This window comes from Sorex fumeus, unplaced genomic scaffold, assembly GCF_029834395.1.
Source record: "Sorex fumeus unplaced genomic scaffold, SorFum_2.1 ptg000142l, whole genome shotgun sequence".
In the NCBI taxonomy this organism is placed as follows: Eukaryota; Metazoa; Chordata; class Mammalia; order Eulipotyphla; family Soricidae; genus Sorex; species Sorex fumeus.
Window position 1 is genome coordinate 281,516 of NW_026606199.1, and position 282,506 is coordinate 564,021.

A 282,506-nucleotide genomic window follows, 5' to 3' on the forward strand; every position below is an offset into this window, starting at 1 on the left:
ACCCCTGGCGGTGCTCGGGGGACCCTATGGGATGCTGGGAATCGAACCCGGGTCGGCCGCATGCAAGGCGAACGCCCTCCCCGCTGTGCTGTCGCTCCAGCCCCACCATGCTCTATCCAGTCCCTCACCCCAGATTATTTTGCAGGGGTGAGTGTGACAGTCCCATACGCAGGCCTCAGGCGCTGCTTCCTGCTCAGTGCTCAGGGGCCCCTCCTGGCAATCTGGGTGACCAGGGATGTTGGGGCTCACCCCAGGGCTCCCGCGTGCAGAGTGGGCTCTCTCGTTGAGCCATTTTCCAGCCCCAACAGTCAAAAAGCAAGTTGGGGGCTCGTAGCCAGTGGTCCCTGGGCTCCCGTCGGCGCTCGGGACTCCTGTACTTGCTCCGGACTTGCTCTTTTTTTTTTTTCCTTTTTGGGTCACACCTGGTGATGCACAGGGGTCACTCCTGGCTCTTCGCGCAGGAATCACTCCTGGTGGTGCTCAGGGGACCCTATGGGATGCTGGGAATTGAACCCGGGTCGGCCGCGTGCAAGGCAAACGCCCTCCCCGCTGTGCTATTGCTCTTCTTTTTCTTTTTTTAATTTATTTTTTCCCACTGGGCACCTCGCCGTGCTGAGATCAAACTGGAGCATGCAACCAGGCCTTGGAACCGCCTCCCCACCAACTCTTCCCTCCAACATTGTCGTCTATTTCCAGGGGGGGCCTTGCTGTCCTCCAGGTGCCCGAGACCCGGAAGTGTCCTTGAAATCTCCGTGGGGGACCGTGGTCCCAGTGGCCTTCCTGCTGGTCAGGCTGACGCATTCCCTTGTCCAGGCACTGTTGGACAGACCCTGCCTTGCTGGCACGGGGCAGGGGGTGGGCTCAGGGTGGCACGGAAGACAGGGCCCCGCTGATGGGTCAGTGCCTCCCTCCCCTGTCCTGTCCACTGCATGATGGGCAACCGGGGCTCCTTGCCAGAGCGGGCAGTGCTGGGCCTTGAGCGTGGGCAGTGGCTCTCTGGCTCTTCCTCAGGGCAGCCTGAGCTGGACGCACTTGGGGTTCCCTCCCAGTGACTGACCTTTCCCCGCTGTGGCCGCTCTTCTGCGTCTTTGTTTGTCTGCTGTTTTTTTTGTTTGTTTGTTTCATGGGTTTGGGGAGGCAGGGAGACACACTGGGCGGTGCTTAGGGCTGACTCTTGGCTCTGTGCTCAGGGACCACTCGTGGTGGGTTTCAGTGGACTAAGCGGGGTGCCAAGAATCTAACCCCGGAGAGAACAAAAGGGAATGCCCTGCCACAGAGGCAGGGTGGGATGGGGGGACGGGGAAGTGGGAGGGATACTGGGATCATTGGGGGTGGAGAATGGGCACTGTGGAGGGGTGGGTATTCAAGCATTGTATAACTGAAACCCAAGCACAAAAATCTGTAAGTCTACCACTGTACCTCGTGGTGTTTCACTAATAAAAATTAAAAAGAGGGGCTGGAGCGATAGCACAGCGGGGAGGGCGTTTGCCTTGCATGTGGCCGACCCGGGTTTGTTTCCCAACATCCCATATGGTCCCCTGAGCACCGCCAGGAGTGATTCCTGAGTGCATGAGCCAGGAGTAACCCCTGTGCACCGTCAGGTGTGACCCAAAAAGCAAAATAAAATAATAAATTAAATTTTAAAAATTTAAAAAAAAAAGAATCCAACCCGGGTGGGCTGTGTGTCAATACCTCCGCCCCCCCCCCGCCTCGCCCCACTGTATTATCACTAGTCCCTGCCCTGTAGCCCTGTCCTCCCATTGTTCATCGATTTGCTCGAGCGGGCACCAGTAACGTCTCACAACAAATTGTGAGACTTGTTGTTTCCTTCAAGAAGGGTTCCGGGTCTGATGCTGGGAAACACGTGGGATTGTCTGAATATGAGGAAATGTGGTCCAAAAGTAATTTTCCTGTCGTTGTTTGATGCGGTCTCTACTCTCTGACTCGTCCCTAATGGAAAAAAACCATTTCCCTTTGAAGACATTCTGAAAAGTCACAGGCTTATGGAGGTGACACGGGGACATTGGTTGATGGGGTGGGGGGAGGCGGTTCTCTTTGGTGGTTGTCAAGAGCAGTGACTGTGCACAGAAGGCCATAAGCACTGGGGTTGGAGACAGTCCAGGGATTGACACTGAGCTTTCCAATTCCCAGCACCCTGAACACCACCAGGTTCAGGATCTTAGAGCACCGAGCTCAGGATTAAACCTGAGTACTATCAGGTGTGACCCCAAAATCTAAAACTTAAAAAAAAAAAGATGGTTTGTTAAAAGATGGGCTGGAGCGATAGCACAGCGGCGGCGCATTGCCTTGCGTGCAGCCGGCCTGGGTGAGCTGGGTTCGATTCCTCCGCCCCTCTCGGAGAGCCCGGCAAGCTACCGAGAGTATCTCGCCCGCACGGCAGAGCCTGGCAAGCTCCCTGTGACGTATTCAATATGCCAAACCCAGTAACAACAAGTCTGAAAATGGAGATGTTACTGGGCCCGCTCGAGCAAATCGATGAACAACGGGGGGACAGTGACAGTGATTTTAATAGGTTAACTAATAAAGCAGATGTATTAAATAAATTAATACATTTGATGGGCTGGAGCGATAGCACAGCAGTAGGGTGTTTGCCTTGCATGCAGCCGGCCTGGGTGAGCTGGGTTCGATTCCTCCGCCCCTCTCGGAGAGCCCGGCAAGCTACCGAGAGTATCTCGCCCGCACGGCAGAGCCTGGCAAGCTCCCCGTGACGTATTCGATATGCCAAACACAGTAACAACAAGTCTCACGATGGAGATGTTACTGGGTCCGCTCGAGCAAATCGATGAACAACGGGAGGACAGTGACAGTGACAGTTGTTACTGTGTTTGGCACATCGAATACATCACGGGTAGCTTGCCAGGCTCTGCTGTGCAGGTGAGATACTCTCGGTAGCTTGCCGGGCTCTCCGAGAGGGGCGGAGGAATCGAACCCCGGGTTGGCCACGTGCAAGGCAAACGCTCTACCCGCTGTGCTATTGCTCCAGCCCATCGCTAGTCCTGAGTTTCAACTTTTCTTAAGGTCTTGGTAGCTAGTATGTGTTTTGGGGGGGGGGGGCACACCCAGTGGTCCTCAGGGTTTACTCCTGGTGAGCCTCGGAAGACCACATGGGGCACTGGGGGTCGAACCTGGATCAGCTGAGTGCAAGGCAAGACCCTGGGTGCTCTACTATTGCTTGGCCCCCAAGATATTTTATTTATTCATTTTTTGTCTTTGGGTCATGCTTGGCAGTGCTTAGGGATCACTCCTGGCGGTGCTCGGTACCCCGTGCCAACCACATACAATGCAAGCGTCCTACCCACTGTGCGGATATTTTAAGAAAAACGATAGAAATGAAGGGGCTTGGGGAAATGTTCAAAGTCTAAAAACAGAACCAAGCCTGTGGGTCCGCCGGGCCAAGACGGCTGTCAGTGTTCCTCGCAGGGATCAGGGCTCACCCTTGGTGGGGCTCGGGGGTCACTCCTGGCTCTGCTTAGGGGTCACTCCTGGGTAGGCTCAGGGCTCACCCCTGGCAGGGCTCGGGGGTTACCCCAGCTCTGCTCAGGGGTTGCTCCTCGCAGGGCTCAGGGCTTAACCCTGGCGGGGCTCAGGGATCACACCCTGGCAGGGCTCGGGGACCCTGTGGGGTGCCCGGATGAACCCGGGTCAGCGCGAGCCAGGCCAGCGCCCCTGGCGGCAGGTGCTGGGGACGTGAACCTCAGGAGAACAACATGCACAGGCTCACGGCTGACCATGACCCCCAGCTGCAGGGACCCCCGGGATCAGGGACTCCCAGGGGCACTGGAAGCCAGGCAGGGGAGGGCGGGCTCTGGGTGCCCACAAGCTCGGACCTTCCTCATCGGGCCCTGCTGCTGGGCCAGCACAGACGTCCCGGGGTCTCTCCCCTGACTGTGTGGGGTGGGGGATTTCCGGGAGTCTTATGGGTCCAACAACTCCTGCCCCTTTCAGCAGCCTTGCGGGCAGTCATGGGGGTGGGGGGAGGGTCCCCAGGAGAGAAGGCCGGGAAGCTGCAGGACTTGTGTCGGGCCCTGGCGAGCAGGGGTGTCGGCCAAGCTCAGATCACAGCCCGGTCCCCCCAGCACCAAGACAGGAGCACCAAGACAGGAGACTCCGCAGTCTCTCACCCCCCACCAAGCTGGTCACGCGGTCACTTAGTCATTCCACAAACATGGGCTCCTTGCCCTGGGCTCAGCCCTGGGGGCTCAGGCCTCATAGTCCTGGTAAATGAATTGCTGTGGTGGCTGGGAACTTGATGATGCCCCTGATAGTGGCCCGGAAGGCCTGTTCTCACATTTCCTTCTTTGAACCGTCCAGGTTCTCAGATGTTTACTTATAGAAACCTCAGATACAGTATGTCTATTTTTTTTTTTTTTTTTTTTGCTTTTTAGGTCAAACCCAGCGATGCTCAGGGGTTACTCCTGGCTCACGCACTCAGGAATTGCTCCTGGCGGTGCTCGGGGGACCATATGGGATGCTGGGAATTGAACCTGTGTCGGCCATGTTGGCTGCGTGCAAGGCAAACGCCCTACCCGCTGTGCTATCGCTTCAGCCCAGTATGTCTATTTTTAAAAAAATCAGTGCATAAAATGATTATGTACAAAATAGCCAATAGCATTCTGAATCAGTGAGAAAGGGGGGGAAATTTAGTAACATGTTGAGAAAATCAAATAGGCATTTTGGGTATTTTTTTTTTTCCTTTTTGGGTCACACCCGGTGATGCACAGGGGCTCCTCTGGCTCTGCGCTCAGGAGTCACTCCTGGCAGTGCTCAGGGGACCATATGGGATGCTGGGAATCGAACCCGGGTCGGCTGCGTGCAAGGCAAACGCCCTACCCACTGTGCTATCTCTCCAGCCCCCAAATAGGCATTTTGGAAAAAAAAATTTTTCAAAATTAATTCTGGAGGGAAAAAACTTTTCAACATTCAAAAATGAGTCCGTAAGGGCCAGAGTGATGGAACAGTGGTCAGGGCACTTGCCTTGCATGTAGTCAGCCAGGTTCTATCTCTGACAACATATCGGGATCACTGAGCACAGAGCCAGGAGTCAGCCCTGAGCACAGAGCCAGGAGTGAGACCTGAGTACCCGCTGGATACAGCCAGACCAAAACAAACAGAATGTCCATGGGAGCACTGAGAGGGCTGGAGCGGCAGCTCGGTGGGCAGGGCTCTGGCCTTGCATGTGGCCATCTCGGCTTTGATCCCTGGCATTCCATATAGCCCCCTGAGTCCACCAGGAGTTTCCTGCACGCAGAGCTGGGGGTAAGCCCTGAGCCTTGCCAGGTGTGACCCCAAAACACAAAAAAGAAGACGAAATAAATACAGTATTAAAAAAAAAATACTCGGGGCTGGAGCGATAGCACAGCGGGTAGGGCATTTGCCTTGCACGCGGCCGACCCAGGTTCGATTCCCAGCATCCCATATGGTCCCCCGAGCACTGCCAGGGGTAATTCCTGAGTGCAGAGCCAGGAGAAACCCCTGAGCATCGCTGGGTGTGACCCAAAAAGCAAAAAAAAAAAAAAAATACTCCAGGGGCTGGAGGGATAGCACAGCGGGTAGGGCGTTTGCCTTGCATGCGGCTGACCCGGGTTCGATTCCCAGCATCCCATAGGGTCCCCCGAGCACCGCCAGGAGTAATTCCTGAGTGCATGAGCCAGGAGTCACCCTTGTGCGTTGCTAGGTGTGACCCCCAAAAAAAAGAAAAGAAAAGAAAAACACTTCAAAGGCCAGAGAGCTAGCTCAGTCTCTGTCTCTGTCTCTCCCTCCCCCATCCTCTCCCTCTCCCGGCTCCCGGGGCCTTCCGAGCAGGTCCCTGGCTGGTGGCGCCGTGGGTGAGCGCTTGTGTTTTGTCTCGAGCTGGTTCGCCGCAGGCCCCCCAGAAGCGGCTGAAAGTCTCTCACTGTTCTGGCCAGGGCACATGTGCCACCCACACGGTTGGCCCGGCTGGGGCGGGGGCGCGGCTCCTGGGTCCCGGCCAGACTGAGGTGGTTTGCAAAGCTAGAATGAGGACGGATCATGCACGGTGCGTATCAGAGATTCCATGACGCTGCCCCAGGCGAGGAGGGCGCCCTGCCAAGCCCACCGCACCAGGCCAGAGAACGAGGGCTGATCCAAAGACCCGTCACGCGGGCGACACAGCCCAGTCCCCGTCTGCTGTGGTGCTCGCAGCCGGCACCCAAAGTCACAGGGGCACACCCACGTCCCGGGAGGGTGTCGGGAGGCCAGGAGGCCAGTGCCCCGAGTCCAGTCCCTTGCCCGGGTGCTGCCTTGGGGCAGGTCCCTCCTGCCGACCTGGGACGCCTTGTCTCTCGCAGTGGCCCAGGAATGACTCTGAACGGAGGAGCAGCCAAGGCCATGGACCTGTGGCCACGTGGCCCGGTGCCACCACTTCAAAGCCCCAGGCCCCAGCTCGGCACTCGAGCCAATAATAGTGACGGTCCCCTCCCTGCTCTGACGGTGGCCTGGGAAGGTGGGGGGGGGCAGCAGGTGGCAGAAGATACGCTGGCCATGTCCACAGAGCAGGCCAGAGGTGCAGAAGGACCACTACCGGGTAGGGGCTTCCCGGGGCTAGGTGGGCCCCAGTACCGCATGTGTTTCTGAGCACCACCAGGGGTCACTCCTGAGCACACAGCAGGGGCTAGCCCCCAGCAGGGACCAGACTGTCCTTTCTTTTTTCCATCCCCGGATGCAACAACAGGACCTGACAGGGACCATAAAGCAGAGCCTCTCTCTGGACTGGCTCCCTCCCTCCCTCCCTCCCCTCCTCCCTTCCTCCCTCTCTCCCTCCCTCCTTCCCTCCCTTCCTCCCTCCCTCCCTCCCTTCCTTCCCTCCTTCCTTCCTTCTTTCCTTCCCTCCTTCCTTCCTTCCTCTCTCTCTCTTTCTTTCCTTCTTCCTTCCTTTCCTCCCTCCCTCCTTCCCTTGTCTCCCTCCATGTCTCTTTCTCTTTCTTTCTTTCTTTCTTTTCTTTTTTCTCTTTCTTTCTCTTTCTTTCTTTCTTCCTTCCTTTTTTCTTTCTTTCTCTCTCTTTCTCTCTTTCTCTCTCTCCCTTTCTTTCTTTCATTCCTCCCTCCCTCCCTCTCTCCCTTCCTCTCTCTTTCTTTCTTTCCTTTTTCCTTCCTTTCCTTCCTCCCTTCTCTTCTCTCCCTCCTTCCCTTCTCTCCCTCTCTCTTTCTTTCTCTTTCCTTCTTCCTTTCTTTCCTCCCTCCCTCCCTCCTTCCCTCATCTCCCTCCCTCTCTTTCTCTTTCGTTCTTTCTTTCTTTCTTTCTCTCTTTCCTTCTTTCTTTCTTTCTTTCTTTCTTTCTTTCTTTCTTTCTTTCCTCCTTCCTTTCCTTCCTCCCTTCCTCCCTCCCTCCTTCCCTTCTCTCCCTTCCTCCCACTCTTTCTCTTTTTTCTTTTTCCTTCCTTCCTTCCTTCCTTCCTTCCTTCCTTCCTTCCCTCCCTCCCTCCCTCCCTCCCTCCTTCCTTCCTTCCCTCCCTTCCTCCCTCCCTTCTTTCTTCTTTCCATCCCCTAGTAACTTCTGGAAGAAGAAAGGTCCCCACCCCCCCTACCCCATCCTGGGCCTTGGGCCTGGAGCAGCGGAGTTTGTCCCTGACACGGGTGGTGCATCTGCATCCCTGAGGAGCCCCTTGTCCTCGTCCCTCGCTTCCGACCACAGGTGGCAGAACAACTTGTCAGGAAACAGAGACTTACTAACCCGGCCACGAGCAGGTTTGTGAAGGGGGGAGCGAGGGCTTTTCCTGGGGTATGTGTGTGACTAGTGTCCTGGGGGGCAGGGACACCCTTGGCGGCTATCACGCTCCCTTCCCTGCCTGGGCTGACACCTTCCCAGGACACTGTGGTACAGTGGACGGGAAAGTCACTCCTGGCTAAGTGGCGTTCCCCCCCATCCGCCCACCCCCATCCTCCTCCTCCTGCTGGATCCAGGCTTGACCCAGTGACCCCAGGGGGTGTGGGGGGCGTCACCTCACTTCGAACATGACAGATGAGGAAACTGCAACTCAGAGAGATGAAGCTGCCAGGTCACCAGAAGTAGGCGTTGGTGCTGCGGAAGCATCTCAGGAATTCCCGGGGCGCATTCCAGAACATTCCGCCCCATCCTGCCATCCTGGGGCCAGAGGCGCGAGCCCGGATGGCAGGTTCGTAAGCACAGGTCAGAGGCCTGGGGAAAGTTCCAGCACGGAGACGGTCACTGACACGGTGTTTAAAATAGTGGGGGGTGGGTGGTTATGTCCTGCAAACCTCTCGGATTAAGTCTGCTTCTTTGGGGGGGTTCACAGAAGTGCTCAGCAGGCAGTGCTCGGTGGCTGCTCATGGCTCCGTGCTCGGTGATCAGGTGGTGCTGGGGGTTGACCCAGCCCCCTGACCAGTCTGCGCAGCCCGCTGAGCTCTCCTGGCCACTGTCCACCTCTCAAACATATTTACCTCAATAACCAGATGTGTGGATTCTTCAAAAGCATCTTCCTCCTTGGGCCAGAACGATCGTCCAGCGGGGGAGGGCATTTGCCTTGTCCGCAGCTAAGCCGGGTTCGATCCCGTGCATCCTATAGGGTCCCCCGAGCACTGCCAGGAGTAATTCCCGAGTGCAGAGTAGGAATAAGCCCTGAGCATCGCCGGGCGTGGCCCCCAACAAAAACAAATGAACAAACAGCGAAAGCTTCTCAAGTGGGAGGCCGGGACCCCGTCCCCAGCACCCCACGGGCCCCTGAACCCCACCAGAAATGTCCCCTGAGCACAGAGCAGGGAGTCAGCCTAAGCACTGCTGGGTGGAGCCAAAACCGATTCCCCTCCCCCCCCAAGCTGGAGCAAGGACACAGGAAGGAAGAGGCCTGTCCTGCATGTGGCTGAGCCTGGGTTCGAGACCCAGCCCCTCATGGACTCTGAGCACTGTGGGGTAGCCCTGAGGTTGGCAGTCCCTTGAGCTCTCCGGTGGGTCACTGCAGAGCCAGGGACAGCTCCTGGGAGAATAATTGACTTGGGACCAGGTTGCGGCTCCCAACACCCCTCCCTGTCCCCACACAGCCCCAGGCTGCCAGGACAACAGCCACTGCCCCCAGGAAGAGCAGGAACGTGGGGGTCCCTGGGCCACCAGCCCCGAAGCCCACCCCAACAGGCACACAGAGAGTGCAGGGAAGTAGGGTGGGTCCTCCTCATGGAGTTGCCAAGGGCCCGACAGACACTCGTGCCGTCTGACTCCCGGCTCAGTGCTCCCCGCCACAGAGCGGCCACTTCCCCAGGCCAGCAGACACAGTCGCCTCTGCTTGGGGCCACAGGACAGGTCTGTACAAGAAACGCCGGTCTGGCCCTGTTAGATCTGGCGGGGGATGCTCAGCTAGGCCTTGGGCGTTGTCGGGTGGAGTGCGGGGCGCCAGGGCCCCACCTTGCTGAGTGCTGGGTGCTGGGTGGTATGGTCACTCTGCAGCCCAAGGAAGGGGTGTCCTGCCTCAGAGGCAGCCTGGGGGTGTGGGTTTGAGCCCAGTGTTTCCTCCTGCCCAGGACCACCTGCAGAGCACCACTGGGTGCAGACTCAGGGCTGGGAGCACCGGCCCTGTTCCCACTCTGGGGCTCATGGAGGAGACTTAGGGATGTGTGGGGTGTGGCCCCTGGCTTTTTTTTTTCTTTTTGGGTCACACCCGGCGATGCACAGGAGTTACTCCTGGCTCTGCACTCAGGAATTACTCCTGGCGGTGCTCAGGGGACCATATGGGATGCTGGGAATCGAACCCGGTCGGCCACGTGCAAGGCAAACGCCCTACCCACTGTGCTATCGCTCCAGCCCCCTTTGTTGTCTTTCATTTAAATATATATGATTTATTTACTTATTACTTTAATTTTTTTTTCTGGCTTTTTTGGTCACACCCAGCGATGCTCAGGGGTTACTCCTGGCTGTGCACTCAGGAATTACTGCTGGTGGTGCTTGGGGGACCATATGGGATGCTGGGAATCGAACCCGGTCGGCTTGTGCAAGGCAAATGCCCTCCCCGCTGTGCAATCACCCCAGCCCCCAGCCCCTGTTTTTTTGCCCAGACCCAGGTCACCACCAGAACAACCTGTGGGGCTTTGATGCGCATAGATTTACACATATTTTTATGGAGTGTCACTTGCATTGGGTAGAAAATCCAGGTAAGTCGTTCAAACCAACGCTTGTCTCTGCTCCTTTAGCTGCCAATCCAGTCCTACCCTTCGCCATCGCTCATGACCCTGTCACCCAGCCTGTCCCTCACCCTTCTCTTCTGATAAACACTAGTATTTTGGGGGGAACACATGCCCCCCCCCAGCAGTACTCAGAAGATCTGGTGAGGTCCAGGATTGAATCAGGGTCAGCAAGTGACTTCCCTCTGTATTGTGTGGCTGGATAAAAATCTTGGGGAGTTTTGGGGGGGCCACACCTGGCTGTGCCCAGGGGTTCCTCCTGGCTCTGCACTCAGGAATTACTCCTGGCGGTGCTCAGGGGACCATATGGGATGCTGGGGATCGAACCCGGGTTGGCCACGTGCAAGGCCAACGCCCTCCCCGCTGTGCTATGGCTCCAGCCCCCTTTACCTACTTTTAACCCTCGGATCTTGCCCTGCGTCATCATTTCCAACTATTATTGTCGTGCTGGTCCCTTCTGTATCTTACCAACCATCCGCCCCACACACACTTGTGGTAGATACCAACCATGCCCTGATGCCCAGGCCGTGGGGGCATTAGGCTTCTACTGTATCTGCTACGCTTGAGATCTGTCAGCGCCGCAGACAGGGGTGGGGGGTCTCTCCTCTGCTTCCCGGGCCGTGTTCCTCTGTGGACACGCAGTCTGTCCTGTTCATCCAATTATCTGTCACGGGAACGTAGCTTGTTTCCGTCTGTCTACCCTAAATAAGGTCGCAATGAAAACAGGGTGACTCGCCCTACCCAAACGAATGTTTCTGGATCTGGGGACAAGTTCCCAGATCGTGTCACTGGCTCCTAGGGAATTTCTACTTGTATTTTAAATTTGGTTTTGTTTGGGGGTACCCAGAACGATTCTCAGTCCATCGGGCAGAGGGCTCACTGTCAGGGCCCAGGGGCGGGCAGCCCCGTGCTGTCGGGATCACCAGGGCCACATCTGGTGGTGCTCAGGGCACCTGCAGGGCTGTCGCCAGTGATGTTTAGAGAACTGTGTGGTGTAGGGGCCTGAGTGGGCTTAGCTGAGTGCCCGGCTTGCTCCTTGGAGAGGGCTGGGTTCGATGAGCCACAGTTGTCAGTGCTCAGGGCTTACTCCCGGTTCTGTGCTCAGAGATCACTCCTAGTGGGGTGGGCAGAACCTTACAGGAAGCCAGGGATCCAACCTGCAAGGCACAGCAAGTGCCCACCCCACTGTACTGTCTTGCCAGCTCCAAGGTAAATAAATACCTTAGCCCTGTACTAGACTTCTGACTCTGAATTTCTGCTATTTTTTTTTTCTGTTTGGGTCACACCTGGCGATGCACAGGGGTTCCTCCTGGCTCTGCTCTCAGGAGTTACTCCTGGCGGTGCTCAGGGGACCATATGGGATGCTGGGAATCGAACCCGGGTCGGCCGCGTGTCAGGCAAACGTCCTACCTGCTGTCCTATTGCTCCGCCCCTCCCCCCCCTGAATTTCTGCTTTTAATTTGGATCTGAGCCAGCCTGGGTTCTGAGGTGAGATCTTATTGAGATTTTTCTTTGTATTTCCCTTACAGTGAAGGACATTAAGCATTGTGTGTGTGTGTGTGTGTGTGTGTGTGTTTGGGCCGCACCCTGTGTGCTCAGGGGTTTCTCCTGGCTCTGCTCTCAGGGATCACTCCTGGTTGTGCAGGGGGGGACCCTAGGGAATGCCGGGGATTGAACCTGGGTCAACCACATGCAAAGTAAGTGCCCTACCGGCTGTACTACCACTCTGGCCCAAATATTTATTTTTAATTAGTTAATTAGGTTTTGGGGACACACCCAGCAATGCTGAGGGCTTACTCCTGGCTCTGGAATGGGTCCTGGCAGAGCTCAGGGGGACCCTATGGGATGTTGGGGATCGAACCTGGTCCAGCCGCTTGCAAGGCAGATTCCCTCCTTTCTGTCCTGTTGCTCCGGCCCCTAAGGGCGCCAAGCACCCCGCCCACGCCCGTGCACCTTGGTCCGTATATCCTCTTTGGAGAAGGCTCTGTCTGCCTCCTCTGCCTAGTTTTCAGCTGGGTTGTTTGTTTTCTCGATGCTGCGGTTTTCTGAGTGCCTCAGAGCGTTGGAGATTAAGCGCCGGCCAGATGTGCAGCGTCCGGCTGTGTTTTCATTTGGAGGCGAGCGTTTCCCTGTGTGTTCGAGCTTTGCAGTGTGAGGCAGGCCCGTTTGTTTATTTTTGCTTTTATTTTCTCTGACGCTAGAGTCAAGTCTCCAGACTCATTTCAAAGGCAGAGACTCAGCACGTACGGCCTCTGTTTTCTCTGGCTTCGGGCCTAACACACAGGTCTTTCTTTCTTTCTTTTTTTTTTTCTCTTTGTCTTTTTCGGTAGTGCCCAGGGTGGTACCAGGTCCTCACCCATATAAGGCACGTGCTCAAAAACTATTTTTTGGTGGTGGTGGGGTTGGGCTATACCCGGCAATGGGGTCACTCCTGGCCCTGTACACAGAAATTACTCCTGGCAATGCTCAAGGGACCAGATGGGATGCCGGGGATCGAACCCCGGACAGCCGCATACAGGGCCAACGCCCTCCCTGCTGTCCTATGGCTCCGGGTCCTCCGTGTTCTAACTCTCAGCCACATCCTGATGCTACCTCAAAGTATTTAATCAAATTAAAAATCACATTCCAGGGGCCGGAGCGATAACACAGCGGGGAGGGTGTTTGCCTTGCACGCGGCCAACCTGGGTTCGATTCCCAGCATCCCATATGGTCCCCTGAGCACTGCCAGGAGTAACTCCTGAGTGCAGAGCCAGGAGTAACCCCTGAGCATTGCCGGGTGTGACCCAAAAAGAAAAAAAAATCACATTCTGCGTGTGGCGTGAGCTCTCGGTCTACTTGCCTTGGTTTCCGGTGCTGTCTAGTCTCCAGGTCCCACTGGATGGGGACTTCCCTCCCTCCCCGTTATGCTCTCGGCGTCATTGCTGGAATCATCTGCATATCTGCGGGTTTGTGCATCTCAGGGCTCTGCTCCTGAGTCGATACCGATCTGGACGCCCAGAGCCACGTCTCTGCCAGCAGCAGGGCCTGTGCTCCGGGGGCAAAGCTCACGGCCACATCTGAAAGTCCACGACTCCACTCCTGCTGCCTCAGGCTCTTTGTCCTCTGCCCAGGGCACCGGGGAGGGATCAGCTCCAGGCTGGCTGGCACAAGGGAACTGGCACGGCTGAGTCTCCGGCATAGCCTTTGCAGACACGTTCAGAAAAGTGGCCGTTGGACTGAAGGAAGCTTCCCAGGGCCAGAGAGTGGCAGGTCGTGCGCTGGCTTGCCTGCGGCTGGCCCAGATGTGCTCCCCCTGTACCGCATATGATTTTGGGAACACTTCCACGAGAGACTCCTGAGCACAGAGCCGGGCAGAAACCCTGAGCGCCTCCAGGCGTGGCCCCTGACTCCCTCCTCCTCAGAGGGACAGAGTCCTGAAGGCAATTAACAACAGGTAATCAGACCAGACCATGAGCTGAACTTTTGAAGCCTCTTTGTGGGGCTGGTGCGATAGGACAGCAGGAAGGGCGCTTGCCTTGCACGCGGCTGACCCGGGTTCGATTCCCGACATCCCATGTGGCCCCCCCAAGCACCGCCAGGAGTGATCCCTGAGTGCCGAGCCAGGAGTCTGAGGGCTTCAGTACAGAGGAGGATACTCCTAGCAATTCTTGGGAACCCACTTTTTAGAGATAATCAGCCCCGCAGTGCCTGGACTTTGCGGTTTGATGCTCTATGTTGTGACAAGCTGCTTAGGAAGCATGCAGAGATGGAGACCAAACTTGGGGCCCCACATGTGTGTTCCAACCCTTTGAGCTGCCTCCCCAGTCCTTGCTTATTTATTTATTTATTTATTGCTTTTTGGGTCACACCCGGCGATGCACAGGGGTTCCTCCTGGCTCTGCACTCAGGAGTTACTCCTGACAGTGCTCAGAGGACCATATGGGATGCTGGGAATTGAACCCCGGTCAGCTGCATGCAAGGCAAATGCCCTATCCGCTGTGCTATTGCTTCAGCACCCCCTTGCTTATTTTTTTAAACAACTCCTTTGATCCAGAGGCTCTCCATTATTCTCTTCTAAGTGTCTCTTTCCTAGCTGCTGCATCTACTAAGTCATCTTACCTACCTTAACCGTTTCATCAGCTTCATTGGGTAGGACCTGTTGACTCAGACTGTATCGGGGATCCACCAGGCTAGGCTCTGCTGACTTTGATACAAGCACCTTTGCACCGATAAGGTGCCCAGACCCGGGATGGACAGACCTGGTCAGTAGAGATTGAGTGGAACCTCTCCACCTGTAGTCTCTCTCTCTCATTTTTTTTTTCAAATGTATTTATTGAATCACCGTGAGAACAGTTACAAAGCTTTCAGGTTTAAGTCTCAGTCATACAATGATCAAACACACATCCCTTCACCAGTGAACATTTTCCACCACCAAGAACCCCAATAGACCCCCATCCCAGCCCTCCCCCTGCTTGTGAGGCAGATGATTTCCACTTAACTCTCTCTCTCTCTCTCTCTCTCTCTACTTGGATTACGTTCATTATTTCGACAAAAGATGCACCATTATTATCTGGAATTTTTCCCCCAACAATCAGACCTGCTGAAGAGGCATCGTGAAATAATTTGTTTTCTATTGCTGGTTATGAAGACCATATGATGTCACATGGCCACAATAACAGTTGCATGATTTTGGATTTCTGATATTTTACTAACTAAGTCTGGAGGGATTTCTGCCAAAACCCACATAGTTCCGAGATTGGTTTGTGTGCCTCTGGCCTTGCTCGTGGGGGGCAACTTGTGGTCTTGGAGGGGCGGGAAGGACATGCTGATTCCGCCCCATCCCATGAGGCCGCAGCTGCCCCATCACCTCCGGCTCATACCTGGCTTTCCAATAAGCTCTGAGGCGGCAGCCACCATGCGTGGGGAGGGGGGGAGGGGAGGCAGAAGAGACAGACACCTTTTCCCTCCGGAGGGGCACAGTGCCATAGCTGAATGCATAGTCCATTCACATTTCTTCCAAAAGCTGCTGGGTTCTGAATTAGGTCCGTGTGCCTCTGGGGCCATGGCTGTGCCGGAGAGCCGCTCATGGGGGGCAAATCATGGTCTCGGCGGGTCGGGAAGCGATTGCCACCAGTTTCTGACAGAGCAGATATCCAGTAAATATTCACCCAATAAATGAGAAGTAAAGAATGAGCAGTTCTAAACCCAGTCCAGAGTCCAACAGATTTTGCGTCTTGTGATTAATCATTTCATCCCAAAGAGACACTGCTAGAGAGATAAACTACCAGTTTTGGGACTCATCCAATTTTTTACTCTGAGAGTTTTTTTTTTTTCTTTTTGGGTCACACCCGGCAGTGCACAGGGGTTATTCCTGGCTCTGCGCTCAGGAATTACCCCTGGCGGTGCTCAGGGGACCATATGGGATGCTGGGAATCGAACCCGGGTTGGCCGCGTGCAAGGCAAACGCCCTCCCCGCTGTGCTATTGCTCCAGCCCTTCTCTGAGAGTTTTAAGAAATTTGATGACAGCCCATGATTTGAGCAAAGGATTCTGTGCCCTTCATCTGTCTTTCCCGAGTTTCCTCGACAGAACGGATTAGTATAATTCTCTCTCTCTTGTTCTCTGCGCGTGTCTGTCTGTCTGTCTCTCTCTCTCTCTCTCTCTGTCCTCTGTCTCTGTCTTCCTATCTCTGTCTCTCCCCCACCCCTACTACAAAACAATGCAGAAAGAAAGAAACCATTCCGATTTCTCAAATATGTGGTCTCCGTGGGGATAGTCTTGCCTAAGACGAAGGGGTTCCAAACGCTACCTGGGACTACAAAGAACGCTCTGGAAATACAGGCTCTGTATACAGGGCGCCACGTCCAACTGAATTTCAGGACTCACCAGGGCCAGGGCCAAGGACATGGGGTCCCGGGAGCAGAGCCAGGCACACACCTGCAAGGCGTCTGTCTACTCTGCCCCTGGTCACACGCCCGGCCTTGGAACTCTTGAGCCTTTTGCATTTGTGCCCGTGGAGAGGTCCCGTTTGTCCCTCCAGACTGTCCCCCAGGCTCTGTGCCTCTGGGACTCGATCCACAGCCTCTGGGGCTTCATGGCAGTCACCAAGTGGGTCTTCCCTGTGGGCGGAGCTGGTGGGTGCGTGGGAGCGGGTGTCAGTCAGCCTCTTGACTCTGGCCTGTTCCCTGCCGGACCCTGGGCTGGCACAGTGGCTGCGTTTCTTGAGAAAAGCCTCAGCTGTGGCCGGGTGACTCTCGGGCCACCACGTTCTCTGCGGGGTTTGGTGGTGCCCGGGGCGTGCCGGCTCGGGCTAGCACCTGTCCATGCCGCTGTCCTTCTGCCCTGCTCATGCCCAGCAGAGACATCCAATGCTCCCACTGGCGGGATTTGCTCCTTCTGCTTGGGACCGAGCCACGTAGGCCTCCCACTAACAACCCTTAAGAACGGATCGAGGAGGCACAGGACTCATCTGAAAGTCAGAGACGTCGGTTTAACGATGTTAGAAGGAACGTTTAGCTCTGACCTGTGTGACTCTCAGAAAGATGCCCGTCCCCATCCTGTCTTTGGCCCAGCGGGAGGGTGGAGAAGCCGCTACTCACAGGGCTGGTGCTTAGGGTCCTAAGGAGAAAGTTCGAGAACATTTCCAGCACTGGCTTTTCCCTTCCATCCTCTGCGGAGATCATTCCCCCAGCGAGAACTGCCGCGGGTTCCAGGAGAGAATGACCAGGAAGGTGGGAACTGAACGGACAGGAAGGACATAGAGGGCTTAAACATGTAAACACCCTAATGATACAAATTCTTTTTTCTTTTGGTTTGTGGGCCACACACCAGGCAGTGCTCAGGGATCACTCCTGACGGCCTTGGGAGACCATATGGGATGCTGGGAATTGAACCCAGGTCAGCTACAGGCAAGGCAAGTGCCCTACCCGTGTCCTGTTGTTCTGGCCCCTAAATATGCAAACACTTGTCTATGACACGCAAAATACAGTCACTAGGCCAGTAAGTCTCAACCGGGTTAGTCAAATGGCCCATGTGGGCCCCTTGGATATTCCGAAGAGGCATGACACGAGACTCAGGGACAACAGGTAGGACAGGGTAAGACAGGAAGGAGACAAGGTCCACAGTTGGAAGGGGTCGGGGTTAGGAAACATTGCGGGCGGCCAATCTGGGTTGATCCCCGCCTCCCATACGATGCCCCGAGCCAAACCAGGAGTGATTCCTGAGTAGAGGCGGGTCAGAGAGAGGAGAGGGCCCTGAGCACTGCTGGGTGTGCCCAAACAAAATAAAACCAAATCAACCAGTTGGGTTTTGTTGTTGCTTTTTGGCCACCCCGGGGTTCTCAGGGATTGTTCCTCTTGGTGTCTGGGGGACCCCGTGCAGTGCTGGGGAGGCTGAACCCGAGCCCCCCCGCATGTGAAGCCTGTGTGCCCAGCCTGCTGGCTCCTGACTCAGCCCATTGTTCTTGTCTTCTTTCTTCCGGTTTTGCAGAAGGAGAAAACTTTCCTACTTGCCAAGACAAATCTCTGTGCTCGGGATTACCTTGAATTATGCCCCTTCTGGATATCAGATCCTCCCCTCCCTCAGCTCCATTTACAAAAGGGTTCAGGTCTGCCCATTCTTTGAAAAACAAGCTCCAGGCCTGAGCAATAGCACAGCGGGTAGAACCTTTGCCTTGCACGCGGCAGACCCGGGTTCGACTCCCAGCATCCTATATGGTCCCCTGAGCACCGCCAGGAGTGATTCCTGAGTGCAAAACCAGGAGGTCGCCCCTGTGCAACACCGGGTGTGACCCAAAAAGAAAATAAAAAAGAAAACCAAACAACGACAAGAAAACAAGCTCCAGGGACTGAAGTGATAGCACAAGCGGGTAGGGCGACCCGGCCGACCCGGGTTCGATTCCCAGCATCCCATAGGGTCCCCCCGAGCACTGCCAGGAGTAATTCCTGAGTGCATGAACCAGGAGTCACCCCTGTGCATCGCTGGGTGTGACCCAAATAGCAAAACAACCACAACAACAAAACAAGCTCCAGTGCCAAGAATGACATACAGCTAGTCCAGGGGGTAGGACGCTTGCTTTGCATGCGGACCGCCAGGTTTGACCCTCGGCTCCCCACCTGAGCCCACCACGGGTGATCCCTGAGCACAAAACCAGGAGTAAGCCCTGAGCACTGCCAGATGTGGCCTCAAAACAAAAACAAACAGGGGCTGGAGCAATAGCACAGCGGGTTAGGGCGTTTGCCTTGCACCCGGCAGACCCGGGTTCGATTCCCAGCATCCCATATGGTCCCCCGAGCACCGCCAGGAGTAATTCCTGAGTGCAGAGCCAGGGGTAACTCCTGAGCATTGCCAGGTGAGACCCAAACAAACAAACAAACAAACAAAAAAAAAACAACAACAAAAAAACTCTCCATACAGCACTTTATTTCGATCACAAACTTGGGGGCCTTCAATGCTACGGACTGTCCTGGCTCTGTGCCGGGGCTCCCTCCTGGTGGACTGGACCTGCCTCTCCCAGCGCAAAGCTTGCACTCAGCCTCTGAAAGTCTCCTCCTGGCCCCGTGACAAAGAAGAAAACAAGTCCTTCCCTCCCCGTTCCTCCACGGTCCTCGCGCGGGGTCCGCCTCCTGCCTTCCTTTCGGGCCATCTACAATCACGGCTTTGAGGACCCGCATGCTTTGGGCTTTGGAAATCTGGCATCTCTCCCCATCCTCCCACTGCGGATTGTTCTCCAGAAGGTCATTAAGCCTCTTGTTTGCCCAGGCAGTGACCTTTTCCTCTCTGCTCTAATTCCGCAGTCTCCGGCGTCTGACTTCGTTTATTATCGGGATCTCCAGACCCCCAGTCCTGCCGCGGGCTTCCGGGCACCTGTTCGCCTCTCTCAACTTTCCGTGCCATCTGTTCCCGCTGGCAATTTTTCATTTTCTTGCCCACTCGTGTGTCTTCAGTGATGACATCTAGGAGGAACCCTCCAAGTTTCTCTCCAGTCTCCCCACCCCCCACCCCCCATCCCTTTCCTTTTTTTTGCTTCATCAAGTGGTTCTTGGGCGACTTCTGGCTTGGTGATTAGGGCATCATACAGGCCCGGGTTTGTTTTTTTTTTGTTTTGTTTTGTTTTGCTTTTTTGGGTCACACTCGGCGATGCACAGGGGTTACTCCTGTCTCTGCACTCAGGAATTACTCCTGCCGGTGCTCAGGGGACCATATGGGATGCTGGGAATTGAACCCGGGTCGGCTGCGTGCAAGGCAAACGCCCTCCCCGCTGTGCTATTGCTCCAGCCCCCGCCCCCCTTCTTTATTTTATTTTTTTCAGGCCCAGATTTGAACTGTTTCTTTTCTCTCCCCACCTTCCCGTTTCACGGCTTCTTTGGTTTTCGGTCCTTGTCTTTCTCCTTCTCCTTCTTGGAGGTGGGAGTTTGGGTCACATCCAGAGGTGTTCTGGGGGCCACGTGGTGGCTGACATTGATGGCAGACCCTCTGCAAGCCTACAGCGCTTTCAGCCCTTGCGATTCTTTCTCTGGTCCTCATGCTGGCATCTTTCTTATTCTGGAAGGGCCTTGGGAGCCACACCCGACGGTGCTCAGGGCTTACTCCTGGGTCTGTGCTCAGAGGTCACTCCTGGTGGAGTTTGGGGGATCACGCGTGGTGCTAGGGATCGACCTGGGGTCGGCCACATGGAAGGCAAAGCCTTGGCCTCTCTACTCTCTCTCTTCTGCCCGAGTCTTGGTCCTTCAACTGGTTTTTCTGTTCCCATTTCCACCTAGTTTGTTCCAGCATCTGTCCCAGCTCCACGAAGGCACCTTCCTGCTTAACACATTCCACGGCTTTTCTATTTGTAGTGGGATTAAACACAAACCCACATCGTGGCACCCAAAACCTTCACAAACAGGCAGGACGTCAGGCCAGAGCCTACGCTTTTTTTTTTTCTTTTTGGGTCACACCTGGCAATGCACAGGGGTTCCTCCTGGCTCTGCACTCAGGAGTTACTCCTGGCGGTGCTCAGGGAACCATAGGGGATGCTGGGAATCGAACCCGGGTCGGCCGCGTGCAAGGCAAACGCCCTCCCCGCTGAGCTATCGCTCCAGCCTCGAGCCTACGCTTTGCATGCAGGATGCCTGAGTTTCATCCCTAACACTGTGTGGTCCCTCAGTGACTTTACAACAATACTGAGCACAGAGGCAGGAGTAGCTCCTGAGTGCCACTGGGTGTGTCCCTCCACCTCCTCAACAAAAGGCTGGGAAAGTTCTAGTGTTTACATGTGGTTGGAGAAACCAACTGGGAAAAAAAAAAGCCAAAAACAAATTGTTAATAAAACTGTCCTTCCCCTGGGCTGGAAGGTGGCCCCAAGGACTGGGGACCATGTGCACCCGCTCCAGGGCCCATTCCCAGCCCTGGGTGGTCTCTAAGCGTCAGTAGCCGGAGAATCCCAACATAACCCAGTGGCACAGCTGGGCTGGGATCAAGTATGTCAGAGTGGCCCCGGGGCTCCTGAGCACTGGAGGGCCCCCCCAGGTAAGAAACACTGGACTGAGGCTGGAGTGATAGCACAGTGGGTAGGGCATTTACCTTGCAAGCAGCAGACCCGGGTTCAAGTCCCAGCATCCCATATGGACCCCTGAACACCGCCAGGAGTAATTCCTGAGTGCATGAGCCAGGAGTAACCCCTGTGCATCAACATCAACGGGTGTGACCCAAAAAGCAGAAAAAAAAAAAAAAAAGAAGCACACTTAGTCCAAGAAAAAAAATTTTGGGGGGTGGGGCCACACCCAGAGAAACTCAGGGGTTATTCCTGCTCTGCATTCAGGAATTACTCCTGGCAGTGCTCTGGGGGCCCTACGGAATGCTGGGGTTCGAACCTGGGTCAGCCATGTGCAAGGCATTCTACTCACTGTTCTCTTGCTCCAGCCCTGAGAAAAATGATTCTTGAAAAAACAGTGGAAGCGTTTTTCCCACATGAAGTGTTTCTCAGACATAGGCGTAAGGTGAATGATGACTCAGCCGACGCCAGTTCCCCTGTCAGGGTGCAAGGAAGACTCAGACAGGGAAGCAAGAATGGTCCAGATTCCAGCTCGAGGGCCTTGCTTTCGGGGAGTCACTCAAAGACCTTAGTTACCTCTCCAGGAAACGTTGGCAGGGGCCCTGCCGAGAACTAAGCACTTGGGGAGTGCTTAGAACTCTTTGAGAGTTCTGCTCTCGCAACTGCAACTGTTTTTGAAGATGAGGCAAAGTAATAAAGTTCGTTGTTCTCTAAAACTGAACTTGATAATTACCAGCAGGGATTGACTATCACTGCTGCTGCATTGGAGTGCGACTGAGGAACTTGTCAGGGTCAATGGCCAAGCCGAACCGTTCAGATAACTGGCGTTGATACTGTTAAGAATGCCCAGCCCATCTCATTTTCCAGGGCAATTTTTTTTTATTAAAAAAATTTTTAATAGTGAGACATCATAAGGTACAGTTGCAGACTTACACATTTTTGTGCTTGGGTTTCAATTATACAATGATCGAGTACCCATCCCTCCACGAGTGTCCGTGGCAATTTTCATCCTGAAGGAACTACTCAGAAATAAAGGTATCGCCAGTATATGTTGGTCCTTACTTTTGAATAACGTTTCTGCTACAAAAGGCTCAGAAATAAGCCAAGTGCTCCCTGTTAAATGTTAGTGCCATGCAATAAATCCTTTTGAATACAAATGGGATTTTTCTCCTGATTTTCTGCAGTGAGGTATGTACAATGACGGCTTCTTATGGGAGTAAGTTTCCACCTACCGGGCTGGAGTGACCCTTCCTGGGTGCCCTGTCCAGATCCTTGGGCTGAAGCAGCTCTGGGATGGGGGCCAGGATGCGGTGTGAGCAGCTCCACTGGACGTTGGATCCTGCGGTCGGGGCTGAGTGGGGCTGGTGGCTAGCAAGAGTCTTTTTAGTTTTAATTATTTTTTTCCTCTGTGATTCATCCTCCCTCCCTCCCCCCTCCCTCCCTCCTCTTTCTTTCTTTCTTCCTTCCTTTCTTTCTTTCTTTCTTTCTTTCTTTCTTTCTTTCTTTCTTTCTTCTTTCTTTATTTTTCTTTATTTCATTTCTTTCTTTTTCTTTCTTTCTCTCTCCTTTCTCCTTTCTTCCTTCTTTCCTTTTTCCTTCCTTTTTCTTTCTTTCTCTCCTTCCTCTCTCCCTTCCTCCCTCCCTCCTTTCTTTCTTTCTTTCTTTCTTTCTTTCTTTTTCTCCCTCTCCCCTTTCCTTCTTTCCTTCTTTCCTTCCTCCCTCCCTCCTTCCTCCCTCCTCTTTCTTTCTTCTTTCTTTCTTTCTTTCTTTCTTTCTTTCTTTCTTTCTTTTCTTTCCTTTCTTTTTCTTTCTCTCTCTCCTTCTTTCTCCTTCCTTCCTTCCTTCTTTCCTTCTTCCTTCCTTCCTTCCTTCCTTCCTTCCTTCCTCCTTCCTTCCTTCCTTCCTTCTTTCTTTCTTTCCTTCCTCCCTCCCTCCCTCCCTCCCTCCTCTTTCTTCCTTCTTTCTTTCTTTCTTTCTTTTTCTTTCCTTTCTTTCTTTTTCTTTCTCTTTCTCTCCTTCTTTCTCCTTCCTTCCTTCCTTCCCTTTTCTTTCTCTCCTTCCTCCCTCCCTCCCTCCTTTCTTTCTTTCTTCTTTCTTTTTCTCCCTCTCCCCTTTCCTTCTTTCCTTCCTCCCTCCCTCCTTCCCTCCCTCCCTCCCTCCTTCCCTTCCTTCCTTCCCTCCCTCCCTCCCTCCCTCCCCCTTTCTTTCTTTCTTTCTTCTTTCTTTTTCTCCCTCTCCCCTTTCCTTCTTTCCTCCCTCCCTCCCTCCCTCCCTCCCTCCCTCCCTCCCGCCCGCCCTCCCTCCTTCCTTCCTTCTTCCTTTCTTTCTTTCTTTCTTTCTTTCTTTCTTTCTTTCTTTCTTTCCTTCTTTCCTTCTTTCCTCCCTCCCTCCCTCCCTCCCTCCCTCCCTCCCTTCTTTCTCGCTTTCTCACTGTGAGAGCATCACAAAGCTGTTCTGATTGGGTTCCAGTCTACACTGTTCCAAGGCGCATCCCTCCACCAGTGTAATCTCCCAGCACCAACGTTCCCAGTTTTCCTTCCACCCACTCCCGTCCCCCAAGTCTCCCCATCCCCCGCCTGCCTCTAGACAAGGAGCATCTTCTAGATTTTCAGACGAAACTCTCCAGGCCCAAGACAGCGCTGGGCTCTAGAGAAAAAACTCAGTGACAGGAGCGCCTCGCCAAGAGTCCTCTCATTCGGACTCGAAGAAACCAGACTCAGCTTCATGGGTCAACAATAGCTCAGGAACCTCATAGACTCAAAACCAACTGAACAGCGGGACCGAAGGGTCTTGTTAGACAAGTCTTTTTAGTTTTTACCCGTCTTGAGCTCGGCTCTTCCTGTTCATAAGCTAATTTCCATTCCTCCTCACATTCCTCCTCCTATTGTAATTATGGTGTTTGTCCCGCCCTACTGTTGCCCCAAACACAATGGATCTTACTCATCTCTGTGTGCATTCAGTTCCTTGGCACATGAATAAAAAAGACCCGTGCAGCTTACCCAAGACAACCTCTTCCCCTCTGCTTCTTGCTGACTTGCAGGTGACGGGGTGTGGTCCTTTCAGCTGAGGAGGGGGGTGGGCGTGGGGGGCTGGGGGTGTGGAAGGGTTGGAGGTGCTCAGAAGCTCACTAGATCTTTCAAAGCAAGATGTTGGCCGAACCATTGTTCTGATGTAATCTAGCGGGGGTGGGGGGGTGGGGTTCATTTGCTCTAGCCGTGGCGCTAATTATATGTCTGAGAATGTGTCTGAAGTTTTGTAGGCAAATGACTGTTGCAGTTTAAACTCAATTTATTGATAAGTCCTTGAGCTATAATGTTGGTCTGGGAAGAAGAGGACATATATATAATTTTTTGCTTTTTGGGTCACACCTGGCGATGCACAGGGGTTCCTCCTGGCTCTGCACTCAGGAATTACCCTGGCGGTGCTCAGGGGACCCTACGGGATGCTGGGAATTGAACCCGGGTCAGTCGTGTGCAAGGCAAACGCCCTACCCGCTGTGCTATCGCTTCAGCCCCAAGAAGAGGATGATTTTGAGGATAATATATCGGCATGAATGGGGCTAGAGTGATAATACAGTAGGGTACTTGCCATGTATGCAGCCGACCAGGGTTTGATCCCCCGGTTCCCAAATGGGTCTCTGACCTGAGCCCCACCAGGAGTGATCCCTGAGCACAGAGCCAAAAGTAAGCCCCGAGCACAGCCGGGTTTGTCTTCATTTGGTATGAAATCGGCCAGAGAGCTGTTCAGCTGATTGGGTTTCCGGAGCACCACCAGGAGCGACTCCTTGAGCACCAAGCTGGAAGTGGCCCTGAGCACAGCTGGGTGTGGATGGAAAAGGACAAACCAAAAACGGTAATGAAACAGGTCAGCGAGGGCAGCTGTGTAAGTTTTCTCTTCACTGGCCACGACGCTTGCAAACGCACACTCTGCCTTTTTTTGGGAAGCAAGATTGCTTTTTTTAATTGAAACTTACTTGGAAAGCTCCCGGTGACGTATTCGATATGCCAGACACAGTAACAACAAAGTCTCCAATGGAGACGTTACTGGGCCCGCTCGAGCAAATCGATGATCAACATGATTAACGGGAGGGCCTTTACCTTTTACTTGGAAAATGTGACAGAGAGAGAGAGAGAGAGGAGACTGTGTTGGAGAGGGAACACAGGCTTCTCTCCAGTGCAAGCAGGTAAGAAGAAACATCAAGAGATGCATATGCAATGGACCGACAGGGCTTGAAGAGCAAGCTTACTTGGTCGTTTCCTCGCAGAGACTCAGAAGCCCGTAATTATTTCACGAAAGGAAGTTTCCACCCAAGTTACTAAGCCCGGTGAAACTCTGAATATACAGCAGCCCAAGGCCTTCGCTGCAGCTGATGCGGCTACAAGGTTTCCAACCTTCAGACGTTTTGAGGTCCTGCAAATTCTTGGGTGGGGGGCGGAAAAAGGGGGAGCATGAAGAAGGCCAGGCAAAGTCCCCCTGGGAAAATCGAAGCTCTTTAGTTGCACAGACCTGACTCTTGGATGGAGTTTAAGCGAATGGTGAGAAAAAAACATGCTCCTTGGCGATACTCACCGTTGTTTTCTTTTGCTTTTAAAGGCGCGCGGGGACGCGAGCGTGTGTGTGTGTGTGTGTGTGTGTGGACGCGGATGTGAGTGTGACGACACAAGCCACATCAGCCTGCTGACAGCTCTTTGGAACTGGGCTCTGGGGCTGCCCAAGGCTGATTTTTTTTTTCCCCCCTGTTTGTGCATTTTGCCCGGAGCCTCAAAGGTACAATCTAGAGAACAGGCAAAGCGGAGAAAATGAGGCGGGTGGAGGTGGGGGGTGGCTCCAAACGGAGCCGAGCGGCTGCAGGGGGGCGAAGGCAGCCGCAGGGACCCACCGACCACCCCGCCCCGCCCCGCGGCCAGGGTCCGAGCCGGGGCAGGATGAAGCGACCGCGGGGCTCCCTGCTCGGTGCAGACGGCTCGAAAGGACCAAAGACCAAATGCACGAGCCACGGTCCCCCGCCGGGACGCACGGGCGCGGGGGGCAGAGCCGGGTGGGTGGGGGGGAGGGTGGGAAAAACACCGCGCCCCGCCCCGCCTCCCTCCTCACAATCCCGGCCGGGAGCGGCTTGACGTCACCGCGGCCCGCGCTTCGCCCCGCCCGCCTCCCGCCTCCCGCCTCCCTTCACCCAATCGCGGCCCGGCGCCGGCGTGACGTCCCCGCGGCTTGCCCCGCCCCGCCCCTCGCCCCGCCTCCCACTCCCAGCCCGGCGCCGGCGCGACGCCGCCCCTTGGCCTGCCCGGCCCCGCCCCTCGCCCCGCCTCCCACTCCCAGCCCGGCGCCCGGCGCGACGCCGCCCCTTGGCCTGCCCGGCCCCGCCCCTCGCCCCGCCTCCCACTCCCAGCCCGGCGCCGGCGCGACGTCCCCGCGGCTCGCCCCGCCTCCCTCCGCCCCGCCTCCAGCCTCACAATCAGGGCCCGGCGCCGGGGGCGTGACGTCCCCGCGCCCCGCCCCCTCGCCTCGCCCCGCCCCCGCCCCCCCTCCCGCGCCCGGAAAGAGGCGGCCGCCCATTGGCTGCGCGGCGGGCGGCCTCGCGGCCAATGAGGCGGCGGCGGGCGGCGGGGTCGGGCCGTGACGTCGGGCCGCCGGCCGCGGGCTGGATTCGGCTCCGGGGCCCTTCGCCGCCGCCGCCGCCGCCGCCGCCGCCGCCATTAGGAGCCCGCAGCGCCCGAGGCCGCCCCCCGGCACGCTCCCGCCGCGCCCGCCTGGCGCCCCGCAGCCCCCGCGCGCGCCGGCCCGCGGGGACCGCCATGTCCTGAGCCCGGGGCCCGGGCGGCGGCGCGCAGGGCGGCGGCGCGGGGCCGGGCCGCGCGCGCGGCCGGCGCGGGAGCCGGACGAGGAGCCGCCGCCTCCGCCAGGTAACCGGGCCCGGGCCGCGCGTCCGTCTCGGGGGGCCCCGGCGACCCCCGCCGCCCCCGACCCCCGACCCCCGGCCGCCGCCGCCCCCGGCCGCCGAGCCCCGGGCCCGGGCGGGGGCGCGCGCGCGCGCGGCCCGCGGCGGACGCGGCCGGTCCCCGGGGGGCTCCGGGGCGGGGGGGCGGCGGGTCGCGCAGGGTCGGGGCTGGGGGCCCGTCGGCGCGCGCGCGCCCCGAGACCACCCCCCGCCCCTGCCCGGCCGTGTCCACGGGGCGGCCGCCCCCCGCGCGCCCCTGTCCCCCCGCCGGGCCCGAGACCCGCCCCCGCGCGGCCCGTGCGTCGCCGGGGGTCGGGGGCTGGACGCGCCGCGCCCCCCCACCCCCCCGGGCCGCTGTCCACCCGGCCGCGCGCGAGCCGCCTGGGCTTCGTGGCTCTCCGGGGTCCCGGGAGGCGGGTGTGCGCCCGCGGTTCTGTCTCCATGGAGACGAGGGTCCGGCCGGCCGGGCAGTCGGCGGTGGGGTGGGGGCGTCCTCCTCCCACCCCACCCCACCCCCAGGGCGGTCCCCGGGACAGCCTGCCGGACGCTCCCCCCGGGACCTGGCCAGCGCCCGCCTCGCGGGATGCCCCGCTCAGCGCCGGCCCCGACGCGCCCGGCCCGCGCCCGGCCCCTCCCCTCCGCCGCGAGACCCGCGACCCCGGCCCCCCGGGGTCTCCGGACCCAGATCAGCGCCCGTGGCCGGTCCCTGCGCGCGGGGGACGGTGCCCGGCGGCCCCCGTGTGCGGCCCGAGGAGAAGGGGTGCGTGGTGCGCGGGCTCCCGGCTCCCCGGCGCGGCGGGAGGAAGGCTCGGGACGGGCTGGGTGAGGCCTGGCATTGGGTGGGCGGCACCCAGGTGGACGCTGAGGTAGCCGGGGTCCAGGGGTGTGTGTCTGTGTGTGTGTGTGTCTGTCTGTCTGTGTGTGTCTGTGCGCGCGCGCTCACTGCTGCGGTGAGGACCACTGGTGGGCACTTGATGGGCACGGCTCCTGACCAGTAAAAGCATCCCGGTCGGTCCCCAGCATCTCTGTGGGGCCACTTGTCCTGTCTCTCTAAGGCCTTCTTTGCGCCACACCTGGCGGTGCGGGGTGGAAGGGGACCCTGCTGCGGGGTGGGGCTGAGTGAGGGGGCCCCCACTGCCAGCTCCTCTTCCTCGGTACCCCGGGAGACCTCTGCTGGGGTCAGAACTGAGCAGGCCCAGGCCAGGTGTCCCACCCCTGTGTTCTCCCCCTGTCGGAAAACTAGTTTTATTTTTTTTTTCCAGTTTTAAAGTTTTGAGAACTTTTTTTTTTTTTTTAAGGATAGCTAAAGCTGAGATTGGTCTGTTGGTGAACTTTCTAGAAATACTAGGTGATTTTTTTTTTTTTTTTTTTTTACTTAAGCTACTTGCATTTTGTAAAAGACTTTTTGGGGTATTTTAGCAGTGATTTTTCACTACTTGAAATCTGGACCCTTAAGCATGCTTTGCTTTCTGGGAGTATTTGGGTTAAGATCACGTTTTCTTTTGGGGTCACCCCTTGGCAGTGCTCAGTGACCATTCCTGGCTTTGTGCTCAGGGGATCTTACATGGTGCAGGGTCCATATATATGTATATATATTATACAGAGCCTGAGTCCATGCAGGATATGCGCCACAACCCTTCTGTTCTGTCTCTCCAGTCAGGATAAATACTGGTTGAGAGCCGTCAGTTTGAATCGTAAAATAATGGGAGTTTGGTCTGTAAAACTGATTATAGAGTTAGTGATTTTTTTTCAGTTGCTTAGTGAATCAAACTTTTTTGGTATGTTTTTGGGCCACACCTGGTATTGCCTTTACTCCTGGTCCTGTGCTCAGGGCTTACCCCAGTGGTGCTCAGGGAACCTTAAGGGGTGCCAGAAATTGAGCCCAGGTCAGTTGTGTGCAAGACAAGGGCCCTACCTGCTGTACCCTCTCTCCGGCCCCTAAAAATTTGCCTGCTTGCCTGTCTGTCTCCTCCCTGGACTGTGTTCAGGTTCTTCCTCTTGCCTCAGTGCTCAGGGATCACGCCGGGCAGGGCTCAGGAGAAGACGAGGCGGGGTGCCAGAGTTAGAGCCCAGGATGCCCGGGTGCAGGGCAAGCCCCTTACCTGCTGTACTGTCTGTCTGGCTCCAGACTTTTGCTTTGCCTCCCCTGCCCCTCCCCTTTAACTTTTTTAGTGAAAAGAAACTGATTTATTTTACTTTTGCAGTTAATATATTGAGGGCTTATAAATCACCAACCTGCAGACCACCACCTTCGCGCCCATCTTTTGGCAGAATGAAAAGACCCGGGTGGTACTCCCTATCCGCGTTTCTGTTCTGCACATGCGTGTGAGTGGAACCCACGGTGCACGGCTCTCTGTCCGTGGCTTCTTCGACTTACGCGTTCAGGAGCCAGAGAGACGGTCCGAGGGTGAGGCGTTGGCGGCCTGTGCGGGCCGACCTGTGTGCTGTCCAGCAAGCGCTCTTTCCCAGGTTGCTCTGGAAGGGCCCTCAGGGCAGAGCCGGGGTGAGCCCCGCCGGCTCCGGGTGTGGCCCCCAACAAAAGTGTCCTCATGTCGTACCGTGCCTGCATTCAGGCTTCGTTGCTTTTATGGCAGTGCCCTCTTTCTGTGAACTCATTTATTGGTGGACATGTAGGCTTTTACAGTTCGGAGGCCAGTAGGAAACCGGCCTTTGGCACGTTTGCCGGGAGCGTTTGTCAGAACACCTTTGTTTTTCTCGGGCGGACCCGCGGAGCGGAATTGCTGGGCCCTGTGATGATCCGTCCGATGGCTCTTTTCCTGGAGGCGCTTGAGCACTTTTTCCAGAGTGTTGGCTTCTACCAGCCCCGGATGAGCATTCCTTCTCTCTTCCGTGGTGGGGAAAGTTGGGTCCATGGGCCACACCCCCCAAGCCATGGAGTCCCGTGGTCTGGGCCCGGTCAGGCTGGGTCAGACCAGGTGCTTCTCCCTGCTGCCTGCCTTCCTGCGGGGCAGAGGCCAGGGTCCCCGATCCTGTTTGGGGCTGTCCGCCGTCCAGGGACCGAGCCGTCCTGACCCACGGGGCTGTCCCTCCGGCCGTACCAGCACAGAGTTTGCTTTTTTTTCCCTTAAGAGCCATCCTCGTGACGGGGTTCTTTCCTCCTTGTGGTTTGATACCCCCAGTAGCGAATGCTGGTGACTGTCTCTCGTGAACTTATCGGCAGTTTGTGCAGCATCTTCAGAGACTTGGATTTGTCTTCTTTTTTTTTAAGTTTTTTCTTTTTTTAGTTGTTAAGATTCTTTTAAGAGTTTCTGGATATAAGCCAGATAAGGGATTTGCAGAAATTTTCATTTATCTAAGTTGTCTTTTCTTAAAAGGTGTTCTTTGAAGAACAGAAGGTTTTTAAGCTTCGTTTGCGGTATGTCTGTTTTGTCAGTTGCGCATTGGGTGTCATCTCGGAGACGCTGTGACCCAACCCAGGGTTTAGGCAATTTTCTATGTGTTCTTCTACATTTTATAGTTTGAGTTTGTGGGTTTTCTCCTCCACACCTGGTGGTACTCAGGGATTACTCCCGGCTCTGTGCTCAGCTATCACTCCTGGAGGACTTGGCGGGACACACACACACACACACACACACACACACACGACACCTTAATGGGTGCTGGGGATTGAACTCTCTTCGGCTGCCTGCAGGCAAGTGCCCTACGCTGTGTTTTCTCACTCTGGCCCCTACCCGCTTCCCTCCCCCCTTCCCTCTCCCCCTTTCTTTCCTCTCCCTCCCTCCCAATGGTCACGTCTAGCCACCTTTAGAAAAACTGGGGAGTCCACTCGGGGCATTGCACACGCTGGGCCTGTGCTCTGCATCAGGCCTCCTCACCAACCCCTGTGGTCTTTGGGTGGGTGGTTGTTTGGGGGCCACACCCTGTGAGGCTCAGGGGCGACTCTCGGCTCTGTGCTCAGGAATGGCTTCTTGTGCTGCTGGGAGGGGGGTGTTTCGGGGGCGCGTGGGATGCCAGGGGTCCAGCCCAGGTCGACTCTGTGCTGTCACTCCAGCGCTTTCAGCTGTTAACGTTCAGGTCTCCGCCGACTTCGAGTTCCCTTTTGTGTCTGGTACGAGGCAGGGGTCCAACTTCATCGTTTGCAGTTGGTTATTTCAGCTCCTTGCTGACATGTCCCTCGCCTTCCTGTCAGTCAGAAGTTGTCCCTCTGTTCCCTGAACAGCGGAGGGAATCGTCCTTTCTCTGCGAACGGAGAAAAGGGCCTTCGTTGAGTGTGGCATGTTCAGTTGTAGCAATACACTTGTGGCTAAAATTCTTCAGCCAGGACAGCACTTGTGTGCTTTTGTTCTGTTTTGGGGCCACACCCTGGGGGGCTCAGGCGACCCTATGGGTGCTGGGTAAGAACCCAGGCCCGCTACGTGCAAGGCAAACGCCTTAACTGCCATGCAGTCACTTTGGGTTGGTGTCTGAGGTAGACTCTTGGGGGTAGATTTTTAATTTCACTTTTTGGAAGCGAAAATGAAGCTTCAGTTTGTCCCCCTCCCCTCTTTTTCCCTGTGTGTTGGGCCACACCTCAAAAACAGTTGTGGGGAGTTACGAGTTCTGTGCCCGGGGGGTCCTCGACGGTGCACTGAGGAACACACAGTGCCCAGACGGAACCAGCCCTTCTGTCTCGCTTTGCGTGTGCTCAGCCTTGTGCTTCCTCTCCAGCCCGAACGGCTGTTTCTTGGGGGGCCATGCCGAGCGGTGCTCGGGGGACCATCCTGGTCTGATTCCCGGAGATGCTTGGGAGCATAGGTAGGTCCGGGGTGCATCGAGACAGCCCTGCGCAGGGCAGGCGTGTGACTCTTGCACTCTCGACAGCTGTCAGGTCGTTTTAATTTTTCAGTTTTTCATTTTTAAAAATCTAGTCATCGTGAAATTACCAACTTCTTCATGATTTGGCTTCAGGCGTCGCGTGCCAGCCTCGCCGGAGTCCCCGGCCCTTGTCGTCCACCTGCCAGTCCGCTTCTGCGAAAAGCTTTTTAAGTGAGTTTCATTTTCAGAGAGTTGCTCACTGGAGTGATAGATGACGTTCAATGTCTCAACTCCAATCCCACCACCATTCCACCGTCCCACCACCATGATTTCAAATTTTCCCACCACCACCCGACCCTGTCCCAAAGGCAGATGCGAAATCATTTATTTTGTATTGCTTGCTGTGACTAACTGACTGAAAATGATCCAGAAAGTTTTCCTTAGAGGAAAGTGTGTAAAAATTGGGTCTCCTTTCGGAGCCATGCAACTCTGTTGGAGATCATTAACATGAAAAAGTTCCCTTTTTTGGGCTTTGTTTTCGTTTTGGGTCACACCTGGCAGTGCTCAGGACTTATTCCTGGCTCTGTACTCAGGAATCACTCCTGGAGGTGCTCAGGGAACCACACGGGGTGCCAGGGATCGAACCCGGGCTGGGTGCCTGCGGGGCAAGTGCCCTGCCCGTTGTACCATCCCTTCCGCCCTCTTATTTATTTATTGCCCGGTCAGGCTCTGCGCTGTGCTTTCCGGCCCCGTTGCTGACAGGCAGGTCTTCCTAGGCAGCAGCTCCCCTCCAGCCCCCCCCCTTCCTCCCAGGTGAATGCTTCTCTCCACCGCAGGCGCCGCCCCCTCCCTGCCCTGTCCCCCCCGGCCCCCTCCAGAGGCACGTCTCCTGCTGAAGACCAGTTCTCATGTTCTGTGTTTCCTTTGTTGTCTTGGGGTCTGCGCTATTCCCCGTCCTGTTTCTGTCGGTGCCGTAGGTGCTGCATCAGAGGGACCGTTCTGTGTCCGTCTCCTCCTCCTACCAGCTTCGGTCAACGTGATACTCTCCGGTCCCTCCATGCAGCAGCAGATTTCATGACTTGATCTTTTCTTATGGCCGAATAATATTCCATTGTGTATAGGTACCGCATTTTCTTTTACCACCAGTCAACTTTTGGACGCTTGAGTTGTTTCTAGATTCTGGCTGTTGTGGATAGGGCCACGAGGAACATAGGGGTGCGAATAACTTTTCTCTGTTGTGTTTTAGGGCCCTTGGGGTGTATTTCTAGGAAGTGCAGTTGCTGGGTCAAATGGAGGCTCAATCCCTAGATTTTTTAGTGAGTATCCCTATTACTTTCCGGAAAGGCTGGACCAGTTGCCATTCCACCCGCAGTGAATGAGCGGACCTTTTCCCCCATGCCAGCCCTGGTTGGTCTTGTTCTTTTTGGTGTGTGCCAGTCTCTGGTATGAGATGATATCTCGTTGTTTTGATTTGCATCTCCTGATGATTCGTGATGTATTTTTTGCATGTGCCTTTTGGCCATTTCTATTTCTTCTTTGAGAAGTTTCTTTTCTTTTCTTTTATTTATTTATTTTTTGCTTTTTTGGGTCCCACCGGGCAATGCACAGGTGTGACTCCTGGCTTTGCGCTCAGGAATTACCCCTGGCCGTGCTCAGGGGACCATATGGGATGCTGGGAATCGAACCCGGGTCGGCCGCGTGCAAGTCAGACGCCCTACCCACTGTGCTATTGCTCCAGCCCCGAGAAGTTTCTTTTCATCTCGTCTCCCCATTGTTTTGATGGGGGTTGGATTTTTTTTTTTCTTGTAAAGTTCTACCAGCACCTTATATACTTGGATATTAACGGCTTCTCAGGTGAGTGTTGTGTAAATAATTTCTACCATTCCCTGGGCTGTCTTTGTATCTTTGTCAACATTTCTTGTGAGGCGCAGAAGCTTCTTAATTTAACGTAGTCCCATTTGTTTATCGTGGCTTCCAGTTGCTAGGCCAGTGTTTCATCCTTCCTGCGGGGGTCTTTAGCTTCAGCGTCATAGGGTTCTCCTTACGTTCTCCCCGACGTGCCTTTTGGATTCAGGTCTTCTGTCAAAGGCTCTAATTCATTTCGATTGGACTCTTGCAGGGCGTCAGAGCATGGTCTGAGTTCATTTTTTGGCACGGAGCAGATGAGTTCCCCACCACCACTTGTTGTAGAGACTTTCCTTGCTCCACTTCCTGTTTTTTGCTCCTTTATTGAAGATTAAGTACTCATATACCTGGTGACCAGATGTACAGCTCTACTCCGTTGGTCTGCGGGTCTGTCTTTACTCCAGTGCCGTTCTAATTACTGTGGCTTTGTCGCTGGGGAACTGATGCCTCTGATCTTCTTTTACCCGGGTTTGCTTTAGTTGTTGTGAGGAGGGGCTTATTATCCCATACGAACTTCAGGAGTGTTTGATCTATTTCTTTGGAAAATGTCAGAGTATTCGGAACCCAGCATTGTGAATGGACGATGCATTAAGCTGCGGTGCTGCCCCCCCCCCCCCCCCCCCCCCCCCCGCATGGTGGCCGCCACCTCGAAGACTATTGGACAGCCAGGTATGAGCCAGCAGTGACGGGGCAACTGCAGGCACGTAGGATGGGGGTGGGGCGTGGAACTGGCACGTCCTTCCCGCCCCTCTGAGACCATGACTCCCCCCCACCCCCCACCATGAGTGGCTCTCCAGCACGGCCATGGCCCCCACAGGCACACAAACCAATCTCAGAACTATGCAGCTTTTGGCAGGAAGCCCTCCAGATTTAATTAGGAAAATATCAGAAATCCAAAATCACGCAACTGTTACTGCGGCCGCGTGACATCATATGCTCTTCCTGACCAGCAGTAGAAAACAAATTATTTCACGACGCCTCTTCAGCAGGTCTGATTGTTGGGGGAAAAATTCCAGATAATAGTGGTGCATCTTTTGTTGAGTGAAGTGGAGGTCATCTGCCTCACAGGCAGGGGGAGGGGTGGGATGGGACGGGGGTATCCTGGGGTTCTTGGTGGTGGAAAATATGTACTGGTGAAGGGATGGGTGTTTGATCATTGTACGACTGAGACTTTAACCTGAAAGCTTTGTAACTGTTCTCACGGTGATTCAATAAATAAATTAAAAAAAATAAATTCTACATGAAGGTATAAGTGCTCAATATTAGGCCATTCCTGAGAACATACTGTGAATGAGGCAGAATATGTTTGTGTATTTTGCGGTATGTGTCGATATTTGAGAAGTTTAGCTGTCCCCAAAATTGTTATCCTCTTCTAGGGAGCAGTAGTCCTTCAAAATACCCAGTTTTCAGCTTCTCTTAAAGCTTGATATGGCCATATGTCTAGAATTTGCCAGTAGAATATGAACAGTTGATGTATATCATCTCTGGCCAGGGGAAGAAAATAGATGATAAAAAGGTTCTTTGGACCACAGTATAAAGGTTTTGTCCCTAACCCAATGTCTAGAGGATGGTCATTTAATAAAAAGAAATGAAAATCCTGTTCTTACATTACTGTGAATGTTATTTGTGAAGATATTTGGAAAAGAATAAAAACTACCGTTTATGATCATCAAAAAAAAAGAAGAAAAACGTCAGCGTATCCTTAGAGGGATTCATTGAATCTGTACAATGCTTTCTTTGGGAATATTGCCACCTTAATGATCATCAATCCTGGCCAGAGAGGTCATACAGCGGTAGGGCACTTGCCCTGCACATGGCCACCCGGGTTCAGTCGCTGGCATCCCAGGTGGTCCCCTCAGCATCGCCAGCAGTGATTCCTGAGCACAGAACCAGGAATAACTGAGCCCTGGGATGTGGCCCAAAGCAAAAGGGAAGAAAAGAAGATATGAATCTTCCCAGTCCATTAACGGGGGATGTTTCCATTTCCCCGTGCCCTCTTCTTTCTTGACGAAGTATTTTGTACGTTTCTTTGCCTAGGTCTCACATCTTTAGTTCTAAAGTTCGGTTTTAAATTGGGCAACTGGAGGAATTTTCAGAACTTAATCCTAACAGTTGTTTGGGATAGTATTCCTTGATGCCTTCAGGGTATCGGATTCCCTTTTCTGGGGGCAGGGGGCTCTCCCAGTCAGTGTTCAGGAGGCTCGGGGTGCCGGCCAGTTGGGCGCAGCAGGTCAGTGCCAGAATACCCGGCTGGCAGTCCTGGTGGTGTGGGGCCTCAGGGTCCCAGCCAGTGATGGCTTGTGGGGTCAGGGGTTAGCTGCATGCAGGGCAAAGGGCATGCCCCTCGACTCCCCCGCGCTGTCTCTCTGGTCCCTGAATTGCTCTTTCTCTGTTAAACGATCAGTGAGCAGCTGATGCAGAGAGATGCTTTTCACATAAAAATGGAACTTTCACGGTTGTTAGAAAAAAAACAAGCCTACTCAACTACATCCTATGAAGCGGTTCTAAGTGACTAATTTAGCACAAGATTAGATTGGATGAGGAAAGGCTTGATAGAGGTGGGAACATTTGAGCTGCTTCTTGAAGGAATAACAGGTGAGATGTGGGGGGTGCGTGGGCGGGGGGAGCGTTCTGTGCAGAGTGGTTCTGTGAGTAAAGCTCTGGGGACCTGGCACACTCGGGACCAGCAGAGGGTTCTCCGCCGAGCCCCGTGCAGAGCAAGTGCCCTCCCCGGTGTGCTGTGGCGTTTGCCGGGGACGGGAGCTGCCTGGGAGGGAGGGGGCGCCCCGACAGGTGGCGGGCGGGACGTTTCTCTCTGCCCCTCCCCGTTCTGTCTCGGGAAGTATTTGGGGTGTGTCTGGGATCTTTGTTGAATTACTACCTTCGAAGTCAGAGGCATGGTTTTTATTTGGTGTTTGGGGGGACTGTATTTGGGGTGCCGTGCTTGCCCCCGGCTTTCTGCTGAGGGGATCCTGTGGTGCCAGGGACGGAGCCAAACCGAGGGCGACTGCGTGCGGGGCACCTTCGGCCGGTGCTGTGTCCCTAGTGCCCGACGGCGTTATTGTAGAGAAATTCGCTCATAAATTATCGGGCCCCTGGTAGATGATCTGAGGTCTTCAAGCCTTTCACAGAGTAGACGGCATAGTAGAACAGGAATCAAGAGGCCTCCCAGTGGTAAACCGTTGGGCGGTGACCGTCCAGCGTGACCGTGTCAGGAAGCTCTCCAGGCCGCTTCTTACCGTTCTGCGCTCCTGCGTGCTCTAGTAACGGAGGAAACCAGACCGCGGGCAGAGGCTGAGTGGGGATGGAGAGGGGCTCCTCCGAGGTGGGGTTTGGCTCTCCGGCAACTGCCCTCGAGGCTAAGGCAGAGGAGACATCTATTCTTCCAGACCTTTCTCCTCTCTGACATCTTATCTCTCTCTCTTTTTTTTTTTTTGCTTTTTGGGTCACACCCACGACGCTCAGGGGTTCCTCCTGGCTCTGCACTCAGGAATGACTCCTGGCTCCTGGTGGTGCTCGGGGGACCGTATGGGATGCTGGGGATCGAACCCAGGTTGGCTGCATGCAAGGCAGACGTCCTCCCCGCCATACCATCGCTCCGGCCCCTGACATCTTCTGTCTTGGGGGAAATCCCAGCAAAGCGGCGTAGCTTTTAGAACAGACCCGCAGCTCCTCAGGTGAGCCTGAGCTTACAAAAGTAACACGGTGAAGTCTGCTCGTCTGCTCATATGCAGATTTGCATGGAAGCCTGGGAAACCGCCTTGGGCCGGGCATTTAGGCCCCGCCTGGCAGAGGTCCACTTGGGAGTGACCCCTGGAAGTGTTCAGGTGACCGATGTGGCGCCAGGGTTTGAACCGGGATGTGGTGCAGGGTGCAAGGCAGGTCCCTTTGCCCCTGGATGGTGTCTTCGGCCCCAAGACTGGGACGTTTGAATTTTAGCCCCGGGAAGACATCAGGGTTTTCTTTTGTGCCCTGGCTTTCCTCCTTTTCTTCTTTCTTCGCTTCCTTCCTTCCTCCCTTCCTCTCACCCAAGCCTGGCTCTGCGCTCAGGAATCACGCCGGGTGGTGCTTGGGGCACTGCACGGGATGCTGGGGATCGAACCCGGGCCAGCCGCCTGCAAGGCCCCCTCACTCCCGCCGCCTTGGCTCCAGCCCCATCTGGTTTCTTTTCCAAGAATCCTTTTGATGGTGCTTCAGGGGACTGTACGGGGAGGAGGGACTAAGGGCAGTGCCCCGTGGGGTGGGAGGGTGGAGGCCCCGTCAGGGGGAGTGGGGGGGCCAGGTCGTGTGCCGAGGGAGAGGGTGAGGCCTTGGCCCCGTACGGAACTCTGGAGAGGGCAACTGCTCCGTTCACCCCCATCTTGTAACCTGCCGCTTTGTCCTGCGGGCGTGGTGAGCTGGCGGGAGGCGTAAGCCGGAGTCTGAGTCTGGGTTCTTGCCTCCCTCTGTTTTTTTGGCTTGTTTTGTTGTGCTTGAGTCGCACTTGGCAGTGCTCAGCGCCTACTCCTTACTCCTGTACTCAGGCATTGCTCCTGGAGGGGCTGGGGGGACTTAGGCAGGGCCAGGGATTGAACCTGGGTTGGCCGCATGCAGGGCAGACTCTTGAACCGCTGTCCTGTCCCTTCAGCCCACGCCTTCTGTTCTTTTTTAGAGGAATCTTTTTGAGACCTGGAGGAAGAGAATCGGAGCTGGGAGTGTGTCTGCACTGCAGGCTCACCCTCGTGAACTCCAGTTCCTGGTGTTCGTATGTGCCAAGGGGGTTCGATTTTCTGCCGCTCTGTAGGTCGATCTCTGGGCACCACGGAGAGTGTGAGCCAATCCTGAAAGGGAGGTGACGTTCACGGGCCACTGCCCCGTGTGTCACTCGCACCAGAGGAAGCCCTGGATGACGACCCCTGCAGTTCCGCAGCCGGCCCTGTGCAGCGGTGGAGGGACGAAGGAGCGGGGAGAGGGGATGGGAGCGAAAGGCAGTTGAGGAAAGGGAGGGAAGGTTGGGGATGGATGAGGAGCCGGAATGAAAAATCAACATTTGAAAAGGAATGTTGGGGCCAGAGGGTATAGGCATTAAAGAACTAGCCTCCTTGTGGCCGGCCTGGGTTTGACCCTCGGCACCTGTGGGGTCCTTCAAGCACCAGCAGGACTGAGCCCCAAGCACAGAGCCGGGGGTGAGCTGCGGACACAGCCAGTGGCCACACCCCACCCCGCCATCAGTAAAGGGAACGTCTTCTGTTACGTTAGTAAAAGTTGTTGCTAGCAGATTTTCAAGAATGCTTTTTCGCTTTGAAATACTTTGATGACAAAAGCAATATGTGCTTATTGTAGTGGAAAATTAAGAAGCAGACAAAGTGAATGGTGCAAGCGCCCACTTCTCGGTTCTCCCGGGGTCTCATCGTCTGCACACGGTCGTCCTCACCGGAGGCCCAGCTCTCTGTTCATTTCGTCCGTTCATCTGAGAAAAGATGGTTTTTTTTTTGAGTAGTTGAAGTTCACAGCAAAATCGAGCGGTCGAGTTCTCATACTACTCGCCTCAGGTCTGTCGCGAGTGGCCGTTGTCCCCCCTTTCGGGTGCTCCGTCTCACACCGGAGAGCGGCCTTTCTGGGTCTTCTGGCTAACTCAGCTCTGCGTGCTCGATACCTTTAACTCTCCAAGCAGATGCAGTTGCTGCGATTTTTGTAGCCGACTCGATTGGACTGGAGCAATAGCTCGACGGGTAGGGCGTTTGCCTTGCACGCAGCCGACATGGCCGGCCCGGGTTCGATTCCTCCGCCCCTCTTGGAGAGCCCGGCAAGCTACCGAGAGTATTCCACCTGCACGACAAAGCCTGGCAAGCTCCCCGCGACGTATTCAATATGCCAAACGCAGTGACAACAAGTCTCACGATGGAGACGTTACTGGGCCCGCTCGAGCAAATCGATGAACAGCGGGAGGACAGTGACAGTGACAGTCAGCTGACTCACCTACATTGTGCTCTTAGACACTTTGGGTGTTCCCAGCCTTTGGCTTTGGTGACCGTTGCTGCCATGAACCCAGGAGCGTGTGCGTGCGTGTCTCTGGGCAGTGTGCTTGGACCGGGTGCCTCGGTGCCCTGAGGGGGAAGTGCTGCCCAAATGGGACCTCAGTTCCTTTGTTTTTGGAGGTTGATGTGTGTGGGCCACCCCCACCGGTGCTGGGGACTTACTCCTGGGAGGCCTTGGGCCAGGCCGACTTCCTATCTGCGGTGGTCGCTCTCTTGCCCATCAGTTTGTCCTGAACGGTTTTCCAGAGAGGTCGAGCCAGGGACGTCCCCACCGGCCGAGGTAGGGGGCCCTTCGGCCCCACAACCCCACCAAGACTGGTTGTTTTCGTTCTGGCGGCGTGTGCCAGTCTCGCTGGGAGGAGGCAAGATCGCTTTGTGTTTTCTGACTCGTTCTTCTGTCGTCAGTATTGCTCGTGGTTGAAGGTTCGTTTTCACACCCCCAGCTTCTCATTGCCTGCATGGGATTGTGTCTCAGAATAGCCTGAAAGTCCCTGCTTCAGCCACCGTCATCTCGGTCTTTTGCCTTTCTGCGGATTTTACGGTGTTGCCGTCGACCTTTCGGTCTGTGATCCGTTCTGAGCGTGTGTTTTTGTTGCAGTGCCTCGCCGGTGACGGAACCTCGGCGGTCTCACGCAGGCAGGCCACACACTGAGCTGTATCCCCAGCCCCATTCTGAGGGGGATTTCATTTCATCTTCCTGTTTTTTGCATAGGAATACTGAGTAGTTCAGTACCATTTGTTGATAAAACTTTTTATCGACCTCCACTGTATTGCCTCACTTCCTGTGTCAAAGATTAATGGCTTTGTGGGTCTGTTTCTGGGCTCTCTTTTCTACTGATTTATATGTTCTGGTACCAGTAATATGCTAACTTGATTACTGAAGGTTTGTGGTAGGTCTTGAAGCTAGGTAGTGCAATCTGAGTTTTCCTTTTCTTTCTTTTTCTCTTTCTTTCTTTCTTTCTTTTTTTTTTTTAAAGAATGGAGCCATTTGGATCATACCTGGGGGTCGCATCTGGGTCTGGGTGTCAGGGACCCAGTGGGATGGGCCACATATGAGGCAAGTGCCCAAGTTCCTGTGCTCTCTCTCCTGCCTTGAGCTTTTCTTCCTCAGTCCTTTGCTGACTGGTCTTTTGCCTTTCCGCACGTGCTGTAGAAATCAGTCTGTCAACGCCCACACGAATGGTTTGCCAGGATCTTGAGTGGAGTCGCATTGTGACTCTCGCTAGGTTGGGAAGAGCCGACTCGATCCTTTCAGCAGAGTTTGTGGCTTTCTCATGTGTATCCTGTACATGTTTCATCGGATGTTTAGCTGAGCATTTTAATTTGGGCTTGCTAACGTAGATGGTGATGTACTTTTGTTTGAGGGCCGTTACTCCTGGCTCAGTGCTCAGGGATCGCTCCTGGCGCTGGGGATCAGCCTCTGGCAAGGCAAGTGCCCACTCCGCTGTCCTGTTGCTCCGGCCCCAAAGTGTTGTTTCTATTTTCAAACTTGTTTGTTGCTGGTCCGTAGAGAACCCGTTGACTTTTGCATGTAAGCTGTGTATTCTGCAGTCTTGGTTATGAAACCTTTTTTGTTTTTTAAGTTATATTAGTGAGACACCATGAGGTACAGTTGTAGACTTACAACTTTTGTGCTTGGGTTTCAATTACACAATGATCAAATACCCATCCCTCCACCAGTGCCCATTTCCCACCACCACGGATACGAAACTTTTTTTAGCTTCAATTTTAGTTCATCCTTTCAGGTTTTCTGCAGCTCTCATGTCATCTGTGAATAAAGACAGTTGTATCTTCCCCTTTCCTTGTATCTGCCTTTTCTTTCTTTTCCTTTCTTTTCTTTATTGCATCAGCTCGGTTTCCGGTTGTGGAAGAGGAGCGGTGAGATCCGGGAGCCTTCCGTCCCTACCTTGTTTCTGAGCTGAGCAGGAAGGGGCGAGTGTCTCACCGTTAGGGTTGGGCGTTTGGTAGGCGATTGTCCTGGGCCGGGTGTGGCCTCCCCATGTGCGTGGGCTCCACTGAGGGGGGATGGTGCCCACAGTGCTGGGCCCCGGGGCGCAGTCACGGAGGCGCCGCCAGCTCCCTGGCCTCTGCTTGCTTTCCGTCAGGTAGAAGTTCCGTCTCATTTCTAGGTTTCTAAGATTTCTTTTTCATTATGTGCATTGGATTTTGTCATGCCTTTTTATATTCTCACGTGATCTGTGATTTTTCCTTTAGCGTGGTGTGAAGAAGGGTAACGTTACTTGAGATTTGAACGTTGAACTGTCACTTGCAGATCTGGGAGAGGAACCGTTTGGCTATCGAAGATCCAGATTTTGGATTTGATTTCTTGTTCTGTTGAGGATTTGTGCATGCGTGCTCATGGGCGTTCTTTGGAAGACAGATTTCTGTCACCTTGTTTTTTGAGATCTTAGCACAAGTCAACCTATTTCTTGCTCAATACCTGCCCGTTGTGGGATGAAGCCATATTTGTAAGTTTTTCAGATGTTTCAGGTTTCTCAAAAGCAAGTTAAAATACCTGTAGATGAAATGATTATAAAATTCCAGAGATGTTTTAAAATTGCAAAAGTTCGTAAGTGCCTGTTCTGTTTCCCTGCAGATCGTGGTTTGTAGACGTCTAGGCCCAGGACCAAATTTTGTGTGGCTGTCTTTGGAAATACACAGTATACTGCTTCCTACTCTTGTTCTGGCTTTAGCAGTAAGTCTTCATTCTAAATCTGGAGCAGCATTTGTTACCTTAGTGATAAGTCTTAAAAACTTGTAATTATGAAAAATTTTGAACACTGCATAGATTAGAAACTCGGAAAATGAACCCTCATCTCTCTCACCCAGTTGCCAACTCAAGCCTAATCTTGTTTTTTTGGGGGGGGGACCACACCTGGTGATGCTCAGGGGATCCTCCTGGCTCCGTGCTCAGGAATTACTCCTGGGGGGGTTGGGGCATATGGGGTGCTGGGATCGAACCCTGGTCAGCCTTGTGCACACACCCTACCTGTTGTCCTCTCGCTCCGTCCTCCACACGCCTGACTTACTCCAGTTTTGTTTCTCCTGATTTTTCACAGTGGACTGTTGTAAAACAAGTGTCCTGTCTGCCAGCACAATGACGGTTTCAGTATGTGCCCGCTTTCCCCCCACTTTTTTGGGCCATACCCAGCGGTGAGCCGTATTTGATGACAGGGATCAGGTTGGGGCCAGCTGCAGACAGGGCAAGGGCCGTCACCTCTTTATTTCTCTGGCCCAAAAGTGTCTCCTAAGAGAAAAGGACTTTTACAGGCGGGTGTCATATTATTAATGAAACCAAAAGGCTTTACTGCTTTTTTTTTTTTTTGGCTTTATTTTTGGGGCAGACGGCCATATCCAGTAGATATCCAGGAGTTCTGAGGGATTGTTTTACTCCTGGTTCTGGGCTTAGGGGTCGCTCCTGATGGAGCTTGGGGGCCCCAAAGAGGCTCAGAGGACCAAACTGGGGTCTGCTACAGGCAAAGCATGTGCCCTGCCCATTGTACTGTCTGGCCAGTACCTGAAATTTTTTCTCTTTTTCTGTTTTGGGCCTATGCTCGGTTATGCTGAGGGCTTACTCCTAGCTTGGTGCTGAGGAATTGCTTCTGGTTGGCTTTGGGGACAGTATGGGGTGCTCGGGATCAAACTCAGGACAGCTAAGGGGAGTGCCCTCCCCTCTTTCGTTGTCTTTTTAAAAAATTAAAAAAAAATTTTTTTTTTGCCACGTTTGACTGTGGTCAGCTGTGTGCTCAGCGATCAATCCTGGCAGGCTTGGGGGATCCTTTGGAGTGCCGGGGATCGAACCTGGGCCAGCCTAACCAAGGCAGGCGCCTTGCCCACTGCACTGTCGTGCCAGCCTTATCTTGCTTTCTCATACTTAACACACACAGACCTTGGCAGATTCATTTCGTGCCTCCGCCCCTATAAACAAAAACCGCAAGTTAGGTCTAGAGGTTGATCGTCATTGGGTTTGGCAAATACTGTTTGCCACACATGTTCTGTGGTCCGTGTTCAGTCTATTTAAAAACTAAAATTTTGGCGTCCTGGTTGATTAGACAGTGGGGAGGGCATTGGCCTTGCACTCAGACGCTCAGGCTCCACCCCCAGCATCCCATGTGGCCCCCCGAGCACTGCCAGGAGTCATTCCTGAGCGCAGAGCCAGGACTGACCCCTGAGCGTGGCCGGGTGTGACCCAAAAAAGAAAAAAAAAATTTTTTTTTTTAATGCTTTCTTGAGTTTATTGTGTGGTCCTCAACATTAGTGTATATTTAAAAATTGGACCTGACTATTAAATGCGAAAAATATAGCAGGGAAAGTTTCAAAAATGGTTTCATTATTTTTGGAAATGGAGTGGTTGCAAAATAAAGTCAGCAGACAAATTTGCTTCAAAATTTGTACAGCGGGCAAGGCATTTACCCCGTATGCTGCAGACCCCGGGCCGGAGTGATAGCACAGCAGTAGGGCGTTTTGCCTTGTGCGTGCAGCCAGCTGGGCCGGGTTTGATTCCTCCACCCCTCTCGGAGAGCCCGGCAACCTACCGAGAGTATCTCGCCCGCACGGCAGAGCCTGGCAAGCTCCCCGTGACGTATTCGATATGCCAGACACAGGAACAACAAGTCTGAAAATGGAGACGTTACTGGGCCCGCTTGAGCATACTCGATGAACAGTGGGAGGACAGTGCTCCAGTGCTCCGCATCCCGTTTTAAACCCTGGCATCCTCTGTGGTTCCCCACGCACCACCAGGAGTGATTCCTGAGTGCGGAGTCAGGAGTTAGCTGTGAGCACCACCAGTGTGGCCCAAATAATGACGACAAAACAACCCCAAAGCCCACCCAAACCATATGAAACCGTGTGGAAGTCTAGTTGACGCACTCTGACGTCTGGGAAGGCTCTGCGCTTTCCCGTTGCTTGGAAGAAAACGAAAGCCTTTTCTGTTGTAAGTTTGATTGACACTCTGGGTCTTGAGTAGCTCGGATGCTTATTAGTTTAAGGGATGTCAAGCCTTTTTATTTTTGTTTTCTTTTGAAGTAAAAAAAAAAACATTTTATTTTGGAGAGTTGTTGCTGCTGCTGCTGCTGCTGTTTGTTTTTGGGCCTGGTGATGTTGATGTTCATAGTTTACTCCTGGCGCTTTCAGGGGACCGCATGGGATGCTGGAGATTGAACCTGGGTGGGCCCTGTGCAAAGCAGGCGCCCTCCTCGCTGTATTCTCCTTCCAGCCCCTCTTTTGGAGGTTTTGAGGAAGGGGAGGGGGAGAGAGAGAGAGAGAGACGCACTTTTGGCCTTCTCCAAATGCTGAAATGCGGACAGCGCCCCGGGACACATCCCAGGACACATCCCAGTGTCACTCGGGGCAGTCTGCGTCTCACCAGGGGAGATGCGGGGACCGCGTGCTTGGGCCGCACACACCACACGCGCTTGACAGCATCACCCGGGCACAGGCCGCACGTGGGCTCGGCACCTACGCATCGGGACGCCCAGCTCTCGTCCAGGTAGTCACTCCTTCGTGTGGGTCTCCAATGCAGAATACCTGATAGAGCCTGCAGCCGTGTCGCGCAGAGATCTTTTCTGCTCTCAGTGAAAAAGTTTGGCGGGGTCTGGATCATGCAGTGGGCGGGGCACTTGTTCTGCATGTGGTCACCTGGGTTTGCTTCCTGACGCCACAGATGGTGCCGCGAATGCCATCGGGGTGTAAGCCCTGGACGTTGCTGGGTGTGGCCCCAAAGCCAAAAAAAAAAATACACATTGTCCTTGTTCTGTACGGGTGTGTGTGTGTGTGTGTGTGTGTGTGTGTGTGTGTGTGTGTTCCCAGGGGAGTGCCGTGGGCCCCGCCGGGAGTGCCACTGCCTTGGCCGCACTGGACAGCGCTCTCTGACCTCTGCCCCTGTTTGGGCGCTATATTTAGACTCGCTTGTTTTAGAAAGAGCGTTTCCAGGCCTGCTTGCTTGCTCAACTTTTCAGAAAATTCGCAGTTGCTCTTTGTCAGTTTTCGAAAGCTGGAATTTGAGCAGAACATGTCAGCTGACTGCTTAGAGAGAAATCCAGAGTTTATTAATAGTCCGAATCATGTAGAATAGAAATAAACTCTGGCTTTCGGTACAAACGTATTTATGACACAGTTTGTGTAGCGTCTAGACTTGGGATTCAGACCTGAGCTCTGTCGCTGGGTGACTTGGTGACTTGTTTGTGGGCTTCTTCAGTCTCGAGGTTCTTGTTTCTGTTCCCGTCTATGTATTCTTCAGAATTGGGCATGCTCCAGCAGGCGTTTCAAGTTCTCGCTGTTTTCCTTCTCGCCTCCTCTTTCCTTCCTCCCTTCCCCCCTTTTAGTCATTAAAGCCAGGGCCTCACACTGCAAGACCGTTTTCTTGGTAGGTCAGGGCTAACCCTGCCATACTTGTGAAAGAGATAAAGCCGGCCTATCCCCTCGTTGATTTTTTAAAAAGATCAAGTTTATTTTTGGCGATGCCTGGCAGTGCTTAGGGTTTTCTCCAGGCTCTCTGCTGTGGCCGGGGGACCCTGTGGGATGCCCAGGATCGAACCTGGGTGGGTGGACTGCATGCAGGACAGATCACTCCGGCCTCCCTAGCTTCTTAAGCGGGGCTCTCTCTCTGTGTGTGTGTGTGTGTGTGTGTGTGTGTGTGTGTGTGGCAGCCCCATATGGTTTTGATTTGTGACCAGCAAGTGTTTGCGTCGTCCTGCCCGTTTTGTGTCCTCTGCGCACAGAGCCGTGTGGAAGCTTCTCGGGAAAGAAGGGCTGCGAGTGGAGGTGGCTCAGGAGCCCTGGCCTGGAGGAGCGCTGTTTTCCGGACTGCGTCCCATTGTCCCGGGGGGCTGCAGGTTCAGCGAGGTGGTGGGCTCGGGTGCTGCCGGGACACTCTGTCAGCCTCTCGAGGCAGATGCTTTGACCCCCGCCCGTCGCTGGCCCCAGCACCCAAGGGTTCCATTTTTGAAGAGGGGCTGGGGTGCCTCTGCCGTCGTTCGCCCTGGAAAAGCTGGTGCCGGCTGAAGAAGCCGGAGGCCTCTGGCCCAGACACCCCCGTCCCTGGGGACTGGCTGGCAGTGCCCGCGCCTGCCGCCCCACCCCCAGGTGCTTGTTGCTCAAGTCTTGCGGGTTTGCTCCCCCAGTCACAGTCACATCCCGCACCTCTCACCCACCACACTGGGAGTCCTGAGAAGAGCGCTTGGGGTGGGCGGCTGGGGGTTCAGGGGATTAAACTCAGAGTGGTCTGCCACGGAGTGTGTGCTCAGCCCTTGGTGTGCGCTCTCTCTCTCTCTCTCTCTCTCTCTCTCTCTCGTCCCCGATATAGTCTTTTTTGTTTGTTTGTTTGTTTTGTTTTTTGGGTCACGCCTGGCAATGCACAGGGGTGACTCCTGGCTCTGCGCTCGGTGCTCAGGGGACCATATGGGATGCTGGGATTCGAACCCGGGTCCGCCACATGCAAGGCAAACGCCCTCCCCGCTGTGCTATTGCTCCAGCCCCAACCCAACATAGTCTTTTAACTCACATCATTTGAGTGCCTGGAGGGCATAATGAAGACGTTGGAACAAAGTTGAGACACTGGGAAAAAACGTCTCCTTGGACAGGATGGTAGCTCGGAGTCGGTTTTGTAAGTGTCTTTCCTTCCTTCCTCTGTTGATACACCGATGCATCATCCTGTTGGAGGAAATAGTCGCCTTCAGTTGAGCTAGGTCTAGTCGTGATTCTGTGGCTCTGGATAATTGAGTTGTAGCTCCTTATTATGAACAGACTGAGCAGAATGATGAAAGAAATCAAGTTCTAAAACTTAAGGAGGCAGGTTTCTATTTTTGCAACAGTTAGAGGTCGTCGTGTCTCTCCCATACGTGTTTGAGAAAACCAGTCTTCTGACCTGGTCTTCTGATCTTCAGGGGCTGGGTAGGGGTCTCTAGAAGCGGGCTTGGCTTGTGTTTCTGGGTGGTGCCGTCTGTGCACACCATTGGGGGCTGGTGGTACATGTGTGAGTCTGGGTTGTGTGTGTGTGTGTGTGTGTGTGTGTGTGTGTGGGCGGGGGGTCGGGATGGAAGTCAGAGGCCAGACGCTGCAGGGGTGCCTCAGACAGCGGTCTTACTAGGGCTGGAAAGAGGACAGTGGGTAGGGCGCTTAGCAGCGTACCGCACGCCCACCAGGAGTGATCCCTGAGTGCAGGGCCGGGAGTCAGCCCTGAGAACGACTGGGTAAGGCATCGAGAAAAGAAGAGAAAAAAAGAAAAAAAGGAAAAGTGGGTGTTCTTATGTGGAGGATTATGCCAGTAATGGTGAGCTGGGCGGGTTTGTTTGTTTATTTATTTATTTATTTATTTGCTTTTTGGGTCACACCCAGCGATGCCCAGGGGTTACTTCCTGGCTTTGCACTCAGGAATCACTCCTGGCGGTGCTTGGGGGACCCTATGGGATGCTGGGGATCGAACCCAGGTCGGCCGCGTGCAAGGCAAACGTCCTACCCGCTGTGCTATTGCTCCAGCCCCCTACTTTTTTTTGGGGGGGGTGGGTTTAGAGAAGGAATTTGTGTAGAAGCTTCTGGGGGTTACAGCATTTGAAGGCTATAGTGGTAGTTGGAATGGAAAGAAATATGTACTGGGTAGAAGCCACTAGAGGAGAGCTCTGGGGAGAACTGACAGAATTCCAAGTGGCGTCGGGTGTGTGCTGAGCGGAGGGCCAGGGAGGGGCCCTTGGTGGAGCAGACGGATCAGGGTAGGTCGTAGGTCCGAGGAAGGTGATGGGGCTACGCATGGTGCGTGTGACCAATCGTTGGGACCGTGATTCGATGAGAGGCTTCCCCGCATCAGATAGTCAGGATTTCACTCGAGAGCAATTTCTGTGATACAGAAAGATGCTGAGGAGAAAAGGAGAAACGACAACGTACAGTTTTGGGTTTAAAAATTAGATAGTCCTTCCTGTTTTCATAAGCAGTGTAACTCAAAATTACCTGTACAGTCTTAACAGAACCTCAAAATGCAGCAAGTTTGGAATATCCTCGTAGGTTTCTTCAGTGTTCCCTTTAGATACTTTATAAGCTTTTTTTTAATTTAGATTTTTATTAGTGAAACACCATGAGGTACAGTTGTAGATTTACAAATTTTCGTGCTTGGGTTTCAGTTTTTTTTTTTTGCTTTTTGGGTCACACCCGGCGATGCTCAGGGGTTCCTCCTGGCTCATGCACCCAGGAATTGCTCCTGGCGGTGCTCGCGGGACCATATGGGATGCTGGGAACCGAACCCGGGTCGGCCATGTTGGCTGTGTGCAAGACTAACGCCCTACTCGCTGTGCTATCGCTCCAGCCCCTTGGGTTTCAGTTATACAAGGGTCGAGTACCCATCCCTCCACCAGTGCCCATTCTCTACTTCCAGTGCTCCCAGTGTCCCTCCCCCCGCTCCCGTCCCCCCATCCCATCCCACCCCTGTGGCAGGGCATTCCCCCTTGTTCTCTCTCTCCTTTTGGGTCCTTGTGAGCATTTTAAAATGTCCATGGATTTATGTCAATGCTTATAGCACCAATTATATTCATCCTACTTAGCTAATACATTAAGAAATTCAGGCTTGCACTAGTAAAGCTAGTTAAAAACTGGTGTCATGGGCTGGAGCAGTAGTACAGTGGAAGGGGTTTGATTCGGGCTTCCCGTATTGTCCCGAACCCCACCAGGAGTGATCCCTGAGCACTGCCCCCAAGCAACCCCCACCAAATAAATAAAAAATTTAAAAATAAGAAAATACCCTTCCGCTACGGGGCCGGAGAAGTAGTCCTGCGGGCAGGCACCCGCCGTGCACGCATCTGCCTTGACTGGGGCTCGATTCCCGACCCCCACGTGGTCCTCAAGACCCCCTAGGACTGAGCCCCGACCATGGGGCCAGGAGTCAGCCCTGAGCACCAAACAAACAAAAAGCTGCTGTTACTTCCCCTTTGGAATAAGTTCTCATCATTCGAAAGTCGCTGGCCGGTGAATTTCTTTGATTTTTAATTTTTCTAAAGGAGTTTAGAGTGGGTAAAGGAGTATTTCACCTCTCAGTTCTCTCGTTGGGTTTTTAGAAGGTGTTGGGGAAATGTGACCGCTTTTGTGGAGATGACTTCATTATAGATCTTCTAGTTTGAACTGGAAAATAATGTAATTGGAGGCAGTTGGGAATTCAGTGCTGGACGGTGGTTGATGCCCTTCGCCCCGTTGGCTTGACACGCCGGTGGCATCCTGGGCCACCGGTCGCCAGGCGGAACCTTGGCACTGCTCTGAGAACCACGTGTCTTTGTTCTGGGAGCTCAGAGCTCTGTCTGCTTCCCCCTAAAGAAGGTCCAGGTTATGCAGGTTATTGTTCCAGTGAGTTGAAGTATGATGTCTTGGATAGAATTCAGAAGACTTATATGCAAAATTAGAAGAATTAGGTTTACAAATTAAGCTTCCTATTTGGTATATGAATATATATGTTAGCTTCAGCTATTTGGTACCCTGCAGTATGTAGTCTTAGAGCTAGCTGGTCGCTATTGAAATATTTTTAAGTCCTTTTTCGGGAGGTTTGACATCTGAAAAAGTGTATTTCGCATTGATTTCATTTTATTCGTCCAAAATCACATAGTTCAGCTGTTACGTGTATTCTTCCATTCAATTTGCTGATGTAAATGAAGTACAAATGGCTTTCTCAAATAATCCTTGCAGTGAATTTTAGCTTTCAGTTACTCAAAAACCAATATTTTGCAGTCTCAATTCCCCATAGGATAAAGAATGTTACCAGTTCATAATTAATAACTCTTAAATTGTCAAAACCTGGTTTTAGTATTCCTTAAGTTAACTGCAGTTTTGAAGGGGAAGGCTGTGTAGTTGGGCAGTTACTGTCCATTTCACCAGGCACATAGGATACTGGTTATTTTTTAATGGCGATTTTTTTTTTTTTTTGGTTTTAGACTTGGACCTTTAAACATGTTACGCTGCTACATTAATTCAGTGAAGATCAATTTATTTAATTCCAGTGGCATGAGCAGAGCAAGTAGTTCGTTGTTGCGTAAAGAAGACTGCCCACGGGATGTGAAAATTTCTGTTAGATCCCGGTTGTCCATTTTACTGGTGCTTGTCATGGTTACGGTTCCCTGCCCTTATGTCCAGCTCTCGCCCGGGCCAGGGATTGAACCCAGGTCACATGCACTTTATTGCTGAGGCGCATCCCGCCCCTTAGACACACTTTGAGCTTCTCGGACGTGTACACGGTGTATCACGAGAGTCTGCTGACTACATTCGTAAGTGCGAACAAGCGCTGAGCGGAGATGTGGCTTGGCAGCAGAACACTTACTTGCCTTGCACGTGTGAGACCCTGGGTTCGACCCCTGGCACAGGGAGCAAGATTAATTAACTACCTGGGTTAAGAGAAGGCTGGGGCTGGAGCAGTAGCACAGCGGGCAGGGCGTTTGCCTTGCACGCGGCCGACCCGGGTTCGATTCCCAGCATCCCATAGGGCCCCCTGAGCACCGCCAGGGGTCGTTCCTGAGTGCAGAGCCAGGAGGGACCCCTGTGCATCGCCGGGTGTGACCCAAAAAAGCAAAAAAAGAAAAGAAAAGGTATAGTTGCTGAAGGAGAAAAAAGATTCCGAAGCTAAGTGTAAGCAGTATTGTGTTGTTCTTTTTACTTATTGCAGCCTCGTCTCTCTCCCTTCGGTAGTAACAGGTAATCCGGGGAGGGCTTTCTCAGCACTGCCCACGGCAAGCACTCTCCCGCGGGTCGTTGACACTGTCGCGCGCACACACCCACACAGACACACACTCATTTACACGCACACACCTACGCACTCACACTCACAGTGAAGGGTTTCAGATGAGCCTTTCCCTCCATTCTCATCAGTAAGTGGGTTTTGTTACGGTGTTAAAATTACAAATATAGTAGTTTACTATTAAGTGTGTAGGACTAAAATGTAGAATTGGTTAACGTTAAGAAGCAATGCCTTTTGGATAAAGTGACAGGCCTCAAGTGAAACTCAGTTCTGGTCTCCTTTGCAGGCGTAGCTATTCCCAGTCAGACAGAAGTGCTTTTCACCTTGAGCAGTGTCGCCCGAGGAAGTCAGACTCAGCCAGCATGAAGACTGAATCTTGTCTGGTCTGATTTGTAAACCATGATTTTCTAACTATGTGCAAGGTGGAGGTTAGAGCGTGGAAACTAAAACCTTAGTAAGTGATTTTTATTTTAGCTCTAAAGCAGTAGCCTTTCTTACAGTGGGTTTGTCTTGTCAAGTGTTCACGTTGTAAATGTGAGGACTTGGCACGCAGGGACACATCACAGTTAGAAAGTGGAAGATTTAGCTTTTCTAGGTCCTGGAAAAGCCCCTGAGAAACGGGGAAAAGCTTCTGTTACTCTTTCTAGGATTTCCCCCCTCCCCCTGACCTTTTTTTTTTTAAAGTTTGCTCTCCACCCATTCTGGTCCCTGGCGGTGCCAGTGGGTGCCCAGCTGCCCAGCGTGGCCAGGAGCCATCCCCTCCCCCACTGGTGTATGCCCGCAGAACGTAAAATGTGGCAAGAGATGCTTGAGAAGTGATTGAAGACAATGGAAAGGTTGCCTTGACTGGCCACAGCCGTCTTCATTTAAGACGTCAAGAAAAGAATCATTAAATTTGCAGTATAAGTTGCTTTGTTTGTAAATATTATCAGGTATAAGAAGTTACCTTTCAGAAGGTAAGTTACCTCTCCGGGCCAGGGAGATAACTTAAGGGCTGGGCGCATGTTTTGCATGTAAGAGCCCCAGCTTTGATCCCTGGCACACGGTTTCGTCAGCATCCATGGGTGTAGTCGTAAGTAAAATAGTGTTAATTCTGTTGTAGTGTAAATCTGGACTAGAGCCTGGGCTTAAACAGTGACTACTTTTTGCTTCATTCTTGGGCTACACCCAGTGATGCTCCGGGGTTGCTCCCGGCCCTGTCCTCAGGAATTCCTCCCATATGGGATGCTGGGGATCGAACCCGGGCCAGCCGTGTCCAAGGCAAGCGCCCTACTTATTCCATTGTCTCTCCAGCCCAGTGACTCTTTTTAATATGAATTGAGTTTCGAATGTTTAAAAAGTATTAAACATCTTGAATTTTGATATTCAAAGTTCTGTTGGAGTGGTTATGTGTTATTTGGGGTCATTGCGTCGATCTGACTGTCCCGTGCTTAGGTCATGTGCAGTTTTGATTGTGTGTTTCACACAGAACGAGATTTTGGGGTGTTGGTCAGGCTCTCCCTCTCCTGCGCGCTCCGCGCTCCTCCCGGCTGCTGCCAGACAGGAGAGACGGCGCCTCAGATCCTGCACGTAGAGGCTGTAAGAATCTGTGCTCATGACCTGAACTTGTGAGCATAGATTCTTACGTCTTATGTATTTAAGATCCTTCATTGGCATCCCTGCCCTTCCCTTGGAGGGCTTTTTTTGGGCGGGGGTGGGGGCGTCACAGCCTGTTATTCTCAGGGCTTCTGGCTCTGCACTCAGACTTCACTCCTGGCGGTGCTGGGGGACCGTATGGGATGCCGGGGATCGAACCCGGGTCGCTCACTTGTGAGGCAAGTACCCTACCCCACTGGGCTCTCTCTCTGGCCCATCATTTTGAGTTTTTAAACTATCGTTTTCCTAAGTTGATGGAAATAGCCTGGCCAAAATTAAAGTTTACCAATAGTATTTTCCCTTAACTTCCTCCTCCCACCACAAACCCCTGTATTTTCTGCGTGTATTTTTTTTAACATGACAAAGTACAGCTTGATTGTCTTAAGAGGTCTGAGATTTTTCTTTGGGAATTGGTTTCCGGGCATCTCCCTAGAAATCAGAAAGGGGAAGGAGAGATAGTTCGGTATGAATTCCTAGGTGCCTATTTTGGGAGGTTTATTTTGCAGTCGAAGGGTCCTTTGATGGGGGGGGGGGGACAGCAGGTTTTCAGAGGTGAACTTGCACTTCCTGTGTTAATAACCCTATCCTGATTGTTTATAGCTTCCTGCCTGACATAACTCACTTCAAGAAGTACACAATGTCAGAACGTGGAATTAAGTGGGCTTGTGAATACTGCACGTACGAAAACTGGCCGTCTGCAATCAAGTGCACCATGTGTCGAGCGCAGAGACCGAGCGGGACAATCATCACCGAAGATCCGTTTAAGAGCGGCTCGAGCGACGTCGGCCGAGACTGGGATCCTTCGAGCACCGAAGGAGGGAGTAGCCCGCTGATCTGCCCGGACTCGAGTGCCAGACCCAGGGTGAAGTCTTCCTACAGCGTGGAAAACGCGAACAAGTGGTCCTGCCACATGTGTACGTACTTGAACTGGCCACGCGCGATCCGCTGTACCCAGTGTCTGTCCCAGCGTAGGACCCGGAGTCCTACCGAGTCTCCCCAGTCCTCAGGGTCTGGCCCGAGACCGGTCGCTTTCTCTGTCGACCCTTGCGAGGAATACAACGACAGGAACAAGCTCAACACAAGGACCCAGCATTGGGCCTGCTCCGTGTGCACTTACGAAAACTGGGCCAAAGCGCCACAGTGTGTTGTCTGCGACCACCCCCGGCCCAACAGCATCGAAGCGATAGAACTGGCGGAGACCGACGAGGCCTCTTCGATCATCAACGAGCAGGACCGCGCTCGGTGGAGGGGGGGCTGCAGCGGCGGGAACAGCCAGAGGAGATCCCCGCCTGCTCCGAAGCGGGACTCCGAAATGAAGATGGACTTCCAGCGGATCGAGCTGGCTGGGGCGGTTGGCAGCCAGGAGGAGCTCGAAGTGGATTTCAAAAAGCTAAAGCAAATAAAAAACAGAATGAAAAAGACTGACTGGCTCTTCCTCAATGCTTGTGTGGGTAAGTCTCTGCATTTTTTGGAATGGGGCGGGGAGTGCTACTGGAAGTAACTTGAGCAGGGCATCATTCACGATTCAGTTTTAGTCCTTTCGCCGTGGATCTTGTACAGGAATCTCCGAATTTGTGATCTTGTCATACCTTTGTCTTCAGTTGCCTCTAATGTCACGGCATTTATGTCCCTTTATCGTCAGGGGAAAAAAAAACTTTTTTTTTTTTTTTTTTGGGCGACAGTAATGCTCAGGGGCTCTTCCTGGCTCTGTGCTCGGGAGTCCTCCCTGCCGTTGCTTGGGCCAGCTTTGGTGGTACCAGGGATGCAAACGGGGGTTCGCTGCATGCCACGCAAGTGCCTTGTCTTCTTCGCGATCTCTGGGTGGGGCAGGGGTGGGCTCTCCTCGCTTTTAAGTGAAATGAAAGCCATTCAGTCAGCAGCAGTTAAAATGTATGCCTGGAGATTAAAACTTGCTACTCTCTGCATTGTGTAACCAGATGTGTTCCCCGCTCCGTGTTTGTAGACAGTGGCAGCACCTGGTGATGATGGGAGCCTTAGTCAGACGTTAAAAATACCACGCGAAGGTGTGACTCCAAGAACTTGAGCAAACATCATATTGACCTTGAAAATGCTGCCGTGAACGTCACATGAGTGTCACGTAGTAAATATTTGCAAGCTTTGTGAAACTGATTCCGCCTAGCAGTTGTGTCTGTGGTTCAAGTCAGGATCCGCGCTTTGTGGTTTTCAGGCTTTCCTAAGGAGATTCTGGATATTGGCCCCGGTGAACGAGTCAGAGCTGTTAAGAGGACGGCGGCATATTGGGGGAGCAAAGTTTTCTCCAGTTACTGACCCTGCGAGTTAATAATTAGTGAGCTAATTCACAGACGAGCTATTTGACTACTCAGTCTTTTTCTCTTGAAAATAAGGAGGTTGGATAATGAAACTTTATGGTTTAAGTCGATTGCGTGGGTTGCTTACTTTGTCATTGTTTTGGTCAGGAATTTTCTTTGTTTTTTTTTTTTTGTGTTTTGGGCCACACCCGTGGTGCTCAGGGCACCGTGCGGGGTGATGGGATTGAACTTGGGTTAGCTGCCTACAGGACAGAGGCCTTCCCCTGCTGTGGTGTCGCTCTGGCCCTGCAGGAAATTCTGAGTCCTGAATTTTATTTTTTTTTTTGCTTTTTGGGTCACACCCGGCGATGCTCAGGGGTTACTCCTGGCTCTGCTCTCAGGAATTACCCCTGGCGGTGCTCGGGGGACCCTATGGGATGCTGGGAATCGAACCCGGGTCGGCCACATGCAAGGCGAACGCCCTACCCGCTGTGCTGTCGCTCCAGCCCCACCATGCTCTATCCAGTCCCTCACCCCGGATTATTTTGCAGGGGTGAGTGTGACAATCCCATCGCAGGCCTCAGGCGCTGCTTCCTGCTCAGTGCTCAGGGGCCCCTCCTGGCAATCTGGGTGACCAGGGATGTTGGGGCTCACCCCAGGGCTCCCACGTGCAGAGTGGGCTCTCTCGTTGAGCCATTTTCCAGCCCCACCAGTCAAAAAGCAAGTTGGGGGCTCGTAGCCAGTGGTCCCTGGGCTCCCGTCGGTGCTCGGAACTCCAGTACTTGCTCCGGACTTGCTCTTTTTTTTTTTCCTTTTTGGGTCACACCCAGCGATCCTCAGGGGTCACTCCTGGCTCTTCACGCAGGAATCACTCCTGGCAGTGCTCAGGGGACCCTATGGGATGCTGGGAATTGAACCCGGCTCGGCCGCGTGCAAGGCAAACGCCCTACCCGCTGTGCTATCCCTCCAGCCCCTGAGTCCTGAATTTTAGTGTTTTGTGAACATGTAAGTCTTATGGCTTTGCTGTGTGTGTGTGTGTGTGTGTGTGTGTGTGATTTATATGTGTCTCTCCTTTTTGGGGCCACTCTCGAACCCAGGCTGCTCCTGCAGAGCACATTAAGCGGTGACTCTGGCCCTTGCCTCCTCTGTGGTTGTGGTGCTTTTCGGTTTTGGTGCTCTGGGGTGTTGTGTTGGGTCTCACAGAGCTCAGTGGGGGTTACACACCTTGTGGTGGTGCTTGTGTATGGTCTTTGGAGATGGAGCACTTTGTGTGGAGTCCAGGGACCGCCAGCAGCATTACTTGAACACTTCCGGCCACTTGGCCCTGAGCGATTCCTAGGCTCCCCTGGGACCCATTTTTGTTTCTCTCTCTGATGATACAGAAAATTCATTGTTTATGGAGGGTGTAACTATGGAATTTGCTAAGACTAAATTGGAAGGGATTTTAGTTTAGGTTTTGGGTGTTTTTTGGGGCAGGGAGGTGGGGCTTGGCCAGCACCTGGCAGTGCTCAGGGGTCATTCCTGGTGGTGCTTGGGGTCATCTGCGGTTCTGAGGATGGAACCGGGGTGAACTGGGGTCACCTGTTTGCAATCCGAGCTTCCTCAGACTGGAGCATTGCTACAGATAGGGACAGTGTTTGCCTCGCATGCAACTGACCCGGGTTTCAGTTTTAATCAGTTTTATTTCAATTTATTTTTTGCTTTTTGGGTCACACCCAGCGATGCACAGGGGTTACTCCTGGTTCATGCACCCAGGAATTTACTCCTGGTCGTGCTCGGGGGGACCAAATGGGATGCCGGGAATCGAACGTGGGTCGGGCCGCGTGCAAGGCAAACGCCCTCCCTGCTGTGCTATCGCTCCGACCCCATCAGTTTTAATTAGTTTTCGATGACACCTTATAGCTCGTTTTTATGGCAGGCGTTAAAAAAAATCTCTAGTGCTCAGTTCAGCAACACACATGCTAAACTAGTAATTTCTTGGGATTGGGGAGATAGTACAGGGTGAGGCTCTCGCCTTGCCTGTGGCTGACCCTGGTTCAATCCTTGGCACCACATGCGGTGCCAGCACCCCGCTGTCCCCGGGAATGATCCTTGAGCAGTACCCAGAATAAGTCCTGAACACAGCCAGCTGGAGCCGACAACCCCCACCCCGCAGAATCAAAAGAGAATCTCTCAGGTGTGTTTCTTAAATATCAGTATGTAACTGAGGGTACTGTTAGTACTCGGCATAAAATGTGAGACTTAACTTGAAATTGGAGGAAAAAAATACCACCCTCAGGCCAGCTTGGTCGGTGATGGGGTAGGAATGAGGATGTTGTTGAGGGCGGCATTGACTCAAGCAAGTGCCTTGGCCAGCTCCCTTTGCAGGACCGCGCGGAAGTCTCGCCCGCCCTCATGGGACGGCAGGCAGCGTTGGAAGTCGACAGCAGCAGCTGTGGAATCTGGGGGTGGCGATCTCAGGTGTGTCCTGGTGCCTGCGGCTTGGTGCCAGGTTTCTGTTTCCTGGGACGTCTCGGTGCCGATCTAAGACCTGCCCTGACCACGAATCCCGAGCCCCCTGGGGAGCAGGGCAGTTCTGCCGCCTACCCGTTTCTGTTCGCTCTTGCGTGGACTTAGCTGCCCCGGGCAGGGTCCTGCATTACGTACGTGACTCCTCCTAGTTCTTAGAGGGTAGACTGGGAGTCGCACCCCTGCTGCGTTCCGGTGCTTCAGCCTGTACTCGAGCTCGGCAGGGCTCCCACGCCTGGTCCCCGTGCTCCACCGTGTGCCAGGGCCGCACTTGGTTGTGCTCCCACGTTCCCGCTCGGCCCCCGTGTTCACACGTGCGCGCTCCGGTGCTTGCATTCGCTTTTTGCTTTTGGGTGAGGGGTCAGGGCGCGTCCAGCGATGCTCAGAGGTTACTCCTGACTCTGTGCTTAGGAATCACTCCCTGCAGTGCTCAGGGGACCGGCTGGGCGCCCTCATGGCTAACGGCCTCCCCTGGCACTTGCTCAGTTTTAATGAGCCTGCCCAGTGGTCCTGTGGTCGGTCGGCTGGTGGTGCTCTGGGACCACGTGATGCCAGGGATGGAACCCGGTGCCTGTCCTTTCCTGGGAGCCGCACCTTGCGCTGTGGCGCTCGCCCCTCCGGCGGTGTGGCTGGGCGTCAGAGAGCAGAGGGAACTGGGCTCCCGCTCGCTCCCAGGTCAGCCGGTTGCCACTGAGCGTCTCCTGGCCCCTGCGAGAACACTGTTCGCCTGGTGGCCCCGCCTGGTCCTTTGAGAAGAAAAATACAAGGTGGACGAGGACCCCGACTTAAGATTGGCCTGATCAGGGGCTGTGTTCCCCAGTGCCGTGCCGAGAGTAGGGGGTCCAGACTCGGAACAGGAGTCGTCTCTTCACCGGCTCCATTCACTGTGTTCAAAACACAGGTTCGTGATTCCTTTTTCCGTCTTGACCCCGTTCCTCCTTGTGAGAAGAGCTTCCACCTTCAGACTAGACCCACGGTCTGCACTGTCCTGCCCCGTGGTCCCCGCTAGGTTCCCTGCCCGGCATCGCCCGCAGCGGTCACTAGCTCAGCCTCCCAGCCCTGGGCTGCCCTGCGCCCCGCACCCTGCCCGCAGACCCTGACTGTGTCCCACCCGCAGGCCCCTTTCTTTCCTGGGGGCGGGGTGGGGGGCGGCTGCTCTTTCGCGTCCTTCCTTGGTGCTCCCCGATGGCTTCTGAGCGAGACCTTTCGGCCTGGCCCGCAGCCTGTGCCCCAGTTTGGATCTCCTCCCGAGCACCTGTCGCCTGATGCCTGCATGCCGCTGCTACATTTGCTTCCCTCTTCCCTGAGGTTTCTGGGCTTCGTCTTTTGTTCCCAGCGATCTCCGTCCTGCGCTGCTTGGCTCACAGCAGACCGCTGTCGAATGTGGATGTCTGTGTTTGGGCTGTGTTCGGACTGCGGGGTCACTCCTGGCTGTGCCCGGGGGGCCGTACGGGGTGCCAGGAATTAAACCCCGGAGGGCCGCCTGTACAGCGATGCGTTCCCTGCCCTGCTGTCTCTCTAGCGCCCTGCCTTAGGCTGTGGGGGGGGGGGCTGCAGCCCGAGGAGGCCGGCCCGGGTGTGATCCCTGGCACCCCATGTGGTCCACCAGGAGTGGTCCCTGAGCACAGAGCCAGGAGTCATTACCCCTGAGCACTACTGGGTGTGGTCCAACTCCTCCCCCTTCCCCACTCAGAAAAAAAAAAGCCATGGAATGAACTTGTGAAAACTGGGGATCTGGACTCTCCGACCTCTCCTAGTCTCCGAAGGGTCTTCGACTCTGCTTTCTGCTGCATCTCCCCTTCCAGACTGGCCTGGCTTCAGCCCAGCGTGCGGCAACCCACCGCCCCCGTCAGAAGAAGACAGAGTCGGTGCTGGTCCGGCCTCACTGCCGTCAGGCAGGTGGTTGGACCTCTGGGGGTGCTTCGTGGGTCCCTCCTGATGAGTGAGCAGGACCCCCATGAGCACTGTGGGGACCCCCCCCTTGGTGGGAAGAATGCAGCTTCTGTTGGCACCCCTGCGAGTCGTGGTCACACGGGGAGGCCACCCCCCGTGGGGAAGGGAAGCCAAGGGGAAAATACTTTCTTGGGGTTTGTTTTGGGGCCACGCCCAGAGGTATTTGGGGCGTACTCTTGGCTCAGGGTTAACTCCTTGGGGGTCTTTAAACGCCCTGTCCACTGTGCTATCACCCCAGTCCCGGGGGGAGGGGGGGTTGGGAATCTACTTTAGAAGAGAGAGAGATGCAGGAGCCTTGAGAAGCAGGAACGTGTGTCCTGGAAGTTTCCGGGGCCGCGCCTTGATTCAGGCCCGGAGACGCGTTCTGAACTTCTGATCTCTGCGGAATGTTCAAATCGCGCTTGCGTAGACTTTATGACTCTTTAATTTTCCTCTTCGTGCTGGGGCTCAGGCCCACGGACTCACACATCCGAGGTCCGTGAGTCATCGCCCGTACTCCAAAGGCAGCCGGGCGTTACGTTGGGGTTGTTTTCGGTAGTACTGCTCCAAGTTTGCGGAGGGACGAGGGCAGCAGAAGCGCACGTGCCCGCACGGACGTTTCCCCGTGGTTGGTGTGCTGACGGGTGACCGCACGAGTGCTCAGCCCTGTGCTTGCCGGAGGGCGTTTTGGGGGGGTTTCCACTCCCATCATCATCTGTGGGACTGCTGCGTGTTCTGGTGATCGTGCTGCTCCGGATCAGGGCGGGGCTCCCTGTGGTGCTCCCGGGGGTGGGTGGTGGTGAGCACGCACGTGGTTTGTGGTGCTCTGCAGGCTGCCGGGGCCTGGACGAGACCAGACTGGGTGCCGCTGGGCTGGCGGCGGGCAGCGGTGGGCGGCGGGCAGGCAGGCTGCCTCGGAACCCGGGACCGGCAAGGCAGGTGCTTTCTGCACCGTCACCCCCAGGCCCCAAATAGCATCTTTGATGATTCAGAAGCGGCGCTTGGCGGTGTCAGTCCCTTGCCGGAGACCGGAGACCGGCTGGCTGGCAGCGGGAGAGGAGCTGCGGCAGAGCGGCCGGCAGGGGCCGCGGGGTTCCGATCTGGTCTGACGGTTCTCCAGCAGAGCTGTCTGTCGGTCAGTTTGTGTCTCCAGCCTCGCACCGTACGCCACGCTCTGCGTGCCAGCTGTATGGGTCGGGGGGGGGGGGGGCGGTAAGTTCCCCAGACCATGTGTTTTAGCTCTCCAGGCTCCAGGCACCAGCTTTGGAGTCCTACGATGTGACGCATTTGGGACCCTACACACTCGAAGAAGATGGCATCGGATCCCCCAGGGCCCACCCCACAAGGGCTTGCTCTCTGCCCTTCTGTTGCCAAAGAGATTTTGCCCAGAGGTTTCCAACGCCCCCTCCCGCCCTCCCTCCCTCCCTCCATCTCCCTGCCCATGGCCTCCACGACGCAGTAGGACTCTTGGAGGGTCAGCCACAGTCCCCAGCTCTCTGTGCAGACCATTCCCGGGTGTTGTGTTTGTGGACTGCTCCTGCTGTTCATCTCTGCTTATTAACTGGGTCGTCGGTAGGGGTGTACGGCGGTGAGTATCTCGTGGTGGCAGGTACCCACTGGGGTTCTGGACCACATCCCGCACGGCTCAGAAGGGCTCAGTTCACGAACAGCCACGGGGGGCACAGTGCAAGCGAGGGACTCGCAACTTCTCGTGCCCCTGTGGGGAATCCAGCTCCCCCGAACCTTCGTCTGTTGATCAGACGGGGTCCTGGACCTCCTAACGCAGGACTTCTTACGGGGCTTTAGGACGTAGGTGGGTTGATTCGTCTGTTGGCCCTTGGCAGTTGCTCCAACCTGCAGCCCTTCGCCGCGTGTGGCGGTCGGGTGGGCAGCGCTGATCGTTTGGACCTGGTCATGAGTTTGCTCTCTTGGAACCCAGACCTCATCCCGGGGTCTTTCCAAAAGTCACCTCATCAGTACACACTCAGGTGTGGTTCAAAGTGGTTTGCTGCACGAAACACAGAGCACCCGTTTCATGCTGCTTTTTCCCGCTCTGGGTTCGGGGGACGGTCATCCCCGGCAGTACTCAGGGTTACCCCGGCTCGGCACTCAGGAGTGACGTCAGGCAGTGCCGTGGGACCGTGTGGGGTGCCGGGGAGTGACCCGTGTGCCTGGCCGCCGGCCCCCTGCTGTGTCTTAGCTCTTGCTCGTCAGATCTGTGTTTCTTAGAAATCGTGGCACCGTCACATTTCTTTTCTTTGGTAGGGTCGAAAGGCTGTTTCCTGGACCTCTGACTCTTTGCTGGCCTGGGAATAGTTTTGTTTTCAGTGCTTTTTTCTGAAGTTGGCTAAATAGGTCCTTTATGAAATTGATGACCATGTCCTGAGGTGGGCTGGGGCGATAGCACAGCGGTAGGGCGTTTGCCTTGCACGCAGCCAGCCGGGCCGAGCCGCGTTCGATTCCTCCACCCCTCTCGGAGAGCCCGGCAAGCTACCGAGAGTATCTCGCCTGCATGGCAGAGCCTGGCAAGCTACCCATGAGGTATTCGATATGCCAAACACAGTAACAACAAAGTCTCACGATGGAGATGTTACTGGGCCCGCTTGAGCCAAATCGATGAACAACGGGAGGACAGTGACAGTGACAGTTTGATAGTTTGAGGTAACCTGTCCATTGAGACTATTTTGCGCGCTCTGATGAAGCCCTGTCGCTTGAACTTGGTCTCTCTCAGGACGGCATTTTGATGGTATTCGTGTTCGCCTGTGTTTTGGCTGTGCCACATACATTTGGATGGGTTGTTTCATGTCTGAAATTTTTTTTGTTTTTGTTTCTGTTTCTGGGTCTCATGCAGAGGTGCTCAGGGCTTACTCCCGCAGGGGTCCAGGTGCCGGGGATCGAACCTGAGTGGGCGGCTACGTGCTGGTGCTGTTGCTCCAGCCCCCGTGTCCTTAGAATGTTTGTGAGCCATGGAATTCTGTCCTGGTTAACATCACTCACTTCCGAGTCGGTGACTCTCAGAGAAGCAGAGCTGTGCTCTAATATTTCAGTTTGAGATGTCAAACTCCTGGCACTTGGGGGATAGCTGATGGACTTGGTCACTGTTCTGATGGATTTAAGGTATTTTTCTAGGTTTTGGATTTATTCCAGAATGTTGATAGACCATTTTGTTTAAGTAGAAACGATTTTATATTGATAACAGCTAGGGTATTCTACTGAAAGATGCCCTTCTGATTTATTGATTTATTGTCCTTTTGCCCTTAGTGATATACTTTACATATGAACAGAGGCAGACTGGGAAGTGGGGAGGCCCGGGTCTGACTGACTTTTGACATCGAAAACAGTCGAGTCCCCCCCACCCCCTTGTAAAGTGGTTTCAGTCGGAATATTGCATTGAAGGCTTTTAATAGCTCCAGCGTCCCTGTGGCTCTCGCCAGGCCTCTCTGCCAGCCATAAAAGGAGAGGAAGTCGCCCGCGTGCGGCAGCGCCTTGTATGGCCTTGGCTGGGTGCACGCGCCCGGCGGGGTGCGCGTCTGCTGCACAGACGGGTGTCTTTCCATTCGGAGTGTTTCCGGGTTGTTTGCTTTGGTTCTGTGCCGGGGTGGGTGGTGCTCGCCGTACTTTTGGAGGGCACTCTCCTGGCTCTGTGCCCAGGGGCGACAACTGGTCGGGATCAGGGAGTGGGAGGGACCGTGTGTGGTGCCCGGGGCTGAACCCGGGTCCAGGCTCGCTCCTCCCTGCTCGCCCCCAGCCCCCGCACACACGCTCGCAGTGCAGGGCCTTCGTCTCCAACACAGTTGGGGAAAAGTCCCAGATGTTTATGAGCACAAGAAATAGTGCTGCTTCATCGAATTCGTTTATCCTGGAATGTGTTTGAGGATTATGATTTTATAACACCGGATATAAAATATTTTCTGTCCTCGTTTTTAGTGACTAGTGAGTTCTCAGGAAAGCAGGTTATACTTTATTATTACTGATTTTTAGCAGTGATTTGAAGTTTATTCCAGCTGCCAGGCAGGTTATTCTGACTTTGTGGTGGCATCACACGGCATGCTTCTGAGCCCATTCCCGAGATACTCTGTTGTACTTATCTCCGTTTTATAGACCCGTGCCGTCTCTGGCTCTAGGGGGTCATCTGGCTTTGGGTCCCATGGCAGTGAACAAATGGATAAAAGAACTTTCGAAACACTTAAAGCAGGAGACCACTGTGATCTTAGAATATCGAGGCAAATGCTGCCATTACTGTTAATATTTGGATGATAAATTCTTGTCGCAAGTGCAGCCTTAGGTGGTGAGAAGGGGGAGTCTGTAGGAAAAGGAGCCGTCAAAAAGAATCCACCGCCTTGATACGGGCTGTCATTAGGTCCCATAATGGTGGCTTGCCAGTGTGTGGCATAGCACCCCCAACTGGGCCTGCGGAACGTGGTGTTGGAGGGTCACGGGCCGAATCACTAAGTTCCTTATGGGTCCGCTTCGCGCCCCGGCGGCGGGGGAGACGGGAGGCGGCAGGCTCGGCCCCCCACAGCCCGGCCACGGAGCAGCCGCAAGCAGGTTCTGCTTCAGAGGGGAGGCTCTTCTCTCCCTCGGGCCCCTCTCCTCTCCTTTCCTTTTCCGTCTGCCCCAGGGCAGAGCTGGAGTCCAGCCGGGGCTGCCTGTGGTTGCCTTCAGTGTCTAAGGTGTGATTCCTGTTGCTCCAGGCGTGGCTCAGAGGCATGGAGCTGATGATGGTGTATGTATGACACATCTCGCGGAGAGACAAGGAGCTCGGTGATTCCTGATGGTGTCGCTTCGGACCTGGAACATGCGTCACTGAGTTCAGTCGTGGCTCTGATTGTTTAAAAGCCACATATGCCATCTGAGGAGACAGCTACAAGGGCTCAGTGCACGTTCAGGGCTCAGGTTCCATCCCTGGTCCACCCAGTACCCGGAGCACTGCCGGGGTGAACTCTGGAGCAGCCCTGGGTTGGGTGTGGGGGTTCCCCCCTGCAAAGCCACAGCAGCAACAAACCTTCAGGAAAGCGAAGGATTGAATGACGTGAACACAGCTCTGAAATCCAAAATATCTTTTGTTTTGTTTTTGGGCCACACTTGGCAGTGCTCAGGGTTACTCCTGGCTAACTCAGGAGTCACTCCTGGCACTGCTTGGGGACCACGAGGGATGCTGGCAGCCGCATGCGAGGCAAATGCCCCACCTTTTTGCTCTCTCTTCAGCACTCCCATTCCTCCCTCCCCCCCTTTTCCATTTTGGGTCATACCTGGCGATGCTCAGAATTGACTCCTGGCGATGCTTGGGGGACCATATGGGATGCCGGGGATCGAACCCGGGTCAGCTGCATGTAAGGCAAATGCCCTACTCGCTGTACTATCACTCTGATCCCTAAAATGTGTTTTTTAAATATAAAATTTAAAAGGATATGTTTAGGCTAGCAAAATCCATGGCTTTCTATAAAATATCTTTAATTTTAGCATCTTATGAAGGTAATTCTTCATGTAGATTAAAAATGAAGTATACTTGTAAAGAAAAACGATAGTTTTTTTTTTTTTTCTTCTTTTTGGGTCACAGCCGGTGAAGCACAGGGTTCCTCCTGGCTCTGCACTCAGGATCAGGAGTTACTCCTGTTGGTGCTCAGGGGACCATATGGGACGCTGGGAATCGAACCCGGGTCGGCCACATGCAAGGCAAACGCCCTACCCGCTGTGCTATCTCTAGCCCCGATAGTTCTTTTTTTTTTTTTTGTCTGCACCTCTGATTTCATTTTCAAAGACGACCACCTCTTTCTTCACTAAACTTGTGTTTTGAGAAATTCCAAAATCTGTGGAGAAGTTAGGTACAGGGCCGGCGAGATAGCACAGAGGTACCTGCCTGGGCTGGGTTGTCTCAGCGTTGGGCCCCCTTGACCCCCAGACACCCCTGGGTGTGGCCCAGATCCACCCCGCCCCCAGGCGCAGAAGGTCAAGTTGCTCTGTTGAGCACACAGGCCTTTCTTGGACCAGGTTCCCCTTGCCCTTGCCTCTCGGGCTCTCCTGTCCGTCGCTTCTCCTTTCCCGTGCGTTTTCCCAAGCCGCCTGGGAGCCGTTGATGTCCTGGCCTCTCCTGTGTGTCCGTGATCGCCGAAGTGTATTGAAGCCCCACTTCAAGCCCGTCTTCAGTTTTGGCAACGTCACAGGTTACTCCAGGGCCCTTCAGTCAGGGCTTTGCATTTTATTCATCGCTTTTAAAACCTCTCACGTCAAGCGTGTCTCGGGGTCTTGACCGACCTCGGTGCCAGGATCCAGCCCCGTGCCCGGTAGGTGTGAGGGTCGCCGCATCCCTGCCCTCTGGGTTCTGCTCTTTACCTGTTTGTGCGTGTGGTGCTCCGGGACCACTCCTGGTGCTGGGATGGACTCACGTTGGCCAGGTGCAGTGCAGAAGCCCGTGAACGCTGTATGTCCAGCTCTATAGAATGTTTTTATTCTGTTCTGTTTCTGGGACCCCCAGCTGGGGCTTACTCCTGGCTCTGTGCTCAGGGATCGTGCCCGACAGGCTCTGGGGACCCTGCGTATGGGGCACTAGGGATCTGATCGGGTCATCTGTACGCAAGGCAAGTGCCCTCCCTGCTGTAGTATTGAATGATTCATAACTTGGATGAATGTAGCTTAAATGCAAAATTTATGTTTCTAAGCAGAAAGACATACTATGTAGGTGATAAAATTTGAATTACATGTTGGCCTCTAATATATTTGAGTAAGTCAAGTCCACACATTATTTTAAGGCTATCGCGTATCGTAGTTTTTTATTTCAAACTTTTTTGGTGGGGGGGTCACGCTAGGCATCAAAGCCAGGCCCAGCTCTCCAAGTATGTGCTCCCCCCGCCCTTCTCTGGGGGCATGGCCGCACGCCGCTCGGGCCTCACTCCCGGCAGGGTTAGTGCTGGGGATGGAACCCGGCTCGGTGGTGTCCGAGCACGTGCCCCAGCCGCTGTACGCGCTGACCCCCGCCTGCCTTTGTCGCTCTGCAGTGTCCTCTCCAGATACCTCCCGTAAGTGGGGTCAGACTTGGGCATGGGCGACTGTGTAGTTCGTGTCTCCACGGAGGGAGCCGGGGACTTGTCCCGCAGACAGGCTTGGGGGGACGGAGTGCAGAGTGGGCGGGGCGAGAAGTCCCCGAGCCTGTCACTCTTCCCCAGGCCGGAGGCGCTGCTCGGAGCTGTGGTTTAGGGACTTCACTCTGGTCAGAGTCTGGGCCCTAGACCCCGTCAGGGAAGTCGCAGTGCCCGAGAGGCATCACAGTAGCCCAGGTGAGAAGGCGGGGTCTGGGCTGGATATGGGGGAGAGCCCAGACGGGGGTGGGGGGCACTGGGGGGTGCTCAGACGGGCGCGGGAAGATGGGGAGAGGGGGCTGAGGGCCACCTGGGGGCTGTGGTGCCCTTTCCCCTAACAGAGGTGAGGCTCGCTCTCAGACCTGTCGTGGGAATGCCCGGGGGACTGGAGCGTGAGGAAGCCCGTCCGGGTTCTGGCGGTGGTTCGTGAGCTGAAGTGAGGTTCCGGGAGCCCCTCCTGCCGGGGCAGCTGACGGCAGAGTCTGCAGAGAGACCCCGTCTCCCGGCAGCCCTCTCGAGACAGACTGTTTGATACCTGTTCAGTTTGATCATTCTGGGTTAATTCTTTTGTTGCTTTTGGCTAGAAAGTCGTGGTAAGGTAGGAACCTTCTAGAGAGAGAGTATGGGGAATATTGTCTGCCATAGAGGCAGGGGGAGGGTGGGGAAGGGGACGATACCAGGGAGATGGGTGGTGGGGAATGAGCACTGGTGGAGGGATGGGTGGTTTGGTCATTGTGTAATTGTAGCCCAAACATGAAAGCTTGTAACTGTATCTCACGGTGATTCAGAAAAACAAAAACAAAAAAAAACCCTCACTTTTTAGCAAAGTAAAAAAGAAAAAGAACCTTTTTGAGAGTCTTTTCATTGTTTTCTCCCCTCTCATCGTCTTAGTTTTCTTAGTTGTTGAAAGAATGGGCCAGACAGTACTTCCTCGTTAGGCCTAGCTTAGAACCGCGGAATTCTACAGATGTAAAATTGGGTTTCCGGGCTGGAGAGGTAGTCCAGTGGGCAGGGCGCTTGGCTTGCAGGTTCCATCCCTGGCACCCCACCCTGTGTGGTCCTCCGAGCCCTGCCAGGAGTGATCCCCGAGTGCAGAGCCAGGGGCAAACCCTGAGCACTGCCAGGTGTGGCCCCGAACCAAGGCCAGAAACCAACATGAGTTGGTTTCACATCCGGCGAGGACAGTTTAACAGTGTAATATTAAAAACGTGTATTTTGAAGTTGGAAAGACTTTTTGCACTTGATCGGGTGGTGAAGGACATGAGTACCGTGTGACTTTTTGAATTCCGAATTTTTGAAGCCTTAGATTTTTCAAAAGCCACGCTGCATCCAGAGCACCGCCAGTGTTTTCCGTGTCCTTTGTGATTTGGCTCATTCATTCCCCGAGCCCTTACGCAGGGGTCCTCGTCCTCGACCGTGTTCTCCTGAGGACACCCGGGCGCACTTCTCTTTGCATCTGTGAGTCCTTCCTCTGCAAGGCATCGCCCCGCAGCCAGCAGCCCGGCCTTGGACGTAGATTCCAGCGCAGGCGGGCCGAGAGCGGTCTGACCTCAGAGGCAAGAGGAAGAGCTCTCCAGTAGGAGCTCCGTTTTGCATGGTTTGCCACCGCAGTCTGTCATTGAAAGTTCTTTTGACTTCTATTGTTTTTTTGACCTTGGGGCCCTGCCGTGGTGCTCAGGGGACCGTGAGTGGCGCCGGGGTTGAGCCCAGGTCTCTGGCGTGCAAGGCAAGTGCCCTAGCCACTTACTGTCGCTCTGGCCCTGAAAGTCCTTTGGACTTTAAACTCTCAGAGAGAAAGAAGAAAAGTACCCGTTATAGAGGCAGACGGGGTGCGGGGGAAACTGGGGACATCGGTGATGGAAAATGTGCACTAGTGAAGGTGTTGGAACATCGGATGACCGAAACTCGAATCATGAACAACTTTGTAACTGTGCATCTCACTGTGATTCAATAAAAAAAAAAAAAATAAATCTCTTTGAGTTCAGTGATTCTCGTTGAATGTTTTTCAAAGGATTATTAGTATTGCAGATTATTGAACGACTTGAATAGACACTTACTTTAGGACAGGTAGGTAAAATAAGGTTTTCTTCTAGTACTTTTATATGTCTTTTGGTGTTTTTGAAAAGTATGCCGTTGGATAGTGCTATTCTGGGAATAGAAGTGATTGATTTGGTTGCCATAGTTTACTGCGTAGGGGAAAAGCACTTAAGAGATTTGTTGGTTTTCTCAAACTTCTTGGGTCAGCCACACTACCTGAAATACAAATATTGAGATCATATTACGTTGTTTAAAACAGGTGTTGGCCAGAGCGATAGTACAGCGGTTAGGGTGTTCGCCTTGCGCGTGGCTGACCCGGGATTGATCGTGGTACCCTGTATGGTTCCCTGAGCCCCACCAAGAGTGATCCCTGAGTGCAGAGCCAGGAGTAGGCCCTGGGCACTGCTTGGTCATGGCCCAAAAAGCAGCTCATGTTTGGTCTTGGGCCCCACTGGCGGTGCTCCGGGGCTGCCCTTCCAGCATTCTGCTCTGGGTTGCTCTTGGCATGCCCAGGATGCTGTGTGGTACCAGGGGTCAGACCCAGGACTTGAGCGTGCGGCGGGCCCGGTCAGCCCCTTGAGCTCTCTGAGCACTGGAGGAGATTGCTGTGAATATGCCGCCCAGCTTCATGATCCAGCCACAGCCCCGATGGCGGGCAGGTGGGCTTCGGGTGGGCTCGGCCTGCTGCCCCTCTTACGAGGGAAAAGACTCAGCACCCCCTGGAAACCTCTCTCCAAGTCCACCTCAGTTCCACCCAAGGCTGCCACCGCCCCGAGCGTCTCTGCGCCCAGGGACAGGCCATCTGCTCCGGGAAATGCCGGCTAGGCGCTTCCCTGGGTCAGTTTCCTTTAGAACATGTCAGACCGGCGGAGGGAACGAAACTCCAGGCTGAGAACGGCCACACGCACCTTCTGCTGACCACGGCCAGGGACATTCGGGACGTTTTCAGTTAAAACGAACTTTTCTCTTCAAGGGCTCCTGAAAGTGCGCGGCTGACTCCAAGTCCACCTTGACCCCACAGCATAAAACGTGCTGTGATGTCACAGCTGCCTTAGAACTCCAGGGTAGTGTGGAGCTGGCCCACGGGGGCTTCGGTAAGTAAGTTCTGGCTTTTTTTTTTTTTAACCACTTGGCATTCTTTTCAAAGTTGGTTGCGATCATTATTTTATGTCAGAAAAAGAAAATGAGCAGAACTTTGAAAACTCTGCCATAGATGGGGGGGAAAAACGTCTGTTCTCTGAGCAGCTCTGAGCCAGCTCCACGTTCTCCCCAGAGGAGTCCCGTCACTCTGAGAGCCCCGTGAGTTGTGACTGGGCCCGGCCCACACGACACCCGGAGTTTGGAACGGACGTCGCCCGGCACTGCCCTGGGGTCTTCCTGCTTCCAGAAGCACGTTCATACTCGGAGCTGCCGCGCACCTGGCTAGTTGTGCATTTCGGCCCACTTGGGTGTCTCGTAATACTGGCAGGTGCCGGGGAATTTGAAGCTGAGAAGAGCAGAGCGGAACCTCTACCCTGTGCACCCTAATTCCTCCTCCTGCATGCGGGGGGCAGAGCTGTGGCGGGCGCGATGCAGTCCCCCCGGCTAGGTGGGTTTGGGATTAGGTGAGATATAAATCCCGTTCGCATTTTGAGCGCTGGCTTCGTTGAGATACAGTCACTCGGTTCACCATTTGAGGCTCTCTGTGTGTTTCCAGCGGCTCTTCCTGGGAAGCAGGCTGGGTGACGTCTTCAGTCGTTACTCCCCAGTCGTTGACTGGCTGCTGTGCCCTTTGGTTGGTGCCCTCTCCCTCTCTCTCCCTCTCTCTCCCCTGGTTAGACGAGTTAGTTTCTGACGGCACAGCCTCCTCGGGAACATTCGAGAGGAAATAAGCCCTTTTGTTGCTGGCTTTCGAATTAAATTCTTTACAGGGTTTCTGAAAGGAGCTTCCAGACATTAGCTGTACCACGAGTTAGCCAAAAGTGGTGAAAACGTTGGTTCAGAAAATCTCCCTCCCAGCCAAAAGAACAAAGTTAGTTGTTAGTTGGTGTTCAGCTGTATTACTATTTTTATAAGAATTTTTTTTTTTTGGCCACACCGACAATGCTCAGGGCTTACTTCTGGTGCTTGACTCAGGGCTTGGGAGACCACATGGGATTCCAGGGGGTTGAAGCTGGGTTGCCACGTGTGGTTCTCTCTCTGGCTCACTGTGTAGCTTTAGACGGACTCATTGTTGTCGCCGGAAATAGAAACTCCTTGCCAGTGGCTATATTCGAATATGCACACATACACACATGCGCACGCACGCACACGTACACACACGTCAGACTGCGTCCTCGGTTGTTTGGTTTTTGTTTTCTGCTGTGTTTCGGGTATTGAGTTGGGCTGTGTGGGGGCCGTTCCTGACAGGGTTTGACTTGTGCAACTGGTGGTCAGACCAGGGGAGCTCGGGGGTCAGCGGGGTGCACCCTGCGTGGCTGGGGTGCTTTGGGACCAAGGGGCACATGGGATTGAATTCAGGGTCACTTGAGCTGTCTCTGGGGCCCGAGCCTTTGGGCGCTTTTGAATGTACTTAACACTGTTTCTTGGGTCATACATAGAAGTTGTGTGTGTGTGTGTGTGTGTGTGTGTGTGTGTGTGTGTTTTCTAAATTTCATCCCCGCCCCCCCCAGGTTTTGGGTCACACCTGGCGATGCTCAGGGATTACTCCTGGCTTTCCACTCAGGAATCACTCCTGACTTGGGGGACCGTATGGGGTGCTGAAGATTGGACCAGGGTTGGCTGCGTGTAAGACAAGAGCCTTAACCCACTATACTATCTTTCTGGCCCCTGTATCTTTTATTTAAATTCATTTTTTAAAGGTTAAGGCCCAAACTGAAAATTGCAGGATATAGCATGTACCTGGAAATAGCTTTGATAGGGTTGAAGCCAAAAAAAAAAAAGGTGCTCTTTAAGGAAACTCCGCTGACACAAAAGGAAATGCAGGAAGGCCTGGTAGGTTCTGAAACATAAACCACACGCACCCCTCAGAAAGCAAGTCTCCAGGCTGGTCCTGCCCATGGACTGACACGAGTCGTTAAGTGCCCGGGTCTGTGGGGCTGCGCCTTTAGCCATCGTCTGTTTCTTTGTCTGTTCTTACGGCCTGCCCTGCCCTTTGGGAAGGTGCCCAGTGCCCAGTGCCAGCTGGGTGACTCTTCCAGGGCACTCTGCCCCTTACTGTGGATTTCAAAGTGCGAGAGACGGGCGCTTTTGAAGTATTAAGTATTGGGGTATAGCGTCCAGCTGTGACAATACAAGTTCCGTAAGAAGTAGTCGCTTGATGGAGCAGAATTTTTTTTTGGGGGGGTGCTTTTGGGGTCACACCCGGCGATGCACAGGGGTTACTCCTGGCTTTGCACTCAGGAATGACTCCTGGCAGTGCTCGGGGGACCCTATGGGATGCTGGGAATCGAACCCGGGTTGGCCGCGTGCAAGGCAAACGCCCTGCCCACTGTGCTATCGCTCCAGCCCCAATGGAGCAGAATTTTAGTCTCGTCCGGGTATTTGTTAGGGTAGAGGTCTTCAGCGAGAGGGTGGGAGTTGCAGGAAGGGTCTAGAACTTCCTAATTTGAAGATTGCTTTGAATGGGTCGGAATTTTGATGAAAGTGGGTTGTTTTGCGCACAGGAATCATTGTTTTGTTTTGTTTGTTTCACGCTGTGTTGGTGGTCTGTGTGCTAAGGGCAGTCAGTGAATGCGGGAATTCAATAGCCTGTGGGGGGTGGTTTCTAAGGGGAGTGGATAGAGATCGCAAAGAGAGAGATTCTGGGGGTGGCGGGAGGGAAACCGGGTGCATTGGTACACTGGTGAGAGATTTTAAAGGAAAATGAGAACGGTGCTACAAATATTACCATTTTATCCCCAGATTTTTGCTTGCTGTAACTTAGGGCACGACGTGATTTGATCCTACAGTCTTGGTTTGTCTTTCTGTTTATTTTTGTTTTGGGCCACACCTGGCAGTGCTCAGGGCTTCCTCCTGGATCTGTGCTCAGGAATCCTCCTGGTGGGACTCGGAGGACCATAGGGGTTGCTGTGGACTGAACCCTGGGTTGGCCGCTTTAACGGCAAGTGCCCCACCTACTGTGCTATCTCTGCAGCCCCTAGTCTTAGGTCATTGTTTGGGGCAAGAGAGACAGTTCGGTGGGCGAGGCCTTGGCCCCTGAGCACTGCTGGTAGTCATCCAAAGTTCTGAGCACCGTTAGGTGTGGCCCCAAAGCCTGGATATCAGAACAGAACCTGTTTGTGGTAATTTTTTTTTCTTTTTCTTTTGGGGTCACGCCCGGCGATGCACAGGGGTTCCTCCTGGCTCTGCACTCAGGAATCACCCCTGGCGGTGCTCAGGGGACCCTATGGGATGCTGGGAATCGAACCTGGGTCGGCCGCGTGCAAGGCAAACGCCCTCCCCGCTGTGCTATCGCTCCAGCCCGTTTGTGGTAACTCTGAGGCTGACCTGCCACCTCCACTTTTCGCCAAGGTGTGTTGTTGTAGACGTGGAGTCCTGCTCAGGGACGGGGCTGCTGGCTGGCTGACACCAGTCGGAAAAACTCTCGATGGACTTGGCAAAATCTCCCTACTTCCAGCCGACTTGTAACGTTCTGGCATATTTCAGTTCAAAATCATCTGATTTAGTCTGACTATGTTACTACTTAATGGATGTGGGAAACGCTTGGCTTTGGAGAGGTCCTGAAATCAAGATACTGCGAACGTTAGCTCACGTCGAAGTCAGTTTGTAATGGGTAGAGGTGGTTTCAAAGTTAGCAACTGGGAAGGTGCTGTTTGCTTTAATTTAGCTTTACCGGTTCACTGTCAAGGGCAGAAACGTAGCCCAGCACCAGCTGGAAGCACCCCCTTCTCACAGTTTTTGCAGCCAGGACCCGAATAGGGGAACATCATTATCTCTTGCTAGTTAGGTTTTGGGGTTTTTTTGGCCACACTTGGTGGTGCCAGGGATCGAACCCGGGTTGGGTGTGTGCGAGACCGTACCTCTCCAGCCCAGCAGTGTCTTCTGTTGCCGTCTGGCTTTCCTGCTGGGGAGCGGGTCTTCGCTCTCTCTCATTAGTATATTCTCGCAATTCCTGCCCTTCCTCGCCAGAGCGCGGAGCCCGCCCGATCCGAAGGTGAGTGTCTGTCCGGTTGCTGCTGTGCAGAGAAGTCCGAGGTGGGGGCGCGGGGAGCATGACACTAACTTTCCTCCTCCAGGAAGCGTGAGCGACGCCCAGGACCACGGCGGCCCGGAGCAAATGCTCAGAGCCCGAGGTGCTCTGGAGACGCCCAGTGAACGCCCTGTCTCTTGGTTCTCGTTGTAGGGGTCGTGGAAGGCGACCTGGCCGCCATAGAAGCGTACAAGTCATCGGGCGGGGACATTGCCCGGCAGCTGACCGCAGACGAAGTGCGCTTGCTGAACCGGCCTTCCGCTTTTGATGTCGGCTACACTCTGGTGCACCTGGCCATCCGCTTCCAGAGGCAGGACATGCTGGCCATTCTGCTCACCGAGGTCAGCCGCCGGCTCGCTCGCTCGAGGGACTCGGCCCCGGGGTCTCGTTCCTGACGTCCGGGGTGTCGATGGGCCCTTCCGAAGCGTCAGGTTCTTACCACCCGGGACTTGGAAAGATTTTCGTGGTCTGTGTGACTCCCTGGGGGCGATGGAAAAGCCTGCTTTCTGGAAAAAATTCAGAACAGTGGACTTGGGCGAAAGTTCAGACAGAACAAAAGCAGAAAGGTGTCATCTTTCTCATTTGTAGTTCTGTAGTTCGGAGAGAACCAGGGTGAACGTTTCGATGATCTTTTTTTCTCCTTTGAGTCGTGGTGGGGTGACATGATGGCCAGAGTGTGAGCGTTTGCGGCGTCTGTAAAGTCACTGCACCCGCCTTCTTTCTGCACCCCCCACCCCCCAGCCCTTCGGAAGGGTTTGCCTTGTTCAGCGCTGTGCGCTGCCTTCGCGCTTCGACCGCAGAGAGCGAGCTCTCCTGATCCTCCCCAGCGAACTCGACGCACACGCCAGCTGCAGCATACCCCCCTCGAGCTGAGCAGTATTTCATGTGTGCCACACTGCGTTGCCTGCCTGCCTGTCAGCGGTGCCTGGGTGGCTGCTGCGTGCAGTGTTGCAGTGAACACCGGCTTGTGCATCTACTTTTTCCAGATCGGTGTTTCTGCAGTTTGGGGGTCGATGCCAAGAAGCGGAACCACTAGGTCTTATGGGAACTCTTTTTTTTTTTTTTAAAAAAAAAAAAGACTTCCCCGTGCGGCTTTCCCTGGAGGCTGCCGTTCCTGCTCTCAGGACCGAGGGTCCTTTTCCCGCCCGCCCGTCTCTAGTCTTTGGTGCGCGAGGAGGCCTCAGCCTTCCGACTTGCGTTTCCCTGAGAAGCGACAGTGAGTGCCCACTGCCGGCTGGCACTCAGAACTGTCTTCCCCGGGGGGAGGATCATTTCATCTCTCTCCCCAGTTTTTGACGGGGTCGTTGTGTGTTTTGTGTCGCTTTGTTTCTTGTAAGGGAAGGTGGTTGTGGCGTTCTCTGAGTGATCTGTATGCATTCACCTGTCCGTGTCTGTCTGCGATTCCAGCCCGGCATCTCAAGTGTGACGTGCTGGTGTTTCCTCCTGTTTAGTTAGTGTCTTTTTTAGTTCAGCCTGACTATCTCGCCGTGCAGAGACTCCCTAGTTTCTTGTGGACTCGTTTATTTTTTGCTTGTGCTGTCTTTGCCGCTGGGGCCGGACCCTCGGAGGCACCTGCAGTCCGTGACCTGGAGAGTTTACCTGTTTTCCTCAGTTGTGTTTTATGGATTCTGGTCGAACTTCAAGGGCTTTAGTCCACTTTGATTGGATTTTTGTGATGATGATTTGCGAGAGGTTGTAGTTTGTTTCTTTCGATTTCTTGGGGTTTTTCTTTTTTTTTTTTTCCCTCTGTTTTTTGCTTGTGGCTGTCTTGTTTTCCCAGCACCATTCATTGAAGCTGCTTTCTTTGTGCCATTTCATGCGCCCAGCTCCCTTTTTCATAGGTTGCCTTCATAAATTTGAGGGCTTATCTCTCAACAGTCTTTTGTATGTTTTGTTTTTTTGGGTTACACCGTTGGTTCTTAGAGGTTACTCCTGATTCAGTGCTCAGAAATCACTCCTGGTGGGCCTGTGGGACCTTCTAGGGGGTAGGGGGTGGACCCAGGTCGACTCTGTGCCTTGTCCGCGAGACTGTCTCCAGCCTTGTGTCACTTTTAAGGGAATATACTTTTTTTGGGGGGGCGGTGAATCAAGGTAGGTTTTATTGAAACTTATTTAGAAAGATGTGAGGGGCGAGAGCAAACACAGGCATCTCTGGAGTGAAAGTAGGTCAGCAGAGAAACACTAGGAGACCAGCAGGCGAGATCCACGTTCAGGGAGAAAGGGCCCGTGCGGTAGACCCAGGGTGGACTTCTAAAGCAGGGTGGAGTCTATTGGCCACAGGATGTTCGAAGGAGCAAGCTTCATTTTTGAAGAAATAATGGGCTGGATCTGTAATTCGACTAATAAATGTTTATGTGTACTTTCTTTGTTTTTTGTGCCATACTTAGCAGTGCTCGGGCTGAGTCCACGAGGTGCCTGCGGATATTTCTCTCTGGCCCCGTGCGCACTTTCATAGGCATCACTGTTTATTTTTCTGATTAATTCCTAACCAAGAAAAAGAATCAATGATAGGGAAGGCGAATCATTTTTATGGCCGTTTGTCTGGAGTGTTGTATGAGTAGACATATGAATATTGGTTATATTATAAAACCTCGAGTAACTGGGAAGTTTTTGTGATGTTTTAAAAAATACGTTCGTTAGGGGCTGGAGCGATAGCACAGCGGGTAGGGCGTCTGCCTCGCATGCGGCCGACCCAGGTTCGATTCCTCCACCCCTCTCGGCGAGCTCGGCACGCTACCCGTGACGTATTCAATCTGCCAAAAACAGAAACAGCAAGTCTCACAATTTGTTGTGAGACGTTATTGGTGCTCATTTGAGCAAATCGATGAACACCTGGAAGACAGGGACAGTGACTTTTTTTGGGGGGGGGCACACCTGGCAGTGCCTGGGTGGTGGGTGTTGTTCTGGGTCTGTGCTTGGAGCTCAGGGAGCTCAGGGTGCTCAGTGTCCTCTGCCGGGGACTGAACCCCAGTCTCCGGCGTGCGTGCAGAGCTCGGGCTGTTGCGCTCTGTCCAGCCCTCTCTTGAGATGCTGTTCTTTTCCGCTCTGTCGACGGTAAACGTGATGCAGAGTACGGTGTTTATTGTTGTTGGTATTTTTTCCTCCCCCTTCGGTTTGGGGCCTTACCCAGTCGTGCTCCGAGGCTGTTCCTGGCTCTGTTTAGAGTGACTCCCTATCATTGCTCTGGGGATTGTGGTCGCCGGGGATTGAATTGGCTGCATGCACGGCCAGCGCCTTAACCTCCTGTCCTGTTCTCTCTGGCCCCTGGTTCTTGTCTTGAAGGTGTCTCAGCAAGCAGCGAAGTGTATTCCAGCAATGGTGTGTCCTGAGCTGACAGAGCAGATCCGGCGCGAGATCGCGGCTTCTCTGCATCAAAGAAAGGGGGACTTTGCTTGCTATTTCCTGACTGACCTTGTCACATTTACGTTGCCAGCAGGTAACTCCAAATTTTGAAGTGGAAAGAGTGCCATCCCTCTTTTTTTTTTTTTTTCCTAAATATCCTGAGTGAAAATACTTTTGCTAGAAAGCAGATACGTTGGCTACTGCGCGAGCCTCTGTCGATTCAGGCTGCTTCTCTTAGTCCAAGGGTCCCTCGGAAGCGAGTGCCCAAGTCGTCTGGAGGGAGGGAGCAACTGACACAGTAACTGGCTTCCAGTATGGAAGACGTTCCGCCCTGCCCCTTTTTTTCCCCTCTTTGGTTTCATTGTAAAATTTAGTGATATTTCCGCTCCCTCCACCCCATCAGACCCTGTTGTCTCACCTGACACTTCCTCGGGCAGTTCCCGGCCTTGCGAGAGCAGAGCCGGGTCCGTGCTCCGGGTGGGCAGAGTGGAGCTGTGACCTCCTCGGCCGAGTCGGTTCAGGGAACGCGGGACTCGCACCCGCAGCTGAGCACTCGCTGCCCAGCCCCTGCTGTCTCCCCGGGCCGGTCCACAGCCCTGCCAGCTGGGTTCACTCTTCTCCTTGACAGCTGCATGGAGTCACTGGGTTCAGGTGTCACTGTTCTTAGATCAACCGCTCTGGGGTGGTGAAGCGTGGAACTGAAATATTTTCACTTCTGCCGCGTACTCTGCATGCGCAGTTTTTCTCTAAAGCTACTTGATAAACTTCCGTGGGCGGATACTCTTTTAGGAGAGGTTGCTGTTGGATGTTGGTAGCAGATTTATTGAGTTATGAGGCAGAAGATCTTTTAAGTCATTTTTTTCCTTTGTAGATATTGAAGATTTACCTCCAACAGTCCAAGAAAAATTATTTGATGAGGTGCTTGACAGAGATGTGCAAAAAGGTAAGCCAGGGATTAATAATCGTACTTTCTCTTTCACTCATTTTTTTTATAAAGCTCGCGCTTTATTTCACAAGGTCTGGGGGGCAGCAGCTTTATTTAAACTTGGGTGGGGAGCGAGTGTGCCAGGACTGTTCACGCAGGGAGGTATGGGGGGGGTCTCTTGGGGGGGACCTGGGGGCCACCTTGAACCCAGGCCTCTAGCGGGAGAAACCCCACTCCAGCCCTTTGAGCTGTCAGAAGGTCAGAGCTTCATCGTGATGTGGAAATGCTCGCCCGGGGGCCAGCGACGGCTCAGCGGCAGAGTGCCCGCCCGTGCGCGTGTCCACCTCTGGCATGTCCACCCGGAGCCCAGGACTGCAGCTGCCCGTGTCCACACAGAGCCAAGGGCTGTAGCTGCCCGCGCGAGGCTGTGTCCACCCGGAGCCCCACAGTACTGTCACAGCAGAAGCGGCAGCAGAGGAAAGCGGGGAACAAGAAATCGTACCGGAAGGGATTCAGAGGCCGGGAGGGATTCCGAGGCAGACAGGCGGCTTTCTCTGGCTCTCAGCTGTGACACAGGGGACAGGGCCACGCTCACGGATGGTCCTCGGGGGGGCCTGCTTCGCTTCTGAAAGGAGAACATTTCTCCGTTGAATTTTGCTTATTCATTCTTTGGGTCACAGCCAGCAGTGCTCAGGACTTACTCCTGGCTCTGTGCTCAGGGATCGCTCCTGGCAGAATGTGGGGGCAACCATACGGGGTGCTGGTGATCAGGTCAACCGCGTGTCAGGCTAGCACCCTGCCTGTGGTGTTACTGCTCTGGCCCTGCATCCATCACTTTAGGAAAATAAATCGTAAAGAATTTTAAAGTTGAATAAATTCTATGGCCAATAAGGGTTTGTATTTCAGTCGATCAAATTTGTTCAGGCATTAAAAAGAAAAAATCATCCCTAAGCTTGCTAGCCCCTAGAGAATGGGTTTCTTCCTCCACTTCTCGTCCTGACTTTCCTGGGTGTGACAATAACCGTGTTCTCTCCGTTGGTCATGCAGAGTTAGAGGAAGAATCTCCCATCATAAACTGGTCCCTGGAGCTGGCCACCCGGCTGGACAGTCGTCTGTATGCACTTTGGAACCGCACTGCCGGGGACTGCTTACTTGACTCGGTCCTGCAGGCCACCTGGGGCATTTATGACAAGGACTCGGTGCTTCGCAAAGCCCTGCACGACAGCCTGCACGACTGTTCACACTGGTGAGCTGCCGCCTTCCTGGCCGGGCGCTTGCCCCGGGGGCCGCGTGTTTCCTGGGGCAGGGGGCTCGGATCCTGGACCCTGCCGTTCCGCTCTTGTCCCCGAGGGCCCCAGGACAGTGCCAGGGGCCTGGGGCGGGGGAGGGGGGCACTCCGGAGGTAGTTGGCCAGCTGGGCCAGAGGGCTTCAAGCATGCTGTGCCAAGGGCCGCCAGGGTGGCCCCCCGCGGGAGATGGAGCCAGAGTCTGTGCATGGCGTGTGCGTGCCCCTGACCTGGGGGCTGTTACGCTTGAAACGGAAGCCTTTGTGGTTCGTAGCAGCTGACAGGTGTGTGGCGATAGGTGTCTCTATGGCAAATGGACATATCAAATATGTTCTCCACATAGAAGACAAACGTGTAAAAGCACATGTTTGCGTGTAATTATTTTACATTGAGAGTTCCTGACACTGTATTTTCCCGAGGCAGGTAGTGTTAGGGTATTTTTATTTAAAGTGTATGTGTGTGCGCGCGCGCATCCAGTTCCTCTCATTTGACTGACTGCTCACCGTCTCTCCGTGTGTGTGTGTGTGTGTGTTCCACCTCCGTGAACACCCCCTTTGCCAGCGAGTGTCAGGCACCGTGTGCCGTACGCGTGCATTCCTGTGTGGATCCAGGAGATGGAGTTCTCCTGCCCCGCCCCATCCTGAGGGGTTCCGCTGAGAATCCCACTGGCACTCACCTCCGTCGGAGCCGCACTCACATTCGCAGCCGCCCCAGAAGGCTTCACACGTGCATCTCGCCAAGGTTAAAGGTGGCTGTGAACTTGAAACAATGGCTGGAGGCTTAGTACTTTGGCCACTTTGTTTTGGTTTTGGACCACACCTGGCAGTGCTCAGGGGTTACTCCTGGCTCTGGGCTCAGGAATCACTCCTGGCGGGCCTTGGGGGGACCATATGGGTGTCGGGGATCGAACCTGGGTCAGCTGTGTGCAGGACAAGAGCCCTGTATAGGGCTGGAGCGATAGCACAGCAGGTAGGGCGTTTGCCTTGTACGCGGCCAACCCAGGTTCGATTCCCAGCATCCCATAGGGTCCCCTGACCACCGCCAGGAGTAATTTCTGAGTGCAGAGCCAGAAGTGACCTCTGTACATCGATGGGTGTGACCCAAAAAGCAAAAAAAAAAAAAGAGCCCTGTATAAGTGAAGCCACTGTGCTATTGCTACGGCCTCTGATCTTTTGATTTTCTTGACTTGAGTATTTGCTTGTTTTTTGTGCTAACATGTCTTCTAATTTTCATATTTTAAATGAGAAATTTGAAGCCGAAAGAGGCTTTTAAATTGCCCGCTGTTAAAGTTAGTAGGTAAAAGAGAATTGAAATGTCAGATGTTCTATTCAGGATCAAATGTCAAATGTTCTATTCAGGATCAAAGGGTACTCTCAGCCCCCACCCCAAACACATATGCTACTTGAATGCTTTTGCAGTTACGATGACCCTACTCCAGATAAGTGTCTGATAGCTTCACAGGACTTGTGAACACATTCTGGTTGTGGATTTTGTTGTCGTGTTTGGGGGTCACATTCTAATATTACCTGTGAACTCCGGAGAACAGAGATGTTGCATTTCCTTGTGAAAGATACTCACGAGGATTTGAAAATGAGGGCACTCGGATTCCCTCGACGAAGCCTAAATTGTAGAATCAAGTATACTGAGAGAGTAAAAATGTATGTTCACTAGCATTGGTCTGTCTGAAGTTGCCTCCTGCCCCTGATGGCCGCGTCCGGTATCGGGAGTAGCTCAAGGATGAACGGCTCAGCCCCGCGGCCTTGTCTTGGTGAGGGGCTTTGTGGCAGCCTGGTGGTGGTCGCTTTGTCTTGTTGGCCGTGTGGGTGTCCAGGCGCCCTCCGGCTTGGCTTGTGCTCTGCGGCCGCCCTGCCCGCCTGGGTGTGACCCACAAGACGGAGACGGCCGCACAAGTGACCGCCTCTAGGGCTGGGCGAGTGGGTGGGACGGTCCCCGACCCCTGAGTGCAGCCACACAGAGCTGCTCCTGCACAGGGCCCGGGCGCCTTTCCCGCTGGTGCCCCCTGCAGGGGGCCGCTTCTTCCTCACCTGGCGGTGGGTGATGGGGGCGGAGGCCCTGGGCCCTGGTGGGGAGGCGGAGAGGGCCACCGCGCGGGATTTACGAGGACAGCTCAGGTCTGCGTGGACTGGGATTGCTGGGATTGTCACTCCAGGTGAGGGGAGCGGGTCCCGCCCGGGCCCTTTTGGCCAGCTCTGGGCATGGAATCGGAGCCCGCTGGCATGATGCTTGCTAACGTCCTGTAGAAACGTGTGCCTGACAACCAGACTCTGGGTCATTTCCTTTCACTGACCCCCTCCTGATGCCCAGCGCGGGCTGTTTTCGTTCGGTGGTGGCTGTGTCACTCCTTGGCATGCCGGTGCAAAGCGGCCGCGAGCCCCGGCAGTGCGAGTGGTTGTTGTGACGGACCTGTGGGTCAGCCTTTCCCGTGACGGCCAGCGGCGAGGAACTGTGCCCTGTGAGCTGGCTGTGCCGCGTCTCCTTAGACGTTTTTATTTTTTGGCTTGTGAGTGACACGGGCTGGAGCGATAGAACAGTGGTAGGGCGTTTGCCTTGCGCGAGGCTGGCCCGGCCAAGCCGGGTTCGATTCCTCCGCCCCTCTCGGAGAGCCCGGCAAGCTACCCAGAGCATCCCGCCCACACGGCAGAGCCTGGCAGGCTCCCCGTGACATACTCGATACGCCAAACGCAGTAACAACAAGTCTCATGATGGGAACGTTACTGGGCCCGCTTGAGCAAATGGATGAACAGCGGGAGGACCGTGACCGTGAGTGTCACCTGACCGTGTTCAGGGGTTCCTCGTGGCTCTGCAGTGAGGAGTCACTCCTGGTGGTGCCGGGGATTGAGTCGGGTTCACGTGCACAGTGAGTGCCTGGCTCGCTGTGCGCCCTCTCACCCTGGTGGTACTCGGGGTCTCTTCCTGACCATTTAGGAGAGCGGCCTCTGGCGGTGCTTAGGGGACCCCAGGTGGTGCTGGGGGTTCGAACAGACCGCTCCACGCAGGGCCTTACCTCGTGGACTCTTAATTCTGGTCCAGATGCCGTTAAAAAAACAAGAAGCAAAATAAAAGTGGCATTTTTAATTTAGAAGAAACTCTGAAGAAACGGTTTGCCCTGTCTGTGCCCTCTGACCAGCCCCCAGCCCCCAGCCCCCAGCCCCCGTGTGATTCCCCCATAGGAACATCCAGGATCAGAGCGCGCGTTCGTTTCATTTGGCGGTCTGCATAGGCGCGCCGCCCAGACTCTGTACTCCGTTGCAGTGATGCGGGGGCTCTGCGTGGCTGACCCTCGGGTGTCCCGGGCTGGCCTCTCACCTGTTGCTTACTCTTGGCTGTCGTTGGACGGCGGTACCTACAGGAATGGTGGCGGTGGCCAACATTTCATGCTCCAGTTTGGGTGCTGTTGGACCAAGTGGAGCCACAGATGGTGAGACCCGTGAATGACAGCGTGTGAAGCTCCTTCCAGGGGCTTTCAGTGGCTGTGGACAATGGCGCCATGTGACTGTCCTTTGCTCCGCCACTTGGTCTTTTCCTCCCTTTTCTCTCCCTCTCTGGGGGGAGAGAGGCAGGAGTGGAGGGAGGGGGAGAGGAAGGGGGCCAGGGGGCCAGGTGCCAGGTGCCAGGTGCCAGGTGCCAGGGCCTCAACTCGTGCAACCCAAGGGCTCTGCCACCGAGACCCACCGTTGTCGTTTTAGTCCGTAAATAGTTTTGCTTTGAACTGCTTGTCGTACGGTTGGGGTCAGTGTACCCCGTCTCGACTTCAGATCGGCCTCTTCCACCTGTTAACTGCTTCTCAGCTTCCTCCCCGTTTCCCTCGTGACCTTATCAGTCATTTCCTTTTGAGAATATTTCATTGGATGAACCAGCCGATTTATCCGTTCGTTTCTCTCGAAGGGCATCTTGGTTCTTGCAGCTTTTGACAGCCATGAATAAAGCAGCTATAAAATCTATTCGGGTTTTGATAACGTGCATTTCTAGCTCACGGGGGTCAATTTTCGGGTGCACGATTGCAGGATCACACGTCTCACGAAACCGACAAGTTCTTCTCGAAGTGGCTGTGCTCTGCACCTGCTGGATACTGTCGGGACGGGGTGAGCGTTGGTAGCCGGAGCGAGACCCACCAGGTGTGGGGTTGGGGGGCTCCTGCCTTCCCTGCGGCTCTCTGGAGCCGGCCCCCAAGCGCCACATGCCGTCCGTCCCCAGAGCATCTCCGGGTGCCCCGACACCCAGCACCCCAGGCTGTTGTTGGTGCCTGTTTCCTGCCTGTTTTTGTCTTCACTCTGCCGTTCGTGTTTCTGATCCAGCCTGTTTCGCATCGGTGATCCTTGGTCAGTTTTCATAGGTTGGTTGCACTAGGGCTTGCGGTATGTCTCCGCATTCAGCGATCCAGGCTTCCTTCCTAACTTGTCGTGAGTTTCGCCGTTGCCTTGTGGTAACAAAGCGGCCCGAGCCAAGGGGCAGCGCGGCGGGTTTGTGTGCAGGGCGGCCCAGGGCCTGGACTCCCGTGCCCAGCTCAGGCCTGGAGTGACCACTGGTCGCAGCGTGTGGCTGAAGGCACCCCCAGAGCAGGCCCGGGTCCTCTGCAGGGTCTTGCAGCCGTCTTGGCCGGCACCCGTTTTGGTTCCACGGAGCACTGGGTGTAGCTGTGTCTGGGAGCGCGTGTGTCTAGATGCCGCAGACAGGGAACACGATCACATGTGCTGTTGTTGCTCTTCGAGTAAACTGTGTTAGATCAAGAAAGAGTTAGAAAAATGGTTATTTGTAGTTTGCCTTTATTTCCCTTCGATGTTCCTAGATTCCCAATTTCTGGCCTGTAGTAAATTCTTCCCCCGCTCAAATAAACTTTTAACGTTTCTGAATGGGTAACAGATTTCATCAATTTTTGTTTATTTGAATAGTCTGTTCCGCCCCTCTCGGAGAGCCCGGCAAGCTACCGAGAGTATCCCGCCCGCACGGCAGAGCCTGGCAAGCTCCCCGTGGCATATTTGATATGTCAAACACAGTAACTACAGGTCTCGCAATGGAGACGTTACTGGTGCCCACTGGAGCAAATCAGTGAGCAACGGGAGGACAGTGCTACAGTGCAGAGTAGTCTATATGAAGAGTAACTTCTGAGGGCAAAGAACTCTAGGTTGGTAGAGTTTTCTCTCAGCGGTTCTCTCGACATTTCACTTGTCTTCTCTGGATGGTTGGAGAGGCCGTCACTCAGATGGAATTCTTTTTATCTCTGTAGTTTTACTTTGACTCATTTCAGATTTTTTTTTCTTATCTGTACTTTTCTGTGATTTGAAAATCAGGTCTTCATTCTTCTTTTTCTGGTGATTTTTCTCTTTTTGATTTTTTTTTCTTCCTGTTTTGGGTCACACCCGGCGATGCTCAGAGGTTACTTCTGGGTCCCTGGCTCTGTACTCAGGAGTTACTCCTGGCAGTGCTTGGGGGACTGTATGGGGCGCTGGGAATCGAACCCAGGTCGGCCGCGTGCAAGGCAAACGCCCTGCCCGCTGTGTTGTCACTCCAGCCTCTGGTGTGTTTTTCTTCTTGGTGCTCTTCGAGCTCCCCAAAACTGCTGTAGTGTCCGATGTTTTGTGAAGTTCTGGGTCACTGTTGTTTCAAATTTATTCTTTTTTTCCCCAAATTATTTAGTTCCTTTTTTTGTGACTTCCATTATTATTTTATTTATTTATTTATTTTTGCTCTTAGGGTCACACCTGGCGATGCTCAGAGGTTCCTCCTGGCTCATGCACTCAGGAATTGCTCCTGGCGGTGCTCGGGGGACCATGTGGGATGCTGGGAATCGAACCTGTGTCGGCCATGTTGGCTGCGTGCAAGGCAGACGCCCTCCCCGCTGTGCTATCGCTCCAGCCCCAGCCCATTATTATTTTAAAAGTTATTTGTAGTTGTCTCTTAGTTATTGGACTTTGTTTTCTGTTTTTTTTCCCCCCATCTCTGTTCCCTTTTTTTTTTTTAATTTGGAAGTTCCTGTTACTGTTCCTTCGTGCCTCGGGTTTTACCCTAGGCCGTGTCCAGCCCAGTAACTTGCCAGGGGCCTTCTTTGCACTCTGACCTGTGCGTTTCATCGTGGTGCTTAGGGCGTCCTGCCTCAACTTGCATTCCCATCTGCTCTTGCTTGCCGGCTCCTTCATTTCCGTCTTTTGCTACTTAACATTTGCCCGTTTTGAAGTTTTACTTCATATTTTCCTTTGGAATTTTTTAGCTTTCAAGTTCACATTTCAGGTAGTCGGACTCATTTTAAACTAAGTTTTATTTAGCTGTGGGATAAAGATCTAAAATCACGGTCCGGAGAGCGTCCAGGGCTTTTAAGGTACCTGCATGCCAGGGGCTGGCCCTGGTTTCTCCCAGTCACTGCATACCGTCTCCGGAGCACAGAGCAAGGCGTGAGCCCTGAGCACAGAACTTGGAGTCGTTCCTAAGCACCTCCAGGTTGGTCTTAAAAATGAAACAAGTGGCCCGGAGCAATGGTGCGGAGCAGGGAGGGCGTTTGCCTTACAACGGCTGAGCCGGGTTTGATCACGGCCTCCCACCCGGTCCTCGTACCACCAGGCGTGATTCCTGAGTCCAGAGCCAGGAGTGAGCCCTGAGCATTAACTGGGCGTGGTCCCAGAGGCCATGGCAAAAACAACAAACAGACATATTCTGCATGTCGGCATGTGATTGAGTCGTCCACATGCCGTGTGTTGAAAAGACTTGTTTCCATTGTGTTGGGACGTGCAGAAATTCTTGGACAGCAAAAGTCCTGTTTTGTTTTTCTCCAGGTTGCCGTTTCCCCTTGACTGTCTTGAGTGTCTCTTACAGTGTCAGGCTTTGAAATCAGGAGTGTGTGTCTCCTTGCATGGTGTTTATGTTTTCTAGATGATTCCTCCCCACCCCCCGCCCGCTCTCGGGCTGTGCTCCGTGATCACTCCGTATCTGACACCGGGGTTGGAACTTAGGTTGGCCGTGTGGAAGGCAAACACTGTCCGAACTCTACTGTATCTCCACTCCCTGCACCGTACTTACTCGTCAAGCTAAAAACACCCAGTCTCTGTTCCTGAACTTACTTATCCCCAAGGAGTTCTCAGTGCATTCACCGTTTCATTTTTGACAGACTCGTTCATTTCAGGCACCAAGAAGTTTTAAATTGAGGCTGGAGTGATGGTACAGGGGGTGGGGCGTTTGCCTTGCAGGTGACCAACCCCGGTTTGGTCATTGGGACCCCGTATGTCCCCTGGGCACCATGAGGAGGGATTCCTGAGTGCAGAGCCAGGAGGAACCCCTGAGCACCGCTGGGCAAGGCTCCTAATTAACGTTTTCTGTTTATCAGCTTCTCCCTCCCCCCAACACCCACACCCATACCCCCCCCACACACACATACCACCCCCAACTCAGAGACACACACACACACACATCACATCCTTCCTTGGGAGTGCAGAGGACCTGGGACTATTCCCAGTCTGCTTGGGGGTTGCCTGGAAACTGGGGGTGAGGACTCTGCCATGTGTGAGACCCCTAGAAGTGTTGCATATTAAGAATGGTTTTTGTTGCAGTGATGCTTTATATTTGATGATCAGATAATGTATATAATGAAAGTAACCTGAAGGAAGTGATTTGGATATTGTGATGAACACATGGGTCGCGTCCAGTCTGTTGATAGTTGGTGGCTCATTAGTGAGTTTGATTCTAGGGCCATAGCCGAAGGTGTTCAGGGCTGACTCCTGGCTCTGTGCTCGGGGATCACTGCTGGAGGGGCTCCGGGGGCCAGACGGAGTGCTGGGGATCGAACCCAGGTCGGCCACATTTGAGGCAAACACCCTCCCTGTCATACTATCGCTGTGGCCCAGCGCGGAGACCTTTTTTGTCCGAAAAGACTAATCTGCCCACGAACTCCTTCAGACTTCACTGAGTACAGGATCAAGTTGCCGTTCACTGTTCCCTGAGGTCTGTTTTCCTTTTCTCAGGTTTTACACGCGTTGGAAAGATTGGGAATCGTGGTATTCTCAGAGCTTCGGTTTACATTTCTCTCTCCGAGAGGAGCAGTGGCAGGAAGACTGGGCGTTCATCCTCTCCCTCGCCAGTCAGGTGAGCGCCGTCGTCTGCTGGTGACCCCGGGGGACTCCTGGGGCCAGAAAGGGGCAGAGACAGGCTGTGTTCCGTGATGAGTCCGCGGTGGACAGTTTTGTCTCCCAGACGCGCCTTCCGAGAGAAGCTGGCTCCGGCCTCTCGCGCCCCCTCCAGAGTGACCCCGGTCCCTTCCTTTGTCGTGGAGTCCTGCAGGGCCCCCCGGGGACGACCAGCCTTGGCTTTCTCCCACGGGTTTGTTGTCACGTGACACAAATCAGGAGCAGAGCCGTGGGTCGGAGGGTTCCTGGCGGTCTTGGGAGTGAGCCTTTCGAGGAAGGAGCCCTGTGGCTGCCCCCTCGAAGCTCTCGGTGTCAGCACATCAGACGTGGGGCTCCTTAGCAAACACACGTCATTCCCACAGAGGGGGGCCGGTCGTAGGGAGGCCAGCGCGTCCCATCTGCGGTGGTGCACATGGAGGGACAGCGCTCTCACAGAAAGGACACACCTTGGGAGCATCTTTTTTTTTTGGTTTTTGGGTCACACCCAGCGATGCACAGGAGTTACTCCTGGCTTTGTACTCAGGAATCACTCCTGGCGGTGCTCGGGGGACCCTATGGGATGCTGGGGATCGAACCTGGGTCGGCCGCGTGCAAGGCAAACGCCCTCCCCGCTGTGCTATTGCTCCAGCCCCGGGAGCATCTTTTTACGAGTAACTCAGCCGGAAGGCGAGTCTGGAAGGCCGACGCCCTCTGCTGTCTCGTTCTCCTGCTCAGAAGTCATTCCCGTCTCTTCAGTTCTCGAGTTGGGACGGTGGTATCTGTGTGCCTGCTGAGCCCATCCCTGACAGGGACCCCGCGTCTCGGGAGGCAGTTGTTGCTTTAGCCTGGCGCTGGTTAGTGCGGAAGGGGAGCGCACGAAGAGCGAGCTGCTCTTTCCACCAGGGCCTCAGACACGAGAAAATGGTTGTTTTTTGTTTTTTTTTCCGTTTGGCTTTTTGGGTCACACCCGGCGATGCACAGGGATTCCTCCTGGCTCACGCACTCAGGAATTCCGCCTGGCTGTTCTCGGGGGACCATGTGGGATGCTGGGAATCGGACCCGGGTCAGCCGCGTGCAAGGCAAACCCCCACCCACTGCGCTGTCACTCCGGCCCCGAGAAAGCGTTTTAAAGAGCGAAATCGCTTTTTTGTCTTCTACAGCCTGGAGCGAGCTTGGAGCAGACGCACATTTTTGTCCTCGCGCATATTCTTAGGCGACCAATCATAGTTTATGGGGTCAAATACTACAAGAGTTTCCGGGGAGAAACTTTAGGATACACTCGGTTTCAAGGTAAGCTGTGGATCCGGAGTGCGCTGGAAGTCCTGCGCGCTCGTGCCGAGGCGGTGGGCGTCGCTGGAGATCTCAGTTGTGGTTCTCTGCCCTTCTCCCAGGTGTTTATCTGCCTTTGTTGTGGGAACAGAGTTTCTGTTGGAAAAGTCCGATTGCTCTGGGCTATACGAGGGGCCACTTCTCCGCCCTGGTCGCCATGGAAAATGACGGCTACGGCGGCCGGGGCGCTGGTGCTAACCTGGACACGGACGACGACGTCACCATCACGTTCCTGCCTCTGGTGGACAGCGAGAGGAAGCTGCTCCACGTGCACTTCCTTTCTGCGCAGGAGGTGAGGGCCCCGTGCCACGTCCGCTCAGTCCTGGTCAGAGCAAGTTAGGAGCCACTTTTTCCTTCTTCTTTTTATTTATTTAGTTTTCTTGGCTTTTGGGGTCACACCCGGCGATGCACAGCCCACGGCTTCCTCCTGGCTCTGCACTCGGGAATTACCCCTGGCGGTGCTCGGGGGACCGTAAGGGATGCGGTGGGTTGAACCGGGGTCCGCTGCTCGCAAGGCCAGTGCCCTCACCGGCTGTGCCGTCGCTCCAGCCCCCAGGAGCCACCTTTCCTACACCGCACTTGGGATGTTGGTGTGAGGTCACGGCAGAGGAGAGCAAGCCGCCCTCGGGTGCTGGGTAGTGCGCGGGCACGGGGCTTGTGCTCCGAGAAGGGCCGCAGCGTTTGACCTTCTGGGGGGGGGGGGGCGGGCGTGGCTTCCCTCGTGTTCGGGAGCCGCGACTGTCCTTCTCTGGCCTTTGCTCGGCGCAGGTCACCGGCCAGGTGCTTAGTTTCGTCCTTCCCTCCTCCTGGGCGGGGGTCTGGCGTCGCAGGCCGGGGCAGCTTCGGCCCTCTCGGGGCCCCTCCGGCCTCGGGCGGCTTCTTCCCTCCACTGACCCGCGCGTCTCCCCTCCCCCCGCCCGGCCCCCGCAGCTCGGCAACGAGGAGCAGCAGGAGAAGCTCCTCCGGGAGTGGCTGGACTGCTGCGTGACCGAGGGCGGCGTGCTGGTGGCCATGCAGAAGAGCTCGCGGCGGCGCAACCACCCGCTGGTCACGCAGATGGTGGAGAAGTGGCTCGACCGCTACCGGCAGATCCGGCCCTGCACGTCCCTGTCCGACGGGGAGGAGGACGAAGACGACGAGGACGAGTGAGAGCCGGGGCCGAAGACCGAGGGACGGGCGCTCCGGAGCCGGGTGTGCGGGCTCCCGGGCAGAGCGCCTGGCCGGCCGCAAGGAGCAGACCGGCCGGGGCGGGGCGGGGCGGGGCGGCCCGGGGGCCTCCCCGGGGCCTCCCCACCCGCGGCCGGCCGGACGCCAGACGGCCGGCTCGGACTCGTTTGTGAAACACGAAGACAGAACTTCCCCTTTCACATTGTAAATCTGTCTATAAAGTAACGCATGTGGTTGTGTAGGAAGTTGTGTGATAGGAGACGTTGTACCAGCATCTTCATATTCCTGAGAAGTTTCCCAGCATGGCACCTACCAGAGCACATGGCAGGTGGCTCGTGGCTCCTGGCTCCTCCGAGACCTTTCAAGCAGAACCTGGCTCTCTGCTCCCACCACAAAGACCCATTTCCCGTGCAGTCTCACTAGAGCTCGTTAGAGACTAAATTATTCACAGCAAACCGTAAATGAACGACAAGCTTTTTATTTTATTAATGATTTCGTTCCTGTTGTGCCCAATAAAATCCAATCTTGAAGGAACAAATTGCAAGGCAAGATTTTTTTTTTTCCTTTTTTTTTGAGTGAGCTTCATAGATGTTGTTTCCCTTATTTGTAAAGGGTTTTGGTTTCTACTACTACTTTTTTCGAGTTTTCTGACAACGCCCCCCTTTCAGTATTTAGATATTCGTTTGTTGGGAAGAGAGCCCTTGCAGAGGACTCTGCCCGACGGGGCGGCGGTCAGTCTGACTCTTCCCTCCCGGGATGCCAGCCGGGGTTGCGCCCGTGAGGTGAATCGTGGGAACTTTCTCTCTGGCTCGAGCGACGGTGGCATATTCCCAACTGGGCAGGCAGAGGGCCTCTCTGGGTTCCTGCTGGATTTCACCGCCTCTGCTTGAAGGTAGAAAGGCATGCCTTTGCTTGCGCTAATTGGGAATATCCGTTCCGCAACGAATAAGGATTCTAAAATCGCAGCGGGGTGGTGATTGCGTCGTGTGAGTTCCTCAGCGAGCAACTGAGAATTTCTGCATGTCGGCTGCCTGTGGCCATCTTATTTCAAGTTGGGTAGAAAGGAAGTCTTGCTATCAAGAAGTATTATTTGACCACTTCAGGTTTAAATTGAATACTGGGTAAAAATTTCCGACCTCTCTCAGGAACACAGAGACTCCGTGTCCTGATAAGCACTTTGTAGACCATTAACCGCGTGGCGAGGAATCTGGGGACCGCCCCGGTGTGTGTACATGGTGGGTCCGTCCACACACGCGCTTCTCCTTCCCTTGGGTGAAAAGGCTGTGAAACCTTTTAAAATATTTGCTTCTTGTTTTCTCCTGAGTTCTGTTTAGATGGTATTGAACTGTGCACAACCTCAGTTTTAATGCTGGAATACTAAAAATAGAAAAATACCCACCAGGTGTCACGTCTTTTCTTTCTTTCTCCCTCCGAACACTCGTCAAAGGCATTCCCGGGACGGAGCCTCGGTTGCGCCGAGTCGATCCCACACAAGCGCATTTTCCGTGGCCGGGGCCGGACTGCCGAGAGCCGTCTCTCTCTGACGGCCCCGGCCCGCTGTGGTCTCAGTCAGGTCGCCGAGGCCAGAGCAGTGGGGGGGTCTGAGGAGGTCTCGGTCTGGTCTCCCACTGGAGAGGCGGCCGGAGAAGCAGAGATCCTGCCCCTCGGCAGTACGCACAAACCACCCTCTTTGAGAGCACTGTGTGGGGAGGGGTGCAGGCATGGAGTCGCTCGCTGCACTGCGGTCAGTCAGCGCTGCTCGAAGGCCAGGCTGCATGCACTCTGGTCTCCTGGGTGACCGTCTCCTCCCGTGTCCTGGCCTCAGCCGAAGGCCAAACCTCCAGTGAGTTCATGCCGGTTAGTGACGCTGAGGCCTACACAGCCACGACTCTGGCCCAAGGAGAACGCGGCACTTTTAGTAGCAGAGTCCTTGTGTCCAGGGACAGACCCGAATGTCTTTGGGTCGACCCTGGGCCATGTGGGCAGACGGCGCGCTTTTCTAGGGAGCCGAGTGTGGTGCTTTGGTTCTAATTAAAATCCCAGGCTTCTGCTCCCCACGCAGTAGGGCCTGCTGTTCCCTCTGGCATGGGGGGGGGGGGGGGGGGGCGGGGCAGGCCCAGAGCCGGGTGATGGACACAGCACATAGTGGGTCCTTGACGCTGTCGGAGAAGCCTCATGGGCTGCTGGGGTCAAATCAGAATCAATTTTTTTTTTCCTTTTTTGGGCCACCCAGGGCTCACTCCTGTGATGCATGGGGACCATATGGGGTGTCGGGGATTGAACCCAGGTCAGCTGTGCCCAAGACATGCACCTCACCTGCTCCAGTCCCTAGAGTCCGTGATTCTACCATTGCAACCCACTGTTGTTATCTTGAGGAGAATGATGGCTTTCATTGACCCGGGAAAGAGGCACTGTGAGGACTCGGGGAATAGAGCCCTGTCCGACGGGCTTGTCCACGGTACCGGGTCTGCTTGCAGAAAAGCTGTGAGTTCAGCCCTGGAAACGAGGCCAGTCTCCAGCTGTCTCGGGACTTACCTGGCCTGCCGCGTGCCCAGCAAGCCCTCCCCCCACCCCCACCCCCGACTCTCCAGCCCTTAAGGAGAGTCCTTTCACACTGGTGACACGTACTAAAATTTCGGAACTTAACGAATTTTATCATTACTTTTTATTGAAAACTGCACTGAACGCTAAATGTCCACCTTTACAATAAACAAATACAGTAACGGTAACTCACACTAAAACAAAACAGTTCTGATAGCCATTATATTTCTGTTTGGGACAGTTTGAAAGGGTTTTTTTTTTTGTCACAAAAACAGGAATGTACCTATACAAAGGCTCAAAATAGGCCATCTTTTAAACAAAAAGGCGATGATTCACAAAAGACTATGAATATAACATGTAACTAGTTGATACAAATCTAATAGGATTTGTTAAAATCAGTCACATCTACACACCTGAAGTGTTCTTGTATAAAATAGCACGTGAAGAAAAGAAGACTTTATCAATGTCTAAAAAAGTGGGTTTGTTCATAGACAATCTGACAAGTTACCATAAAAAGTGTTTCCTGAGACATAAGGAAATGCAACATTATTCTTGAACTATTTCAGCTCAAGACTTTCCACTCAATAAAATAGCTGAGGATCTGAAACTGAGAAAATATATTTGAGTACAAACAGCTTGTGAAACTTAATACTTTTTTTTTCTTTTTGCTTTTTTCTTTTTTTTTCTTTTTTTTTTTGCATCATCAGAGGGTGTAACTGCGCTCGCGACCAACTCGCCCGCCCCGCCCGCAGTTCCCGGGAGATGCGCGGGAGACCGTCTGCTCCCCGTTTTGTAGTGATTTCACCTTCCCTTTCACAGGAAGGGCGGACCAGGCCCCGTGGACCCAGGGACTAGAGTCTCGGTGGCGGGGGGGGGGGTGTCCACTCCGGAGCAGGTTTCCTTCCTCCATCGGGGACGCCTGATGCGACACGCGCTCGGACGCAGATGCGGCAGCCCTGCGGTGGGTGCTCACCCGGGGCGGCTGGGGAAGGGGAGGGAGGGTGGATCGATTCACTCTCGGCGACGTGATGCACAGATGAGAAACTTAACACACAACAACAGAAGGGGGCGCTCCCGGCCACGCCCGAGGCTCGGCTCGGCCCACGCTGCAGGCGCGGGCCGAAGCCCGACGACACGTTCCATCTCAGTTCACCTCCGGCGCCTCTTGGTCCCAGGCTCGCGAGTGGTTCCCGCGCGTCACTCTGCTATTGCTCGTTGGGGTGCTCTCGACTGTCCCCGTGTTTCGTGGGCTGATTGGGAGAGGGCGCTTGGGACGGGTGTGCCACGGTGGGCAGGCTGTGGGTCACCGGGATGCCGCCGGGGATGATGGCTTCCATGGCGGCGGGGAGTCCCCCCGGGGCCACGCCCACGATACCCGGGGGGTATCTGCGGAGAACACGGAAGGGCGGGTGAGTCCCCCCCGAGAAAACGCCTGCGAGAGGCCCCAACACGAACAGGCGCTTCCTGCAAAAGGAGCTACCCGGCTCAGCCACGCCGGCAGGAGGAACCCGGACACGGGCACATCCCAACCCTGGCCCCTCGGCAAGGACACGCGAGACCTTCGCGGGTGATGGGGGCGGTGCCCCGTTGCTTTGCCAAGGGCCTGAGGAGAACAGGCCTGTGGTGCTCGGAATGTGGGAGCCTGGGGGTCGTGAGGGCCACAGGGCCCCTCTGAAGGCTGGGAGTGGCAAGAGCTGTTGGCACCCGGGGCCCAGAGCGGGCCTGTCGTGGACCGACCCTGCTCTGTGGGAGGCCGACCTCCCTGCAAGGCGGGAAGGAAGGCCGCTGAAGGGGTCCTCACTCGTGCCACATCACTGCCCGGGGCCCTTGACGGCCGTAGGGACACAATGGTTGAGTCCTTGACCAGTGCTCAGACCCGTGTCCCCAGAAAGGCAGGCACGCGCTCACCTGTAAGTGGCACCATTGAGCTCGGGGTGGATGGCCTGCTGGTCTAGGACCGACCAGGGCGCTGTCGTGACGAAGAATTCCTTGTTCACACAGTTCCTTAAGCTTTCCGGGATGCGGCCTGGAGCGAGAGGAAACGGGGGGGTCACTTGCACACAGTGGCCACAGCAGGTGATCGGGGTGGGGGCATCTCCCCTCACCGAGCGCAGCTACCCGGGGCCCCACCCTGCACTCCAGCAACGCTTGGCCATGGTGGGGGAGGGGGAGAGGGAGGCTCACCGGTGATGGCCCGGCGGATCTCGGTGGCGGCCGCCTCCCGCATCTCCAGGGACGCCTGCTCGCTGTACCAGGCCGTGTGGGGCGTGCAGATGAGATTGGGGGCATCTTTCAGGGGACCCTGAGCAAAGCTGGGGAGGGAAGAAGCCACGGAAGTGAGTGGACGCCAGGCAGCGCCGCTCAGGGCGGGCCCGCCGACCACAGCCTCCAGCACCTGACCGCTCTGACAGCCTCTGGGGACTTGCCCCCGTGGCCCGGTCTCCGCGCCGACCCACCTGAAAGGCTCCGACTCGTGCACGTCGAGGGCAGCCCCTCGTATCCTGCCCTCCTTGAGGGCTTGGGCTAAGGCTTTCTCGTCCACCAGGCCGCCGCGGGCCGCGTTCACCAGGAACGCCCCTTGTCTCATCTGCGGGGACAGAGAGAGGCCGGTCAGGTGCCTGCGGGGTCTCTTCCTCTGCCCAGTGTGGGCCGCTCCCCTGCCCCCCGCCCCCGGCCGTTACCTGCTTGATGGTAAAGTCGTTGATGAGGTGGTGGTTATGCTCGTTGAGGTTACAGTGCAGGGACACGCAGTCGCTCTGATACAGCAAGTCCTGCAGGGTGTAGACGCGCTGCACGCCCAGGGACCGCTCAATCCCGTCCTGCAAGTAGGGGTCATAAAACACGACGCTGAATCCAAAGGCCTTGGCTCGAACAGCGACCGCCTGCCCCGTGCGACCTGTGCGGAGAGAGAGCGTCCGGTGAGCGTGGCCACGGCCCGAGGCTGCCGGGGTGGGTGGCCCTTCCGGGCTGCCCCACGGTGTTTCTCCACAGTCCTTCCCCCAGGGGGCCGCCCCGGGTGCCCACTGGCCAGTCCTGAGAGCGGGCGGCCAACGGTCCCGGGGTGGCATCATGCCTCCTCCTGGGTCCCGAGGCCAGAGCTGCTGGAAGCCCACAAGGGGTGGGTGGGACCAGGTGGGGTCTGGGGACTGTCCCCTCCAGAAGGGCCAGCCCACAACTCCTTCCCCATACATACACCCCCGACCGGGGGGCCCCCCAGGGCCTGGATTCTCTCACTGGGACACTTCCTGGATAGTCCCAGGGGACCCCAGGCCCAGTTCTTGGGCCCGAAACACGGCGGTGGGGGGCAGCAGGAGAACCCATCTGGGCCATTTCTAAGTGTTAAATTCTATTCCTGTCGGCTGACTTCCCTGCAGAAATCTCCGTCCCCTGACCACCGACTGCACCCCCAAACCCAGGGTGGGGGACGGTGAGGGCTGCATTCGAGGCCTGAGAACAACTGCCCTGGCCCGACCACCCTCAGAGGCCCCAGGAAAGCCCAGAAGGGCCCGTCCCCGGCGCCAGAAGCTGCAGGCACCAGCAGGGGGCGCTGCAGCCACACCCATCGACACGGGTGGCCCATGGGCAGTGTGGAAGGAAGGGGCCAAGGGGCAGCGGCACCGTGCGTGGCCTCCTGCCCTGTTTCTCCTGCACCCGACGGACGGGGAAACTGAGGCGCTCTGCTGGCTTCCAGGCCGGCACCCGCACAAGCCCTCTCTGGAAGCGGCCTGGGCCACCCACCATCCCCCCGGGGGCCACCTACCGAAGCCGATGAGGCCCAGCGTCTCCCCGCGGATGCGCGCCGCGCCCGAGGCCACGTCCCGGATCTGCTCCACGCTCTGGACACGTGTGCCCTCCCGCAGCGCCTGGTACAGCCACGTGTTGCGCCGGTAAAGGTTGAGGACGTGGCAGATGGTGGAGTCGGCCGTCTCCTCCACGGCCGCCGACGGGATGTTGCACACGGCGATGCCTGTGGGCGGTTGGCGGGGGAGCCCCGGGATGAGCCTGGCACCCCCGTCACGGCCCCCCGGGGGGATCGGGAGGGGGGCATGAGCTCAGGACGCCCCGGGAGGACGTTACTGACCCCGGGACACCGTCTGGGGGTTCCTGCACGGCGGCAGTGGCTCTTCTGGGGGCCCCCACGTGGGAAGAAGAAGCCGGCAGGTCCCCGCCCTCCCCCCGCGGTGCCCATCCCCCCTGCGCTGCTCACCCAGCTCGCCTGCCGCCTTGATGTCCACGTTGTCGTAACCACTGCCGATACGCACGATGACACGTAGGGCCTTGAACTTCTCCAGGTCCTCCCTGGTCAGCGCAATCGTGTGGTACATCATGGCGCCCACCGCCTCGTTGAGCACCTGGGAGCGAGCAGAGCAGTGCGTGGGGCCCAGCCCACCCGGCCCCTGGTGGGGGTGGGCGCGTGGGACGCCGCTGAGGGGCACACACGCACCTTCTCGTGGATCTCCTGCGTGGACTGCGCGTCGCAGAAGGCCACGGTGGCCAGGTCCTTGAGGATGGGCATCTCCACCGTGCAGTCCCGGCCGTCCAGCAGGGCCACCAGGGGCCGCGGGTGCAGGGGCCCGTTCATGATCTGGGGGCGGATACCTGCAGGGCGGCAGAGCGGTGAGGACCCTGCTGGCGGACTTGGGGGGCGGGGGATAGGAGGCCTGCGGTGTCCAGGGTACCTGGGTGGGACACCCCCTGCCTTGGGGACACAGACACGCGCGCAGACTCCGCTGCCCGGCAGAAACCGGCCCCCAGCAGCTCTGTCCACACGCTCCTGCGCCCCGTCCCGCAGACCTGAACCCTAGGGAACTGGCGTTTCCCGGTCCATCAGCTCCAGGTTGCCTAGCAATGGCCCGGGCCCCGCTTGGGTGGTCCTGCTCTGGGCTGGCCGGCAGATGGCGGCCCGGGTCCCTGTGGGCCCCCAGCACCAGATGAGAAAGTGACCAAGTGGCAGAGCCCGGAAAAGGCCCCCCACCCCACCCCACCCCACCCCAGAGACTCCGGCGTAGAGACGAGTCAGGGCAGAACCACCACGTGGCTTTCTGCTGTGCCTGGTGGTCTGGCAGCCAGTGTGGGGGCAGAGATCCCGGCCTCGGGGAATCCTATTAAGACCGTGCCCTGGGGGGCTGGGGACCAGCAAGAAGGCATCGGCCTTGCTCAAAGCCCAGCACCCTGTATGGGCCAGACCCACCAGGAACAAGTCCTGGGAACCGTGTGTGGCTCCCTAAATTCAACAACCCCCCAGAACCCGTGCCACAGCGTTCTCCCCTCCTCCTCAGGGGTGCAGGCCCAGGGAGGAGGGGACCCCACTTCCCACACGGGAGTCGGGCCATCTTTCCTTCTCCCTGTGCTGGCTTCTAGCCGCATCTGGTGGTGCTCGAGCCCATGCCAGGTGCTGGGGGATCCAATGATCCCTGCCCCCTCTTTGGGCCCACAGATGCCGTGTCAGCGATGGGTCTTTATCGGTCACATTTAGACCATCCTGGTTGGGACAGCACATGCCTGGCAGGCTGGGAGGTCCTTGGCCCAGCACCAGCCCAGACCCATGGCTGATGGTCACAACCCCTGGCACCACTGAGACCCTACACCCACACCCACACGCAAAGCCTGAGGGCCAAACCCCACAGAGCCCGCGAGAGCTCGGGCCACACGGAAAGTCGGGTGGGGGTGATCAGTCCTCAGCCTGTGGCCCGGGTCCAAGTGCCCGTCTGTTCTCCAGGCCAGCCTTGCTGGCTCTTCCCAGAGTCCTGACAGCTGGCCCGGCCGTCCCCACATGCCAGGAGGGAGGGACGCCCGAGGCTGCCCAGGGCTGCGGTGCGTGAGGGCCTGGTCAGGAGAAAAGTGTGGCTGGCCTCGGGCATGGACACAGCTGCCCAGTTTCCCAAGGGGGATGGGGTGCGGGCAGTGACCAGACCATGCGAGACGAGCTGCCCTATGGGCTCGAGTCCCAGTCTCTTGCCTCCTGGGTGCGGGTGCCACTGCCTGGACAGGGTCCCACAGACACGGATGGCCACCCCCACCGCTGTCCTGCTGGCCGATGGGCCCGGGCCACCAAGGAGGCGGGGACAGCTGGCCAAGCCGCTGGCAGGCACGGCGGAAGCCCAGAGGCCACCCAGGACAGAACCGAGCTGCTGCCAGCGGCCAGGACAGTGGCCACCAGGACAAACCCCTGCCACCAGGGAAGGACAGTGAGGTGGGGACAGTCCAAAGGCACCGGCCACAGGCACCGAAGCCTTCCCGTCACACCCCACCGTGGCTGGCTCAGCCAACCTGCTCTCTAGAAGCTGGACACAAACTCAGACCCGGGGGGCTGGGGGTGGGGGGTATAGCGTGGAACCTGGGGGAGGCACAGCCGCCGGCGGACCCCAACTCCCTTCTCTGTGTGTGGGACCCAACCGCGGCCTCACATGTTGGGGGCGCTGCCCCCGCCAGCCGGGTGACTTCATGCCAGGTCTCGGTCATCTGTACTAAGGCTACCACCTTGTGGGGACGTGGCCGGGCCCCCAAAAGGCCCCGCTGTGGCCAGGGCAGTCCTGCACCCAGCAAGTCCCAGGACATAGCACACAGGGCAAGTCGGCTGCCCCCGGTGGTCCCGGGTTCGACCCCGACCCAGGCGGGTCCTTCTGGCCACCCCGCCCGGACACACGCTCCAACCCAGCACACAACCCCCCCCTTCCTGCCCACGATTTGTGTACTGATATAAATTTTGATGGGTCAGTGGCGGTCACCTGATATGAACTTTGAAGGGTCAGTGGCGGTCACCTCCCCCGCCCTAGGCAGTGTGGAGGGGCCTCACGCACCCCCAGCAAGGCTGCCGACTCTGCGTCCCCTCCCGTGGCTTGGTCACCCCCTATGTGCTCGGGGACTGGAGAGACCTTTCAGCTGGGGTCACGTGCCCCGAGTTCGTCGTCCACCGTTGGGCATGGCTGTCCCTGTGGGCTTGGCCACTAAGCCTGGCCAGCTGCCGCACTGTGGGACGTGGGGAGGGCAGGGTCACCCTGTCACGGTGCATGCACCCCGGGACCCAGCAGGAGTCCTTGTACCCACCCCCTCCCCCCCGACAGGAGTGTCCAGTGTCCACCCCCAGCGCCTGCGCGGAGAGGCGGAGGGACAAACCGCCAATGCAGGAGACGAGCAACACGGTGGCCTCCACGTACACACGCAGGCGTGGCTCTCTCCCACTGCCGGGAGGAACTCGGGGGGCCAGGGAGGGGACAGCCCACGCGGTGACGCCCACAGGGCCCAGGCAATCGGAATGGTCACTTGAAGGACACCGACTAGAAGACCCCCCGGGCCTGGGACTCTGGGTCTCAGTCCACACACCAAAGGCCTGCCAACACGGACGGGGCGCTCCAGGGGCCCGGGCTGGCCCGGTGCCACCCACCACTCAGGGGAGGGTGTTCTCGTGGCAGCCAGAAGGTACCAGAAGGGCAGGAAGGCGGCCTCCATGCCGGCCACGCAGAAACCGGGATCCCTCAAGGCTGCCGAGCGGTGGGTCGACCTTCGCTCCACACAGCCCCCACGGAGCTCCGTCCCCCCCTGCCCGGATCGCAGCGGCTGTTTGGGGTACGAGGCGGCAAAACAAACAGAGGGCGAAGAGAGACCGGGCGCTTCTGCCGCCTCCCTCCGAGGCGGCTCTGCAGGGCTAATCTTTCCGTGATTATGACCAAACCCTCCCGTCGCCTAGCAACGCATAATTAAGGAATATGTTTTCGGATCCGCTTTGCAAGCCTGGCCATTATCAGATGAAATTACTTGAGCAACGAATGTCACCGCCATGCAAATTAGTTGGTTGCAGAGAAAGAATGTTGGGGGGGGGGGGCAGAGCGCGGCCCTCGGAAAAATGATCTGACGTCGTCGCACGCTGATTAGGAGGGGGATAAGGTGAAGAGAGAGAGAGGAAAAAAAAAATCGAACAAAGAGAACCCTGACCCACCCGCGGTAGAACCAAACCAAACCGAAGGCCAGGCAGGAAACGGAACCGCGGGCCTGGCTGTTCCCACAATAGACTCCTCGGCCTGGAGGAGCCCAGTGACCAGGCCCGGGAACTTGCCAAATGCACGGGTGTGAAGGGGACCCTTGGCGCGAAGGGGACCCTTCCCGCAAGGCCGGGGACCCTCTCTGTCACCCCCAGCGCGGCTCCTTATCCCGGGGAAACGGGCCTGAAGTTTGGGCAGCGGGAGGAGAAAACACAGGTCAGCCAAGCACTTGACAGCCTCCCACGGCTCTTCCGGGGGTCCCGACCTCCACAGGGGCTGGAGCCGGGGGCCCAGCAGTTGACCCTGGCCTGGCCTTTCCCATCCACACCACGGCCTGCGCAGCGCCTGGCCGCGTGGAGGCCCCGGGGAATAGAGGCCACCCCACGCCACCCCCGGCTGAGGCCTGCCTGGAGGAGGCGGTGTGGGTGGGGCAGAGTGATTACTTGGTTCCGGAACCAGCGTGGTGGACACGATGATGGGCGCGCCGGTGCGCCGGACCACCTTCTGGTAGGGCCAGTGCGGCGAGTGCAGGCCCGGGCCGGCCGGCGGCGCCTGGGGCAGCTCCAGGGGGCCCCCGTGGGCGCTGGCCAGGGGCGAGGCGGCCGCACTGCGTTCTCGCTTGAGCAGCTCCATGGGCACCGTGTACGCGGTGGAGTAGGCGGTCCGGGGTCCGGGGATCCGGGGTCCGGGGGGCCCCGCCGTCGTCAAGGCCACCCCAGCCTGCGGCGGGCAGGGGGGGCCCGGCCGGGCTGTGAGAGCGCAGGGGGCTGGAGAGCCGTACCCGGAGCCGGAGGGGAAGTGGGGGCCGGGGGTAGGGGCCCGCCGTGTCCAGGGCGTTCTGGGACGGGGCGCTGGCGGGGCGCCGAGCGGGGCCCGCGGGCCGGGGGGACCCGGGCTGGGGTGGCGGCCCCGAGGCGCCCAGGCTGGCCGAGTGGGCCCGGGGTGGGGGCCCCGCCCGGCCCTGCCGAAAGCTACTGGCCAGGCGGCCCAGGATACGCGCCTGGCCCAGGTTGGGGGCCACACACTTGATGTCCGCGTCCTCCAGGGCGGCCAGGGCAGCCGGGCAGTCGAACCCCTGTTGCAGGAGGGCGCCCAGGGTGGGCTCGGCCAGCCCCTCGCTCCGCAGCAGGGTCAGGAAGGCGGGCAGCGTGGCCGGCGGGCTGGGCTCGCCGTTCCCGGAGATCAGACAGGTCGGGGCCGCGGGCCTGCTGGGGTCCGCGTCACCGTAGAAGGGCGGCTCCCCCGGGTAGCGCGGGGCCACGGGGGTCCGGCTCGGTGTCCGTGGGCCCGGGGGGAAGCCGTCCGCCCCAGGGCCCGGGTGCAGGTGTCCCGTGTCCCGCGGGCCATCGCCCCACGCCAGGCCGCTACTAAGCAACCCGTACCCCGCGGGGGGCCGGGTTCTGCCAAGGTCCCGAGGATGGGGGGGCTCGCCGGGTCCCCGGCCGGCTGCGGGTGGGCGCGGGGGGCTGTACGTGGACATCACCGCGTGGCGGCTGCCGTATAGGGCGAAGTCGGGCGCCGAGCGCTTCCTCCCGGCCTCCGGGTACCAGGCCTCCGGCGGGAAGGGCGGCGCCGGGTCCTGCAGCTCCTCCCAGACGTCGCCATCGGTCAGCGAGCTCCTCCTGCCCGCAGGCCCGGGCTCCGGGACTGCCCAGGGGCCCTCGAGCCAGCCGGCCGCGTCCCAGCTCTGAGAGCGCCCGAGCGGCCCGTACCTGCTGGGCACCGGCATCGGGACGCGGCTCCGGTCTGGGTGACGTCTCCCGGACGGCAGGGGACCCGGCCGGCGCTTCTGTTTCAGAGTCCGGCTGAATTATTCATCCCCGAAACCCTAGCAGGCTCGGCCCACAGCAGCAGCCCCGGGAAGGAAGCGGCTGGCGCGCGAGCGGATTAAGAGCTAAGTCGGTGCCCGTGGCTTTGTGCCACGTGACATGGGGGGGGGGAGGCCCCGTGGTGGGGCACCCAGGCCCCCGCCGCAGCCCCCCCAGGAGGGGGGGTCTCCGTCAAGAGTAACGGGAGGAGGGGAGGGAGGGAAAGGGCTTTTAGGTCAATTCCATCCTAATCCGCCCTGATGAGCGTTAATCCAGCGACAGGCTCGGAGCGAGCTAAGAGGCGGGACGGAGCCAAGTGTTCCCCCCCCCCCCGCCCCCATGCACAGTTCTGGGCCAGAGAATGGGTCGGGTCTGTGTGTGGACACTGCCAGGCCAAGGCTCAGGCCTGGCTCCAGCCTGGCTCCGGGAGTCTCCCTGCTCGAACCCAAGCGGATCCCTGACTTCCAGCTGGGGACGTGTGAGGCCGGACTGGTTCCAGCCTCTCAGGGACCCCCCCCCCCCCCCCCCCGGACTGGGGACAACACCTGAAAGGGACGCCTTGCTGCGGGCACCAGATGCTGACACTCAGAACAGCAGGTGGCGATGGTTGCAGGTTCCGCAGGGGTGTGTGTGTGTGTGTATGTGACCAGGTGCTGCCACTCAGGACAGCAGGTGGCTGCAGGCTCCTCAGGGTGTGTGTGTGTGTGTGTGTGTGTGTGTGTGTGTGTGTGTGTCCATCCAAGGGGTGGAGTGCTCTAACCCCGATGTCAGGGGTGTGTGTGTGTGTGTGTGTCCATCCAAGGGGTGGAGTGCTCTAACCCTGATGTCAGGGGTGTGTGTGTGTGTGTGTGTGTGTGTCTGAGTCCATCCAAGGGGTGGAGTGCTCTAACCCCGATGTCAGGGGTCAGGACACAATTCCTCACACAGAGGGTCTAGCCTTGAGCCTCTGCACGACTGGGCCCTGCCAGGTGGAGCCCCCAGCACTGAGTTGGTCGTGACCCCAAAGGACAAGGGGCAGCCCTGGCCGCACAGCCCCCACCTGTCTCTGAGGTCACCTTAAATTCCACCTAACAGAAACACCGGAACTTCCACAGAGAGGCTGAAGGTGGGACAGACGGTGGGCTCGTGCCTGGGGACCTGGTCCACTCCCGGCCACTGGAGACGAGGGCCTGGGAGTCAGGGGAGCCGCCGGGCGCACCTGGAACCTCTTTCTCCCCCCTCCGAGGGGGCTCGGGCTCCTGTCCCTTACTGCCCCGTGCTTGGTCCCAGAGGCACCCATACCAGGCGACTCCGCACACTATGTGCGACCCCCAGAGACAGCTCCGAGGGCCATGTGCGGGTCTGGCCCCCAGCCCCAAGCTGTGGCCACAGGGCGGCCAATGCCGGCCCAGCAGGAGCCCAGAGCTGGCGGTCGTGCAGGCCAGCGCCGGCGTCCAGGGCCCAGCTGGGACCCCGTCAGGCCTCCTCAGTGGGTGCCACGGCCAAGGGACATATGGCAGTGAGGACCGCTGAGAACCGCAGCGTGGGGCCGAGTCTGGGGGCAGCCGGGACGCCCCAGGTCGCACCCCCTGGGTCACGGCACGTCCTACGAGCGCTCGAACAGGTTCCCAGCTCCTTCCCGTGGACACATGGTGACCCTACGCACCCCTCCCCACCACAGACTCTCTCCCTCCCACCCCGCAGGGTCCAGCTGAAACCCCCGTCCCGGGCGCTTCCCCGCCGTCCCCTGCCCCCTGCAGGGTGACAGGGGCCCTGTCCGCCCCGTCCAGGGATGTCTGCAGCCCTGGCCATGCGTGGGGGCATGTGGGGGGGACACAGGAAGGACACGGTGACCCGGCAGCGCTACCGGACGGAACGACCTTGGCCCCGAGAGGAGACCCGACGTGCCCTCGGCAGACCCCCCCCACCCCACCCCTGCACCCGGACCCTAGCCCGCCGCTTCCGGCTCGGCCCCCCTGCGGGCAGTGTAGGGTGGGCTCGCGGCCCCCGTTTACGTGATGGAGACGCAGCCCCGTCGGCTGACTATTGTATATTTACATAGCTAATGTAATTATTGCTAATCACATAATTACTGAAATGTGCATAATTGCCGAATCCCAACATGTAATTATAATGTATAGCAACATTATAATCCCATTTTAAAAATCCGCATTTTGGGGCTAAAGAGATTTCCCAGAAGGGCTTGCAGACCACCGAGACGCAGCCCCAACGCTCCCGTGCTCCATCGGGGGCTCCATCAGGGACGCCGATGGAGCCGTGGCCTGGGCCCCTCCAGGGGGCGCCCTGGGAGAGGAGGAGCGAAGGTGCCCGGGCCTCACCCCTCTGCCAGGAGCTAAGCCCCCCACCCCCACTCCCTGTCCTCCAAGAGACCCTCCCCGAGGTATGGCAGGGGCACGGGGGCCCAACGCCCCCCCACCCCCAGTTTCCGGCAGCGAGTGAAGAGCGTCTCAGGGTGGGGGTCTGATACCACAGGGCCCGTGCCCCCGGAGAAGACAACGCAAGTGAAAACGGCCCCACCGGGAGCCACCGCTCAGACCCAGACGGGCACCGCATGGGGGGCACATGCGACCATGATGCTCTGACCCACACGCTGGGCTCGGAGGAAACGCTCGGCATGGGCACGTCCACCCCCTTCACTGGGCTGACGCCGCCACGGGCGGAGACCTCGGAACCCGCAGGGGGTGACTCGTGGCCACCCACCCTGCGGTCTCCTGAGGCAGGAGTGACCTTCCCCGCAGAGACCCTCCGGGCTGTTCATCCCACATTCCTTACGCCAAAGCCAGGTCAAACCAGGGCACAAGCCTGTGGGCAGCGCATCGGTGATGCCAGGTTTAGGGGTCCCCGGGGGCAGGCAGGAGCTGAGAGCTGGGGGTCAGGAGAAGGGGGCCTGCGGGGTCCACTCTGCCCACAGGCCAGGGACAAAGGGGGAGGCGGACAGGCTAGCTTGGGGCTGGGCAGCCAGTCCCAGGGACGACGCCCTGATGCCCATCTGGGAAAGTCTGGAGAACGTTTTGGAACAGGGCTCTTGGGACCCAGATGAGGACAACTGCCACCAGTGCAGAAACAACTAAGGATGTGGCTTGCGGTGGCCCCAAGATGAGCCGGACTCTGCAACAAGGGACAGTCCGGGGCCTGACCTCCTGTTCTCCGTCACAGACTCCACGTCCCGGGTGGCGGGGACATGGGCCTGGTCAGATGGGGACTCCTACAGGGACACACCCGGGGCAGGACCACTAACCACTGGGCAGCACTGCCCCTCCAGAAGGGCCTGGAAACTCCCTTGCCCTGAAGCCAAGCAGTCCCAGAGGGTCACGTCTGAGGGTCTGACCCCGCCTCTGCTGGGGAGACCCAGGCCTGCCCCTTCACCTGCCGGAGACCCCAGGAGGGGCCCAAAGCCGGGGGAAGATCCCGGATTCAACATGCAGGACCGCCCAGGCAGGGACCAACGGCGCCCTGATGCTAGTCATGGTCATGATTTCTGCGGAAGCACACACTATATATATATTTTCTTTTTGGGTCACACCCGGCGATGCACAGGGGTCACTCCTGGCTCATGCACTCAGGAATTACTCCTGATGGTGCTTCGAAGACCAAATGCGATGCTGGGAATCGAACCCAGGTCGGCTGCCTGCAAGGCAAATGCCCCCCCTGCTGTGCTATTGCTCCAGCATTTAATGTTTCTTAAGGGGAAAAAAAAAATCCCTAACAGGGCCTGAGTGATAGCGCAGCGGGTAGGGCGTTTGCCTTACACGCGGCCGACCCAAGTTCAATCCCCAGCACTCCATATGGTCCCCCGCGCACCGCCAGGCGGGGTCCCCCAGTGCAGAGCCAGGAGCACCTCTGGGTGTGCCACGTGGGAGGCGGCTGGCCCCACTGAGCCCCCACACCCCGCCGAGGCTCCGAGTCTGGCAGAGGATGGACAGAGCAGGGACCCCCGTCCTGCCCTGGGCGCACCATCCCTCGCAAGGCCACCCGGACGTCGGCAAAGATCCTGGGACGTTCCTCGGGTCCTCCAAGAGGCTGCCAGGGGACTCAGCCCCCCACAAACATTTTAACTCGAAACAGTTTGGAACCCGGGAAGTCACACAACACCGAGATGCCCTGAACCCCGTGTCCCGGGGGGAAAGGGGCCGGGCGCTCACCTTCGCAGATCCTGTCCAGCCGCTGCCGCTTGACCTTGTGCTTGTCCACCAGGGCCATCCTCGCCCGCGCTCGGCGACTCCCGGACTCACGGGCAAGGGCGTCGTCCGCGGGCTCAGGGGGACTGGCGGGCGGCCGCGCGCATTCCGCCACTGTGAAGCCTGGAACGAGAGAGAGAAGCAGCCTGAGTCTCGGACCCGGGACCCCAGGCCCGAAACGCCCATCAGCCCCGTCTCCCGCGCCTGGCCAGAGCCAGCCAGAGCCCGCCCTGAGCCCGGGACCCATCCGGGGACCAAGGGGGACATGAGCCCCGTCAGACACGAGCCCCCACGGGCACCGCGGGAAGGGTCGCCGACCCGAGGCAGAGGGACCTGGAGGCAGCCCCAGCCCGGGGGTTGTAACTGGGGTCGGCCACGTTCCCGCCACCCTCAGCGCATCCGAGCTGCTGGCTCATCCTAGGGGACAGTGGCTCCCGGCTGGGTCCCTAACAGGTGCACCCCGAGACCCCTCGCCAGCAGATGCAGAGCAGGGGACGAGGGCAGCCTTTGGCAGAGCCTCAGGGCTGGTGGGTCCCATCTCTTAGGCAAAACACCCCCAGAAACCTGCTGGAGGGTCAAGGTGGCCACTTCCTGGCCGGCTTGACGCCCAGCCGCGAGGGTGAGAAGCACCCAAAGGAGACGGATGGCCATGATGGACACTTCAGAGCTGGAGGACTGGGGAGGGGGGACACGGAGACCCAGGACTGGTCAGAGCCCGGATGGACCCCCAGAGAGGCCCCGCAGAGGAGAGCAGACCACTAGGCCACACCACCCTTTGGGAACGCTTCAGCGATGGGCATGGGGCCCCTGGCTGTGTCAGCTGAGCCCGTGCCCTCACCTAAGCCCCCCAGATGCACTGTGCTTCCGGGGGTCCCGGCTCCCTCTAGCAGCACCGGGAAGACCCTGAACCTGCAGCGGGGGAGGAAGGACCCCCAAAAGGCCGTGCAGACCCCGGCAGGTGGACAGAGGCCAACGTCATTGGGTCTGGGGTTAAACTCCCACATGGGGAGGGCGTTGCCCACCCAATCAGACCAAGGCTGGGACTTGGGGTGCCATGCCCCGGGGCAGGTCAGGGAGGGTTTCCCCAACTCTGAACACCCAAATCCAGGGTGTTGGGGGCAGCCGGGTTCACGCAGAATTTCTCTGCAGGGTGAAACCCTGCAAATGTCTGTGAGGCGTCCTGAGATGAGAAACGGGGTGGCCCGACCTCACATCCAGTCAGCCTTCCCCGTTATAATCAGACTTCCCGGAGGACCCCCCAGGACCCCCGCCTCCTGAGCTGCCGTGGGGCGAGGCCTCACCCACTCAGGTGCTGCTCACGCGGCTCCCTGACATTTGCCGGCGGCTGGCCCGGGGTGCGGGCCTTCGCGGGCTTAATTAACGTGACCTCTTCCTCCTGGCAGGGGCCCCGCCACCCACCCCGCCCGGCAGCCTGCCTCCAGCGCACCAGCCCTGCAAACACGCTCGCCCGACAATAAAAGCCACAGCCGGACCCGGGTCCAATTCCCAGCATCCTGTATGGTCTCTTGAGCACAGCCAGGAGTAATTCCTGAGTGCAGAGCCAGGAGGAACCCCAAGTGTCACCAGGTGTTGCCCCCAAAGGAAACAAAACAAACCAAAATGAATAAAATTCAGCCAACTCAAAAAAAAAAAGAAAAAGAGCCACAGCCGCTCGAGCGGAGGCAGCTGTGGGGGTCTGCAGCTGAGCTCTGGGTTCCCCATCTGCGGGGACGCATGTGTCCCTGTGTCCCCGGTGGTCAGAGGCTCCGTGGGGCCCCTGGTGAGAGCCCCAAGGCTTCCAGAAGCTCTGTGCGCGCTCCCTCCACCGAGACACTCTGGGCAAACAGCTTTCTTACACGTTTCTTTTTTAGAGCAATTAACTTACAAATATGCTTTAAACGTACATTTAAAAAATGTTACAACTGTTCCGATGAATAAAAAGGAAAGGATGAAAACCACTGAACTTCCACTAAAACCAAGAGCTGGTGCCGTCCTGGCAGTCCCTGGAGGCTCAGCAGTGAAAGGGAGACCCCCCAACCCCCGGTCAAGAGGCCAAAAGAAACCCCCACCTCCCGGGTGGGAGATAAATTTGCCTTCTTGGCTCCCTTTTCTGGAAGGTTCTGCTCAGTCACCACTCAGACCTGTGGGCGAGACCGGGTGGACAGGAGCACAGAGAGACCCCTGACCTGACATCACGGGCTTCTCCAGGGGCTGGGGGACCCCGCTCTGCCTCTGGGGGGCTGACGGCCACTGACCCCGAGCACAGTGAAGCCCACCCGGGCAGAGCTGCCACCACGCTGGCCCAAGGGGTTTCAGCTCAGCGCAGACCATCTTTGGCTTTAAAACAGCGACAGGATGGGGGGGGCAGTGGCAGCTGGCAGACCACCATGATGGACACTGCAGGGGGCCACGGTGAGGGCCAGCCTGGGAGCCACCAGCTCAGTCTCCGGACCCTGCTCACAGGTCAGGCCATGGACGCCTGCAGGGGCCCAGCCGGAGTGGCCCAGCAGCCTGCAATAGGGCACACTGGCCAGCAGAGGGCAGCGGGCTCCCGGCAAAGCCAGCCCAAGGGGCCGCTCTGGGTCTCCCCAGACTTGGGGCCACAGCCAGGCCCGAGGGGCTGGGAGGGGGGGGACAGCTGTCCTGCTGCGGGAGGGAGGGAGGGAGAGGGCGGGGGAAGCGCCTGGGTGTGGCTGGGCCGGCCTGGCCAGGCCATTCTCCCTCTCCCCATCTCTGCCCCCCCCCCCCCCGCCCCGTTCTCTGGGGTGGCCTGAAGGTGTTGGGGATTGAACCTGGGCCCCACACTGGCCCTGCCAGCTTCAGAACCACCCGTCTTCTCTACCACCACCGTTCTAGAAGCATCTCCAAGCACAGCCCATCAGCCCTGTGTTCCAGGCCCTTGAGGCAGGAGGGTCTGGTCTGTGGATGCCACTCCCCCCCTCTGACCAGCAGAGGCGACCTCTGAAAGGCGCCCCCCCACCCCCACCCCAGGTCCTTGTGTCTGCTAGTCTCCTCCAGGCAGCCTCCCGGGACAGTTTTCTCCTCTTCCCCATGGAACAAGCCCCGCCCCCTCACCCAAACCACAGGAAGTGGGATGTGCTTGGGCCTGGGGCAGCAGAGGGGCAGGCCCTGGGCTGGGTGGGTGTGGGCGGTGGTGGGCAGTGGTGAAGCTGAGTGTGCGCTGGCCTGCTGGGTTCTTTGTCCCTTCTGAGAGGGCTGGAGGGATGATCTCAGACCCCCGGGTGCCGCTAAAGCCCCCCAGCCCCAGGAGCCAGCGGAAGCCCCCGGCGGAGGCCCCAGGAGGAGGCCGGGCTGGCCCGCCCTGAGGTTCTCCCCGAGGGACAGCAGGAAGCGGGTGTGTGTGTATTCCTCCTGTGTGTGTGTGTGTGTGTGTGTGTGTGTGTGTGTGTGTGTGTTCTTCCTGCAGAGCCCCCACCAATGTGTGAAGGCATGTTGTGTCACCCCATGACACCTGCCCGATTCCAGGCTGACCCAAACCGGCACACACGTGCCATCAGCACGTGTGAGCCACATGCATGCATGCGTGGCAACACATGTGCGCACACACACAGCCACGAAGCCCCCACGGCTCCCCAAACCCAAACGGGGCCAGTCTCCAGGGCCTCCAGGCCCGGCCCCGCCTGCTTCCGGGACAGACCCTCCAGTCCCAGGCCCAGAGGTGACCCCAGGGAGACGAGAGGGTTCACTGAGCCCCTAGAAGCAGCCCCTGCCGAGTCAGGAGGGTGGCCGGTGGGCCGCGGCACTTCTAAGGAAAACCATCTGCTGGTGTCGAAAGGTCGGCAGGAAGCGGGGAGCACCGCCCCGCGTTCCCAGGGAGGAGTGCATGGCTCCACTTAGCCCAGGGGACGCCGAGCCCCCCCACCAGCCGTGCTCGGGCCAGCCCCAGCCGCTCCCGCCCGGAACCCCACGTTAATAACAGCGTCGCCGTCAGCTCTTCGTTCCCACGGATGGTCCGCGGGCTGCCCTGGGCCCGGACGCCCACCGCGGCCTTGTCGGCGGGAATTCGAGGCGCCCGTCGCCCGGACCCATCGTCTGAATAAATCCGTCAGCAGCGAGGCCCGATCGAGAGGGTTCTTGGGGGAAAACAGGAAGCGTGCTCCGTGACTCGGCTCAGACAGGGTCAGGGGCTGCACGCCGGCCCCGCTCACCAACTCACTGCCAGCCCAGGAAACCGTGTTGGGCAGCCTGCCCACTCCCTCCCATATCGGAGCCCCCCATCCCCCTGCCGCCCGGGAGGGACGGTCCAGGGCTTAGACGGGCCTGGCGGAGCCCGAGGTGGCATCGCCCCAGCTGGGAGCACGGGCGGTGTCCTCAGTCAGGCTGCACAGGGAGGAAGCCACCGAACAGTGCCCATTCTTCCCAGGTGCCCACGGCAGTGCCACAGGCCATGAAGGGTGTGGCCACGGCCAAGCGGGGCAGCCCGGGGGCACGACCAGACTGGCAGGTGAGGGAACGGGCACCGGGCGGGGCGTGGCACAGGAGAGCGGAGGGCCCAGAGGGAACGGGGTCTTGACCCGCCCCGGCTCCGGGCCAGGTGCCCACTGAGCCCACAGGACCTCCTACTTCCCGCCTGCCCTGGTGGCAGTGGGTGGGGGGAGGGGGGCACATTTCAGCCGCCCTCGCCTGTGCAGGGGTCGGGGGTCCATGCCAGGACACGTGGGGGGCCGGTGTGAGGAGCGGGCGCTGGCCACACCCACCCTCCCCCAGCTGCACGCCTGGCCACAGGCAAAGGTCAGGTCACTCGGGCCCTTGAGATGAGCAGAGCACAGGAACCTGACCGGGCCCCCATCCAGTCCCTTCTTGTGTGTGTGTGTGTGTGTGTGTGTGAGAGAGAGAGAGAAAGAGAGAGACAGACACACCGTGGGCGTGTCTGTGTCTATATGCACGTGCATGTCTGTTGTATGTTTATGTGTGTGATCTGTGTGTCTGTGTGTGTGAGAGAGTCTGGATGTGTCTGTGTCTATATGTATGTGTGTCTTTGTGTGTGGGGGGGTGCAGGGTGTGTGTGTGTATGAGTATGGGTGTATTGGTGTGTCTGGGCATTGTGTGTGTGTGTGCGTCTGTATGCGCGTTTGTGTCTCTGTGTGTGTGCATCCGTGTGTGGTCAGCACTGCAGGCTGAGAACTGACCGTCCTGAGTGGTGGCCTTCATACAGGGCAGCTGAGTGTCCTGTGGGTGACCAGGGCAGGGAGGCTGACCTGCAGCCCGACACGAGCAGTTTCTCCTGGTTCCAGAACCTTCTCCAGGGAGTGGGGGGTGCCTGCTCTCCTGATCCCTGGAGGCCACAGCCAGGCGTACACCGGCCGCCCAGGCCCTCGGGAACAGGCGGGGACAGGCCCTGGCAGGGGTGGACGGGCGGGTCCTTCCGGCCGCAGACAGGAATCTGGGGGAACTGCGCCCCCTGGTGGCACTGCCCGAGAAAGCTTGCAGGTGGGCCTGCGTGGGCAGGGGCACCTCGTCCCCCAGGAAAGCAGCCGCCACCCTCCAGCTCTGCAGACACTTGGGGGTCTGAGGGGCTGCCAACACCACTGTGCCCCACCCTCCCCCAGCTGTGGGAACCCGTGTCCTGGGCGTGGCCCCTCCCGGGACCTGCTGCCCACAAGGGAACGGGCACAGCCAGGTTATGGATGCTGGCACTAAACGGGCGTGGCTGTGTGCCAGGCCCTCGCTGACCCCCATCCCCAGGAAGCCTGTGCACCCACATCTCCATGGGCCCCGGGGGTGGGGGCTGGACCCCCGCCAAGAGGCGGAGCTTAGGAGAAAGCGAGCACGGCTGGCCGGCTGGCCTGTCCAGGGTCTGGGGGACGGTCCCCCAGAAGCCACTAGCGTGGCTGACCTGCCTGCAGGCCCGGGCCGGGGCCAAACAGCCACGCTCCATCCCGCGAGGAAGAGAGGCGTCAGCAGGCGAGCTGCTGACTAAACCCGCTGGGAAGGCCGCCCGGCCACCAGCTGCGGGCAGCGCCCAGGGGAGCAGAGTCCCAGCGCTGCGCCCGACCCAGACGCGGGCGGGTCTCGGCCACCACGAACTCTCCCTCGGGACCTCTAGAGGCGGCTGCGAATGGGTCTCGCGCCTTCGCCTTCCTGCAGAAACCTGGGGAGGGCCCCTGCCTTGCACGCGGCCGGCCCGGGTTCGATCCCCAGCATCCCCTATGGCCCCCTGAGCACCCCTGGGTGTGGCCCCCACCCCCAACCACCAACACCCAGCTGTTCAAAACGTGCAAAAAATAAAGCACTGCCTTTGTACTTCCAGCACAGGCACAGGTGAACCTGGAAACAGCTGCTGGGGTTTGCAGACAACCACACGGGAGTCGGGCTTGGGGCGCTAGGCCGTGCCCGCCCCCCGCAGACCTGCAGGGACTCCTCTAATCAGAACCCACAGAAGCCCCTTGGGAGCCCCTGGGGGGGCTGTGCGAGGGGAGGGGTTGCCCGCCAAAGGCCGCCAGAACGCCACCCCCCCCAGAAACCAGTGACAGGCGGGGCGGGCTCCCCTCCAGCCAAGGTCGAGGCTGGGGCAGGAATGCCACCTTTCTGGTTTGCCGACTTCCCTCAAAGCTGGTTTTGTTCTGGGCTTCTTCCTGGCCCCTGCTTCCCCCCTCACCGGACTAAGAATATTCTAGATGATTATCTCTGGGAGGGCAGCTGAGCCCAAACCCTCTTCCGAAACCAGACCCTCACCAGGACACCCCCCACCCCATCCTCAGCAGCCCCCCCCCCCCCCCAGTCCCACGCCCGAGGGCAGAGACACCTTTCCAAAAGCTAAATGCTGTGCCAGCCCCAGCGAGACACGGAGACTGAAAGTGACCCCCACTGCCATGTTCACTGCAGCACGAGAGCTGAGACACGGACGGACAAACGGACGCGGCTGAAGGATGCATTCTGGACAGAGAGCTGACCGGGGGCAGGTGTACAAGGGGACACTGGGTCAGCTTCCAACACCGGAGCCCTCACGGCCAAGAGATGGTGGAATGGGCCTGCGCCTGACCCCAACCCCCTCCGGGAGACACCACAGCTCGTCCTCACGTCTGTCTCCCACTCACTTCAGCAACCCCGGGGACAGGGTGGTGATCTGGGGAGGAGGACCAGGCCCACGCCCCGCCCAGGGCCACTGGGCATGGTGGAATCAGGTTCCTGGCCAACTGCCAGGGGACGCTCACCTGGACTCAGGCTGGCCTGGGTGGACCCGAAAGGAAGGAGGGGCCGTGGGCCGGCCAGGGACACCAGGGCCACACACCGGACCGGTCCACAAGGCCTCTGGCACCCTGTGTGTTGGGGTGCAGGGCAAACGTGCCCCACCCAGCCCGAGGCCAGCTGCTGTCCCTGTCCCCCACTGCAGGAAGGCCAGCACGGGGTGCATCACCGGCATGAGAAAGGGGCGGGGCCTACTGGCCACCCTGGAGTGGCCAGGGGTCCCCGGGCAGCAGGACCTCTGCTCCGGGCCTCTCAGCATCACCCAGAACAGCACTGACTAGCACTGACCAGCTCCCACAGAGCCTGGGCCCGGCCCCGCCCGACCATGCCTCAGAAACGCTCAGACGTGTCCTGTGCCCAGATTCCCGAGGGGCCCCCCCGGACTGAGCTGACGGGGTCCGCTGGCCGCAATGATGCCCCTCTGACCTCCGGGGTGAGAAACTTCCCCGGGAGGGTCTTGCCCCAGCGAGGGGCTGTTGGGGGTCAGCAGGACAGCGGGCCCCTCTCCCTCTGCAGCTGGACACACGGGGCCATGCCTGGCCACGGCCAGCTGGGCAGGAGCCGGTTCCCGCCAGCACGAGCCCGGCCCCTCCTCTCCTCCCGCCTGCTGAGCCGGAAAGTCCACGGTCAGGGGCCGGGGCAGCTGACCAGCGCCACACGGAGGCGGCCACTTCCGCCAGCCCGCCCCGGCTCTGTTCCGGGCCGGCGATTTCTCTTTCCAGCACGAATTCCTGAGCGAGGACACGGCCGCTGGGGTTTGTTTTGCCACCAGGTCAGGAAGCTGCCTGGGACGGGGAAGAGAAGTCTCCAAGCCGGCCCTGGACGGCCGACCTCTGACCTTCCTCGGCGTGGCCACGGACCGTTCTCGAAACCCAGGACTTCGGTCAGTGGCAGGCGCGCAGGCACACGCTTGGCACGTGGGACCCGGTTCAATCCTCAGTACCATGGGGTCCCCCTGGGGTGTGTCCCCCCCCTACTACTGATAATAGACGGGTTCAGGGACCGAGACTTCAGTGGGCTGGGCTGAACACAGGCTCTGCGTGTGGGGGGCCTGGGCGATCCCCAGTAACTGGTGGGAGTGACCCCTGTCCGGGGCCGTCAGGTGTGGCCCTAGCACCCCCACCCCTCTGGTGCACCCACAGTGTCCTGTGTGGGGGACGAACGTGAGGGCCGGGGGGGGCGTGTCTCTGCTCACCCCGCTCCATCCTCTCTGCTCTGTCAAGCTGTCGGGATCCGGGCTAGAAGGGCCGGAGCGACAGGCTGGCAGGTCACGACCGGGTATGAGCCCCAGCACCACCGAGAACCATTCCTGGGTATAGAGCATCGCCGGGGGTGCCCCCGAAAACTGACCCAAGGAAACCTCCCCCAAAGGAAAGGCTTTCTGCACCCAGGGGCCCAGGCAGGGGAGCCGCCCCGTGGAACAGGAAATGAATCCAGCCTGGGCCTGGTCGAATCCCAAGTCCCTGAACAGGGCAGGGGACAGCCCCAGAGCCTAGAGGAGCAGAGTCATGGCAAAGACCCCGTGGGACACCTGAACTCTCAGCCAGGCCACCAGCCACGGGAACCAGACCACAGAGCAGAGCGCAGAGCCCGCTGAGTCCCAGTGACGAATTCCAGGAGCCAAACCGGCCACAAACCCGCCCTCCGGGTCCTCAAAGTGCAAGTGGGCGCCCAGGCCTCGGGAAGGTGCTGTGGGTGGGTCACAGGGGGTCGGGCCCCCAGGGCCAGGGCCCAGGAACCGACAGGAAGTGTTGCCGGCCCAGGGTGCGACCCCGACACACGGGTCCCCTGGTCCTCCAGCTCACGCGGGGGGCCTGTCCCTGGCGGCAGGGTCAGTGCCTGAGGGTGCCAAGGTGGGGGAGGGGGGCAGGTGTGTTGTTCCCCCCCCCTCACCCCACAACGTCCCAGAGCTCAAGTGAAGGATGATGGGACGCGTGTCAGCAAGACGGTAAACGGGGTCTGCTCGCACAGTGGGGCAGCAAGGAGGACCCTCGGCCAGCACGGGGCCCTGCAGAGCCCTCTGGAAGATGGACCCCTCCCCTTCCCACCAGCCCATCAGCAAGAGGGTCCCAGACACCCCCCTCCCCCCCCCCCCGCGCAGGGACCTGGCAGTGCTGGGGAGGCCCCGGGGATGACCCTGCCCACTCCGGAGTGGCCAGCGCAGCCATCCCTCACCAAGGATGATTCTTCAGCGCCTCCCAGTTCTAGAAAGCTCCATGGGGGGCTCAAGCCCCATCGTTACCCTGAGACCCCTCCCCCAGCTCTCTGCTCTGCAACAACATCAAATTCAGAGGGTGCAAATGTCCCCCTCATCCCCCCAGCCAGGGCGAAGGTGGGGTCCCCGTGGCCTTCCCTCTGGGCCCGGGGTGGCCACGCTCCTCCTTCCCGAGCCTCCCAGCGTCCCTCCCGCACACCGTCCCCTGCCAACAACCATCCGTCTCGCTCTTCCTGCTGCTCCATTAGTTACAATAACAAGAAATAACCCCGCAGTGATGTCACCCAAACTCTTACTTCCGGCGGGGGCCAGCAGGTCAGCTCCGGCGGCGGAAGGGGCGAGGCCGTGGGGGCCCACAGTCCCAGGGGGCTCCAACGCAGAGTGGGCTGGACCTGGCATCAGGCACCGACCGACTGTCCAAGGACCGAGGCCTGGCTCACCCGACGCCAGGCACGGGGGCAGGTTCACGGGCGCCAGCGGAGAACGGCCACAGGCGAGGACGCGCGTGCTGTGACCGTCGGGAGCCGAATGCGGGGCCGTGTTCCGGCGTGTGAGTGGGACGCCGAGGCCCAGGGAAGGAGGGCCCCACCCAGGCAAGGAACAAACTCTCCCTTTCAGCACCCACGCCTGCGGGGGGCTCGCTGGGGAGCACGGGGCCCCGGGCGGCTCCCTGGAAGGGCCTGGTGGGTCGCAGGCCTGACACCAGTTGCATGTCACATGTCTTCCCAGGCCACGACCACTGTCCTCCTCTCGGGGACCGAAAGTACCGGCCAAAAACCCGAAGCACCAACGAATGCTGCAGCCCTGGCGACACCAGACCCCATGTGGGTGTTCACAGGCCGTGACGCTCCTCCACGGGGAGGGAGGGGCACACCTGGTCCCCCAGGTCCACAGCAGTCAAAGCCTGCGGTCAGGGTCATCCCTGGGAGCACGAGACCGGGAGCACTGCAGAACACCCACCGAGCCCCCTTGTTCTCTGGGTGCCCCCTCTGGTCCCAGCACTCACGGGCCAACAGGGGCCGGTCAGCTATGGGCCAGCAGCGACATGCAGCGAGAAGGTCTCAGAGCCGCAGCGCTCAGTGTGAGGGTGGCATGTTGCAGGCCCCCGACGGTCATCATTCTCCCCGATGTCCCAACTAAACGCAGAACTAAATGCCCGTTTCCAGAGGAGTGGCCTGACAGGCACAACCGAGCATGACAGGCAGATGGGGTCCACTCAGGACTCGAAGGCAGCCTCGAGGGCGGGTCCCGGCCACGGCCATCCCAGTCCCCCCTGCTGCCGCGGGTCTGACCGGTTCCGGCAGCCTCCGCGAGGTGCTTCCCACACCGTCCACCTGAGCGTTTGACGGATCTCGTCAGAGAAAACGTTCCTCCAAGTTAACTCCGTTGTGTATTTATGCATTTAATATCACAGCTTACTCGAGTGCACAAGTCACGGGAACGGAGTGTAAATTTAACTACCACGAAGGCGTTTTATATTCTGCTTAACTTCTCCAAGGGCCGTGATTTTTTCGGCGCGGATAAATCACACTTGAACGTCGCTCCCAGGAACGACAGCCAAGCCCTCGGCAGAGACGCTCGGGGCCCTGCTGGTATTCCCGGCAGCTCCGCGGGGACGGGGTGGTCTCACCACGGGCCACGCTCTGCGCCCAGGACCCGGCCCCCTTGGCGCGGCCCCCCGAGACGGACCCGGGAGAGGTCCTGGTGTCGCCGGCAGACGCGTGGGCTCCCGTGGGACCTTCTCTGAAAGGACCCTGGGCGCCCGGGACCCCGGCAGAACGTGTGTTCAACGGGACAGAGACAACGGCCCGCGGCAGCTGAGACCGTGAATTATTTATCAGCCAAGGAACCTTAGCTGCGGCCCATCTGGAAGGGCCGGGCCCGGGCGCTCACAGCCCCCAAAGGTCGAGTCCGGGGGCACCGCTGGCCTGAGAAGTGTGGGAGGGGGGTGGGCTCCTCCCTCCGGGCCACGGAGACTAATTGATCGCTCTAGAGACACTCGGCACCGCCTCCCAAGCTCCCAGCCCGGTGGCACCCAGATAGGCGCTTGGAGAGAAAGAACCACAAACCCTGACGCGGGCAGAGGGCGCAGGAAACGCTCAGCCATGCCACAGGCTGGAAAGCGCCGTCACGGGGACTCTGCACCGTCCCGGAGCTCGTCTCAACAGGCAGACGGCAGCGGAGCAGAATGGCGGGCTCTGAAAGGGCCCCGTGGCCACTGCGTGGGGCTGGCGGGGCAGGAGTGGGCACTTTGGTCGTCAGGAACTTCTGCGTTGGGGCCACACTCGGCGGTGCTCGGGGCTGGCACCTGGCTCTGTGCTCAGGGATCAGTCCTGGCAGGGCTCCAGGGACCCCACGGGGTGATGAGGTTCGAACGTGGTGGTGGGGAGGAAGGCCAGCAGCTGCCCAGCCTGGGCCCTGGACACCACCAGGCTCTCGGTCTCCAGGGCCTCTAGTGGACTCAATCACCCCCACGCTCGGCCAGAGCGTCCTGCCCCGGAGAGTGAGTGGCTGGAAGGCACCCCACCCCCACCCGACTAAGGCATCGGGACGCTCTGCCCGGCCCTAGGGCTTGGGGAAGCCACACCTCAGGGCTGGGGTGTCTGAGCAAGGGTGTCCCTGGGTGCCCGGCTCTCAGGGCCAGTGGCCAGCTCCTTCCTACATTCCCACAGCGGCCCCACCCCTGCCGACCTCCAGGGCTCCCAACACCTGCCCCCAGTCCCCCGTCTGCCTCATGACCGAAGGCCTGGCCCACCTGCCAGGCTGGTCAGCCTGGGGGGGGGGGGGGCTCATCTGAGTCAGTATCAAGCCACAGGACCCCCGGTCCATATGGAGAGGCACCGAGACCTCGTCTCAGTGCAGAACTTGAATCCCTGGGCAGGCTCAGCTCGGGGACAGTAACCCGCCCAGAGGCCGGACCCCCAAGGACCCTGTCTCCACAGCGACCCCTCTTTATAAGGAGGAAACTGAGGCTCAGAGCACGTGGCTGTTCTGCCAACACAGAGACCAGGAGAGGGAAGGACTGGCGGGTCCCTGGGCCAAGAGCTGGGTGGACATGGCACGGTGTGGGGGGTCACCCAGGGCAGGCACCCCCACAAGGACCCCCGAGAGCGAGGAGAACTTTCTAGAAGGCCAGAGAGGGCCAGGGAGAGCTCAGGGGCACCCCCCGCCCTAGCCCTGTGAGAAACACGAGAGCTGAGCCTTGGCCTTCCTACCGAGCACCGGGGGAGGAGCCGGGGGGCCAGGCACACCCCACATGGTTCCCTCACATACAGGCAGGTGGAAAGAACCGGCTGGACTGGTACCCAAGACCGGAGCCCCCACCCGTGACCAATGGACACTCTGTGCTCTGGGCCTGGCTGGGATGACAAGGCAAAGGGCACACAGACGCTCTCGAAGGCCAACGTTTCCACCCAAGGGACGAGACCGGGTGGGGCTGCGGAATGGGGCTGGGGGTGCGTCTGTCTGCTGTAGAGACGGGGGCTCCCGGGATGCCAAGGCATTGCTTTGTAACTGAAAGCGGGCGCAGGCCGAAGAAATATGGGGGAATCTGATCTAAACAGGCTGCAGACAGGGTTTCTAACTAAGCCCCCTGCAAGAGACAGAGGTGCGCGCACACACACCGACACGCACACACAACACGGACACAGTTACCCATGCAGAAAAACGCACACACAACACATATACAGTCACTCATGCAGAGACATGCAGACTTACATGACCACGGACGGACGGACACACACACACACACACACACACACACACACACACACACGCACTTGTGTCCGTACAGGGTGGGTTTCTGCAGCCCCCAGCTGGGCCCCTGGATAAGCTGCAGATGGCCTGAGCACAGGACTGGGCGTTGGGGCCACTCGGCCCCAGGTCGCAGGCCACACAAAGCAGCTGTACCCGCGCCCAGGCTCCTCCTGCCTGTCCCCTGGACACTCACCCAGGCCAGGAGACTCCCCGGCCCAGCCTGGAAGCAGTGAGTCCTCGGCGTCCTGGGTCCATGGGAGGGACAGGGCCCAGAGACAAACGGCACAGAGATGGGGGTCCGGGGGCCACTGCGTGCTCCTGACCCCAGGGGTCACCCCACCCCAGGGGATGGATGGACGGTCGGGCAGCACTGTCACCCTGGGGTGCAGGCAACCTCAGCATCCCCCTGGGTGTGGATGGCCTCAGAGTCCCCGGATGTGGACAAGCTCCGCGGGCCTCCAGCCCGACAGATGCACGTTAGAAGCGCGTTGCTTAAGGTGACGTCCTGGGGCCTCCGTCTCCTGACCCTGCTTAGTCCCCGCCCCCGCCCACCCAGGCCTCCGGCTGGCACAGCTGGGCAGCCCCGCTGACCTAATCGCTCTGGACAGGAAATTCCTGGCCCCGGACAGGACTGGCAGAACCCCTGGCATTTGCCGTTCCCAATCCATGTCCTGAAACGGTCAACAGGGCCCGGAGCCAGGCAGACGGGCGGGAAGTGGCGGCCAGGATACACCCGGACTCCGAGGGGGGACAAACGCCCTGCACGGCCGCGGGAGTCACCCCACACCCCACGGCACGGGAACCCTGGCATCTGGCACCCGACATCACGGCCGCCAGCACTGCAGAAAATAACTGAACTCGGGAACTGCCATCTCTCAGTGCAGGGAGGGGACGGCGGCCACACCTGCCTTGGTGGCGCTTGGATGGACTGGACGGGACGTTCCGTTGTCCCCAGACTCGAGCAGCTGGGTGAGGAGACACGAGGGCGCGATGGTGCGGCGACAGGAAGCCGTGCTGGCTCTGACGACGCTGTCCCCCGCCCTGCCTGGCGTGTCACGTTGAGAAGATGATGGGTGACGAGTCCGTCCGGCGAGGGGCAGCGGGCACCGGGGCCTGGAGCCAGCCCAGCGGGCCGGGTGGACAGGACCAACCAGAGGGCAGAGGCAGCCCATGAGGCCACTCCGGGGTCCACCGGGCTCAACACACACGGGGACAGTGGGGACAAGCAGAAGGGAAGGACGGGTCCAGGGCCACCCGGATGCAGGTGTGGGAGGGGCACTGCCCGCGCGGAGGGCCAGAGACGGCCTAGGAAGGAGGCTCACGCCCCGTCGGGTGTCCCAAAGGACCCACAGGCCCACCTGTGACCAGGCCTTCCCGCTTCGGGCCTCAGCAGTTTTTTCTAGAAAGTCCTGGAAGTGCGCCCAGAGGCGGACCCCGGGTGTGTGTGTATGTGTGTGTGTGTGTGTGTGGGGGGGGGCTGTGCTCCCCCCCCCCCTTTAATCTTCTGTTCTTTGCTTTGACCCTTACCCTGGTCGGAGGAGCCCCAGCTGCCCCTCGGTGAACGCACGCCAGGCTGGCCTTTCCTGTTCAGAACACAACGAAAGTGCCCGCCAGTTCAGCAGTGGAAACTGGGAATAAAATTCGGAGTAGGGGCAGAGTGATAGCCCAGCGGGGAGGGCGTTTGCCTGGCACGCAGCAGACCCAGGTTCGAGCCCTGGCATCCCAAAGGAAAAACAAAACAAAACAGAGTATTCCTTAAATACAAACACCATGATTAAAGAAATTCTTTTTTTTTTTTTTTGGCTTTTTGGGTCACACCTGGCAATGCACAGGGGTTACTCCTGGCTCGTGCACTCAGGAACTACTCCTGGCAGTGCTCGGGGGACCATACGGGATGCTGGGAATCGAACCCGGGTTGGCTACATGCAAGGCAAAGGCCCTACCCGTTGTGCTATCCCTCCAGCCCCTCAATTCTTAAAGAAGTTTATTTTTCCTGCTCACCTTTTTATTTTTGGGTGGGTGGTGGGGGAAGTGGTTTGGGCCACACCCAGATCGCTACTGGCAGGCAGGCTCGGGGGGACCATGTGTGATGTGGGGAATCGAACCCGGGTCGGCCACTCGCAAGCCAAGCACCCTACCTGCTGGACAACTGCTCCAGCCCTACTTTTTCTTTTTTTTTGAGCAAAGAATCTGCCCTGCTTTAAAAAAAGAGCCAGACCCCGAATCTCAGGAAGTTGGAAAGTACATAAAACACACAAAATAAAATAAGGAGAAATCCCTGCATCACCGAAGACTGAAACTTCAGAAAGACCAAGTCACCCACGACTTCAGCTGAAAAACGAGGTGGACAAACCCGAAATCAATGTAGCCGGGTCCAGAATGGGGGGTGAGGGCAGACCCCCTGGCCTGCCAGACCCCATCACCTCCCTTCAGGGGACGTACGGGGGGCACATTCGGCGAGAGACAGCAAGGAAGGGAGCGGTCACTAGTCTAGTGGAATTAACTAGTGGCTCAACGGGGGTGGGTGGGTGCTGATATACTCGAGTGCCCCAATTCCTTCAGAGAAATTAACATTTCAATCCTGTTTTTATCTAGAAGTCATTAAAGTGTGCGCGATGAGTTATTGGAACGGTAGCAGCGAATTAACTCTATTCATCAAGTAAGTCCAAACACTTGAGCGTAGATCTGTAATGAAAAAATAGCTCCACGTTTCTATCTCTTCTCATTAAAGTAAACCAGTTTTCGCTCCCTCAGTATATAAAACTGTCTTCTCTTCCTGTAATTTATATTACCATAAGCCGGCTCACATTCTAAACTATTACATGCCTCCAATTAATTTTTGCAGCTTTTGCCTGAAAATTTAATGAGATAGTAGTGCGGGCGCCTGCTGACTCGGGGCTTCTCGCGCAGACTCACCTGCTCGGGCGTGCGCAGGGAACGGGACGGGGACACCAAAACCCACTCGCTCTCCTCGTACCTGACTCCAGGTTTCTTTTCTTTTTTTTTTTGGCGGGGGGAGGTCACACCCGGCGACATGCAGGGGTTCCTCCTGGCTCTGCATCAGGAATTACTCCTGGCGGTGTTTGAGGGACCAAACGGGATGCTGGGAGTTGAACCCAGGTCGGCCGCGTGCCCTCCCCGCTGTGCTATCGCTCCAGCCCCTGGACTCCAGTTTTCTAAACAGGATTCACGGCAAAGAGCTGACCCAAGGGAGACCCCAACAATTCCTCCCCCAAGCCCCCGCCACAGGTGGGGGTTGGGCTGAGCACCATGCCATCAAGCCCATGCGTGTCTGTGTGCGCTCATGTGTGAGGGTCAACCGTTGTCCAAAGTCCGCTGCTGGGGCAGGCAGGGCCAAAGCGGTTGCCCAGCGGGGAGGGCATCTGCCCTGCATGCAGACAAGCAGGTTCAACCCATGGCGTCCCACATGGCCCATGAGCACTGCCAAGAGTGATTCCTGAGCACAGATCCAGAAGGAAGCCCTGAGCACCGCTGGGTGGGGTCCCCAAACAAAAGTGGACACCAGGAGAACACGCAGCAGCCCAGGACCCTGACAGGACCCACAGGTCCTACCTATGGCCCTACGCCCTCAGACCCTGGCAGGAATGGGCCCCGAGCCTCCTGGACACGGCTTGGTTTCTCGGGAGATCAAAAAATTGCTGAGAGCTGGGCGGGTATAGTCAGTGCCGGCAAAGCATCGAGTCGCTCGGGGAGATGGGATGAGGGGGAGGCGGGTGGCTCAGGCCTAGCAGCAGTTCAAATCCCACCTCTGCCAGGTGCCAAGAAAACTCACTCACCTCCGTTCCCCCAGGAAAATGTATCCCAGCCTGGGACGTGCACCTGAGACCCCCATACTGGAGAATCCTAACGCTACCTTCCACTGCCCAGAAGGCCTGCACCCTGGCCCCCCACCCTGACCCCCGAAACCTCGCCCAAGGCCCTGGAGCCCCGCTCACAGCTCTGCCCCTGTCCTGGAGCCCCGCCCACACCCCATTGCCCCGCCTCCTGAGGCCAAGCCCTGCCAAGCTGGGGACCCTCCTGTTCAGGAAGAGAATCATCCCTCCTGCATCCCACCACCAGCCACCATCCGTAAGGAAGATGAAGCGGTCAGCTGCCAAAGCCCCCGCCAAGGACAAGGGACAGGCAGAGGACAGGCAGAGGACGGGCAACGCTGGCCATGGGGCTGCTCCCAGAACCAGCCCGGCCCACACACTGACCGCCTGGTGCTCCTCTCAAACGGCTCCCAGCCGGGTCCCAGCAACGGGACCGCCAGGGCCCCGCACACCGCCGGGCCTGTGGGGGTCACGCAGGGCCCCCACAGATGTGCCCTCAGCGGAGAGCGAGAGCCCCTCAGTGCGCTATGGCAGGCGCAGATGTGGTCTCGATCTAAAGATTCCCAAACAGGTCAATTAGCGTATTACAAAGAACTTCCTTCCATTTTCTCCTGGCGGATCAGAAAAGCCCAGACACAGTGCTCAGTTTGAAACTGACAAGCGCCGGGTGCAGGCGGCCCCATTAAACGGAGACAACAGCCAAAGAAAATGGTATTTATAATGATTAGCCACCTAATTAATTCTAAGAGGAGAATGTCAAAAGCTATAAATCCATTTCTTCGGTAACCGAAGCGCCACATCAAGTCAGACGCCGGCGCGCAGCAAGGGAGCCCCAGGGTGCCCCGTGGTATGACCGGGACGCCGGGAAGACCCGGTCGCAGGCAGACCCGGTGCTGCAGCCTCCAGAACCGGAACCACAGGTCCCCCAAAATACCCTTTAAACACCGCACCTGTGTGTGAACGAAATACCCTTTAAACACCGCACCTGTATGTAAATGGTGTGTGTGTGTGTTTTGTGTGTATGTGTGTTCAGGCCACAATGGCCAGTGTTCAGGGCTGATTCCTGGTGTGCGCGCACGTGCGTGTATCTGTGAACCAAAGGGTCCCAAGAATACCCTTTAAACACTGCACCTGTGTGTAAACAGTGTGTGTGTGTGTGTGTGTGTGTGTGTGTGTATATGTGTTCAGGTCACATGGCCAGTGCTCAGGGCTGATTCCTGGCACGCGCGCATGTGTGTGTGTGTGTGTGTGTGTGTGTGTATCTGTAAACCAAAGGGCCCCCAAAATACCCTTTAAACACCACACCTGTGTGTAAACGGTGTGTGTGTGTACCAAAGGCCCCAACAAATACCCTTTAAACACCGCACCTGTGTGTAAACAGGGTGTGTGTGTGTGTGTGTGTGTGTGTGTGTGTGTGTGTCTGTCTGTCCCTGTGCGTGTGTGTGCATGGGAGGAGAATGCCAAGACATTACGTCCTGGGGTGACTTTAAACACGCTCTTTACCTGTGTGCTTACAAATGACCCTTCGGGGAGCAAGACAGTATGAAGGACACACACTTGCCATGCATGCATACAGCCCACTCTGCTGTGATTCCCGGCACCTACGGTCCCCCGATAGATGGGCAAAGAAAGGTCGCAGGCACCAGGCCAGCAGCAGACACTGACCTCTGCCAAGTGCTCCTTAACCTCCCCCACGCAAAAAAGAAAGCATCCTTCTTTCAGGAAGAGGGTGAGGGGGAACGAACGAAGGTCCAAGGAAGTAAACCATGAAACCCAAACTGGCTTAATTGACGCAGCCTCCCTTCTTCCCAAACTCTCCTTAGACGGCAAATCAAAATCTGCATTTAAATAGAATATTTTTAACGTAGATCAGAGGACGGGCCGGCAAGAAGGTCTGGGGTGCAGCAGTGCATTTTAAATAAGACGCAGCATTCGAAATTTACGGCGCGTACGACAGATTCCAAATTGTCAGCTATTAGGACTATTTTGTTTTTTTTTTACTAAATTCTGGTGTTTCTTTTATGGCCCGGACCGTGAATTAAAGCAACGTGCTATTCCATCACGCTAGCAACTGAATCTCGAGAAAGATTAGAGCCAGCCCCAGCCATCCCAGCCGTTACTCGGTGTGAAACGCAAACGGTATGAATTCATTAACGGTGCTGGTTACAAATCTGCATTTTCAGGCTTTGCCATAAAATGCAGGAGTCCAAACCCGCTGACCTGGATCTAACGGCCTTTCATGTAAAGTGGCCGTGCCAGCCGGGAGGCCACCGCTCGGGGATAAAGCCCGTGTGCACCCAGAGCCACTGGCGAGAGCAGGGCCCGTCCCCAGCTGGGGGCTCACGGGAAAACAGGGTTCAGGCAGCTGGCAGGCCTCAGCTCACCCACAGCCCAGGGGCCAGCTCTGACCCGGACAGCCCGAGGCTGCAACATCCCTCTTCTTCCTCTTCCTCCGTCAGTGGACAAACCCCACTTAGGGGCTGGGGAGGGGCTACGGCCCAGCTCTGCAAGGGCGGCAGGACAGTGAGCAGAACTGCCCAGGGTGCCCGTGAGGATTCCTGTCCACCACCCAGAGGCCTGCAGCATCCAACCCACACCCGCTGCTGACCATGAGTGACCACACTGGTCACTCTCGGGCCTCCGGGGACGGTCACTGGGGGACCCTCCTCCCAAGGGAAAGAGGGACAGTGTGACATGCTTGATCAAACCCGGTTCCTCCAAGGGTCACCTCGAACCCCGCGCCCCACCCAGAGGTTGGGCAGTGCCCTCCTCGCCGCCCCACGGGGCGCGCCCAGGAACCCGGTTCGAACTGCAGGCACTTCCGGGCCCACCCGACCCACCGTGGCCTCGACGGCCACAACTCCACTTCCCTCCCATACCAGGCAAGGGGACAGGCCGCGGCCAGGGGCGGCAGGGAGGCCGTGCCCGATGCAGCCCCCACAAGGTCACGTCCCCACACCCCCACCCACCACGGCGCGGCCTCAGGCCCCGCGGAGAATCCTGCACACACAGATCGATCTGCGACGAGAGGAAGTGGCCTCTGCTGTAATCAGGAAGCAGCAGTGCGCCCCAATTGAATTAGGGAAAGCAGGAGCCCCAGGACCAGCGGGTCTAACCGCCGGGTCTGGGACCGGCAGGGACGCGGGCAGGAAATAGCTTCCCGGTCTCCCAAGGCAGGTGGGGCAGTGCGGGCAGGGGCTGATCTGTGGGCCATCTGTCCTCGGTCCCCGGGGACGGGGGCTCTGGAAGCTGGTTTACCTCCCTGCTGTCCTCACTCATGATCCCCTCTCGCCTGGGGCGGAACCCGGGACCCCCGCCCACGTGGAATGCCCCCCGCCACCCCCCCCACCCCGCCCGTCCCCGTGGAGGGGTTGGCAGGAGCCCCTGCCTCCAGAGCGCTGCTGTCCTCACATTCTTCCAGACCCTCCAAACGGGGAGCGACGCCCGCTGGGCCGCCTTCTGTCGGCTTGGGCGGCCCCAGCCCCGCATCCACTCCAGTGCCCGCAGCACCTCGGATGCGAAGGGCGGGCACCGGAGACTGTGGCTCGAAGGAGGTCGACCAAAATGTGCGCGGGGGCCCCCTGGGTCCCACACGGAGGGTCCCCCAGGGCAGTGTCACCTGTGAGCTGAAAAGCCTGAGCTCCGTCGTCGGGGCTGGGCACAGGCAAGAGGCCCAGTTCCTCCTTCTGCACCAGGGAGGCCCGAGCACAGCGTCAGGAGTTGCCCCCGGGCACCACCAGGCAGGGCCCCAAGCACAGCCAGGGCGGCAAGGCAACGGAGTAAGGACCCCGGGCCAATAACGGCTCCTCTACCCCGAGAAACAGCATAAAGCTTCCAACGCTTCAGAGTGGGGCACCGGCAACGCCCACCCGGGCATCCGGATTGAGGGAGGCTGGGGGGCCAGCAGCCCCCGGACACAGGGCCCCCGGCCTGACCGCGCCCCGAGTCTGCAGAGGTGCGGGGCTGGGCAGAGGCAGGTTCCACCCAAGAAAAGGGGCGAGGCCTCCCCGAGGGCACCGGGCAGCTGCCCGCCCCAGGAAACCCGGCAGCCCAGATGCCCGCGGCGGCGCACTCGGGCAGGTTCCACCCTGCCCTGGCCAACAAAGGCCTCCTTTGAGCTGACAAAGTCGCTGGCCGGAAGAGGGGCGCGGCCGCGGGGAGGTGTTGAGTTACAGGGAACAGAGACCTTCCCGTGGACGTGGGCCTGGAGGGGGAGGGTGGCGGTCCAGGCCTGGGTGTGGGGGCGCTGCCCGCCAGTCCCTGGAAGGGGGCTCTGCTCAGGCCACGACGGGGCCCCCAGCGCGCCGGCCCTTCCCCGTGTATAATTAATCTCCGCAGCTTCTGCCTCGCACCGCAGGCTGCCCAGGTTGCTTTTAAATAGCAGACCGCTGAGAAATTGATTTGTTCGCTCCCGGGGCCTAAAGAAACGGCGTGATGAAATATGTATAAATGTCATCGCACGGCCGCGGCTCGGGATAAGCACAGAGACGCTGCCACGGGGGCCCCCGCCGGTCCCCGCCGGTCCCCGCCGCACGCACGTGTCGGCCCGCACGAGCCCCCGCGAATTACGCAGCGTTTTCCTTTGAAAACCTCCCATTTGTCCTTAACTGGTACAAGTCGAGGGGAATTATCTTAATTGCTACGTGGAAAGAGCGAATTGCTAATGGCTTCGGTTAACCAGGAAGACTTTATTTTTAACAGCATGGGGCCAGGTGGGAGTTGCCAAGTTTGCCAAAAATAAACGAATCCGTCACACAAACAAAGCTACTGTGTTCAGCTGCGGAGCTGGGCCCCCCCCCCCCCCGGAGATGCGGGGGGCCCCCCCGGGAGGAGGCCCGGGACCAGGCGACAGGAGCGAGAGCGTGGGAAACCTCACTCCAGAAACGCGTGGAACCAGGACCCGGGCCACGAGCGAGAGAGAGAGCCTGGCAGGGGTGGGACCAGGTGGCCTATTCGGTTTGTTTTGTTTCGTGTGTGTTTGGGGGCCACGCCCAGCGGTGCTCAGGGATCCCCGGCCGTTTGGGAACAGGACTTCCCAGAGCAGCGAGGGGCCTCTCGCGTGTCCAGGGGAGTCGTGGCCCAGGTCAGAGAGATGCCGGCCACGGCTGAGCCCACAGCGGTGCCCTGCCACCGAGGCCCAGAGCGCCACGACCAAAGCAGGTCTTTCAAGGCAACGCCGCTGGCCTCTGGGGCAGCACGCGGCAGAGACGCTTAAAGACGGCCCGTTTATTCCCTGGGCTGCGAGACCGGGAGCCATGGCACAGCACGGAGGGAGGCCCTGCCCCGAAGCAGCCGACCCGGGTTCAATCCCCGAACCCCGTATGGTCCCTCGAGCACCGACAAGAGTGACTCCTGAGTGCAGAGCCAGGAGAAACCCCAGAGCATCACTAAATGTGGCCCAAAAACTTGGGGTGGGGGGGAGAGGGAGAGAGGGAGGAAGGAAGAGTGGGATGGAGGGAGGGAGGGAGGGAGGGAGGGACAGAGAGCTCTACAGGCAAACACCCACCACCCACCGGAAGACTCACAGACCCACCTCCCCACAGACCCACCTCCCCGACCTGGAGGGGAGACAATTCCATTCATCCCCCTCCCAGCCACGGCCTCCCACCAGGCTCCCTGTGCAGGTGTGAGGTGGCCGGCCTGGCCTCCTGTTCCCCTGCTGGTCCGGAGGGAAGTGACACATGGGGCTGGGCAGCCCACGGGAGGCCACCCCCGGACACGCAGGGCAGGGCCAGTCTCTCCGCCATCTTCCCCGTCTGTCCAAAACCAGGCACGACCCTCCCGCCACGAGACAGAACAAGAAGGAAGGACAGAGCCCTGCTTGACCTGGGGACAGTCCATCCCCGGGGAGTGAACCCCAAGCAGTGACACTTTCCCACTTCGGCCACTGCCCTGAGGCCCGGCAGCTGCACAGGGCCGGGTTCTGGGACAGCCCAGGACCCCGGGGGCCCGGCATGAGTGGCCGCCCAGGGCCTGGGGCTGTGTTGGAGGGGGCACACGGAGAGGACAGGCCCGGGACAGCCCGGCTGGCATCCGGGGAGGGAAGAGCAGAGACGCCCAGGGTCCAGGGTCCAGGGGTCGGGAGAGAAACCCCAAGCCCAGCAGAGGAGCCGAGTGACCACGACGCTGGGGGGGGCTCAGGCCGGCTCCTCCAGGCTGCTGCCCCCGCCAATGGTGTGACCTTCACCTGTGAGACACCCCCGGGCCAACCCCCAGGGCCCCTCGGAGGGTTCCCGGTGCCAGGGGTCGGGAACAGCAGACTCGCTCCCGGGGGGCCACACGACCCCTCCACAGCGCTGCTGACAGCTGCGTCCCTACAAACCCCCGCGACCAGGGCCTGAAGGAGCCCAGACAGACGCCCCCCTGTGCAGGGCCCAAGCAGCACGGGAAGCGACCCCCAGCATAGCACTGGCTGGGACCACCCATGAGCGAAGCCCGGAACACACGCACGCATGCCAGAGCACACGATGGGGGGGATTGTCAGAGCCTCAGACCAGGGGCACAAGAAATGAACTGTCACCAGAAAACACGCGCGATGCCACCAACACCAGCACTGGATGCTGATCTCAGATGCTTGGGCCTGAAGGGAGGGAGGGAGGGAGGAGAGAGAGAGAGAGAGAGAGAGAGAGAGAGAGAGAGAGAGAGAGAGAGAGGAGAAGAGGAGAGAGACAGAGAGAGAGAGAGAGGAGGGAGAGAGGCAGAGAGGGAGGAGGGAGAAGAGGGAGGAGGGAAAGGAGGACGAGAAGACGGGAGAGGAGAGACAGAGAGGGAGAGAGACGCAGGGTGTAGGCTGGCCGGAGGTCGCCCTCGCAGCGTGTTCCGAGTGGACCATGCAGGGCTGGCCCTGGCCCCTGCTCTCGGCACCCCCCGCCCCTGCTCAGTTGGCCCCAGACTAGGAGACACGCCACGTTCTTGGCCCCAGAGCAGCTCTGGAGGCTGCGCTCAGGCTTCCGCTCCCTGCTGGGCACCGCCCACGCCAGGTGGACTTCCTCCACAGCTGGACTCAGGCCTGGGCGCCAGAACCCGCCCTCTCTCTCCCTCCCTTCCCCCCTCCCCCACCACCGACAGCTCCCACAGCCGCAGCCAACAGCTCCCCGCCCCACCCTTGGCCCACCAGCCCACACGGATGGCAGACACGGGGACGCCACGCAATGGGCGGGAGGCCACGGCAGCGTGTGACAAGCAGCCAACGAGCCCGCCTATCTGCAGGACACAGAAGCAACACGAGGACTAAGGGGTGACTAAGCCGCCCGGGTCCTGGTGAGAGAGTGATGGGACAGGGACCAGGGGACGGGCGGACGCGACGAGCATGTGGCTGAGGACTCCTGAGCACCGCAGACCCAACAGCAGTATGACCATGTCACCTGCACCTGGACTGAACAGTCAAAGTGTCCTGCCAAGGCTCCAAGCAACGTGGGTCCCTGAGGCCCTGGACCCGGATTCTCTCAGCAGGACAGGCTGAACGAGGGCCCCACACCGCGCAGGCTGTGGGGACAGATAGAGCCGCCCGTGTCCCCGGCCAAGGTGGCCTCATCCTCCCTGAGGACGCTCCAAGATGCCACATGGGTGTCCCGGACCCTCCCGGGCAGCAGGCCAGACCAGGACGACACGGCCCGACCGTCCTAGGTGCCAGTCGGGGTGCAGAGCGGGGGGAAACGGGCCGAGACAGCGAAACCTCCCCCGGGCCAGTGCTCACAAAGGAGTGTTTCACCCTACTTTATTATTATTATTTTTTTGGTGGTCACACCCAGTGATGCTCAGGGGTTACTCCTGGCTCTGCACTCAGGAATTACTCCTGGCGGTGCTCGGGGGACTCTATGGGATGCCAGGAATCGAACCCAGGTTGGCCACGTGCAAGGCAAACGTCCAACCTATCACTCCAGCCCCAGACCCTACATTTCTAGTGACCCTGACTGCACACTGCCTGGCCCAGCCCAGCCCACATTCTGGAGGTCAGTCAGCGGCCAACAGAGACGGCAGCCCAGAGGCAGGCTCGCAGGGGCTCAGAATAGCCGCGATGACGGACCGAGGAAACGGGGTCAGAGTGTGCCCGGGGGGCCCAGGCCCGTGTCCGGCAGGCACACTGGACAGCAAACCCTAAGCACGAAGCCAGGAGTACGTAGGTCCGAGCACAGCCAATAGGGCCCCCACATCAAAATAAGCAAATATGACACTGTTAATTTCAATAAAACCTTAAAAAAAAGGAGGGGCTGGAGCAGATAATACATTTGCCTTGCAAGCAGCTGACCCGGGTTCGATCTCCAACATCCCATAGGGTGCCCCCAAGCACTGCCAGGAATAATTCCCGAGTGCAGTCCAGGAGTAACCTGTGAGCATGGCTGGGTATGACCCAAAAATTTTAAAAAAATCAAAAAAACAAAAGCATCAAGAAAAACATAAAAAAAAAAGATTAAAAAAAATCATTTCTGACCAGCTGCCACTGTCCATCATTGGGGAAGGTCCAGGTTCTACAAAAATGGCCCGGGACAGGCCAGAGTTGGCACAGGAGCCCTGACCCCGGGGGGAGGGGGGCGGGCAGAGGACACCACCCCGGGCGCACGCCTGTACCCCTGCCCCCACGGCTCCCCGCCCGGAGCCGCCCAGCCCCCGCGCTGACACGAGCCTTGCAGCCATCTGTCATCGTGCTCACGCCGCAGGGGGAGGGGGGGAGGCAGGAGGCGGCCGCCCGCCCCGATTCATTTTTATTCCTCGTAATTAATACGGCGAGAAACCCTGACATCACTTCCATCCTGCCCGAGTTTCCTAGGAGTCGGATTCCGCTGACTTATCTCCACGCCCAACGCGGCACAGCCCTCCGTCCCCCGGAACGGGATGGCCCTGGAGTTAATCACACGTATTTTTTGCTCTTGATAAATGGAAATACCAGATGCAATTAATTGGAAGACAATCAATAGGCCCCGGCGACGAGACGGGCCCAGGGATCACCCAGAGCCCTCGTCCCCCTGAGAGCGCGTGTTCAGACTCACCGAGAGGACGCGCCGCGAGCCTTCAGTTCCCACGCTGGGCCGGCCGTGTCCTCTTTGAGGGGCTCCAACTTCATTGGCTCAAGGCCTCTGACGCGCCCAAGACCTGGAGGAGGCAGAGAGGGTCCGTGAGGTGGCCGTCGGCACCCGGCCCTCCCTCCGCAAACTGCCCTCCTCCCGCGCTGCCTTCGACGCTGGGCTCCCGGCTTATTAAACGGTTTCGTTAAACACACACACCGGATCCAATTAAACCGCAGAGCGCCGGAACAAACGGACCCTTCCCCCGACCAGCACCCGGAGCCAAGTGGCCAGACCCTGCAGGGGTGGGGGTGGGGGTGAGGGCGGGGGTGGGCGCGTGGCCACCGTGGAGACGCCACGGACTTTCCTTCCAGCGCCAGGTTCCAGCAGAGGGACAAACGATCGATACACCCGGGGACAGCGAGGACGGACGGACGGAGGGGGCTACGGGATCGTGAAGGGCCGCGCACAGGGGCTTCCGAGTGCCATTAACATAACTGCTGACCCCGGCCACCGGCTCCCGGCGACAGCTGCCCATTCACGGGAAGCGTCTGCCCTGGCCAATGAAATTGATTCCTCCGTTAAGAACGCAATCCCGATGCTCGAGAAAACCGCACTTCCTCGGTGCGCCACGGAGGAGGAGGTGGCCACGCACTTAAGGGCACTGGCGACCGCCTCACTCTCGGGGGGCCAGCGGGGAGGACACCCACGGTGACCTCCATGCCGGCGGAACCACTTCTGGCACCGGAAGTCGGTCCTGCCACCCCCAGGGGGCTCCCCGGAGCAGGCGAGGCCCCGCGGCCAGCCAAGGCCAGCAAGGCTCCCGGCTGTGGCTTTCCCACGGAGGGCAGGTGGTGACGCAGCTCTGGGCCGGGACGAGCCGACCTCCAGTGTGTGTGTGTGTTGGGGGGAGGGACGGACGGACGGACGGACGGACGGGGGCGGGCCTCCTGCAGAGGCCTTTCCGCTTCAGCGAGCCCTGCTCCTGGGATGACGGTCACTAAAGCAGCATGAAATGACCGTCACCGCGTCTCAGCTGCCCTCGCCTCGCCTCGCCAGCCTTCAGGCCCGGGATGGGCAGGGCGGTCACGCAATTTTTCTCCTCTGAAAGCAACAGCATGGGACGCCCCCCACCCCTCTCCTGGGGGTCCCGGGGAGGGGAAGTCAGAGAGTGGGACAAGCGGCCGCCCGGATGGTCCAGCCCGAATGTCATCTGCAAGGAGGTGACGCCCAGTTGAAGACTGGCACAGATCAGCCACGGCCAGGGAACCAGGCACTTGGGCCTCCGAGAGGCCACCGAGACCAAGCACCCCTGGGCAGAAATGAATCCACAGGGCGGGAGCCTGAGAGACAGCTCAGCCGGGAGGGCGCTGGCCCAGGTTCAAGACCCAGCACTCACTATGTGCCCGCTATGGCCCCGCAAGCCCAGCCAGGAGTGACCCAAGCGCAGAGCCAGAAGCCAGCCCTGAGCACTGCTAGGTACGGCCCTCCGCTCACAGGGCCAGCCGCGAGCTAAGCACTGCTGGGTGGGCCCCTCCACCCCCAGATAACCCCAACCCTCTGTACCCGACTTTCCAGCGCCAGCAAGGTGGGGGGAAGAAGAGACCCAGGCCCCCAGGACCCCCAGGCCTGCAATCCCGTAACCCGCCCAGCTGGGCACGTCACAGCCAAGATGCGATCTGAGATGGGAAATTCGCCGCTCGAACTTTTACACACCCTTCGAAACCTGTCCCCTCCAGCACCTCCTCAGACGGCTGGACGTGCCATCTGCACCTCCTGGCCTCAAAACTGGGAGGGTCAGACACCTGGAGGGCGAATGCCTCAATCTTACCGACCACAGTCCAGACTGTGCCCGCTGCCAAAAGCAGGAGAGAATTAGGTCTGCAGGGGACCCAGTGCAGTGGCACTTGCCTTGCATGCAATGACCCCGGTTCAATCCCCGGCACCACCTACAGTTCCCCAAGCACTGCCAGGAGTGATCTTCAAGGGCCATCAGGTGCGGCCCAAAACCTTAACATAACTCAGTAGCTGCACAACAGAATTGAGATCCCATGTCTCGAACGGCTGGGTCTGGGCAATCTTCTTGTTTTCATGACTCTGCAGGCAGGTAAATGCTTGTGGGAATTAGACATATATGCACATGCATGCATGCATGCACACAGACACATGCACACAAACAGGCAGACACATGCACGCACATGTGTACACACACGCACTCATGTAAGCTCCCCCCAAAAGAAAACTGCACTCGCATTTTCATTTGCATAGTATTTCTTTTAGAAAGGAACAGGGAGGGGAAAACTGTTTGCTAAGTAAAACTTTATGATCCCAAAAAGGATTTCGCTTTTTATTTATTTGGCAGGGGGTGGGGGAAGAGCGTCCAGCGGTGCCCATGCAGGACGGGGCCCTTCCCCCAACACTCTCCGGACCCCACGTCTGTTCTGAGGGAGGGTCTGACCACAGAGAAATGCCCCCCCGCCGCCTGGCCTCAGGCAGGATGTGGGGCTTGTCTGACCCGAACTCTGGCCTCAAGGAAGCCGAGTGGCCGCCCTGGCCCGGCCAGCTTCCCGGTCAGATCGCACAAGGACCGAACAACGAAAGTCAAGAGCAAGGCTGTGGGCAGGGGGTGTACCGGGCACCAGCAGTGACCACAGGGGGCAACGTAGGCACCGAGTCGAAGCCCAGTGGGCCCAAGGCTGCTCTGTAGGATGCCGGACCCTCGGGCCGCGCCAGCCGGCACCTCCCAGACCAAACTGAGTCAGCATCACCGGTGCTTGGCCCACAGGTGCTGGTCCGGAGGGCGTCTACACACAGGCATCCACACACGCGCACACATGTACGCGTACACAACCATGTGAGCACACCCATACGTAACCACATGCACACACCAAAACAAGCCCACACACAAACACACGCACCCCCCCCACGTGCACGTGTGCTCACACCATGTGTACACACCCACAGGGATGCAGAGGCCTACACACGTGCAAGACAGAAACAGCAGCCCCCAGACTCTGCAGGGGTCTGCCCAAGGCCCGCAGAACTGGCTCTAGAACTTTCTCCACACCATCTGGCTTCGGCGCGCAGACCCTACCAGGGTCCCTCTACTGAGCGTTCAGGCTCTGTGAGCACTGAGCAGAGATCCCAAAAGCCACATTCTGGATTCGTGGGAGTCTGTCCACTCCGCAGAGCGGGGGAGCTGAGCTTCCGCTTCCAGAAGCATCCAGCAGCCACCATAGACAGATAGACGGCATTGGGTGGAAGGAAGCCTTCAAGCCACCCCAATCCTTCGGGGAACCATGACTCTCACCGCCCGGGGCAGACGGGGCAGCGGGGGCCAGCACCGCCTCCTGGTATCCTGGTCACCGCACACGCTGACCTGCACTGACCGGCATGAATTATTTCTCCGGTGTCCAGGGCCCGTGTGTGCCGGCTCCTGTTACCGTGCAGAGCCCGCCTGAGCCCGGCCCGTCTCCACCCCTCCCTCCTGCCCCAACGCACCCAACAGTGGCTCAGGCCGGCCGTGGAGTGGCCGTGGCACAGCCTGGGCACGTGGCCAGAGAGGAAGAGCCTTGAGTGGCAAACGTGGCCAAGGGGGGAGGCTCCAGGGCAGGGAGGGCCCAGCCTCACACCTGGAACCTTCTGGAACCTGTCCAGTGCTCACAGTTCTTTGCCCCTCTTCGAGTAAGGGCTGGGGAGGTGGGGGGGGGGGGGTCAACAGCCTTTACTACTTAGACAGCAAAGGAGCCTCCACAAGCGACCCCCCCCCCCCCACCCTGGCACTCATGCTCTTATCACAAGGGAGAAAGGCAGGACCTGGGAACTCCAGGTCACAGCCGGGACCCTGCACCAGTCCTGCTGCCTAAGAGGTGGCACCACTTGCGGTGACAGGTGCCCTTTCAGAGATGACCCCTGAGGAGTGCGCAGGCCTGGTTCCAACTTGGAGCTTGGGGGTTTCTCTTTTGGGGTGGGGGGGAAAGGCACCCCCGGCAGTGCTCAGGGCTGACTCCTGGCTCTGTGCTCAGGGTTGCCAGGGCTCGAACCTGGGTCAGCAAAGTAAGCACCCTCCCTGCTGTGCCGGCTCTGCAGCCGGGACTCGGGCGGGCAGGCTTGACAGATTCTTGTCCCAGAATCTGAACAGCGGACAGAGGTGTCCAGCAGGGTCCCGGGAAATGCCCTCTGCTCGGTTGCCTGCCCCAGGGGCATTCACGGCCATGCGGGACCCTGGCCAGTCTCCCACACACGTGGGCGTCCGCTGTGGGGAATCCCATGGTGGGGATTCCCTGGCCGGGGCAGAGGACCAGTGGCCACCTCCTCCAAAGGCCCTGCCCAAGCTGCAAGAGAGGAACAAACGCCTCTGGCCGGAGGGACGAGAATGGGGCCAGGCACAGAGAGCCAGCCTGGAGCCAATGGGCCGGGCACCCCAGCACCCGGGAACAACTCCAGGAACATGAGACAAGGTGCCCGGGCCTGTCCCGCCCAGGGCATGAGCGCTTTCGGTCCGTCCGCATCACCCTGCCTCCGACTCTCTGCCATAATGGAGACCCCCACCCCGCCCCGCCTCTCCAAGTGACCCCCAAGCAGGGTGCAGAGTCACACACCACCCGGTGAGGGGGTCCTGCCTGGGTCCCCCTGCCCCTGTGAGGAGCAGCACACACACCATCTCAGCTCGGAAGTGGGTCACTAGGGGGCAGGCAGAAAGGGGACCCCAAGATTAACAGTTCCCATGTCCCTGGGCAGTGGCCACTTAAGGCCAACACAAGCCTTACGAAGGCTCGTACAGCCTCCGGGCAGTGGCCAACAGCCCCGTCTGGAATGCTGACTCGGGCCTGCAGCTTTCAAGGCTTGGGCCAGGGACGGTCCAACAGCAAGACACTTCCCGTGAGGACAAGAGGGGCCCGTGGCCACCAGGACCGCATCCACCTGCCGCCCCTAAGGGGAAACGGACCAAGCCCCAGCCTCAGGCGCAGTCCATCAATCTGGCCGCCCCCATTTTACACCCTACTGAGGCCAGGCCGGCCTGGCTAGACATCCGCGTCCAGGGCTCCCACCTCGCAGAAACAAGAAGTTTAGGGTGCAGGGGTGGAGCACCAGCGCAGAACACAGAAGTGTGACCACCCAGGGCCATGGAGCCGGGAGCAGCTGGCCCAGGGGCCACGGCCGTGGCCACATCGCCAGCTGCTAAGGGCTGTCTGGCCCTCCCGGAGGAAGCCTGCTTACCAGTGAGAAGCCCGGAGTGGCGGGGGGTGTGGGGGGGCCTCAACCCCACACCGAGTCACCAAGTCACACAGGCCACTGGGACCAAAGCAGGCAAACCAGCCCCAGAAACGGGCCCGAACCCCACCAATCACGCCTGCGTCGTGCTTTCAAACAGTTAACAGCAAAGCTGCTGGCGGGCACGGAGGCCGAGAACACAGCCCACGATGGCCCTGCCTCAGTTTCTCCCTGGAAGGACACCTCCCACGCCAGCACCCAGCAATGCCCTGTGCCCTGGCCGGCTAGAACAGAAGGTCTGCAGACGCAGTAAACTGCCAAGTGACCATCTTTGGAAGGGGAAGGCGGGTGCAGACCCTCACGTGGCAGTGCTCCAGGGCTACCCCTGGCTCTGTGCTCAGGGGAGACTTATGCAGTGCGAGGGATCAAACCAGGGTCGGTCTCAGGCAAGGCAAGCGACTTAACCTCCCCGTGCAACCATCTCTCTGGCCCTCAGGTGATTTTTTCAAGAAAATCCAAAATTATTTAACATCCGGACTGGAGGAATAGCACAGCGGTAGGTAGGGCATTTGCCTTGCGCGCAGCCAGCCCGGCCGAGCCAGGTTCGATTCCTCCGCCCCTCTCGGAGAGCCCGGCAAGCTACCGAGAGGATCTCGCTCGCACGGCAGAGCCTGGCAAGCTCCCCGTGACGTATTCGATATGCCAAACACAGTAACAAGTCTCACAATGTTACTGGGCCCGCTCAAGCAAATCGATCAACGGGAGGACAGTGTTTTTATTTAACATCCAATAGTCCTTAGGGGTTGGTTAGATGGTAAAAAAAAAAAATGTAGGAAGATTCTGACCTCACAGTTCGACACTCTGCAAACCGTGACCCTGACACTCGGCCTGCAAATACACAGGCTGAGGTGACGCCAACGGCCAGAGCATCAGGAAGCGGCTTTGGGGGCGGGGGCTACGCTCAGGAGTGTTGCTATGGCTATAGTGCCCAGCTGCCCCGTGTGAGGCCTGGGTCCCATCCCCGGCACTGTGTAACCCACCCGCACTCGAGCACTGGACTGCAGAGGATGAGCGAGGAGGCGCCGAGAGCCCCCACAAAGCCCGTGCCCAGCCCCCCAGGCCCGGAAACCCCTTAAGGGGCAATGAGCCACTTTTGACACCTTGGCTGGGCAGGCTCTGCCCCATGGGCAGGAGCTGGTGTGAGGCACAGGCGGAGACGCTCCAGCCCCTGCGTGCTCGGCAAGTGGCCTGAGAGGAGCCCCGAGGGGCAGGGCAGGACTCCCATGGCCACTGCTGACATGCTGGCCAGCTCCTCTCTGGACGGCAGGGAAGCCGGGAACCAGGCCCATGGGGACACATGGGTGTGCCCAGGGAGGAACTGAGGCTCCAAAGAAGAATTCCTCCAGGGCAACGAATCTCACTCCCAAGAATGAAGTCAGAAGGCCGGGCCGGGTCTCCGCACGAGGCTGGACGCTGACCCGAAATCTGGCCTCTGGGGTCCCCGGGGCCAGGCGCGTGCAGCAGAGGTGGGGGCGGGGTGGGGGGAGAACAGGCCTTGGCCAGGTGGGAAGAGGGTGAGAGACGGCACACGGGGTCCCAGCATCACCCCAACGCCCCGGTACGGCTGGGAGGGACCCAATTACACCGCCAGGGGTGGTCTCCAAAGCCAAAGCCGAATCAGAAGCGCGTGAAGACCACCTCACCAGGAACGGAGACCCCGCGACAAAGGGGAAAACCCAGCTGGACTCGGGCCCCCACGGCACACTCCGTGCCCCACCTCAGGGGGCTGCCTCCCAGCCGAGGGGCACCCGTGCACAGCCCACCTCTGCCCAGGAGGCGTTCCCAGCCCCCCACCAACAGGAAGGCCACTCTACAGTCCCAGGCTAGAAGAGCCTGTCCCCTCATCACTGACCGCTGGGGGGTTGGCGGGAGGTGATGGGGTAACCCAGGAAGGAGACTAGGCCAAGGGCCGGAAAGATGAGGGAGGAGGGAGGCACCAGGGATGGCCCAGGTTTGACCCCCAGCAGGAGTGAGCTGGGAGCACTGTGTCAGGAGTGAGCCCCGAGCACAGAGCTGGGAGTCAGCCCCGAGCACAGAGCCGGGAGTCAGCCCCGAGCACAGAGTCGGGAGTCAGCCCCGAGCACAGAGCCGGGAGTGATCCTGAGCATGGAGCCAGGTGTGAGCCCTGAGCACCACCTCCCCAAACAAAATGGTCATCTGTTCCATTCCACTTGCTCCAACTGTCACTGCAACCAAGTTAAGGCTGCAGACCGTCCTGCTAGGCCAAGCTCGGCTTCCGCCAGCCCAGTTTCAGTTTCCCGGACCCCCAGAGCGACTGACCCCTACCCTCCTCGCTACAGAGTCTCCAGTGCTCGCCACACTCTTCCCCCGGGGTGCCAGCAACTGCTTTCTCTCTCCCAGTGGCTGCCACCAGCCCCGTCACCTGGTTACCTGGGTCAGCGGGCACCACCCCCAGCAGAGCCACCCAAGGAGAAAACAGCCCCGGGCGTCCCACCCACGGGCAGGTGCAGGGGAAAATGGGCGGGCAGCAGGGCGGGCCTGGTGGGCTGGACACGCCCTGGCTCCCTGGAATAAGGGCCAGAGCCAGAGCCTGGGGGCCCAGCCACGTCCTGCTGGCTCAGAGGCGCCCAGGGAGGCCAGAGCTGGGCCGGCTCTGGGGTGGCCGTCTAAGGGCTCCCAGCTCTCCCTGTGCAACCCCAGGGGACTTCTCCTTCATGTTCGTCAGGGCAAAAACGCAAGCCCCTCCCTCTTGCCCGAATCTGCCAGGAGGTCCCAGCGCCAAGGCAAGGAATTCCAGGAGTACCGAGTTCCTCTTGCTCAGGTTCTGCGAACTCGTCCCTAGCCAGAGTCCAGAAAGCTCCGGCACCCTCGGTCCACCAACGCCGGCTCTGACGCTGCTGGAGAAACATCCAGCGGACTCGGCCGCGAGAATAAAAACGACGCTTGACGTAAATTAAATATATAATTTGATTAAACGTGTTTATGTCTCTGTGATGACATTTAAAATAGAAGTAATCATTTTCTTTCTTCGAAGAAAAAGTCTTTCAAATCTAATTCGAAGCTGTCAAACCTATCTCCTGCTACAGATCTTTTAAATGTCACCCACCTTCCAAGGGGGTGGCAGCTCCCTTTAAATATGCAATTCCAAACAGCGCGTTCCGATCGTCGTCGGCGCGCGTGTGAAAATACAACCGCTGGCATTTATCCCGGTGAAGCGGAGGGCGCCCTGACCCTTCCTCCCCACGGCGGCTCGGCCTGGCACTGGCCGTCCTCTGACTCAAGTCCGGCCCGGGGTGCAAAGGGAACACGGCCACACACGCCTCGCGCCCGGGGAAGGTCCGTGCTCCCCGCTTCTCCTCTATCTGCTGAACCCTGGGTGACCGCGTTCAGGCCGAGGACCAAGGGTCCAATTGTAAGCCTTGTTAATCAGATGCAAAACACCTCCGAAGTCGTTCTCCTCGATCAATGACCTACATATCCGGCGGCTTATCCACCGACGAAGTAACAGAGTGGTGTGTTCAAACACGCAAGGACAGTGGCTATCTGGCCCCAAACGCCCAGAGGCCCAGATAAGCCTCCCAGGCCAGCCCTCCCCAACCGAACACAGTGTCACGGCTAGGATAGAGAGGGTCCGTCCAGCATCCCCGCCGGAACGAGAGACAAGGGTCCCCAGGCCCCCCATGCCTGGCTGAGGATAAGTGCTCAGAGCAATAGGCCAAGCTGACTCCACAAGGGAGTCCGGCCGGTCACCTAAGCAGCGTCCACACCCAGCTCGCAGGGGCTGCAACGCACACTTGCGTGGACGAGTCCCCATGCCCCACTGTCCCCGGGGGCAGGCTGGGATGCGTCTCCCCAGCACCACCCCAAAACCAAGGCAGAAGGTGTCACGACGCACAACGGCATGCCAGCATGCAAAGCTCCCCCGAGAGCCCCCAGCACGGCCAGGCGTGTCCTCTGCCCCGACGCCAGCACCACCGGGGAGTGGGGTGGGGGGGCCGGGTGTGAGCAGATGCGAACACCCCAGCAGCAAAGCGGAGGCCGGCCCGGACGGGGTCGGAGGCGGTCTGCTCTCAGAGGGGCTGGGGGGCTGGAATAGCCCAAATCATAGAACGTGTGGGTAGGCTGGACCCGGGCGTGGGCGAGGTGGGTGTGAATCACAGTGAGCATGTGTGCGCGTGTGAAATCAGTGAGCATGGGTCTGCGTGTGTGTAAATCACACCGAGAGTGTGTGCGTGTGCGCACACCAATCACGCCGGCCCACACATGCCTAGAGGTGCTTTTGCCAAGGTGCTGCACGGGGCCGAGTGTCTGACAGCCCGACCTCAGGCGGGTCCGAGTTCCTCCGGCAGGGAGGGGGGCACCACCCACAGACCCTGACCCAGGTCCTACGGCCCCTTTGTAGGCATGAAGCAGAGAACGGGCCGGAAGCACCTGCCTTCATGTGGCCCCCAGGTGAGGGCAATATCGCCTCCTCCGCCCTCACCAAAGCCAGATGACTGAGAACCACCAGGACGGACCCCCGGGCACCTGAGATCCCCCCCCCCAAAACACACACACACAAACAGGGGTCCGGGAAGAGGAAGTCGGGACGGCTCCAGGGCAGAAGCCACAGCCCGGATCCTGGGTCCCAACACCACCACGGGCCGAGGCTGTGGGACACTACAGAGAGGGCTGGAAGGAGAGTGACCGGGAGGGGACACCTGTCCTCATGCTCAGGCAGTCCTGGCCACGGCCCGAAGGGACAGCGTCCACCTCCCCCCCGAGGACAGGCCCCACGGCCCGCCCGGCCTCACTCCGCCGGGGGCTTCCCTCGGATCCCACGGGAGACACCCACCAGGTCACAGGCGCCCCCCAGCTCCCCACAGGCTCTTGTGCGGTCACGTTCCTCGCCTTCCTTCCCTGCTGCCCTCGCAGTGTGTACCCCAAACTCAGCTCACTGAATGCATATGCACACCCGCGCGTGCGCACACACACACACACACACAGCCAGGAAAAACCCGCTAGTTCAACATCCAGGAGGCCAAGAGATGGATGAGTGACCTATGGTTCTGCTTTAGCCCCTGGGAGGGTGCCCGCCTCAGGCAGAGCCCAGTACTGGGTGAGGGTGAGGGTGAGGGTGAGCGCCACCGCCCCCTGACTGGCGGCAGGGATTTCCCCTGCCCTGCAAAAGGCACTGTCCGGGCAGACTCCACTCCCCGCGCTGACCCCAGGGACCAGAGACACGGGGACAAGTGTCCAGAGACACCAAGCGGCCCGAGAGTGAGGGCTGGCGACGTGCGGGACCCCTGCACCGCCAGGCACGCCCACCCTAACTAAGCCACTGCTGGATATGGCGAGTCCCCTTCACAGGCGGGGAGATGCTCCCCCACAGGAAGTGATGTCACAGGGCAGCAGGAAAACGGTCGTGGGGAAATGCACCAACAAGACACACCACACACGTGCACAGCGTGCTACACTCAGGCCCACGCACGCAGGTGAGCGAGTATCTGTCTGCCCCCAGAGCTGGAGGCCAGAGGGGGCGGTTATAGTTAGCGCCCAGAGCACCCCCAGGTGTGGCCCAATGACCTTCCTCAGTGCAAGGAACGCAAGTCACTCTCCGAACGCCAAGAACCTCGTGACGGGGCTCGGAGTCCGGCCACTCCCCCGCGCACACCTCAGCACAATGGCAAACGCAAAGTGGGCGCCCAGGGCAGGGACACGCCTTGCACCCTGGAGCCCAGCCTGGCGACCGGCCCAGAAGGGCTCCCGGAGCTCCTGGGCACTGCCCGCGAGGCCCAAAATTCAAGCGCAAAACAGAAAGTCCTAGAACGCGCAGAACCACCTCTGTGCCGTGTCCACTGGCCGAGAACCTTCCGGGCCTCCTGCAGGTACCGCCCGTCCCCTCGGAAGAGCTGCTCTGACCGCTCACTTTCTCCCCGCCCCCTCTGCAAGCAGCCGGGCAGTCTCTGGTCACCCTGGGTGACTCTAACCCAGACCCACGTCTGACAAAGGAATCCACCGACCTTCTGTTGCCAATTTGAAAGTCGGTGGCATTAAAGGCGGGGCTGGGGGCCTGGCGGGACAGCACAGGGGTTAAGGCGGCCCAGCTGGGTTCTGGCATCTCCAGGCAGAGCCGGGTGTGGCCCCCAATCCCCAAAGCCATGGAGCCAAGGAGACGAGCAGAGCCCAGAGGAAGCAGACGGAGCCCTTGTTCCATGCGGGGGCTCAGCTTGGGGGAGCCCCGAGTTTAGCAGCTGGGGCCCCTCTGAGGAACGTGTGACACGCCCCTCCATGTGACACCCCAAAACACCCGAAGTCTGCTTACAGCTAGACTTTCAAAGGTCACTAGGAGCAGAATGGCAGTCCCTTGGGTGGAAACACACACCTCAGAGTCTGAAGCGCGCACGCCTCCACGGCCCTCCAGCCTCGGACCCGGGAGATCGGGGTTTCCGCACAGACCACCAAGAAGAGCAGAAGCCTGCAGGTAGCCTGGCACGCCCCAGGAAGAGGCAGCAGAAACGCTTCGCTGACAACCAACGCCATCGGGCGCTCATTCGAGGGAATGATCGGGAAGCGCCTTCCACAGAGAGGAGCTGGGATGCCCAGGGGCAGAGTTGGGGCACCCGGCGGCCGGACGGCACCTGGACACCTCTGAGCTGGGACCCCCACCTCCCCGCACCAAGCGGCATTCCCACCTTCCTCCCCAAACACCGCTTGCTTCCCACGACAAACGCCTGGACTCTAATACCCTCAGAAACGCATTTGAATCAAGGAAGAAGAAAAAAAAAATCCTCCTCTCAAATACGGGTTTTCATCTGCATAACACTTTCCCCACAAATTCCGCGACATTCAAGTGAGAACAGACGATGCACTGAAACCTCCAAACCAAGCGCTCGCTGTGGTAAACAGTTGGGCGCTATTTTCACATCATCCTAATGAATTTCGTTTCAATAAACACAAATCAGCAAACACGCTGAAAATCTTAATGGTATGGGGCGAGCGGACGCTCAGCAACGCCGGCCCCTGGGAGGAGCCGTGGACACTGGGTACCACCCGGGTGCAGAACTGGGCCCCCCTCCCCTGAAGCCTGGCTGCATGCGTGGCAGTGCAGAGGGTGGGGGGGGGACCCCCAGACCCTCAAACTACCAGCCTCCACCTGACGAGGGGCATCTGGGCTGCAGGAAGACGTGTAGAATGGGAGGGGAGGGTCAGTGCCTGCAAAGGTGGACACGCCAGGGAACTACATGCACACACGTGCAAACACACACACACACACACACACACACACACACACACCCCAAGCATCACAGCTGTGGCCGAGAGGCTCCGAGCCCCCGAGTGGGTACAGACATGGAGTATAGCCCAGGCCACCCCTGGGGGCCGGGACATTCCCAGCAAACGTCCACCCGGCCAGCCAGCTGCTCAGGGTCCCAGGGCTCTCCGGGCACCACCTGGGAGAGCCCCCCGACCCCCCGCCAGCCCCCACCCACAGCGCTGAGCTCAGCCCTCCTCTTGCACAGGGCCAGACGCCATCGTCTCTACCTGGCCTGAGAGCAAACGTCCACCCGGCCAGCCAGCTGCTCAGGGTCCCAGGGCTCTCCGGGCACCACCTGGGAGAGCCCCCCGAACCCCCGCCAGCCCCCACCCACAGCGCTGAGCTCAGCCCTCCTCTTGCACAGGGCCAGGCGCCATCGTCTCTACCTGGCCTGAGAGCTGGCAGGGCAGGGCAGGGCAGGGCAGGGCTGCCCTGGGAAGGGTCTGGGGGCAGAGGACACACCCAGGGCCCGCTCGCCCACCCACAGGCCTGAGGCCGGTCTCAGGTGGTCTACACCAGCCATGTCCCAGCTAGCACTGAGGGGCCCCGCCTGCCCCACTCCCTTGGCCCCTCGCCCGATGGCCATCCGAACAGGGTGCGAGCCCTCGGTTCCCACCCAAGGCAGGGCTGAGGCCTCACTGGGAAAGGCCCTGTCGCCAGGGAAACAGCCAAGGGAAACAAACACCTTCAGGAGGTGGCTGGGGAAGGAGTCGGAGTGCCCGGCCACACCCCAACACCCCGCAGTAAGTGCTGCCCAGGAGGGTGGGAATCACTCAGGCAAGGGGCCCCAGGGTCCCCCAGCAGGCGGGACTCCGAGAACAGAAAACCAAAACAGACTCGACTCGGTGGGGAGACAGAGAAATAGCACAGCGGGCAGGGCGCTTGCCACGCACGTGGCAGACCCGAGCTCAATCTCCGGCCCTGAACGCCAGGAGTGATCCCTGAGCACCGTCGGGTGAGCACGCCTCCATCCCACACACACACGGACACCCCTCGGCCAGGATCAAGCTGAGGAGGAGCAAGGCCCAGAGCCAGGATTCCCTAGCCCTGGGCAGGACGAGCAGAACTGGGCGCACCTGGCAGGGAGCTGCCCTGCCCAGCCCGGGCCCAAGGACCCTCCCCGTGTCCCTGCCACAGGCCGGCCTGCCGCGCTCCAGGGGAGGCTGGGGGCGGGCCAGGAAAGGTGAGAGAGGCTGCCAAGGACCCCCGGACAGGCCCGTTTGTGCTTCACAGAACCTGAAGATCCCACGGCAGCTCGAGGGAGCCGGGAGCACCCTCCCTCCCACGACGGACAGGCTTCGCAGTTACTGGCTGCCCCCTCCCGGGGATGGGTCCCCATGACCTCGCTTGGCCCACGAACTGGAAGGCAGAGGCTGCACAGAGAGGCAGTGTCACGCCTGTGAGGCCCCCACCCCATCATGGGGGGGGCCAAGAGCCTCCCCCCGCCCCCGCAGTGAGCAGGGCCCGGCTGGGGGACCCCAGACACCAGCTCCGTCCCACCTTCCCTCTGGCCAGGCAGGAGCAGATCAAGCGCTGGGGGATGGTGTCCAGGAAGCTTCTCGGGCCAGCAGCGGGGTGCAGAGGCTCCACTGGCCCTGGGAGGGCGAGGTGGACAGGCCGGGCTGCTGCTGCGGCCGCACATTTGAACCATCTGACATTTAAACCCACCAGGGCAGGTGCCGTCCACAACCACCGACGGGGAACCCGGAGGTGCAGGCCCTTCGGCAAAGCTGCCCAGGTGAGCCCAGGTGAGGCAGGGAGAGGTGAGCTGAGGGCAGCCACCAAGGGGGCGGGGCCGGGGCCATAGGACGGTGGGGTGGGCGCTGGCCTGGCACGCCGGGTTCGACCCCCGGCATCGCATACTGTCCCCTGAACCCCACCATGAGTGAACCTGAACCCAGAGCCGGGGTCCAGCCAACCCCACGGCTGCAGTGGAAAGACGAAGACCGGAGCTCTGGGGTCAGAGGCCCCGCGCCCATCCCCCACCCCTCCGCCCACCCAGTGGGTCGGCTGTTTTGAGGGGCAGCTGAAGGCTGTTCTCCAACGCCCAGGGCTTAAGCGGAGAGCAGGACTGCCCATGCCTTCCAGAACCTTCCCCACCCCCCATGGAGCAGTGAGCAAAGACGACGAGCCTTGACTTCGGGGGAGGGGGGGGTCCTGCCCTCAGAATCTCCCAAAACTTAGTGGGCATAAGGCCCCAGGAAATCCCAGGTCAAGTCCCTGGGGCCTGAGATGCAGAGGAGGGTAGGTGGGGGCTGCAGGAGCCACCCTCCACCCCCACTCCTACCCAGGCACCGCACTGGCAGGTTTGGGGCCTTCGGAATGCCCCCCCCCCCAAATAACAGGGAGCGAGGAGAAAGCCAAGAGGACCACCGTGAGTCGATCAGAGGCATCATCCCGCTCGGGGGGGCAGGCAGCCTCTCCCGGGCCCCAGGCCGGGCACCCAACGCCCTCTTGCCCACGCCCACCCCCGCGCTAGCCCGTTCTGCGCAGGGACGGCGGGCAGCGCCCACACTAACAGGGGTCAGACTTTATCTCTGACACGCACGATGTGTCTGAGCCAAAAATAAAACAGAAAAAAAAAAAAAACACGCCTTCCAGAGATGCCTTCGGGATTCCAGAACCACACCGGGCTGGGCGTGAGCGGGCCGGCTCCCTCCGTCCTCACCCTTACATGGGCCGGGCTCAGAACCGCGGACCGGAGCAGGCGCTTCTCGGCTGGCCTTACTTGGAAAGGCCTCCCCCTGGGAAGCCTCCTAAAGGCCGCAGGGAATTCCGCCCTGGGAGGGAGGCCGGCCGGCAGCAGAAGCCGCGCCCAACCCTGCCAGGCCCTGGCACTCACCCTGCCGGCCACAGTCTTTTTCCTTCCTGCGTTTGTACAGATCTCCAAGCAAACAAACCCCATCAAGCACCAAAAAACGTTGTTATTCTTATCGGGGTGTGTGTGTGGGGGGAGGGGAAGGGCTCAGACAACATCCGGGAGTCCAGCCAGGCCCAGCAGACAAGACTCAGATGCAGACGAAACCCCCAAGGAGCGGACGAGGGCTCGTCCCAGGCAGCCCCCTCCGCTCCCCCAAACAGCTGTGGTTCTTCCCGGGTCACAGAGCTCACTCAGGTCAAGGACGGGGTTCCCGGGCAGGGACGTGCAGGGACGTGGCCGTCACACCTCCTGGGGGCACCAGCAAAGTGCCTTTCAGAACCAGGTCCAGCTCCCCCCCAGGCCAGGAAGTGGGTTCAGGGGCGGGCCACTGGGCCCCAGTGGGGCGGGTGGTCCTGGCCAGGTCCCTGCGTGGAAGGGACGCTCACGGCCGCCACGCCACTGGATGGGATTGATTAGCGACGACCTTCGGCGGCTCAGAAGCAGAAGATGGACGGTCTCACACTGAGGCTTCAAGGACTGAGCTAAAAATAAGTTCCAATAAGAGGCAGAAGGAGCCTGGTGGATAATCAAATGTGCTAGACTTGAAAGAGCTGCTGTAATCAATTTACATATCAGGGAAGGATAATTACCATAACCAGAGGGAACAGGTCCCCAAGCCAAAAGGTTAAAGAGAAACCAGCCGGGCGAGCCACTGTCCCCGTGCAAAGGAAACGCAGCTTCCACAGAGGCTCAGCCTCCGGCCACGGCCGGCCGTGGGCTCCCGAGCCAGGACTCCCGGGCGGGGGTACCCACAGGGCCTGCTGAGGGCCCGAGCTGCGATGCCCTGTCCACACCAGACATGGGTCCTGGAAGCGTCCAGCAGACGCCAGCAGGCGCCCCTGGGTCAGAGGCTTTGGTTTCGGTTTTGCCTGTAACGGGCCCGTGGCACCTCCTGGGCCCCACATACCCATCACGACCGCAGGCACATCTGGGAGTCAAGGTCAAACCCAGGGCCTCCCTCACGGAGAGACAAGGCCATCCCACTGGGCCCTCCCTGGCCCACTCAACACAGGATATGGAGATCCACTTGCCTCCTGGCACATTCTGGGGCCTTCTTGCCCCACCACCAGAACAGAAGCTCTCGGAACATTCCTGCACGAAGGCTCAGGTGGCTGGACGGGTCTCTGAAAGGGCCATTTGCCAATCTACCCTCCCTTCCCCTGCAGGGCTGACCACCGAGGGACAAGGCATCTGTGCTGTGCTCTAGAGTGCAGAACCCCCCCCCCCCATGGGGTCCCCAGGGGAACCTGTATTGGACACGAACACCAACACTCACCCCACTGGCTCCTGGAGCCTCAGGGGCACGTGGTCCCATCCTTGGGCTCAGCCCCTCCTCCTGGAAGCCCCCCCAGAGGCTGCAAGCCTCTATCCCTGCAGGGCAGGTCACAGATGACCACTGACCACTGCAAAGGGCAGAGGATGCTCGGAAGGGAACCTCAGGGACCACGGGCAGGTGGCACCTACGGGCACAGGTACCAGGTTTTGAAAACACATGTAAACATGGATGCACACACACACAAGCACACTCCTCATGAGACACTCGGCGTCATGGATTCTCACCCCCTCAGTGAGGGAGGAGTGTTTGGAGTGACTTGAGGCTGGTGAGGGGGGGACCACCAACTTGAAAGGCTTTTCTAACAACAATCGGAAAAACTGAAAACAGAGATTTCACTGCGATGATTAAAATAGTTCCAGGCCTGGGGCCAGGGACAGAGAGTCCAGCACACCAGACCTGAGGAGAGCCAGGTGGGCCTCGGAGGCCCCAGCACATCCCTGGGTGCCCCCGCCAGAGCCCCAGCAGGCCGGACAGGCTCTGCCAGCAGCTCCCCCGGGCCCCCGAGTGTACAGAACCCCACTGCTCCCCCCGCCCCCCTCTACACGGCTGGTACCTTAAAAGGCCCAGACTGAGTCACTGAGAATTTTACAGAGGAGGCCAGAGTGACAGCATAGTGGGAAGGCACTGGCCTTGCATCCCAGAGGGTCCCTGAGCCCACCAGGAGTGTCCCTGAGCCTGGCAGAGCCAAGAGTGATCCCGGAGCACCGCCCAGCGTGGCCCCGAAATCCTAAAAACAAACTACAAAGGGTCCTGGCCATGCAGGTTTGGACTTGGTTCAACTTCCAACACCACCGGGTCCCCAGAGCACTCCCTAGATTGTGACCCCAGCAGCCCATCCCAGCGTGGCCTTAAGGACTCCAGCACTGACCCCTGAACCACCCACCACCCAGCCCAGTAGGCTGAGAAAACATCAGAACAGTCCCGAGCGTCCCGGGAACAGCTAGGGAGGCCCCGAGTCACGGCGGTGTCGAAAGTGGACAGCGCCCAACGCCCCAGCACATGAGCAGGGGTCCGGCCTGGCCTCCGCGGCTGCTCTCCCAGGGGTGTCTCTGGGGTGCCTCTGACAGTAGCAGGCAGGCCTGTGTGGGTCCCACCTGCCGCCCTGACCCTCAGGCTTCCCACAAACCAGCCTCCCTGGCCACAGGCAGAGGCCAAACTGGCTGGCCTCAAACTTCAGGAAGACTGGCGGGAGGTGCCCGAGTGAGGGACCCCAAAGCCCCAGCAGCACTTAGAAAAGCCACCCCCCGCCGCAGAGGAGGGGGCGGGAGTCCCCGAAAGACCTGTCCCAAGGCCCCCTCCAAGATGTTGGCGGGACCCAAGAGTGGGGGGCGGGGGCAGGAGACAGCTGATGGTGTCCCGGGGGGGGGGGGCCCAGGGGGAGTGACCCGAGATGCTCCAGCCCACAGAACGGCCACCAAGCCACTGAAGGCAGGGGGGGCGCTCCAAGGTGGGCAAGACCGCAGCCCCTTCGACAGTCCCCGCAAGAAGGCAGGTGGACAGGACAGGGGTCAAGGTGCCGGCCCCATACCCCACCCACCCAGGCACAACCTGAGCTCAGCACCTCCAGAAGTGACCCCTCAGCACAGAGCAGAGACAGCCCAAACTGCTGTGACCACACAGAGGTGTTTGGGAAGGGCCGTGCTTCCAGGAGGAGAGCCCCTCTGCCCAGCACGGCCCCCCACCTGGGTCTCAGGGAGCCCTCTGTCTATCTCCGGCTGCTCAACTGAGCTCAGGGGCGCCTCCCCCCACCAAGCAGCAGTCGGGGCTCACCCAGAGGATACCACCCCCCCTGCCTGCCTCTCCACAGCACCGTCACGCCGTGGAGCGTCCTGAACCCCGCACGTCCAACATTCCCCAGCTGTTCTCACCGGGTCTCCCCAATTACAGCTTTCCTAAGTAGCTCGGGGGAAACACTCCGCCAGTAACCCCAAACTGTGTCCACGGGTGTGCCGTGTGCCCAAAACAGGTCCCCTCGTCCTGCATGACACTCTCCCAGACAGACGCATCTCCACCCCGCACCCGTTGTGTTTCGTACTTAATCCCCACGAAACCGGCTGTGTGGAAAGAAACACGCCCTCACCAACACCAGAGTCAGAGTCCCCCCTTGACTCTGCCCGAAAGCAGCCCCTCGCCCACCCCCTCAATGTCCTTCCCCTGCCCCGAAACCTCTAGGGCGCCAGAGACGCCCACTTCGAGGCCCTGTGCCACGCAGCCAGGTAAGGGTTAAGGTGGTGGCCGCAACGCTCTGACAGCTGCCAGGAAGGGTCAGTCCTGTGAGGACAGCACGCAGGGCCATCCAAGTTCACCAGCAACCCGCCGGGCTGCCACGCGCCGGGCACGGCTGGGTCTCTCCTCTCCCCTCCCCGCTGCGAGCCGCACCCTGGCGTGGGGGAAGAACCGGGCAGAGTCCCCCTCTCACCCAGCAGAAGCCCCTCCCGGGGTCCCAGTCTGGTCCCCGACAGGGCTGTCCCTAGACACCCAGGGGCATGCGCAGGAGTGAAGGTCAAGCCGGCCTGCGTGAGGAGGGGACCGCTGGGCTGTGCAGTCCCTCTGCCTGCCCATCCTGCTGGCCCCGTGATGGATCAGAGGCACCCGGCGGCCACTGGCAGGGGGTGGACTCACAGGCGGGCAGCAGGTCTCGGACGCGTCAACAGATACGCAGGGTCCCGTGGCATGGCCTAAAGCATCCCTTGGCAAAACAATTCCTCCCTGGCCACACGGCCCAGCCTCCCCTCAAGGATCAGTGACCAGGGATCACGCGAGGGTCAGTCTGAACGCAGGGGACAGCAGGCACCCTGGACATACCCCTCCTGTCCCCAGGAACACCCGGGCATCCAAGGAGTCTGGGGTGGCCCCGTGAACCCACAAAACTTCCAAAGCAACAAGCTGTCCAGGACCTTCTAACAGTTATTTGTGTCAAGACGTTTACTAATAAATAATGCCACGGGTATGGGTGTGAGGACTGGGGAATGGCCGGATTTTAAACCACCAATCTGGTGCTGGTGGTCGGGGCTGGGCGGGCCGGCTGCTGGAAGAACCACAGGAGGAAATTTCTAGAACAACAGATGGGGGCTAGTGAGAGCACAGAGGAATCTCCTGCCTCGTAAGCCACCAAACCCAGGACTCCACCCCCAGCCTCGGCATGTGGCCTGAAGAAACAAGATGATCTAGAAAAACACCGGTGTCGCCGGGGGACCAGAGCACAGCGGGGAGGATGTTGGCCTTGCATGCAGTCGACCCGGGTTCGATCCCCGGCTTCCCACATGGCCCCCCCCCCCGAGCACTGACAGGAGTAATTCCTGAGTGCAGAGCCAGGAGGTACCCCCATGCATCGCCGGGTGTGACCCCAAAACAAACAAACAAAAAAACAAGTGTTCCAGCGCCTCTGGAAACTGCTCCAACAGGACAGTGCTCCCTCCCCGGACTGACGCCCGCACAGGGGGCACCGGGGAAGCCCCTGCTCCCTCTCAAACCACAGAGGCTCCGGGCCCTCCCCGGGGACCACAGAGGGCAGTCGTGTGGAAACCACCAGGCCCACAACCACCCTCCCCGGCAAAGCTCTCTCCAGGGTGGCGTTAGGGCTGCGTGGGGCTGGCTCAGGCCCCTCCGGGCAGGACAGCTGCAAAGGGCCTGTGTCCACCCTTCCCTGTGCCCAAAGCAGCAGTGAGGCGGGCATCCTCTCTCCACGGCACTGAGCCCCGGCGGCAGTGACGGCAGCACAGGAGCTGGACCACGGCGACCCCAGCCCATGGACCTGCCCAGTCCACGACGGTGGGAAGCGGGTAAGAGCGCCCCCGTCCCTCCGAGGCCATTTCCAAGGGTCATCTCACTTCTCGAAGCGTTTATTTAGCACAGCGGTAGGGCGTTTGCCTTGCACGCTGCCGGCCTGGCCGAGCCAGGTTCAATTCCTCCACCCCTCTCGGAGAGCCCGGCAAGCTCCCGAGAGTATCTCGCCCGCACGGCAGAGCCTGGCAAGCTCCCCGTGACGTACTCGATATGCCAAACACAGTAACAACAAAGTCTCACAATGGAGGCGTTAACTGGGTCCGCTGGAGCAAATCAATGAACAACGGGAGGACGGTGCTATCTCACTTCTGGAGGGTTTTCCATGGCGTGTCCTGAGCCCAAGGAAACTCCTGGACCATGACACAGCCAGCCCGTTCTGCTCGCCAGGCCACAGGCAATGGTCTGTCCCCTGGAGGGACCGGTTCCAAATAGCCTGCTCCCAGTCCAGCCCTGCTCAGGCCAGAGCAGGAACAACAGGGCCCACATCAACACCCACCCAGGTGCCACTTCCAGAGCCCCTGGACCAGGCCCCCTCATCCAAGGCCCAAGCATCCCCCACTGGCCAGGAGGACCAACACTACAAAGCACCGTGTCCACAAAGCCGGCGTGGGTATGGGCAGCCCTGGCACCTCCTTCCCAACGCCATCCTCAGACTCCCCCTGCCTATGCCTCTGTAAACGGGGTGCTGAGCCGGGGATGGAACTCTGTGTCACCCCCCCGCGCCCCCAGCAAAGGCTGCCGGGCGCAGAGGGTCCCCCTCAGTCTCCAGGGACCCCTCCCCACCCACTCTCCTCTGTGAAGGCCTGTTTTCTGCCTAAAAGTGAAAAAGTAAACATCTCGGGGCCCAGGATTCGAACCTACCATTCCCCAGCCTCTGTGCAAGGGACAGTGTTCCTCGCTTGGGTCACTGTCCCTTCCAGAACCCTTACCCCGACACCCCCGGGACAGCGCTGTCGGCTGTCCACGCCAGGCCCCTCTGTCCCACGTGGGCAAGCCCAGCTCCCGTTCTCTCTCCCGCTGCAGGGAACAGACTCCCGGCGTCGGCCTCTCTGCCCGCGGGCCTGCTCTCCACTCCCAAGTGGGACCCCCCAGGAAGGTGCTCACTCGAGCCGTTCTGTTCCCTCCCTCGCTACGCTCTGCCAACAGCCTGCCCCATCCGCCTAGTGCTGCCCAGCTGGGCTCCAGGAGGGCACGGCCCTCTCCTCCGGCCTGGGTGCGTCTCCAGCTCGTTGCCAAGGGAACCCGCCCACGGCATCAGCCCGCAGGAGGGATGCCACCACAGCCAGAGGGAAGCGTTTGCATCGGAGCCTGGTGCCAAGTCATGCCAGGTTAGAAAAACGCCCAGCTACGGCCCCCGCCATGGGGGAATGGGGCGGGGAGGGGGGTGGGGGGGTGACCACGGCCAACAGCTCTAGGGGCTGGGCACACGCTCTGTAGGAGGCTGGCCCCGGAGCCTGCTAAGACACTCCACACCATCCCACCTAACCCTTCCAAGGCCGGGGAAGGGTCCTCGCCCTCTCCTGCTCCAGGAGATGAAAGGAACTAGAATAAGGCCCTTAGAGAAACATTCTAGAAACTGTTTCTACTGTACTTGCAACAAGCTTTTCAAGTGGCTTCGCTGAACTCAGAGTGCTTCTGACTTCCAGGCCTGGCAGTAAGAACCTAACTCCCCTGCCTGCCGAGACTCAAAGACCGCCAGCTCGCAAAGAGACCACAGACACACTGGGTTTCAATAATCGTGCACATGTGCACACACAACACAGTTCCAATAATAACACACGTCCACACACTCAGTTTCAATAACCATATACGTACGGACACTTGCAATACTCACATATGCACACGCGGGCCCGTGCTCACACACCTGCAATCACACGGGCACACACACAGACTCAGTTCCAGTAATCACACAGGTGCACATACACACTTGCAACGATCACACAGTTCTAATACTCACACGTGTGCACACTTGCAAAAATAATCACACACACACACACACACACACACACACACACACACACAACCCCCACCCCACCCCCCACTCCAATAATTTCGAGCTCCACTTCCTTTGCCCACTGAGGGGGGCACACCTGGCCGTTTTCGAAGGAAGAAATGAGGATCGTGCCAAGTCCTCCTTAAACACTCAGGAAGACAGCATCCAGACAGAATTCCAGCTTTAATTCTGCAGTCTCCTGGCTCCTGACAGGTGAAGCCACATCCTTAATCCTAGGCTTAGCGGAGAAATGGGGAGAGAGGATGCGTGTGTGAGAACAACCCACGGGCCGGAGTGGAAGCCCACGGCCCCTGGGAGAGAGTGGGAGCATAAACACAGGCCGGCGCCAGGCCCGCACAGACACACGGACACACACACGGACACACACACACACACACACACACACGCGGCTTTGGAGAACCTGAGCGGGTCCCAAGGCCTCGAGGTGGCACCTGGGCAGCCCCAGTCTTCGAGCGAGGGCCTCCTGCCAAGCTCTGGGGGTGCCTTGCGGCCCTGCCTGGGCGGGGCACACACCTCCTCCACCGTCCACCCAGCGGCGGAGACCACCCACACGTCCTGATTCTCAGGAAATGGCTCTCCATCAAAAACCTGCATGTTGCGGCCAGCCGGCCAAGGCTGACAAAACAAGAGCGCCAGAACATTCCTGGGCTCTGATGGATGCCACGTCCCCCGCTCGGGGCAGAAGCGCCCCCTCCCCGCCCCCGCAGACCGTGTGAGGGGTGGATGTGGCCCCTGCAGCTGCCCTCTCCTGGCCGTCGGCTGGGCCGCTGAGTCACGCGCAGCGGTGCCTGAAAGCCGCAGGGCTGGAGCACACTCCAGCTGCCCGGTTCCCAGCGGTTCCCAAGGGTGCCCCCCGCCCTGGAGCACAGCAACGCCCCCCCCCAGCCCCACCGGGACTCAGGGAGTCCCCGAGCCCACGTGTTTGCAAGGACAAGAGTGTTCCTGAGGAGGGTGGCAGGAAGGGGATCCTATAATTACAGGAAAGCCTGTCTTTCAGGAAAAGCGCCACCGGGAGGGCTTTGTGCCCTCCACAGGAAGCCAAGGTCGGGAGCAGCTTCACCTGGGCAGCCTCTCAGGTGAGTTCCTCACCCGGCAGGGCTGCTCGGGGCGGGCAGGACACACCCCATGCCCCTGGCGGTACCGCTGCCAACTCAAACCCGGCAGCCCGTGGAGGCTTCTGGGGGTGGGGCAGGGCATCGGGCCGCTCCCATGGGGCGCCAAGTGCTCCCCCCACATCCCGGGGCTCCTGGGCTGGACACAGGAACCCTCCCCACTGTCCACGGGGCACAGGAGGCCAGATGGAGAGAAGCCTCCAGGCGATAAAGGGACACTTCTGGGCCCTCGACGGTGCTGGGGACAGGAACCCGGAAGGGGCTGGTATGGAGCGAGTCAAACCCCCATTTGCGGACCTGAGCTCTTAAAAGAAGCACCCCCAGGCCCCAGGTGTGGGGGTGGGCACATGCCTCATGGGACCCAGAGGAGAGGGCAGGGAGCAAAGGCGGGGGTACACACCGTCGCTGGGGTGGGATCCATCCCTGATGTGCCTGAGTCCCAGCCAACAGCTGGAAGCAGCTGAGTGACCCCCAGTCGCTTGATTGCCCCCCAGGACTGCCAAGCAGCACTGCAGAGCCCAGGCAGGACTCCTCATGATCCCAGGGGCCACCCACAGCCCGGGCCACTAAACCCCAAAGGGCAGTGGGTCGGAAGGACAACTGCTCTCTGGAGAGTCGCCACTGGGCACTAGCGGGAGGAGGAGACACCCCCAGAAAGGGCGGGAGGGAATCCGTACAACTGGCCACAGTACCCCACCACGTGGTGGGCTCCAGGGGGGAGACTGCGTCAGGACTGGGTGGGCAGGCCCCTCTGAGTGCTGGGCCCCTGCCCTGAGCTCACTCCCTGCCGCCTGGTTCGAATCCCGGGGAGGGGGGGCCGGGTCAAGGGGCCAGCCACACCCCCTTCCTCCAGGCCATCAATCACCTCTCGGAGCTGTCAAGATCAAACGCAGAACACCCAGCACACTGGGCCTCGCCCAGGGCACGGAGCACAGCTCACCGAGGGCGTCTGGGCGCTCCAACACCTTCCAGCACCTTCCCTGGGGCGGGGAGCACCAGCTGGGAGGCGCTGGGTGGGTGGTGTCCCCGCCTCCGGCGCTTCTGGGGACGACCCCCACCCCCTCCTCGCAAGCCTGGCAGGTTCCGGGAGCAACTAGGACCGGGCAATAGAGGCCCCTGAACCCCGCTAGAGACCACACCCCACGGGGTTGGGGGGTGGGGGAGGTCTCAGGCCCCGGCCCGGCCTGGCACTGGGCCCGAGGGGGGCGGGGGGCGGCCCGGTGCCCCCCGGAGACTTCTTCCTGGCCCCAGATTTACAAGTCAAAGGGCCGGGCCAGGCGGAGGGGGGTGGGGAGGGGCCGGGCGGGCAGCGGGCAGCGCCCCGCCCAGGGAGAGCGCGCTGGCCCCGCGCTGCCAGCCCTGCCCGCCCCGCGCAGACCGGAAGTCGCCTGCGGGGCCAGCCGGGCCACCTGGGGTCCCCGCCCCGGGTGATGGGGGAGGGGTCCCACCCTGCGCCCCCGGGAAGGACCCCGCGGCCAGGGGCTGTGCAGCCTCGGTGTGGGGGCGACCCCCCGGCCCCGTGCTCGGGGGTCCGGGGTGGGGGCCGCCTACGTGCGCGTGCGAGCGGGTGCCCAGCCCTGGGGCCAGACCCCCCGGGCACCCCTGCGGGGCCAGGGCCGGGAGCCACCCGGGGGAGAGGGCCACAGGCCGCCCCGGCCGGGCGACACCCCTGCCCCAACCCACCTGGGCCAGAGGCTCCTCCGGGGCTCTTCCCGTCCACCTGCGCCCGAGACGTCACTCCGGAAGGTGCCTGGGGACCCGCGGGACACCGGGCGCGCCCCCCCCCCCCCCCAGGAATCTCACCTGCCGCCCCGCCCCGCCCCGCCCCGCCCACACACCTGGGCCCGGACAATGGTCCCACTTCCAGGGCCCACCCGGGCCATTGACACCCAATCAAGGGTTTCTCCCGAGTCCGGCCGCCGCAGGCCTTTCAAGTGGCCGGCCTGGGAAAGAAGCCCGGGCAGGCCAGAAAACTTGACCTCTGAGCTCCGGGGCTGCGATTCCTTCCCGGGACGCTTCCTGCAAGTCCAGCACCGCACAAAGAAGGTTTTGTTTGTCCGCAGCCGGACAGATTGCCGGCGGCCAGACTGCAGGCCGGCCCCGGGCTCGGTAGGGAGTTTACAAGCCCTAGGCTAGGCCTGACAGGGCTGAAATAAACCCAAGCTGCGGCTGGAACCAGAAATTCTGCCACTACTTCCAAAGAGCCAACCGGTTAACTCTTGCAAGTCAAATAACTTCTCCAATGCAGCAGACCCCGGAGTGCTTTGGAAGGGAGGAAAGGCGAGGAGAGGAGAGAGAAGAGTCCAGCCGGGTCGGGCTCTTGCCTTGCTGGTGGCTGACCCGGGTTCGGCTAGGGTGCCCCAGGAGTGATCGCTGAGCACAGAGCCAGGAGTAAGCACGGAGCTCTGCCGGTGTGACCCCCAAAAAAACAGGAAGGATGGAAGGAAGGAAGGAAGGAAGGAAGGGAGGGAGGGAGGGAGGAAGAAGGAAGAGAGGGAGGTCAGTTTTGGGGCTTTTCAATATCTTATGAGTGGGAAGGATTTTAAGAACTGCCTAGAGGCTGGATTCTGATTCTGGACCCTGCAAATAGCATCATTACATCTTGGGAAAAACGGAAAGCTCAATTATGCCTCAGAACGGAAGTGACGTCTCCATAAAAACCAAAAGCATCTCTTAGCCCAGAGTAAGAAGCCAACCCCATCTACTCCAACTGTGGCCTGGAAGCCCCATCCTGGAAAGAGTTAAAGCGTGTCATTTCTCAAGTACTTCCTTAGAGAGCATCTAGGAGATAGCTAGCTGGCAAAAGCCCCGGGTGCCCCAAGTTCTCGGCCAGCTAAAATCAAACGGGAACCAGCCCCCGCCTCCCCTCCTGGGGCCCACGTGGGCATAGGTCCCACACTGGCTGGGGTGGACGGGGTCCAGTGGGCAGAGGAGGGCCTACACTGGAGCTGAGCTGGTGCCAACTTAGAATCTGGGTCCCCAGGCGGTGCAGCGGAGTTTCTCCTGGGGGGGAGACAAGAGGCTGGCGGAGCGTTCCAGAATGACGAGGACCATCAGGACGAGCCAGGGCCAAGGTTAACTGCACTTTGGGTACCAGCAGCCCACGTGGACGAGGAGACGCCGAGGCAGGAGCCAGGGCTGGCGTCCGCTTCCTGCACACACCCTCTTTCCGGGACACTCAGGGGCCTGACTTTCTGAGACCGGGGACCTGTCAGATCTTGAAAGCATAGTTGGAGAGTGAAAACAGTTCCAGGGGCCGGAGACCCAGTACAGTGGGTGGGGCGCTTGCTCTGCACGCGGCCGGCTGGGGTTCAGCCCCCAGCACCCCATATGATCCGCCAAGCCCTGAGCATGGCACCAGGAGTCAGCCCTGAGCACCACCGGAGGGTGATCCCCCTACCAAACCCAACAAGAACAGCTCAAGCTTCCCTGCGTCCAGCACAGAACCCTCATACCGGCCCCAGAGTCCTTCCACGCAAGGGCAGGTGACCAACACAAAGCCCACGCGTGGCCTCCGGGAAGCCCACCTGCAAGGATGAGCTCTGGGAAGGGGCGGGCAGGGCCACGCTCAGTTCCCGGCCAGGCAGACTGATGAATGTGACTCTGGGTCCCAGCCTGTCTGCAGCTCCTGAAATTTCTAGAAGAATGAATGCAAAAACTGCCCCTCGGCGGGCATTGTCAACATTCCACCCGAACAATGGCCTCGCTCTCTCTCCCCATTGTACATTCTCTATTCATTTGTGAATCCCCCCCCTCCCCTCTTTTGCCCAATGTGCAAAGCCTTTCTTTCCCCTGGCGAAGTCCTGAATGCCCAGTGCACCCATAAGTGAGGCTTTAGACATTCATAATGAGAACTAAAAGCAAACTTCAGTTTATGCCCAAACATTAATTTGTGAATATCATTAGTCACATTGAGGATTTCTGGAGACTAGCCATTAAATCATGATCAAAAGAAGCACTGAATACCTCAAAAAAAAAAAAGGATCCTGAAGTTTTCAGCAATTATTAAATATAATTTCCCTAACCCAGAGATAGGATTTAAAAAAAAAAACTTTCCAAAAAAAAAGCCTATCAAAAGTCTTTGATACATATTCCATCAAACACAGACTTGAATAAAAATTAACTTCAAAAGACTGGGCGAGGGGAGAAGCCTCAGCAAACTTTAAGGGGGGTGGGGGGGGACAAGGGGTGTCTGTAATGAGGGCGCCAGGCGGGAGGAGGGAGAGTGCCCGGCTGGGCTGGGCTGGGCTGGGCGGTCAGCCTGGGAACAGACCCGCGCTCCCAGGCCTGCCCAGAGTATCAGCAGGGCGAGATGGACAAGCATTTCTTAGCTACTGACCTGCAGAAATCTGCGGGGAGAGAGGCACCCCAAGACCGCCTCTGTTATGTTCACGTGGTAAGCCGACCCCTGTTCGTAGCCAAACACCCTGCACCTCTCTTAAGGGACCCAGAGGATAGCCTGGGAAAATATTTCCGAGCTGTCCCCAACAAACGCCAAGAAACGTCCTTCCCAATGCAGACACACACATACACACACACACACACACACACACACACACTCACACACGTGGCCAGATCAGATCAGGGCTCCCTCCCTTCCCAATTCCCACGGGGAGTTTTGTGAGTGGGTCCCAGGTCCCACAACACACCCGGGGAAGACAGCCCCTCTAGGGAAGTGACAATGAATTCAAGAAGACACTCTCCCACGGTCCACTCTCAATTTCCCCCACTCAGCCATTACAGGGGCTGACTTTGGGGGTGGGGGGTGGGGTGACTTGGCCTTCAAAAATGACTCAGGACAGTGGGGGCACTGTTGGCCAATGTCCCGCCGGTGCTGGGCCGTGTCTGCCCTTCGCGCAAGTGAGGTCCTCCTGGGCTTCCAAATCTTGCCCAGCTCCCGTAGTAATATCCCTTTCGAATCCACAGAGATGCCGGCTCAGCACTTATTCTCTTTATTCAGCATTTATTCACCTGGTGGGGAAGAGGCTCAGAGCACTAAGGTGTGGGCTGAGTTCGGGGGGTTTTGTCTGCTTGCTGGGGCGGTACCTGTTTGTTTCGCTTCTATTTCTCCGTGCAATGATTTCCAGACTTCTGAATAGGGATTTCTGTTTGGCGTTTTTTTTTTTTTAAGTGAAGAGTAAAGTTATTGATTATTCCCTGAAAGGGTAACTGGTGGGCACGTTAATAATTACACAGGTAGCAACTTTTTCTGTTTCAGCTTTGTGTACACGGCCGGATTAACAACGCTGGAGAAAGCAATCTCGTCCGGAGCGACAGGAACAGGTGTGCCCGGAGTCTTAAAAGGCCAAAATTATCTCACAAAGTATGTCACTGGTGTATTTTTACAATGCTGGCGGTGGTTGCTTCGGCAGCCAAACTTTTTCGACTCTCCTAACTTCAAAGAAACCCACACTTTGCAAATATTTCTTTCAGAGGCCAGGGCTGAAGTCAGAGATAAATTTGCCAGTTGGGCAGCCCCTGGTGCCTAGCACGGACGGGGACACACACACACACACACACACACACACACACACACACACACTTCAGGAACAAAGAGTTGGGGTGGTTGTGCAGCTTCTGAATCACAGTCAAGGAAAGGTAATTGAGCCTCCCCTCACCCCAGGAGAACACCCAGCCCCCACTGAAGGGCCGGTTTCAAAGATCCCAAATGAAGTCATAAATAACTCAGCTCGCTCTGAGGCTCAGCCATCCCACACCCCTCCCCCTCATCTTATTAAGGTACAATTAGAAGCGGGGAGGAAAACCCAACCCCCTCCCTCACCCCGAGAGCAGAAAGGATTAAACTAAAGCACCTCGGGTTCAGAATAAGCTCCAAAACCCAAGATTAAAAAAAAATTTTTTTTTCCTCTAATAAATGCGATCCGCGGGGCCAGACCGGGGTGGCCCTACCCCACTGGCACAGAAAAACCAATCAGTGCCATAAATCCCCTTTCGCCCTCAACCCTCTAGACCCTGGTTCTGGGGGAGGGGACACCCGGAGTGGACACTGAACCAACGCTGAAGCCCGCCCTGCAACAGAAATATGTCTCTGCCCTTTGTCTCGTCCTGTTATACCTGATCAAGTGTGAACGATTAAACTGGTTTCATTAGAAGCCGGCACGGCCACCACGAACACCCAAGCTCAATGGCATCTCTAAGCAGATTTTGCAAGGAGGAGAGTATGCCGATTTCTTTTTTTTTTTTCCTTGAAACCTCACATCGCATTACCTTTTCTTTCGGGGGCAATAAAAAGGGCGTGAGGGATTTTATAGGGGAGTGTCAGAACAGTTCAGAGATCTGAGGCCAGACAAAAGGATAGTTAGCGTTTCCACCCTAACACACAGTCCCTGTTACTTTTTTTTTTTTAAAAAAAAAAAGAGAAACCTTGCTTCAATCTTTGCTTTCAAAGTGTTTGCTTCGCACTTGGAATCGCATTTTGTAACTGCTCCAAGAGGTACTGTTACATCAAATAGGAAGAAAGCATTATCCTGCAAAGTCCCAAGTCTTCAAGATATAAAAGACTGATTTTTTTTTTTTAAATCCCAACTCCAAAGTACACGGAAACTAACGAGTTCTACTACGACTCGGCAGTCAGGCAGATCTGCAGTTACAGGTTCTGAACACGAGGAAACCCGAAACACTCTCTGAACCCCCAGCACCCAACGGAAGCCGCTGGAGAGAGGGCGCCGAGTTTGACACATTTCGCCCAAGTCGGGCGGCGGAATCACTCTTCCGAACTCACCAAAACACACGGCCCCTCCGAATTATCCGTGTCAGATAAAAATATACCAGTCTCTAGAATATCCAACGGAATTGCAAATCAGGCACTTAGCATTTTAAATTCCCGATGCATATTTATAGCACCCAATTCTCGTCTCCCCTCGCCGCCGCCGCCGCTCACATCTGACTCTCGAAGAACTTAACCCGATCGCCCGGCGGTACAATGGAAACGCACCCGTCGCGCGCCGGGGGGTCGCGACGCGGGCAGGGGCGCCCCCCGATCGCGGGAGGGGAGCCCGGGCGCCGGCGCGTAGGCCGCTGCCGGCGCGGCCGCCCGGGAGCCCGCGGAGCCCGGGGGGCAATCGGGGCGAGCTCCCTCCCTCCCTCCGTCCGTCCCTCCTTCCCGCCCCGCGGGGCGCCGCGACGCGGGGACCCCCCGGCGCCAACCACTGCGGCGCGGCGGGCTCGGGGGCGCGCGAGGGGGCGGGTGGGGGGGCGAGGAGGGGACCCCCCTGCGCCCTGGCGCGCGCGCGCGCACCCCGCGGTCCGCGCCCGGCGGGGCGGGAGCGTGTCGCGGCGGCCGCGGCCACCGTCCGCGCCGAGCTCCGGGGACCCCCGCGCGGGGGGTGATCGGGGGGCTACGCGGGGGGGGGCGGGGAAGCCCCCCGCGCCGCCGCCCGGCCCCGGCGCGCCCCGGGCCCCCGGCGCGCCGCGGCCGCCCAACTTGCCCCGGGCCGCGGGGCCTGGCGGGGCTGGAGGAAGAAAAGGCGCTGCCCCCGCGGCCGCCCGGCCCCCGCCGCCGCCCCGGGGGGCGCCCCCGCCCGCCCCTCGGGCCAAACTTTTCTCCGACGGGCTCGCCCCGCCCGAAAAGTGCGGCGCGGGCGGGGACGGGGCCGGCGACGCGCGGGCGGGCGGGCGGGCGAGGAGGAAGCGGTGCCCGCGGGAGCGCGGCCGGGCAGAGGAAATGCCCGCCCGGTCCGGCCCCGGCCCCGGCCCCGGCCCCGGCCCCGGCCCGCCCGCCCGGCCGCCGCCCGCCGCTCCCCGCCCCGCGGCCACTTTGGCGGGCCCGGCCCGGCGCGGCGCGGGCGGCGGCCGGGCTGCCCGGCCGAGCCAACAATGCGCGGCCGCACAACAAAAGGGCCCGCTCGCTCCTCGCCCGGCTCGGCTGGCAGCGGCGCTCCCGGGGCGCCGCGCGGGGTCCCCGGCGGGAGGGGGCCGCGCCCCGGGGGGCTCCCCACCCCCGCCCCGCCCCGCGGCCCCCGCCCCGCGCGCTCGGACGCGGGTCCCCGGGGGGATCGGGCCGTATTGTCCCCGCGGCGCGCCGCGCGCTCGGCCGGGGTCGCGGGCTGCCACCGCGCGCGCACCCACCGGCCTCGGGGCGCAGGGGCCGGGGCGCTCGGGAACCGTCGCCGCGACGCCGCCGCTGCCCTCCGGACGCCGCCGCCGCCGCCAAGCTCGGGGCTGCTTTTTTTTTCCCCTTCTTTTTTTTTGCCAATCCCGATGGGAAGGAAGGTGACCGCCTACTTCGCATTCATCAACTCTCATCACAACAACACAAACGCCAGCGCCGAGCGAGGCCGGCGGGCGCGATCGGCGCCCGGGGGGCGGCTCGCGGGGGACCCCCCACCCCGGCCCGCCCCTCCCCCACCCGCACCCGCACCGGGCGGCCACCGGGGCCGGGGGCGCAGACCCAAGATGTCCTCGGATGCGGCTCCGCGTCCTTCGCCCTCCGCGTCCTCCTCCTCCTCCTCCTCCTCCTCCCGGAGTGGCGCAGTGAGGCGCGGGCGCCGGGCCCCCCGGGCCCCCCGAGCCCCGCGGCCGCCCCAGCCCGCCTCCCCCGGGGGCCCCCTTACCTCGGCCCGGGCCGCCGGCGTCCACGGCGCGGGGCGCCCACCCGGGAGGCGGCGGCGGCGGCGGCTCCCGCCCCTCCCACCCCACCCGGCGGCGGCGGCGGCGGCGGCGGCGTTGGTGCGGGGGGCGCCCCCGTCAGCGCGGCATGGCTCGGGCTGGGTCCCCCGCGCGTCGGGCCGCTCCCGGGCCCCCTGGAAATGACACGCGCACCCGGGGACACACGCACAAAAACTTAATCTCTCCAGCTCCCCGCCCCTCCCCCCCCGCGCCTCCCCTCCCCTCCCCTCCCCTTCCTCCTCCTCCTCCTCCTCCTCCCCGCGCCGCCGAGCCGCTTCCTACTTCCCCACCCACCCCACCCCCTTCCCCCGCCCACCCGGCTCCCGAGCCTCCCGCCCGGGCCGGCCCCGCGCCCGCACGCACGCCGGGGAGGGGGTCGCCCGCGCGGGGGTCCCCGGCCCGCGCCCGCCGCCGCCGCGCTCACCCCCCGGAGCCGCCGCCTGCAACTTGGACCCGGGGCGGGAGCGCGTCCCGGGGGCCGCGCGCACCCGCCGGCGATTCGCTTCTTCTTTATTTGTTTTCTCCTCCGGGAAGGAGGCGCCGGGCGCGGGGGAAAGGCCGGGCCGGCCGCGGCGGTGGCGGTGGCGGTGGCGGTGGCGGCGCGGGCCCGGGCGCGGTGGCCGCCGGCTGCGCGGGAGCGAGGTGAGGGTCGCCGCTCGCGCACTCCTCGCTCTCTTTTTTTTTTCTTTTTCCTTTTTTTTTTGGCAAAGGCGGGGTCTCTCCTTGCAAACCAATGACACAACCCCACATGGGCCGGCCTCGCCCCCTCCAGATACTCCGCGCTACAAATCGGCTCTCTCGGGGGATTAGGGGCTCCGCGAAAGTGCACGCGGGCGCGCCGGGTGGGCGCGGGGCCCCGGGCGCGCCGGGCACCTCCGGATCCCACGCGCTGGGGGGGTGGGGGTCGCGGGGTGGCCGCTGCCCGGACCTTCCCCCTACTGGGGGGGTCCGGCGCGCCTTCCTCCTCCTCCGCCCCTTCCACGTGGGGCCCCGGGCGGCCGGCCACGTGGGGGGACGCGAGACCCGGCGGGCCCTGGCGCGGCACCCCGGGGTGGCCCCGGCCCGGCTCGCGCGGCGCCGACCGGCCCCGCTTCGCCCCAACTTCCTCCCGGGCTCCCCACCCCGATCCCTCCCGCGGGGGGCCTCGGCGGGGTCAGGCGCGGGGCGGCCGCCGGGGGCACCTGCGCACCCCGGATCCCCGCAGGGGTGCGCGCGCCTGCGGGAGAGGCGGCGGGGACGGGGTGCGTGGGGAGGGGGGCCCCGATGTGTTGGGACTTGTCGCGGTTGTGTTCCTTACAAGAAGGAAAACATTTTTTACGCGTTAGAAAAAAAAAAAATTCGTTCCTTCCTGCTGCCTGGATCTCGCCGGGGCTATTTTTAACGCCGCGCCCGGGGTGGGAAGCTGGGGCCTCGCGGGATGGGGGCGCGCGGCGGCTCGCGGGAGCGCCGGCTCGGAGTCCAGGCCCGGCTCGCGGGGTGTCGAGGCCGCGGGTTCGAGTCCGGAACCCCGCCGAGCAGGCCGCGCGCGCGCGCGCGCGCGTGCGCGTCGTTCCTCTATATCGGGTCCGCGCCGCGCCGGCCTGGGGGGACCCCCGAACTCTGGCCTCGGGTCCTCGCCGGCCGCGCGTACCCCCAGAAGCCCCCGTATGGGCTGCACTGAGCCTTTAGTCTCGCTCCGCTTAGGAGCCGGATCAGAGGTGGAGCGGTGAAGGCGCGGGGACCGCCCTTCCGGACACCCGGTGTCCGGCTTGTCCCCCGCGGGCCCGGGAAACGGGAAGGCGCCTCCTCTCCCCCCAGATGCCCACCGGCCTTGAATATTTGGTTTTCCGCGGCCACTAGGCCTCGTGTTTCAACATTTGAAATAATCCCGGGCCAAAGGGGACTCGGGGAGAGCCCTCTGCCGCCCGAGATGCCCTCGGGTGGGTGGGACAGGCACTGTGGTCCCGACCCCCTGAGGTTGCTTCATCATTAAATAATGTTTTCAGACTCAGCTGGAGACCCGCTAAAGGCAGGACAACCTCCCTCCCCCCTCCCCTGGAACCGGTTGCTTGAACCCTAACAGGCTACAACCCCGGTTGAAGCCCTGGGTTCTTGGGTATGGTTGACCCCGGCCACCCCCAGGCTACTGGGCTAAAAGCCCTTCTGAGTATCTCTGGTGTAACTTTAATAACCGTAAGCACATGTTCTCCGCTTCCTTTTTCCGCAGATGATCCCGGTTCCGAGTGCCCTCCAGTCTCACCCAGAAACCGCAGAAAGTCAGCTGGTTTCCATATCACTGTTCAACTTTCATGTCTATTCCGATCTGCCCTTGTTTTGACTCACTTCAACCTGCATTTCAAAAAAAAAAGATGTATTTATTTATCGGTTTTGGAGCCTTGCCCTGCTGGGGGGCAGCTCCTGACGCAGTGCTCAGAGCCATGCTCCTCAGTGTGTAGGGGCTGAGACCAGGTGTCCATATGCAGAGCCCGTACCCCAACTCTTTCCGCACCTTCCTGGACACAGAATTTTCAAATGCTTCTCCCCAGAGACTTGAGAGGTAGCGGGCAGGGTGTTTGCCTTGCACGTGGCTGACGCAGGGTTGATTCCAGGCACCCATAGGGTCCTCTGAGCCCCACCAGGAGTGATCCCTGAGCAACGCCAGGTGTGGCCCCAAAACAAAAAAATAAAACGCTTGTCCCCAGGTGAATGTCAAATTCCAGCTCTGTGTGTGTGTGTGTGGAGAGTTCCAAGCTAGACAACAAAACAGCTTAATTCAAAAACGGGCCAAGGCTAAGAGATATTTCTCGAAGGAAGATAAATGACCGAGGGACACAGGGAAACGTGTTTCTGATTAGAATCTGTGAGGGAAAAGCCTCGCAAAAACTCAGGGATACCTCCCTTCATGCTCACAGGGGTGAGCGAATAAAACATCCAAGAGAAAACGACACAGGGCGCTCGGAGGGTCTGTTCCCTGGCAGCGGGAGGCCCAGGTGCAGAGGCTGGGTGCGAGCTGGAAATATTACAGCAGGCAAGGGGCATGCCTTGTGCACGCCCAAGGCTGGTTCAATCATCTACAGATGGTCCCTCGACCCAAACCCCACCAGAAGTGACCCTTGAGCACAGACCCAGGAGTAAGCCCCAAACATGCGGGCGCAGGCACGCACTCACGCACACCCAAAATATAAAGCATTGAGCAGCTTCTCCCAAAATAGCGATTACTAGCTGACCTGCAATCCCAACTCTAGGAAGTAACACAAAAGAATGCAAGCAGATCTCAGATTTTTGTACACCCGGATTATTCCTCAGTCTTGCTCGTGGCAGCCAACAGTGAGAACAGCTCCAGGTCCAAGTAGCTGGATAATCAAAGCATGGCCTCTGCCTCTGCGTCTAGACCCTGCAGTGACCATCAGCATTAAACCGGAAGGACAGGGCCCACGGAGGTGCTTTACTGGTGAAACCCAGATTTTTTTTTTTTCATGGAAGGCTTGGGGTCCCCCCAAACCCCAAGACTGCATTTACCCCTACTCCCCCTGGGCCCTGCAAGAACCACCCAAGTACAGGGTTGGGAGTTACCTTCCCGTGAGACCCCCAAAACAATTTATAAAGAAAAGGCTATTTTGACACAGGTCAGGGTACACATCTTGAAAGCATGTTGGGAAGTGAAATGAAAGAATCAAAGTGTGATGAGCCACAATTCTCCGAGGTTTCCAGACAAGACATTCACCGGGGCAGAGTGGGATGGACGGAGGTTACCAAGAGCAATAGTGTCAGTGACCAGGGGTATGGAACTTCTGTTTGGGACCCAGAGACAGTTCTAGAAGTGGATGATGGTGGTGGAGTTCCACAATATCGTGGGTGCTCCCAGATCTATACACTTAAGAGGGATGACTAGAGGGGCCTGGGCCCAGATATTGCACATGACTTGAGGGGCCTACCCGGGGGTCTGCCTGGGTCCATCTCTGGCACCACGTACCCTGAGCACCACCAGGTATGACCCCGGAAACCTGGATCCAGTCTGGTTGACCAAGAGTTGCTGCAAGAGGTCTGCAAACTCCCTGAGTACCACTTGGGACTCCCCCCCCCCCCCCACCATTTGAATAAAATAGTGCGGTTTTTTTTAATTTTTAAAATTTATTTATTTTTGCTTTTTGGGTCACACCCGGCAATGCACAGGGGTTACTCCTGGCTCTGTACTCAGGACTTACTCCTGGTGGTGCTCAGGGGACCATATGGGATGCTGGGAATCGAACCCGGGTCGGCCGCGTGCAAGTCAAACGCCCTACCCGCTGTGCTATTGCTCCAGCCCCAATAGTGCGGTATTTTATGTTGAGTTTATTATTGCGTCAGACCTGGCAGTCCTACTGCTGTAGGGACTAGCCCAGCCTGAATTCCATCCCATCTCTCTGGGTCCTGCATTAAAGTGTGTTTGTACAACACAGAAAGGTTGCACATTAGTTCTTGTCTTCCAGACCTCTTCGTAATTTATATGTGTGACTGTAATGCCAGTGCTGGGGGGACATACGTGTGTGGTGCTGGGGATCAAACCCGGGTCTGCCACCTGCAAGGCAAACACCCTCCCCGCTGTACCATCGCTCCCACCCCGAAGGTATTGTTCCAATAAGAACAAAAGACAATGACAAAAAGAAAATATTTTGTTTTCAAATGGATTTCAATTAACTTACAGAATAAATGCCCTTTTTGTCTGCATATTACTGTTGTATAACAGTTATATATATATATATATATAGATATTCTACATATTGTATGGGGATATTAATCTTTCAGTCATCTTGATCTTCCCATCAAAACCGGTTGGGCCAGTCAAGTCATCTTCAATTTCTGAAGCCTCAACATGGATTGTACACACACACACACACACACACACACACACACACACACACACACTCTCATCTTCACTGTGAGGTGGTTCAGGAAAAGCAAGGTTAGTTATTCTGAAACATTTTTAGCAGAGTCTTATTATTTTTGTTTGTTTCATCAAAACTTGGCTCTAATTTGGGGGTCTGAGGAGCACACCTGACAGTATTTAGGGGTTACTCCTGGGTCTGTGCTCAGGCATCACTCCTGGCTGAGCTTGGCAGACCATATAAGGTGCCAAAGGATCGGACCTGGGCTGGCTGGGTGCAGGGCAGGTGTCATACCCACTGTACTATCTCTCTGGACACCAATCTGATTTTTAGTTTTAGTTTTTTTTCTTTTCTTTTTGAGTCACATCCGGCGATGCACAGGAGTTACTCCTGGTTGATGCACTCAGAAATCACTCCTGGCGGTGCTCAGGGGACCATATGGGATGCTGGGAATCGAACCTGGGTCGGCTCTGTGCAAGGCAAACGCCCTACCCACTGTGCTATTGCTCCAGCCCCACCAATCTGATTTTTAAAGGGGAAAAAGTGTGTGTGTGTGGGGGGGGGAATTCAAGAATTAAGTGATTTGTTCAAAGACTTAATAAAGACTGTTTCCAGGACCTGCCTTTGAACAAGATGATCATGACTTAGTAGAAAATGCACGTTTTGGAGGATTGCGAGTGAGGGTCCCGTGTGGCCTTATTGAGGAAGAAAAAAAATCTCCAATTTAGGAAATTTGTATTCAGGACTTTATTTTCTGCTGAAAGACCCATAATCCCTTTTCCCACAACTGCCTGAAATTCTGCGTTTATTCAGGGGATCTCCTCAAACTTCCAAAGTTCTGGAGCTACAAGCGCACACGCTGGCAGTCCGGGAGAGAATTTTCCTTTCTCCTGGGGTGCTGCTTTGCCAAGAACCTCCATCTTGACACCCTTCCACCCCAGCCACCAGTGAGAGGGAACTGCGTCTTCTGACCTGAACGTTTCTTCTGGGTTACCTTCTCTCTCTCTCTCTGGGTGGATTCAAGCTCCGCACCAGAGCAATTTCTCCCCTTCCTGGAGGGGTCTCCGTCCTCCATCTGCACTAGATCTGGGGTCCTGATGGAGGGCATCTCTCAGCCCCAGAGCTGGGGGTCTGCAGTGCACTGTAGGGGCGTCTGGGGCAGGGGAACCCTGTTACTATCCACTGAAGGTGGCTTGCAGAGGTCACTGCATTCTCCTTGATGCCGACCTTCCTGCTGACCAAGCTACACCGCTGCACCTCTGCACTCAGCCCCCAGCCTCTCCCACGGGGCCACCCTGGACGCACAGGAGCTCTCAACGGTCTCTGTCCCCGGGGTTCGTGGGCTCCATCCCAGCACAAGGAGGTGGAGCCAATTTCCACCCAACCCGGAGCCGAGTGGGCAGGACCAAAGGCTGGATGAGTGTCCTGAGGCCCCAGGACCTCTGCTCTCCGCTCTGCACAGACGCCTAAAGGAAACACAGCTCAGTGCTCCGGAGAACGAGGCCTGGCTGCTCTGTGCGCGGCTTGAAGCTCAAAGGGGCTGGAGGAGACACCCGCTCAGCCCGCGCTGTCTGCAGGAGGTTGGGGTTTGAGCCCCACCCCCACCCCCATGGGCTTCGCTCCAGGCCACCAAGCAGCTTGTCCTGTCTTCCTGAGAAAAGTGATTCTGGACTTCTGGACTCACATGGGGACTAGACGGGCTGGTACTCAAAGAGAAACGTTGAATATTTTCATACGATTTTATCTTCGGAAAAGTGCCAGTTGTGCTGGCATCCCAGATGAGAGAAAACCAGACACAAGAGTCTGGCGGGAGGGCCAGAGTGATAGCACAGCGGGGAGGGCGTTTTCCTTGCACGCGATCGACCTGGGTTCGATCCCCGGCATCCCATATGGTCCCCCGAGCACTGCCAGGAGGAATTCCTGAGTGCAGAGACCCCTGAGCATCGCCAGGTGTGACCCAAAAAGAAAAAAAATTCTGGTGGGTCCTCTGGGTCACTCGGAAGCACTCAGGGCAGCCCCTTGCTGGACACAGGACCAGGTGCCCCACCTTCAAAGCCTGCCTTGAGCCCCTGGGTCCTCTCTCCAGTCCAGCCATTTGGACTTTTGGATTACCTGTGAGGTTGCACATAGACATGTAACATATCTGATGTACAGCACGGATATCTACACACACACACTCACTGTAACCACCGAAACTAATTTTTATTTATTTTTATTTATTTATTTATTTATTTATTTATTTTTGCTTTTTGGGTCACACCTGGCGATGCACAGGGGTTACTCCTGGCTCTGCACTCAGGAGTTACTCCAGGCGGTGCTCAGGGGACCATATGGGATGCTGGGAATCGAACCCGGGTTGGCCGCGTGCATGCTATCACTCCAGCCCCCATCCAAAACTAATTTTTAAATATTTATTTCTGCTTTTTGGGTCACAGCCAGTGACTCCCAGGGGTTACTCCCAGCTCTGCAATCAGAAATTACTCCTGGTGGTGCTGGGGAATCCTATGGGATGCCGGGGATCGAACCCAGATCAGCCGTGGGCAAGGCAACACCCTGTCCGCCGTACTATCGCTCTGGCCCAACTGATTTTATTTTAATTTTTTTTTATGTGGAAATAAATAGCACACAGAAACCTAACTGTAAGGATCTCCCTTACGGCAAGGGCCTCAGACAAGGGAGAACTTTTCTTTCTGCTTTTGGTTTTTGAGCTACACCCAGCAGTGCTCAGGGCTTACTCCTGGCTCTGCACTCAGTGATCACCCTGAACAGCTTTCGAGGGACCATATGGGGTGCCGGGAATTGATCCCTGGGCAGTCAAGTAAGGAAATGTCATATCCACTCTAACATCTCTCTGGCCCGGGGTCTTTCTGTCACAGCGGAAACAAGAATTGCCTGGAGGCTGCCGTGACCGCATTTCAAAAACATGAAACTACATGATTCCATGAGAAGACCTGAACTCCAGGCCTGCTTTGGTTTGTATTTCCTGGATGGATGCATATGGGTGTGGAAAGAAGGGTCACTCAGATACTGTGCTCAAGAAAACGAAGTCCTGACGTGCTGGGGGAAAAGGCAGCTGGGATCGAGAAGGGACCACTAAGTGAATGAGGCGTGGAGGGCCCGTCGGGATGGGAGATGCGTGCTGAAGGTAGACTATGGACCAAACCCGTTGGCCGCTTACTACCTGCATTGCAAACCGTAAAGGTAAAGGTAAAGGCCCTCCCGTTGATCGTCGATGTGCTCGAGCGGGCCCAGTAACGTCTCCATTGGAGACTTTGTTGTTACTGTGTCTGGCATATCGAATACTCTCGGTAGCTTGCCGGGCTCTCCGAGAGGGGCAGTAGATTTCTTTTTTAATGGGCACTCCCATGTTTGCTAGAAGTTAAAAATTACATTCTCTGGAACACAGGTAAAGGTACAGGTAAAGGCCCTCCCGTTGATCGTGATTTGCTCGAGCGGGCCCAGTAACGTCTCCATTGGAGACTTTGTTGTTACTGTGTCTGGCATATCGAATACTCTCGGTAGCTTGCCGGGCTCTCCGAGAGGGGCGGAGGAATCGAACTCGGGTCGGCCATGTTGGCCGCTTGTAAGGCGAACGCCCTACCGCTGTGCTATCGCTCCAGCCCCAACTATACTCAAAAGGAGAGAGAGTAAAAGGGGATGTGCCCGTCACAGAGGCAGGTAGAAGGGATTTGGTGGGCGTAGCCTACGGGAGGAAACCGGGAACTTTGGTGGTGGAAAATGTGCACTGGTGGAGGGATGGGTACTCGATCATTTTATGACAGAAACGTAATTACGTCTGTAACTGCACATCAAGGTGATTCATTAAAAATTTTTTTAAAAAAATTAAAAAAAAAAAAGAAAACAAAGCTGTATAAAAATCATGTGCAAAATGACCAGAAAGAAAAATCATCTTTTAATTGGACGTGTCACATCGTGGGAAGTAGGATTTGGGTGATCTTTATTTATGTTTCTGGTTTGGGGGCCACATCTGGTGATGCTCAGGGCCTCTCCTGGCTCTGCATTCAGGAGTCCCTCCCCGAGGGCTCGGGGGACTATCTGGGGTGACGGGGATCGAACCAGGTCGGTGGCGGCTACGTGAGGTAAGCGCCCTCCCTGCTGTACTATCTATCACTCACTCCACCCCCACCACGGTCACCTTCAAGGACTTTTCAGCTTCTTTGTCTTTGTTGGTGGGGTTGGTTTGGGGGCCAGACCCTGTCCAATTTGTTATTAGTTTTATAATTTGAGAACAGATGGTCCCCAGGTGATTCAGGAGGCTGACGGACATGCTCGCAGGAGCTCCAGGCTCAAAGACCAGCACCCCATAGTCCCCCAGGAGCTGGCCAGGACTAGTCCCTGCACTCTGAACATATAAAAAAGTACAGAATAGCAAAGGCGGGTGATGTATGTAACCAACCCTTAAATAGTGCAGGAAAAAAAGAATCCGGCAGTACAATGTTAAAAACTAGCAAATTGAGGTGCCGGCTGTAGGGATGTTCTTTTGTAACCACTTTTGTGTGAATTGAAAAAGTGTTTTGAAGACGGGGAGCTAGCGCGGCAGGTAGGGCATCTGCCTTGCTCTGGCCCCCTGGGGTTTGGTCCCCAGCACCCCATAAGTCTCCGGAGCCACCTGGGGCGATTCCTGAGTGCAGGAATCCTGAGCGCAGAGCTAGGAATCAGCCCTGAGCACCACCAGGTGTGGTCACCCCCACCCCCCCCAACAAAGCAAAATCAACTGTGCTGTGAGGGTTTGCTCTTCAAGCTGTTTCTTCCTGCGTCTCCTTCTTGCTGGCTCTTCCAAGCTTCTATTCCTTCTTGAACACACGTTCCTACACATTCCTTTCCTTCCCCCCATTCACATCTTTCTTTTTCTTTTATTTATTTTTGGGGGGGTCACACCCAGCGATGCACAGGGGTTCCTCCTGGCTCTGCACTCAGGAGTTACTCCTGGTGGTGCTCAGGGGACCTTATGGGATGCTGGGATTCGAACCCGGGTCAGCCGCGTGCAAGGGAAACGCCCTACCCGCTGTGCTATCCCTCTGGCTCCCACTCACTTCTTTCTAAGTAAGTTTTGTTCAGTAAAAACTACCTGGCTTCTGGGGCTGGAGCAATAGCACAGCAGGTAGGGCGTTTGCCTTGCACGCGGCCGACCCGGGTTCGATCCCCAGCATCCCATAAGGTCCCTTGAGCACCGCCAGGAGTAATTACTGAGTGCAGAGCCAGGAGGAACCCCTGTGCATTGCTGGGTGTGACCCCCCTCCAAAAAAAAACAACCCAACTAACTGGCTTTACTAAAAGGAAAAAAAAAATAAATCAAAATCAAAAGTGCTTTGAAAAGAACAGGTTGTAAAAAGCAGCAAAAAAGAAGATGCAGGCGGGATCGAGGCGTGTCATCCCAGCGAGCCGCCTCCAGCAGGAAGGCCTCCTGGCTCCTTCCTCTGCCTCCACCTCCCGAGGAACGGCCTGTCAGAAGCCTCGGCTGCGTCCCCACGCTGTCATCACTGTCATCGTATTTCCCCGTGCCTCGCCCTTGTCTCTCCATGTTTCCTTTCCAGGAACGTTGCAGGAGGCAGACGGCAGCCCGAGAGCAGGGAGGGGTCTGCTCTGAGCCGTGAAAGGGCCGTGCCCCATCCCTGGGGTCTGAGCACGGAGTTGAGAGCCTCTGACTGCTCGGCCCCGTCCCTCCCTGTCTGCTTTGTCCTCCCCTGCTGCCCTCCCTGCTGTGCCGTCCCCTTCCACGTGCCGGCCCCGCAGGCCGTGGCCCTGCCACAATCCCCACGTCGTTCCTAAGGTCCCCATCCCTTGGCATAGGCTGCGGATGCGCCTGCCACGTGCCCAGGGCCGCGGACCGAGGCCTGGAGACTGAGTTCTAAGAGTTCCTTCGGTTTCAAACACATCCCTTCCGTTTATTTTCTCATTTGTGTTTTATTTGTTTCTGGCCGTCCCCGGCAGTAGTTGGGGCTAATCTTGGCACATCCTCAGGCAGGGGCCACGCTTGGGGGTACTTGAGGGGACCAAGGGGTATTGGGGACCAAGCCTGGGGTTCCTGTTATAAATCTCCACACTGAGTTATTTCCCAGCTGACTGTTTTTTTTTTTTTTTTTTTGCTTTTTGGGTCACACCTGGCAATGCACAGGGGTTCCTCCTGGCTCTGCACTCAGGAGTTACTCCTGGCGGTGCTCAGGGGACCATATGGGATGCTGGGGATCGAACCCGGGTCGGCCGCGTGCAAGGCAAACGCCCTACCTGCTGTGCTATTGCTCCAGCCCCTGACTGCTTTATAAGCACTGGTTTCTCGCCTCTCTCTCTCTCTCTCTCTCTCTCTCTCTCTCCCTCTCCCTCATTCTCTCTTTCCCTCTCTCTTTCTCTCTCTCCCCTTCCTCCTCTCACCTTTGAAAACCAGACTCCATCCCCAGGAACCAGAAGCGACCCTCCCGAGTGGCCTGTTTGGAGTGTCCGGCACGTGTGAGTCTGTCCCGTGGGGAGGAGAAACCATCTCCCCAACCCTCCGCCCGTGAAGGAGGATCTGTCTGCTCAGACCCAACCCACCCGTCACCCTGGAGGTGGTGGTCAGACGCGGCTGAGCTGACCCCCACCTCCGCCACTGCAGCAATGCCAAGTGGGTGGTGGACCCAGGGTGACTGTGAGATGCCAGGGCGCGGCACAGAGAGTCCCCACCTGACTGCGTGCCCTGCCGCTTGGCCCCTTAACTCCTGCACCCTTGCGAACCATGGTCAGCACCTTCAATTAGCACCAGGCATCGAAGCGGCATATCTGGGTGACAGTCCTGGGACCACCAGGGTAGACCCAGGCTGCGGGGTGGGGCTTGGACCCCACGATCCCTGTCTTCACCCACGGTGGAAACAGGCCCCAGGCAGGGCGCAGAGTGGACACCCAGAGTTCTCCGCCTGTGCTTCCCAGGTCCCTTGGAAGTCGCCAGGGTCTAAGCGTCCCCAGCCTCTTGGGGGGCCCCTCTGCAGGGTCCTGCTTCAACCCCACCCTTGCCGTGTGAATATCCTGGCAGGCCCATGACATGCAGTCAGCTGTCATGACTCAGGTCCCATGTGACCCAGTTCCCATGGGGACCGGGGACACCTGGGGAAAGAAGACACGGAGAGATGGAGACGGACGTGCGGGGAGTAGACTGTAAAGTGCTCACCCTGGAGGAAACGCTTCCGCTTCCGTGAGCACTGGCGGCAGGTCTGAGTCAGCTTCCCGATGCTGTCTCAGGGAACTGCCTTCTTGAGGGTCCCCGGGGGTCTCTGTGCTAGCAACTCAGTCTTTCTTACGTGGCTGACCCGGGTTCAATCCCTGGCACTGCCAGGCGTGATCCCTGAGCACAGAACCAGGAGTAAACCCTGAGCAGCGCTGGGTGTGTGCCCCCCCCCCCCCACCTGCAAAAAAAAAAAATCTGTACTTGAATTTGTTTTTCAAGAAATTCCCTTTTATGGGGCTAGAGCGATAGCACAGCGGGGAGGGCGTTTGCCTTGCACACAGCCAACATGGCCGACCAAGGTTCGATTCCCAGCATCCCATATGGTCCCCCGAGCACCGCCAGGAATGATTCCTGAGTGCATGAGCCAGGAGTAACCCCTGTGCATCGCCGGGTGTGACCCAAAAAGAAAAAAAAATCCCTTTTATTCTATTTTGCAGAAGAACACCCCCAAGCAGCGCCTCCCCCCATCCCCACCCCACGCTCAGGCCCCGGGAGTCACCGACGCCTTCGAGGTTGTTCCGTTGGTTTCTGCAGAGTGGGGTGCAGTGCGGAGCTCATGTGAGCCCATGGCCTTTCTCAGTGGGCCTGGGGCCCTGGGGCCTCTCTGACTTCTCTCTGGAGCTTGTGGCTGGGCCCAGTGGGGGTCCTGGAACTTCAGCATTGGGGGTCTTTCTCTGGGAAGGTGAGCGGCTCCCTGGGGGCCCCTGGAAAGGAGAAGGGAGAACGTCCCGCGTCGTTCTTGGTCTCACCTGCCCCTGGAAGGCTCCAGGCGTGGCTGGGGGCAGGTGGGAGCCCAGAGCGATCGCGGGCGGACGTGGCCGGTGATGTCCCAGTGAGCAGGACAACTGTCCAGGCGTATGTGACTCTCCATATGTGGGTTCCAAGTTACTGGGTTTGGACTTGGGCCTTTGGCAACCAGCAAGGGAGGGACCCATTTCCCACCAAGTGGAAGGTTAAGGCCTCCAGCTGGGAAGCAAAGCATTTGTTGCAACTTGTTCCGCTGGAGAGAAATGGTTAATGGGATCCTTTCAAGCTGTGGAGTAAACAGCCGCCCTGAGGTGCAGTGTTCAGGGCCTGGACCTGGGGAGGCCTCGGGCACTGCTGAGGGCTCTGTGGGGGGGACTCTGGGCTTTGTTCTTGGGGTCCCCTTTCCTCCCCTTCCCTCCACTCTCCTCCACTTCCCTCCTTTTTTTTTTTGTTTTGTTTTGTTTTATAGTCTCTGGCTCCTGCACTCAGTAGTTGCTCCTGGCGGTGCTCGGGGGACCATATGGGATGCTGGGAATCGAACCCAGGTCAGCTGCGTGCAAGGCAAACGCCCTACCTGCTGTGCTATGGCTCCCGCACAGCTGTAGGGCGTTTGCCTTGCACGCAGCCAACATGACAGACTCGAGTTCGATTCCTCCGCCCCTCTCGGAGAGCCCGGCAAGCTACCGAGAGTACCTCGCCCACATGGCAGAGCCTGGCAAGCTACCCGCGACGTACTCGATATGCCAAACACAGTAACAAGTCTCATGATGGAGACGTTACTGGGCCCGCTCGAGCAAATCGATGAAAAACGGGAGGACCGTGACCGTGACGGTTGCTTTGTTTTGTTTTTTTGGCCATACCTGCAGGCTCAGGTATTACCCCTGGCTCTGCACTGAGGAATTTACTCCTGGCAGGGTTCCGGGGATGCAGGGATCGAACCTGGGCCGGCCACATGCAAGGCAAGTGCCTCTGTAGCTCTTTGGTGCCTGCTTGAAATCCTTGCTTGTTTTCATTATGAGCATTTACAGTTTTGAGCCCACGTCCAGAATTACTACGGGGCTTCTTCCGGCTCGGTGCTCAGGGGTCCCTCCCAGCAGCGCTTGGGGACTGTGTGACGCTGTGGATGGAACGAGGACCCCCCTGCTCGTAAAGCGCACGCCATGGGGCTCGAGGCACTCGCCTTGTGTGCGGTGGCCCCTGGTTGGCTCCCTGGCACGGCGTGCCCCTGCGGCATGGTACCAGTAGGGGGCGCTGCTTCTCCCAACCCAAGAAGCACGTCTGTCTGGCCGAGAGTCATGCTCACCTTCATGCTTGCTGGTGTCCAGGAAATGTCACTTGTGCTCCAGGCCAGAATCCCTGTGCTCCAGGCCAGAATCCCAGCTGGGCTTCCCCACCTCGCCGCTTAGACGTGACCTCAGACGTGAATAATTCAATCACGTGAAATATTTAGTAAGTGCTTCATGTACACCTGACACTGGCGAGATGAAGAACGAGGCAAATCCTTGCCCCCCAACAGTTTCTGGGGATCCCCTCCATGGGAGCAACCCCATGGAGGCCCCTGCAGGCCCCCAGCAGGTTCTTGGGTTGTGCTTGTGGGGCGTGGCCCATGGGTGCCCGTGCCCTGGGGTACACATGAGCAGAGCATGGTGGGGGTCAGTGCATGTGGGGGGCACAGGGCATTGGGCTGGGTTTGGCTTCTCTTCTCACTGTGTTTTTTTTCTTTATATATATATATATATTTTTTTTTTTTTTTTACTTTCATAAGGTAAAGGTAAAGGTCCTCCCGTTGATCGTCGATTTGCTCGAGCGGGCCCAGTAACGTCTCCATTGGAGACCTTGTTGTTACTGTGTCTGGCATATCGAATACTCTCGGTAGCTTGCCGGGCTCTCCGAGAGGGGCGGAGGAATCGAACTCGGGTCGGCCATGTTGGCCGCGTGTAAGGCGAACGCCCTACCGCTGTGCTATCGCTCCAGCCCTGTGATAGCACAGCGGTAGGGCGTTTGCCTTGCATGCAGCCAGCCCGGCCGAGCTGGGTTCGATTCCTCCGCCCCTCTCGGAGAGCCCGGCAAGCTACCGAGAGTATTCGATATGCCAGACACAGTAACAAGAAGTCTCACAATGGAGACGTTACTGGGCCCGCTCGAGCAAATCGATGAACAACGGGAGGACAGTGTTTGTTTGTTTGTTTTCATAAAGTAGTTCACAATAGTTCATTACGGATAATATTCAAGCACCAATCCTCCACCGAGCCAACTGCCAAGCTACTGGAAAACTGGGGAGCTGGGGGAGGAGGCCCAGACCCCATCTGAGCGCGCTTGGAGGACTCAGTCACGGGTTCCTACGTACCTGGGTTTTCCTGCTGGTCTGCTTTGGAGTGAGGTTCATCCCGTCTTGGGTGAGGCTCGTTCCCTCTTGGGTGAGGTTGTCCGAGTGTGTGGAGAGTGGCCTTGAGGTTGGCGGCAGTTGGGTTCTGGAGGATTCCGGCTGCCGGGGTTCTGCTTGGGGCGGGGAGGGAAACTCAACCCGCCCCGCTCCAAGGTGTCCCGGTGAAGCTCACGATGGTTTTGGATGGTCATGTCCTCCCTGGGTCCCCTGCCCGGTGGAGAGGAGCCAGTGAAACAAGTTGCACTGGACCCCGGACCCTGGCCAGGCACCTCCCTGTCCCTGTTAGAGTCACCCAGACCCAGGTTGAGCCTTGCCCTGTAGGGCGCACTGAGGTCCTTTGTGCTGGTGTCCTGGGCTTGAGTGCGTGGCCACCCACGGTTCTAGCCGGGGGTCCCAGGGTGCTGAGGGGTCACACTCGGTGACTGGAGCAGGGTCAGGGGTCAAGGGCTCACAGGGGCCGGGCAGGCACCTTCCACGAGCCACACCCCAGGCCTGAGAGGGCTTCTGTTTTGGTTGTTATTGGAAAAACATTTATTATTGTTGTTATTTTGGCTTTCCTGTGTGTGTGTGTGTGTGTGTGTGTGTGTGTGTGTGTGTGTGTGTGTGTGTGTGCTATGTCTGGCCGGGCTTTGGGGTCTCTCCGTGTGGTGTCCAGGAGTCTCGGCAGAGCTAGGGATCGAACCCGGGCCTCCTGACTGCACGAGCTCCAGTCCACTGGGCCCTCTCTCCAGGCCTGGACTTTTAATTAAATTAATCAAACATTGTTAAGTGTTTGGGGCCACACCCACAGTTGCTGGGGAGGTACTCTGGCTTTGTGCTCAGGGATCACTCCTTCCAGTAACGGAAGCTGGCCAGGCCACGTGAGGGCAAGAACCTGAACCCCTCGAATGTTTTCAGTCCCCATGGGAGACCCTACCTAATGGTGCTCGGGGAGCACTCCTGGCTCTGTGCTCAAGAGTGACCCCTGGCGGTGCTCAGGAGACCCTGCATGGTGCCAGGGACTCAAACCAGGGTCAGCAGGAGGAGGCAAGGGCCTTAGCCACTGACTCTCTCTCCAGTCCCAGGACATGTATTTTTATTTCATTTTATTGGTGCTGCTCAGGGCCTTCGCCAGCTCGGGGCCCAGGGCGTCCCCCGACTGTTGCAGGGGGCAGATCCAAGTCTCTGCAGGCAGGAGACACAGTTGGCCCTGTGGGGCTTAGAGGGTGCAGCCGCCCCCTACTGAGGGTGGTCCTGGTGTCCTTTGCCTTTTGGAGTCTTTTTGGGTGTACATTTGGGCCACACCCCACGGTGCTCAGGGGCTACTCCTTGCTCTGCGTTCAGGACTCACTCCTGGGGGTGCTCTCAGGGAATCCTATGTGGTGCCGGAGATGGGACCCAAGGTCAGCACCTGACCTGCTGTACTGTGCCTCTGAAAACTGTATTTTTATTTTTAATTTTATTTATTATTATTATTATTATTTGGGTCACACTCGGTGATGCACAGGTGAGAATAACACTACCACAGGGAGCTCAGGTTTATCGGGTTACACCCATCACAGTGCTCCCGAGTCACGCCCATTCCTCTGCTTATCTGTAAACTTTTCTCTGTGCTCTCCTCCCCAGCCAGTTAATCACCTTTTCTCCCTAATCAGATTCTGTTAGCTTGTAAGGTCAGATTCTTCTAAGGACACTGAACTTGTGTTGTAAGTTATGTCCTTTGCATAGTTTACCTTAAAGCAATGTCCTTTCTGTATGGACACAGGAAGACAGTTGATATTATGCTTTGTAACTTGGGAGTTGATTGACTCGGAATACTGTTTACTCCTGGGCATCTGCTTTCTTGACTCAGTTGCCCTTAGTTCCTAGCACCCCAAAAGCAGAGTCACGACGAGGGACTGAATGGACCCAGGGCAAGCTGTGAGCTACCCTGGCATCGAAATGGGCCAGGCCAAAGCGCCATGATACTCAACTATAAGTTGAGGGCATGATCATGGACAAAAGCTGTCAAGATCCAAAAGTAAGTAACGACGAGACTAGGACCCTGCTGGGCTAGGAAGACTAACCTGGCCTGAGGACTGTAACACACACACACACACACACACACACACACACACAAACACACACACGGGTTACTCCTGGCTCTGCACTCAGGAATTACTCCTGGTGGTGCTCGGGACCATATGGGATGCTGAGGATCGAACCCGGGTCGGCCAGATGCAAGCAACCCTCCCTGCTGTGCTATTGCTCCAGCCCCGACCACTGTAGTTTTAAATCTTAGCTGGCTGAAAATTGCTGTAGCTCTTAAAAAAATTTTTTTTTTCTTTCTTCTTTTTGGTTTTGTTTTGGGGCCAAACCTGGTGGAGCTCAGGGCTTACTCCTGGCTTTGCATTCAGGGATCATTCCTGATGGGCTCAGGGGGCCAGCTGGGGACCCGGAGATCAAGCCGAGGTGGGCTGTGTGCGAGGCCAGCACCCTACCCACTGCACCATCTCCCTGGCCCCTAGACTCACGGCAGTTTTGGCCCAGTTCCCATTTGCCTCTTTCTCTCCTGGGGACTGGACAGCCTTGCTCAGCCTGTCACTGTCCCAGTGGCTCCGTGCGGGGACCCGTCCTTCTCTCTAGCCTTTGTCTCCTGGACCTCACAGTCCCTGGCCAGGGGCTTTCCCGTTCTGGGCTAGTTGCTAGGAGACTCCGGCCAAACCCGATGCCAACAGCAACCTCAGAGCCCTTCAGAGTGGGTGTCGACCCTCACCAGCTGCTGTGCCCTTGGCATCTCCTTAGCTGCCTTTGTTCAGTGTGGGAGATGCCCTCCGTGTCCCCCACCCCCAACTACTACACGCCCCACCCACCTGCTTGCTGCCTCAGGAGGCTGAGCTGGGTGCACCACCCCAGTGTTCACTGCCCCAACCCTGGCTTCCCCTGGGGTCCGGCTGGTGGGGCCGTGTGGTTATCTCCTGCCTCCTTCCTCTTTTTTTGCCTTTTTTTTGGGGGGAGGTCACTCCCAGCGATGCTCAGGGGTTACTCCTGGCTCTGCACTCAGGAGTTACTCCTGGCGGTGCTCAGGGGACCATATGGGATGCTGGGAATCGAACCCGGTTCGGCCGGGTGCAAGGCAAACGCCCTACCTGCTGTGCTATTGCTCCAGCCCCTATTATTATTATTATTATTATTATTAATTTATTTTTTTTGGCCTCCTTCCTCTTGCCACCTTATCGGGAAGCCGTGGCTGCCTCTTCACCAACATCACACGCACGCTACCCTTTTTGTGTCTTTATTGCTTTTTAATTTGGGGACTCCTCCTGACAATGCTGGGGTTTGTGGCAAGCGGAGAGACCGAACTCCACGCACGCTCCTGCTTGCAAAGCAGGTATTTCAGCCTCCCCCCGCCCAGCCCTCCCCCCCAAGTCCTCTGCCCAGCCCCCTTTCCTATGTATGAAGGGGTGAACCGCATACCAGATTCTCCCTGCTCCAAGGCACACACTGCCCGAGGTCTCCTGTATACCACCAAGTTCAGAAAATGCCGAGGGGCTGGAGAGATAGGACAGTGGGGAAGGCACTCGCCTGACATGCCGCCGACCCCGGTTCGATTCCCAGTATCCCATAGGATCCCCGGAGCTCTGAGCACAGGGGCAGGAGTCAGCCCCGAGCACTGCCAAGTATGGCATCCCCGAAAAAAAAAGAAAAAAAAGAACGTCGAGCAAGTGCCCGCCCCTCCCGGCTTTGCTCTCGGCCCTGGTGGAACCGCGGCGGAAGGTCTGTCCACGCCGTAGCTGCTGCCACGCGTGCCCCTGTCCAGCTTCCCCTGGGCACTCTGCACCTCTCTCCGACTTCCGGCACCTTCTCCTTGCCTGTCCCAGGACCGGGGTGAGAGCTCCGTGGTGCTGACATCACTCTGTGGGCCTCCTTCCTCCTCTTGCTCCCAGCTATGCCCGTGTCCTGGGAGGGCACCCACCTCGGCCTCACACCCCCCTCCCCCGCACCTTGGTGGCTTTCGTTGCTTTATGGGGACCACGTGGAATGGGGAGTCCAACGTGGTGCTCTTGCTTGCAGAGCCTGTGCTGAGCCTTCGTTTCCCTAAGTAAGCCCACTCAGCTCTGCAGGTCCGGCCTGCCGGTGTCTTCTGTCCTGACGCATCTGATAAGCACGTCTCTTGTGCTTGTGTCTTTCCCGAATGTGGCTCACTTCATTTTTCTCTTCTTTTCTTTTTTCTTTTCTTTTCTCCTTCCTTCCTTCCTTCCTTCCTTCCTTCCTTCCTTCCTTCCTTTTTTTCTTTCTTGGTCACACCCAGCGATGCTCGGGGTTACTCCTGGCTCTACACTCAGGAATCACTCTTGGAGGTGCTCGGGGAACACTATGGAATGCCGGGGATTGAACCGGGGTCGGCTGTGTAAGGCAAATGCCCTATCTGCTGTGCTATCGCTCCAGCCCCTCACTTCAATTTTTAAAAAATTTTTTTTTCTTTTTTTTGGGTCACACCCGGCGATGCTCAGGGGTTTCTCCTGGCTCTGCACTCAGGAGTTACTCCTGGCCGCGCTCAGGGGACCATATGGGATGCTGGGAATCGAACCCGGGTTGGCTGCGTGCAAGGCAAACGCCCTATCTCTCCAGCCCCTTTTTTAAAAATTTTTTTATTAGTGAAACACCATGAGGTACAGTTGTAGACTTACACATTTTTGTGCTTGGGTTTCAGTTATACAATGATCGCGTACCCATCCCTCCATCAGTGCCCATTTCCCACCACCACGGATCCCAGTATCCCTCCCATCCCCCATCGCCCCCATCCCACCCTGCCTTTGTGGCAGGGCAGTCCCTTTTGTTCTCTCTCTCCTTTTGGGTGCTGGGTTTGCAAAAGAGGCATTGAGTGGCCATCATGTTCGGTCTAGAGTCTACTTTCTGCATACATCTCCCATCCTGGGCAGATCTTCCCAACATCACTTCATTTCTTCATGACTGACAGGGACAGGGTGAGTGGCTCTTCCCTACAATCCTGACCGGTCACCGAGCCACGGGGTGACTTTTCAGACTTTGGGGGCCCAGGCACCCTCACATCTGCACTCCGCTCCCTGCGAAGTCCCCGCAGCGAAGTGGCCCGCGGGGGTCGGAGCCAAGCCCTCAAGGCCTGGCTGCGACACAGCGGGGCTTTGAACTCTGCACGCAGGCGCTGTGCGGTGCGGCCGGACCCCGGTCCACAAAGGGGCTCCTCGGGGGCGCGCGCGGCCGACAGAGCCTGTTCTTGTTTCATCTGGGCCCCACTGGTGGCTGGGAACAGACCGCCCGGCGTCGGCCTACTCAGAGGCCTCTCAAAAGAGTTCTCAATAAATTTCAGTTATTAACAAGGAACCACTCTATTAAAAAAGAGGGGAAAAAAGAATGCCATTCGCAAATAACCTCCTATTACTTAAGGCTTTGATTTTTTACTGTATTAGGGAGGAGTTGGCAGCGGAGCCCCGGGAGACAATGGGCCCCACAGTGGAGGACAGAAAATAACAAGGCGAGGTTTTCTTCAGCTGCCACTCAAACCCGAGGGCTCCTTTCTGGAGGGATCTTTGATGTGAAGGCACAGAATGCCCCCATCGAAGGGCTGTTTCAGTCTCTGTGATAAAACTCTGTGCGGGGCCGCTGCTGCGAGCAGGGCCGGCCGCCCGCGCCTGGCCAGGACACCCTGAGGGAGTGGCAGTTTCGGGGACAGGACGCCACCAAGGTCGCCTGCCCGGACGGACGTTTATCTCCGAAGATAGCGACGCTCGGACGCGGTGCTCGCACGCCTGGGAACAGCTCAGGGCTTGGCTGGCATCATCTGGGGCAGTTCAGGATTGGGGTGGGGGGCATCACTGGAGAGTCGGAGGAAGGAGCGTGGACCCCATGTTTCCCGCAAGGCTCAGCTGGCCCGGCATTTCGGAGGGGGCTTTGGCCACCTGTATTTAAAGGCTCAATAAAAAACAAACAAACAACCCCCCAAATAGCCCTGGAAAGAAGGAGGGAGAAAGGAGAACTGTAAGCGACCCAGGGGCTGAGGCGCGGGCCTTACAGTGCCCGTCCCATCCCTGGCACCACACAAGGTTCCCCGAACACTGCCAGGGGGCACTCCTGAGCCAGAACCAGGCTCTGAGCACCTGGGGGGCACGGTCCAGACCCCACCTCTCCTGCCAAAGGAACTGCCACAGAGCGCTCCCCCTCCTTTCCATCCATTCTCTCTTTCCCTCCCTCTCTCTTTCTCGCTCTCTCCTCTCTCTCTCTCATCCTCTCTCCCTCTTCTCTCTCCTCCCCCCTCTCCTAGCGCCCCCCCCTCCCCCATCCCTCCCTCCTCTCTCTCTCTCTCCTTTTGGGTATATGGTTTGCAGTACTGAAAGGGTCTCATGTGTATCCCTTTACCTACTTCCAGCGCTCAGTTCTTGTCCAGAGCGATCATTTCGGACCATCAGTGTCACACTAACTCCAGTGCTCACCGATGAGTCAGAGCACACACAGCCGTCATCTCAATTTGGCTGGAATATTGAATGCCGGTAACAAATGCATCACGAACACCTTTGTACACCCCCGTGCTTAAAGAAAGTGGGGTCGGGGAGGGGGGAGCCAGCTGTGGTTCAGACTGGAGGTTCTCAGCAGGGGAACATGGGTGAAAACTGTGTCCGTGGGAGACCCCTGGCAAGAAACTAAGGGGACAAGCAGGCGGACCAAGGAGACCGCAGGATGAAACAGGTGGGCAGCGGCCGTGGTTGGGAAAGGCCGAGAAACGCTAGTCTAGATGCACAGAGACGGTTCTTCTGCTAGGAACGGAGGCCGCAGTGGGCACCGGGGAGCTGACCCTGGTCAGGACTGGACTCGGGGACCGGCTCTCCTGTCAGTCACGATCTTTAGGGTGTGGGTCCGACTCACGTGGGAGCAACATGGCTGAGTGTGTGAGTCTCAGTGCTGGCGACCTTCACCACACACACGCGCACACGCACACACATGTAAACACACAGAACACACACATGCACGCACAAACACACACACACGTACACACATGTGCACACACGCACCCACACATGCACACACGTACACACTCGCACACATGTGCACACACGTGTGCACACATGCACACAGAGCACACACACATGCACACATGCACGCACACACATGCATACACATGCACTCAGAGCACACACACGCACGCACACACATGCACACACGTGCACACACGTACACACATGTACACACATGCACACACACACGCACACATGCACGCAAACATGCACACACATGCACACAGAGCACACACATGCACTCACAAACACACACAGGCACACACATGCACACGTGCACACACGCGTGTGTGCGGGAAGGAAGGGGCTGGGAGACTGCGGGGGAGGGGCGCAGCCTTGAGCTGGAAGAAGCTGGGCCTGACCCCTGCCCCTCACAGCCCCCCTCCCTGCCCGTTCTTTCCCGGTGCTGCAAGGCCCAAGCAGAGCCACGTTACGGGGCCACCTCCGGGGCCACGCGCTGTCCCGTCCTGCAGTCGGCCCAGTCTGGCCAGGAGGGCCTGGCCCCAGCGCTGCGGAGCGAGGCCACCTACACGAAACAGAGGGGGGACGTGAGAGCATCGCCACTGTCACCGTTTTCCAGTTCAGACTTTCGGAAGTGGCCTTTGAAGGAGGGTTAACATAAAGGGCAGCTGCCCACAAACCGTTCCAGAACGTTCCGCCCAGGAACACGGTGCTGAGGACAGAGCTGGAGCCGGCAGGCGAGGGCGGCGGACAGTCACGAGAGCCTGTCCCGGGGCAGTGTCTGACGCCACTCCCACATTGAACTCACCCACCTACAGCGCCTGTCTGAGTGCAGATCTGGAAGTTTCTGTCCTCATCAAGATGGTGTTTGGGATGTGCGGTGCTTCCCAAGTGCCTCAAAGATGCATTTTCTATGATTCACTGATAACGTTGGCAGCAGAACTTAAGGGAAACCTGTTCCTACCCCCAACATGGGCCCCCCGCCTACACTTTACCTGGAGAGGAACGAACAGCATAGCCGGGGGCTCATTGAGGACACGTGGAACATTCCAGGCCCTGCACCCACGCCCGGGCGGAGGGAACTCTGAGCTGGGGGGGCTGTTTCCCAACGTCGAGAATCTAATCGACTCCATCAAGTTGATTTTGCATTTTTCTCAATAGTTCTCCATTCTTTGGGCAAATTTGGCTATTTTTATCCTGTGTTTCATTTCTTATTATGACATAAGCATATTTTTCACGTTAACACAAATTCTTCAAAACTCTCTAACATGGGATATGATATCCCATCAAGAGATAAATTATTCCTTTGGTTACTGTAGAGGTTTCTGGCAATTTCATTGATATTAATCCTGCTGCAATGAACATTTTTATGCCATTAAGGATTTATTATTATTATTAGGGCTGGAGCGATAGCACAGCGGGTAGGGCGTCTGCCTTGCACGCAGCCAACACGGCCGACCCGAGTTCGATTCCTCCGCCCCTCTCGGAGAGCCCGGCAAGCTACCGAGAGTATTCGATATGCCAGACACAGTAACAACAAAGTCTCCAATGGAGACGTTACTGGGCCCGCTCGAGCAAATCGATGATCAACGGGAGGGCCTTTACTTTACTTTACTTTACTATTATTATTATTATTTGGGGGGGGGGCACACCTGGCAGTGTTCAGGGCTGACTCCTGGTTCTGCACTCAGTGATCTCTCCTGGAGGGGCTTGGGAGACCAAATGAGGTTCCTGGCATCAAGTCCAGGTCAGTGAATGCAAGGCTAGCACCCTACCCGCTATACTATCGCTCAGGCCACCTTCTGTTTTTTTTCTAGTTTTTGGGCCACACCCGATGGTGCTGGGGGTCAAACCTGCGTCTCTGGCTGGCTTTGCAGCAGCTCTCGCCCACAGAGCTGGTCTCCCCAGTGCGTTTCAGATTATTTCTTAGGTCTGATTCCATCAGTGGAACACTGGCCCAAAGGCAGACTTATTTTTCAGCTTTTTGAGCCTATTTTGTTTTTGTTTTGGGACCACACCTGGCTGTCCTCAGAGCTACCTCCTGGTTCTGTGCTCAGGCATCACTGCTGGTGATATTCTGGGGGGACCAGCTGGGGTTCTGGGGACCAGATCCAGGTCGGGCACATGCAAGGCCAACACCCTCCCCACTGTGCTATCGCTCCACTACCCTTGAGCCTATTTATTTTAATTTTTAAAATGATTTTATTTATTTATTTATTTAGGCTTTTTGGGTCACACCCGGCGGCGCACAGGGCTTACTCCTGGCTCTTCACTCAGGAATTACTCTTGGCGGTGCTCGGGGGACCCTATGGGATGCTGAGAATCGAACCAGCCGCGTGCAAGGCAAAAGTCCTACCCGCTGTGCTATCGCTCCAGTCCCCAAATTATTTTGTTATTTTTAAAAACTTTATTGATTCACCGTGAGATAGAAGTCTCACAATGGAGACGTTACTGGGCCCGCTCGATGAACGACGGGAGAATAGTGCTACAGTGCTAGGTGCTACCGTGAGATATAGTTACAAGCTTTCACGTTTGAGTTACAATCGCACAGTGATCAAACACCCACCCCTCCACCAGTGCTCATTCCCCACCACCCATCTCCCCAGTATCGCCCCCTTTCCCACCCTCCCCTTGCCTCGATGGCAGACAAAATTCCCCATACTCCCTCTCTACTTTTGGGCATGATGGTTTGTAATGCAGACCCTAAGAGGTTATCATGTTTGGTCCTTTATCCACTTTCTGCACACGTCTCCCATCCCGACCGGTTCCTCCAGCCATCATTTTCTTAGTGATCCCTTCTCTATTCCAGCTGCCTTCTCCCCTCTGCTCTTGAGGCAGGCTTCCAGCTATGGAGCAAGCTATCTGTCCCGTGTATCTACTGTCCTTGGGTGTCAGTCTCATGTGATGTTATTTTACACATAGCGTGGTACTCTCCATGTCTATCTACTTATAAGCAAATTTCATGACTTCATTCCTTGAGCCTATTTTTTTAGGGTTGCATTGTGTGTCTTGTGGCTTATATCTTTTTCTTTTTTTCTTTTTCAAGTTAAAGTGGCTATTTTCCCCTTTTGTAAGATGAATACCTGTTCAATGTAAATATTTCAGATGGGAAAAAAAAAAGAAATGGAAATAAACTCGGCAAATCCATCACGACGGCTAACCTTATTCCTCCCACATCTTCTTCCTTCCCTGGTGTGTCTAGAAACATTGACGTTCAGATACTGACATAGTTGTGTCGCTTATTTCTATTCTTGGGCTGGAGCGATAGCACAGCGGTAGGGCGTTTGCCTTGCACGCAGCCAACATAGCCGACCCGAGTTCGATTCCTCCGCCCCTCTCAGAGAGCCCGGCAAGCTACCGAGAGTATCTCGCCCGCACGGCAGAGCCTGGCAAACCACCCGTGACGCATTCGATATGCCAAACACAGTAACAACAAAGTCTCCAATGGAGATGTTACTGGGCCCGCTCGAGCAAATCGATGAACAACGGGAGGACAGTGACAGTGAATAGGTATACATGTGTATACGTGTACATGCACTTGTATTCACATTTACACACATGTATACCCACATATGTGGGCGCACATCTGTATTTCTATACATATATATGCAGACACTATATGTGCACACACCTTGTGCTTATATGAACACATGCGTATATGTGCACCCACATATGTATACATGGACCTTTATTTATAAGCATACATATACACGTGTGTATGTGCGTATGCATCTATTTTGGTGTGTACATCTGTGTGTATGTGTGTTTGTGCATGCTCACACCTGTCTTTCTAGGCAGACACGTGTGTTCGTGTGTATGTACCCATGTTTATGTGTATGTGTGTGACCATACACCTATCTTTATAGGTGTTTTATATTATATTATACATATACTATTTATATTATACATACATATTTATATTATATTATACACATATATGTATGTTGTAAAGGCTCGAGCGGGCCCAGTAACGTCTCCATTGGAGACTTTGTTGTTACTGTGTTTGGCATATCGAATACGTCACGGGGAGCTTGCCAGGCTCTGCCGTGCGGGCGAGATACTCTCGGGAGCTTGCCGGGCTCTCCGAGAGGGGCGGAGGAATCGAACTCGGGTCGGCCATGTCGGCCACGTGCAAGGCAAATGCCCCACCACTGAGCTATCGCTCCAACCCTGTATTCATCTTTATTTGTTTGATGGATTCAGGAGCTGCCTCCAGCTTTGTATCGGATCCAGCGTGCTCAGAGGTGGAAGCAGGCCTCCCGTCTATGCACGAGCTCTCAGTTCACGGAGCCCTGCCTCTGTCCCGCATGTATGTCTGTGTGTGCACATGCATGTCTGGATACTTGTGCATCTGGATGCCGCATGTTTCTTTCTTTCCCGGGCTTTGGGCCACAGACAGCAGCGCTAGGGGCTGTTCCGGCTCTGGAGACCATGTGTGACGGGCTCGGACCTTGGCCGCCTCCGCGCAGCGCGTGTGCTCCCGCCTGCTGGGCCGCTCTGCCCACGGTGCAGCTCCCACGTGTCCGCCGCCACGTGACTCACACGCGGACACAGCAGCTGTCCACGTGAGCAAGTGCCTGTCTTTACGGGTGTAGGTGAGCGTGCGTATGGGCTGTGTGAGAACATACCTTGTCTGCACTCGTGTATGTGTGCATGTACTGTGTTAGAACATGCACCTGTGTACCTGTGTGCGTAGTTTATTGTGCAAGTATGCACCTGTCTTCATATGTATACGCATGTATGTACTGTCTCTGCGTGAGAGCATGCACCCGTCTGCATGTGTCTACATGTGTGTTCACTGTCTACATATGTGAGCATGTACTTGTATACATACATGTAAGGGCATGCATTGTATGTGTGGGCCTGTTTCTGTCTTTTTTTATTTATTAAACCACAGTGAGATACAGTTACAAAGTTGTTCGTGGTTGGGTTTCGATCACACAGTGTTCCAACACCCGTCCTTTCACCAGTGTACATTTCCCACCACCAATGTCCCCAAATTTCTTCCTGCCACCCCCACCCTCCACCCCCAGTATGCCTTTATGGCAGGAACTCTCTCTCTCTCTCTCTCTCTCTCTCCTTCCCTCCCTCTTCTTTTCTCTCCCCCCTTTCCTTCTGGGCATTACGGTTTGCAGTACAAGTACCGAGAGCTTATCATGTACTACCTCCTTCCAGCATGCAGTTCTTGTCCAGAGTGATCATTTCCAACTATCATTGTCATAGTGGTCCCTTCTCTGCCCTAACTCTCCCCGGCCCCAGCCCAACTCGTGGCCAGCTTCCAACCATGAACCAGTCCTCCTGGCCCTCATCTGTCTTCACAGATAGACACGTGCGAGTGTAGAGATGTGGGTGGGCCCTGAAGCAGATGTCTGGTTGATATCTGCACCTGTATGTATTTCTCTGTGCACCTGCGAGATATTTATGTACATCCAGACCTTCCTTGAAGGGGAAGTGGGGTTGTGCCCTGAGATACTCACCTTAGATGCCGTGGACATACCAAACCCACCTCAGGGGAAACCATCCTCCAAATAAAAATCCCAGGACCTGGGCAGTCCCCTGGGTGAGGCTGGCTGAGCTTTCTGTAGACCGCGAGGGCCCTTGAGTCGAGCTCGCCACACGAGAGACCACAGCTTCTGTCTCATTCTTAGAGGAGGACCCTGCTGGAGAGAGGTCACAGGTGGGCCTGATGGACTTTATTGTGGTATGTCGCCGAACAATCAAACTCGATAGCTCAACCTGACCTTCCTTCAACGTGCCCCAACACATCGGCCGCAAGGTGGGCCGCCTCCTACAACCTAGGATCGATTTAACTTCTTTCCTTTGATCTTTTTCGCAGATGCTGCACCCAGAGGTGCTGAGGTGGAGGGCAGAGCTCCAAGGCTCACAGTGGGCGGCACTTTCTCTGCAATTTGAACCACTTCCTGCTTCCAATGTCTGTTTTTTTTTTTTTTTCCTTTTTGGGTCAAACTGGCCATGCACAGGGGTTCCTCCTGGCTCTGCACTCAGGAGTCACCCCTGGCAGTGCTCGGGGGACCATATGGGATGCTGGGAACCGAACCCGGGTCAGCCGTGTGCAAGGCAAACGCCCTACCCGCTGTGCGATTGCTCCAGCCCCCCTGTTCATTTCGTTTTATTTTTTATTTTTGGGCCACACTGAGCAGTGCTCAGGGCTACTCTGGCTTGTGCCTGGGGGGTGGTGCTGGGGATTGGACTTGGGTCAACCACGTGTGGTGCTGGGGATTGGACTTGGGTCAACCACAGGCAAGGCAAGCGCCTCACCCCGGTGCCTTCTCCGGCCCCTCCCAGGCCAGTTTTGCAACCAAGTATTGACTAACTCATGCAGTTTATTAAAAAGACACCGGAGTTTTGCTGTCTGCCCTCACATGAGGGACTGGGGAAACTCTGTCTCCTGGGCGCACCAGACCCCATGCCACAAGGTTGGATAAAGACCAAAATTCAAAGCCCACCTTCTCCTGAGTGTGCCCGCTTTTGCCCCCTGGAAAGTCGACATGTTAGCAGACTGGTGGGTGGAGAACTCGTCTGGCCCGTGTGATCATTTGTATGGCTCTGTGGGACACACACGTGTATCCAGCGCGTGGCTCTACAAGCACCTGTGTGTAAGCGTGTGCCTGTCAGGCGTGCCCGAGCACGTGTGCGGGAGTCTGCGGGAGCGCGTGTCTGGGTCTGGAAATGCGCGCACGGCACGGAGGACACACTCGGCAGGGAACCCTGAGGACAGGAAAGAGGCGAGTAGCGGGTTGAGGTGGGCGTGGGGCAGTGTGAGGCTTGGGAGGGGGCGGAGGGGACGGGGGTCTCCGAGCTCGTTTGCGGCATGGAGAACAGAGGACCCAGCATTGGCCCTGTGGGCCCCGGCTGCCCCTGGACACTGAATTAGGGAGGACCATAGTCAGAGCGGATGCAGCGCCCCTTCTCCCCCACCCTCAGTGCTCCGTGCAGGCTCACCCAGAGTGCACGGGGGCAGGAGCACTTCTCCTCCTCTTCCTCCTCCTCCTCCTCCTCCTCCTCCTCTTCCTCCTCCTCCTCTTCCTCCTCCTCCTCTTCCTCCTCCTCCTCTTCCTCCTCTTCCTCTTCTTCCTCCTCTTCCTCTTCTTCCTCCTCTTCCTCCACCTCCTCTTCCTCCTCCTCCTCCTCCTCTTCCTCCTCCCCCTCCTCTTCCTCCTTGTCTTCCCCCTCTTAGTCCTCCTCCTCTTCCTCCTCCCCCTCCTCTTCCTCCTTGTCTTCTCCCTCTTCCTCTTCCTCCTCCTCCTCTTCCTCCTCCTCTTCTTCCTCCTCTTCCTCCTCTTCTTCCTCTTCCTCCGTCTCCTCTTTCTTCTCCTCCTCTTCCCCCTTCTTCTCCTCCTCCTCCTCTTCCTCCTTGTCTTCCCCCTCTTCCTCCTCCTCCTCTTCTTCCTCTTCCTCCTTCTCTTTCTTCTCCTCCTCTTCCTCCTCCTTCTCCTCTTCCTCCTCCCCCTCTTCCTCCTCCTCTTCTTCTTCCTCCTCTTCCCCCTCCTCCTCCCCCTCCTCCTTCTCCTCTTCTTCCTCCCCCTCTTCCCCTCCTCCTCGTCCTCCTCATCCCCCTCCTCTTCCTCTTCCTCCTCCTCCTCTTCCTCCTCCTCCTCTTCCTCTTCTTCCTCTTCTTCCTCCTCCTCCTCTCCCTCCTTCTCCTCTTCCTCCCCCTCTTCCTCCTCTTCCTCCTCTTCCTCCTCCTCTTCCCCCTCCTCCCCCCTCCCCCTCCTCCTTCTCCTCTTCTTCCTCCCCCTTCCCCCTCCTCCTCCTCCTCCTCATCCCCCTCCTCCTCCTCTTCCTCCTCTTCCCTCTCCTCCTCCTCCTCCCCTTCCTTCTCCTCTTCTTCCCCCCCCCTCCTCTTTCTTTATGTTCTTGGGTCACATCTGGCGATGCACAGGGGTCACTCCTGGCTCATGCACTCAGGAGTCACTCCTGGCAGTGCTCTGGGGACCATATGGGACGCTGGGGATCGAAACTGGGTCGACCCCGTGCAAGGCAAACCCACTGTTCTATCACTCTGGCTCTGGCAGATGCACCCCTGAAGGCGAAGGCCAGAACCCCGACAAGACGCCTGAGGGGCCTCGGCTCCAGAACGTGGCCTTGACTGGGACGTCGGACAGAGAGAGGGAGGGTGGGCTGCGGCGAGCTCGGGGTTCTCTGTTCCCAGGGTCTGGAATGCAGTTGCCAGGCTGGAGTCCTCGGCTGTCCCCGGCCCGCTGGGGCCTTCTGCCACGGCCGAGCTCGGGTCAGCCTCGTGGGGGGCCCTGAATCCACATCAGAGATTCAGCGGGGAGCCGCCCCGGGGCTCCTTGCAGAGAGCGAGGGCCTGATTTTGAGGCCGCTCTTTTTGTGGGCGCAGCTCTGCGTTCCCGGCATTTGTGGGTTCGATGCTGAACACAATTAATTGTGCTTACAGAGGCCTCCTTGAGGGCACAATTAGTCACTGGCAACTCATTCGAAAGGTGCCGGAGGCTAATTGTACCCCCGAGTGAGGAGTTTCAGGTGTAATTAATTATTCTTTCTTTATTAAATTTATTCTTCCCTGCTTGATGCATGGCTTGGGCTCGGATGAACTCGCTGGCACAAGGAGGGCTGGACCGAAGGGCTGTGCCCGGCTCGAGACAGATCCTGCCAAGGGGACGTGGAAGGAAGAACGGGCTCCTGGCTCCTGAAACAGCCCAGAAGATTCCCCCACTCCAGGAAGGCGCCTGCAGGCCAAGGGGTGTGGGAAGCCTGGGCCTTTGGGTCCCCTTGGTCCAGTAGAGGCACGGGGGTTCTCTGCCCTTCAGCTGTGTGACGGACAGACGCCCTGTGGAGGACTGGCCATGCCCACCACCTTCCCAGTGAGGCAGGAAGGGCAGCAAGGCGACCCCCAGGGTCCCCAGCTTCTCTGCCTCCTTGAGAGGCAGCCTTGTGGGGGCAGATCCTGGACAACCTCTAGAACTAGACTTACAGGTGCTCCTCACTTTGGGGGCACTCCCAGTAGTGTGTGTGTGTGTGTGAGTGTGTGTGAATGTGTGTGTGAGTGTGTGTGAATGTGTGTGTGTGTGTGAATGTGTGAGTGTGTATGTAAGTGTGGATGTGTGAGTTTCTGTGTGACTATGTATGTGTGAGTGTGTGTGAGTGTGTATGAATGTGTGTAACTGTGTGAGTGTGTGTGAGTGTGTGAGTGTGTGTGTGAGTATGCATGTGTGTGAGTGTGTGAGTGTATGAATGTATATGTGTGTAAGTGTTTGTACATATGTGTGTGAGTGAGTATGTGTGTAAGTGTGAGAGTGTGTGAGTGTGTGTATGTGTGAGTGTGTGTAAGTGTGTATGTGTGTGTGAATGTGTGTATGAGTGTGAGTGTGTGAGTATGTATGTGTGTGAGTGTGTATGAATGTGTGTAACTGTGAGTGTGTGTGAGTGTGTGAGTGTGTGTATGTGTGAATGTGTGTGTGAGTGTGTGAGTGTGTGTGTGAGTATGTATGTGTGTGAATATGTGAGTGTATGTGTGTATGTGTGTAAGTGTTTGTATGTATGTGTGTGAGTGTGTGAGTGTGAGAGTGTGAGAGTGTGTGAGTATGTGTGAGTGTGTGTGAATGTGTGTGAATGTATGTGTGCATGTATGTGTGAGTGTGTGAGTGTGTGTGAGTGTGTGTGGGGGGGAGTCACATGATGCTGGGGATGCAACCCGGGGCTCCCCCACGCAAAGCCTGTGTTCCAGCCCACTGCCGTGGCCTCTGACTTACCAGATTTGAAAAATGGGTCTAAACCCCATGGATATACAATCCTGGAGGGTCCACTTCATTTCCCTGGGCCTCAGTGTCCTTATCTGCAAAACGGGCATTCAGCCGGGCAGCAGCCCTCCTCCTAGGCTGGCACAGACTGAACGAAGAGCCGGGCACCTCTGAAGCGATGCCGCCCCATCTGTCCCAGGCAAATGTCACTGCAGGTTTACTCAGACGCCTTCCAAACGGCCACAGGCCACGTTCCCCGGGAAAGCTCGGCAGCGAGGGCACTGCCCGCCTGGCTGAGAAGGCCGGTGCTAGTTCTGGAAGATCATCCTTTGTAGCCAAGACAGGAGCTGCCTTCTGGTCTACGTGTCTCTCGCTCTCTGAGTGGTGTGTGTGTGTGTGTGTGTGTGTGTGTGTGTGTGTATGTGGGGGGGGGGCACGCGTTTGCCATCTCTGTCTTTCTCAGGCCTCTGTGTTCTCTGCGGGTTGGGCTCCATCTGGAGGGTGTGCAGTGTTGGAACAGGAACACCAGGGTCCACTCCTACGGATGGACAGCCGTGGACTGGCTCCTGCAAAGCGATTGCGTGTGCTGACCCTCAGTGTCCTTCAGACGCCGCCTCCCAGCCTGGGTGCCTGGTCCCAACCCTCCTTGTGTGCCCACCCCGAGCTCCCCACCCTCCTACTCCTCGATGCCCTCGAGGACACACATAGGTTCGTCTCCTGCTTGGTCTTCTCGTTCCTGAGCTGCCGGAAGAAGATTGGGGTCCCTCCTGCCCCTGCAGGGCCCAGCCGGGCTCTCGGCTAAACTCTCCTGCCCCTCAGACCCGGGCGGTTGCTGTGTGATTTTATTCAAACAGGCTCCTGAGAGCCTCCTCTGCGCTATTCTGTCCTGGGATTTCGAGTTCCAGAGTTGTCCAGCCCTTGTTCACTTGTAAACCTCACTGAGTGTTCGGTGTGTCTGAGACGCACCCACAAGGGCTGGGAGGTGACACTGGGAGATGCCATGCAGGCTTTGCAGGGTGGGGGGAGCCCCTGGGTGCTGCTCCGGGCCCTACTTGCTCCTGTGAGCACAGGAATGGGAGTAGTGCCATACCACTCCATGTCACACGATTCTCTGACTCACACAACAGCCATCTCTCTGAGCTCCGCCTCTAGTGCTCACACAGTCCCGGGCGGCAGAGGGGCCAGGTAAGAAGTCCGGGAGTCCCTGTTGCCTACAAGCGTGACAACATTGCCTAGAGCCCAGACCGATCACATCCACCACCTCCTCCACCAGGCTTCCCTCTAGGCTTGCCGTTGAAGCCACTGCCCGCCTGTTTTCGGTGAATGACGAATTTATTGGCTATCAGGTAGCACCGATTATTGGGGGGAAGTCAGAGAACCTTAACAGCAGACACAAAAGGAGAGCCACAGGCCAGCTGGGGAGCCCAGGGGCAGGAGTTTATCTGGTCTCATCAGGAAGCCACCGGAATAAATATGCCTCCCGGGAACCGTTTTTGGGTCCGTTGACCCCATTTGGATGGCTTGACAGGGTGCGGGCCTCCTCTTGGTCTGGTCGCTGCATTTTTATTATTATTATATATATATTTAAAAACTTTTGGTCATACCCAGCGGTGCACAGTGGTTACTCCTGGCTCTGCACTCAGGAACCACTCCTGGCGGTGCTGGGGGACCCTATGGGGTGCTGGGAATCGAACTCGGGTCGGCCGCGTGCGAGGCAAACGCCCTCCCCGCTGTGCTATCGCTCCAGCCCCGGTCACTGTGTTTTGCCAGGTGCCTCCAACACTGCGGCGGCTCCAGCATCCCCAACCGGCTCTGTCCCCACCTTCCCGGGAAACCCACTGCAGGCATTGGCCAGCGAGAGGGCGGGTGTCCGTCTCCGAACCAATCAGAGTCGGGCAGCCTTCTCATTGGCTGACGCCTGGGCACAAGCTCTCCAGGTGGGTACCAGGGCTCAGGACATCCCTTCCCGCTCCCTGCCTTTGCGTTGCTGTCTGCTCATGGATTTCACCCACCATCGACGTTTCCTGGGACCAGCCCGGCCAGGGGGCCCCAGGAACAGCACAGTTTCCATAGTTTTCCCTGGAAACTTGGTGCCAAGTGCGGGCAGTGGTGGGACCCACGCGCGCGAGAGACACAGGACCCTGGGACACAACCTTGCTCCCAGCCTGGGGGGGGGGGTCCCACCCTGCGGCCACCAGGCCTCGCCTTTCAGATGGCTCCTGGGACTGTCCCTGAGTGTTCACGGGAGGAAGGTGATAGAGAAATCGTTCACAACCCCAATCCGGCCGCTCTGAGGGGCGCAGGCACCGTGCGTGTGTACAGAATGGTTTACCTTAAATTAAAAACTGCAACTTAGCTGTCAGACACTCTATTTAGCACATCGGAGGTTAAACGTGGTTCAGAGCAGCTCTCTCAATTAAATTGTTCTTCTTTCTGCTCTGGCAACGTGTATTAAACATAATCTCCTGAAAAGTAACGGAGATCATTATTCTGTTTGCAAATCGGTGCCGTGTTATTAAAAAATGGGGCATATTTGCAAGGCCACTTTGGATCCCTGTGTTCTGACTGAGGGGCCCTGTGCTTCTGGCCAGGAAGGGGGTGGGCGTTGTTGGGGGTGTGTTGGGGGGGGGGACATGCTTTGGAAGCATCAGAACAAATGGCCAGGTGTGAGGGAGAGACAGTTGGGGGTTTAAGCACTTACCTTGCATGTGGCCGACCTCAGTTTGAGCCCCGACACTGCATGGTTCCCTAGCACAGCTTTGAGTGACTCTCGCCCCCAACACAAAGCCAGGAGTAGCTTCTGAGTCCCATGGGGTGTGGTCGATTCCCACTCTCCTCCTCCCATCTAAAAAAAAAATAGGTGGCTAGTTGCTGGTGGGAATCAGGAAGGAAGTTTCTGGAACTCTGAGGCTCCCCCTTTTGCATCCAGGCCCCGTAGGGCTGGAGGGCTGGATGCTGTGACCATCCAGCGGCCTCCCCAGATGTTTGTTTCTGTTTGACCTTCAGCCTCGTCTTGGTCTCAGTCCCCCGCGGCTGGGCCTGAGCTGGTCTTTCTCTCTCGTCCTGCTGGCGAGATCTGTCGCCAGGACGCGGAGCAAGGCTACTACAGCCACGTGTCCCAGTGACCGCCACAACCCCCGGGGCCCTCTGTGCTTGTCCGGGGTTTGGTGTGACTCAGGGGGTCCCTGTGGCTCTGGGTGCCCTCCCCTGAGCTGGCAAGGGGAGCAGCCAGGAAAGGATTAGGTGTACTAACACCTGCAGGGTGGGGGGTGGAGTACTGGGGAGCAGGGTGTGTGTGTGTGTGTGTGTGTGTGTGTGTGTGTGATGTCCCGAGTCATCCGTCCAAGGTGGCAGAGCGTGATGTCCCAGGGACATTTTGTTTTCTTTTTGGGTCACACCCAGCGATGCTCAGGGGTTCCTCCTGGCTCTGCACTCAGGAAATACTCCTGGTGGTGCTCAGGGGACCATATGGGATGCTGGGATTTGAACCCGAGTCGGCCGCGTGCAAGGCAAACGCCCTACCCACTGTGCTATTGCTCCAGCCCCACCCCAGGGAAATTTTAAACTGGGGTGCTGGAGGGAGGCAGTGCTCGGGGTCCAACCCGAGTCGCCGGGATGCCAGTGCCTTCCGGGTGTCCTATTTCTCCGGCACTGGCTTGTTTGTCATTTTATTATGATTGAAGCGTATACTTTTTTCTTTTTTTTGGGTCACACCCGGCAATGCTCAGGGGGTCCTCCTGGCTTTGTATGCAGGAATTACTCCTGGCGGTGCTCAGGGGACCATATGGGATGCCGGGGATTGAACCCGGGTCAGATGCGTGCAAGGCAACTATCGCTCTAACCCAAAGCGTATTTTCTCAGGGACTCTGATTATTAGTACTTTGTCATATGTGTCACGGCTATTTTATCTCCTTCGGCTTCCTCTTTCACTCAGTGCATGATTTTTGCCTTCTAGAAAGACTTAAATTATCTCCAGAGAGCTATTTATTTGCAGTGTTGTTATTCTTAGGAGACTTTGGGAAAACCCCATGTTCATCCGAGCTAAATCCCACAGCACTCGGGGCTGGAGAGGTGCTCCCGCAGAGAGGGGACTTGCCTTGCATGCCATGAACCTGGATATGATCCTTTAGGGCCACACGTGGTCCCCTGAGCTGTGCCGGGAGTGATACCTGAGCACTGAGCTAGGAGTAATCCCTGAGCCCGACTGGGTGTGAACCCCAAACAAACAAAAGCCAACCAACAAGCAACCCCAGAGCACAACCGCTTCCTACGCTCTGGATAAGGACGCCTCGTCGAAAAGGGGAAGCAAACCTGAACAGTCTGTGGCTGTTTGGCTCTTTGACGCCAAGTGCAGAAGAAGTTGTGTGGTTTAGCACTCTAAGGGGTACAATGCTGGCCGACAAAACCCATGGACACAGACTTCTTCCGGAGAAATCTGCATCCGGTCGATTCCTGGAAGCATAGAAAGGTTCTGGAAGCATCCACACCACATGGATGCCAGTTGGAGCTTTGGGAAGGGTCAGAGCCGAGTCCGCTGAGGACTTGTGTTCCTAAGAGTTTCGTAGTGAGACACTGTGAATAACGTTGTCCCCGCAGCTCCCGGGCGGGACCCCCTGGGGGAAGGTGCAGGGAGGTGGGTCTCCAGGTGAGATCTAGAGTGGAATTAGCTTCCTTGGAAGAGGATTCTTGTTTGGTTGCATTCCTGGCAGTGCTCAAGGCCCAGGGGTGCTGGTGAGCAAACACAGGCCTCCCTCATGCAGAGGTGCTCAGCCCTCAGGCCTCTCCCCTGCCCCGAGCTCATGATCTTTGATCACTTGATCACTTGACTTCCTGCTAATCGGCGATTTGCTCGAGCGGGCGCCAGTAACGTCTCCATTTGTCCCTGTCACGTGCTAGTGTAGCCCAGTGGCGTCTGTTCATTCTAGGAACACGAAGAGCCTCAAACCGATCGTTCATGACCTTGACAAAGAAGTCTGACCATCTGGTAGGTGGCCACGTGGTCTCTCGACATCCCGTGGAATCCAATCAGTAACAGCTCTAGTCCAACGGTCGTCTTTAAATCTCATTACGTGACCAGCCCATCTGATTTTTGACGCCTTGCAAACGAGACAGCGTCCCTGATCCTTGATCGTCGACGGATGTCAGAACTCCGGATTCTTTCTCTCATTTGAGTGAAACGTGATATTCCAAGCATAGCTCTTTCGATTCCTCTTTGGGAGACCCGAATAGCATTCTCATCCTGTTTGCGTAGGGCCCAGGTCTCTGAGGCGTATGTTAATGCAGGAAGAACACGATCTTTACTTTTTTTTATTTCATTCAAAGAAAGTTTTCTTGTTTCGTTTTGTTCTCTTGGGCCACACCCAACGGTGCTCAAGGATCACTCCTGGCTCTGCACCCAGGGGTCACTCTTGGTGGTGCTCGGGGCTCCTACAGGATGCCGGGGATGGAACCCAGGTTGGCTGTGTGCGAGGCAAACATCCCTCAAAGAAAAGTCTTGAATATTGTCTCTTCTTAGAAGACCCAGAGCTTATTTTTGATGCTTTTTCTTTTCTTTTTCTTTTTTTTTCTTTTTGGGTTACACCCGGTGGTGCACAGGGGTTACTCCTGGCTCATGCACTCCCTGGCGGTGCTTAAGGGACCCTATGGGACGCTGGGAATCGAACCCAGGTTGGTTGCATGCAAGGCAAACACCCTACCTACTGTGCTATCGCTCCAGTCTCTGATGCTTTTTCTAACGGATAGCATATTAGGACCTTTTTGTAGATGCTCTAGGCTGATATCTGTCCCCAACATTTGTATCCCGAGGGTGCTGGCCCTGGTACTTTAACCTGTGGCTGGATTTGGGAAGCAGGGGTGGGGGAGGAGAGCTCAGTGAGGGGCCCGTGTGTTCACGACTCTGCTTTCTAACCCTCGTGACACTCCCAGCGGTGCTGGGCTTGGCTGCTGACATACTCAATGCTGGGGTGGCCCTGGGGGCCCCCAGCACCTTGGGCCTAGAGCAGCGCCCGACCCTCAGGTCCCTGCATTGCACTGTCTGGCCGATGGGCTGAATAACACAGGATTGACCCCCCCCCCCCATGCCTTAAGGGTCCCCAAAACAACAATAACAGAGCAAACAAGAAAATGTGATATATTTGGAGAGAAAGTCCTTAAAGAAGCAATTAATTAAGATAAATGAATGATGACAACAGACCCTCACCCATATGACTGAGATTCTAGAAGAGTTGGGGGAGTTACTGCACCCACCGGAGTGTCAGGGCCTTGTACCACTATTCTTCTCTCTCCATCCATGGGTGAGGTCACCCAGTGTTTGTCTTTTTTCTCTCACCTCACTTAACATTTCCATCCATGTTGCAGCTATTCCTGACACTGTGTAAAGACACACCACAGTATCTTTGTACGCTCACCTACGATTGGGCACTTGGGTTGTTGCCATATTCTGCTGTTGTGGACCGGGCTCCACTGAACATCAGTGCACGAATCCTTCCAAACGAATGTTTTTGTGTCTTGGGGTAGATGTCCAGAGTGGAACGCTGGGTCACATGGAAGTTCCATTTTTAATTTTTTTTTTTTTTGCTTTTTGGGTCACACCCGGCGATGCTCAGAGGTTACTCCTGGCTCATGCACTCAGGAATCACTCCTGGCGGTGCTCGGGGGACCATAGGGGATGCTGGGAATCGAACCTGTATCGGCCATGTTGGCTGCGTGCAAGGCAAACACCCTACCCGTTGTGCTATCGCTCCAGCCCCCCATTTTTAATTTTTTGAGATTAAAAAAATTAATCTCCAGGAGAAGTCCTACGCATTACCGGATGGGGCCCCAAACAAAAATAAAATAAAAATACTCTGTGTGGAGCAGAGGCAAAATTCTCCAGGATACTGTCTTCAGTGGTGTCCGTGATATGGCCCCACTGGCAAAAATAAATAAATAAATAAATAAATAAAGAACAGAAGCAGAAATAAACAAACGGGACATCAAACTAAAAAGCTTCTGCACTCTGAAAGAAATGAGACCAAAATATAAAGAGACCCCACAGAGCAGGAGGAAACACTGGCGCATCACGCATTGGACAAAGGACTAATATCCAAGATCTCTGAAGCTCTCGCAGAGCTCAGCAAGGAGGCAGAGAGCGACACCAACAAAGGAGAGGGGGGCTGGACAGAGGTCCCTGAAGAGGACGTCCAGAGCTCACCGATGCGTGGAAACTGCTCCCGTGACTGATCATCGGAAAACGTGGGTCAGAGTGACGACGAGCTCTCACTCACAGGCACTCACCAAGAGGAGCAGAAATGACCCGGGCGGGCAGGGCTGGGTCACAGGGCACCCTGGCTCACTGTGAATGCAATTATCCTCTGTGGAAAACTCACTCCTGGCAGGGCCTGGGTGACAGTGATCAGAACCCGGTTGGCAGGATGCAAAGCAAACACCTTAACCCCTGGCTCTCTCTTTCTCTCTCTGGCTTCTTCTTATTTGCAAAATAGAAGTTTTGTTTTATTGTTATTTGTCATTTAAATGGGCTGGAGCGATAGCACAGCAGGTAGGGCGTTTGCCTTGCACGCAACCTACAGGGCTGACCCGAGTTCGATTCCTCCGCCCCTCTCGGAGAGCCCAGCAAGCTACCGAGAGAATTTCGCCCGCATGGCAAAGCCTGGCAAGCTCCCCATGACGTATTCGATATGCCAGACACAGTAACAACAAAGTCTCACGATGGAGACGTTACTGGGCCCACTCGAGCAAATGGATGAATAACGGGAGACTGTTTTTGTTTTTTGTTTGTCATTTAAACATTTATCCATGGTGGTTTGCGTGTCATTTACAATGGGGTTCCAGGCTTATGACGTTCCCATCTCCAGCCCCACCCCCCAACGGCCCCCATCCTGCCTCCTTCACAGACACGTTTCAAAGAACCACTGTAGTGCGGGCGCCATGTTTATGATCATTCTGGATCTAGTGGTTTAGATCTATTCAGGTTCTTTCCTCTACACCATAGAGGGCCCCAGGGCCCCTGACCCTTGCCTCCCACCCCCGTTACTTCCACCCTCCTCTTCTTCCCCCCCCCCCTTCCTTACTATTTTTGCTTCTGTAATCTAGAGCCAGGGCTTTGCTCACCTTTGCTACCCCCGCTCCCTGGACACACGACTCTGTGTACCACAGATTAGTGAGAACATCCAGTGTTTGGCCTTGTCCTGATTGACTTCACTGAACGCAAGATCCTCCAGTTCCATCAAAGTCGTAGTGAGTTGCCTGGGTTTGTCATTCTTTGTGGCTGCATAGTATTCCACTGCCACATGTTTTAAAATTCTATTTTTTTCAGGCCACACCTAGCTGTGATCAGGACTTACCCCTGGCCCTGTGCTCAGGAATCAGTCCTGGTGGTGTTCAGGGGACCATATGGTATGCCAGGGATTGAACCCAGGTCAGCCGCGTGCAAGGCAAGAGCCCTGATTGCTGTCCTAGTTTTCTCCCCACACATTATTATTATTATTATTTTATTTTTTCCCACACATTACTTTTAAAGGTGTGGTTCATGCTCATGCTCATAGTTCTGGTATTCATGCACATTCTGGTTTTAGTGCTCATGGGGTACGTCCCAGTGCTCACGCTCTGTTTGCTGGGGCTCGAGCTTTTGGGGGTGCTCGTATACCTTTCAGTTGTGTGGTGATCTCCGAGGATCACAGTCCTCTGTTGTGGGCTTACCTATTTATGGTTTGGCCTCAAATTGCTCATGGTGCCAGGGTGGCCAGTGCTGCCAAGACTGAGCTGGGCACACGTGGCGGCACCGGGGATTGGACTCGAGACCACACTGTCACAAGGCCCCTAAGCTGCTGAGCAACCCCGTAGGCCCTCTGCTCGGGCTTCTAAGGACATCGGCCACCACCAGTTCAGCAGAGGGCTCTCTCCAGAACATCCCCAGCCAGCACCGGGACAGACGTGTGCCCTGGGCCCTGTGCCTGTGGGTGCCTGAACTAGAAATCTGGTCTGTTCGGGAGGCCGGCCATCTGGGGCGAGGGGCAGGTGCAGGCCCTGGTGGGCATGCCTGGTCTCTGCTGGACCCAGCCGGGATGGCACCTGGGGGAACGGGAGTGGGCGGGCGGGAAGGCAGAGCAGCCCTGGGGCTTGTGTTCCTGGGACCCAGAGCAGGACCCGCAGGGCTGAGCCCACGTGCTGATGGTCCCTGCCCGTGGCTGGCTGTGGAGACAGGAACCGCTGGGGTGTGGGACTCTAGATGTCAGAGGGGAGGGCAGGCGCAGGGGCCCTGGGGAGGTGTCAGGGCCACGCCCTCTGGGGCCTGGGCACGCGTCTGTGTGCGCATGTGTGCAAGAGGGTCTGTCTGTCCGCGTGTGCATCTGAGTCAGTCCGTGTGTGCATGTGAGTCTGTCCGTCTGTGTGTATATGTGAGTCTGTCCGTCTGTGTGTGCATGTGAGTCTGTCCGTCTGTGTGTGCATGTGAGTCTGTCTGTGTGCATGTGAGTCTGTCCATCTGTGTGTGCATGTGACTCCGTCTGTGCATGCATGTGAGTCTGTCCATCGGTGTGTGCATGTGAGTCTGTCCGTCTGTGTGTATATGTGAGTCTGTCCATCTGTGTGTGCATGTGACTCTGTCCGTCTGTGTGTATATGTGAGTCTGTCCATCTGTGTGTGCATGTGACTCTGTCCGTCTGTGCATGCACGTGAGTCTGTCCGTCTGTGCATGCATGTGAGTCTGTCCGTCTGTGTGTATATGTGAGTCTGTCCATCTGTGTGTGCAAGTGACTCTGTCTGTCTGTGCATGCATGTGAGTCTGTCCGTCTGTGTGTATATGTGAGTCTGTCCGTCTGTGTGTGCACGTGAGTCTGTCCGTCTGTGTGTGCATGTGAGTTTGTCCATCTGTGTGTGCACATGAGTCTGTCCGTCTGTGCGTGCATGTGAGTCTGTCCGTCTGTGCGTGCATGTGACTCTGCCTGTGTGTATTGTGTGCATGTGCATGTGTCTGTATGCACACGTCTGTGTCTGTGGGTGCATGGGTGCATGTATACATGTGTGCGTGCAGGTGTGTCTGTATGCCTACGTGCATCTGTGCGCATATGTGTGTCTATGAGTACATGCGTACATGTGTGTGTGGGAGAGGACATCATGCCCTGACCTGGAGGCTTCCAGGACGTACTTTCCATCCCATTAGTGCTCTGGCTGGTCTCCAGGGATGCCTGAGCCTTTGCAAAGACCCAGATTCTTCCCAAAGCTTCCCCACAATAACTTGGTGGGTTTGGGGTCGACCCACAGGTGCTCAGGGATTGCTCCTGGCTCTGTGCTCAGGGGTCACTCCTGGCAGTGCTCCGGGGGGACGTGCTGGGGATGGAACCCAGGTTGGCTGTACGCAAGGCAAGAACCCTTCGTGCTGTGCTACCCCTCCGTCAAACAGCTTTGAACGCTGGACAGGGAAGCCAAGAAGGCGCTGTCGGGCGCGGCACTCGCAGAGTTAAACCCACAGGGAAGACCCAGATGGAGGGACCCACCCCCTCCGGGAGGAAACTGAGATGGGAAGAGCCATCCATTAGGGGCCGTGTGTGCCCGGTCCAGGGCCATCTTGGAGACCATTGGTCACTGTCAGGGCCCGCGAGAAAGATCTGCGGGGATCGATTCCACTGCAGGAGATAAATCGCTTAAAATAATTGTATATATGTAAGGGGTTTGCCGTCCGTAATTGAAGGGAACAGGGATCCGGGTATCTGAGGGAGGCTGTCTGCGTCTGCCCTGCCCTTCTCCACAGCATCCCACAGACGGGCGCGGGGCTGGCGAGGAGCCAAAGCGCTTAATCCATCTCCGAGGTTTATTATGAACAACCCCCAGAGCTAATGGATCACTCTCAGCAAGAGCAGCTCCTGGTTATTTCCTCATTTTTATAAATTGCTCTGTAGCTTCGGACCCAGGTCCTTGAGAGAGCTCGAGGACAGCGGAAATCATCACATCCGGCGCAATTCTTTTGTTCCCACCCAAATCTAACGGGGATGCTCCAGGGGCAAGATCCCACCTGCAGTGACCCCACAGTGACCTCACGGTGGGGCTTGGTGAATAAAGGATCGAGACGTCACCAACGCCCCCAATTTCTCAGACGAGGAAACTGAGGTCCAAAGTGTCTTCGGGGCTTTGACTTGACCAAGCGTGGCCCGACACCATCCGTCTCAGCTGACAAGGACGGGCTGGCGGATAGCCACGTTTTTCGTAATCGCCACCAACTCCTGTATTTCCTGTTTGAAGAGTCTGTCCGACCTGGTCAGGGGCAGAGAATGCAAGACAAGCAGGTGAGGGGTGGGACAAGCAGCCTACAAGGGCTCCTTCCCCCCCGGCACCACACGAAGATCTCCAGGCGCGATCCCCGAGCACAGAGCCAGGAGTAAGATCTGAGCACTGCTGGATGTGAGCAAAGAAATAACAACAGCAAGAGTAACACCCTCCCTCCCAGACAGATGACTTACTTTCCCAACCTCTCTTCCAACTCGGGGATGAACATTTCCCAACTCCGGGAAAGGTTTACCTGTCTGGAAAAAAAAATGGCAGCAAGAAGAAATTGTCTCTCTTCTGAGTTGGATGTAGGGGTGAGGGTGTGATCACTGGAGCAGCATCAGCTCTCTTGCCACCAAGAGGACAAATCTTGAGGATGACTGTTTTATTAGCCCGGGACCAGCCAGGAAATAGGAATCACTGTGACGTGCTTAAGTCAGAGGAAACGAGTGCAGGCCTTGCTTACCTAGATGAAGGGAGAGCCAAGCCAGTGGGAGATGGGCAACCCAGAGACTGTCGAGGATGGAGGGTCGGGGGAGGAGGGAACATCTAAGATCTCAGAAACTGAATGTTGGCTACAGAGAGTGGAAAGATCTGGGACCACAGCGGGAGGGCAATGGGTGAGTGGGGAGGAGAAGAAGGGAAAAGGTTTTGGGAGTGTCCATGGAGGTCAGTTGTTTCCAGGAACACCCTGTTGAGCAGGGCAGGGGGAGAAATGCCCCAATCTTGCCCCTCTGTCTACCCTCCAGTTCCTGGCCAGTGCCTCCTGGGGACCAAACTGCCCTGAATCTTGGGCTCTGTGTTCCCCAAAGATGAGCGCAGATCGGGCACTGGACACAGGACACCGGGCACAGGAGATGGTCCTGTTGACTCCTGGGAGAGGCAAATCAGAGCCCAGCAAGGACCCCAGGGAGGCAGGACTGTCTGCTCCTCTTCCACTGGACCTCTCTCCCGGCGATCGGAGGGGCATGGTGGGAAGGGACAGGAGGCCTGGCTCATCTCATTGGTCATTTTTTTTTTATTTTTTGGGTCACACCCTGCAATGCTCAAGGGTTACTCCTGGCTTTACACTCAGGAGTTACTCCTGGCAGTGCTCGGGGGACCATATGGGATGCTGGGAATTGAACCCGGGTTGGCCACATGTAAGGCAAACACCCTCCCCACTGTGCTATTGTTCCAGTCCCTCATTGGTTATTTGATAACTTGCCTGCCAAAAAGGTGTCTGGTCCGATCGGAGTGTCTGGACAGGAGCTGGCACAGGTGAAAGGAAGCCCTCCGCAGGGCGACGTACCCTCTGCTCCCACAGATGGCGGGACAGGAGAGAGCTCCCGTCCCCCACATGCATAGTCTCGGCCAGAGACTCAGGAAGGCTGAGGCCACAGTGACCCTCAGGGGGCCAGTCCTAGAGAGGCCCACAGACAGGTCACAGAGCAGCAAACCCCAGCAGCAAGGGACGTTGGTGACAGGGTTCTGGCAGCAGATTCAGGTCAGAGACACGTACACTAGACAGAGCCAAGTTGGGGACAGAACTAGGCCGTCGTACACTGGGGATGAAGAGATGGCTCAGGGACAGCCAGGAGGCCACTCACTGGACTGGGCACCAAGGGTCAGGGTGAGTGATGTCAGACACGGGGAGTGGGGGGGGGGAGAAAACTGGACACTGGGGATGGGGCTGGTCCATCTACTCGCACAAGGCAATAGACTAACTTCTTTGTTGTTTTTGGGCTGGAGGCATACATGGCACAGCGGGAAGGGCGTTTGCCTTACACGCGGCCAACCCGGGTTCGATTCCTTCACCCCTCCCGGAGAGCCCGGCAATCTACTGAGAGTATCCTGCCCGCACGGCAAGCTCTTCGTGGCGCATCCGATATGCCAAAAACAGTAACAACAAGTCGCACCATGGAGACGTTACTGGTGCCACTCAAGCAAACTGACGAACAACGGGAGGACAGTGCTACAGTGTTACAGTTATTAAGCCACATCCGGTGATGCTCAGGACTTACTCCTGGCTCTGATCACTCCTGGCTGTACCCGGGGGACCGTGTGTGGTTCTGGGGATCAAACTCGAGTTGGTCACATGCAAGGCAAACATCCTACCTGCCGTACTATCTCTCCAGCCCCAAATTCTAATTTCTTTTTTATTTTAAAAAAATGAAACACACTTTACTTTTATTATTATTTTTTTTGTTCTTCGTGCCACACCCGGCCATGCTCAGGGCTTACTTCTGGCTTTGCGCTCTGGAATCACTTCTGGTGAGCTCAGGGGGACCATATGGGATGCTGGGGACTGAACCTGGATCAGTCGTGTGCAAGGTAAGTGAGTTGCCCCCTGAGCTATCTCTCTGGCTCCCCCCAAATTCTAAGTTCTTGACTGCCTGAGTTTTGTATGCAAATCTGTCATACATTTCTCAGAACTCAGGAGCTCAGGAATAAAACCACTTTCAGGCTAACACAAAGAAGACAAAGGAAGGGCTGGAGCGATAGCACAGCGGGTAGGGCGTTTTCCTTGCACGCAGCCAACATGGCCGACACAGGTTCGATTCCCAGCACCCCATATGGTCCCCTGAGCACCGCCAGGAGCAATTCCTGAGTGCTTGAGCCAGGAGTAACCCCTGAGCATCGCTGGGTGTGACCCAAAAAGCAATAAAAATAAAAATAAAAAAAGACAAAGGAAGAGAAAGTGTTCCACTGCCCAGTGCCCTAGGGTTATGGGGAGCCGATGACTCCTCCCCCCTATCCCAGCTGGGCAGCCCAAACTCGCTCTGGTCCTTGGGGTCTGAGCTCTGAAACAGGGACCCCGCCCAGCGCTAGTTCCTGGGAATTGGGGTCCCCCAGCACCCGTTTGGGGGAGATGCGCAGGAGACCGTGCAGGACTCCAGGTACCTACAGAGGCGTGTGATGGCCCTTGGCCATGGGAGGGGGACCAGGATCTCCCCCAGCCGAGAGCTGGTGCACCCCACCGCTCCTGCTATAGGCAGGCAGAGCTCCCCAACTTCATTACTCATGAGCGCCGCATCAAGCAATAAGTTAATTTCTAACTGTGGCACTTGATAAATTTTCCATTTACCTCATTAGTTTTTACAGCCTGCAATATTGGTGAGAACACTTCCAATTAACCATATGGGAAGCTTCAGTATGGAATCACAACACTTTTAAAAAATGTGTTATTTAACCAAATAAGAATCGCAGCCCTCGGGAATAAAGATGCTGAGGACCAGCTCTGGGCCGGGAGAGGTGCTCAGGGCTGGGAGCCGAGGCCGGAGTAGCAGGGGTTGCTCGACCCCCGCTGGGAAAACGCCCCAAGGGATCCCAGGGCCTGGCCACCAGGCATGGGGGCGGGACCGCCATTAGGAAACTAACCAATCACTGCAGCCGCACCTCTTGGGGAGTCACTAAGCCTCGCCCCACTTTTTCTTCCTTTTAGCCTTTTGGACCACACCTGGCGGTGCTCAGGGATCACTCCTGGCTGGACTTGGGGGGACTAGATATGATGCTGTGCTGAGGATCAAACCGGGGTTGGCTGCGTGCAGGGCAAGTGCCCTACCCACTGCACCATCTCTCTGGCCCCTGGCGGCTCTGCCTTGTATCTCAGTGATCACAGCAAGTCTGAGAGAGGAGCAGAACCAGTGCTCAGGCGCTCGCCTGAGCTCCCCGGGGAAGGAGTCTTGCAGGGGGGCAGGATTCTGCTTCCCTGGCAAAGTGGGGACATCTCTGACCAGATCAGCTCAGATGCTTGTGAAATGGGTCAAGGCCTGGCCTTGAGGGGGCTTCCTGGAGGGAAGGAGTCAGGGGGCGTTCGTCTGGGGGAGGGTGTCTTTGAGGTGCTGCTGCCGTCCTGAAACCGGAGGGCCGGGTGTCCAATCAGAAAGGCCAGTAGGGTGGCTGTTTCACTCAGGGTGCCCCAGGTGGGGTGAGTGAAAGCCCTCCCCGCCCCAAGGGACCCAGCCCTGGCAGCCGAAAACCTCCAGAACCCAACCGCCGCCAGGCTCCGGGCTGCTCTCCGCATGCTTGGGCCAAGCCTCACGCGTGAGTGAAGTCCCACAAAACCCAGATGATGTGGAACATCTTAAGACACTTCCTACCCATTCTCAATAAATACCACACCGCATTTGATGGGGTTCAGACAGTAGGCAACAAATCATAGAGGGAAATATATGCATATATGTAATATGCATATATACATATTTTCAGATATATATATATATACCAAAGCTCACATCACCCAAGCTTTAACAACCTGTTAGTGATATCCAGTAGAATGTCTTAACGGGTCCTGCCAAAATAGAACGATCTTCACACTGTTTCCTATAAGAAAAGTTTTCTTGTCCAGCAGTTCTTCATAACAGACAGTAGAAAATATTTTATTTCGGTTGTGTTTTGGAACAGGGATTGGGGCTTGGGAACATCCCGAATTTGGTGGTGGGAAGGGGTAATGATGGTGGGATTGGGGCTTGAACATTAAAAGCAATCAAATATCGTGAACTGTAGCTCTGTGGCACTGCCCTCCCGTTGTTCATCAATTTGCTCGAGCGGGCACCAGTCACGTCTCCACTGTGAGACTTGCTGTTACTGTGTTTGGCATATTGAATACGTCACGGGTAGCTTTCCAGGCTTTGGCGTGCAGGTGAGATACTCTCAGTAGCTTGCTGGGCTCTCTGAGAGGGGCAGAGGAATTGAACCTGGGTCGGCCGCATGCAAGGCAAACACCTACCTGCTGTGCTATCGCTCCAGCCCATTGTGAACTAACAAAATAAAAAAATTAAAAAAAAAAAGAAAGGTCTGTGGGATCAGAAAGCTGGAGTGACCAGAACTCAGGGGTCCTGAAGTGATGGGACGGGGCTCTGGCTGGTTTGGTGCTGTCGCTGAGACCCCAGGCTCTGGATAACCAACGGGGCCAGTGACTGTGACATGGTGGCTCAGCCGCCAGCAGGGGATCCAGGTTCCACCTACACCGGCATTTGAGGCTTTTCTCTTTGTTTGCACGCTTCTTTGGGGTGTTGGGCTCGGGCACCACACCCAGAGTGCTCAGGGCTCACTCCAGGCTCTGCACTCCGGAATCCCTCCTGGGGTGCTGGGGATTGAACCTGGGTCGGGTGATGCAGCACAAGACCCTTGCCCGCTGTGCCATGGCTGCAGCCCTTCCCATTGTCCTCTCAGGGGGTCTCGCCACCCTCCCCACACGGCCAGACAGTCACCTGCAGCCATCCCCACCCTGACCCTTGGCTCTGGAACTCCTTCCTCCCGGGGCTCTCTCTCCCCCCCACAATCCTCCACACTCTCACCCCTGTCCCCTCGGGCCTGTTGCACTGCACTTCCTCCTGATTTCACAGACTGGGAAAGACCCGTCTTCCTAAAACGCGACACACCCGGGGATTCTGAGAAACGCTCTTCACCCAGCGGGCCGGCCGGCAGCAAGCCTCCTCTCTCGCCCGGGGCCTGGAGCGCCTCCATCCAATTTGGCTTCTGTACCTGAGGGTTTGCGATTTCCTCCTTTAACCCAGTAAGTCCACGTACCGCAATGTAAATTATGGAAGAAAATCAGAAAGGTTGTCAGAGATTCTTGCAGGAGAAGGTGTGCGGTGAGACGCCCTCTCTGCTCCCGATGGCCCGAGTGTCCCCTGGTCCTTGGCGTCGGGCCGAGAGCTGTGTTTGCGCGTCCAAGGGTGGGGCCCGGCGAGGGGCCCTGTGACCACTAACGGCCGAGGTCTGCTTTTGCCACCAGCACGGGCCCTGCTTGGGGTAGAACATAATCAACCACGCGGGTGGTCTGAATGCATATTGTCAGCTACAGGGGCACCTGCAGTGTTTGGGAGATACTCCTGGCTTTGTGCTCAGAGTCTGTCCTCAGGGGTTGCTCAGGGATCATGTGGTTCTGGGGATCGTACCTCAGCTGCTGTGTGCAAAGCATGTGCCCAGCCTGCTGGGCCCTGTAACACACACATACAAACATATTGTTTTAGGCCCCACCCAACAGTGCTCAGGGGTCACTCCTGGTGGACTTGGGGGACCATTAGCGATGCTGGAGACTGAATTTGGGTTGGCCACGTGCAACCCTACGTGATATGTGTTATAGTATTTCTCCAACCCATAGCACTTTTTTTTTTTTTTTTTTTGCTTTTTGGGTCACACCCAGCGATGCACAGGGTTTATTCCCGACTCATGTACTCAGGAATTACTCCTGGCGGTGCTCGGGGGACCATATGGGATGCTGGGGATCGAACCCGGGTCGGCTGCGTGCAAGGCAAACACCCTACCCGTTGTGCTATCACTCCAGCCCCCCCCTTTTTTTTTTGCTTTAAGGTCCCTGAGCGTATTTGGGTTCACAGATCCATTATTTATTTATTTATTTTTTGCTTTTTGAGTCACACCCAGCGATGCTCAGGGGTTCCTCCTGGCTCTGCACTCAGGAGTTACTCCTGGCGGTGCTCAGGGGACCATGTGGGATGCTGGGAATCGAACTCGGGTTGGCCGCGTGCAAGGCAAACGCCCTCCCCGCTGTGCTATTGCTCCAGCCCCCATCATTTATTTAGCTCAATATTACTCCCCCACCCCACTGGGCTCCCGACTGGTGAGCCAGTGTTGACAGAGACCTGAGGGACAGTTAGTGAGCACGTCAACATTCCAATAGGCAAAGGAATATCAGAGGCTGGAGCGCTTGACACAGCTAGCAGAAGGCGACTGAAAATACAGAGTGAAGTCCTGGCAGTTCTCTAGTTCTGCCTGTGCTGCCCCAGCTCTAAAAGACCCCAGACCATCTTATTCTAAGCTTGTTCGGGTGCATGTTTGCAGCCAGCAGTTATCTGCTATCAATTCCCTTCTTTCCTGGTACACATCTGCAAACCCTTCACATTCAGATGCCTAATTTATTTTACCTAGGGGGCACATCTCATCCCTAGGGTTTTTTTTTTTTTAGTTGTTTTTGCCCTTAACATGTTTTTAAAAATAGTGGTTGAATGACACAGAACATTACTAATTTCAGGAATAGTCTGAGTAATTTGAGCTCTGCATTCTGGGGCGGAATCGGCCCGAGAACTCTGGTTACCCTTCAACCCTATACACCAATTTTTTTTCCTTCTGGTGCTGAGAGTATTTATTGTTATGGTTTCAAGTGAGCCCTGAGCGCTGTCGGGTGTGGTCTAACCACAGCCAGCAGTGCTCAGGGGGTGATTCCTGACTCTGTGGCCAGAAGTGACCCCTTGTGTGCTCAGGACACTGTGATGGTGAGGATTCGGTCCAAGACTGGCCACATGTACAGCAAGTGTCTCAACACCGTCTCTCTGGCCCAGCTAATTGTTTTAAATATTTAGGTTTTGGGGGTCACACCTGGGGTAGTTTTCAGCTGTGCTGCCTTGGGGTAACAGGTTATGCTGGAGGTCAAACCAGGTTCCTGCATGGGGAGCACTACTGGGGCTTCTCCCTTCCCAGGGACAGAACTTTCACGCAGGCTCTTGGCCTGTTCAGACCTGGCTGGAGCCTTCGCATGCTCAGGGCCGGGCTGTGTGTCATGCAACAGAAGCTTGTTTCACGCCTGGAAGTTTGTCGGCCTCACTGACCCTCCCGGTCTCTGTTCCCCAGAGCTCGTCTCCGTGTCTGCCTGTTTCCTTCTGTCGGCTTGTTCTGGGCTTCTGGCTCCAGATACAAAGAAGACCACAAGATACTGTCTTCCCAGTAGATACAAGGGCCAGGAAGATTGCTCCGTAGTTGAAGCCTGCCTCATGAGGGGGTGGGAGGCGGAGGAGGCAGCTGGGATAGAGAAGGGATCACCACGAAGATGATGGTTGGAGGGATGGGAGATGGGTGCTGAAGGGAGATAAAGGACCAGACGTGATAACCTCTCGGTATCTGTATTGCAAACCGTAATGCCCAAAGTAGAGAGAGAGTCGGAGGGAATTTGTCTGCCATGGAGGCAGGGGGAGGGTAGGAAGTGGGGGGTATACTGGGGAGATTGATGGAGGGGAATGTGCATGGTGGAGGGATGGGGGTTTGATCACTGTGTGATTGAAAGACAAACATGAAAGCTTGTCACTGTATCTCACGGTGATTCAGTTAAAGAAAAAAAGGTACTGTCTTCCTCTGACTTACTTCTCTAACTCAGTGCCCACCAGCTGCAGATTTTTAGTACACCAAGGGGGCAGGGCACAAGTCAAAAGGTAGATGGTGTGTGTGTGTGTGTGTGTGTGTGTGTGTGTGTGTGTGTGTGTGTGTTGCTTTTCTGATGGGAAAGAATCTCTTATTTAACAGAAAGCACTTAACTTCATTTTTTTTTAATGTACCCATTTTTCTGGCATGATTTACAACGCAGGTTGATGGGGGGTGGAGAGGGATTTGTTTTCATCTTCTTTTATAATAAACTTCCTAAAGGATGTGAACTGGCTTTTGGGGGGACTCCACTGGCAGTGCTCGGGGGTCACTCCTGGGGGTCTTAGAGGACCATATGCACAGCAGGGATCACACCAGGGTCAGTGGGTACGAAGCAAGTGGCTTAACCCTTCTGCCTCTCCAGCCTCCTGAGTTTTTTAAAGCTCACTTTTGGGGCCCCTAAATCCCTCTCTTTGCACATAGTCAGAACTTACTCACGCCTCGAGAGCAATTGGAGATCAGCTCTTGGCTTCAGGTTCTCGGGGGTCCCCAGGACTCAGGAGGGTGCGGGGGGAGGCCCTGACTCTGGGGGTGTAACCCACAGGCCATGAGCAGACAGGAGTGTGGTGAGCCGCCCCCAGCAAGAACTCAGCTCTGGTCTTTCTCCCTCCTGCTTTGGAATCAGTGTCCTGGACAGAGTCAGTACCCGCTGTACAAATGCTCCTATTCTCGAGAACGTGGCCTGGCTTTTCCTTACCCGTCCGCTTGCGTTTCTTGCTGACTGGGGGGAGGCCTATGTGTAGAAGTGGCTCTAGAGAGGAAACTCCCACCTGCAACAGCCACAGCGAATCCCCCTCGTCTGCACTGGCTGTCCCTCTCGCATGTGTGTGTTTGTGTTAACCTGGTGGGGAACGGCTTTAGCGCCTCCGGGTCTGATGGAGGTTGAAATTGCACACGTGACCCTCACTTTATGATGAAGCATTTCAAACAAATTTCTATTAAGAAAATCAAAGTCCCGGGGCTGGCGTGATAGCACAGCGGGTAGGGTGTTTGCCTTGCACCTAGCCGACCCGGGTTCGATTCCCAGCATCCCGTATGGTCCCCTGAGCACCGCCAGGAGTAGTTCCTGAGTGCAGAGCCAGGAGTAACCCCTGAGCATCGCCGGGTGTGACCCAAAAAGAAAAACAATGGGGGGATGGGGGGTGGGAGGGACCCGTGGTGGTGGAAAATGGGCACTGGTGGAGGGACGGGTGTTTGATCATTGTACAATTGAAACCCAAGCACAAAAAATTGTAAGTCTACAGCTGTATCTCATTTGTTAGTGTTTCACTAACAAAAATTTTTAAAAAATGTAAATGATGGAGAATGGGCACTGGTGGAGGGATGGGTACTTGATCATTGTATAAGTGAAACCCAAGCACCAAAATTTGTAAGTCTACAACTGTACCTCATGGTGTTTTACTAATAAAATTTTTTTAAAAGCAAAACAAAACAAAACAAAAAGAAAGAAAATCAAAATCCCTCTGGACCCCAGCGGTCCTAGCTGGCGTCTTCATTCTCCTTCTGTCCCAGTTGCCAGGCACGTAGAGGGTCTTGCGCCTTTTGCTCTACCTTCTATACGCGGAAGAAAGCGGGTCTGCCCCACCTCGCTGCCGCCTCCCACCTCCCAGGCTGGAGGCCAAGTTTGGGAAACCACGCCAGCTTCTTAGCTCCTGGATTCTCCCCCCAAGTCTTCCCTTGCCTTGGACAGAAACACAAACCCTAGTGTTTGGGGTGTGGGCGTGGATTCTGCCTATCCTATCTCTGAAATCAAAGGTGATTCTCTGGGCTGGAGAGCCACAGCAGGTGGGGGTGTGTGCCTGGCACACGGTTGGCCCAGGCTTGGTCCCTGGCACAGCTCAGAGTTCCCCAAGTCCCACCAGGAGTGATTCTTTTGTTTTGTTTTGTTTTATTTTCTTTTCTGGGTCACACCCGGCGATGCTCAGGGGTTACTCCTGGCTCTGCACTCAGGAATTACTCCTGGCGGTGCTTGGGGGACCATATGGGATGCTGGGAATCGAACCTGGGTCGGCTGCGTGCAAGGCAAACGCCCTCCCTGCTTGCTATCGCTCCAGCTCCCCCACCGGGAGTGATCCTTGAGAACAGAGTTAGGAGTCAAGGCCCGAGCACTGCCGTGTGTGACCCCCAAACCAACAAAACCCAAACTAAACAAAAAAAAGATTCTCTGATTTTAGCTATTACCACATCAGTTGGTGGCTGCCTAACTGGATGTTTCATTCATTCATTCATTCATTCATTCAACCAACACGCAGGGCCCTTTCTAGGGACCAAGGCTCTGGGAAAAAGTGACAAGCAAGGCTTCTGGCCAAAATGTCTGGGCTGATGGGGACATTCATCCAGAAGCGCGCGCGCGCGCACACACACACACACACACACACACACACACACACACAGACCATAGTTGGAAGGGCAGTAACCCACAGGACTGGGGACCCAGGGGCGAGGACCCGGGGCCGGTTCCAGCATTGGGAGCCACCTGCAAATCACTCCCAGGGCCCCTCAGCCTGGCCTCTGCCCCACTTCCTGCTCCTCACAGGGCTCGTGGGGGACAGGGGAGAGCCTTTATACCATTGTGGACTTTGCACTTCCTGCGGGCCCCACCTGTGCAGGCGGGGCAGGTGGGGGTGCACCTGGAACCCTGACTCTGCAGGACGGTGCCCAGGCCGGTCCTGCTCAGCTGCCCCAGCACGAGGGCACAGACTCCGCACTCAGAAGTGGTAGCCAGAGAAAGCGGGCTGCGAGGGCTGCTTCTCTGCCCTGGCCCTCTGCCTGAGGTTTCCCCCTGTTTGGGTGGGGGCAGGGAGGAGGCCCAGGGGTGCCAGAGAAGGAGGGCACGGCCTCCCCCACCGGTGCCAGAGCCAAGATCCGAAAGGGCGGGTGTCTGGTTCCCAGCCACACAGCCCGCCCACCCCGAGGCCTGGCAAGGCCCTTCCCACATTCCTCTGACTCCCCGTGCCCCCTCGTCTGTCTCAGAGGTATTGTAGCTGTCATAATCGTTGTTCTCATAAAATACTCATCCGACGACCTACGAGTGAGGCCTATTGTTGACAGGAAATGTGCACTTGCCGTATTTCCCATCGTATTGTCTATTTCCGGCCTCATTTTTCTTGGGAGGGCAGGAGTCAGGGGAGATAATCGCGTATTGACAGAAAGAGAAAGCCAGGGAGAGATCTCCGGAGTGGAGTGAGCGGGATGGAGCTCTCAGGCCTGCAAACGCTTCCAACAGGAAATCCACACTCATTTCCTGTCGGCTGCTCGCAACGGCCTCGGCTCTCTGCTTCCTCCTGCCAACCAGGAATGTGTCTCACGGCCCCAACGCCTCCCTCCCTGGTTCTCGGATGGATGGAGACGGCTTGGCCCTGGGCCCTGGGGGCTGTGGCTGGGAGATTCTTTTGGAATCCGGAAGAGAGCGTGATACCAACTTTGTCCCACAAGCAGCCAGGTTTAGTAAGGGCTGGCGGCACTTGAAGCCCCAGAGAACTGTCTAGAAAACCAACCCGGATGCTTCTTGTTTACAGTCCTTTCTTCTTTTCTTTTCCATTATTATTATTATTATTATTATTATTATTTATTAGTGAAACACCGTGAGGTACAGTTAGAGACTTACAAATTTTTGTGCTTGGGTTTCAGTTATACAAAGATCCAGTACCATCCCTCCACCGGTGCCCATTCTCCATCATTTACATTTTTAAAAAATTTTTGTTAGTGAAACACCATGAGGTACAGTTATAGACTTACAATTTTTTGTGCTTGGGTTTCAATTGTACAATGATCAAATGCCCATTTCCCACCACCATGGATCCCAGTATCCCTCCCACCCCTCATCCCCCCATCCCACCCTGCCTCTGGCAGGGCATTCCCTTTTGTTCTCTCTCTCCTTTTGGGTGTTGTGGTTTGCAAAAGAGGCAATGGGTGACAATCATGTTCGGTTCATAGTCTACATTCAGCATGCTTCTCCCATCCTGGGAGGATCCTCCCAACACCCTTTATTTGGTGCTCCCTTCTCTATCTGAGCTGCCTTTTCCCCTAGCCCTTTCTTCTTTTATCAAATCGCAAACAGGACATTATCAGGAACAAGACTGATGCTGGCTGGGCAACTGTGGATGATGTGACGTCCCCCGGCCCCCAGATTGTGGAAAGTGGCTGTTTGGGGTGCCCACCGCCCTGGCTGAAAATGCCTCCTGCCTGGTGTCCTTTGGGGTGATGCTGCCATCCGGCCCCCTCCCCTTCAAACTTGCGATGCTCCATTTTCATTTGTTTTGGTTTTTGTTTTGGACATCCAGTAGAGCTCAGGACTTACTCCTGATTCTGTGCTCAGGATCACTCCTGGCAGTGCTTGGAGGACCACATGGGATGCCGAGGATCGAACCTGGGTTGGTGGGATGCAAGGCAAACACCCTACCGGCTGTACTATCACTCTGGCCTGAAATTTTTTTTTTAAAAAATGTAAGTAATTAATTTTTTTGGTTTGGGGTCATAGCTGGCAGTGCTCAGAGATCGCTCCTGGCGGTGCTCGGGGACCATATGGGATCAGACTTGGGTTGGCTGCGTGCAAGGCAAGTGCCTGTCCACTGCACTATCCAGCCTCTAAGTTGCTCTATTTTTTGCAAAACCCTAAAATCTTGCCATTGGTGGGGTGCAGGGAGGGAGGGTCTCCCCTGGGTGACACACAGGAGGAGTCACTTCCTCCTTGGAGCTTGGTCCTCTGCTTCCTTTTGCTTTTTTTTTTAAATAAAGCTTGTTTATTTAATTAATTAATTAATTTATTGAAAGCTAAGACTTCAAGGTAGGTGGCTGATGTGACAGAAATCAAGAATACATTTCTTTTTTTCTTTTCTTTTTTTTTTCTTTTTTTGCTTTTTGGGTCACACCCGGCGATGCTCAGGGGTTCCTCTTGGTTCTGCACTCAGGAATCACTCCTGGTGGTGCTCAGAGGACCATATGGGATGTTGGGGATCGAACCCAGGTCGGCCATGTGCGAGGCAAGCGCCCTCCCCGCTGTGCTATCACTCCAGCCCCTTCCTTTTGCTTTTGACCTGGAAGTTCAGGAGTAGCCACAGCTGGGAAGTGGGGGACATGGAAGGGGTTGGACAGGAACCCCCTCAATCCTGGTGGCCCAGGACAGCTGCTCAGCCCAGAGTGAGGGGTCAGTTTCCAATCATGTCTGGCTCATGTCCCTGAGGGGTGTCGGGCACACAGGGTGGGCCGCAGAAGATGTGGATTGGATGTCGGTTCTGCAGTGACCACGTGGCACCCTACTGCCTCAGGCATGCTTGAGGGGGCTAGGGCTCAGGGTGTCCGTGTTCCTGGGTGGGCACTGTCCCCTTGGAGGAGACCCTTAGTTCCCCAATATATTGGAAGCATCTGGAATCTGTTCCTCACCATCCAGCCTTTCTCCCACCCTCTCCTTCATCTGGGGGGACCCAGCTCCATGTGGTGGAGGGTGGACCCAGGAGTGTGTGTATTTATTTATTCATTAGTTTTGTTGTTGAAGTCACACCAGTGGTGCTCAGGGCTTACCCCTGCCTCTGAGCTCAGGGATCCCTCCTGGCGGTGCTCAGGGGACCAGATGGGGTGCTGGGGATCAAACCCGGGTCGGTTGCGTGCAATACCTGTGCCCTGGCCACTGTACTGCAGTTCTGACCCCAGGGGCTGGTCTATTAAGATGGTTTTTTATTTTTATTTTTTATTTGGCCCTCCTGTTGATCATCAATTTGCTCGAGCGGGCCCAGTAACGTCTCCATTGGAGACTTTGTTGTTACTGTGTCTGGCATATCGAATACGTCACGGGGAGCTTGCCAGGCTCTGCCGTGCGGGCGAGATACTCTCGGTAGCTTGCCGGGCTCTCCGAGAGGGGCGGAGGAATCGAACTCGGGTCGGCCATGTTGGCCGCTTGTAAGGCAAACGCCCTACCGCTGTGCTATCGCTAAGGAGAGTCATCTCACCTGCATGGCAAAGCCTGGCCAGCTCCCCGTGACGTATTCGATATGCCAAACTCAGCCACAAGAAGTCTCACAATGGAGACGTTACTGGGCCCGCTCGAGCAAATCGATGAACAACAGGACAGTGACAGTGACAGTGACAGTGACAGTGACCCCTTCCCTTTGCTGTTGGGGTCAGGGGTTGCTGACGTGGTGGTGGTCCTGTGGGGGTTGCACGCTGACTGGTGCAGGGGTCCCACCCGTGAGGGGTCATTTGGGGTGTGAGTGGTGCCAGGCACCCAATTCCAGGCCTCCTGCTTGCACGGCAGCACCCCTGAGCCACGTCCTGAGACGATTGAACCTTCCTTTAGCTGACCCATCGGGAAGACTTGGGGAAACCACTCTGGGGGCACCTAATAGATCGGGGAGGAGAAGGGGGGGCCTGATTTAGCAACAAGTTCTGTCTCCCCCATCACGCACTGCTCCCCCCAATTCTCATCAATTGCAAATGCGATCCGGGTCTGCCCTGCAAGGGTAAATCAAATTGATCCTTTCCATATAGACCTGGAGATGATAAATGTGCTCACAAAAGGGTCTTCGAAGCTGAGGAGAAAAGGCAAAAAGTGGGCAGAGGACAGCTCGTGGGCGGGCAGTGGGGACCGGCTGGGTCTGACCTGAGCTCAGTGGGTGCCTGGTGCCTGGCGTTGCGGTGGGCCAGGGGCGTCGTGGGGTTCCCTCGGGCCCTCCTGCCCCAACAGGCTGGATTTTGCTCTGCTCACAGCTGTGGAGGAAACCCGCTTTTCTTTTTTTCTTTCTCTTGGTTTTTGGGCCACGCTTGACGGTACTCAGGACTTGCTCCTGGCTCTGGGCTCAGGGATCACTCACTCCTGGCAGGCTCCGGGGACCAGATGTGGTACTGGGGAGGCCCAATGCGATTGCTTTTGGTCTTCCATGGGACCTTGTGTTGGGCTGAACCTAGGTTCCCGGAGACGGATCCCCCAGAGATGACAAGGAGGGACCCAGTGAAGTTTCGGGAGTCAGGAGTTATATTCACAGACATGGAACGCTTTTAACAGGGGCCACATCAGCGGGTGTCAGTGGTCTGACACTTGGGGGCTCGGTCCTGGTAATGCTGGGGGTCACCAGGGGTACCCAGACACTCGGTGGGGGGATGAAGTCAAACCTCACCCACACAGACCCACACGCTGTCCCTGAGACGCTCGGGTCCCCGGATGCGGGCTTCTGGCTGTGTCAGGCCTCAGCCCACCTCTGCTCCCTGCACAGTTCAAGAAACAACTTCTACTTGCTATTTTAGCAACCGAGAAAAGCAAACATTTGGCATCTCGTAGTTTCTGTGACCCAGGAGCCCGGGTGCCCACACCCCGAAGTCTCCGACAGCCTCGTCAGCCAAGCCCAGGGCTGCAGGTTCATCAAAGGACCCTGGTGAGGGGCTGGACCCCACCCAGTCCCATGGGCATCTCTCTGGAGGGGACCCCTGCACCCCCCACGCACACTCCAGGGGAGTCAGCAGAGTTTGCTCTTTTTTTTTCTTTTCTGGTCACACCCGCGATGCTCAGGGGTTACTCCTGGCTCTGCACTCAGGAATCCCTCCTGGCGGTGCTTGGGGGGGGACCCTCTGGGATGCCGGGGATCAACTCCAGGTCAGCCGCGTGCAAGGCAAACACTCTACCTGCTGTACTACCGCTCCAGTCCCAGGGTTTGCTCTTGACAAGTGGTCAGGGTCAGACGTGGCCGAGTCCTCCCGTCCCTCTGTGCTGCCTGCGGCCTGCTCTGCCCCAGCACCCGCTGAGCACCTAGGGGTGACTGTAAGGGTGCGTAAGCCTGAGCATTGGGGGACCTTTGAGGCTGCGGCAAAAGCCTGAGACGTGAGGCTCACAGAGCACCGACAAGGAGGCCCGGTGCCTTTGCAGACGCATCTGGACTTAGGGGACAAAAATGGGAGCCAGGTCGCCTGACTTTGGAAGGGGGACAGCGGGTCTGGCTCTGGGGCTGCCCTCCCCGAGTAGGAGGGGCAGGGAGAGTCTCCTTCTGAAGACTTGGCACCAAGGTTTCAGTTTTGGGGCTGCCCCACTGGGGCTCAAACAGTCACCTCTGGCCATACTGGGGGTCCACAGTGCTGAGGGGTGGACCCAGCCCTTGAGTGGGCTCCCCAGCCTGCGTGGCCTTTCTGAGAACACCTGCGGTGCCCTTGGCTGGGCTCACAGCAGGAGGAGCTGGTGGGCGGAGCCTCGGCTGGCATGTCTCAGCCATGCGCCCGTGACACCGAGTCCTCAGTGCAGGTCCCCGTGTGCCCAGTCCCTGGTGGCTGTGCTGGGGGGACTTGCCTTTTACAGGGGGGGTGCAGTGTAACCCCCTCGCTGCCCTGGCGCACCTGGTGGGGCGCGGGCTCCAGAGGCAGAGTGACATGACAGCGTCCTGCAGACTCTTAGGATGGTGACCCCCCCAAAATCACAGGGTACCTGATCCCATGCATTGCCTTTGCTGACCCCCCCAAATGGGAGGCCCACTGTTGCTAACACGTTCCAGTCGTACTGTCTAATTCTTTGGTGGTACACCTAGTGGTACCCAGGGCACCCATTGCCCAGGGCATAATTGTCCCCCGGAAGTGGTAAAGGGAAGGAGAGAGACACGCTAGGAGGAGCAGGAGTGAGTGCGGAGAGCTCAGTGGACGCTGGGGCTCTGGTATGAATCTCCGCTCCTCTTCCCGACAGCTGCCCTGGAGTGAGGGGGGGTGGGCCCTGACCGTCCAACAGTGTTCCGAGCCCTCCAGTGGCATCAATCCCAGCGTCCCTCAAGACTGACCCCACTGGGACTGTCGCAGGGACCAGCAGCCTCCTGGACTCCGGGGCGGGGAAGGACCGATCCCAGGAGTCCCTGGATAGCTCTGCAGTCCATTAGTCATGCCTGCAGGGGAAGCGAGGGCCACAGGGCCCGGTGCCTGGAGTTTACCCAGCCTCTTCTCAGGGCTCAAGGTGACGGCAGGGGAAGGCTCCTCACTTCCAGCTGGGCTCTGGTAAATACAGAACCTTTCTCTCTTTGTACTCATCTGGATGCCACTGATGATGCTAGTGCTGACCGGCTCCTGGCAGATGCTCAGCAAGTGTCCCCAGAGTGAGGGCAGGATTAGCACGGCGTCCTATGTGTTCTCTGCCCACCGACACCTGTCACAGACCCCGGCCCTCTCCCCGCCAGCGGCAAGTGGAGGGGACTCACACAGGACCCCAGGGCCGGTCCAGTCAAGAGACGCCCGAGGTACGGAGACAGCCAAGGTATTAACTTGGTGTATTTACACCCCCAAGTGCTCCGCTGTCACCAGACGCAGCCCCTTCATGAGATATAAGTAATTTGTGCGGGCTGATCCCGGTTTTCTCATTAATATGCAAATGAGGCATGCCAGTTGTTAGGTTAGGAGAGAGCTGTCATGTTTATTGTGACAGATTTAATGGATGTGTTTGGATTGTGCATTCAATGTGTTTTCAAGAGCAAGTCTTATCTTTGTTTAGGCAGTAAATCAAAAATGTAAACAACAATTCATTAGCATCTGTCAGAAGCTCAAAGCCGCATTGTTTCCTTTGACAATCTTCGCCGAGGTGGGAGAAGCCCACCGACGTCTGACCACCCCGAGGTGAGGGAGAGGTGGCAGGCGTGGGTCCCTCGTGCCCACCGGGGTGACTTGACAGTGGCTGGTTCACTCGAGGGCTTGAGGTTGCGGGTATGCGGCAAGGAGTGGAGGGCTGTGTACCCACAGCCCAGGGTCTGTCTCCCCCGCAGACCCCACCTGTCAGGGACGGTCTGTGTGAAGGTCCCCTCCAGGCCACCAGGGCAGCGGAACATGGACGGGACTTGGGGACGAAGGCGAGTCTGGACAGAGTGAAAAGGGGCAGCGGAGAAGTAGTTCCCTGCATGTTAAGTCCTGTGCTTCGAGGTCTGGGGGCTTCACACTCAGCTTCCTGGGGGCCAAGGCAAAGAAGGGCGTGTTAGGTTTGAAAATTCACAAAAGAGAGAAAGAAAGCGAAGAAAGAAGGAAGGAAAGAAGGAAGGAGGAAAAGAAAGAGAAAAAGCGTCAGAGGAGAGAAAGAGAAAGAAAGGAAGGAAGAACAAGAAAGGAAGAATGGAAGGGAGGGAAAAAGGAAGAAAGGAAAGTGAGGTCGGGGACAGAGTGCAGGAGGAACGAGCTTGTTCAGAGGAAGAAGCTTCGCGCGGCCGTGGGTGTGGATCCTCAGATCCTAACCGCGCTGCTCTCTGGCTGCTGGTGGCACAGTCACCCGCGACCCGCTGGTGAGACCCTGGAGTTGGCGGCTCATCCCTCTTTGCCTTCTTGCCTCTTCTCTTCCGGCTCTTCCCAGGGGCGTTTGCAGCCGCCCCCTGCCCAGCCCTGGAATATCCAGCTCCGTCTGGCTGTGGGAATTCCCGGGCTCATCCCCAGTTTTTCCCCCCGGAAGACGGCTCTGCCCACCTCAGCCTCTGGGTGCGGCCCCACGGACTCCCGGGCCTGTCCCTAGGCTGGGGGGCAGAGCCCCCTCCCTCCCCTCATCCTCTCCCTCCCATCCTCCTCTCTGTGCCAGGGATTGGACCTGAGGCCTCACACTTGCAAGACAAGTGCCCAGCTGTGACTGTAGTCACTCCCTGGCCCTGGCTCCTCCATCCTCCCCAACCCCTCTGTCCTGAGGAGCCCCCCGGGATATCCAGGCCCTGTGTGTTTGTCTGATCCCCAGAATCTGTTTCCCCATCTAGTTGCTGACTATGGTCTTGAGTAGAGGTGATAGAGGTGAGCATAAAAGGTAAAGGTAAAGGCCCTCCCGTTGATCGTCGATTTGCTCGAGCGGGCCCAGTAATGTCTCCATTGGAGACTTTGTTGTTACTGTGTCTGGCATATCGAATACTCTCGGTAGCTTGCCGGGCTCTCCGAGAGGGGCGGAGAGGTGAGCATACTTTTTTTTTTTTTGCTTTTTGGGTCATACTCGGCGATGCTCAGGGGTCACCCTGGTGGTACATGGGGATGGTACATCCATCCATCCATCACCCATATGAGATGCTGGGGATGAAACCTGTTGTATCTGTTGAGTGCTTATCTGCTGTGCTGTCTTTCTGACCCCATCTTCAATAAACTTTTTTTTTTTTTTCACTTTTTGGATCACAGCCGGTGATGCACCGGGGTTCCTCCTGGCTGGCTCATGCACTCAGGAATTACTCCTGGCGGTGCTCAGGAGACCACATGGGATGCTGGTGATTGAACCTGGGTCAGCCACGTGCAAGGCAAACACCCTCCCCACTGTGCTATCACTCCAGCCCCCAAATGTCACGTTGGTTCTTAAAACCCTAAACCCTTAACTGGTTCTATGTATTCTTTTCTTTCTTTCTTTCTTTATTTTCTTTGTGGGTCACACTGGACGGTGCTCAGGGGTTAGTTACCCCTACCTCTGCACTCAGGAATTACTCCTGGCCGCACTCGGGGGACCATATAGGATGCGGGGATTGAACCTGGGTCAGCCGCTTGCAAGGCAAGGGCCCTCCCCACTTGACTATCACTCTGGCCCCAGTTCTATGTATTCTAAAGATTAAACCCAAAGCCCCACGTTTGTGGCTCATTCTGCTTGTCGCTGTTCCAGCCTCCTGGCTCCTAATCCTTCCCTAATCCTCCATCTCCTTCCCCCGCCCCCTCGCTCCCCTGGTCCTCTCCCTCCCATCCTCCTCTCTGCGCCAGGGATTGGACCTGAGGCCTCACACTTGCAAGACAAGTGTCCAGCTGTGACTGTAGTCACCCTCTGGCCCTGGCTCCTCCAACCTCCCCAACCCTCTGTCCTGAGGAGCCCCCCGGGATATCCAGGCCCTGTGTGTTTGTCTTGTCGGAATCCCAGATTCTGTGAGCTGTGTCCAGGCAGCAACGACATCAGTTCCCTGCATCCCACTGACCAGCACAGAGACAGGAGTGACGAAGAGCTCGTGGAGGGACCATGGGGGGATGCGGAGTTGCTGGTTGACAAGCAGGTGACCGAGGTGGCAGCCTGTCTTCCCGCTTCCTGTCCCCTCCACCCCCTGCTGGTCCGGGGTCACTCCTGCAAATTTTTCTGTTCACAAATTGCAACTGGCTCCTGAGAGGAGAGGAGGCACGTTCCCTCCAGAGCCTGCTCAAGCTTTGAACATTGCCAAGGCCTCCTTGTCCCTGGCGCCATGTCATCCTCGTCACCTTTCCTGGCAGCGGCCAGGTGCACACATTAAGCAGACATGGAAGGTCTCGGCAGCCCTGGGAGGGGGTGACAGACTTGTTGTAACAGATGCTGAAATCCAGTTTCTGACTCTGGTCTCACAGCCCTGCCAGCCCCGCAGCCTGTGGTCCTGGGGCCTCTCTTGTCCCCACTGTCTCCCGGATCATCCCATCAGCTGTTGGATCTGCTGAGAAGGTGCCGCCCAGGTCCACGGGATGGAAATAGGTGGGTTTGCCTGCTTTGGGTTCTACACGCCCTCACCAGTCTGCAGTGCCCCTCTAGGACACCCTTCTCCAAACTGAGCTCACACTTGTCCCTGACCTCCTCGTCAAGGGTCCCGCCACCCCACTTCACAGAGAAAGTGGGACCCACACGGAGGGGATGCCTCCTTTTCTCTTGTCTTATCTCATTCTGTAAGATTGTTAAGTCATTAAATTCATGTTATCTGCCATCTATCCATCATCATCCATCATCATCCATCATCATCCATCATCATCCATCCGTCCATCCATCCATCATCCATCACCATCCATCCATCATCCATCAGTCCATCTATCCACCATCTCTCCATCCTTCCACTATCTGTCCATCCATCCATTCATCATCTGATCATTCATTCATCCATCATCTATCTGTCCATCCATCATCCATCATTATCCATCATCATCTATCCAATATCTGTCCATTATCTGTCCACCCACCCATCATCCATCCATCTGTCCATCCTTCTACTATCTGTGCATCCAATCATCATCTATCACCCATCATCTTTAATCCATCACCCCTCCATCCACCCATCTGTCCATATTTCATCCATCCGTCCATCATCTATCTACCTTCTGTCCATCCATCATCATCTGTCCAACCATCATCATCTGTCCATCCATCCATCGTCTATCCCTATGTGCATCCATCACCCGTCCATCACCCAACCATTTTCTATCCACCCGTCCATCATCTTTGTCCATGTGTCCATCCATCCATTTGCCCATCCATCCCTTCAGTAGTTCCCACTTCCCTCTCTCCGTTCATGCGTGCCCTCTCCTCACCCATCCTTTATTATCTTGTCCTCCTCCTTTGGCCTCTCTCTCTTCTCCTCTCCTGATGCCACTTCAGTCTCCCTTGAGCGGGGGCCGGCCCAACACACTCTCCCGTGAGCACTCGGGCTTCCAAGAGGCCCTTTAGTTTCTGCTTTTAACTGCCTGGCAACTGTGTGGGGCCGGAGGACTGTTCTGGAGTGACCACTTGCTTCTTCCCGACAAGCAGCCCCTGCTCCCTGCTCCCCTTCCCTGGGGACAGCCACGTCCGGCCCTCCTCCTCCAGGCCGCGCCTCCTCTGCACACAATCCTTCCCGAAGTTCTCCTGCTTCCTGGGCCGGCGTTCAGCTGCCTGTCCGTGCTGGCCGCCTGCAGGGCCTCCTTTCCTTTCTCTCCGCCCTACACTCTGCCAGAGCCTGCCCGTTGTCCCCATCCTGGGACTGACGGCCCCGTCTCCCCTCACCTCTGTGCACCCAGGCCTGCCTGTTTAGCCTCGGGAGAGAGGTGGCCCGTGCAAAGGAGCCCCACCCAAGGACCACCCTGTCCCCTGAGACCTGGTCCAGGCCTGTTTACCGCCACCTCATCGGAGACCCTCCTCCAGTGTCCCTGGGAGCATGACTCAGTGGCTGGAACAAGAGTTTGATCCCTGTGGCCCTGGCAGTGTGACCGCCTGTGAGCCTGGTGTCACTGAGACCTCTGGGCACGCCCCGCCGGGTGCTTCTGACACAGCTGCTATGGGGGACTCCCCTGGTCAGTCCAGGGACCTGACGCGAGGGTACTCCATCCTCTTCACAGCGGCAGGGGATGGGAGAGAGATCAAGTGACAGCCTCTGGGGACCCAGGCCTGTCCCCTCTGCTCCCAGACAAGCTCGGGTCCCCCACCCACACCTCCTTCAGCCTGAGCACTGGTCTTGCTTTAGGGTGTCAGGAGTCCCTCCTCCCCAACTGAGGGGACGCCCCTCACCTTGTGGCCATTTCTCTGCATGCTGAATGACCCTTGTGTCCCCTGACTCTGCTGGGGTGGAGGTGCTGGGGGTTCTGGGAGGAGGCAGAGCACTGAAGCTGGTATTTGCAGCCCTGAACTGGAATTCCGAGGTGGGGTTGCCTTCAAGTTCTTCCTGGCTGCCTCTTCCCCCTGACCAGCACCACCCCCCCATGGGGACCCTGGGCCTGGGAGGGGTCGAAGGAGACGAAGGGGAAGACCCTTCACTCCAGCCCCATCAAGATTTAGAACGAAGCTAAAAGGGTGCGTGAACCTTCCAGGGCACTTGAAACCTGCCTGGGAGCTTAGTGGGAATGAGAGTAATTGATGAACTTGTACTTGAGACCTAGTTCACATAAATAAAGAGCCCCGAGCTCTGAAAATAACACTTAAGGGTGTTAAAAAAAAAAAGGAGCAACAACAAGGTCCCAGTCCCTGTCCTTTCTGCTGGTGGGAGGGTCCCTGGCCAGCCCCAAGAAAGCCAGAGAGCGGAAAGGTTCATTCAAAAATCAATGGGGTGGGGGGTCTGGAGCCATAGCACAGCGGGTAGGGCGTTTGCCTTGCATATGGCGGACCCGGGTTTGATTCCCAGCATCCCATATGGTTCCTTGAGCACCGCCAGGAGTAGTTCCTGAGTGCAGAGCCAGGAGTGGCCCTTGTGCATCGCCGGGTGTGACCCAAAAAGCAAAAATAAATAAATAAAAAAGAATCAATCGGGTTACCCTGAACAGGGCCAGAACAGGGGAGGGCTATAAGGCAGAACTGGATGGGGCGGGCAGGAAGGGGTTAAGCTGCTCTCTCCTCCCAGGTTGAAGGAAGGCCCCCAGTGAGCTTTCCATTGTGTCCGCTAAAAATGTTTTAAAAATCGATCTCACAGCGAATAAAGGATCTTCCTCAGATCAGGCCAGCTCCGCCCACAGCCAAGTGGGCTGGTGAGGATGAGGTGTTGGTGGGGTGGGGGCGGGTGGAGGGTCTGACGCTTATGAGGAGGCGCGCAGGGTGAGCCCAGGGTGAGCCCAGGCAGGCAAGTGGGAAACAGTTTCAAAGACTCCAGGTTGCTTCTGCAGGAACCGAGGGTGCCGACGGGACCTTCTCATCGGCGGACAGTGCAGGTCCTTAGTTCACCCCTCCCTCCGGGTTCGGCTTGGAGACTCTGGTCAAGTGGTAACAAAATAAGAAAGATTTGTTCCACAAACACCACTCCCTGGGGCCCAGCCTTCGCTGAGGGGAACTTCCCCCCATCACCCGCGGCAAGAGGTGCTCTCGCCCTGTGATCCAGGCTCCTGGCACGTCTGAGAAAACTCCTTTTTCTTTCTTTTTTTTTTTTTTAGGTCACACTCAGCGATGCTCAGGGGTTACTCCTGGCTCTGCACTCAGGAATTACTCCTGGCGGTTCTCTGGGGACCACATAGGGTGCCGGGGTTTGAAGCCGGGTCAGCTGCTTGCAAGGCAAACGCCCTACTGGCTGTACTATCCTTCTGGTCCCTCCTTTTTCTTTCTTTCTTTCTTTTTTTTTTTTTTTTTTTGCTTTTTGGGTCACACCTAGCGATGCACAGGGGCTACTCCTGGCTCATGCACTCAGGAATTACCCCTGGCCGTGTTCAGGGGACCATATGGGATGCTGGGAATCGAACCCGGGTCAGGCCGCGTGCAAGGCAAATGCCCTACCCGCTGTGCTATCACTCCAGCCACCCTCCTTTTTCTTTTTAAAAATTGTTTTAAATTCAATCACCATGAGACAGAACATGACAAAGCTGTTCATGATTGCGTTTCAGTCACACAATATTCCTACGACCATCCCTCCACCAGTGTAATTTCCCACCACCAGTGTCCCCAGTTCCCCTCCCACACTTTCAAGCCACATCCCACTCCCGCCTGCCTCTATGGAGGGCACCTCTCTTCTCTCTCTCTCTCTCTCTCTCTCTCTCTCTCTCTCTCTCCTCTCTCCTCTCTCTCCCTTCTCTCCCTTCTCTCTCTTCTCTCTCTTCTCTCTCCTCTCTCTCCCTTCTCTCTCTTCTCTCTCTCTTCTCTCTCTCTTCTCTCTCTCTTCTCTCTCTCCCTTCTCTCTCTTCTCCCTCTTCTCTCTCTATTCTCTCTCTCTTCTTTCTCTCTCTTCTCTCTCCCTCTTCTCTCTCTTCTCTCTCCCTTCTCTCTCTCTTCTCCCTCTTCTCTCTCTATTCTCTCTCTTTTCTCTCTCTTCTTTCTCTCTCTCTCTTCTCTCTCCCTCTTCTCTCTCTCTCTCTCTTTATTTGAGGCATTATACCTTGCAAGATTAATGCCAAGAGTTATCACCTTAATCTACTTTCAACACTCAGTTTTTGTCCAGTGTGAACTTTTCCAACCTGTATTGTCAGAATGGACCCGCCTCTATCTTAACTACCCTCTACTCCGCCACAGCCTTGTGGTGATTCCCAAACAGTGACCAGTCCTCCTGACCGGGAATATTCCTTTTTCTTCCGCATCACTTCCTCTGGTTTCTTCTGTCCTAGCCTGATCCACGGGGGCAAACGCTAGTTGCCAGGCTCTGTAAAGATTTCCCGACCGCGACCAACCAGGTGTGATCCAGGAGTGACAATTCAGACCTCCCAAGAGGACGGAAGGAAGTCCTGCAGGCTGGCCGCCGAGAGGATGTGGACTCTTCAGGTGCAAGGTGGGGCAGGGTGACGTCACGGAGGAGGTGGCCAAGCGGCTCGGCCCTGGGACAATGGGGTGATGCTATTTCACAGACATGGCTGGGCACAGGCCTACATTACGGTCATAGCTGCCAGCACCATGTCACGGTCATTCACGTAGGCACCGAATCCCCTTCCCAAGAGATTCTCCCACCTGCAGCTTGACTGGGCCAGTCCTGCAAACACTGGACTCCGCGGTCCTTGCAGCATTCCATCAGTGGGGACATGGAGGATCAGAGAGGTTAAGCACTTTCCCAAGGACACACAGCTCTGAGGTTTGGGCAGGACCAAGTCCAAGCTTGGGTCCCCTGTGGCATCCCTGTGGCAGGAAGCCGGAAGCCGGGTTCTGTGACTGAAGACGATGTGTAGCTTTGAGGATTGGTACTGGGCCTCCAGAGCTTCGTCCATCCTCCCGGATTTTCTCGGTGTTTCTTCCCTATGCAGTGCTCCTGCTGGTGCATCTCAGATGATACCCCCCTGGTACCTGGCGGAAGCCTCCCCTACGCCCCCCCCCCCCCAAGATCTGGGATGAGCCTTTAATCTTAATCAGATAACCTTTTTTGGGAGCTTTTTTTGGGTCACGCTCAGTGATGTTCAGGGCTGACACCTGGCTCTGCACTCAGGAATCGCTCCTGGCGGTGCTCGGGGGACCCTATGGGATACCAAAGATCGAACCCGGGTCGACTGCATGCGAGGCAAACGCCCTCCCTGCTGTACTATCGTCCCGGGCCCAATCAGATGGTCTTCGTCTAGGGGGTCTGGATGGGGAGAGGTGGGCGTGTGGATGAGAATGGCCTGCACTCTGCACTCCCAGGTGACCGGCCCCAGCTCCCCGTTGCTCTCGCAATCAAACCGTTGGTCTGAAAAGTCGGCACTGGGAGTTCTGTTCTCGGAGCAGGAGACCCGCTGCCAGCCAGGTCCCTCTGCCATCGGTCGGCTTGACTCCCCTCCTCTCAAGGAACTTACAATTTAATCAGGAGTCCGTAATAGTACATGCATTCTAAATTGCAATCATTTATTGCATCTAGCCTGGGGCTTTTCTGTCTGTTAGAAATATCAGGTTATTTCCTTCTTTTAAGAGTTTATGTTAACACACACACACACACACATACGCGCGCGCGCACACACGCACAAACTTTACAAATAATGTTCGCTGTTTAATGTCCTCCCCTGGAATATCAATCTGCAAAAATAGAAATCCTTTTTTTACAATTCATCTTAAGGAGAGAGTTCCAGTTCCTTCTAACGTAATGAATGTACTGCAGATAATGGTCCAATAGTGCAAATGAAAGGCGCATATAATCAAAATGATAATGGAACGTATTGTACTGCTTGTATAATAAAATCCATACCAATATGGAAATCATATCTCAAGGCGACATTCCTCGCTTTGATTTTTGTAATAATTGTACATGTGAGAGCAGGGGCAGCGAGAAGTGGGGAGAACAGAGGCCTTTATTGGTTCATTAGGCAGCTGGCGTTCTGACGGTCCGGCCTGTCAACAGCCACCCTTTAATTTCCCGGGGAGCGTCTCCTTCCCCCGCAGAAATGATTTACCGGCCACGTCAGCGGCTGCCTCTGCCCTTTTCCCCGAAAAGAGGCAGCATCAGGGTAAATGAGGTGGGAGGCCACGCCTATGGGCTCCAGGCTGCTGGTCTCAGGCCACAGGTCAGCCGGGGGAGGGGTGGGACGGTCAGTCAGGGCGGGGGGCCTGGGTGGGCTGCCCTGAGTGCAGCCTCTCTGCCCCAGGCGTGGCACAGGGGGCTGACACGGGTGTCGGCCTTTGGTGAGGACCTGACTTGATTTTTTTTTCTTCTTGGGTCACACCGGCGATGCTTGGGGGTGACTCCCGGCTCTGCACTCAGGGATCACTCTTGGCAGTGCTCGGGGGACCCTAGGGGATGCCGGGGATTGAACCTGGGTCGGCCATATGCAAGGCAGACGCCCTCCTGCTCTGCTATGGCTCCGCCCGCTGACTCACCTTTAATCTCTTTCCTTCTCCAATGTTGGCTGTGAGTCCCGGGGCCTGCCCTGTGCAAGGCCAGTGATCTGCAGGGGAGCCCCCGCATGGGGCCTTTTGTGAACTGACTTGAGTGTGATGGAGCCGGGATGTCTGAGGAGCCTCCAAGGTCACTCAGGGGGGACCCAGATCCGCAGGTGAGATTCTGAATCCCCTTCTGCCATCCTTAGCAATGCACTCCAGAGATGCCAGGGAGAAGGAGGGGCTGGTCTGGAGGGAAGGGTGGGGAAGCCTGGCAGCTTTCAGGGCTGGCACTCGGCCGGTTGCCCTGTCTGGTGGGCTCTTTGGTCAACCCTGGTTCCAGCGGACCCTTAACTGAGTCCCGAGCTTGGCCCATTCCACCTGGGCTTCCCGGCTGGTCTTCACACGGCCTCTGGTTCAACTCTCTTCCTGCGGGCTTTAGAACCTCACAGCCTCCGTAGGTGACCCTGCCCTGGGAAGCCCGTATGGGTGGGGGTGTCAGCTCCTCCCTCGTGCAGGGGTGCGCCTGGCACCAGCCATCACCCGTCATGGGGCACCTGGTACCCTCCAGACTCCCCAACGGCTCTGAGGAGGATGTATCGTGGCCCCCATTTTAGGGACGGCGCTGCCACAGCCAAGCCCCGTGCTGGCTTCTGTGAAGCTCTGAACTTTCAGCTGCTTTGGGTAGAGACTGAAGTGCTTGTATCTGGGGCCAGAGCGAAAGTACAGTGGGGAGGGCGTTTGCCTTGCATGACCCAAAAAGAAAACAACAACAACAACCCAAAACCCAATAAAACCCCCCAAAACAATAAACACAAAGCATTTGTATCCAAAATATGAGACTAATTAATACTCAAGGACAGTGGAGACAAGGGCCAGGAGGATTGGTCCATGGTTGGAGCCTGCCTCAGGTGCTGGGGGAGAGGGATTTGAGATTGAGAAGGGACCACTATGACAATGATAGTTGGAAATGATCACTCTGGGTTCAAGAACTGAGTGCTGACAGTAGGTAAAGGAACAAACCTGGTAATCTCTCAGTACCTGTATTGCAAACCCTAAAAGGAGCTAGCTACGAGAGAGAGAGAGAGAGAGAGAGAGAGAGAGAGAGAGAGAAAGTGCCTGCTATAGATCTATGACCGAGACAGCTTTGTAACTATAAAACAGCTTTGTAACTATAAAAAAGTAAAATATCCAAAGACAAAAACAAAGCAAAACAAAAAACCCAAAGTGCTTGCATCACTACTGTAATGCCGCGGCCTCGTCCACAGGGAACCTTGCGATGAGTGTGTCTGACTTCTTAAGACCTTTGGAACATCCTCCGAACTGGCCATCCCCATGGTAATCCCACTGGTCCTGCACGTGAGCTATCGCCACCCTGACCCGCCTCACCAGCCCCGGGTGTTGCTGGGACCCTGCACTGGGACTGTGGGAGCAGGTGGCGGGGGCGGGGGGGTGTCATGGCTGGAATCTGCGTTTCCCAGATGACAGTGGATGTCATCTTTGCAGGGGTTGGGTTTTTTTTTTTTTAAGAGGTGAAATATTTTATTTATTCCTGGAAAATTTATGAAGCCGGAACCATTAATAGTTTCCTTTCCAGGAACATTTTCTTTTCTTTTTTAAAAATTTTTTAATTTATTTTTATTTTTAGTGAATCACTGTGAGATTCAGTTACAGAACTGTCATGTTTGAGTTTCAGTCATACAATGATTGAACCCCCATCCCGCCACCAGTGCACATCTTCCACCACCAATGTCCCCAGTATACCCCCATCTCACCCCTCCCCCCGCCTCTATGGCAGATAATTTCCCCCATAGTCTCTCTCTCCTTTTGGGCATTATGGTTTGCAATACAGACACTGAGAGGCCATCACGTTTGGTCCTTTTTCTACTCTCAGCACACGTCTCCCATCCTGAGTGATCCCCCCAACAATCATTGACTTAGTGGTCCCTTCTCTATCCCAGCTGCCTTCTCCCCCAGCTCATGAGTCTGGCTTCCACCCATGGAGCAATCTTCCTGGCCCTTGTGTCTACTGTCCTTGGGTGTCAGTCTCATATTATGATATTTTATACCCCACAAATGAGTGCAGTCCTTCTATGTCTGTCCCTCTCTTTCTGACTCATTTCACTTAGCATGCTACTCTCCATGGCCATCCACTTATAAGCAAATTTCATGACTTTATCTCTTCTAACAGCTGCATAATATTCCGGTGTGTAGATGTACCAAAGTTTCTTTAACTAGTCGTTTGTTCTCGGGCATTCATGTTATTTCCAGATTCTGTGTTTTTTTTTTTCAGGGGGTCACACCTGGCGATGCACAGGGGTCACTCCTGGCTCATGCACTCAGGAATTAATCCTGGCGGTGCCTGGGGGACCACATGGGATGCTGGGAATCGAACTCGGGTCGGCCGCATGCAAGGCAAACGCCCTACCCGCTGTGCTGTCACTCCAGTCCCTCCAGATTCTGGTTATTGTGGACAGTGCTGCAATGAACATAGGCGTGCAGATGGCCTTTCTGCTGTGCTTTTTTGCACCCTTGGGATATATTCCCAGAAGTGATATTGTGGGGTCATATGGAAGCTCAATTTATAGTTTTTTAAGGAATGTCCGTATTGTTTTCCAAAAAGGCTGGACCAGTCATCATTCCTACCAACAATGAAAGAGGGTCTCTTTCTCCCCACATCTGCGCCAGCATTGGATGTTCTTGTTCTTGTTGATGTTTTCCAGCGGAGGTTTATTTTTATTTTTTAATTTGTCATCTGTCTTCTATGGTGAGATGTCTGTGAAAGGTTTCGGCTCATTTTTAGCGTCCTGGTACTTGGTTCTCCTCTCTTAGTTTTTGTAGCCCTCTGTATAAAGACTGAACTTTATAGTCTTTATCACCTGGCCTTGAAGATACTTTCTCCCCTCATGCCTTGCCTTTTCTCTCTCTGGATAGTATTTGTTAGTAACAGAAGAGAAGTTTTGATTTGGATAAAGTCATGCTGATTGGTTCTTTCTTTCATAGATCTTTGGTGTCGTGTCATATCTAGAAGTTGTCATCACCTCGAAGGTCCACCTTCATCTGTGTTGCCTTCTGGCATTATAATTTTGAGTTTCAGGCTAAAGTCCTTTTGAGTAAATGTAACCCATTTTGAGTAAATTTTGGGGAAAGGGTCCAGATCTGTGTCCAGACTCATTGTTTTTGCACGTGCATTTCCGATCGTTCTAGCACTGTAGCACTGTCCTCCCGTTGTTCATCGATTTGCTCGAGCGGGCACCAGTAACGTCTCCACCGTGAGACTTGCTGTTACTGTTTTTGGCATATCGAATATGCCACTGGGAGCTTGCTAGACTCTGCCGTGCGGGTGGGATATTCTCGGTAGCTTGCCGGGCTCTCCAAGAGGGATGGAGGAATCGAACCTGGGTTGTCCACATGAAAGAAAACGCCCTACCCGCTGTGCTATATCACTCTAGCCCTGCACTATTTGCTCAAAACATGATTGTTTTCTTTCTTATATTGTCTTGGATTCTTTATTAAAGATCAGTTGACTATATTTATGTAGATTGATTTCTCTCTGCTTTCTGTTCTGTTGATCTTCTATTCCTTTGCCTGTAAGCCTTGCTCTCTGTAGTTATATTGTAAGTCTTGAAGTTCGTGTCTTTCTTTGATTTATTTTCTTGTGTTAAGTATGTGAGATATTCTGGTTATTTTCTTTCCATATATATTCTAGGATAAGATTTTTAACTGAATAACTTGCTGGGAATTTGATTGGGAGGCATTAAGTCTCCAGAGGAAGTTGGGGAGAACTGACTTTTCAACATTGACCCTTCTTGTCCATGAACACAGACTACCTTTCTGTCTATTTAGTTCTTGAATTTTATGTTGTATAGATTCATTCTTTTGGCTGGAGCAATAGCACAGCAGTAGGGCGTTTGCCTTGCATGCAGCCAACATGGTCGACCCGAGTTCGATTCCTCCGCCCCTCTCGGAGAGCCCGGCAAGCTACCGAGAGTATCTCACCTGCACGGCAGAGCCTGGCAAGCTCCCCGTGATGTATTCGATATGCCAAACACAGTAACAATAAAGACTCCAATGGAGACATTACTGGGCCCGCTCGAGCAAATTGATGAACAAGGGGAGGACAGTGACAGTGACAGTGACAGATTCATTCTTTTAGTTGGCAAGCTCCCCGTGGCTTATTTGATTTGCCAAAAACAGTAACAACAAGTCTCACAATGGAGACTTTACTGGTGCCCGCTCGAGCAAATTGATGAATCCTGGGAGGACAGTGCTACAGTGCTAGTTGTGTTACATATTTTGTTGGATATATACTTATTTTATTTGGAGGTTACTCATGTAAATAGTTTAATTTTAAATGTCAACTTCCACTTGTTTCATTTCTAACATTCAGAAAAGCAATTGATATTTGTTTATGTTTGAAAGCCTGCAGCATTATTGTTTAGTTTTAGGAATGTTATTTTGAGCATTTTTTTGGTAATTTTATATATAGAAAGTCATGTGATCTTCAGTTTGCCCCCCCCCCTCTAATAAGTATATCTTTTTTTTTCTTCTCTTGTCTTGTCTTATTGCATTAGCTAGAACTACTAGTTTGATGTTAACGTGGCGAAGATGGCATCTTGCCCTCTCCCTAATCTCGTGGACAAGGCTTAAGCTCCTCAGGCTGCTTTGTCGGGTGAGAGCTAAAGCAGGGAGACCTGAGAGGAGCTGTGAGGGGCCGTGCTCACACTGAGTCATGCACTGTATGGCCAGGAGGTGACTCAGCGGTCTGGAGCACCTACTGCGTGCAGAAGAACCAGGAACACCCACTGTGTGCAGAAGAACTAGGAACACCCACTGTGTGCAGAAGAACCAGGAACACCCACTGCGTGCAGAAGAACCAGGTTTGATCCAGCACAGACAGGGCAGCCACCCATCACTGAGCTGGGAGTAGCCCCAGAGCACCATTAAGTGTGGCACAAACCAGCGAGCAAGGTGTTGTCGAGGAAACACTCAGAAACACTCACAGGAGACGAACATCACTGCCTGGCGTGTGCCCGGAGCTGACCACCGCCCAGTCTGGCTCCGGTATTGGTGGGAAGCTGGTCTCAGACAAGGGCCAGGAAACGTCCTTGCTGCTTCCTTCTCCTGAAAGGGATTGTAGAGAATTGGGGCAATTTATTCCTGAGGCGTTTGAGGGAATTCACCAGTGAGCCCAGCTGGGGCAGGTGTGTTATTCTGGGAGGCTGAGATGATGGATTCAATGTCTTTAATAAACGGAGCCTATTTCTTCTTGGGTAACTCCTGGGAGTGGGTCTTTCGAGACGTTTCTTTCAGGCTGTTGTGTCTGTGGGCATGGACTTATTCATGGTGCCTCTTTGTCTTCCTTCCTGTGTCCAGGTGCTGCTGTGACTTCACTCATTTGTTTTGGGCATTACTGATCGGTATGCCTTCTTTTCCTTCTTTGCCTGTGTATAGGTTTATCAATCATATTATTTTTTTCAATTTCTTCCCTTACATGAACACTGTGGTTTACAAAGATGTTCATGATGGTTTGTTACAGCATTCAATATTCCAACACCCATCTCACCACCATTACACCTTCCCTCCGCCATTGTCTCTCTTGAGAATTTTTCTTGATGCATGTGGCTAGACGTGTGTCTGAGCACATACATTGGGTTTTTTCTAGTTCTCTTTCTTTTGCTGATTTCTAGTTGGATTCCACTGTTGTCTGAGAGTAGATACGGTATGATTTCTATTGATTTAGATCCGTTGAAGTGCAAGGCATGAGATGTGGTCTGTCTGGTGAATGAGACCTGTAGGTTTGTGAAAAATGTGGGTTCTGGTCCCTTGGGATGAAGGAGTCGCGAGATATCTCCCACATTCAGTGCACTGACGGTGTTACTGGGTTCAGCTCTGTCCTTGCAAATGTTGCTGTGTTGCTTCATTCCTGATAGCTGGGAGATTGAGAGCTGCCTCCACAGCAGTGCACTCAACGACCTCAGGTCCGCCCCCACCCATTTTGGCCGCACATGCTCTGATAGTCTCCTGTTTGCCGGGTACCCATTAAGAGTTGCTGTACCTTCTAGAAGAATCAATCCCTTCACCATTAGGGACGAACACCTCTTTCCTCCTGAGAATTTTACTTGCTTTGAAGTTCTCTCTGAAATTCCCACGGCAGCGTTACTGTTTCGATCAGTGTTAGCCCGGGATACTTTTCACTAGCCACTTACATTTGATCTGGAAGTGCCTTTATATTCGAAGTACTTGCTTGTTAGACAACATGTAACTTGAGTCCTGTTTCTTGGGTCCACTCTGGCCACCTTTGTCTTGGAACCGGTGTAGCAGGTGGTCATTGTGGACCACAGCTGAGTCCTTCCCTTCCTGAGGGACACTTGGGCTTCAACACTGCAGTATGATTGGTTCCGATTAGTTAGCTCCTGCTGAGGGCAGGTCTGCTAGGAGAGTAACGTGAGCTCTCTCTCTCTCTCTCTCTCTCTCTCTCTCTCTCTCTCTCCATCTCTCTCCCTCTCCATCTCTCTCTCTTCTTCTCCATCTCTCTCTCCCTCCCTCTCCCTCCCCCTCTTTCTCTCTCTCTCTCTCCATCTCTCTCCCTCTCCATCTCTCTCTCCTCTTCTCCATCTCTCTCTATCTCTCTCTCTTTCTCTCTCTCTCTCCCTCCCTCTTCCCCCCCACTCTTTCTCTCTCTCTCTCTGTCTATCTTGCCCATACCCATCGTTGCTCAGGACTTACTCCTGGCTCTGTGCTCAGAGATCACTCCTGGTGGACTTGGAGGACTATATGTGGTGCTGATGATCCATCCAACCCAGATGGGCCGCATCCAAAATCAGTGCCCTACCCATGGGACTATCACTCCAGTCCTGAGTAGAACCAAACTTGGTGAAAAGAATATGATTTGTTTATTTGTTTGTGCTCAGAGCTTACTCCTGGCTCTCTGCTCAGGGACCCCTCCTGGAGGTCAGGCGACCCGAGGGGATGCTGGGGACTGAACCTGGTTTGGCCACGTGCAAGGCAAGCACCTTATCCTCTGTACTATTTCCCTGGCCCCCAAAGCTTATTTCTGAGGCAGTGTTGGGTGACAAGGCACGGTAGCACTGTCCTCCCATTGTTCATTGATTTGCTCGAGAGGGCCCAGTAACGTCTCCATTGTGAGACTTGTTGTTACTGTGACAAGGCAGTGAATGCATTTATGTTTTAGAGGTACAGAGTCACCACCCTTTGTGTGACATGCCCACACCCTCCCCTCCACAATCAGCGGAGCCCCCTCAGCTCCTGGTTCCTTGTCACCTGGCTTTGTCTCTTGGCAGAGCACCTGTCCCGATTCACCGTGCTGGACACTTCTTCAGTCCCGTCCCTGCTGCCACCAAAGGCAGCACTTCATCTGGCAGCAGGGAGGAGTGTCCTGTGAAGTGAGTGGACTGTCCCTCCCTGTCCTCATCGGGCTCTCAGGCGGCTTCCAGATCTCGGCTGTGGACCAGCACCGCGTGGACGTGGGTGAGCAGACCCGTTTCCTAGTGAGTCCCTCCGTGCTCTTTAGAGTGACGACTAGAGAGGAATCGCCACTCAGCTTGTTTTTAATATTCTGGGAAATCGGCAGCTAGCGGACTTGCAAGCCTTCCTTCCTCTTCCCCATCTTTGAGCAAGTCCCCCCGTGTGTGGCTGGTGGCTCCGAGAGTCGGGGACGTGTTGCCCTGGGCTTTCTGCCATGTGGGCACTCGCCGTGAGGGCCCCTGGGTTATTTCCCCCCAACCTTGTCCCCAAAGCATGGGGGATGGCCACATACCATCCTGTGTGCCCAGGACACCCAGCTAGTGCCCAGCGAGGCCAATGTCCTCAGTACCGCCTTACTGGGATGACGGTGTCCCTTTGGTAGGCTTAGCCCCTAACACTCCCCCTGCCCCAGCACACGGCCACTTCCATCAGTCCCGTTCCAAGATTCTTGCCTGTACAGACGGGAACATGTTGTCTGGAGCACTGGGCGTGAGTCTGGGGTCCTGGACATGGCTGCGGTGCCCTCGCCCCTGCTGTGGCACCTTGTAGCACCCGCCTGGCCCTTCTCACCTGGACGCCCAGCAGGTGCTGTCCAGCCTCCCAGATTTCCCTCTCCCTGGGGCCTTGGTGCCCTGCGCAGACAGTCCAGGGCTGGACACGCCTGCCCCTCCTCCCCTCCCTCAGATCCCTCCTCCTCCCCTCCTTCCCTCTCTCTATCTCCCTCTCCCTTAGTTCCTCCCCCTGTTCTCCCTCCTCCCCTTCCTCCTCCCTCTTGTCCTTCCCCTCCTTTCCCTTCCCTTCCTCCTCTCCCTCCTCTTTCCCCTCCTCTCCCTCCCTCCTCCGCCTCTCCCCCTTCCTCCTCCCCCTCTCTCCCTCCCTCCTGCCCCTACCCCTCCTGCCTCTCCCTTCTCCCACTCCTGGGTCCCATGCCAGCCCTGAGCCTGAGGGTCTCTGCTGTAGAATGGAGTGAGGGCGTCAGCCCAGCAGACCCCCAGGGGGAGGGGTCTGGGCCAGTGGCACCAGCTTGACATGAAAACCCAGCGGGTGTCTTGGTGGGAAGATGCTGTGAGTGCTGGCCCCTGAGGTCGCCTTCTTAGAGGGACGACCAGGGCTTGAGGCCCTTGCCTGGCCTGCAGTCTACATGGGTTTGACCCCCGCACCCCATCTGGGCCCCTGAGCACAGAGGCAGGAGTCCACACTGAGCATAGCTGGGTATGGTCCCCGAACAAAACACAATAGAAAAGACTGGACTTCTGGTTTGGGTTCTGGAACACACTTGGCAGTGCTCAGGGGTCACTCCTGGCTCTGCACTCAGGAATTACTCCTGGCGGTGCTCAGGGGCCCATATGGGGTGCTGGGGATCGAACCTGGGTCGGCCACTGCAGCACAAGCCCCCTGATTTTTAAAAAGTTGGTTGTTGGGGGCTGGAGCGATAGCACAGCGGGTAGGGCGTTTGCCTTGCACGCGGCTGACCCGGGTTCGATTCCCAGCATCCCATATGGTCTCCTGAGCACCACCAGGGGTAATTCCTGAGCGCAGAGCCAGGAGTGACCCCTGTGCATTGCCGGGTGTGACCCAAAAAGAAAAAAAAATGGTGGTTGTTAACACGGGGCACTCTCAGGCCTGATGGTTTTAGAGGGCTGCTTCTGCCTTGCTGTGTAAAAGTAAGGCATGCCCCTCCCCCTCCCCCGCCCCTGTCCCCTTCCGGTCCTCCTGCCTGGCACCCACCTCTCCACAAGGTGCTGGAAGTCAGTTACCTTTGTCATCCTGACGTGTGCCCTGGTGAGTCCAAATCACTCACATCCGGATGGAAACTTCCAGTTAAAAGTTCATCCTTCTTCTTTATCGTGCGGAGGACAGTTCATTTTTTTTCAGTGATTTACGCTTCTTTGTAATTATAGATGTGGTGATTAGAATGTCTTCTGGACTACATGACAGATTTTTATTTTTTTTTGAAAATGATTTATCCCCGTCACTGATTTAAAACTCTTCCTAAGTTCTCCTTCCTGCTTCTGCGGGGTCGGGCGGCGGAGGGAGGAGGGGCAGGATTGCGGCCCAGCTAGGCTAGGGGGCCTCCGTGGGGGCCCTGAACCTCGCTGTGCACGTATATAATTAAGGAATTTCCAAACACAAATCACTGCCTTCGGGCCCGATAGCCAGAACGCTCACCATCCATCACACGTTGCAGAGCCCACTCTGCGCAGGGAAGTCGGGCCTGCGACAATTTGGCTGCAAGTGAGGACCCGGGGAGGAGGCCGCAGGGAGCAAAACCAAGGGAGACAGGGGCCGGGGACGGGGTGCCGCTCAGCACCCCTGGGAGTCACCGGGGCCCGGATCCTGCTTCCTGCAGGAATCACCTGGGCCTGGCGGGGACTGTCAGAGGCCCCTTCATCCCTCAGAAGGCATCATGGATCGTGGGGGTACAGTGGAAGCCCCTGGTTCGGGGCCCGGGTGGGGGCGTCTCCTCCTGCAGCAGCCGAGGCTCCGCCCCAGCCTGGCTCTGCCTGCCGCTGGCCTTCCCGTCCACACCGGGCCTCCACACCGGGCCTTGAGGCCTCAGCCTCCGGCTTCTGGTCTTAAACGTTGGTGCTGCCCCAACTTTTTTTTAATATTGTAAAGCATTAAAATGTGTGCGTGTTTCCCGACGAATAAAACCATGTTCGAGGCTAATACGAAAGCTTTAAAACATCCGGCGTCTGCGGGGGCTGCTGGGAGAGGGATTCCTGGAAACAGATGTGCTCGCGTCCAGAGCGTGAGGTGCGAGTGGACAGTTCCTGAAGCAGGGTGGGGGGGTAGAGGAAGGTCTGTGGATTCCCAGCACAATAGCATGGGACCACCACGAGGGATGCCCCAAGCACAGAGCTGAGGGTAAGCCCTGAGCACCGCTGGGCATGGCTCACAGACACACAGACAGACAGACACAGGACACGCAGGCAGACACACACACACATAGATACACACAGACATACAGACAGACATACACACACGGACATACAAACAAACACACAGACACAGAGACACACAGACACACACAGGCACACACAAATACAGATACACACATACACACATACAGATATACACAGACACATACACAGACATATAGACAGACTCACACAGACACACAGATAGACATACAGACAGACACACAGACACACACAGACATGCACAAATACACACACACGTGCACACACAGACATATACACACAAACACACACAGATACAGACAGAGATACATACACAGACACACACACAGAAACACACACACTCACATTCACGCACACATGCATGCAAATGCACAGAAACACGTACACACAGACACACACAGATACACATACACACAGACACACATAGACACACAGCCACACTGGCACACACACTCACACACACACGCACACACACACACACACACACACACCCTTTTCCTTGGGCTCTCATTGATTCTTTTCGCTATGGGGAGTTTGGGCTCTGCACCAGCAGTGCTCAGGGGTTACTCCCTGCTCTGTGCTCAGAAACGGCAAGGCAACACCGGGCACCACACGTGGTCCTGTCACAGTCCCATGCAAGGCAAATACCTTCTCTCCTGTGCTCTCTCCAGTCTAGAACTTATTTTAATTTCATTTCATTTTATTATTGATTTCGTTAGTTTGGTTTCCAGGCCATCTCCTGCTGTGCTCAGGGGTTCCTCCTGGCTCTGCACTCAGGGCTCACTCCTGGTGGTGCTCAGGGGACCAAACGGGGTTCCGGGGATCAGACGTGGGTCGGCCCCATGCCAGGCAAGTGCCCTTCCCACTATACTGTCTCTCTGGTGCCTCAGAATTGATTTCTTTTGTCTTATTTTGTTTTCAGTCCACATCCAGTGATGCTCAGGGTTACTCCTGGCTCTGTGCTCAGGAATTACTCCTGACAGTGTTTGGGGGACCATATGGGATGCCAGGGATTGAACCCGGGTTGACTATGTGCAAGGCAAACGCCCTACCCAGTGTCCTATCTCTTCAGCCCCCAGAATGAATGAAAAGGGCCTTTTTTTTTTGTAGTTCTGGGGATGAGTCCATCCCAGCTACACCCACGGAGTGGATAGCCTGGCCAGGCTGGCTGCAGGGTGCTAGGGTGCGGCTCACATGGAAGGTTGGAGGGCAACCCTGACCTCAGCCTCCCCGGGAGCAGGGGGGGAAACTGAGGAAGACCCTTCCAGAGCAGCCCACGTCTGGGGAAGATCCTGCCACCTGCTCCCTAAACCCCAGGGCAGATGCAGCCAGAGCCAAGCTGATCTCTGGGGTGATGCGGGCAAGACAGGACGGGGCCTTGGAGTGAGCTCCATGTTGCGGGGTGCCACTTTCCAGAGCTTTTCAGACAAGCATTCGGGCAGAGAAGGTTCCAGAAGCTTCCTTCCATCAGCTTCATACTGACGTTTGGGTTCTGACTGGGGGAGCCCTGAGCTAGACTATGGGCGGGAGGCTGCGGCAGGCGGCTTCTCTCCGCTTCACTAGAGACCCTCAGGCCAGCGCCTCAGGGCTGTCCCTTTACTACTCAAGCTGCGGCCGCCTGCTTCTCTGGGGGACAGCAGCCCCCTCCCTGCTCATGAGCTTTGCCCGGAACCGGTATTTGTCTCCAGGGGCCAGCACACATACAGAACTTGGCCTTCGCTGTTCCCGCTGGCCCAGGATGGACCCTGCTATGTTCTCTGCTCAGGAGAAAGCGTCTGTGATGAGGTTCTTGGGTCTTGTAGCATCGCCGTGTTGGGCCTTGGGTGGGGGAGGAGGAAGCATTGCCAGGAATCACCCTGGCCGCCTGGGTACCTCCGAGGGTCTCTGAGGGTCTCTTGTGCCTTTGAAACTCTGGGTGGGGGAGGGGCTGGGGCTGCAGTAAGCCCAGCTGGGAGCAGAGGGGGCAAAGCTGCCCAGAGCAGAGCAGAGAGCGAGCCCTCTGGAAGCCCCCTGGTAGGAGTGGAGTTGTTTGAATCTATTGATTTTGTTGCTACATCCAGCGTTGCTCGGGGGTGTCCTCATAGCCCAGTGCTCTGAGTCACTCCTGGCAGTGCTGGGTGGGACCCCGGGCCGCCTGGTGCCAAGCCTGTACCCCAGATCCTGAGTGCCTCTGTGACCGTGTCTTTGTGAGTTAGCCTGACTTGGCCTCCTGCCCCTTCTCTCCGGCTCTGACTGCTGACCACTGCAGTCTTCCTGTGTCACTTCACATCCAGAGACCACACCTGGATCTCACTGCACCCGAGCAGCTGAGATGGACCAAGTCCCAAGGCCAGAGAGGGGCTTTGGGCAGGGTAGGAGACCACACACTGACAGCAGAACAGGATTCACAGAAGTGAATTTTGGGGGACTCCAAAGAGGTGTTCAGGTGGTCCGGGGGGCATTTCTCTGGATGCTCAAGTGCACTGAGGCAGTGATGTTGGGGTTCAGTGGTGATGGGGGCCATTGGGACTATATATCATGGCATTTCGGGATAGGTGGTGCTGGGAATTGAACCTGGGGCTTTGTGCATGGAAGGTTTGCACCTCTGACTCCCAAGTTACCTCCCAGTCATGCTGATATTTCGGTTGCTAGCCACACCCGGCAGTGCTCAGGGCTTATTCCTGGTTCTGTGCTCTGGGATCGCTCCTCTTAGGGCTTGGGGGGACCGATGGGGTGTTGGGGATGGAATCCAGGTTGCATGCAAGGCAAGAGCCTTAACCTGTGTCCCATCTCCCTGGCACCCTAGAAGTGACATTCTCTGCGAGTGTGGAACATGACCAGGAACTGGATGGGGGTGTAAGGTCATCTATCAGCCCAGCTTTACAGATTCGTGATTAGATCTTGAAGAGATCAACTAGTCGCAAAAATTCATGGATTAAAAAAAAATCAATCTTATGGCTGATATCTCTGGAGCACCCTGAGGAAGGCCGAGTGCCAGTCCTGTGAAGTGCCAAATGCTGCACTCACCCCCTCCCCCCTCAGCTGCTGCCATGCCAAGGGCCCAACTCCTCCACCTCACTACTGAGCTCTGCAGAGGCGCCAAATGCCTAAAAATTCGAGGTACACTGGTCTTCAGATCGTGAACTCTGGGGTCTTCTCAGAGTGTGACAGGCAGCTTCGCTGACCCCACTGGACCTGTGGAAACCCCAGCAGTCACACCCACATCCCACATGGCTGCCGTGTGCAAACTCAGCACCCAGTTAAACGTTCTGGCTTTTCTGGAGTATGCGGCCGCATTTGCAGCCACATCTCCAAACTACAATCCTGATAGTAGGAGCATGCCAAACTAACGGGAAAGTAACATAGAAGCCAACGAATCTACTTACCAAAAGCAGAAACACAGAAGGCTCAACTAGCAAAAACAGCTCAGTGAAAATAAGAGCTTAATGTTCCCTGTCTTGTCCTGTCCTCCCGTTGTTCATCGATTTGCTCGAGCGGGCCCAGTAACATCTCCATTTTGAGACTTGTTGTTACTGTGTTTGGCATATTGAATATGTCACGGGTAGCTTGCCAGGCTCTGTCGTGAGGGCGAGATACTCTCGGTAGCTTGCCGGGCTCTCCGAGAGGGGCGGAAGAATCGAACCCAGCTCGGCCAGTCTGGCTGCGCGCAAGGCAAATGCCCTACTGCTGTGCTATTGCTCCAGCCCATGGTGAGATAACATGATTTTTATTTTATTTTATTTTATTTTATACAGTTGTTCACAATAGTTCATTACAGATCATATTCAAACACCAATCCCACTACCGTGCACCTTCCCACCACCATAAGTGTGTGAAGATTGTTGTATTTCATCCTGGAGATATTGAAGCCCTTGTATAAGAGATTACAAGCATGTATGTTAAACCCAGACAAACGGGTTTACAAAATACTTTTGGTACAACAGTGGACTAGAGTATAAGAAGTTGCGCGCCCACATTCTAGGAGGTTCTGTGTTGCTCTCTTCTGGGAGTTTTATTTCATAGTCTCTGGATCTTGGCCATTGATGAATTTATATGGCACTGGGGGCAGTTTGTGGGTGTGACTGCAAGCTACTGGAAAAGGAGATCTGGCGGGAGGAGGCCCAGTCCCGATCCAAGTGAGCTTGGAGATCTCAGTCATGGGTCCCGCATACCTGGGTTCCTCTGCAGGTTCCTTCATAGGTGAGGCTCATCCGAGTTTGTGGAGAGTGGCCTTGAGCATGGCTGTGCGGTTGGGTTCTGGAGGTTCTCAGCTGCTGGGGTTCTACTTGGGGCTGGGAGGGAAAATCAACCCGCCCCCACTTTGAGGTGCCCCGGTGAAGACAGCCTGGTCAGGAGGTTCTGTTGAGATATCATAATCTTACAAGTTTTTTTTTTTTACTGAAGTATTTTTTGATAATTGATTGCATTAGCCATTTAGTAAAATAATAATAGCACTGTAGCATTGTCCTCCCGTTGTTCATCGATTTGCTCAAGCGGGCACCAGTAACATCTCACAACAAATTGTGAGACTTGTTGTTACTATTTTTGGTATATCGAATACGTCACGGGGCGTTTGCCAGGCTTTGCTGTGTGGGCGAGATACTGTCAGTAGCTCGCCGGGCTCTCTGAGAGGGGTAGATCATAATAATTTAGTAAAATAATCTTTGTGCCTCCTAAGGGAACAGACACGGGGGGTGGCTGGGAAGATGGGGATGATATTGGTGGGAAGGTCACACTGGTGGCTGGAATATTGAAGCCTGTAACAAATGCTTCATAAACAAGGGTGTTTAAATAAAGGGGAAAATGGTTTTAAGAAATAGGATGCTTGTCTTGGCAGATGATAGCACTTCTGGTAAAGAGCAGGGTGGCAATGAGCTCGAGTCTCTTGTGTTGCATATGGAGGACCTGGATTTGATCCCCAGCACCACATATGGTCCCCAGTATGGATCCCTGAGCACAGAGCCAGGAGTAAGCCCTGAGCACTTCTGGTGCGACCCCCAAGATCAAAGTAAATAAACAAATAAATAAAATAATGGGGAAGGACTCATGCTTTGGGATAATGGGGGGTTGCATGCTCCCATTTAGGGAGACTCTGGGGGTCAGGAAGAGCAGTTGGGAGTCCTGATGTTTGGGTCCTGACGTCTAGACTGCAGAAAAAGCTCACTGCACATCTTCCGTCTTCCGTGTTTGATGGAGATGCTTGTCTCAGGCCAACTGTGCACGGTCCCGTGGGAACGATAAGAAAATCCATACCCATTTAAAGGATACAATTGGAAGGCTCCAAAATAAATGTGCCCAGGTAGCCAGGCCTTGAGGGAGAAGGCTCGTGGTGAAGGGGTCGTGGAGGTCAGACCCATGTTCAACTTCACTTTTGGGTAATTTATTGGTATTTGGTTGTGAAGAGACAGAAGCAGGCAGAAGTCTCGGCAGTCTTGCAGGGAGCAAGCGTTGGCGTTCCGGGCTGGTTGGCAGAAGGTCCGGAGTCAAGATCACAAGAAGAGAATTGATGCGACATGAATCCACCACCTGCAGACACTTATCAGGTCACATGGCAAAAGACTAAGAAACTCTGAAAGGGTGATTTGAAAAGAGGCGTGAGGCCAGAGTGATAGTAAAGCGAGTTGGGTGTTTGCCTTGCATGTGGCTGACCTGAGTTCAATTCCCGGCATCCCATATGGTCCCCTGAGCACCACCAGGAATGATTCCTGAGTGCAGACTCAGGAGTAATCCCGAGCATCTCCAGGTGTGACCCCCAAAGACAACAAAAAAATGGAAGGAAGGAAAGAAGAAAGGAAAGAAGGGAGGAAGGAAGGAGACAGAGGCAGATTATTGTCAGTTTGTTCATGGCCTACACTCAGCAGCTCAGTCGGAACCACACACTGCCCAGAGATGGAACTTGGGGCCTCTAATGTGCACACGACCCTTGGCTGTCTCCTGGCCACCCGCCAGTTTCCTAGATTTGGGAGACGAGCATTTGTACCTGGGACCTGCCATGGACGGGGGCGCAGGAAGCAGCCTGCTCTAACTCTCGAGGATTACTCCCCTGGGTGGGGAGTGGGGTGCCGGGAAGGAAGTGGGCCCCCACTCGGGGCAGTCCGAATGTCCCTGCAGGTGCTGCTCGGGGAGGGGCGTCCCTCCTCGGACCTGGTGCTCCCACTCCACACCTTTCTCAGCCTTTTCCAGCACCCCTGGTGTCTGTACAGCAGGAATCCAGGATGCTAAGGTGTCCCCCTGCGCCAGTGAACCCTGAGCACCCTGGTCAAGGGGTCTGTGTCTCAACCCCAAAGGGCATCTTCCTCCTAGGAAATGGGTCAGAAGAATTAGTGCCAAAGACTGAGGTTGGATGGGGGTCAGAGGACTGACCGCTCCCACTTGGTGTGGGGTGGTGGAGGGTTGGCTGACCGCTCCCCTTGGTGTGGGGTGACATGGGGGTTGACCTTGGGACGGGAGAAGCTTGTCCTGGGGAGTCGCTGAGGCTCTGGGGGTGGCTGGTTCCCAGCACCATTTCTGGTTCCACATGTGCACGTTTGTGGTTGGAACAGATTCATGGCGGGCGTGGGTCTAGGAGCCGTGGGCCCCCTTTCTCAGGAGTCGGGACTGTGGGGGACTGTCCCCACTCTCTGAGGACAGGGGCGCGGCCCCTGGCCCCGTCACCTGGACCTGCTCCATTCACACATTTCCTCTCCACACCAAAGCTCCTTGAGACATGGAAGGTAAGTCTACCCCGCGCCAGCCTCGGGATGGAAAGTCGAAGGGAGGGATTGAGTTGTTAATCATATTAGAGCATTTCTCAAAGAACAGGCTGAGTTTCCCACTGAAACGATGACTCCGGCATATAAATTAATCTTTTGTATAGGAAGAAATGAAAGTCATTAAATGTCATTGTCTTATTTTAAACGGAGCAATCCCCTGCCTGATTGCAAGTGCTTAGAGCAGGATGATTAAACAGAAACCTTATCTCCACTGTTCCAAGGAGAAAATTGGAGGAAAGTTATCCAATTATGGATGATAAAGCCAAGAGAAAACCCCGCCCCCTCGAAACGGGGGAAAGACAGGCGGGGCCGGCAGGTGGGGGAATGTGTCCTCCTGGGGCGGGGGCCGACCCTGGGACCCCAGCACCCACCCGGCACCATCACTTCCGCTTCTCCCCTCGAGTCTTTGCATGCGGTGATGCTGGTTATTACTCTCCTCTGTGCCCTGAGTGTTGCTGGCCGGGGGTCCTACGGCAGCCTGGGGGCCCGGGGTGCTCCGAGGAGACCACAGGTGAAAATCAAATTGGGGGGGCGAGTGAATGACACAAGACTAAGGGCCCGAGTGGTAGGGCAGGGGCCCCCAGGAAGGAGACAAGGCCAGAAGGGGTCGAGGAACTGTTCTAGGGGTCCGCACCTCCGTGGAAGGGGGCCGGCCTGCAGGTGGAAAGGTTGAAGCCCACGGGACCCCCTAGGTTCTGCCGACATCACAGGGGTGGAGAGGCTGAGAAACAGGCTTTGGAGTACTCTGGGGGTCTTCAAGCAATCATGTCACTCTGCGGCTGGGCCTATCGGCCACTCCTGGGGCTGTGCTGGGGGTTGAAGGGCAGTGGGGAGGCGGGGGGCACTGCTGCCCCTCACACTATGGGTGTCCAGGATGAGATGGTTCTTGATGGTGTGGGGGGGCTCGCCCCTTCCTGGGCCCTACCCACCAGCACCCATTTCTTGGCCCCCATACTTGTCTCTGCTCACGGCCAGACACCCCCTGGGTGCATGTTCCCTCTCTCCGGCCCTGCTCATGGAGCTCCTGAGTCACAGAAACGTCTTCACTGTTGCCCCTCAGTGTCCACGCATGGCCTGTCATCCATGAGGGACCGACTGTGGCCACTGCTGTTAGAATCTTCGAGAAGCTGCTCCCCGGCCCAACGTTGCTGCTAAGTTGGAGTGTCCCTCCCCGTGGCGTGGGGTAAGAATTCTCCCCGGCTCTTTTTCCTTTTTCTTTTTTTTTTTTTTGGCCTTGTCAAAAGTATTTACGTTTCAATTTCCTTTCTGTGGTTCTAGTAAATTAAGAGTGTTTTCCTTCAAGGGGAAAAATAGCCTCTTGGAGTTTTAAGTGGAATTGCAGATTCTCTATTTTCCTGGCGAACCTGGCGCGAGGGCAGGCGTGACTTCCAAATTGCCCCTCGTGTGTGCCCGCTGCACCCGGCAGAGTCAGGGATGCCCGCACAGTTTCCAGGACCGAGGGTACCAGTGGGTGGGACCCGGTGCTATGACAGAGGCTCTGTGTCTGTCTGTCTGTGTGCAAATTTACACTCCAGGTCTGCCAGGATCTTGGAAAGGAGACACCCAAGGGAACTTTCCCCTTAAACGGGAGGGTCGCAGAGCCCCCTCCCCAGAGCCCTGCCCTCAGGGTGTCGCTAGGGTCGCCCTCCATCTTAAGGGAGCATGGGGGAGTCTTTCTTGCCCTCACACTTTTGGAGGCTTTGGGGAATCAGGACCTCCCCGGAATGCTAGTCACTGGCTGAGTCTCTGTCACCTGGCTGGGCCTGGCTTCTTTCCCGTCGTCTCTCTTGTCCCTCATCAGGGACTCAACCTTCGAGAGAGGGTCCCAGCCCAGGTGTCCTGTTCCGAGACCCTCACCTGGACCGCATCTGCCCAGGCTCGTTCAAGCACAGCCACGCTCTGAGATTCTGCCGGACACAGCTCCGTACTCTACGTCTCAGAACAAAATTCTCCCCGATGGGGCATTTGAACTTTTTTAAATTTTTAAATTTTTGTTAAATACCAACGCTTAGCCAATGGGGGTGTGTGTTTGCCTCCCAAGCCTTCAGATTTCCTCTCAGAATCAAGGACAACAGGTAAAACACCAGGAGAGAAATGTTCTCGGGGCGGGAACTTCTTCTTCTGCCCCTCTCTGGGGAGCGAAGGGTGTCACTACGGCTACGGTGGGTGGGTGAGGCTGGAGAGAACATTCCTGAAACCTCAGCCCTTCTCAACTTGCTATTAGAGGCTGAAGAATTCCCGGAGAGGGAACCTCTAGGAACTGTAACCTTGATCCTGGGAATGTAACCGAGATTGACACTTTGTTTCCTATCTTGTTAGGCTTGGTTCTCCCTGTCCCGGCTTCTTCCTCTGTGGGTGACCCCTCGCTTCTTGCCTGCTGCACCCTGCTTCTTCTCTTCATCATCACCCCGGTCACCCCAAAGGACGGCTTTCGGCTCCTTCAGCTCCTGGACTTACCTCCGGCTTTGTCTGATAATAGATTAACCCAGCGAAGGCGAATGTCGTCCAGAGAGAAATCCCCATGATAATCAGAGAGAGAATACTTTACTACTCATCTTGTTATCAGGGCTAACATCAAGATTGTCCTGTCAGGGGGAGATGGGGTCAGGGCAGGGGTTTGGGGTCACCCTTGGCTTCCCATCCACCAAATGGGAGGCCCCTGGGTAAGAGGCACTGAACATATGCATGAGGTCTGGGTTGATTCCCGGCACTGCATGGTGCCCTGAGTACCACTGGGAGTGACCTGGAGCACAGAGCCAGGAGTAGCTCCTGAGCACTGCCAGGTGCGAACTCCCAAACCCAAAAGGTGTCAACCCTTGGACCGGGGAGAAATTTAAAGGGCCCAGGATGTGCCTATGGGAACCCTGGGTTCAATCTCTGGCATCGTGTGGTCCCCTGACCACTGCTGGGCATGGTCCCAGCCAGGTGGCATTTTGGGCTGAGAGCCTTGTGCACAGGAGGCCCCTCTCGGAGTGCGAGGCGGAAGACCCCAAGAAAAACGGGAGGGTGAGGCGTGGGGCTCTTCTCACGCTGTGGGTCAGGGGAGGACCCTCCTGCCCGGCCCCGGCCCACATCTGCTCTCCATTTCGCCGGCTTTTGTTCGGTTTCTGCTATTGTCCTGGCATCCTCAGCTCCTCAAGGCAAGACTCCTCTTTGTTCCCGGCTCGCCACGGGCAGGGCTGTGTGGCCGCGTCTGGGTGGCATTATATAAATAACAGCCACATAACCATAGCGACTTAGCTCCTAAGTGGTGCTTTTCCTCCTCAAAGCATTTTGAAAATATTAACTAATTAGTAAACAGGGCAGGACGGCAGAGAGTCAATAAGCTGCTCGGAGCAGAGCAATGCAGAGCCCGAGGGTGGGGGTCCCTGGGGAGCACGCGGGCTATTGGGGGGGAGTGGGCGGGGCCAGCGAGGAGCTCCAGGGGAGTCGAAGCACCGGGACGCTCTGTCAGTGCCTCTCTCCAGGGGCCCAGATGGCACCCCAGTGCCCGTCTGCTGTCTCCATCTCCCGCAGCAAGGACATGGCAGACCCATGTGGTGCCCCAAAGCAGAGTGGCAGGAGTCAGGTGGGTGACCCCCATGCCCCACTCCTCACTCCCAGCTAGTCCCCTCAACCCTCAGTTGAGGCACCCCCACACCCCATCCCCATCCCCAGCCAGGGGTGCCCTCCACGTGCTGCTCCCCACGCCTCTGCCTGGTCTCACCACACCCTTCTTCTCCCCTTGGTTTTCCTACTTCCGGCCGTATGTCCTTCCCAAGAGGCAACGTGCTCCTTCCCTGGTTCCCATGGATGGGTGCCTGGGTTCGGGGCTGCCCCAGAAGGGTCGCTGGGGGTGTCGTGACCACCACGAGGGGCGAATGGCTGCCGGACCCCAACTAGGAAGTTCTGAGGTTGGAGTTCCATCATGTCCACGAATCTCTCGAAGGAGCAGCCGTCCCACCTGGCTGCGTGAATACGACCCATTTCCCGGCCAGCCACACTGAAACAGGCCCCGAAGGGAGCAGCCTCCCCAGCCCCGTTTTCTGTGCCTGGTTCATTCCTCGGCCCTGCCACAGCCTGTGAACTGAGCAGAGAGAGGGAAGGACGTCAGGGCACGTTCCACTTCAAGAGCCCGCAGCATCAACGCCGTAGGGGACGTTGAGACAAGCTTCATGGAAATCCTGTCCTTTCCACAGCGTCTTCCTAGGAGATGGAACCCGGTGTGCGATGCTGAAGGTGCGGGGGGCTGCTGGCTGCACGTCTGTCTCTCGAGATGTGCACGCTCCCAACGCCCCATCACCCCCAAACCCCAGGACTCACTCTGCAGCCCATGCAACAAATCCAGTTCCCACATGGGCCCTGTCTGGGCGGAGGGGGGCTTTGCATCCATCTGAAAGTTGGCCTCCAGGAGGAAGCCCTGCCAGATTGCGCCCTGGACCCCCCATGTCCCCCCAGTCCCCTGGAGAGGCGTTAGGGATTCCCTCCTGAGGCGTTTTCTTCCTCTGGTTGGGCTGGGGTTGAAGCCAGAGCCGCACACTCGGGGGCAGGTGTCTCCCTGCAGCTTCGGGGCCCTCCCTGGACACCAGCTGAGCACTGACCCTCTGCAGGGTCGCCTGGGCCCCTGCACTTCCACCAGGACCCCGGGGGCAGCCCATCCTGCCCAGCCCCTGATTGGCTACTGGCTTGGATGCTGGGGACCGTTCTGTGTCCAGGTCCGGCGGACAAGCTGTTTCCCTGGCAACCCTTCGTGTGAGGGGCTTGCACGTGGACACGTGATTTTCTGTGGCTGTGACCTTGCCTGCTTGGCTGTCTGCGCCCCCATACTGGCCGGGACGCCCCTCCAGCCACTCTGCTGCCTTGAAACAATTTATTTCTCTTTTCTGGCCAACCCAGGCTGAAGCCTTCCTTGCCCCCCCCTCCCTGAGGGCAAATCCAGGCCCTCTTTGGGTTTTGTTTGGGGGCCACATGTGGTGGTTGTCAGTGGCTCTTCCCGGCTTGGTCTGGTGGTCCCTCCTGGTGCTGTGTGTGTGTGGGGGGGGGGAGGGGCGCCCAGCCCAGCTCCAGCCCCTGAGTTATTTCCCGGCCCATTCATAACAATTTCTTGTGTCTTCCTTTTGACATAAAGAAAGCCTGGGTTTGGGACCAGAGCGATAATATAGCAGGGAGGGCATTGGCCTTGCATGTGACTGACCTGGGTTTGATCCGCGGCAACCCATATGGTCCTCCAAACACCACCAGGAGTGATTCCTGAGTGCAGAGCCAGGAATAATCCCTGAGCATCACCGGGTGTGGCCCAAAAGGAAAAAAAAAGAAAGAAAAGAAAGCCCAGAGTCCTTTTAATCTCCTTTTTGGGAGGACCGTACCTGGCTTGGCTCAGGCTTACTCCTGGCTTTGTGCTCAGGGGGCACCTCTGGAGGTACTCGGTGGGACCCCTTGCATGCTGGGGCCGGAAGTAGGGTTGGTTGCATGCAAAGTGTGTCACCTCCCCACCCCATGCTACCTCTCCATACACCAATCTCTCTTTCCTTTAAGGATCAGAAAAGTGGGAGCAAAACACCTCCCCAGCAGACTTCCGAGGTGAGCGAGAAATCCCAACTCTGCCTCTCCGACTGGGCTGGGTGGATGACGCTGTCTCCCAGAGCCCAAGGAAGCCTGTTTCGGGGTACCCCCGAGCAACCGTGCCCCCCGCCCTGTTCCCACCTGCATGCCAGTGGTGGGCTCTCTTGTCTTTCCACCAGTCTGTTGGTAAAGTTGATGTCTGGAAAGCTCCCTCAGCTGTTTCTTCCGGGAAGGCCATGCTTTCCCCTTCCGGGGCACGTTTGTGACTTTCCATGGTGACTGTCCCTCCTCAACTCAGACCACAGGGTCTGGGCTGCTGATATCTCTTGAAAAGAAGCAGAGTCATGGCTGGATTCATTTGTTTACATGATGGTTTGCTCTGCTCTGCTCTCTGCTCTCTTCTCTCTCCTCCCTTCTCCTCTCCTCTCTCTCCACCCCTCCTCCCCTCCCCTCCCCTCCCCTCCCCTCCCCTCCCCTCCCCTGTGGGGAACCGGTGTGATGGTGATGAACTGACTTTTGGGGCTCAGTGGGCGGAGACTGAGCAGGGTGACTGGTGTGCTGGCTGGGGGCTGGGGTGGGGGTCTGGGGGTTCTGCTCTTTGAGAAGGGCTGGGGACATGAGGGCCCATCCCAGAGGAGCCCCGGTGGGCCAGGCAGCAGGGGGACCCTCAGGGACTGGTGGGGCTGAGAGGGAGGCTTACTTGCCCAGAGAGCAGGGACTTAGGGTCCCAGTCAGGGAGCTGCAAGCTCGTGATCCCATCTCCCACCTACCCGTGCCTGGACTCCGAGGGGAAGCCTGTGCTCTTCTCTCCACCTGGCACTAGACACACTGGGTGGCCTGTCCAAGGGCGTGTAGCCAAGGTCGAGAGGTCTGAGGAGATGACCCAGGAACTGCCCTTCACAGGTGCAGGCTCCAACTGCTGAGGACGCAGGAGCGGGGCGGGGTCCTGGGGAGGAAGTTTAGAAACTGCAGGAGCAGAGCCAAACGGAAAACTCTTAGCTACCCTGGTGGCCAGGCTGAGCACTCTTGGAGTGCTTGGGGTCTTCTTGGAGTGGGGAAAAGGATCCACCCCCACCCCCATACTCCTGGAAGCTCCTCACCCCCCCCCCCCCCACTGCCACTCAACTGGTCGCCCAGACCGTAGATCTTGAAGTCTCTGGATGGAGCCAGAAGGAGCACACTAAATTAGACAGGAAAGTAACATTGAAGCCAGCTCAACTTCACAAAAACAAGAACACAGAAGGCTCAACTAGTAACGACGGCTTAGTGAATCTTCAAACAAGAACTTAACAAGCCCGTGATGCGATAGAACTTTGAAAGTAGACTATAGACCAAACATGATTGTCACCCATTGCCTCTTTTGCAAACCACAACACCCAATAAGAGAGAGAGAACAAAAGGGAATGCCCTGTCACAGAGGCAGGGTGGGATGGGGGGATGGGGGGTGGGAGGGATACTGGGATTCCGTGGTGGTGGGAAATGGGCACTGGTGGATCATTGTATAATTGTATAATTGTATAACTGAAACCCAAGCACAAAAAATTGTAAGTCTACAACTGTACCTCACGATGTCTCACTAATAAAAATTTTAAAAAAATTGATTTTTATGGGCACTGGTGGAGGGATGGGTATTTGATCATTGTATAATTGAAACCCAAGCACAAAAATGTGTAAGTCTGCAACTGTACCTCATGATGTCTCACTATTAAAAATTTAAAGAAACAAAATTGATTTTTGAAAGACAACCAGGAAAGGAACGCTTAGAAGGGGCGGGGTCATCAGAAGGGGCGGAGCCATTAGGAGGGGCGGGGCCAAAGAAAGGGCGTGGCCACCAGGAGGGCGGGGCCATCGGGAGGGGTGGGGCTAGCGGGAAGGGGCGGGGCCTGACAGCATCCAGAGCTTGGTGAGAACAGGAAGCAGGAGTCGCTACCCCAACCCACCTGGGAAGCAGTGGCTTAGCAACCATCGGCCACACCTGGAGGCTGTGAGGCAGCCGCTGCTCTCCAGGCCCTTCTGGAACCTGCTGCTTTGTTAGCTACCGCAGCTGGTGCTGACTCAGATCAGGCTCTGCCGGCTGATCCCTCCCCAGAGCCGGGCTGCAGGCAGGCGTGCACCTCAACAGGTGTTTCACCCTCTGCCTCTGCATGCGCTTGACTGTTGGGGGGGAGGTCCCCTCTTTACGTGGGTCACCCCCAAACTTGTGCATTTCTTTAGGGCAAAGCCCGGCCCGGCCTCCCACCTCAGGGCCCTGCCTCCTTGCAGAGCACACGGGCGCTGCACAGAAACCCTTTCTCCTTGGTACCTTCCCGCCAAGGTTATCTACTGAAGTCTGTGCCGGGTAAATGAGGCTGTTTGGCTTATGGATACAAATAGATACTGCTTTTTTGACTTGCAAAATGAATTCCAGCGTGACTGGCTCCAACTTACGTATGCTAATGCTCAATGAACCAGTTGTCTATTTATTTCTGTTTACGCCCGCAGACCCATTAGCAACTTTTTCTTGTTTTCTTTGAGAATATTAAACGGTTTCCAACATATTCTAAAAATTAGTTGATTAGCTTGTTAGGGCACATTTGAACTGCGAGCTCTGCTGCACCAAAGGAGAAAATGAAGGTAATTTTGTTTGCCAGGAATGTATGATTCGGAGCTGACTGTTGAAAGATGTGCCCGTCAACGTAACGAGGGAGGGTAATATCTTAGTTTGCATCAATATGGAAATCACCGCACGCTTTGACAGACCCGACGCTGAAGGCTTCGCCCGCTGCTCATTATACATTCTCGCTCTGATTATGAAAAATAGTGTGTTTTCTTTTAAAGAGGAATCCACATTATCAATCAAACCGCACCAATTATTTCAGCAAGGGATCACAGTGCAGCCGACACGGGGGCTCTTCGGGGGGGAGTGTCTGATCGGCAGGCAGATCTTGTGGGGTGTGATATTTCTATTGCCTGGCAGTTGTTAGTATTAATTAGGAACGCTAACAAAGTATTTTTTTGCGTGGTGGCACCCAGACAACCTGCCTTCTCTGCTATCATCTGGATCTCTATTATTTCGCCTTAATGAGCCCCGTCTTCAAGAACATCAATGCGCTCCCTCTGCCAGCTCTCACGCAGGCGGAGAGACCCGCATTCCTCCAACCAGGTTGTCACATCGGGGGGATGCGGAGGGGACCTGGCGGGAGACGTGGCCTGGGAGAGAAGCCGGGATGGAATGGAGCAAGAAAGCAAGATGTCGCTCCCGTGGGTGGGGAGATTTCGCTTTCGCCCAGAGTGCTGTGGAGTGCACACTCATACGTGCCCGTGCGACCTGCCTGGGTGTGCGGTGTGCACACATGTGCGTGCACGTGTGCCCGGTCCGTGTGTATGTCACGCACATGTGTGTGTGCGTGTGTGGTGATGCATGCACACATGCGATCTGTTTTGTGTATCGTATGTGCACACACGTGTACCTGCTATCTGTGTGAGCACACAATCTATCAGTGGGCACAGAGTTCGTGAGTAACACACACATGGCCCGTGTGAGGTGTACACTCATGCATGCACATGTGATGGTCCATGCTTATGGTGCGCCGGTGGGTGTGGTCTGTTCAGGTGTGTTGTTCACATTCATGTGTGCACCTGTAATCCCCCCAGATACGTGGCACACACACACACACACACACATGCAAGTGTATATGCTGTGTCCATATGTGCAGTGTAGATGAGTGCATACCTGTGGCATATCTCTGTGTAGTGGCACACACATACATGTGATCTGTGTGTGGAGTGAGTATGCATGCAGGATATTGGTGTGTGTGGCATGCACAAGCACGCACGTGTATATCATATGCCTGTATGTGTGGAATGCACATGTATGCATGCTTGCCCGATCTATGTGTGCCGTCTTCAGGCTTTCATGATCTGTTTTTGCATTCGTGTACACGTGTGTAATGTGTGATGTGCACCTGCTCATGCCGTGCACACATGTCGTCTCATAGTGCCCGTGTGAGCTGCACACAAATGTGTGATCTGTGTGTACACGCATGTGGTCTGTGCACACACCTGTGGTCTGTGTGTGCAATGTGTACACATATGTGGTCTGTACACCCGCCTGTGGTCTGTGTGTGAAGTGTGTGCATGTGTGTGGCCTCTACATCCACGTGTGGTCTGTGAGTGCAATGCGTACACATGCGGTCTGTGCACACACCGTGGTCTGCATTTGCACGAGACCCACGTGAGATCCGTGTGTGCGGTGTGTACGTGTGCGCCATCTCTGTGTGGCAGGTGGGGGAAGCTGAGTCACCGACTAGTTTACTCCGTCCTGGCAGCTAGGTTAGCAGAACGGCTGGGGGTGGCACCATGGCGTGTGGGCAGCTTGCATTCTCTCTGGGCATCGTGCCCGCCGCACTGCCAGCTGTGTGGGGAAGTGACGGTCTTGCTCTCCCTGGAGGCTTTGCTGGCAGGTCATGCCCGGGTCCTGAGGCGAGGCTGGCACTCGGGACCCGGCTGCAGGGAGGAGGGCGGGAAGGAAGGACCTTTAGGTGGGGATTCCGAGGCAGCAGGGGGACGTGCCGTTCTCGGACTAAACGCAGGACGGTGGTGAGCGCGAGGGGCAGAGGAGGCCGAGGTGTGGGCAGACATGAGTGTGTTTCCGGGGGCCTTGGTGTCCTGGGGCCTGGGCAGGGGCCGTGGAGGGTGGCTGTGGAGGAGGCTGGGGTGGCCAGGGCTCAGTGCCAGCCCTGGGGGGGGGGCGGAGCAGAGCGCTTCTGGGTGCCCTGTGCCGTGAACCTGGGCTCCCGTGCTGGCAGGCCTACACGTGGGTCAGGCAGGGTCTGCTGGTGTGGTGCTTGGCTATTCTGTACACAGTGTGCAGAACCCACCAGGCAGACAGGAAGTAGAGGGTTCCTGGTCTGACCTGGGTCCTTGGGGTCCCAGGTGTGGGTCATGGTCCTTTCCCAGTGCTGGAGTGCCCAGCCCGGGCATCTCAGGGGTGTGACAGGGGTGTTGAGCCGGGCCCTGCTCCTGGGCGGGGCCTTCCGTCTGCTCCACAGGGCCGGAGCTTCCGACAGGCCCCTCCACACTTCAGCACTGCCCCTGCCTCAGACCCATCTCGCCCCCAACAGCTGGCCACGGTGCTCCGGAACACCAAGAGTGTATTAGAGGAGTTTGCAAGCACCACACTCTGTGACCTGGGAGACGGCCTTTGTATATGTGCTTGCTTGGGCCACCCTCAGCAGTGCTCAGGGCTGACTCCTGGCTCTGTGCTCAGGGATCACTCCTGGCAGGGCTCGGGAGGTCAGGGACCAAACAGCTCCGGGTTAGCGGTGAGCAAGGCCAGTGCCCCAGCACGTGGGGTGCAAGTTCCTACCTGGGGGTTTCCTGAGGGAACTGGGAGGTGGCGCACTGGAGCTTCCTCCCTCAGACCTCCAAACGCTGCTGAGGCAGCTGTCTCGGTCCGGGCGGGGCACGGAGGAATGTGGACCCCAGGCGCTCCCCAACAATGACCCTGGGACAGTACCCTGGCTCTCTGGCTCAGTGTCCAGAGCTCTTTGAAGTGTGCTGTCTACACTGAGTCACTGCACGTGCCTGAACCCACTTGCCGTTTCGCCTGGGGAGTTCTGAGCCTCAGAGGCACCGACGAGTCCCCGTTCCCGTTCCCAGGAGCATCAGGGATGAGCCATCACCCGGCGGAAAGGCACGAGGAGAAAGGTGACCCACCAGGTGGGTCACCTGGATGGGGCACAGGCTTCTAGGAGCGGGGGCCTCGGAAAGGGTTTCCAGCCTCCTCCGAAGGGACCGGAAGGAGGTGGCCGGTGGAGGGAAGCACAGGAAGCAGAGCTGAGGGCAGGAGAGAGTGTGGGAGGGACCGTGGGTGTGGGCTGTCTGCCTGTGCACACATGTGCTTGCCTATGGGCACACCCAGGTGAATACGTGTACACACGAGTGCTTGCGAGGGAAAGACACACTCAACCGTGTATACATATTTGCACACGAGCGCTCGCCTGGGCAAATACATGCACGGCCATGCACACGTGTGTCCATGTTTGCCTGTGTACACACATAGGCGTGCTAAAACGTGTACACATGTGTTTGCACGTGTGCCTGTGCACATGTGTGCTCTGCTATGCACACGTATACCTGACTGTGGGCACATACACGAGTGCCTGTGTGTACATGTGCTTGCCTCTGTGTATCCCTGCTCGGTTGCAGGCACACACAGACACGGGATACACATATGCATGCATGCATGCTTATACACACGTGTACGCTTGTCTATGCACATGGGTGTGGGAAGCTGGCCCTTTAACTGACCAAGGGCCTATGTGCCTGTGCTATGTATGGTTATCTTGGCCTATGTGACCCTGAACAAGCGGGTCCTGACTAGTGCAAATCTGGTACTGCATCTGCTCTGACCGCAGCCTATGAGCTATGTATGGTTGTCTAGAAGAAAACATTTGTCACAGCTAGCCCAAGAATAAGAAGTAACTGACACTGACTAACCAAGCATATGAAACATGTAGACTTTGTAACTCTCCTAACCATATATGATATGACCTAGTGATGTAATTGCCTTCTGTGGTGTAAGCACAGTTTCCTGGGTCGCAAAGTATATAATACCCCTGCTGCCCTGAATAAAGTCCTGTCCTGTCTCTTTATCTCTGTTTCGAAACTGTACTCTGTCTCTTGTGTCTTGTGTCTTCATTCGGTTGGTCCCTCCTTGCACCTACGGATCCTAGGGCCACCTCCATGGGCCGGAGAGTGGTCTGGCGGGGCCCCCGCAACTGGCGCCCCCCGCACATGGGCATGTGTGCTCAAGTGTGCAGACATACATGTGCATCTGTGCAGGCCTGAGCGCGTATGTGCCGATGAGGGAGGCTAGCAGGAGATTGAAAGCTTGTCTAAGAAATGGGCTGTTTTTGTTCTGTTTTGTTTTGGGTCACACCTGGCAACGCTCAGGGGTTCCTCTTGGCTCTGCACTCAGGAATTACTCCTGGTGATTTGGGGGACCATCTGGGGTGCTGGGGATGGAACCTGCCCTGGTTCACTGCATGCCTTGCCTGCTGGAACCATCACTCCGGCCCTGGTCTTGGTGTTTCGCTGGGTGGAAGTGATAATACGTCCCAGGGATCTTATTTCAATGTAAAGCACTTCTGGGGGGCCAGGCCTGGTGGCAAGTGGTGCTCAGAGGTGATTATTGGTGGTCCGCAGGGATCATGAGATGTGCAGGATCAAGCCCAGGGGCCCGCAGGCAAAGCCTTGCTCTGACCCTCTGAGGGTCTCCCTGGCCCTTCAGCCACTTTTAAACGCTATCATTGCATCTGTCAGTCTTTTTTTTTCTTGCTTTCTTTTTGGGTCACACCCAGCGATGCACAGGGGTTACTCCTGGCTCTGCACTCAGGAATCACTCCTGGCGGTGCTCAGGGGACCATATGGGATGCTGGGAATCGAACCTGGGTCGGCCGTGTGCGAGGCAGATGCCCTACCCGCTGTGCTATGGCTCCAGCCCCCTGTTCGTCTTTTAAACAAGCGGCTTTCAAGGCCGTGGGAAGCAGTTCTGGGCATTTGTGTGGACCCACCTGGGACAGGCACTTAACGGGGGCCCGAGTCCAGCTCTGCAGGAGAAGGTGTGCCCGAGGAGGCCGGCTCTGGGGGGAGCACAGTCTGGCCCGTGTTCTGACGAGCCCCAGGGTGGGCAGGGGGACAGCGGGACAGTGCTGCCTGGCGTCCAGCCTGGCCCTCAAGCACAAGTGGCAGCTGGAAGGAGCCACCACAGAGGGCAAACACGCTGTTGTCCGCAGAGCACAGGAAGTGGTGGGGGCAGGCGTGTCCCTGTGGGGTCTGCGGGAAGGTGGTCCCACCCCAGCTGGGCACATTAGTCCAGTGCGTGCATGGGTGGGTGTGAGGTGGACTGGCCGGCGGGGTGCCCCCTTCTAGGAGGAGAGGAGTGGGCAAGGGAGAGACGGGAGACCCGGCAGGGCTTCCAAGGAGGGGTGCTCGGGGTGGGGGGCGGACGCCACGTCCTGACCGGGAGGAAGAGGCTCTGAGTCCGTGGGGAAGGGAGGTGTGCAGAGAAGGGAGGTGCTGATGGCCTCCTACCCAGGCTGGGCTCAGGAGAAGGGCCTGGTGTCGGGGAGACAGGAGGCCTGGCACTGACGACAGGCCCCAGGACGCTGCTTGGGCGAGTGGAGAGTTGCATTATTGGTGAGGTGCTGCGGGCTCCTGCCACCCCAGACAGCCCCTCAGACTTGCTAATGGCTGCTCCTTGACTGAGGGAAGTGAGGTCCTGCCTGGCTGCAGGTGAGCTGTGTTTCCGCAGGTAAGCTTTGCTTGTTCCCGCAGTGAACTGTGTTCCCACAGATGAGCTATGTTCCCGCAGTGAACTGTGTCCCTGCAGTAAGCTATATTCCCGCAGTAAACTGTGTTCCTGCAGGTAAGCTAGGTTTGTTCCCGCAGGTGAGCTGTGTTCTCACAGGTGAGCTGTGTCCCCGCAGAAAGCTGTGTGCCCACAGGTGATCCTGTTTCCAGTCAGCCAGGGATGCAGACAGGAGGCCCGGAGTCCGGGGGTGACCACGAGAGGCGTGTCCTGTGAGAGCCGGTGGCTCACACTGCTCCCCTGCATCTTGCCAGGCACAGGACCTTGTTCTCTCCTTCCACAATGGCTGCAGAGTGCCCAGACCTGGCTCTGACAGGTTGGGCAGAGGGCTCTGAGCAGGCCCCACGTGCCCGCGGTGCCAAGGCTTCACGGTGGAGGCAGGGCCTGCAGCTTCTTGGAGGAATGTTCTGGCAGCAGCCACGAGTCCGCCGGGGCCACTGTGTCCCCGAAAGTGGCAGTAGGAGCTGGGGGAGATATGACACGCTGTGACAGGCAGAGCCATGTAGAAGTGACAGCCCATGCGACAAGATGGTATTTTGGGGCTGGGGATGGAGTTGGATTTAATTACGGGAGCCTCAGGCAGGCGCGCGGGGCCCCTCGCTGTGCGGCTGGGGTCCTGCGGGTGAGAGTGGAGAGAGGGGGGAACCGCCTGACGCTAATTTCCAGCCTTGTTCCTCTAATGGTTCCTTGTAGAATGATGTTAAATAATGATCATTATTACCGAGCCCTGAGCTTTGGGGTCCTTTTGTCAACCACAGCTGCCACCCTGGGGCCCCGCTGTCTCCCCTGGCGATGGGGACGGAAGGCTGGCTTCCAGATGTTTACAGCGTATTTCTCCCTTCCTCTTGGTGACAATAATTTGGGTAGGTGCCGCCCGGCAAACACGGATATTTTGAGCTGGGCATCGCGGGTCCAACTGTTTCGGCTCTTCCCGGTCACGGGGAGTGAGAACGTTGGCAAACACAACCGCCTCTGAATGACAGAGCAGGAAATTGCTGATTTCTGCCCTGATTCTGGCATTCGCATCCCCTTAGCAAACTCTGCTCCGTGCCTCATGCCAGGCCCCGGGTTGGGGACGAAGAGGTAGACAGGACACGTTCCCTGCCAGAAGTTCTGACTAAGACTCTAAGACTCCCTTCCACAACTGCAGTTGTCACGCTGCTAAGATGTGCCAAGGAGGATCGAGCACCCAGCCTGGGGTTTGGGTCAGCGTGCAGGGCTGCGCCGGGACAGCGGCTGATGCCTGAGCTGGGACGCGAGGGCCTGAGGGGTTCATGTGGCAAGAAATGTGTCCCAGGCAGGGAACTGTTTCAGGCCAAGGCAACTTCCAGGAAGGACCGGGAGCCAGGGGGCAGATGAGGTGACATCTCCATTCGATTTTTATTTTATTCTATTTTATTTTAATTTAGGATTTTTTTGGGGGTTGTCTTCCTAGGGTTGCTCAGGAGGCCTGGGGGTCCCTTGGTGATTCTCAGCCAACTGGGTCAGCGGTTGTGGATACGGTACTACTTGAATCCTGTCCTGTGGTACCAGGAACCCCTACTCTGGGCATCCCACCCAGCAGCTCTGGGGGGTTCCAGTGCACTATATGATGCGTTGGGGTCTCCAGGCCTGCACCTGGTAATGCTTAGGGTTGGGGGAGATCATGTGGGGCTGGGACTAGAACCCAGCTTGGGCGTGTGCCAAGGACCCACCCTAATCACTGAACTAGCTCCCAGCCAGCCAATTAAAAAATTAATACTAAGTTTTATTGGTCATACAAATAATTCATGTTGAATGATAATAGGTTAATGCGTCCTCTCCTCAGCTAAAGTACAATGAAGGACGAGAGGCATCAGGTCTATATAAGGCAGGGGCTGGAGCGATAGCACAACAGGTAGGGCGTCTGCCTTGCACGCGGCCGACCCGGGTTCAATTCCCAGCATCCCATATGGTCCCCTGAGCACCGCCAGGGGTAATTCCTGAGTGCAGAGCCAGGAGTAACCGCTGAGCATCGCGGGGTGTGACCTAAAAAGAAAAAAAAAAAGGTCTATATAAGGCAGCCTTTGAGCCAGGAGCGACACTGTGCGGTGCTCAGTGGGAATCTAACATTTTCTGAAGTTATTGTTATTATCATCTGGTTTTTGGAACCTCCTGAGTCTTACCCCGAGACACGTAGGCCCCTCCCAGCGATTCTTGCCCAACTGGGTTCAAGCGAGGCCTTAGGACACTCCCACATGCTGGGTTACTTGGGCCACACCTGGAAGTGTCGGGGGACTCAGGACCACACCTGACGGTGTTGGGGGTCTCAAGGCCACACCTGGTAGAGCTTGGGAAGCCATGGAGTGCCGGGGATTGAACAGGGGTTGGCTGCATTCAAGGCAGTACCCCCTCGATCCTTGCGCTGTCTCTCTAGCCCAATATTCTGTAGAATGTTTTAAATGTGGATATACATCTTGGCGTTCCTCTAAGTTTTTCTCACCACTTCTTCCCACTTCTTTAATCATTTGCTTCTCTCTCCAGAATTGGGATGAAATTGAATGCAGAGTTTTCTGCCCTCCCATCACTTCCTGAGTCTGCTGGGGACATTTCCCGTCCTCAAGTATTCTTCATGGATGTTATTTTGAATGGCTTTCACTATTTTATCCTACGACCGTGCCATCGTTTCCTAAACCTTTTCTCTATTGTTAAGTATTTCATTTGTTTCCGTCTTTTGCCTGCTAAACAACACTGCCAAGAACACCAAGATGAAAACGTTCACTCATGGTTTTGGTGATTTCTTTAGGAAAAATTCTTAGAAGTCACAAGAATTAAGATGAAAGAGTAAGAATGTTTCTACTTCCATTCTTGAAAAGGGAAGGGCAAGGGTTGGAGCAATAGCCCAGCAGGGAGGACGCTTGCCTTGCAGGTGACCAACCCAGGTTTGGATTCCCGGCACCCCATAAGATCTCTGAGCCCCATCAGGAGTGATCCCTGAGTGCAGAGCCAGGAGTAAGTCCTGAGCATGACCAGGTGCGGTCCAAAACCAATCAACCAATCAATCAACCAGAGAGAAAGAGAGAGAGGGAGACAGAGAGACAGGGACAGAGACAGAGAGAGGGAGAAAAGGCTATAAACTTCGGGTTCAGGATGAAACAGGAGCTTGCTTGCTTGCTCCCTAACTTTGGTGGGGTTCTCTGTTCTTTTTTTTCTTTATAACGTAGGAGTGCTGCTATTTGTTCAGCCATTGATTAAGCTGATTGAATTGGGCATGAGCTCCACATTACTTTTTTATTTTCTTGTATCTCCATTGAATTACTGGTTTTGGCATATCAAATACACAACGGATAGCTTGCGAGGCTCTGCCATGTGGGCGAATATCTCCAAAAGAGGAATCCCAAAGAGTTATGCTTGGAGTATCACGTTTCACTCAAATGAGAGAAAGATTCCAGAGTTCCGACCTCTGTCGACGATCAAGAATCAGGGACGCTGTCTCCTTTGCCGAGGCGTCAAAAATCAGATGGGCTGGACACGTAATGAGATTTAGAGACGACTGCTGGACTAGAGCTGTTACCTGACTGGATTCCACGGGATGTCAAAAGACCATGTGGCCGCCCACCTACCAGATAGTCAGACTTCTTTATCAAGATCACCAACGATTGGTTTGAGGCCCTTCGAGGTCCTAGAACAAACAGATGCCCTTGGGCTACACTAGCACATGACAGGGACAAATGAAGACATTACTGGCACCCGCTTGAGCAAATTAATGATTAATGGGAAGTCAAGTGATCAAGTGATCAAGTATCTCCATTGTGAGACTTGTTACTGTGTTTGGCATATTGAAACGTTACGGGGAGCTTGCCAGGCTTTGCCATGCAGGCGAGATACTCTTGGGAGCTTGCCAGGCTCTATGAGAGGGGCGGAGGAATAGAACCCGGGTTGGCCGGGTCGGCCACGTGCAAGGCAAATGTTACTGGGCCCATTCGAGCAAATCGATAAACAATGGGAGGCCAGTGCTACAGTACTTTCTTGTATCACCGTGAGGTAGAGTTACAAGCTTTCATGTTTGGGATTCAGCCATACAATGATGGAACACCCATCCCTTCCACCAGTGCACATTTTCCACCACCGAGGTCCCAAGCATTTCCCCTCCCCGCCCCCCACATCCCAGTCCTCACCCTGCCTCTATGGCAGACGATTTCCCCAGTGCTCTCTCTCTAATTTGGGGCATTATGTTTTGCTCGAATTTTCCCACCACGATTCAAGCCTACCTGCCAGGGGCAGAAGCTAGATAATATATTTTCCATATCTTGTTTTGAATATCATGAGAGCTCGTGCAGCTGCGATTATAAAAGTAAATTTCTAGATTGTAAACGGTTGGGTTCCAGAGACACCTCTGTATGGCACCAATCCATTATGGGGTTCAACTGGGAGTCTCTGGGACGGGGCTGTTGGTGTGCTAAGATGGCATCAGAGGCAAATTATGGGCGAGACAGCCAGTCTTCTGGGTGGGTGGGGACCTGGGGAGGGACAGCCCGGGTCCTCTGCCACCATGCGGTCTGGAGATTTAGTTCTGAACCCGCATACCTGGGCCTTGCTTGTGGACGACGCTCTTGGTCACCGGGATTCCATCAGGAGTAGGCAGGGAGACTGCACCTGCTCCATCTGGGGTGCCCCGGTGAAATTGGCTCGGTATGGGGCCCCGAGAGATCTCCGGCGCTGTGGTGTCTTCTGGGACTTGCTACTGTGTCTCTGTGTCAGGGATGTTGGTGCGCTAAGATCCACAGTACAAAATTTTCAGTAGATTATATTTTGGTGAGGTCGATCCTGAGATGGTGGAGTCAGGCTTGGGGTATGGCGGCAATTTTGGACTGTGGAAGCAAGTGACTGCCCGGGGACTCTGCTTGGGGGAGCCCAGGCCAACCCACCCCCTCCAATCTACTCCAGTCTGTTCAACCATGTATGGGTCCGAGCTTAACTGTGGCTTTTGATCTCTTTCGAGATTTATTTAGGGGTCTCTGAAGCAAGGCCAGTAGTAGAGCTTACAGGGTGGTGCTGGAGTTGGTTAGTGGGGGTGACTGCCAGTTCCTCCATGTGTATTGGGCAGTGGGGGAGGTAGCCCACCCCAACTCTGAGAAAGCCTGGAGATTTCCATCACAAAACCCGCATACCAAAATTTTCAGCAGTTTATACCTTGATGAGGTCCATACTGAGATGGTAGAGTCAGGCCGGGGGTATGGTGCTGATTTTGGTTTGTGGAAGCAAGTGGCTGCTGGGGGTCTGCTTGGGCGGGCCACCAGGCCAACCCACCCCCCTCCAATTTACCCCACTCTTTTCCGATTTACCCCAGTCTGATCAGTCATGCTCGGGTCTGAGCTTAACTGTGACTTTTAATCTCTTTCGAGATTTATCTATGGGTCTCTGAAATAAGGCCAATAAATGAGCTTGCATAGCTGAGCCAGAGGTGGTTTGTGGGTGTGGCTCCCACATACCTAACTTTTGGATGTTTGATTTCTTGGGAAACTTGGTCCCAAGTTGTTGGGGTCTGGCCAGAGGCACAGCGGCAATTTTGGGGTATCAGGAAACCTGAAGGCACCATCAGGCTGCTGATGCACTCGCCCCACAGGTACAGGTTGACCTGTTGGTGGCACCATAGCCCCTGTTCTTTGATTTGTTTGGGAGCACCCTTGGGGTCACTCAGGAGCTGCACCCAGCGGGGCCCAGGGGACCATGCAGTGCTGGGGACCAAACCCAGGACTCCCACATACAAAGCATCAACTCCAGCCCTCTTGAACTCTCTCCCCAGCCCCAGGAAGATTTTTTCAGAAGCATCAACACACAAGCAGGAGAGGAGGATGCAGAGCAGTCTGGGACCTGGGTACCAGATGGACAAGAGGTAACTGTGTTAGCAGGTTCAAGAAGACAGTCCCCAGCTGTGAGGAGGATGAATCAAGAAAAATGCCTCAAGATAAGCAGACAAAGCCTTAAATACCCAGAAGCAGGCAGAACAGGTGCAGCTCAGGGAACCTGGGAGTCCTCTTGGGTCGCTCAGATACCCCCCAACAACTCCCTCCACTCACCTCCCAGGTGTAAGACTGGACCTTGGTCCCCGAGAAGGTAACAGCCACCAGCTCGGCATCAGGCCATCAGACATGAGCAATTTCAAACCTGATGGGCTAAGTGAGCCTGTACAGAGGGAAAGCTGACACCCCCAAGACTCCCCCTACTTCCAGGGAACCCCCAATTCTTTCCTCCCCTACTCCCAAGGCCCTCAAACCCAGACTGGGGTTTCTCAGTTGGTCCTTAGAGGAATTTTCTTTAAGGGTTGTCCAGCACAAGGTACAAATATGCAGATTTTCCTCCAGGCTTGCATGGAGTTGGGAATGGGCAACCTCCCCCCCCCCCCATTTCCCTGTGGTTCTGGGAGCCTGACAGTCAAGCCCAGGAACTGCCTCTGGTGCCATAGAAGCTCATTAAAGACCATGATCCAGAGAGTAACAAATAAATCTCTTGGAAGAGAGCAACACAGAACAAAATACACTACAGAGATGCCTCTGGACCCCAAAGTCACCATTCAGTTAAAAAAAAATTAAATTAACCTCAGCTGTATCACTGTATGTAAAATTTTAGAATTCCTGGAGCATGCAGCCAAAAATGTGTCTGTGAGATATCTAATCCTCTACACCACTGATGTACCAAGAGTAGCACACCACATATGATGGGGTATAAAGTAGAGGAAAATAATATATGTATACCTTAAGCAACATACTAGTAATCTCTTATACAAGAGCTTACTGGCTCCAGGTAAAATACAACAATCTTCACATACTTTCCTCTAAGGAAATTTTTTTGAATCATTTTTTCGCAGATTATTCATAACAAGAAATATAAAATAAATTATTTAGGTCTCCTTTGGGGGACAGGATTTGGGGGTGGGGTGGAATCATTCAAAATTTGATCATTGTATAATTGAAACCCAAGCACAAAAACTTGGAAGTCTACAACTGTACCTCATGATGTCTCACTAATAAAAATTAAAAAAAATATATAGTGGTGGGTAGGTGTAATGGTGGTGGGATTGGTGTTTGAATATTAAATGCAACAAATTGTTGTGAACAACTTCAGGTAAATAAATGAAAAAACAAAACCCCTTCAAATATAAAAAAAAAATGTTCAGGTTTTGCCAGTGAACTTTTATGGAAATTCCCAGTTGACAAGTCCTCTTGGCATACTCAACGTTTCTGAATCTTTCCTCAAGTTTAAGCATGTTTCAGAGATGTCCAAGGATTTCCAGACATCTAAAGAAAGTTCCTAATATGAAAGAAAGTGACCAAAGCAAATAATCAGGAAGCAGTGGGCCCACATTGTTATATATTCTTTACTCCCTAGAGAGGGCTGGAGCGATAGCACAGCGGGTAGGGCGTTTGCCTTGCACGCAGCCAACATGGCTGACCCGGGTTCGATTCCTCCGCCCCTCTCGGAGAGCCCGGCAAGCTACCGAGAGTATCTCGCCCGCACGGCAGAGCCTGGCAAGCTCCCCGTGACGTATTCGATATGCCAGACACAGTAACAGCAAAGTCTCCAATGGAGACGTTACTAGGCCCGCTCGAGCAAATCGATGAACAACTGGAAGACAGTGACAGTGACTCCCTAGAGGGCTGTAATTCTGAGTCTGACACGGGGAAGAAAATGTAGAACGTGGGCAGGGTCCTGAACTAGGTCAGGAGGCCTTGCAGAGGGACATGCAGAGAATGTAAACCAAGAGAGGAATTAGCTGGAGTTTATTGAGATTTTTGAATTTTGCTCAATTTACTAGAATTCAAGTCTTCTCAGAATGAAAACCCAAACCAGATGGGCGGGGAAGGTTTAGGAATCTCATAGAAACAGTGAGAAGTCCAAGGGAGGGACACTGCAAAGCGATGAGGAAATCAGTGGATCAGTTCAGAAAGTCAGAAGAGAGAAATAGTAAGTGAACTAAGTCAAGAAAACGGCCGAGGGCCTGGAGTCATAGTGCAGTGAGTGGGGCGCTTGCCTTGCCCGTGGCTGACCCAGTTCGATCCCTGACACTATATACGGTTCTTCAAGCTGGCCAGAAGTGATCCCTGAACACAGCTGGGTGTGCCCCCCCCACAAATAAACAAAAGAAAAAGACAGCAGGAAGGAAAGAAAGAAAGGGAAAGAAATCTAAAGCAATGGATGCAGGTTTCAAGTGGAAAGGCTAAGGCGTTGACCGTGAACCAGAACAAAACTCTATGTAGAGTCTCTGGGTCCCTCGGACAAACACGCAGTGCCACACGCAATCAGAGAAACAATCAGACAAACCCAGAGGCCGAGAACACACAGTCTTCTTGGCAACCGTCTCCACCTGGCGCTGGACCTGCCGTAACCCTACAGTTGGAATCTGAGGAGAGTTGCCTTCCACACATGGGAGGAGCTTCATTCCGTGATGGCACCCCGAATCCTCCCCATTCGCCCCCCGGCTGGCTACGGAGCCACTCAGAGCAGAGTAAACATATCTTCGAATTTACAATGGTGGGTACCGCGCGCTAACCGATTGCGCCACTGGAGCCATAGCACAGTGGTAGGGCGTTCGCCTTACAAGCAGCCAACGTGGCCGACCCGAGTTCGATTCCTCCGCCCCTCTCGGAGAGCCCGGCAAGCTACCGAGAGTATTCGATATGCCAGACACAGTAACAACAAAGTCTCCAATGGAGACGTTACTGGGCCCGCTCGAGCAAATCGACGATCAACGGGAGGGCCTTTACCTTTACCTTACCTTACAATGGTGGGAGTGGGTGGTGGGAGTGGGTGGGTGAGAAGCATCGTGCATTCAGTGGGACCCCCGGCCAGTGCTCAGTGGTCACTCCAGCCTGCTCCACAGACACAGCTGTCAGCTCAGCTTCCTTCCCTGCCCTCCCCAGGACCCGCTGCTGCTCCCCACGAGGAACCAGGTCTTCATCAATGACCTTTAGAATTTGGGGAGCCTTGTTGGGCTGGAGCGATAGCACAGCGGGTAGGGCGTTTGCCTTGCACGCAGTCAACCCGAGTTCGATTCCTCCGCCCCTCTAGGAGAACCCGGCAAGCTACCGAGAGTATCTCGCCCGCATGGCAAAGCCTGGCAAGCTCCCCGTGACGTATTCGATATGCCAAACACAGTAATAACAAATCTCACAATGGAGACGTTACTGGTGCCCGCTTGAGCAAATCGATGAACAACGGGAGGAGAGTGCTACGGTGCTATAGTTCTTTCAGAATGGAAATTGCTGAGGAAGGGCAGCCAGCCGATTGAGGGGGTGACCCCCAGCAGAGGGTCAGACTTCACATCTGAGGTGCTCCCAGCACACCAGGCGAGGCCGATCCCTCTCTGCAGGCGGCAGGACTGCCCTGGGCACCCCAGGAAAGGCTGGCGATTCTGCCTCCACTTGGAGCAGGGATTTTTATTTTATTTTACTTTATTTTTTAATTTTTATTAGTGAGACATCATGAGGTTACAGTTGTAGACTTACAAATTTTTGTGCTTGGGTTTCAGTCATACAATGATCAAGTACCCATCCCTCCACCAGTGCCCATTTCCCACCACCACGGATCCCAGTATCCCTCCCACCCCCATTTCCCCCATCCCACCCTGCCTCTGTGGCAGGGCGTTCCCTTTTGTTCTCTCCCTCTTATTGGGTGTTGTGGTTTGCAAAAGAGGCAATGGGTGGCAATCATGTTTGGTCTATAGTCTACTTTCAGCATGGAGCAGGGATTTTGAGCAGGGGTTTCGTCTCAAGAGCCAACGTCCTTGCCGTGGCAAAAATGGAATTGCCAGGTTTTCCGTCAGAACAGAGCCGCAAATGGTGGTTGGCTAAATAAATTATTGCATACTAATGGGACGGCAGATTCTGTTTTTGAGAATACTGAATAAAATGGAAATTATTCAAAATATAGAAAACAAGCTGATTGTGAAGTGGGATAAAACAGTGGGATCCACGTGCTACAGAAAGACGCATGTGCTAATTAAAAAGAATGGAAAAATAGACACAGAATTGGAATCTCTAACTTGGTTTCTGGGTGGTGGGATTGGGGTGACTACTCTTTGGTGGCCAAATCCGTTGAGAGATGTATCCCAGGAAAGCCGTGTCCTCAGTGGGTCTTGCCTGGCCTTGAGCTGTTCCACGTGTGAGTTCTTAGTGCACCGAGAGCCCATCTCAGTTCAAACTTGGGGAAAAAGGGGGTATAACTAAGGGGGGCTCGAGTGTTTACCTTAAAGGGGCTGGGGGAAAGAAGGAAGTCATTATTATAGCCTTCCTGAAAATAATATGCCCTGAAGACTCATGAAAATCATATTTCCCCCCAAGGGGTCCACTACATATGTTCCCCGAGTCTACCAGGAGTGATTCCTGAGCACAGCTGGGCCTTGGTGACTCTGGCACCGCATCCACGACTGCAGTTGAGTTTTCCTGCCCACTCAGTCTGTGGGCTCTGAGAAGACTAAATATTCAGAAAAAACGAATTCAGAAATTTTTTAAATTTTAAATCGGATCACCGTGAATTACAAAGCTACAAAGATATCTACGATTGCATCTCAGGCGTGTATTGTTCCCACCCCAATCCCTTCACCAGTGCCCACGATCCTCAGTTTCCCTTTTGTCCCCCTGCCTGCCTCTGTGTCAGGCACTTGTTTCCTCCCTCATCGTTTTTGTTTATCTGGTCACAGTGAGTTTGCACGTCTTTGCATGACTGTCTAGAACGTAGACCTTTGCTTCTAGGACTTGCTTGTTCTCCCAGCAGGCGATTTCCCCTAGAACTACCCACTTTTTGTGCATTGCTGGGAAGACTTCACTCATCCTCCAGAAGTGGGTGGTCGGCACCTTGGAACCTGCGACAGTGTGTTCATTTGCTGTGGGTTTGGGATGCTGGGGTGTCCATGCATTTGTTCCCTTCCCGCTTCTTTCCTTGAGGGTTGGAGATATGTCCCTGTGAAATGAAGTTTTTTTTTTCTTTTTGGGTCACACCCGGCATTGCTCAGGGGTTACTCCTGGCTCTGCACTCAGGAATTACTCCTGGCGGTGCTCAGAGGACCATATGGGATGCTGGGAATCGAACTCGGGTTGGCCTCATGCGAGGCAAACACCCTACCCGCTGTGCTGTCGCTCCAGCCCTGGAGGTTGGGTTTTGTGTCTGCCAGACTGACTCTTGGGTGGCCAAGCCAGGGACCCATGGGAGTAAGTCTTGTCCCTTCTCTTTTTTTAAAAATTAAATTTATTTATTTATTTTGAATACCCATCCCTCCACCAGTAACCATTTGCCACCACCACGGATCCCAGTATCCCTCCCACCCCTCATTCCATCCCCATCCCACCCTGCCTCTGTGGCAGGGCATTCCCTTTTGTTCTCTCTTTCCTATTCGGTGTTGTGGTTTGTAAAAGAGTTAAGCCTGATTTTCAGGGAGAAACGTTGGAGAATTTACTTTCCAGTGACCACTTTATATATAAGAAGACGTCGCGCGGCCATTTGCAGTGAGAGTCCTGGTTCCTGCATAAGCGAGTTATGCTTGTAGAGGCTCATGGTCACCAGGGTTCCCTCTGGAGGAGGCGGGATGCGGCACCTACTCCATCTGGGATTTCCCGGTGATCTCGGCTCTCTTTGGGACCAGGAGCATTCTCAGTAACTCCCCTTCTCTCTCTCTTTTTTTAACCCAGAACTCTGAACCAGGGCCTCCACGAATTTCCCAGGCAACATCAATTAACCGTAAGGGTTTTCAGAGAAATCTCCTTACCTGGAGAGAGTGCCTTTACCAAGTGGTGTGACCTTGGTAAACCCACACTAGTGTCACCAAGAGAGGAGGGAGGAGACGTCAGGGGGACTGGCTGTCACTTGCTCCGTGATTCTGCCCATGGCCTGAATTTAATGATGAGTCCAATAAATCCCAGTCCTGCACCGTGATACGCAACAGGTGGTCTGCACTCTTCAGAGCTGTCAGAGTTACCGAGGGCGGACAGCCTGCAGCTGTGACCAGACCACAGGACTCAGAGCCACGGCTGTGTGTGAGACTCAGGCGCTGGAAGATCCGAGTCAGAATGTTGCCAGGGAGACATTCTCCGGCACGGGCCTGGGAATTGGGCCCTGGATGCTGGAGCCTTCCCCCGCCAGCATCTGTCCGCGGCACTGCAAACAGCATGTCCTTGTTCTTAAAAAAAATCTTCGCCGGAATGTTTAGCAGTGACAGGACATGGATATGCCACTTAGTCTTGGGTCCGCACAAGCCATGCTCTGTGGTAGGGCGTAGGGGTGCAGGGTGTGTGTGTGTGTGTGTGTGTGTGTGTGTGTGTGTGCGCGCGTAGGGGGCGCAGTGCCAGTCATTGCTGAAGGAGTTGTGTGGGTGAAGGGCAGAGGAGGGCTGAGTGCAGAGCTATTGCAACTGGTAAAAAACTAGGTTGGGCATTTTCCAAAATAAATTGTTTCTCAGTTGGGCAAGGGAAATAGCACCCATGGAGGCTGTGTTGAAATCAATTGCTTTTCTCTTTTTCTTCTCCCAGCTTTGGAAACTGGGATTTAGCACCTGCCAGAGTTCACTGCTCTAGACACTCGTGGAGTTTCTAGTAATTTCTCTGCATCAATTTTGGTGTGCTCTAGAGTGTGTTGGATAACACTGGGGTGTCCTTGCTCTTCCCACGGGGAGCTTAAGTTTATTGAGTTACTCCCACTACAGTGCCCCTGAGGCACACCCAATTCCATCAAGCACTAATAACCCTTTGTTGCTTTTCTCTTTCCTTTATGTCACGTGTGTGGTTTAGCGATGTCCTTTTTGTATAGACACAGGAAGATAGTTCATGCTATGCTTTGTAACATGGGAATTAATTGACTCCAAAATAATACTTACTCCTGGGAATCCATATTTTACTAAACTTAAGCCTCGCTTGCCCTTAGTACCTAGCACTCCAAAAGCAGGGTCCCAAAGAAGGGACCGGATGGACCCAGGGCAAGCTCTAAGCTACCCTGGCATCGAAAGGGAATAAGATAAGCACCATAAGTGTAATCAGTTAAGAGCATGGTGGTGGAACAAACTCTGTCATGACCCAAAAAGAAGTAGCTGAATAAGGACCCTGCTGGGGTTAGCAAAGTCTAACCTGGCCTGAGGCCTGGTTAGGAGATGTCCCCAGCAAGAGCCAACCTTTAAGCTTAACATATCTCTTACTGTGTTCATACCAAATGGCTAGAAATATTATGAGAAGTAAATTTACTATGATTGTTTAAGTGGATTACTAGCTGAGGAAAGGAGAAAGCCATACGCTCTGGATGGAATCCTGTCCTTGAGTGGATCTCCTTGTAATCTGGAGTGCTGAACCCTCAGATGAGATTTTGTCCTTGAGTTAATCCCCTAGAACGGAAGGAGTAGCTTTTTTTTTTCTTTTTGGGTCACACCCAGCAATGCACAGGGGTTACTCCTGGCTCTGCACTCAGGAATTACTCCTGGCGGTGCTCAGGAGACCATATGGGATGCTGGGAATCGAACCTGGGTCGGCCGCGTGCAAGGCAAACGCCCTACCTGCTGTAGGAGTGCCTTTACCTGTTTGTTGTTCTGACAACGTTCAACCCCACCTATGTGTACTCCACCCTTCATGATTCCTACATAAGATGCTGTAAGGGATAAGAGAGAGGGGATTTTGATGTCTATGAGGAGACTAGCATGACGGAACTATGATAATAGGGACTAGGACCAGAACTCCAACTACAATTGTGCTGTAAGAGAGATCGGACTCTGCTGGGGAGGAGAGAGAAACCAACTCATCACGGACCAGCCTGGGGCCTGTTTCTTCGTTCCCCTGGTTCTCATTCATCTGTTGCCGAGGGCCAGGCCTGGGAGGCAGCTCTCGGCCACCGAACGCTCGAGTCCTGCAATTCCCCATGCAGATTCTCTCTGGGTTCAAGAGAAGCAGACACGTGGCCATTTCTCTAGGATCTGGAAAATTGGGCGGCCCCCAGAGGCCCCTGCTGAGACTGACGTCAGGCTCTGCCTGGTGTTCAGTGACTCACACGGGGTGTCTCTGGGGAGTCCGATGAGGAGCGGCCCACACCGCCCGTTTGCAGGCAGGCCCTGAGAAAGGACAGACGGGGAACCCAGTTGAATGGGGGAGGCAGGAGCCTGAGGTGGAACGGGTGCGGGCGGCATCTGCCAGGCAGGAGGCAGAAGCCCCAAGTCACTGTGACACCCTGGGACAGCAGCGGGGACCCAGCGCAGGACGGGTGCCACTTGGGCAAGATGGATTGTGGGGTAGGGGAAGCTTTTTGGGCTGCTGCCAAGGGGGCGTGGGTGCTCTGGGGGTGGCGGTGGAGGTGCAAAAGAGGCTGGGGGTGTACAGGGGGAGCAACAGGCACACGGAGCTTGGGGCGTCGATGTTGGGCTCAGCTCAGGGGTGCTCTAGGGTCCCGCGGGACCAAAGCATGAGTCGTCAGAGAAGCCCAGGATGACGGCCTGGAGGAAGGGGTGCAGTACCTGGGTCCGAGACCCTTTGCTTTTGTTTTTTGAGCCTCCCTCAGCAGTTCTCAGGGCTCACTCCCGATGGGGCTTTGGGGTGCCTGTGACTCTAGGTGCCAGCCGCCCATGTGCAAGCAAAATGCCTTACCCGTGTCTCTGGCCCCTTGGTGCTGGTTTTCATGGGCGTCCCTCCTTAACACAGTGACGTGTTGGGAGTCCTTGCTCCCCCCACCCCCACCCCACCCCACCGACCCCCGAGACAGGGCACACCTGCCGTCTCTCCTGTCCCCAAGGTCTGGTCCAGTGGACGCCTCCAGCTTGTGGATTTCAGCTTCGTGACACCAAGACATCAGTGGCATGGGCAGGACACCTCCGGTCAGCGGGTGATTGCAGCAGGCCTCGGGGGGCTCTCAGAAGACCCCCAGGCTCACCTGCTCCACTCACTGCAACCAGAAACCAGGGGCAGGAGTTGGGGCCGACATCGAGGGCAGAGCAGGAGACAGACCCCAGAGATGTCGGGTCACCTTCCTTCCTTCCCCTTCCTGCCTCCACCCAGTGCTTCCTCGCCCCCGTGCAGGGCCTGCGGGTCACTGGACCTGAGCCTCACCTCAGTCCCCGGCCCTTCCAGGGCCCCTGGCTTAATGAAAGGTGTTTGGGCTGGGTTGGCCCCCCGGGTTTGAGCACACCCCCTGGCTCTGCGTGTCTGTGTCCACCCACCCCGGTACCCCTGCATGTGGCCTCCAAACAAAATGTGAAGAGAAGGAAACGTGCCGAGGAGAGAGACAGAGACAGAGACAGACAGAGACAGAGACAGAGACTCTTCAGTGCCAAGAGTCCAGCCCATCCTCACGGTGCCCCTGGTGGCTGCCTGGCTGCAGGTGGGCTTCTGGGACCTCGGGGTGTTTGGAGGGAGACCCACCAGCAGATGCTGGAGCCGGGACTTCTGAGCTCTCAGCTGAGCTGTGAGGACAGGAAACAGAAAGGAGAGGCCGGAGCAGAGACATAGGGGTGGGCCCGGGCTGCAGGGTCCGAGGAAGCCGGGTAGGTGGGGAGACGCGTGGATGAGGGGTGTGGGCAGCCAGAGGGTTAAGTCGGAGGGGGTCCTCAATGTTGGGGCACCTGAAACCTTCTTAGCCAGCCCTGCTGTCAGGCCTCCTCCTCCGCTCAGCCCTCCTGATTTCTGGCCTGGAGGTGGGCAGAGCGCCCTGTGTTCTTAGTTCTGCCGCCGCCTCTGGGGTGTCCGCCGGTCCCTGCCCATCACGATCCTCTCACTCAACCCCACCCAAGGGGCACCTGGCAATTGGTACCCGTTTCTGTCAACTTGACCACAGAGACCCCCCACGAAGCTCCCCGGTTGGAGGGGCGTCTTGCCGCTTGCCGTCCGCTGGCCGCCGCCGCATTGGCATAGGCGACTCCACGCTGTCCAAAAACGAACTCGGTGCTTCAGAACGCGGATGCTTTCCAGAGACCATCTGTTTACTCGTCTGCGCAAGGAACTCCACTTCCTCTGTCTTGGGGGGGGCGGGGGCAATAAATCCTGACGGGAGGGCTCCCCCTCACCCCCCACTGTGGGCCTAGAAATTGAACATTCTCCAAATGGTACATTATTGATATTAAAACCGATTTGTGCATCACCTGCCATCAAAGAGACGTACTAAATAATATCTCTAGGAATGAAAAGGAAATTGCAAGGCCTGTCTGCCCGCGTTTATCAGCAAACATCCCGACCTCGGTCGTCAGACTTGGCAAGGGAGACGTCTCAGGTCTCACAGACGCACGAGGCACCGGAGATATTTTCAGACTTCACTCCCTCAACCACCGAGAACCCCCTGTACCACACAGCCAGGTGCGGGTCCCCTCCCATCTCGGGGTAGGTGCAAGGGTGACACTGGGTTTGGGTCCCCAAATCTCAACTCTACCCACACTGATGCGCTGTGTAAGTTGTCACAAAGTCTGTAGTCACAAAGGAGAGAGAGAGAGAGAAGGAGAGAGGGAGAGAGAGAGAAAGAGAAAGAGAGAGAGAGAGGAGGGGCAGGGGAGAGGAGAGAGACAGAGACAGAGACAGACAGAGACAGAGAGAGAGAGACGGGGTGGGAGAGGAACTAGGGACACTGGTGATGGGAAATACACACTGGTGAAGGGATGGGTGCTGAAACATTGTATGGCCAAAACTCAATCGTGAACAACCTTGTAACTGTGTATCTCACAATGATTCAGTCAAAATAAATAAATAAAAAATTAACACCCCCGCCAATCGCCCCACAAAGCCCCAAAGTCTATGGCCAACATCACAACCATCTCAAGAGCCAACACCTTCTTGGAA

The 282,506-nt window shown here is 56.6% G+C and overlaps 2 protein-coding genes and 1 pseudogene across 2 annotated transcripts; 1 reads left to right on the forward strand and 2 right to left on the reverse strand.

Annotated features, from left to right (window-relative positions):
• Window positions 1-51,298: 51,298 nt before the first annotated feature.
• On the forward strand, window positions 51,299-91,168 carry ZRANB1 (zinc finger RANBP2-type containing 1). The gene is made up of 10 exons (XM_056106662.1): window positions 51,299-51,446; window positions 53,228-54,078; window positions 73,774-73,961; window positions 76,903-77,056; window positions 77,834-77,905; window positions 78,935-79,133; window positions 87,141-87,261; window positions 88,442-88,571; window positions 88,673-88,902; window positions 89,541-91,168. Exons 1-10 carry the CDS (start codon window positions 51,406-51,408, stop codon window positions 89,757-89,759), a joined length of 2,205 nt encoding a protein of 734 aa, XP_055962637.1. The 5' UTR covers window positions 51,299-51,405; the 3' UTR covers window positions 89,760-91,168.
• Window positions 63,376-64,078, reverse strand: LOC130015935 (ubiquitin-conjugating enzyme E2 D2-like; annotated as a pseudogene).
• Window positions 91,169-93,309: 2,141 nt separating the features above from the next.
• Window positions 93,310-164,691, reverse strand: CTBP2 (C-terminal binding protein 2). Its single transcript, XM_056106663.1, has 11 exons — window positions 164,569-164,691; window positions 132,284-132,386; window positions 106,248-106,406; window positions 96,763-96,917; window positions 96,526-96,670; window positions 96,079-96,285; window positions 95,000-95,214; window positions 94,775-94,905; window positions 94,503-94,630; window positions 94,227-94,344; window positions 93,310-93,704 (listed from the first exon to the last, which is right to left on the reverse strand). The coding sequence occupies exons 3-11, from the start codon at window positions 106,303-106,305 to the stop codon at window positions 93,524-93,526; spliced, it is 1,338 nt and encodes a 445-aa protein (XP_055962638.1). The 5' UTR covers window positions 106,306-106,406; window positions 132,284-132,386; window positions 164,569-164,691; the 3' UTR covers window positions 93,310-93,523.
• Between the last annotated feature and the right edge of the window lie 117,815 nt (window positions 164,692-282,506).

Excerpts from the sequence above, each read along its gene's own strand:
- CTBP2 (XM_056106663.1), bottom strand. The coding sequence starts at position 106,305 with ATGGCCCTGGTGGACAAGCACAAGGTCAAGCGGCAGCGGCTGGACAGG. Across the intron at positions 96,918-106,247 it reads GCTGGACAGGATCTGCGAAG|GTATCCGCCCCCAGATCATG; the intron begins GTGAGCGCCCGG and ends GCCGCCCTGCAG. Across the intron at positions 94,345-94,502 it reads GATCCGCCGGGCCATCACCG|GCCGCATCCCGGAAAGCTTA; the intron begins GTGAGCCTCCCT and ends CTCTCGCTCCAG.
- ZRANB1 (XM_056106662.1), top strand. The coding sequence starts at position 51,406 with ATGTGCAAGGTGGAGGTTAGAGCGTGGAAACTAAAACCTTA. Across the intron at positions 54,079-73,773 it reads CTTCCTCAATGCTTGTGTGG|GGGTCGTGGAAGGCGACCTG; the intron begins GTAAGTCTCTGC and ends TTCTCGTTGTAG. Across the intron at positions 77,057-77,833 it reads CACATTTACGTTGCCAGCAG|ATATTGAAGATTTACCTCCA; the intron begins GTAACTCCAAAT and ends TTTCCTTTGTAG.